The following is a 288358-nucleotide window of genomic DNA, read 5'->3' on the forward strand; positions in this document are numbered from 1 at the left end:
GTCACTCTCGAATCCCGCCGTCACATCCGTTCAGCTAAAGGGGACTGTGTGTGTGCTGGATGGGGGTGTGTGTGCGTGAGTTATCCTGTAGGGGGCCCCACATCCTTTACTGTGATTTGTAGCCATGTATTTAGCAGTAGGCTGATCACTTGCATAAGAGAATAGCAATTCTTTACATGTCCAACTGTCGATGATCACGAACCCTGCAAAACAGAAAAAGACAAGAAAAACAAGCCACAAATGAATTTGAACAACCTAATAGTCTATGGTTCAATCCCATTTCTGAAGGTCTGATGAATAATTAATATTGTTCCTCCTCTTCCTTGTGGCAGGCGCAGCAGCACACTGCCCTCCAAAGCCTGCAAAATAATCGCTGGACTGCCCCTTTCCTAGCTCTGCATGGAACATCCAGTGTCACGTCCTTGGTGACGTGTGGGGTGACATCCGGGATGACCACAGCAACATCCTCTAGAAAGGGAAAAAGAGGAACAGAATGTAAACAAATGCAAACCGTAGCTTCTAAACACTGGCCAGTTGAAAGGTTCCACTAAGATGTCATGACAAACGGCACCTGTCAGAGTGCTCTCTAAGTGTTACTCACCTGCTTGGATGTCAGCTGGCAAAGAGACGAAGACGGCCATCGGGAGAGTCCTTTCTTCAGGTGTGACGTCCACAACCTCCAAGAGGGAAGAGATGGGCTCTGCCACTGTATTAGGGGTGATGTCCACAACATTCAGGTGGGAAGAAGCCGGGTCTGCCTCTGTATTAGAGGTGATGTCCACAACATTCAGGTGGGAAGAAGCCGGGTCTGCCTCTGTGTTAGGGGTGATGTCCACAACATTCAGGTGGGAAGAAGCCGGGTCTGCCTCTGTATTAGAGGTGATGTCCACAACATTCAGGTGGGAAGAAGCCGGGTCTGCCTCTGTATTAGAGGTGAGGTCCACAAAATTCTGGTGGGAAGAAGCTGGATCTGCCTCTGTGTTAGGGATGATGTCTACAACCTCCAGGTGGGAAGAAGCCGGATCTGCCTCTATGTTAGGGGTGATGTCTACAACCTCTAGGTGGAAAGAAGCCGGGTCTGTGTTATTGGTGACAACAACAATCCTGATGAGCTCTACTACTACAAGGCACCAAGATGTTATCGGAACAGGCATCTGTCAGAGTGCTCTCTGTCATTGCTACTCACCTGCTTGGATGTCAGCTGGTAGTGTGGTGGAAACAGCCACCGCGAGGACAGGGGGGACTGGTAGGGTGGCTGCAGAAGCAGCTCTGCACCTTGTCCGCCACAAAGGCACAAACAGAGCTCATATAAAAAGGGCTCTGCAGGTCATTCGTGGAGAAGGACTGACTGATTCTCCCGAGGATCGACCGCACAGAGTCAAAAGCAGCAGAAAGGGAGAAAGGGATGTGAGGGGGAGGGTCTTTTAACATGCAGGAGAGCTTCTCCACTACGGCCGCCACCATGCCCACGGCCATCCCGCTTATTAGGATTGGGTGCTCTGAATGGCCTTCCTCTGGCTGAAGCCACAGGGCCAGGAGGAGCCTGGGCACCACCTCCACCGCCACCTGAGATGGGCTGAGCAGGTTGCTACGGGGCTCATTGGACTGCTCTTTCCACGATGCTGTGGACCTTAGGATCGCAGAAATCAACAAAAAGGAGAAGCCAAATCTAAACGATGTGCTCACAGAGAACACTGTCTTAGTATGTTTTTGCGTAGTTCCAGATGTGTAGATAAATGGATCAAGTCATATGCAGGGTAGTACATGGAACTTACATGTCAGCTGGCGAGGTGGGGTGCATGGAGCGGCGGAGCTTGCAGAATGTCCATCATTTTTAGGCGTTTTAAGTGTTCACTTTCCAGGCCTGCAGTATGAAACAGGAAGTGTAGAAACAGGAAGTGTAATTTCACAACAGATCTATTCTGCCGTGCTAACTCGTTGTTTAAAGGCTAGTAAAGAGCTCACCACCTTGTAGTATGTCTCTAACTCTCATACTCTTACCAGCCGAGCGAGGTCGTTTCCCTCCTCCAGGGTTTCCTTCCACACCCTTCAAATAAAACACAGAGCAATTCAACTTTACTGGCTTCTGATTTTTCTGTTGTTTATTTTACCCACACCTCCTGGAGTGCTGCTGGAGGCAGGGAATGGCAGTGAAGGTGAGTGCTGACGTGGTACTCACCTCTCCCTAAGGGATTTTTTGCCCTGAGACACCAGCCAGTTAAGAACTCTTATGACCACCTTCTCTAAACTGTCTCTAAACTGTCTTGAAATACAACTCTTTTTCTGTTGTTTATGTTTTTGTGGGATGAATCTTACCTGTTTATTGTAATATGTTTCCTCCCAGCAGGCCTGCAGAGTCTGAAAATAAAGGCTGCTTCTACAGAATGAATTTGAAGATAATGAAAATAATGATGCTTTGTTATGCACATTAAGCACAGGCATTTACAGTATGCTAAAATTAATTTCTCCTAAGATTACCTTTGTGGGGCCATAAGTGAACTCCGGAATGCACCAAACTCTATCCATGGGGGAAGAAATGTAGCGCTATAGATATACGGGATGCTCTAGAGATAACAGGTATGACTTAAAGTCGCGAATGATCAATGACTGTGGAGTTGTCCAATATGCTGCACTTAGAATTTAGTTGTAGGCGATGTTTGGCGCAAAATATAATGTTTACATTCTATTGCCATGGAGAAATGGAATGTGTAGAACCTGTATAATTGGGTATGCTTCTATGTCTTTATTTTGTGAAAGATTAAACTCATAAACATTAAACATTATGTCATAATGTGTATATGAGGACGTAGGAGCCCGTCCAGATTCATGACACGATTATCCAGGTGCATGTTGCTTAGACCTACTAATCCAACCTTGTGTTATCCTGTTGTGCGCCTTGAGTGTCCTCTTAAGCACATTATTCCAATATTTCCGAGCTCTGAATTGATACAAGGAACACTTTTGCAAAGATATTCGGTTAAAAAAAGAGTATGAATGACAATAAACGTATTACTTGGATTGTATGCACAATAGTGTAGTAAACAATATTGCTCAGCGTGGGAACTTTTGGTGTTTGGAAAGTATCCGTTATAATTGGCTCCATGGCACGTATCACTTCGTTGTCTTGTTGGTAATAGTAAAGATGCATGACAGTCCGTCCGCATTGTAATAGTTTAAAAGTTGTTTTTAATTTTGTTTCTCACATTAAACAGACATTTGAGAACGGAATTGCTTACAGTTGTACCTATGATGCACAGACACAATAAAACTGTACCGTGTAGTTTGATAAGTCAGTTTCAATTATTTGCAGATGTATCCCCCTATTATTTACAAATCGAAAGATGTAACATTTTAAATGAATGTGGCAGAACAGTTTAGCATAGAGTTCCTGTGGGAGTCTTCTTCAGTCTTTTTGCCTCCTAGGCCTCGTTTCCCATTACATGGGATTTCTCCAGTGCCAACTTCACATGAGATGGCCGCTGTCTACTGTCATGTGGTGCTGAATGACAGATATCGCATTGCCAATATCGCTGCTGTCCATGGTCCTGAAATATACAATCTTGGCTATTTGCGACCGTCCAAACTTGACCCCCCACACATACACACACACATTAATACTAATCTGTCACACACTTTTGAACATTGCACAACCTGCAACGAGACACTGGAAGAGCATTTTATTCCCACTGTGTTTGTGTTTGAATAAAGACCCGAAGAATGAAATCAATGTGTGGATGTTGATTGGACAATGTATATGTGCTTTGCAGAATACTTTTTTTTTGCATTCCCTGTAGCGTGTATTTTACTGGAGTGATCAGATTGCTTTGTTTAAACCAGAATAAAGGTTTACTCTGAGAAACTATGCTGATTATACCATGATAGCTATTTTTTTTAAATAAGGAAATGTTTATATGACCCCCTTTTCAAAGAGTCACTCATTTATCACGTTCTAGCAGAGATACAGTGCCTTCAGAAAGTGTTCATACCCATTATTAACTTATTCCTCATTTTGTTTTCTTACAGCCTGGATTCCATATTAATTAAATTATAGTTTTTTTAATCATCTCACCTAGCTACAGACAGTACCCCATAATGACAAAGTGAAAATATGTTACATTTTTTCTCAAATGTATTGAAAATGAAATACAGAAACATCTCATTTACAATATTCACACAGTATTCATATTTAAGTTTTCACAATACATGTTAGAATCACCTTTGGCAGCGATTAAAGCTGTGAGTCTTTCTGGGTAAGTCTCCAAGAGCTTTGCACCCCTGGATTGTACCATATTTGCAATATCACAATATATACAGTACCAGTCAAAAGTCTGGACACATCTACTTATTTAAGGCTTTTTCTTTATTTTAATTTTTTGTTTACAATTTAGAATAATATAGTGAAGACAACAAAACTATGAAATCGCACAATTGGAATCATGTAGTAATTTAAAAAGTGTTAATAAACAAATCAAAATATATTTTAGATTTTAGATTCTTCGAATCAAATCAAATCAAATTTATTTATATAGCCCTTCGTACATCAGCTGATATCTCAAAGTGCTGTACAGAAACCCAGCCTAAAACCCCAAACAGCAAGCAATGCAGGTGTAGAAGCACGGTGGCTAGGAAAAACTCCCTAGAAAGGCCAAAACCTAGGAAGAAACCTAGAGAGGAACCAGGCTATGTGGGGTGGCCAGTCCTCTTCTGGCTGTGCCGGGTGGAGATTATAACAGAACATGGCCAAGATGTTCAAATGTTCATAAATGACCAGCATGATCGTATATTAATAAGGCAAAACAGTTGAAACTGGAGTAGCAGCACGGTCAGGTGGACTGGGGACAGCAAGGAGTCATCATGTCAGGTAGTCCTGGGGCATGGTCCTAGGGCTCAGGTCAGTTGAAACTGGAGCAGCAGCACGGCCAGGTGGACGGGGGACAGCAAGGAGTCATCATGTCAGGTAGTCCTGGGGCATGGTCCTAGGGCTCAGGTCCTCCGAGAGAGAGAAAGAAAGAGAGAAGGAGAGACACCGAATAGGACAGGAGAAGTACTCCAGATATAACAAACTGACCCTAGCCCCCCGACACATAAACTACTGCAGCATAAATACTGGAGTCTGAGACAGGAGGGCCCATCCGAGGACACCCCCGGACAGGGCCAAACAGGAAGGATATAAGGGTCAGTTTGTTATATCTGGAGTACTTCTCCTGTCCTATTCGGTGTCTCTCCTTCTCTCTTTCTTTCTCTCTCTCGGAGGACCTGAGCCCCACCCACTTTGCCAAAGCACAGCCCCCACACCACTAGAGGGACATCTTCAACCACCAACCTACCATCCTGAGACAAGGCTGAGTATAGCCCACAAAGATCTCCGCCATGGCACAACCCAAGGGGGGGCGCCAACCCAGACAGGATGACCACATCAGTGAATCAACCCACTCAGGTGACGCACCCCCTCCAGGGACGGCATGAGAGAGCCCCAGTAAGCCAGTGACTCAGCCCCTGTAATAGGGTAGAGGCAGAGAATCCCAGTGGAAAGAGGGGAACCGGCCAGGCAGAGACAGCAAGGGCAGTTCTTTGCTCCAGAGCCTTTCCGTTCACCTTCCCACTCCTGAGCCAGACTACACTCAATCATATGACCCACTGAGAGAGAGATGAGTCTTCAGTAAAGACTTAAAGGTTGAGACCGAGTTTGCGTCTCTGACATGGGTAGGCAGACCGTTCCATAAAAATGGAGCTCTATAGGAGAAAGCCCTGCCTCCAGCTGTTTGCTTAGAAATTCTAGGGACAATTAGGAGGCCTGCGTCTTGTGACCGTAGCGTAAGTGTAGGTATGTATGGCAGGACCAAATCAGAGAGATAGGTAGGAGCAAGCCCATGAAATGCTTTGTAGGTTAGCAGTAAAACCTTGAAATCAGCCCTTGCTTTGACAGGAAGCCAGTGTAGAGAGGCTAGCACTGGAGTAATATGATCAAATTTTTGGGTTCTAGTCAGGATTCTAGCAGCCGCATTTAGCACCAACTGAAGTTTATTTAGTGCCTTATCCGGGTAGTCGGAAAATAGAGCATTGCAGTAGTCTAACCTAGAAGTGACAAAAGCATGGATTCATTTTTCTGCATCATTTTTGGACAGAAAGTTTCTGATTTTTGCAATGTTACGTGGATGGAAAAAAGCTGTCCTTGAAATGGTCTTGATATGTTCTTCAAAAGAGAGATCAGGGTCCAGAGTATCGCCGAGGTCCTTCACAGTTTTATTTGAGACGACTGTACAACCATTAAGATTAATTGTCAGATTCAACAGAAGATCTCTTTGTTTCTTGGGACCTAGAACAAGCATCTCTGTTTTGTCCGAGTTTAAAAGTAGAAAGTTTGCAGCCATCCACTTCCATATGTCTGAAACACATGCTTCTAGCAAGGGCAATTTTGGGGCTTCACCATGTTTCATTGAAATGTACAGCTGTGTGTCATCCGCATAGCAGTGAAAGTTAACATTATGTTTTCGAATAACATCCCCAAGAGGTAAAATGTATAGTGAAAACAATAGTGGTCCTAAAACGGAACCTTGAGGAACACCGAAATTTACAGTTGATTTGTCAGAGGACAAACCATTCACAGAGACAAACTGATATCTTTCCGACAGATAAGATCTAAACCAGGCCAGAACTTGTCCGTGTAGACCAATTTGGGTTTCCAATCTCTCCAAAAGAATGTGGTGATCGATGGTATCAAAAGCAGCACTAAGGTCTAGGAGCATGAGGACAAATGCAGAGCCTCGGTCCGATGCCATTAAAATGTAATTTATCACCTTCACAAGTGCCGTCTCAGTGCTATGATGGGGTCTAAAACCAGACTGAATCATTTCGTATACATTGTTTGTCTTCAGGAAGGCAACAGCCTTTTCTAAAAAAAATTGAGAGGAATGGAACATTCAATATAGGCCGATAGTTTTTTATATTTTCTGGGTCGAGGTTTGGCTTTTTCAAGAGAGGCTTTATTACTGCCACTTTTAGTGAGTTTGGTACACATCCAGTGGATAGAGAGACGTTTTGTTATGTTCAACATTGGAGGGCCGAGCACAGGAAGCAGCTCTTTCAGTAGTTTAGTTGGAATAGGGTCCAGTATGCAGCTTGAAGGTTCAGAGGCCATGATTATTTTCATCATTGTGTCAAGAGATATAGTACTAAAACACTTGAGCGTCTCTCTTGATCCTAGGTCCTGGGAGAGTTGTGCAGACTCAGGAGAACTGAGCTTTGAAGGAATACGCAGATTTAAAGAGGAGTCCGTAATTTGCTTTCTAATAATCATAATCTTTTGCTCAAAGAAGTTCATGAATTTATCACTGCTAAAGTGAAAGTCATCCTCTCTTGGGGAATGCTGTTTTTTAGTTAGCTTTGCGACAGTATCAAAAAGGAATTTTGGATTGTTCTTATTTTCCTCAATTAAGTTAGAAAAATAGGATGATCGAGCAGCAGTAAGGGCTCTTCGGTACTGCACAGTACTGTCTTTCCAAGCTAGTCGGAAGACTTCCAGTTTGGTGTGGCGCAATTTCCGTTCCAATTTTCTGGAAGCTTGCTTCAGAGCTCGGGTATTTTCTGTGTACCAGGGAGCTAGTTTCTTATGAGAATTTTTTGTAGTTTTTAGGGGTGCAACTGCATCTAGGGTATTGCGCAAGGTTAAATTGAGTTCCTCAGTTAAGTGGTTAACTGATTTTTGTCCTCTGGCGTCCTTGGGTAGACAGAGGGAATCTGGAAGGACATCAAGGAATCTTTGTGTTTTCTGTGAATTTATAGCACGGCTTTTGATGTTCCTTGGTTGGGGTCTGAGCAGATTATTTGTTGCAATTGCAAACGTAATAAAATAGTGGTCCGATAGTCCAGGATTATGAGGAAAAACATTAAGATCCACAACATTTATTCCATGGGACAAAACTAGGTCCAGCGTATGACTGTGACAGTGAGTGGGTTCAGAGACATGTTGGACAAAACCCACTGAGTCGATGATTGCTCCGAAAGCCTTTTGGAGTGGGTCTGTGGACATTTCCATGTGAATATTAAAGTCACCAAAGATTAGAATATTATCTGCTATGACTACAAGGTCCGATAGGAATTCAGGGAACTCAGTGAGGAATATGGTATATGGCCCAGGAGGCCTGTAAACAGTAGCTATAAAAAGTGATTGAGTAGGCTGCAAAGATTTCATGACTAGAAGCTCAAAAGACGAAAACGTCATTTTTTTTTTGTAAATTGAAATTTGCTATCGTAAATGTTAGCAACACCTCCGCCTTTGCGGGATGCACGGGGGATATGGTCACTAGTGTAGCCAGGAGGTGAGGCCTCATTTAAAACAGTAAATTCATCAGGCTTAAGCCATGTTTCAGTCAGGCCAATCACATCAAGATTATGATCAGTGATTAGTTCATTGACTATAATTGCCTTTGAAGTAAGGGATCTAACATTAAGTAGCCCTATTTTGAGTTGTAAGGGATCATGATCTCTTTCAGTAATGACTGGAATGGAGGTGGTCTTTATCCTAGTGAGATTGCTAAGGCGAACACCGCCATGTTTAGTTTTGCCCAACCTAGCTCGAGGCACAGACACGGTCTCAATGGTGATAGCTGAGCTGACTACACTGACTGTGCTAGTGGCAGACTCCACTATGCTGGCAGGCTGGCTAACAGCCTGCTGCCTGTGTCATGCTGGTGAAAGAGGACCCAAAAGCGACTTGGCGAAAACAGAGTCTTTAATCCAGTAAAGTAAATACAATCAAAAAACACAACTTTCACTCGAAATGACGAGGACAAACTGGTGACTCGATCTTGAACAGCAGGTGAACAGCAGGTTGCCTCGGGAAGGCACTTGAACCAAACAGACTCAGACACCTGCTCACCACGCAGCATCTGAGGAAAACACGACACGACAGGGCGATACACAAACACAGCACGGTGAATTCTAGACAAGGAACCGACAGGGCAGAAACGAATAACAAGGAGAGAAATAGGGACTCTAATCAGGGAAAAGGATCGGGAACAGGTGTGGGAAGACTAAATGATGATTAGGGGGAATAGGAACAGCTGGGAGCAGGAACGGAACGATAGAGAGCGAGAGAGTGAGAGAGGGAGGGGGAGAGAGAGGGATAGAAAGAGGGAAAGAACCAAATAAGACCAGCAGAGGGAAACGAATAGAATGGGAAGCACAGGGACAAGACAAGATAATAAATGACAAAACATGACAGCCTGGCCTGCACCCTATTTCATTGTGGAGCTAGAGGAGTTAGATCCCTGTCTATGTTGGTAGATAAGATGAGAGCACCCCTCCAGATAGGATGGAGTCCGTCACTCCTCAGCAGGCCAGGCTTGGTCCTGTTTGTGGGTGAGTCCCAGAAAGAGGGCCAATTATCTACAAATTCTATCTTTTGGGAGGGGCAGAAAACAGTTTTCAACCAGCGATTGAGTTGTGAGACTCTGCTGTAGAGCTCATCACTCCCCCCTAACTGGGAGGGGGCCAGAGACAATTACTCGATGCCGACACATCTTTCTAGCTGATATGCACGCAGAAGCTATGTTGCGCTTGGTGATCTCTGACTGTTTCATCCTAACATCGTTGGTGCCGACGTGGATAACAATATCTCTATACTCTCTACACTCGCCAGTTTTAGCTTTAGCCAGCACCATCTTCAGATTAGCCTTAACCTTGACTAGAGTTTTCAATTTGTCAGAGCTAATGGTGGGAAGCTTCGGCGTCTCAGACCCCGTAACAAGAGGAGTAGAGACCAGAGAAGACTCGGCCTCTGATGAGCGTTCCTACAGCATTTCCTTCCAGAAACCGTGAGAAAGTTGTTTGATGTGAATATATTCAAAGTACTAACAAGAAAAAAGACAATTGAACAAGAGAAAAAAACACATACTAATGTTCTCTCTCTCGTGTTTGTCAGCAGTTCATCGTGGCCCTGTCAAGGACCTATACAAAGCTCTGTCAAGGACCTACATGAAGAGTGCCATCACTCAGAGAGACACTTTGACCTGTCCAGCTCTCTCATCGGACTCATAGACGGCAGCTTTGTGATGGGTATCAACAATAACATTGAGTTTCTTGAGAATTCATGTAGTAAAAACCAGATACAGACTACAGTATGATCCATTTTTTGTGTGGCTCAGAGTCTGCTCTCAATACTGTCCAGTTTTATAGTTGTTCCTATTAATTGATTGACTGGTTTTTGTCCATGACTCTACTGTCAAACCCCTAACATTGTTTTATGCTGTGTTGTTTCAGTCTAGTATCCAAAGTGACATGCCATTTTTAGTTTAAAAAAAACAGTGTTTATAATTTGCAATTCCTGACTACTGTAGTGTTGTGGTTTCTTGCAGGTAACCTGCTGTTCCTGGCTGTGATCAGCCATTTTGGGGCGAAGCTGCACCGGCCCAGGCTCATTGCTATGGGCTGTTTCCTCATGGCTGTAGGATCCTTCCTCACAGGCCTGCCACACTTCTTCATGGAACGGTAAAACAACTGAAAACTTGTACTTGTACTGGTTAAACTTGTACTTGAAGAGATACTCCAATGCGGAGGATAGTTTCACTTTAGAAATAAAGAAATGTATCCAGTTGTTGATTAATCTCAGTTAACTTTGAACTAACGTCTTGCGTAATTGGTCAGCAGCTTGATTATGTTTTGGGGCCATACATGTTAAGAGAAGGGATTAACTTGTTATGGCTGCAATCCTGTTAACGGGATTAGTGTCATCAAAAACTGCTAAATAGCATAGCGCTACATTCAATAAATATTACTAAAAATATTTATATTCATGAAATCACAAGTGCAATATAGGAAAACACAGTTTAGCCTTTTGTTAATCCACCTGTCGTGCCAGATTTTGAAATTATGCTTTACAGCGAAAGCAATCCAATCGTTTGTGTAAATTTATCGATCGCTCAACAAAACATTAAGTACACTTAGCATCAAGTAGCTCGGTCACGAAAATCAGAAAAGCAATTAAATTCATAGTTTACCTTTGATTATCTTCGGATGTTTTCACTCACGAGACTCCCAGTTACACAACAAATGTTCCTTTTGTTCCATAAACATTATTTTTTATATTCAAAATACCTCCGTTTGTTTGGCGCGTTATGTTCAGAAATTCACAGGAAAGAGCGGTCACGACAACGCAGACAAATTCCAAATAGTTTCCATAATGTCCACAGAAACATGTCAAACGTTTTTTATAATCAATTATATAATCGATAATATATCAACCGCAAATGTCTTTCACAGTAGGAGAGGGAAAAGCAATAGCTGTCCAAACTCTGTTGCCCGAGCAAAACTCATGTGACCACTTGACGCGATGTTGTCTTTCTGGCTCATTTTTCAAAATGAAAGCCTGAAACTATGTCTGAAGACTGTTGACACCTTGAGGAAGCGATAGGGAAAGGAATCTGGTTGATATCCCTTTAAATGGAGCAAAGGAAAGGGCTATGGAACATGAAGTTTTCAAAATAGAGGCGCTGTTTTGATATTCCTCAGGGTTTCGGCTGCAATATCAGTTCTGTTATACTCACAGACAATATTTGGACAGTTTTGGAAACTTTAGAGTGTTTTCTATCCAATACTAATAATAATATGCATATATCAGGAACTGAGACTGAGGTGCTGGCCGTTTATAATGGGCACCTTTTCATCCAAGCTACTCAATACTGCCCCTGCAGCCATAAATAGTTTGGACAGCAAAGGCAATGTATTGGAGTGGCCATCACAAAGCCCTGACCTCAATCCTATAGGAAATGTGTGGGCAGAACTGAAAAAGCTTGTGCGAGCAAGAAGGCCTACAAACCTGACTCAGTTACACCAGCTCTGTCAGGAGGAATGGGCCAAAATTCACACAACTTATTGTGGGAAGCTTTTGGAAGGGTAACCATAATGTTTGACCCAAGTTAAACAATTTAAAGGCTATGCTACCAAATACTAATTGAGTGTATGTAAACTTCTGACCCAGTGGGAATGTGATGAAAGAAATACAAGCTGAAATAAATAAATCTCTCTACTATTATTCTGATATTTCACATTCTTAAAATAAAGTGGTGATCCTAACTGACCTAAAACAGGGGATTTTTACTAGGATTACATTTCAGGAATTGTGAAAAACTGAGTTTAAATGTATTTGGCTATGGTGTATGTAAACTTCCGATTTCAACTGTATACAGTGTGTATATATATATATATATATATAACTCAACAAAAAAAGAAATGACCTCTCACTGTCAACTGCGTTTATTTTCAGCAAACTTTACATGTGCAAATATTTGTATGAACATAACAAGATTCAACAACTGAGACAAACTGAACCAGTTCCACAGAAATTTGACTAACAGAAATGGAATAATCAAAATCAATGGTCAAAATCAAAAGTAACAGTCAGTATCTGGTGTGGCCATCAACTGCATTAAGTACTGCAGTGCATCTCCTCCTCATGGACTGCATCAGATTTGCCAGTTCTTGCTGTACCATGTTACCCCACTCTTCCACCTAGGTACCTGCAAGTACCCAGACATTTCTGGGGGGAATGGCCCTAGCTCTCACCCTCCGAGCCAACAGGTCCCAAGATGTGCTGAATCGGATTGAGATCCGGGCTCTTCGCTGACCATGGCAGAAGACTGATATTCCTGTCTTGCAGGAAATCATGCACAGAACGAGCAGTATGGCTGGTGGCATTGTCATGCTGGAGGGTCATGTCAGGATGAGCCTGCAGGAAGTGTACCACATGAGGGAGGAGGATGTCTTCCCTGTAATACACAGCATTGAGACTGCCTGCAATGACAACAAGCTTAGTCCGATGATGCTGTGACACACTGCGCCAGACCATGACGGACCCTCCACCTCCAAATTGATCCCGCTTCAGAGTACAGGCCTCGGTGTAACATTACTTCAACGATATTTTACTAACTATCTTTGAAATACAGGGTCCTAAAAAATTCACCACATTTATGATTTTATATGGGAATCAAAAAGCTTTCATTAAAGTTCACCATGTGCTGATGTGCTCAGCACTGTCAACAGACCCCATTATGACATCACAATGTAACGGAAGCCTTGCCATGATATCATTGCTGGTTCCATCTGACAAGCAACATTTAATTTCCACTCATTCCATGATAGATCTCTCACAGAGATAGGTTAAGTTCTTATTTTGAGAGTGTTAATATTTATCATCAATGGCTTATCGGGGGAGAAAATCAAGTGAGTTTGACAAACTCCAGAAGGAGAACTCACAGATGAAGAGCGTTATCGAAAACCTGAGGAAGCAAAACATAGCTTTAAACCAACAGGATGACCAGGACAAGTTTTCAAGTTTTGTAAGGCTCATCAGTTTTTCAAACGTTTTTCCAAAAATATCACTGTTTATTTTGTGGTTTCATAGACATACAGTAGGCCTACATCCATAAAATCTTTATCTTAAAAGTTTTTCATGACACACTGTGGAAACTTTTGCCTACTTCACTTCTGCAATTCATTTCATACTGTACCATTGTGATCCAGGGCTATCGGGAGAGCTACCCAATCCCAGAGGGCCCTGGTGGCTTCATCAGTGATGCCAGACTTCTGCAGATGCAGAGAGCTGAGAGAGAGGCCATGGAAGCAAAGCAAAGAAAGATAAGTGCTATCCATGAGAATTATGTCCGGACTGCTCTCATCGGGGTTGGCAGCACCTTCGCGCACCACTTCGTCCCCTCTATTCAGTGCATTCCGCGGCCGAAAGCTCCACCGAGGCCTTTGCCACGAAGGCTTGAACACATAGCTCTGGCCCCACTGAAGAACGTGGTGGGGGTGGACGGAGCCCAAGGTCGACCCGGATCTCACTCTCTGGAGTCCATCCAGGTAAATAAATCATTCAGCAGCAGTAGCGTGTGGCCTGTTCCCGTCCCTCCCACTGGAGCTCCCTCCAAGAGGGGCAAGAAGAAGAAGGGCAGGCGGGGAGTCAAAGCCCTGAAAGTCCAGTCGGACCAGGGCTGTGCTGACAACAATGGACCCATTGACCTGATGGAGGAGGTGAGGGACATTGAGGCTCACCTGAAGGAGGAGGCCTGGAAGGTAGGATGGACTTAGAATTTATTGTAAATGTGAAAATTTGCAGTTCAGAATTATACTTGGACTGATAAATTGCCAAAACAGATAGTGGTTCCATGTCTTAAAATCAAATCAAACTTTATTTGTCACATGGGCCGAACACAACAAGTGTAGACCTTACCATGAAACCAACAGTGCAGTTCAAGAAGAGTTAAGAAAATATTTACCAAATAAACTAAAGTAAAAAATAATAATAATTAAAGTAACACAATGACATAACAATAACGAGGCTAAATACAGGGGGTATCGGTACCGAGTCAGTGTGTGGGGGTACAGGTTAGAAAGGATACTCTCTTTTTGACAGCATGATAGATTCGATCCTAGAATACAGGATCTCTCTGTGTATTAGTTTATGTATATACTAGTTCTATATGTATTTCTATGATGGGATAATTATTTTCTGGTCTACACCAAAGGTGGTACATGAGGTGAAGGCCATGGGCAGAAGAAGTTTGGGCTCGGACATGTCCATGGGGGAAATAGTCACCAGCTCTCTGGGAAGCCTGAGCTCAGTGGATATGAACACCCCTGCGGAGCTCCGTGACTACTTGGATGTTGGGACCCCGGTAAAGGCGCGTGACAGCCCACCCAGGCCTGCTCCCCCACCTACCATGCCCAGGAGCAAACAGCCTCGGCCTATAAGGTTCCTTAGCCTGGCAAAGGCTGCCACCGGCTCAGGTCAGTCCCTCTCATGTTCTCACACTAATGTAAATTAGACAGGGAGATGAAGCTAGGTAGGGTGATAGAAAAACAGTAGGAAGGGAAGGGACACAAATGGCTTTAGCCCAGGGCTAAGACATTTTTCCACACTTGATTTGCCTGTTTCACTGTGAGATCACCTTTACTCAAGGCTAATTGGACCCTGCTTCTGAGCAGGGAGAGCACCAAAAATATGTGCTAAATTTAAAATGATATTCAAATGAACTAGTGTTAAAAGCTACAAACAGATATGGAAATGAGTACATACATAAATACAGTTCATAGAGAGAGAGATGTCTGCTTTCAACCCATAGACAAGAAGGCAGCCAGTGAGCCAAAGAGCCAAATTAGGAACCAGGCCAGATTGCAGCCCCTGTCCAACCCAGAGCAGGACCTGACTAAGATCTTCAAGCTGCTCCACTCTGCCTCTGATGACTGGTGAGCATTCACTGTAGACAAGACCAATGGAGCTAGGCTAAAGGAAGCACAGTGTAGTGTCCTTGGAAATGTCTATTTGAGCTACAGAGCGTAGAAACTTCTGAATTTAAGAGACCAGAGTCCTAATTGATGAACATCATTATAAGATTTTTGGAAAATGTTGTGGAAAATGCTTACATTTATTTTACTGAATTGCAGGGAGAAGAAGATCGAGGGCTTGACCTCTCTCCGTGTTATGGCTCAGAACCACATGGACATACTGATGCCTAAACTCCATGATATCTGCCTTGCCATTATAAATGAGGTAGCTGTATTAATTCACTGCCCTATTCATTCATCTGCACAAATCTGCTACATTTGGAGAACACGTCAAATTATTGTGTCATGTTTCTGATGTTCGTGGGTTGTACTGCTCAACATTAATATCTGGTCCTGTGCGTGTTATTATGATTCAGGTGAAGAACCTGCGCTCTGCAGTGTCCTGTGCTGCCATGGCCACACTGGGTGACATGTACGTACACCTCCAGAGGGCCATGGACAGTGAGGTGGAGGGGACGGCACGCGTGCTGCTCCACAAAGCCAGCGAGGCCAACACCTTCATCCGGCACGGCGCCAACTTTGCCCTGGGTCACATGGTGCAGAGCTGCACCCCTACCCGTGTCATGAATGCCCTGCTGGTCGGTGGGCTGAGGTAAAGAGGGAGAGGGGTCAATTAACACTCAATAAGGGGTAGATCCGGACTTCCACGAATTATCCCATTATCCAAACTCACCCCAATGCTAGACTTCACCGTCCCCTCCACCTCAATGGAATCACATTTTTTTGTTATGTTATACTTCCTTGTGTTGTGTACTTCTTATTTTACCATTGCGTTACTTAGATTATTTTTAACCTTTGGTGGAGAGGTACTGTCTGATGTGTGCTACTGATGTGTGCTAGCCTTTGGGGAGTAACAAGTCATTTATAAACATTTATAAAGTATATATAGTGAACACTTTACATTAGGGGCTATTAGTGAGGCACTGAGGTATCCGTAAGTACATGTACAATACATTTATAAATATGTATATAAATGATGAATCAAACCATTAATCAACCATCAACAAATGCCTTGACAATAACTTCTTCATAACTGGTTTATAGTACATTAGTAGTACATTATTAATCATTTACAAATTGTGAACATACTATGATCAAACACCTTATTAATTATCTGATAAATCATGAACAAATCATTTAAAATAGCGTTTATAAATGTGTAAATAACTATTTATAGATTTCTTGACATTTACAAATGTAGGAATAATGATTAATTCATGGTAAGTAAACTCTTTACAAACAGTTTATTAATGGTATATTAAGGGACCTTAATATAAAGCCTTATATAAATATAAAGCCGAACATTTTTATCCATCGATGAGACTTCATCAATACAATCCATTATCATTCATCTCCTAACTCATGTAGCTCTATGACATGTAACTGATGTGCTCTGTTTTTCCTTCCTCAGCCACCGTAACGCTGCTGTGAGGAGCTGCACTGCTCAGCACCTGGAGAGACTGGCTGAGGTCATGGGGACGGCTCGTCTCCTGTCGGGGAAGAAAGGCCTCACTGACCGTTTCTTGATTGCCGTCAGTAAATTGGCTGTGGACCCTGCACAGGAAGTCAGGTGGGAAGTTCCTCCTGTAAAGTAGCTTGCTTCAACATAACAGTTAAGGCCGGGATTCAATCCATGGCTCGCTATAGCACTAGATCGCTGACAATGCAGCTTTTAAAGGTAATTTAGTCTAGAGTCAACATCTGCAGTGTTTTACACAAATACAAATTGAAATTGACTTTAAAAGCCACATTGTCAGCTGACATCCTTTAGCATCTATGCTAAAGGGTGTCATGGATTGAATTGCAGATTTTAGGTATTCCAAAACAACCACAGGTTCTCTTGGAGGGGAATAGTAATTGAAAACAAAAAGGAAAAATTATGAACACAAATAAGTTCTACGTGGCATAGGAAAATCCAAGTCCATGCGCTCATGTGGGTTTGAATTTTAAAAAGCCAAAATCTTAGCCGGGATGTTTGGCCGGCAGGGATGTTCTTCTCCCATCGCCAACTAGTGACCTCCTGTGGTGGGCGGGGTGCAATGCACGGACACGGTCACCAGGTGTATGGTGTTTCCTCCGACACATTGGTGCTTCCAGGTTAAGCGGGCATTGTGTCAAGAAGCAGTGCGGCTTGGCTGGGTTGTGATTCGGAGGACGCACGGCTCTCGACCTTCGCCTCTCCAGAGTCCTTACGGGAGTTGCAGCGATGGGAAAAGATTGTCACTATCAATTGAATACCACGAAATTGGGGTAAAAATTACAAATGTAAATGAGTCCAGTTCAGTTTCCTTCCTTCTGTTTGGTGTCTAATGAAGACAACCCTACTTGATCACAGTGGTCAGCCTGAGCCAAGCGCTGTGCAGATTCGCTAAGATTTTCATAATAAGGAACGGTTAATACCCAGTTGTTATATTGTTGAGATGATTCGTAGATCAGGTAATGCGGTGCATTACTCAAACGACCCTCTTGCAAATTCTACCTAATGTATGTCTTATTTTTTCTCAGGTTGCCATCAATTGAGTACTATTTTTAATCACAGACAGCAGAAATTATTTGATATGTTACACTTTTAAGATGATATTAATATCTTTGTCCACAGGCATCATGGTCGCAATATCTTGAGAAACGTGGCCACCAATGACGACTTTGCTAAAATGTGGGACAAATTCGCTATAAGGAAAGAGAGAGAATCCTTGAGGGAGGTCATCTCAAAGGTTAACCTCAAAGAGAGGTAGATTCTCTCTAGATTATTAGAAGTGTGACAAATGAGCTGATATGATTACAGAAATCCAATCTCACTGGGCACAGACATCAGTTCAATGTCTAGTTTTGATATAAAAATTTGGGAACTCAACCAAAATGTGAAATCAACCAAAAATGTTGGTTAAAAGATGGGTGAAAAAAATCCAATTGTGTTTTCTTCGGTGATTCACCATCATCACATAGATTTTTTGTTGTTGTTGAAATGAGGTGGAAACAACGTTTATTCAACCAGGTTTTGCCCAATGGGATGAATTTAATATACTGTAAGATTATATCTTTCTGTCTTTTCTCTTTTTCAACAGGCATATCTGAATATTTTCCAACTTGACGATTATCCCCTCCAGTCCCCAAACTCCAATATTTTTGTTCATTCTAAGAAATTTGACATTATCATCCAAACCCCCATGTAAATGTATCTTTAAACTGCATTGACTCCTTGTCCAAGTCCTGAATCCACTATAAGGTCATATGAACCACATTCAAAGCACGAAATTACCTTTCCTCAAAGCTCCTATCTGATCTGCCAGCTCAATAGTGGTCTACTGAAACCATACTCACCATCTCAGGGGGTGCTCAGATCATCAACCACTGACCTCCACACCATCCTCAAAACCAGCAGTCCTCTTTTGGAGGCAGATTGGTCAGTGCTCCTGTATGGCACCAACATTGTGGATTTTCATCCAATACTTCTGGACTATGAGAACATTCTTTGGACAATAAAATTAGGTAAAATGGAAGCTGGCTACAGTCTCAGTTTTATCCTCCAAGACAGAGTGAGGATGTGTAACAACAATACCTGTGGTTTAACTTGATGATCAGGGCCAGATTACTGAATGGGCAAGCAGGGCACCTGCCCTGTGGGTCCCGACCTCCAGGGTATATCATCATAAGATCCAAAACTAAAAGTATAGTGGATGTATATTATAGTACGTGGACGTTTTACAATTCGTGAGCTCGTTTCATTATTTGTAGCCATGTTTTATGTACATTTGTGCTCATTTTGTGGAAATTTGTGAGCATTAAAAAAAATGTTGTGGTGTTGTTTTATATCAATTTGCTTACTGGTGCCTTTCCATGCCATCCCTAGTGTCATGTTTTGTCATATATTGTCTTGTCCTTGTGCTTTCCCTTCTGTTCGTTTCCCCCTGCTGGTCTTATTAGGTTCGTTCCCTTTTTTCTATCCCTCTCTCTCCCCCTCCCTCTCTCTCTTCTCTCTATCGTTCCGTTCCTGCTCCCAGCTGTTCCTCATTCTCCTAACTCACTCATTTAGTCTTTTCACACCTGTCCCCTATTTTGTCCTCTGATTAGAGTCCCTATTTCTCCCCTTGTTTTCCACTTCTGTCCTTGTCGGATCCTTGTATGAAGTTCGCTGTGCTGTGTCCTTGTCTCGCCCTGTCGTGTCTTGTCTCCTTCAGATGCTGCGTGTGAGCAGGTGTCTTAGTCTGCTACGGTCGGTGCCTTCCCGAAGCAACCTGCAGTCAATGGTCGAGTCTCCAGTCTGTCCTCGTTACTACGAGTGGATTTAAGTTTTTTCCTGTTTTGTTTTCGTCTTGAGTTTTCCAGGATTATTACTTTTGCCATTTACTGGAATAAAGACTCTGTTTTCGCTAAGTCGCGTTTGGGTCCTCATTCACCTGCATAACACCTAGGAGGGGTGCGTCACTTGAGTGGGTTGAGTCACTGACGTGATCTTCCTGTCTGGGTTGGCGCCCCCCCTTTGGTTGTGCCGTGGCGGAGTTCTTTGTGGGCTACACTCGGACTTGTCTCAGGATGGTAAGTTGGTGGTTGAAGATATCCCTTTAGTGGTGTGGGGACTGTCCTTTGGCAAAGTGGGTAGGGTTATATCCTGCTTCTATGGCCCTGTCTCCCGACCTCTACTGAGTCAGCCTCCAGTATTTATGCTGCAGTAGTTTATGTTTCGGGGGGCTAGGCTTAAGTCTGTTATATCGGGAGTATTTCTCCTGTCTTAGTTAAGCAATTTAAAGGCAATGCTACCAAATATTAATTGAGTTTATGTACATTTCTGACCCACTGGGAATGTGATGAAAGAAATACAAGCTGAAACAAATCATTCTCTCTACTATTATTCTGACATTTCACATTCTTAAAAAAAAGGGGTGATCCTAACTGACCTAAGAGAGGGGATTCTTACTAGGATTAAATTTCAGGAATTGTGAAAAACTAAGTTTAAATATATTTGGCTAAGGTGTATGTAAACTTCCGACTTCAACTGTATATTTCCCCTATAGGAAACAATGGGACGACCTCAGAGTTCCATGAACAATTTTTTGTTGTTGTTTACGTTACAACGTGGGCAGGTCTCAATGCCAACAATAGTGAAGCAGGCATTGTGACGTAGAACAATGGGCTGGGCATAGAACTGGAGCTGGACGGGTGAAAAAATGCCCTAAAATAAGGCCTGTTTTTTTGTTGATTATTTAAAAACTACTGCAAGAAGCTGGGATATGGTAATATTATGAAACTGGGCTCCACGGCGGATGCAATGAACTTGTTTTTTTTTATCAGAAAAAAAGCATTGTTAAAAAGTTTGAGTCCAGCCTAACTGGAGCATCTAGGCTAGTCACTTCTCAGGGAAAGAATGCTCTTCAGTCGGTTTCTTGTCCACCATGTGATAAGAACACACATAGGGTCGGTTTGGTGGTTTCTTCAAGTTCAATGGTTTGAGCCAAAGCCGAAGAGACTCCTCATCCATAGGAGGTGGGTGCAAATCAAAAGGTGCACAGCTGCACAACTGCACTCCAATCTCAAAATAGTTTAGTGGTCAAAACCTTCCTGCTCCATGAACAGCTTCCATTTCTGCCAGTTATTGTGGCATCCCATTACCGAACATTAAATGCTTGTTTTGCATGAATCCATGTTTGGGAAGTTATGCGAGTTAGTTAGCTAGCTAGCTGCGAACTACTGGCCGGAAGTGCTTAAGTAGAAGTCCCCCACAAAAAAAATATATAAACAGACCTCGCCCATATTTCCATTGAAACCTGGACAGAACCAAACCAATCAGTTCTAAGTATTGTAATGACCAGACTAGATCATAAAGGAACAATTGTCCAGACAGAGGATTGAGTTAATGAATTGACCGTTTATTAACCCAACTTTACACAGGCTACTGTTTGGCCATAGCCCACGCCAAATAAATGAAAGATACCCTACAAACCTTCTCTTGTGAAGCCCAGACGTACTAGGTACTGGTAAGTACAACACAACCAACTAATAGCCTAACACATAACACACAGCTGTCTGTGCGTGTTGCTACTCTATATAGTGGGTGAAGGCATTCACAGCCGACCGCTCAGACGGGTGAGGGCATTCCAGCCAACCATTTTTTACTTGGTCCTTCTAGCCGGATTTAGTGACCAACAGTTTTTTATATGGTCCGTAATTTCTCCAGATTTAGCCAACAATAGATTTTACAGATAACCAAGATACATGTAATAACCTTGTTTGAAGTAGATCAAGACATTCTCTATGGAAGACATGAACGGTAAAATAACGAAGGAACCTCTTTCAAGTTCAGCCGCAAGTTATTGCAGGAATTATAACACGTCGACTATCTCTCTCTAAACCATATACCTTTGACTATTACGAGCCTCCTGCTGCCTACCACCCCTCAGTCAGACTGCTCTATCAAATATCAAATCATAGACTTAACTATAATAAACACACAGAAATACGAGCCTTAGGTCAAATCCGGAAACTATCACCTCGAAAACAAAACGTTTATTACATTCCGTATTTTATCTAACGGGTGGCATCCATGAGTCTAAGTATTGCACAACCTTCAATGTTATGTCGTAATTATGTAAAATTCTGGCAAATTAGTTTGCAAAGAGCCAGGCGGCCCAAACTGTTATACCATGACACAATTTCACCTGGTTAATATTGCCTGCTAACCTGGATTTCTTTTTCGCTAAATATGCAGGTTTAAAAATATACAATTGTGTATTGATTTTAACAAAGGCATTGAAGTTTATGGTTAAGTACACATTGGAGCAACGACAGTCGTTGATTGATTGTTTTTTATAAGATAAATGTAATGCTAGCTAGCAACTTACTTTGGCTTACTGCATTCGCGTAACAGGCAGGCTCCTCGTGGAGTGCAATGTAATCAGGTGGTTAGAGCGTAAGGGTGCAAGATTGGATCCCCCCAGCTGACAAGGTAAAAATCTGTTGTTCTACAACGTTCCTAGACCGTCATTGTAAATAAGAACGTGTTCTTAACTGACTTGCCTAGTTAAATAAAGGTGTAAAGAAAAAATATATATTTTTTTCTAATCGGCAAAATCGGCACCCAAATATACCGATTTCCGATTGTTATGAAAACTTGAAATCGGCCCTAATTAATCGGCCATTCAGATTAAACGATCGACCTCTAGTTAATACCCTATTGTCATCACCCTAGACAGTTTACAATAGGGATTCTTATTGGAGATGTCCTTCTCACCTAACATCCCATGCTGTTGAGATACTCTACATGAGTTAATAATGTGAGAGTCGTATTCGAGCCTGGTGAGAGGGGAACATACAGTATAGCCCAGTGGTTCCCAACCAGGGGTACTAGGACCACTGAGGGTTCTTGGCCTAACCACAGGGGGTACTTGAGACCATAGGCTTACTGGTAAAATGCACATGGGGGGGTACTTCAGGGGTACTCCGGGCAAGGCTAAATTCAGTTGGTGGTACAATAACCAAAAAAGTTAGGAACCACTGATATACCCTATGCTCAAGGTTGACTGTCTCTCTGCCTGCCCCGATCCTCACCCTCCCTCGCCTGCTCCCCTTTCTCTTTGCTATGAAAAATGCTAGTGTGCATTTCTCTTCGGTCTGTCTCTCTCTCCATTGCTAACTGTAACGGCGTTCTTCTATCTCCTCCTCTGATGAAGAGGTAGAACAAGGATCGGACCAAAATGCAGCGTGATGATGATTCATGATATAATTTTTAATGAAGGAAAAACAATACAAGCGGAAACTACAAAATAATGAAAAGTGAAAACCGAAACAGCACTATCTGGTGCAAACACAAAGACAGGAACAATCACCCACGAAACACTCACAGAATATGGCTGCCTAAATATGGCTCCCAATCAGAGACAACGAAAATCACCTGACTCTGATTGAGAACCGCCTCAGGCAGCCATAGACTAATTAGACACCCCACAAAACCCCAAGACAAAAAACACACCACAATAACCCATGTCACACCCTGGCCTGACCAAATAAATAAAGAAAACACAAAATACTAAGACCAAGGCGTGACAGAACCCCCCCCCCCCTAAGGTGCGGACTCCCGGACGCACCTCAAAACCATAGGGAGGGTCTGGGTGGGCGTCTGTCCATGGTGGCGGCTCCGGCTCGGGACGTGGATCCCACTCCATAAATGTCTTAGTTCCTCCCCCTCGTGTCCTGGGATAGTCCACCCTCGCCGCCGACCATGGCCTAATAGTCCTCACCCAGGACCCCACTGGACTGAGGGGCAGCTCGGGACTGAGGGGTAGCTCGGGACTGAGGGGCAGCTCGGGACTGAGGGGCAGCTCGGGACTGAGGGGCAGCTCAGCACTGAGGGGAAGCCCAGCACTGAGGGGAAGCCCAGCACTGAGGGGAAGCCCAGCACTGAGAGGAAGCCCAGCACTGAGTGGAAGCTCAGCACTGAGAGGAAGCTCAGCACTGAGAGGAAGTTCAGCACTGAGAGGAAGCTCAGGCAGGTAGTTGGCTCTTGCAGATCCGGCCTGGGTTAGGCGGATCTGGAAGAGTCTGGTTGACTGGCAGATCTGGAAGAGTCTGGTTGACTGGCAGATCTGGAAGAGTCTGGTTGACTGGCAGATCTGGAAGAGTCTGGTTGACTGGCAGATCTGGAAGAGTCTGGCTGACTGGCAGATCTGGAAGAGTCTGGCTGACTGGTTGAAACTCAAACATTGAAAAACAACGTAGATTGTGAACAAAACAATGTAAATAGCCAAGAAACACAAGGACCAAGTCTCCCTCCAGTAGTCTTTAGTTTCAAGTAAATTAGACCAACTTTTATTCCTGTGCGCAGCGCTTCTAAAAATGTATCTTTCACTCAGATCTTCATGTGTGCACAACCCCCAGCCAGACAGTGTTGCAGCACAAGGTGGGATAGGCTATATAGAATTTGTGGTGCTTTGACTTTATGCGAGTCATTTACCAGCTATGAAACAAAACAGCACAAATACAGTTACTGCAGCATGTATTTTACTGTAAATGTGATCATACTTGACTATTTTGATTTACAAGTGAGTGAAATGCTGGCACTGTGGAGCCCTGACCACCCAGGATTCTGTAAAAGCCTACCCCGTGACAGCCTGGGTGGGCTGTCACGCGACTTGACCGGCGTCCCAACATCCAAGTATGTTCATATCCACTCAGGCTTCCCAGAGATCTGGAGGCTATTTCCCCCATGGACATGTCCGAGCCCAAAATGCTCCTGCCCATGGCCTTCACCTCATGTACCACCTTTGGCGTAGACCAGAAAAGAATGCTCCCATCATAGAAATACATATAGAACTAGTATATACATAAACTAATACACAGAGAGATCCTGTATTCTAGGATCGACTCTATCATGCTGTCAACAAGAGTATCCTTTCTAACCTGTACCCCCACACACCGACTCCGTACCGATACCCCCTGTATTTAGCCTCGTTATTGTTATGTCATTGTGTTACTTTAATTATTATTAATTTTTACTTTAGTTTATTTGGTAAATATTTTCTTAAACTGCACTGTTGGTTTCACGGTAAGGTCTACACTTGTTGTGTTCGGCACATGTGACAAATAAAAGTTTGATTTGATTTTAAGACATGGAACAACTATCTGTTTTGGCAATTTATCAGTCCAAGTATAATTCTGAACTGCAAATTTTCACATTTACAATAAATTCGAAGTCCATCCTCCTCCTTCAGGTGAGCCTCGATGTCCCTCACCTCCTCCATCAGGTCAATGGGTCCGTTGTTGTCAGCACAGCCCTGGTCCGACTGGACTTTCAGGGCTTTGACTCCCCGCCTGCCCTTCTTCTTCTTGCCCCTCTTGGAGGGAGCTCCAGTGGGAGGGACGGGAACAGGCCACACGTTACTGCTGCTGAATAATGTATTTACCTGGATGGACTCCAGAGAGTGAGATCCGGGTCAACCTTGGGCTCCGTCCACCCCCACCACGTTCTTCAGTGGGGACAGAGCTATGTGTTCAAGCCTTCATGGCAAAGGCCATGGTGGAGCTTTCGGCCGCGGAATGCACTGAATAGAGGGGACGAAGTGGTGCGGGAAGGTGCTGCCAACCCCGATGAGAGCAGTCCGGACATAATTCTCATGGGTAGCACTTATCTTTCTTTGCTTTGCTTCCATGGCCTCTCTCTCAGCTCGATGGCCCTCTGGGATTGGGTAGCTCTCCTGATAGCCCTGGATCACAATGGTACAGTATGAAATGTACAGCAGAAGTGAAGTTGGCAAAATAGATTCTACAGTGTGTCATAAAAAAGAAAGATTGTATGGATGTAGGCCTACTGTATGTCTATGAAACCACAAAATAAACAGTGATATTTTTGGAAAAACGTTTGAAAAACTGATGAGCCTTACAAAACTTGAAAACTTGTCCTGGTCATCCTGTTGGTTTAAAGCCATGTTTTGCTTCCTCAAGTTTTCGATGACGCTCTTCATCTGTGAGTTCTCCTTCTGGAGTTTGTCAAACTCCCTCGATAAGCCATTGATGATAAATATCAACACTCAAAATAAGAACTTAACCTATCTCTGTGAGAGATCTATCATGAAATGAGTGGAAATGAAATTTTGCTTGTCAGATGGAAACAGCAATGATATCATGGCAAGGCTTCCGTTACATTGTGATGTCATAATGGGGTCAGTTGACAGTGCTGAGCACATCAGTACATGGTGAACATTAATGAAAGCATTTTGATTCCCATATAAAATCATAAATGTGGTGAATTTGTAAATACTATATATATATGTATATGTAGTTTATAGTTTATAGTTTATATATATATATATATATATATATATATATATATATATATATATATATATATATAAACTATAAACTACATGTACAACCCTTTTTTAGGACCCCGTCTTTCAAAGATAATTCGTTAAAAATCCAAGTAACTTCACAGATCTTCATTGTAAAGGGTTTAAACACTGTTTTCCATGTGACTTTCCGCAGACTTTCCGCAATAAGCTGAGAGGCTGAACTGATGGCTTGTAGGCCTGTTGTAAGGCAGGTGTTCATTAGACATCACGGGCAACAGTGTCGCCTATGGGCACAAACCCACCGTCGCTGGACCAGACAGGACTGCCAAAAAGTGCTCTTCACTGACGAGTCGCGGTTTTGCCTCACCAAGGGTGATGCTCGGATTTACGTTTATCGTTGAAGGAATGAGCATTACACCGAGGCCTGTACTCTGGAGCGAGATCGATTTGGAGGTGGAGGGTCCATCATGGTCTGGCGCAGTGTGTCACAGCATCATCGGACTAAGCTTGTTGTCATTGTAGGCAGTCTCAACGCTGTGTATTACAGGGAAGACATCCTCCTCCCTCATGTGGTACCCTGCCTGCAGGCTCATCCTGACATGACCCTCCAGCATGACAATGACACCTGCCATACTGCTCGTTCTGTGCATGATTTCCTGCAAGACAGGAATATCAGTGTTCTGCCACTGTCAGTGAAGGGCCCGGATCTCAATCCCATTCAGCACATCTTGGGACCTGTTGGATTGGAGGGTGAGAGCTTGGGCTATTCCCCCCAGAAATGTCTGAGTACTTGCAGGTGCCTTGGTGGAAGAGTGGGGTAATTGTCTGTGAGTATAACAGAACTGATATTGCAGGCGAAACCCTGAGGAAAATCAAAACAGTAAGTGGCTTCTATTTTGAAAACTTCATGTTCTATAGCCTCCCTTTGCTCCATTTAAAGGGATATCAACCAGATTCCTTTTCCTATCGCTTCCTCAAGGTGTCAACAGTCTTCAGACATAGTTTCAGGCTTTTATTTTGAAAAATGAGCCAGAAAGATAACATTGCGGCAAGTGGTGACATGAGTTTTGCTCGCACAACAGAGTTTGGACAGCTATTGCTTTTCCCTCTCCTCCTGTGAAAGACATTTGCAATTGATATATTATCGATTATATATTTTAAAAACAACCTGAGGATTGATTCTAAAAAACGTTTGACATGTTTCTGTGGACATTATGGAAACTATTTGGAATTTGTGTGCGTTGTCGTGACCTCTCTCTCCTGTGGATTTCTGAACATAACGCGCCAAACAAACGGAGGTGTTTCGGATATAAAAATAACCAAGCTACTTGATACTAAGTGTACTTAATGTTTCCTCGAGCGATTGATAAACTTACACAAACGCTTGGATTGCTTTCGCTGTAAAACATAATGTCACGCCCTGACCTTAGTATTCTTTGTTTTCTTTATTATTTTGGTTAGGTCAGGGTGTGACATGGGTGATATGTGTGTTTTTGTCTTATTCTAGGGTGTTTGTACTGTCTGAGGGGTTTTTGGGGTTGTTTTCATCTAGGTGTTTATGTTGGTCTATGGTTGCCTAGATTGGTTCTCAATTAGAGGCAGGTGTTTATCGTTGTCTCTGATTGGGAACCATATTTCGGCAGCCATCTTCTTTGGGTATTTCGTGGGATATTGTCTATGTTATGTTGCACGTTAGCACATTGTTTATATAGCGGTCTTTGTTGTTTTTGTTTAAGTGTTCTTCATTTAATAAAGAAGAATGTATTCTAACCACGCTGCGCTTTGGTCTACTCCATACGACGATCAAAATGTCAAAATCTGGCAGGTTGATTAACAAAAGGCTACGCTGTGTTATCCTATATTGCACTTGTGATTTCACGAATATAAATATTTTTAGTAATATTTATTGAATGTAGCGATATGCTATTCAGCGTTTGTTGATGACACTTATCCCGTTAACGGGATTGCAGCCATAACAAGTTAATCCCTTCTCTTAACATGTATGGCCCCAAAACATAATCAAGCAGCTGACCAATTATGCAAGACTTTAGTTCGAAGTTAACTGAGATTAATCAACAACTGGATACATTTCTTTATTTCTAAAGTGAAACTATCCTCCGCATTGGAGTATCTCTACAAGTACATGTTTAACCAGTACAAGTACAAGTTTTCAGTTGTTTTACCATTCCATGAAGAAGTGTGGCAGGCCTGTGAGGAAGGATCCTACAGCCATGAGGAAACAGCCCATAGCAATGAGCCTGGGCCGGTGCAGCTTCGCCCCAAAATGGCTGACGACAGCCAGGAACAGCAGGTTACTTGCAAGAAACCACAACACTACAGTAGTCAGGAATCACAAATTATAAACACAGTTTTTTTTCTTTGGTGAAGGAGGCGAACGACAGGGCCACGATGAACTGCTGACAAACACGAGAGAGAGAGAACATTAGTGTGTGTTTGTCCGTGTGTATGTGCATGCGTGGATGCGTGTGCAGACAGAGTACATGTGTAGCTGAGGTGGCCTGCAATAGTAAAAAGAACGGACGCAAGTTTACGTCCGCAAAGTTCTTCTGCTTTCTTTATTCTGAAGAACATTTTATCTCTCTTGTTCAATTGTCTATTTTCTTGTTAGTACTTTGAAAATATTCACATCAAACAAGTGAACACTTTAAATTACACAACAGAAATGCACTTTACCTAAAGCAGAATTAATAAATGTTCCACAAATAACCCTGCCTTAGTGTACGGTTTCACATGAAAACCACAATGTATTCCACATTCATACAATAGAAACACATATATATGAAACCATAAATAACTGAATGTTTCTCTATATACCGCTACCTCTATAGAAAAGTGACAACAATACATTCAGCTTTAAGATAGTGGCACCTCCAGAAAATCATCTCTCTCACTGTATGCACTAAAAGTTCACCAGACTGAGCGTGCTCGGCCAGTTTACCAGCTAGTGAGCACAATTTTACACAAAACAACCAATAACATCTAAAACCAACTCAGAAATCCCTAACAAATGGATTCTTGATAAAAAATCTCCTAGACAAAATCCAGAACAAGTCAGCTACTCAGTAAACATCAGTCTCTGTGACTCGTAAATGTTTTTATTTTATTTTTTTACCTCAGCTTGCATCAAGCTAACATATACTCTCACTCAATGTAAATCACGTTCTTCTCTCACTCAGTTCGACACAAAGCCAAAACAAAACCTTTGCTAACGTGATAATATCTGGACAAAGTTGTTAAATAGCATGTTATTACACATGTTGTATATATTTGAAAGTTTGAAGTGCTGTTACATACCTGTAATAGTAAAAGTACAGACGCAGTTTACCTCTGTAATGTTCTGGTCCTTATTCTGCAGAATGGTGAGCGCTTGGCCTGAACTTGATGTTTCTCCTGCTTACAACAGTACAACACCGCCATCTATTGGCCTGGTGGACTGCTAACGCTAAAGTATGTAGAAAATACAATTTAGATTCATTAAGACAAATATATAAAGAAATGGGGGGATATAAATAATAAATGGGTGTCTGTTTTTAGTGACTTTGTTTTCAACCCATTACACATGCACAATCGTACATGTGCATTTTAAGTGTGTGGAAGTGCAGGGCGTTTACGCAAAAACCACATGAATTTCACATGTGAACACGGGAAGTGTTCCAAAAACATGTTTTCATGTAATCTTATGTGAAGATAATGTGATAACATGTAAAGCAACATGAGATTACATTAAACTACACTTGTGAAAATGTGATCACGTAGTGTTCCAAAACATGTTTTCACATGATTTCACATAAAATGTCAGTTGAAATCATGTGGTTTTTCTGTACGGGCAGGAATATAAGATGCATTTTGATGTTATGTTTGATGTTACATGATCTTGAAAATGCAATGTTCTTTGAGGTTCTTCCATGGTCCTTTCCGTGTATTTTCCATTTTACTTTCCCTCAGTCCTTTTCACTTTCCTTGGCAAAACAAGCTGTCTCCATCAAGACTTATTCAGCTTCTGATGGATTTTAAACCATTCAACAATATTGTTTTATAATGAAGAGTAGACCCAACTAAACTGATTATTCAAACTACACTGTACAGATTTAGTGTGTCTGTGCATCATAGGTACAACAGTAAGCAATTCCTGTCATTTTTTTGTCTTATATTGTCTTGTCATTATGCTTTCCCTTCTGTTCGTTTCCCCCTGCTGGTCTTATTAGGTTCGTTCCCTTTTTCTATCCCTCTCTCTCCCCCTCCCTCTCTCTCCTCTCTCTATCGTTCCGTTCCTGCTCCCAGCTGTTCCTCATTCTCCTAACTCACTCATTTAGTCTTTTCACACCTGTCCCCTATTTTGTCCTCTGATTAGAGTCCCTATTTCTCCCCTTGTTTTCCGCTTCTGTCCTTGTCGGATCCTTGTATGATGTTCGCTGTGCTGTGTCATTGTCTCGCCCATGTCGTGTCTTGTCTCCTTCAGATGCTGCGTGTGAGCAGGTGTCTTAGACTGCTACGGTCGGTGCCTTCCCGAGGCAACCTGCAGTCAATGATCGAGTCTCCAGTCTGTCCTCGTCACTACGAGTGGATTTAAGTTTTTTCATGTTTTGTTTTCTTCTTATATTGTCCAGGAGTATTACTTTTGCCAGTTACTGGAATAAAGACTCTGTTTTCGCTAAGTCGCTTTTGGGTCCTCATTCACCTGCATAACAATTCCGTTCTCAAATGTCTGTTTAATGTGAGAAGCAAAATGAAAAACACCTGTAAGACCATTACAATGCGGACTGTCATGCATTTTTACTATTACCAACAAGACAACGAAGTGATACGGGTCATGGAGACTAAAAACGGATACTTTCCTAACACCAAAAGTTCCTACGCTGAGCGATATTGTTTACTACACTATTATGCATACAATATAAGTCATACGTTTATTGTCATTCACACTCTTATTTTTAACTGAATAACTTTTCAAAAGTGTTCATTGTGTCAATTCAGAGCTCAGGAAAAATATTGGAATAATGTGCTTAAGGGGACTGATACTCAAGGCGCACAACAGGATAACACAACAACCACATTTTCAATTGACAATCATTGCTTTAAATGGATGTGGTCGATAGATTTGTATAGGCATATATAAACAATGTATTTAACTTGTAAACCAAGGTTGGATTAGTAGGTCTAAGCAACATACACCTGGATAATCGCGTCATGAATCTGGACGGGCTCCTACATCCTCTCATACACATTATGACATAATAAAGAGTTTAATCTTTCAAGAAATAAAGACATAGAAGCATACCCAATTAAACAGGTTCTACCCATTTCTCCATGGCAATAGAATGTAAACATTCCATTTTGCGCCAAACATCGCCTACAACTCAATTCTAAGTGCAGCATATTGGACAACTCCACAGTCATTGATCATTCGCGACTTTAAGTCATTCCTGTTATCTCTACTAGAGCATCCCGTATATCTATTGCGCTGCATTTCTTCCCCATCTTACCATGGATAGGGTTTGGTGCATTCCGGAGTTCACTTATGGTCCCACAAAGGTAATCTTAGGAGAAATGAATTTTAGCATACTGTAAATGCCTGTGCTTAATGTGCATAACAAAGCATCATTATTTTCATTATCTTCAAAGGATTCTGTAGAAGCAGCCTTTATTTTCAGACTCTGCAGGCTTGCTGGGAGGAAACATATTACAATTAACAGGTAAGATTCATCCCACAAAAACATAAACAACAGAAAGAGAGTTGTATTTCAAGACAGTTTAGAGAAGGTGGTCATAAGAGTTCTTAATATCACTTGCAAATTGTGAGGCATGAGCAGTTGTGAAATGTTGCGAGAGGCTTAAAGCACATGATATGGTATTTTGTGGCATGGTCTCACACCTTACCTCATCTTGCAGAAGAAGCTTATCGTCCAATATCTGCTGCTCCAGAGTCAAGGCCAGGTCCCGCCCATGTCACCACAGAGCATATGAGCAACTGGCTGGTGTCTCAGGGCAAACAATCCTTAGGGAGAAGTGAGTACCACGTCAGCACTCACCTTCACTGCCATTCCCTGCCACCAGCAGCACTCGAGGAGGTGTGGGTAAAATAAACAACAGAAAAATCAGAAGCCAGGAAAGTTGAATTGCTCTGTGTTTTATTTGCAGGGTGTGGAAGGAAATCCTGGAGGAGGGAAACGACCTCGCTCGGCTGGTAAGAGAATAAGAGTTAGAGACATACTACAAGTTAGTGAGCTCTTTTACTAGCCTTTCAACAACGAGTTAGCACCACAGAATAGATCTGTTGAGAAATTACACTAATGGGACCTCCTGTTTCATACTGCAGGCCTGGGAAGTAAACACTTGCCTAAAAATGATGGACATAGAGCACGAGGCTTTCTGCAAGCTCCGCCGCTCCATGCACCCCTCCTCGCCAGCTGACATGTGAGTTCCATGTACTGCCCTGCATATGACTTGATCCATTTATCTACACATCTGGAACTACGCAGAAACAGACTAAGACAGTGTTCTCTGTGAGCACATCGTTTAGATTTGGCTTCTCCTTTTTGTTAATTTCAGCGGTCCTAAGGTCCACAGCATCATGGAAAGAGCTGTGAGGAGCATTCTGGGCGAGCAGTCCAATGAGCCCCATTGCAACCTGCTCAGCCCATCTCAAGTGGTGGTGGAGGTGGTGCCCAGGCTCCTCCTGGCCCTGTGGCTTCAGCCAGAGGAAGGCCATTCAGAGCACCCAATCCTTATAAGTGCGATGGCTGTAGGCATGGTGGCGGCCGTAGTGGAGAAGTTCTCCTGCATGTTAAAGGACCCTTCCCCTCACATCCCTTTCTGCTGCTTTTGACTCTGTGCGGTCGATCCTCGAGAGAATCAGTCAGTCCTTCTCCACCGATGACCTCCAGAGCCCTTTTTATATGAGCTCTGTCTGTGCCTTTGTGGCGGACGAGGTGCAGAGCTGCTTCCAGACCCCTGCAGCCACCCTACTAGTCCCCCCTGTTCTCGCGGTGGCCGTTTCCACCACACTACCAGCTGACATCCAAGCAGGTGAGTAGCAATGAGAGAGAGCACTCTGACAGATGCCTGTTCTGATGACATCTTGGTGCCTTGTAGTAGTAGAGCTCATCAGGATTGCTGTTGTCACTCATAATACAGACCTGGCTTGTTCCCACCTGGAGGTTGTGGACATTACCCCTAACACAGAGGCAGATCAGGCTTCTTCCCACCTAGAGGTTGTAGACATCACCCCTAACACAGAGGCAGATCCGGATTCTTCCCACCTAGAGGTTGTGGACATCACCCCTAACACAGAGGCAGATCAGGCTTCTTCCCACCTGGAGGTTGTGGACATCACCCCTAACACAGAGGCAGATCAGGCTTCTTCCCACCTGGAGGTTGTAGACATCACCCCTAACACAGAGGCAGATCAGGCTTCTTCCCACCTGGAGGTTGTCGACATCACCCCTAACACAGAGGCAGATCAGGCTTCTTACTACCTGGAGGTTGTAGACATCACCGCTAACACAGAGGCAGACCCGGCTTCTTCCCACCTAGAGGTTGTGGACATCACCCCTTATACAGAGGCAGAGCCCATCTCTTCCCTCTTGGAGGTTGTGGATGTCACACCTGAAGAAAGGACTCTCACGATGGCCGTCTTCGCCACTCTGCCAGCTGACATCCAAGCAGGTGAGTAACACTTAGAGAGCACTCTGACAGGTGCCGTTTGTCTTGACATCTTAGTAGAACCTTTCAACTGGCCAGTGTTTAGAAGCTACGGTTTGCATTTGTTTACATTCTGATCCTCTTTTTTCCCTTTCCAGAGGATGTTGCTGTGGTCATCCCGGATGTCACCCAACACGTCACCAAGGACGTGACACTGGATGTTCCATGCAGAGCTAGGAAAGGGGCAGTCCGGCGACTATTTTGCAGGCTTTGGAGGGCAGTGTACTGCTGCGCCTGCCACAAGGAAGAGGAGGAACAATATTAATTATTCATCAGAACTTCAAAAATGGGATTGAACCATAGACCATTAAATTATTTGTATTATAATTGGACTCAATTCTGCTTTTCTTCTGTTTACTACTTAATTTCAGAAAATTTCTATAAACTTTCACTTTGCAAGTGTGGAGTAGGTTATGTAAATAGGTGGGAAACATCACAATTTTAATGCTTTTAATAATTTACTTTGTAAATGTAAAACAAAATGTATTATTTGACAACAAAAAAAGGGAGGGCGCTCAACCACCGCTGAGTTGAGGTGCAACCAAAATTTTTAATCATCATAGAAAAGGAAAAAGCGCAACTCTTGCTCACTATAAAAAAAAGCATTATTTTATTCAGGCAAGGTTGAAAGATTAATGTTTCGGCCTAGTCTATGATGATATGCAAGTTGTGTTTGCCCTGGAAAAGGGTGACCCAGACTCACCCTGGTTCTTGAGGGTTGAAGACAGTGAAAAATTAAGTAAATGGGACTTTTCAAATCTTCAATAAAAATCTTTAATGAACATGAATTTAAATACAATTGACTTGAGGATTATAGCAGGCAGGCTGACTTGCTAGCCATGAAGGCCCTCTGCCTCTACCTCTGTGTGGTTAATCTCAACCAAGAGGTTGTGTGGTTTGTCTTTCTCTCTGTGGGTGTGAATCACTACGACCTCTCCCTCTGCCTGCCATGTAGCTGATCAGAAGCCTTCTGCTCTATTTTGCTCACATGAACAGGAGGAATGGCCTCTGGGGTAACCTCCTCCTCTATCTAACCCCTCTTCCACCTCCTCTTTCTGACTGTGTTCGACTGAGGTCACTCATTCTCTCCCTGGGTGTTATATAGTTCCACCTCCTCTGTGTCTTTGTGAGTTTGGAGGGAGTTATCCTGTTCCGGCTCTCTCTAAGCGTGTGCACCTTAATCTCTTTCGGTGTGTTGAGGAGTCTGAAGTTCGATCTCTAGCGATGAGTGTGGGGGCTGTCCCATGGTGGTGTCCCCCTACCTCCTAAGGAGGAGCCACTGAGACATGTGATGAGGCCAAGGAAGTGTACCCCATATCCTATGTTTGTGTTATTTTTAAATTTTATTTAACTTTTATTTAAACAGTGAGTCACACTGAGATTAAACATATATTTTTACAAGAGTGCCCTGTAAAAGTTGAAGTCATATTGAACAACTACCATATAGAAAACCTTCTCTACATAGGAATTGCATACCATATTTTTCCATACATCAAAATAATACTTTATTGTCAATCAGCAATTACTTACCTAGATAAGGCCTCAACAAGGCCCCAGTTAATGGTTGAAAATAACTTATTTCCGTGCCAATGAGTTACACTGCGTGTATAAAATATTAAGAACACCTGCTCTTTCCATGACATATGCTGACCAGCTGAATCCAGGTTAACGCTATTATCCCTTATGGATGTCACTAGTTACAGTGGGGCGAAAAAGTATTTAGTCAGCCACCAATTGTGCAAGTTCTCCCACTTAAAAAGATGAGAGAGGCCTGTAATTTTCATCATAGGTACACTTCAACTATGACAGACAAAATGAGAAAAAGAAATCCAGAAAATCACATTGTAGGATTTTTTATGAATTTATTTGCAAATTATGGTGGAAAAAAGGTATTTGGTCACCTACAAACAAGCAAGATTTCTGGCTCTCACAGACCTGTAACTTCTTCTTTAAGAGGCTCCTCTGTCCTCCACTCGTTACCTGTATTAATGGCACTTGTTTGAACTTGTTATCAGTATAAAAGACACCTGTCCACAACCTCAGTCACACTCCAAACTCCACTATGGCCAAGACCAAAGAGCTGTCAAAGGACACCAGAAACAAGAGCATGGGGGTGGAAACATCATGCTTTGGGGCTGTTTTTCTACAAAGGGACCAGGACGTGGTCCTTCTGTAGCTCAGTTGGTAGAGCATGGCGCTTGTAACGCCAGGGTTGTGGGTTCGATCCCCGGGACCACCCATACGTAGAATGTATGCACACATGACTGTAAGTCGCTTTGGATAAAAGCGTCTGCTAAATGGCATATATTATTATTATTATATTACGACTGATCCATGTAAAGGAAAGAATGAATGGGGCCATGTATCTTGAGATTTTGAGTGAAAACCTCCTTCCATCAGCAAGGGCATTGAAGATGAAACGTGGCTGGGTCTTTCAGCATGACAATGATCCCAAACACACCGCCCGGGTAACGAAGGAGTGGCTTCGTATGAAGCATTTCAAGGTCTTTCAAGGTCTTGCACTAACCTTTTGAAATCTTTATCAGATGACAGTAATATAACATGTTACACAGTACATTTATGTTTTTTTCAATAATATGCTATATATATCCATAAATCTCTGTTTACAATGATGCATCGTTCAAAAAATGCTACTCAAATGTCCTGAGAAATGACGATAGCTCCGGCAGATAACGTCAGCTAACAAGGAATACACATCATAAACTTTGACTAAATATGCATGTTCTACATATATATAGTTAGATACACTTCTTCTGAATGCAATCGCTGTGTTACATTTATTTTTAATGTTACAGGTTTCGTTCACTAGGCTATACTATGAGTCGGCGCTCAAAAAGTAGCATTATGGCTCCTCAATCTTGGAGTCCACAGAAACCCAAATTTACCACATAAATATTCCCTTACCTTTGCTGTTCTTCCATCAGAAGACCTGGAAGGAATTATACTTACCAAAAACAGTGTTTAGTTTTGCAGTCTGTGTATTTCGGTTCTCAAACACGACACATTTCGGTTTAAATGTAGCCAAAAGTCAAGTGGATGCGCACCAAAACGTCGAACTTACATATTATATGTCGACTAAACTTGTCAAACTAAGTTCATAATCAAGCTTTAACATGTTATAAAGGTGTACAGCAATCGTGAGGACGAACAGAAACGCATGCATTGTATAATCGATCTTGGAAAAAAGACAGGACCGGAGCAGAGCAGAGCGCGCATGAGAGTGACCTGTTTTTTCGCATGACCGAAAGGTTTCGGCCAGCCAAAACTCTCAGTGAGCAAGCGATTCTCACAATGAGAATCCCCATTGAAAGCTGAGATCGCGCTGAAGACAAAGAGACTGTTCCCAGACCTGTAGGTGCTTGGGAAGGGTGGGGGCGATGACGTCAAAGTTGGGCCAACTTTTCTGATGACAAGAGAGAGTTTGGGAGAATGACTGCCCTGAGAGTTCTGCTACATACAGACATAATTTTAATGGTTTTAGAAGCTTTAGAGTGTTTTCTATTCAATAATATTTTTTATTTGCATATATTAGCAACTTTTGACAAAAAAAAATTATGTTTACTATGGGCACGCAATTACTTCAGCGGGGGCAGTAAAACAGCGGAAGCCGGTAACTCCCCATTTTCTATTGATTCTTGAAACTTCGCAAGAATGAAAGGAATCAATTTATCATTGAATGCTTTATAAAACTCGCTTATTAAAACCATAATTTCCAGGGGACCTATTGTCCTTAAGGCATTTAATAGTTTTTTATCTCAATTTCAGATAACTCATCATCACAAAAATCCCTGAAATCGTTATCTTTTTTTTATTTTATTTTTATTTTTATTAACAACAAATCAATACATAAAGCACATGAGGGAACACAAGCATACATAGATGACAAACAATGGACAATCGAGCTAGGGGGTACAATATCACATTACAATTACACAAGGACCTTAAGGGACATGCATATACTTACAATTCTAACAGCTTTTTTGTTAGTAGAGCATTTAACCGTCTTAAAATACAGTTCAATTTCTTTTTGTAGGACACGAAAATGTGGTTTTCTGTTTGTAAATTTACTTTTGTGTATATGAAATTTGGCCAAAAGAATAATGAAATTAATTACATAAAAATGATTCCGCTTATTTCTATTGTATGTAAAGAATCCAAACAGTACATCTCTCCACAATAGTGTAAAATCTTCATAAATGTGTTCAATTATAAACCTACTGATGTCTTGCCACAGTTTTCTTACATGCATACATTGCCAAAAAAGATGCACAACTGTTTCTGGGTGGTCATTACAAAAGGAGCAATTTGAGTTGATGTTTTCCTTAAACTTCTTCATATAGTGGTTGGCAGGATAATATTTATGAATAATTTTAAAGGAAACTTCCTTAATTTTGTTAACAAGTAGGTATGTTTGTGGCAACATCCAAACTTTTTTCCAACAGATATTATCAATAAATCAATTCCAATAAGGCATGACATAAGGTAAAGATACAACATCCTGCTGAAACAAGGATCGTATCGCTCTCTTGTTGAATGGACCAAAAGAGAAACAAATCTTTCCTACTGATGAGTCAACAGGGTCAATAGAAGGTAGGCTCTGAGGGTCAGGTCTTGACATGTTCCTGAATAACATAGCAACACCTGAGGGAATGGCATCTAAAACAATTGCAAAATCTTTAGGTGTTACAGGGACCTTGTAAAGTGATAAGAATTCTTTATAACTGAGTAAAAGACCCTCTGCATTTACCAGTTGGCTCACCAATAGGATATTATTTCTGAACCAATATTCTAAAAACAGAGAGGTATTTTTATACAATATATCCCGATTATTCCATATATAATATCTGTGTGGAGAAAAATTGTGTTTATAAATTAAGGACCATGACCAGAAAACCTGCCCGATGAAAAGCAGAAAGTTTCACTGGAACTTTGTCAATATTATAATTGCAAAACAACATGAAGTTAAGGCCCTGAAATCGTTATCTATCTTCTTAGCAATGTTTGCAACACGTCATGCTCTATCAACTGAGCTACGAAGGAGCACGTCGACTTCACTAGAATGATGACAAGCAATTTTAATGGATTCTAAAGGGAATCATAGAATTCCAAACTCATTTCTATGGCAACACAGTTGTCAATTTGGTAAACAATCATTTTCGAAAGTGTGCTGCCAAGAGACATCTAACCGACCGTGCGAAAACAACAACTTCCGTTTGCTGCTGACAACAAACTGTTTGATTTTTGAGACCTGAGAACAATCGACTGGAAAATGGCTGGGTGTTTTTCAAGACTGGCGGAGAGACTGCGTGGACGTTATTTTACTACATTTAACAATGTCATTATAATTTGCTAAATGTTGTGTATTTCTATCATTCAGACTTGGCAAAAATGCTTGTGCTAGAGATGTTGTAGCTAGCTAGTTTGCTTGCTAACATTAACTTTAGTAACTGTTGCTAAGCGATCAACTTTTGCTGCCTAGCTAGCTAGTATTAGCAATCTTGCTACGTTTTATGTCCTAACAATAGTTTCTTTTATATTCCAATGTCCCTCATTTTAGAAACAACTGTCCTGGATGAGGTCCAGTTGGATGTGCCATTGGATGATGTGCCAGATGTTCTACAGCTGCCAGTCCTCCTTGATGTCCAGAATGCTGCTATCATCCTTGAGGATGTGCCAGATGTGCAGACTATCCTTGAGGTACAATTTTCTGAAAGTTTGGGGTTTTATGTTTAAAAAATATCCCTGATATTCAAGTTTCTCTTTGACATGAAACAAATCTCTTGTCTGCTTTCTGCTTTAGGAGGCCACTGGCAATTGGCAGTTGATTCCGATTAGGTTCAGCCCCCTGTACTGTGGGTCTGTTGTGATCAGGGTAAGATACCCCCCCCACACACACACAGTCACATCACTGTTACAATGTTTACTGTTTCCAACATGAATGTATTGTAATGTGCAGAACAATGTCGGTCCGGTGGTTAAAGCTTGGAGAACTTTCCAGTTCATCAGCCCCATCATCACCTACATGTGTGGGGGATCCCAGGTATGTGTCTTTGTAACTAGCTAATCCTAATCTACATGGTCAGTCATTTGATCTTGATGGAAATGTGTCACAGCAATTGCTGAAGTGGTTTTGTTGATGTTGTCTTGTTGTTTATCTCAACAGCAGGTGGTGGTGAGGATGCACCACATGAGTAGGGTGAGAGGCCTGGAGGCTCAACTGGTGTGGGCCATCTCCAAGGAGACAGCCAGGCTTAGTCCAGAGGGCATCCCCTACTGTGCCACCAAAATGCAGTCCATCACTTGGATCCAGGTAAGATGTAAATACTACTGAAATAGTATTAGATTAGGCTTTTCTTCACTAATTCCATTTGGCCTTAACATGTATTCTCTCTGTCAGCGTGTGGCTGGCAGGGTGACCCACTATGCGTCTCACCTCCGCCACGAGACGTCTGTGGACGTGACGCTTGGCTGCTTCCAGGTAAATAAACGATTTCCTATGTATATAGACTATGGGCATTTTTGCATTCGATTTGGTGTGTTTTTTAATAACGTGTGTGTGTGGTAAACAGTTGTGTTGTGTGTGTTTTGAGCAGCAGACTGATGTTTCAGTGGTGTACGCTGGACGGACTTCTCTCTTCAGCGTGATCGGAGGCTGCCTCCTTCTCTACGCCCACCACTCAGCAGTTCACTGACCCAGAGCCTGAGGGCCACAACTGCTATGAGGTCAGACGTTACACACACATACTATTGACCAGGATCAATAAGATCCTTCCATTGACCGATTGTTTGTTATGTCATTGCACTGGTCACTGATTTTGAATGCTTGTTTTGTTGTCGCAGGGCTGGGAGGAGGACCTTCTGCCTAAGGAGAGGGAGGTTACTCTGCTAATGTGAGTTCCTCTAAATGTCTGTAGTCTGGGCTTGTCAGATGCTGAAGGATTGTGGTCATAATGTTGTTATCTCCCATTGACTCTAATGGTTGACATGCTCCATTCCCTCCCTTTCACAGCCTCTACCTTACCACCAATAGAGTGGAGGACTGAGGCTCGTCTCCCTGCGCCAGGCCTTCACTGTGAGTGGACCCACTTTCCTTTTTCTCTCTGTGACTTCTTGTTCTGTATCCTAGAGGAAGATAATAATAATAATATAATATAATATATGCCATTTAGCAGACGCTTTTATCCAAAGCGACTTACAGTCATGTGTGCATACATTCTACGTATGGGTGGTCCCGGGGATCGAACCCACTACCCTGGCGTTACAAGCGCCATGCTCTACCAACTGAGCTACAGAAGCACCACATGTCTCACCCTAACTCTTCCCAAGACCGTGCTTGGTTCCACCCTGAGCAGGAACCATCTGTTTGTGGCGGGAAAGGTCCTCCTGGGCGCCCTGGTTCAGGCCAACCACATAACTCACTAACTCATTCTCTTCCAAGAGAAAGAGAGCGTCCCTGAGGGGAAATGTGTTCTGTTCACTAAGATGCTCTTTTCTTTGTCATAGGACGAGGCCAAGTACATCCGCAGCTATAATGACTTTGTGGACTACCTGAGTGACCCCTCCAAGCGTAATGACATTGAGAGGGAGCTGGCTGAGGCAAAGGTGAGTTCATTAACTCTTTCAAGTCTCACTGAGTTCTTCCACATGCATGTATTTTATACATCACAGTAGCTGATCTATATGAAATCATTCCTATTTTCTCCAAACATGTTTTCTTGTCCTAGATCCATCATGTGAACATGATAGATGTCCTCTTTGAGCTGGTGCTGTTTGAGATGATGACAGCTCAGAAGTCCCTGATGGTGGTAAGTAGTATCTCACTGGTACATGTTTTTATATCTCTCTATTAGCAGTTTCACTTAAATTCCTCTTCTCTTCTCTCCTCATTTGTTTCCTTTAGCACCCTGGTGGGTTCGTGGAGCGTCTGTTCGCTCTCCTGTACTCCTTCCTGCCCACTGCTGCCAACATGGAGCCAGAGGCTGACAGATACCTGCTGCTGCTCAATGTAAGAGTCAAGAGGTTACTTCCTGTTTACTTCCATATTCTTAGTGTACTTCCTTTTGACTTCCTTATTCATGGTTAACCAGGCTTCAATGTCATTTTAGGGGGAATATTTCTAATTGTCTCTCTCCTCTTGATAAACTAGTAACTCAGAGCCATTTTCTATGTGTTGTGTGGTGTTCTCTTCAGGGCAGGCTGATGGCTCTGCTAGATGACATCTTTGGCCAGCAGCTGGCCTGGTACTTTAACCCAGAGTCGCTGGTCACTGAGCTCTCCAGCCTCCTGGAGTACCACTTGGAGAACCTCATGGCCATCATGTAGTCCTACTGCAGGGACCATACTCCCTTCTCCTTCTCTCTCTCTCTCTCTCTCTTTTGAAGGAATTGAGGACTTAAAGTGCTTTGTTGAACCCTGATTAGTTAACACCCATTAATTTAATGTATTCTCTTGTTCTCTCCCCCCACAGGATTCTTGTGACACTTTTCCACCCAACAGGGATCTAGACATTAATGCACTACATTTATTTGCACTGAATTTGACATTTTTAAATAAAATAAGTAGTTCAAAAACATTTTTGTTTCCGTCTTTTCATCTATTTGATTTTATGACCATTTCCTCTTCCTAAAGATATAATGCTAATATTAGATTATTACATGAACAATGATGCTTTATTATCTGCAAATGGAAATAAAAAACTACATTTAGTTGATTTACAGATACTACAGGCCCACACTTTATATGGTTTTGTACTGTGGTTTGTGATACAGTACTATTTATAAACATGTAGGACTACATACACTGAGTGCACAAAACATTAGGAACGTCTTCCTAATATTGAGTTGCACACCCTTTTCCCCTCAGAACAGCCTCAATTTGTTGGGGCATGGACTCTACAAGCTGCCCTAAGCGTTCCACAAGGATGATGGCCCATGTTGTGTCAAGTTGGCTGGATGTCCTTTGGTTGTTGGACCATTCTTGATACACATGGGAAACGGTTGAGCATGAAAAAAACAGCAGTGTGGAAGTTCTTGACACACTTAACCCGGTGCGCCTGGACCATACCCCGTTCAAAGGCAATTAACCACCAACTTCAACCACCAACTTATCATCCTGAGACAAGGTTGAGTATAGCCCACAAAGATCTCCGCCACGGCACAACCCAAGGGGGCACGCCAACCCAGACAGGAAGATCACGTCAGTGACTCAACCTACTCAAGTGACGCACCCCTCCCAAGGACAGCATGGAAGAGCACCAGTAAGAAAATTGATATACAACATCCCCACTAAAAATGTTTAAATGCTCAGGAATTTCTACAAAATATGCACAAATTTATATAAAACATGGCTACAAACTATGAAACGAGCTCACGAATTGTAAAACGTCCACGTACCATAATATACATCCACTATACTTTTAGTTTTGGATGTTATGATGATATTTCCTGGAGGTCGGGGCCCACAGGCAGGTGCCCTGCGTGCCCATTCGGTAATCTGCCCTGATCATCAAGTTAAACCACAGGTATTGTTGTTACACATTGTTGCGAAATCTGCTCGGAGCCTTCACCGTGCGCTGCCACTTTAAGAGGGCATGAGCAGTAAGGAATGAGGAAATAAAGAGAGCTTGTTCAGCTCTTTGGGGAGGAGCTCTTGGGAGGAGCGACAGTTTGATTGTGTGTGCTGCAGAAGTTTTGTTTGTTTTCAGCGTTTGTAGTTTATAAAGTATTTAACTCAATCATCGGTGTGATCGCTTTAGATCGTGGTTGTTTTTGTTTGGGACCGCGCCCGTTATGGATTGCATGGATTAGTAGCAACATTGTTGCGAAGCTTTAACAAACAAACCAACAAACCATCGGACAGTCAGACACCGGCAGGCCTGAAGACCACAGCTAAGATTTATCTTTTTCTCTCTTTCTCTTCGCTCTCATTCCAGTGCTTTACCCTGCAACAGACTCTCTATTTGTTAAATGCACTGCCCATTGAACCATTCTTGATACACATGGGAAACGGTTGAGCATGAAAAAAAAACAGCAGTGTGGAAGTTCTTGACACACTTAACCCGGTGCGCCTGGACCATACCCGGTTCAAAGGCAATTAACTCAGTTGTCTTGCCGAATCACCCTCTGAATGACACACACAATCCATGTCTCAATTCTCTCAACGTTTAAAGGATATAACCCGACCCACTTTGCCAAAGCACAGCCCCCACACCACTAAAGGGATATCTCTGTTGGCCTCTGTTGTGAAGGGAGTATGTTCTTATCTGAAGGAAGTTATGGAGGACATGAAGAACTCTCTCACAGGGGAACTACGATTTTTGATTGAACAGACTCAAAAGGACACCGTTAATGAGATGGAAAAAGCACAGAAGGCCACAGACCTTCAACTGGAAGGGCTGCACCAGGAGGTAATGCAGTGCTTTTCCCTTCTGGACAAATCTTCTGCACCTCCCTCAGGATTTACCTCTGCCACTGGCTTAGCCAGTAATGGAATAGGAACAGGTAGCACTACAAAACCCCCTCTAAAGATATTGTTAAACAACAGAACTCCCTCTGCCACTGTCATGCCTCCTATAGAGCGCTCCCTCCCTATAAAACTACTTTTCCCCACTTTTGGAAGTCCAGAAGATGATGTTGATCCACTGTTTTTCTTATCTAAGTGTAATGATTTTCTTTCTATCCGGCCCCTTACTGACTTGGAGGTTCTTGCCACCATCCGCAGTGTTCTCCATGGTACAGCAAGAGACTGGTGGGAGATAGCCCGTGAACATGTGTCAACCTGGGAGGAGTTTCAAAAAATATTCCTCTTAGCCTTCCTTTCAGAGGACTATGGGGATGAACTGGCGGAACGTGTTCGTAACAGAGTCCAGGGTGAAGCAGAGCCAATACGGGACTTTGCCTTCTCCTATCGAGTTCTATGTAGGAGATGGAAGGCTGACATTACTGAGCAGGAGATGGTCAAACTCCTTCTTAAGAACATGGTTCCCCGCCTTGCTAGTCAACTTCGAGAACGTGTGCAAAATGTGGATGATCTGGTGCGTCTTGGGACTCAGTTTGAGAAGGACTGGAAGCACCACCTCCAAACTAAAAACACTGTTCCCTCATCCCAGTATACCCAGAACTCTCCTGGGGCTAAACCGTCTCAGATATTTGTACCCAAGATCCAGGACAAAAGTCTGGTTATGTGTTGGAGGTGTAAAGTCCAACATCCTACAGATTTTTGCCCGCTCTATGTCCAGCGTCAGGATTCAGGAAAAGGTCAGAAAGGACAGACTGAAAGTCTACACAGGCGTGGTGGCTTGCATACAATTGGGTCAGCCTTAATGCCCACCATGAAGCCTTTAGACAGCACAGCTAGCGGTCTTATTCCTATTCCGCAACAACTATTGGTTCCTCTGACTGTTAGGAACTGGAGAGGGAAGGCCATAATCGACACAGGGGCATCTTACACCCTGATGCAAGAGGCCCTGTGGCAGAACATGGCATTACCTCATGAGGAGCTACGAACATGGGAGGAGGGACCATTGTACTTGGCCAATGGAGAACCTACCACCCCCTTGGGCTGGATTAGTATAATAATAAAACTGCATGGTGAGACTATTAACCTTCCTGTGGCAATACTTGCAGATTCAAGCCTTGTATTTGCTGTAGTCCTTGGCCTAGACTTCCTGTTCTTCAGTGGACTGACCATCTCTATGTCCGAACCCTCCTATCAGCTACACTGACTATTCCCAGCCTCATCCATTTCAACCTGGTAAAGCACTAATGTCAGGTTGGAGCCTGCTACATTATGCAGAGTCCGGACAAGGTCAAGTCAGAGACAGAGAAAATGTAAAGAGACAAAGACAAAAACATGTTCCACCAGTGAAGTCTGAGAACCCAACTATCACCCTGATTACCACCGTACCCCCCCCCCCCTTCTATCCGAGAGCAAAAACAAACCTGATGCGGATTTCTACATCAAACAAGCAGTGGAACAGGCATATCTGTCGGATGATGAAAGGTGGCAGCTCTCCCAGATGTTGGACGTGAACAGTGAGGTCTGTACTCTTACACTTGGCCGTACAACCGTCTTCAAACACAAAATCTATACCCGGCATGAGGTCCCCATTAAGCAGCGTCCCTACAGGCTGTCCCCCGCCAAACTGGAAATTCTCAATGAACAGCTCAAAACCATGTTGGAGAATGGAATTGTGGAACCTTCTTTTTCCGGATGGGCTTCTCCGGTTGTCCTGATTCCTAAGAAAGATGGTGGATATCGATTCTGTGTGGACTACAGGAAGCCAAATGCCATAACAGAAAGCGATGCCTACCCTCTACCAAACATAAATGACATACTGGAATCTCTGGCAGGAGCATCCATCTTTAGTAATCTGGATCTGAACAGTGGCTATTGGCAGGTGTCAATGGATCCCGCTAGTCAGGACAAGACTGCCTTTGTCACCCCTGCTGGTTTGTACTCCTTCAAAGTCATGCCTTTTGGTTTGAAGAATGCTCCAGCAACCTTCCAACGGTTGATGGAGACTGTCCTGGGAGATCTGAGGGGTAGAAATGGTCTCGTGTATCTGGATGACATCATAATCTACTCCTCCTCTGTTGCGGATCATCTGCAAGACATTCAGTCCATCTTCGACAGACTAAAGGCTGCAGGTTTGACCTTGAACTTGAAGTGTCGTTTCTGTCTGCCAGAACTCAAGTTCCTTGGTCATGTGGTTAATGCTGAAGGCATCCATGCAGATCCAGCCAAAGTTGCAGCCGTGCAGGAATTCCCCATTCCCGCATCACTCAAGGCTGTTCAGCGGTTTCTGGGTATGGCTGGATGGTACCACAGGTTTGTGCCTGATTTTTCAAAGGTAGCTGAACCTCTCAACCACCTTAAGAAGAAAGGTGTGAAATTCCAATGGACCCCTGCATGCCAAGGTGCATTTGAAGCACTCAAAAACAGTCTAATTACTCCTCCAGTGCTTGGACATCCTAACCTGAATGCTCATTTCATTGTGTACACGGATGCAAGTCAAACAGGACTTGGAGCAGTCTTGGCTCAACAAACAGGACTTGGAACAGAAGAAGTTCTTGCCTATGCAAGTCGCACCCTTAATTCAGCCGAGAGGAATTATTCAACGACTGAAAGGGAGTGCCTCGCTGTGGTCTGGGCTTTGGAGAAATGGAGCTACTACTTGGAGGCAAAGATCTTCAACGTTGTCACAGACCATGCTGCTCTGCAGTGGGTTCTGGCATCAGGCAAGACCAACAGCCGTCTTATTCGCTGGTCTATCAGACTGCAGAAGTTTGACTTCATCATTGAGTATCGCAAAGGAAAACTGAACGTTGTACCAGATGCCCTTTCTTGGATTACAGAGACTGCCAATGTGTGTCCTCCCTTGTGCAGTACTTATACTACCGCTAAATGTCTGGATGATTCCTTTCCTCTGGATGATGAGAGTGTATGGAGAGCACAGCAGAAGGATGCTGCATCATGGCGATCCACAAGAGTCTGTCTGAAGAAGACTCCAAGAGTCGCTTCAATGATAAGTATAGCATAATTCAGGATAAAGTGTATCGAAAAACTCCAAGAGGAGATGGAATACACAGCACCCATTATCGCGTCTTCATTCCCTCTACATTGTGTGACCAGATAATCCAAGCTTATCATGCCAATCCCATTAGTGGCCATCTTGGAGTTTTTAAAACTTATCGAAGACTACAAGAGGTGGTTTACTGGCCAGGCATGTGGGTTGATACCCGGAAGTTTGTACAGCAATGTGAAGTCTGCCAGAAATACAAACCAGACATTGGCAGACCTGCCGGGAAAATGCAGCAGACCGTGGTGAACCATCCAAATGAAATGTTGGGAATTGACCTCATGGGACCTTTTCCTCCCAGCCGGGGGACACGGAATGAATTTTTATTGGTGGTAGTGGACTACTACACACACTGGGTGGAGTTGTTTCCCCTTTCGCAAAGCTACTGCATCAGCCATTGCTCTAATTCTGCGAAGGGAGGTTTTTACCAGATTTGGAATTCCAGACCAAATCCTCTCTGACCGAGGTCCGCAGTTCATATCAGGAATCTACAAAGAGCTCTGTACCTACTGGGGTGTAATTGCCAAGTTGACCACAGCCTATCATCCTCAGACCAACCTGACCGAGAGGGTAAACCGAACCCTGAAGGGGATGATTGCTTAATTCGTGGGGGATCAGCACACAAGGTGGGATCAGCATCTCCCTGAATTTCGCTTTGCACTGAACTCTGCCGTGCAGGAGACTTCTGGGGTCACTCCCGCCGAACTCCACCTGGGAAGACCACTAAAAGGTCCGATGGACAGGGTCTTGCAAAGTTCGAATGTTTCACCTGACTGCCCAGCATTTGATGCCGTACAACACCACCACACCTTGCTAGCCAGAGTGGAGGCCAGCAAAACCAAAGCCAAACAACGACAGCTGAGAAACTATGACAAACATAGACGAGATGTGTGTTTTCCACCCCAGTCTCGTGTCTGGGTACGTTCACATCATCTGTCAAAGGCGTCTAAGAAGTTCACTGCCAAGCTAGCTTCGAGATGGAAAGGTCCATACCGTGTAATGCAGCAGTTGGGACCAGTGAACTACTTGGTCTGTTTGGAGGACACTGGGGAAGATGTCAGGACAGTGCATGTTGTTGACCTAAAGCCCTGCTACCCTACGGCAGAAGAGCTGGATCGCAGGCAAAAGCAACACCTGCAGGACCTCTTCGTGGGGGACTCTGATGAGGACTTCCCTGGTTTTTGTGTAGCAGGAACATGAACCTGTCAAAGCCTGCATCCTCTCTGTTTCTACAGGCATAGTTTTTTCATGGGGGGAGGAGTGTGGCGAAATCTGCTCGGAGCCTTCACCGTGCGCTGCCACTTTAAGAGGGCATGAGCAGTAAGGAATGAGGAAATAAAGAGAGCTCGTTCAGCTCTTTGGGGAGGAGCTCTTGGGAGGAGCGACAGTTTGATTGTGTGTGCTGCAGACGTTTTGTTTGTTTTCAGCGTTTGTAGTTTATAAAGTATTTAACTCAATCATCGGTGTGATCGCTTTAGATCGTGGTTGTTTTTGTTTGGGACCGCGCCCGTTATGGATTGCATGGATTAGTAGCAACATTGTTGCGAAGCTTTAACAAACAAACCAACAAACCATCGGACAGTCAGACACCGGCAGGCCTGAAGACCACAGCTAAGATTTATCTTTTTCTCTCTCTTTCTCTTCACTCTCATTCCAGTGCTTTACCCTGCAACAGACTCTCTATTTTTTAAATGCACTGCCCATTGAACCATTCTTGATACACATGGGAAACGGTTGAGCATGAAAAAAACAGCAGTGTGGAAGTTCTTGACACACTTAACCCGGTGCGCCTGGACCATACCCCGTTCAAAGGCAATTAACTCAGTTGTCTTGCCGAATCACCCTCTGAATGACACACACAATCCATGTCTCAATTCTCTCAACGTTTAAAGGATATAACCCGACCCACTTTGCCAAAGCACAGCAAAGCACAGTGGTCCTTCTGTAGCTCAGTTGGTAGAGCATGGCGCTTGTAACGCCAGGGTAGTGGGTTCGATTCCCGGGACCACCCATACGTAGAATGTATGCACACATGACTGTAAGTCGCTTTGGATAAAAGCGTCTGCTAAATGGCATATACTACATACTACTACAGCCCCCACACCAATAAAGGGATATCTTCAACCACCAACTTAACATCCTGAGACAAGGTCGAGTATAGCCCACAAAGATCTCCGCCACGGCACAACCCAAGGGGGCGCGCCAACCCAGACAGGAAGATCACGTCAGTGACTCAACCTACTCAAGTGACCCACCCCTCCCAAGGACGGCATGGAAGAGCACCAGTAAGAAAAATGATATACAACATCCCCACTAAAAATGTTTAAATGCTCAGGAATTTCTACAAAATATGCACAAATTTATATAAAACATGGCTACAAACTATGAAACGAGCTCACGAATTGTAAAACGTCCACGTACCATAATATACATCCACTATACTTTTAGTTTTTGATGTTATGATGATATTTCCTGGAGGTCGGGGCCCACAGGCAGGTGCCCTGCGTGCCCATTCGGTAATCTGGCCCTGATCATCAAGTTAAACCACAGGTATTGTTGTTACACATCCTCACACTGTCTTGGAGGATAAAACTGAGACTGTAGCCAGCTTCCATTTTACCTCATTTTATTGTCCAAAGAATGTTCTCATAGTCCAGAAGTATTGGATGAAAATCCAGAATGTTGGTGCCATACAGGAGCACTGACCAATCTGCCTCCAAAAGAGGACTGCTGGTTTTGAGGATGGTGTGGAGGTCAGTGGTTGATGATCTGACCACCCCCTGAGATGGTGAGTATGGTTTCAGTAGACCACTATTGAGCTGGCAGATCAGATAGGAGCTTCGAGGAAAGGTAATTTCGTGCTTTGAATGTGGTTCATATGGCCTTATAGTGGATTCAGGACTTGGACAAGGAGTCAATGCAGTTTAAAGATACATTTACATGGGGGTTTGGATGATAATGTCAAATTTCTTAGAATGAACTAAAATATTGGAGTTTGGGGACTGGGGGGGATAATAGTCAAGTTGGGAAATATTCAGATATTCCTGTTGAAAAAGAGAAAAGACAGAAAGATATAATCTTACAGTATATTAAATTCATCCCATTGGGCAAAAACTGGTTGAATAAACGTTGTTTCCACAACAAAAAAATCTATGTGATGATGGTGAATCAAAAAAAGAAAACACAATTGGATTTTTTTCACCCACCTTTTAACAAACATTTTTGGTTGATTTCACATTTTGGTTGAGTTCCCAAATTTTATATCAAAACTAGACATTGAACTGATGTCTGTGCCCAGTGAGATTGGATTTCTGTAATCATATCAGCTCATTTGTCACACTTCTAATAATCTAGAGAATCTACCTTTCTTTGAGGTTAACCTTTGAGATGACCTCCCTCAAGGATTCTCTCTCTTTCCTTAGAGCGAATTTGTCCCACATTTTAGCAAAGTCGTCATTGGTGGCCACGTTTTCAAGATATTGCGACCATGATGCCTGTGGACAAAGATATTAATATCATCTTAAACGTGTAACATATCAAATCATTTCTGCTGTCTGTGATTAAAAACAGTACTCAATTGATGGCAACCTGAGAAAAAATAAGACATACATTAGGTAGAATTTGCAAGAGGGTCGTTTGAGTAATGCACCGCATTACCTGATCTACGAATCATCTCAACAATATAACACCTGGGTATTAACCGTTCCTTATTATGAAAATCTTAGCGAATCTGCACAGCGCTTGGCTCAGGCTGACCACTGTGATCAAGTAGGGTTGTCTTCATTAGACACCAAACAGAAGGAAGGAAACTGAACTGGACTCATTTACATTTGTAATTTTTACCCCAATTTCGTGGTATTCAATTGATAGTGACGATCTTTTCCCATCGCTGCTACTCCCGTAAGGACTCTGGAGAGGCGTAGGTCGAGAGCCGTGCATCCTCCGAAACACAACCCAGCCAAGCCGCACTGCTTCTTGACACAATGCCCGCTTAACCTGGAAGCACCAATGTGTCGGAGGAAACACCATACACCTGGTGACCGTGTCCGTGCATTGCACCCCGCCCACCACAGGAGGTCACTAGTTGGCGATGGGAGAAGAACATCCCTGCCGGCCAAACATCCCGGCTAAGCTTTTGGCTTTTTAACTTTCAAACCCACATGAGTGCCTGGACTTGGATTTTCCTATGCCACGTAGAACTTATTTGTGTTCATAATTTTTCCTTTTTGTTTTCAATTACTATTTCCCTCCAAGAGAACCTGTGGTTGTTTTGGAATACCTAAAATCTGCAATTCAATCCATGACACCCTTTAGCATAGATGCTAAAGGATGTCAGCTGACAATGTGGCTTTTAAAGTCAATTTCAATTTGTATTTGTGTAAAACACTGCAGATGTTGACTCTAGACTAAATTACCTTTAAAAGCTGCATTGTCAGCGATCTAGTGCTATAGCGAGCCATGGATTGAATCCCGGCCTTAACTGTTATGTTGAAGCAAGCTACTTTACAGGAGGAACTTCCCACCTGACTTCCTGTGCAGGGTCCACAGCCAATTTACTGACGGCAATCAAGAAACGGTCAGTGAGGCCTTTCTTCCCCGACAGGAGACGAGTCGTCCCCATGACCTCAGCCAGTCTCTCCAGGTGCTGAGCAGTGCAGCTCCTCACAGCAGCGTTACGGTGGCTGAGGAAGGAAAAACAGAGCACATCAGTTACATGTCATAGAGATACATGAGTTAGGAGATGAATGATAATGGATTGTATTGATGAAGTCTCATCGATGGATAAAAATGTTCGGTAAGGCTTTATATTAAGGTCCCTTAATATACCATTAATAAACTGTTTGTAAAGAGTTTACTTACCATTAATGAATCATTATTCCTACATTTGTAAATGTCAAGAAATCTATAAATAGTTATTTACACATTTATAAACGCTATTTTAAATGATTTGTTCATAATTTATCAGATAATTAATAAGGTGTTTGATCATAGTATGTTAACAGTTTGTAAATTATTAATAATGTACTACTAATGTACTATAAACCAGTTATAAAGGAGTTATTGTCAAGGCATTTGTTGATGGTTGATTAATGGGTTGACTCGGTTATATACATATTTATAATTGTATTTATAAATGTCACAAATGGTGTATTTATTAATGAGTGCATTTATGAATGTGAGTACATGTACTTACAAATACCTCAGTGCCTCACTAATAGCCCCTAATGTAAAGTGTTCACTATATATACTTTATAAATGTTTATACATGACTTGTTACTCCCCCAAGGCTAGCACACATCAGTAGCACACATCAGACAGTACCTCTCCACCAAAGGCTAAAAATAATCTAAGTAACGCAATGGTAAAATAAGAAGTACACAACACAAGGAAGTATAACATAACAAAAAAATGTGATTCCATTGAGGTGGAGGGGACGGTGAAGTCTAGCATTGGGGTGAGTTTGGATAATGGGATAATTCGTGGAAGTCCGGATCTACCCCTTATTGAGTGTTAATTGACCCCTCTCCCTCTTTACCTCAGCCCACCGACCAGCAGGGCATTCATGACACGGGTAGGGGTGCAGCTCTGCACCATGTGACCCAGGGCAAAGTTGGCGCCGTGCCGGATGAAGGTGTTGGCCTCGCTGGCTTTGTGGAGCAGCACGCGTGCCGTCCCTCCACCTCACTGTCCATGGCCCTCTGGAGGTGTACGTACATGTCACCCAGTGTGGCCATGGCAGCACAGGACACTGCAGAGCGCAGGTTCTTCACCTGAATCATAATAACACGCACAGGACCAGATATTAATGTTGAGCAGTACAACCCACGAACATCAGAAACATGACACAATAATTTGACTTGTTCTCCAAATGTAGCAGATTTGTGCAGATGAATGAATAGGGCAGTGAATTAATACAGCTACCTCATTTATAATGGCAAGGCAGATATCATGGAGTTTAGGCATCAGTATGTCCATGTGGTTCTGAGCCATAACACGGAGAGAGGTCAAGCCCTCGATCTTCTTCTCCCTGCAATTCAGTAAAATAAATGTAAGCATTTTCCACAACATTTTCCAAAAATCTTATAATGATGTTCATCAATTAGGACTCTGGTCTCTTAAATTCAGAAGTTTCTACGCTCTGTAGCTCAAATAGACATTTCCAAGGACACTACACTGTGCTTCCTTTAGCCTAGCTCCATTGGTCTTGTCTACAGTGAATGCTCACCAGTCATCAGAGGCAGAGTGGAGCAGCTTGAAGGTCTTAGTCAGGTCCTGCTCTGGGTTGGACAGGGGCTGCAATCTGGCCTGGTTCCTAATTTGGCTCTTTGGCTCACTGGCTGCCTTCTTGTCTATGGGTTGAAAGCAGACATCTCTCTCTCTATGAACTGTATTTATGTATGTACTCATTTCCATATCTGTTTGTAGCTTTTAACACTAGTTCATTTGAATATCATTTTAAATTTAGCACATATTTTTGGTGCTCTCCCTGCTCAGAAGCAGGGTCCAATTAGCCTTGAGTAAAGGTGATCTCACAGTGAAACAGGCAAATCAAGTGTGGAAAAATGTCTTAGCCCTGGGCTAAAGCCATTTGTGTCCCTTCCCTTCCTACTGTTTTTCTATCACCCTACCTAGCTTCATCTCCCTGTCTAATTTACATTAGTGTGAGAACATGAGAGGGACTGACCTGAGCCGGTGGCAGCCTTTGCCAGGCTAAGGAACCTTATAGGCCGAGGCTGTTTGCTCCTGGGCTTGGTAGGTGGGGGAGCAGGCCTGGGTGGGCTGTCACGCGCCTTTACCGGGGTCCCAACATCCAAGTAGTCACGGAGCTCGGCAGGGGTGTTCATATTTCTGAACATAACGCGCCAAACAAACGGAGGTATTTTGAATATAAAAAATAATGTTTATGGAACAAAAGGAACATTTGTTGTGTAACTGGGAGTCTCGTGAGTGAAAACATCCGAAGATCATCAAAGGTAAACTATGAATTTAATTGCTTTTCTGATTTTCATGACCGAGCTACTTGATGCTAAGTGTACTTAATGTTTTGTTGAGCGATCGATAAACTTACACAAACGATTGGATTGCTTTCGCTGTAAAGCATAATTTCAAAATCTGACACGACAGGTGGATTAACAAAAGGCTAAACTGTGTTTTCCTATATTGCACTTGTGATTTCATGAATATAAATATTTTTAGTAATATTTATTGAATGTAGCGCTATGCTATTCAGCACTTGTTGATGACATTAATCCCGTTAACAAGATTGTAGCCATAACAAGTTAATCCCTTCTCTTAACATGTATGGCCCCAAAACATAATCAAGCAGCTGACCAATTATGCAAGACTTTAGTTCGAAGTTAACTGAGATTAATCAACAACTGGATACATTTTTTTATTTCTAAAGTGAAACTATCCTCCGCATTGGAGTATCTCTACAAGTACAAGTTTAACCAGTACAAGTTTTCAGTTGTTTTACCGTTCCATGAAGAAGTGTGGCAGGCCTGTGAGGAAGGATCCTACAGCCATGAGGAAACAGCCCATAGCAATGAGCCTGGGCCGGTGCAGCTTCGCCCCAAAATGGCTGACGACAGCCAGGAACAGCAGGTTACCTGCAAGAAACCACAACACTACAGTAGTCAAGAATCACAAATTATAAACACAGTTTTTTTTCAACTAAAAATGGCATGTCACTTTGGATACTAGACTGCAACAACAGAGCATCAAATAAAACAATATTAGGGGTTTGACAGTAGAGTCATGGACAAAAACCAGTCAATCAATTAATAGGAACAACTATAAAACTGGACAGTATTGAGAGCAGACTCTGAGCCACACAAAAAAATGGATCATACTGTAGTCTGTATCTGGTTTTTACTACATGACTTCTCAAGAAACTCAATGTTATTGTTGATACCCATCACAAAGCTGCCGTCTATGAGTCCGATGAGAGAGCTGGACAGGTCAAAGTGTCTCTCTGAGTGATGGCACTCTTCATGTAGGTCCTTGACAGAGCTTTGGTGAAGGAGGAGAACGACAGGGCCACGATGAACTGCTGACAAACACGAGAGAGAGAACATTAGTGTGTGTTTGTCCGTGTGTATGTGCATGCGTGGATGCGTGTGCAGACAGAGTACATGTGTAGCTGAGGTGGCCTGCAATAGTAAAAAGAACAGATGCAAGTTTACGTCCGCAACGTTCTTCTGCTTTCTTTATTCTGAAGAACATTTTATCTCTCTTGTTCAATTGTCTATTTTCTTGTTAGTACTTTGAAAATATTCACATCAAACAAGTGAACACTTTAAATTACACAACAGAAATGCACTTTACCTAAAGCAGAATTAAAAAATGTTCCACAAATAACCCTGTCTTAGTGTACGGTTTCACATGAAAACCACAATGTATTCCACATTCATACAATAGAAACACATATATATGAAACCATAGATAACTGAATGTTTCTCTATATACCGCTACCTCTATAGAAAAGTGACAACAATACATTCAGCTTTAAGATAGTGGCACCTCCAGAAAATCATCTCTATCACTGTATGCACTAAAAGTTCACCAGACTGAGCGTGCTCGGCCAGTTTACCAGCTAGTGAGCACAATTTTACACAAAACAACCAATAACATCTAAAACCAACTCAGAAATCCCTAACAAATGGATTCTTGATAAAAAAAATCTCATAGACAAAATCCAGAACAAGTCAGCTACTCAGTAAACATCAGTCTCTGTGACTCGTAAATGTTTTTATTTTTTTTACCTCAGCTTGCATCAAGCTAACATATACTCTCACTCAATGTAAATCACCTTCTTCTCTCACTCAGTTCGACACAAAGCCAAAACAAAACCTTTGCTAACGTGATAATATCTGGACAAAGTTGTTAAATAGCATGTTATTACACATTTTGTATATATTTGAACGTTTGAAGTGCTGTTACATACCTGTAATAGTAAAAGTACAGACGCAGTTTACCTCTGTAATGTTCTGGTCCTTATTCTGCAGAATGGTGAGCGCTTGGCCTGAACTTGATGTTTCTCCTGCTACAACAGTACAACACCGCCATCTATTGGCCTGATGGACTGCTAACGCTAAAGTATGTAGAAAATACCATTTAGATTCATTAAGACAAATATATAAAGAAATGGGGGGATATAAATAATAAATGGGTGTCTGTTTTTAGTGACTTTGTTTTCAACCCATTACACATGCACAATCGTACATGTGCATTTTAAGTGTGTGGAACTGCAGGGCGTTTACGCAAAAACCACATGAATTTCACATGTGAACACGGAAATTGTTCCAAAAACATGTTTTCATGTAATCTTATGTGAAGATAATGTGATAACATGTAAAGCAACATGAGATTACATTAAACTACACTTGTGAAAATGTGATCACGTAGTGTTCCAAAACATGTTTTCACATGATTTCACATAAAATGTCAGTTGAAATCATGTGGTTTTTCTGTACGGGCAGGAATATAAGATGCATTTTGATGTTATGTTTGATGTTACATGATCTTGAAAATGCAATGTTCTTTGAGGTTCTTCCATGATCCTTTCCATGTATTTTCCATTTTACTTTCCCTCAGTCCTTTTCACTTTCCTTGGCAAAACAAGCTGTCTCCATCAAGACTTATTCAGCTTCTGATGTATTTTAAACCATTCAACAATATTGTTTTATAATGAAGAGTAGACCCAACTAAACTGATTATTCAAACTACACTGTACAGCTTTAGTGTGTCTGTGCATCATAGGTACAACAGTAAGCAATTCCGTTCTCAAATGTCTGTTTAATGTGAGAAGCAAAATGAAAAACACCTGTAAGACCATTACAATGCGGACTGTCATGCATTTTTACTATTACCAACAAGACAACGAAGTGATACGGGTCATGGAGACTAAAAACGGACACTTTCCTAACACCAAAAGTTCCTTCGCTGAGCGATATTGTTTACTACACTATTATGCATACAATCTAAGTCATACGTTTATTGTCATTCACACTCTTATTTTTAACCGAATAACTTTTCAAAAGTGTTCATTGTGTCAATTCAGAGCTCAGGAAAAATATTGGAATAATGTGCTTAAGGGGACTGATACTCAAGGCGCACAACAGGATAACACAACAACCACATTTTCAATTGACAATCATTACTTAAAATGGATGTGGTCGATAGATTTGTATAGGCATATATAAACAATGTATTTAACTTGTAAACCAAGGTTGGATTAGTAGGTCTAAGCAACATACACCTGGATAATCGCGTCATGAATCTGGACGGGCTCCTACGTCCTCTCATACACATTATGACATAATAAAGAGTTTAATCTTTCAAGAAATAAAGACATAGAAGCATACCCAATTAAACAGGTTCTACCCATTCCATTTCTCCATGGCAATAGAATGTAAACATCGCCTACAACTCAATTCTAAGTGCAGCATATTGGACGACTCCACAGTCATTGATCATTCGTGACATTAAGTCATTCCTGTTATCTCTAGAGCATCCCGTATATCTATTGCGCTGCATTTCTTCCCCATCTTACCATGGATAGGGTTTGGTGCATTCCGGAGTTCACTTATGGTCCCACAAAGGTAATCTTAGGAGAAATTAATTTTAGCATACTGTAAATGCCTGTGCTTAATGTGCATAACAGAGCATCATTATTTTCATTATCTTCAAAGGATTCTGTAGAAGCAGCCTTTATTTTCAGACTCTGCAGGCCTGCTGGGAGGAAACATATTACAATTAACAGGTAAGATTCATCCCACAAAAACATAAACAACAGAAAGAGAGTTGTATTTCAAGACAGTTTAGAGAAGGTGGTCATAAGAGTTCTTAATATCACTTGCAAATTGTGAGGCATGAGCAGTTGTAAAATGTTGCGAGAGGCCCTTCTGAAAGCACATGATATGGTATTTCGTGGCATGGTCACCTTACCTCATCTTGCAGAAGAAGCTTATCGTCCAATATTTGCTGCTCCAGAGTCAAGGCCAGGTCCCACCCCATGTCACCACAGAGCACATGAGCAACTGGCTGGTGTCTCAGGGCAAAAAATCCCTTAGGTAGAGGTGAGTACCACGTCAGCACTCACCTTCACTGCCATTCCCTGCCACCAGCAGCACTCCAGGAGGTGTGGGTAAAATAAAGAACAGAAAAATCAGAAGCCAGGAAATTTGAATTGCTCTGTGTTTTATTTGAAGGCTGTGGAAGGAAACAGACTAAGACAGTGTTCTCTGTGAGCACATCGTTTAGATTTGGCTTCTCCTTTTTGTTAATTTCAGCGGTCCTAAGGTCCACAGCATCGTGGAAAGAGCTGTGAGGAGCATTCTGGGCGAGCAGTCCAATGAGCCCCGTAGCAACCTGCTCAGCCCATCTCAGGTGGTGGTGGAGGTGGTGCCCAGGCTCCTCCTGGCCCTGTGGCTTCAGCCAGAGGAAGGCCATTCAGAGCACCCAATCCTTATAAGTGGGATGGCCGTAGGCATGGTGGCGGCCGTAGTGGAGAAGTTCTCCTGCATGTTAAAGGACCCTTCCCCTCACATCCCTTTCTCCCGGGCTGCTGCTTTTGACTCTGTGCGGTCGATCCTCGGGAGAATCAGTCAGTCCTTCTCCACCGATGACCTCCAGAGCCCTTTTTATATGAGCTCTGTCTGTGCCTTTGTGGCGGACGAGGTGCAGAGCTGCTTCCAGACCCCTGCAGCCACCCTACCAGTCCCCCCTGTCCTCGCGGTGGCCGTTTCCACCACACTACCAGCTGACATCCAAGCAGGTGAGTAGCAATGATAGAGAGCACTCTGACAGATGCCTGTTCTGATGACATCTTGGTGCCTTGTAGTAGTAGAGCTCATCAGGATTGCTGTTGTCACTCATAATACAGACCTGGCTTGTTCCCACCTGGAGGTTGTGGACATTACCCCTAACACATAGGCAGATCAGGCTTCTTCCCACCTGGAGGTTGTCGACATCACCCCTAACACAGAGGCAGACCTGGCTTCTTCCCACCTTGAGGTTGTGGACATCACCCCTAACACAGAGGCAGATCAGGCTTCTTCCCACCTGGAGGTTGTGGACATCACCCCTAACACAGAGGCAGATCAGGCGTCTTCCCACCTGGAAGTTGTAGACATCACCCCTAACACAGAGGCAGACCCGGCTTCTTCCCACCTAGAGGTTGTGGACATCACCCCTTATACAGATGCAGAGCCCATCTCTTCCCTCTTGGAGGTTGTGGATGTCACACCTGAAGAAAGGACTCTCACGATGGCCATCTTCGCCACTCTGCCAGCTGACATCCAAGCAGGTGAGTAACACTTAGAGAGCACTCTGACAGGTGCTGTTTGTCTTGACATCTTAGTAGAACCTTTCAACTGGCCAGTGTTTAGAAGCTACGGTTTGCATTTTTTTACATTCGGATCCTCTTTTTTCCCCTTCCAGAGGATGTTGCTGTGGTCATCCCGGATGTCACCCAACACGTCACCAAGGACGTGACACTGGATGTTCCATGCAGAGCTAGGAAAGGGGCAGTCCGGCGACTATTTTGCAGGCTTTGGAGGGCAGTGTACTGCTGCGCCTGCCACAAGGAAGAGGAGGAACAATATTAATTATTCATCAGACCTTCAAAAATGGGATTGAACCATAGACCATTAAATTATTTGTATTATAATTGGACTCAATTCTGCTTTTCTTCTAATTACTACTTAATTTCAGAAAATTTGTATAATCTTTCACTTTGCAAGTGTGGAGTAGGTTATGTAAATAGGTGGGAAACATCACAATTTTAATGCTTTTAATAATTTACTTTGTAAATTTACAAAAAAATGTATTATTTGACAACAAAAAAACGGAGGGCGCTCAACCATCGCTGAGTTGAGGTGCAACCAAAAATGTGAATCATCATAGAAAAGGAAAAAGCGCAACTCTTGATCACTATAAAAAAAAGCATTATTTTATTCAGGCAAGGTTCAAAGATTAACGTTTCGGCCTAGTCTATGATGATATGCAAGTTGTATTTGCTCTGGAAAAGGGTGACCCAGACTCACCCTGGTTCTTGAGGGTTGAAGACAGTGAAAAATGATCATTAAGTAAAATCTTGAATAAAAATCTTTAATGAACATGAATTTAAATACAATTGACTTGAGGATTATAGCAGGCAGGCTGACTTGCTAGCCATGAAGGCCCTCTGCCTCTACCTCTGTGTGGTTAATCTCAACCAAGAGGTTGTGTGGTTTGTCTTTATCTCTGGGTGTGAATCACGATGACCTCTCCCTCTGCCTGCCATTTAGCTGATCAGAAGCCTTCTGCTCTATTTTGCTCACATGAACAGGAGGTATGGCCTCTGGGGTAACCTCCTCCTCTATCTAACCCCTCTTCCACCTCCTCTTTCTGACTGTGTTTGACTGAGGTCACTCGTTCTCTCCCTGGGTGTTATATAGTTCCACCTCCTCTGTGAGTTTGGAGGGAGTTATACTGTTCCGGCTCTCTCTAAGGGTGTGCACCTTAATCTCTTTCGGTGTGTTGAGGAGTCTGAAGTTCGATCTCTAGCGATGAGTGTGGGGGCTGTCCCATGGTGGTGTCCCCCTACCTCCTAAGGAGGAGCCACTGAGACATGTGATGAGGCCAAGGAAGATTACTCTGCAAGGACGGTATAGAACACATCACAACACTGCTGCTCATTCATATTCAAACACACCTCAGAGTACGGACACAAACATGGATGCCCCCCCCCAGTGAACTTACCTGTACATATATGTATCAGAATCATACATTCGACAGCCACCTCTTCCCCCACTTGTCTTGATCACCCCCTCAAACATGTTGAGTCAATTCCAGATGCTGGAATGCTGCTGGAATGCAGGTGCAGTAGTATGTAATGATGTGATAGCATGTGTACCCCATATCCTGTGTTTGTGTTGTTTTTTAATTTTATTTAACTTTTATTTAAACACTGAGATTAAACATGTATTTTTTACAAGAGTGCCCTGTAAAAGTTGAAGTCATATTGAACAACTACCATATAGAAAACAGTTATATTTTTCTTTCATCAGACCAGAGGACATTTCTCCAAAAAGTACGATCTTTGTCCCAATGTGCAGTTGTAAACCGTAGTCTGGCTTTTTATGGTGGGTTTGGAGCAGTGGCTTCTTCCTTGCTGAGCGGCTTTTCAGGTCATGTCGATATAGGACTCGTTTTTACTGTGCATATAGATACTTTTGTACCTGTTTCCTCCAGCATCTTCACAAGGTCCTTTGCTGTTGTTCTGGGATTGATTTGCACTTTTTGCACCAAAGTACGTTCATCTCTAGGAGACCGAACGTGTCTCCTTCTTGAGTGGTATGGCGGCTGTGTGGTCCCATGGTGTTTATACTTGTGTACTATTGTTTGTACAGATGAATGTGTTACCTTCAGGCATTTGGAAATTGTTCTCAAGTATGAACCAGACTTGTGGTCTACAATTTTTGTTCTGAGGTCTTGGCTGATTTCTTTTGAGTTTGAAGGTAGGCCTTGAAATACATCCACAGGTACACCTCCAATTGACTCAAATTATGTGGTCCTTCTGTAGCTCAGTTGGTAGAGCATGGCGCTTGTAATGCCAGGGTAGTGGGTTCGATCCCCGGGATCTCCCATACGTAGAATGTATGCACACATGACTGTAAGTCGCTTTGGATAAAAGCGTCTGCTAAATGGCATATATTATTATTATTATTATATTAAAACCTTCTCTACATAGGAATTGCATACCATATTTTTCCATACATCAAAATAATACTTTATTGTCAATCAGCAATTACTTACCTAGATAAGGCCTCAACAAGGCCCCAGTTAATGGTTGAAAATAACTTATTTCAGTGCCAATGAGTTACACTGCGTGTATAAAATATTAAGAACACCTGCTCTTTCCATGACATATGCTGACCAGCTGAATCCATGTTAACGCTATAATCCCTTATGGATGTCACTAGTTACAGTGGGGCGAAAAAGTATTTAGTCAGCCACCAATTGTGCAAGTTCTCCCACTTAAAAAGATGAGAGAGGCCTGTAATTTTCATCATAGGTACACTTCAACTATGACAGACAAAATGAGAAAAAGAAATCCAGAAAATCACATTGTAGGATTTTTATGAATTTATTTGCAAATTATGGTGGAAAAAAGGTATTTGGTCACCTACAAACAAGCAAGATTTCTGGCTCTCACAGACCTGTAACTTCTTCTTTAAGAGGTTCCTCTGTCCTCCACTCGTTACCTGTATTAATGGCACTTGTTTGAACTTGTTATCAGTATAAAAGACACCTGTCCACAACCTCAAACAGTCACACTCCAAACTTCACTATGGCCAAGACCAAAGAGCTGTCAAAGGACACCAGAAACAAAATTGTAGACCTGCACCAGACTGGGTGGAATGAATCAGCAATAGGTAAGCAGCTTGGTTTGAAGAAATCAACTGTGGGAGCAATTATTAGGAAATGGAAGACATACAAGACCACTGATAATCTGCCTCGATCTGGGGCTCCACGCAAGATCTCACCCCGTGGGGTCAAAATGATTACAAGAACGGTGAGCAAAAATCCCAGAACCACACGGGGGAACCAAGTGAATGACCTGCAGAGAGCTAGGACCAAAGTAACAAAGCCTACCATCAGTAACACACTACGCCGCCAGAGACTCAAATCCTGCAGTGCCAGACGTGTCCCCCTGCTTAAGCCAGTACATGTCCAGGCCCGCCTGAAGTTTGCTAGAGAGCATTTGGATGATCCAGAAGAAGATTGGGAGAATGTCATATGGTCAGATGAAACCAAAATATAACTTTTTGGTAAAAACTCAACTCGTCGTGTTTGGAGGACAAAGAATGCTGAGTTGCATCCAAAGAACACCATACCTACTGTGAAGCATGGGGGTGGAAACATCATGCTTTGGGGCTGTTTTTCTACAAAGGGACCAGGACGACTGATCCGTGTAAAGGAAAGAATGAATGGGGCCATGTATCTTGAGATTTTGAGTGAAAACCTCCTTCCATCAGCAAGGGCATTGAAGATGAAACGTGGCTGGGTCTTTCAGCATGACAATGATCCCAAACACACCGCCCGGGTAACGAAGGAGTGGCTTCGTAAGAAGCATTTCAAGGTCTTGGAGTGGCCTAGCCAGTCTCCAGATCTCAACCCCATATAAAATCTTTGGAGGGAGTTGAAAGTCTGTGTTGCCCAGCAACAGCCCCAAAACATCACTGCTCTAGAGGAGATCTTCATGGAAGAATGGGCCAAAATACCAGCAACCGTGTGTGAAAACCTTGTGAAGACCTGTAACCTGTAAAGCTGGAGCAGCCTGCGAGGCAAGTGAGGTGTAAGTGATGCCATTGTCTGAACACACAGAGTCCCACTCCCCAGCCAAGCAGGAGCAGTCTCTGTTACACTCTGACAACAGGCTGCCATCGTACACCAGGGGACCTAGGGAACAGAGAAAATGCCTGGTAATAATGATGTTTAAATAATTGTTGCTGAACTATCATTGACAGGCACAGTGACAAAACAGCCAGGAATCCTGGCTCAGTAACAACCATACTGTATATTCCCACAAGAGGGAGCCCCGGCACAAGCCTATGTGTGTTCTGGTCTCACTCTCCCTCATATTCCACTGATCCAAACTTTTGTTTTTATCAACCCACCCACCAACCAACCAATCGGATGTCATATTTACCCGTTGTAGGACACGGTCAGACCAGCCACCTGAACGTTGTCACACTTAGTGCCAGACTGCAGAGGGAGGAGGGGGTAGGCCATGAAGGAGGTGACGAAAGACAGCTGGGCTCCAGACACAACGCCAAGCTTATACCTCTTCATTAGTAGACCTCCCAGGAATATCCCCACCACACCGACAGGTAGGTTCAACTCATCTGGAAAAGTTATACTCACAAGTCTTTAGTGCTACCGGTGTGCTGGAGTTTCATTTCCAATCATGTTCAACAAACCTACAGTGGATGGGAGAGATTTAAAAAAAAGTGTATTTAATGCCATTCAACATCAGTACTGACAGGATGGAACATTTCATTTGGAGCATGTCCAGGTTTCTATGGCTTCGTGGAGACAGGCAGCCCAATTCAGTAATTTTTTTTGAGTAATTGCTCTTTTGACCAATCAGATATGCTCTGAAAAAGAGCTGATGCGAAAATATCTAGTTATAATTTCCCATCATTATTCAACAGAATAATGAGTCCAGTTGTCTAAATAAAGAGTTATCCTTATTAGGTTTGGGAATCAAAGTAATTGAACATTGCTTTAAGGAAGCCGGTAAACTCCCCATTTTCTATTGATTCTTGAAACTTCGCAAGAATGAAAGGAATCAATTTATCATTGAATGCTTTATAAAACTCCCTTATTAAACCATAATTTCCAGGGGACCTATTGTCCTTAAGGCTTTTAATAGTCTTTTATCTCAATTTCAGATAACTCATCACAAAAATCCCTGAAATCGTTATCTTTTTTAAAATATTTTATTTTATTTTATTAACAACAAATCAATACATAAAGCACATGAGGGAACACAAGCATACATAGATTACAAACAATGGACAATCGAGCTAGGGGGTACAATATCACATTACAATTACACAAGGACCTTAAGGGACATGCATATACTTACAATTCTAACAGCTTTTTTGTTAGTAGAGCATTTAACCGTCTTAAAATACAGTTCAATTTCTTTTTGTAGGATACGAAAATGTGGTTTTCTGTTTGTAAATTTACATTTGTGTATATGAAATTTGGCAAAAGAATAATGAAATTAATTAAATAAAAATGATTCTGCTTATTTCTATTGTATGTAAAGAATCCAAACAGTACATCTCTCCACAATAGTGTAAAATCTTCATAAATGTGTTCAATTATAAACCTACTGATGTCTTGCCACAGTTTTCTTACATGCATACAATGCCAAAAAAGATGCACAACTGTTTCTGGGTGGTCATTACAAAAGGAGCAATTTGAGTTGATGTTTTCCTTAAACTTCTTCATATAGTGGTTGGCAGGATAATATTTATGAATAATTTTAAAGGAAACTTCCTTAATTTTGTTAACAAGTAGGTATGTTTGTGGCAACATCCAAACTTTTTTCCAACAGATATTATCAATAAATCAATTCCAATAAGGCATGACATAAGGTAAAGATACAACATCCTGCTGAAACAAGGATCGTAATCGCTCTCTTGTTGAATGGACCAAAAGAGAAACAAATCTTTCCTACTGATGAGTCAACAGGGTCAATAGAAGGTAGGCTCTGAGGGTCAGGTCTTGACATGTTCCTGAATAACATAGCAACACCTGAGGGAATGGCATCTAAAACAATTGCAAAATCTTTAGGTGTTACAGGGACCTTGTAAAGTGATAAGAATTCTTTATAACTGAGTAAAAGACCCTCTGCATTTACCAGTTGGCTCACCAATAGGATATTATTTCTGAACCAATATTCTAAAAACAGAGAGGTATTTTTATACAATATATCCCGATTATTCCATATATAATATCTGTGTGGAGAAAAATTGTGTTTATAAATTAAGGACCATGACAAGAAAACCTGCCGATGAAAAGCAGAAAGTTTCACTGGAACTTTGTCAATATTATAATTGCAAAACAACATGAAGTTAAGGCCACCAAAAGTAGAGAAGACATGATGAGGAATAAAATTCCAGATAGAAGTGGGTCTTCTTAGGAATTGTTTTATCCAATTGATCTTGAAAGTATTATTTAAAGTAGTAAAATCCAGAAAATTCAGTCCACCATTCTCATAAGTGTTCATTACAACAGTTTTCCTAATGTAATGGGTACGGTTTCTCCAAAGAAAGTTGAAAAGCATCTGGTCTATCTCCTTGCTTATTTTACGGTCAAGATATAAAGATAGAGCACCATATGTTAGTCTAGAGATACCTTCAGCCTTGGTTATTAGGACTTTAAAGATAAATCCCTCTGTAGCCATTGATTTAGTTTCTTCTGGGTTTTTTTAATAAGAGGGTTAAATTTAGTAAGCCTCTAGACTTCTGATCCTTTGTAATGGTTATGCCTAAATATGTAAGTTCTTCTTTTACTGGAATACCATAATATGAAGGTGTCACACAATCTTTGACAGCCATGAGTTCACATTTCTTAATGTTAAGATATAGACCAGACGCTTTGGAAAAGGATTGTATCACATTGATCGATATGGGAATTTGGTTAGCGTCTTTCAGAAAAAGTGTAGTATCGTCAGCCAGCTGGCTTATAATAATTTCTTTACCAGCTATGGAAATACCTTGTACAGGACTATTATTTAAAGAATTTGCAAGAAGTTGGGTGATTAATAAAAACAGGTACGGAGAGATAGGACAACCTTGCCTAATTCCTCTCTTTAACTCAAATCTAGGTGAGGTGCCATATTTCAATTTGATAGAGCTGTTACCATTTGCATAGAGAGTCTTAATAGCCTTACAGAAAAAATCCCCAAAGCCAAGTCTCTCAAGGGAGTGGAAGAGAAACTGATGCTCTACTGTGTCAAATGCTTTATAAAAATCTAAAAATAATATGAAGCTATCCTCAGTTATTAGGTCTGAGTAGTCAAGTATGTCTAATACTAGTCTGACATTGTTAGAAATATGTCTGTTCCTCATGAAGCAAGACTGTGTTTCATCAATGATTGCATCCAGAACTTCTTTAATTATTTTTGCAAGTAGTGAGGCTAATATCTTATAGTCATTATTAAGAAGACAAATTGGACGCCAGTTATCGATGAGCAGCACTTCTTTTTTAGGCTTAGGTATCAGTGTTATTAACCCCTGACTCATTGTAGGAGGGAGAACATTGTTTTTAATACTCTCTAAAAAGACTTCGAATAGGAAGGGAGCTACTTGTTCAGAAAATAATTTGTAAAATTCTGATGTAATTCCATCAACACCTGGTGATGTATTGTTCTTTAGATGTTTGATAGACTCTATAATCTCTTCAACTTTGATGGGTTCATCACACTGTTTAGATTCTATATCACTGATAGAGTGAACATTATTCAGTGAGTTAAAAAACATATCTGTGGATTCCTGACAGTACGTAGAGCTATACAATTTTCTGTAAAAAATTGCTGCAGTATTTAGCGATTCATTTTTGGTCATCTGTAATAACACCATCAATGTTTAACTTATGGATAGTGTTATTTTTAGAGTGAAATTTCTCAAGTCTAAAGAAATAGGATGAATTCTGTTCTCCCTCCTCAATCCATTTTTTCCTAGATCTAATAAAGGCTCCTTCTGCTTTTAATTTATATATATTATCCAGTTTATTTTGTAACTCAATTAGTTCCATCTTCTCCTCCCCCAAGAGGTCAGCTGGGGACCTCTGAGAAAGGGAAGTTATCTTAATGATCACCTTTTCCTCCTCAGCTCTTCTGGTCTTAGCAAGATTACTACCATATTTTCTAAGATATTTGGACACCTCAAATTTAAAGAGCTCCCAGTTCTTGCAATAAGATTTTTCTTCACAAGCCCTTTCCCAAAAGTGTGAGAGCAGATCTTTAACCTCAAATGTAACTATATCATTATTTAATAATGAGTTATTTAGCTTCCAGTAGGATGCTCTACCAAGGTTTGTATCAGGGGTAAATATGTTGATATCAATGTAAATAGCCATATGGTCTGTGAGGGGAGTAGTACAAATATTTGTAGTAACACACTCACTATCAATACATTTGGATATAAGCCAAAAATCTATTCTGGATTGTCTGGAGCCTGTTTTGTTACTCCAAGTGAATGATCTGTCGGCCGGAAACCTCTCTCTCCATATATCAGTAAGATCAAACTTTTCCATAAAAAGTATTAAACCCAAATTCTGATTGGTTGGCCTACCTGGGGGCCACCTATCAGTTGAATTATCTATTGTAATGTTAAAGTCCCCTCCTATCAATAATAACGAATTGGGAAATTTAGATAACCAATGAAGTATATGTTTCTCTATAGATTCAAGCAACTCATCATTCTCATGTTTGGTGTTGTACCCGTAGAAGTTTACAGTAATGAGTGTAATGTCATTGTAACTGATCACAATACAAATAAAGTGACCAAAGGGGTCACATTCCGAGTGTAGAATATTACCACCAAAGGTATTTTTCATTGTAGTGACATCAGCAGAGCGTTCAGATCCATGGGAAAGCCAAATATCGTTGCCCCACTGTGACCTCCAGAAGTTGTCATCAGCAGAAATTGAGTGACTCTTGAAAAAAAGAAAAAATCTGTTCGAAATTGTTTAGCAAATAAAAATAAGGCCTTGCGCTTCACACTGTTTCGTAACCCCCTAGCATTAAGAGATAATATAGACAAAGACAAAACAACAAAGATTATATAAAAGTATAAACTGTAGTAGGATGAGTCAAAGACGTAGGAGCAGTGAACGTAAACGATAAGGAACCGAGATCTGCACCATTTAAGTCAATTTAAAGTGAAAATAGCTTATTCCATAACCTTTGAAATGCAACTCAACTGGAAATTATGTTCAAGACCAAACCAAGGGTTCTTGTAGTAAGAGAGACTAAAAACCCTCTAGTGTAATCAGGAACTATTCTGAGAAATCATACAAATCATAATTTAAATAAAAGGGTACCTACTATTTTAAGTACATATGAAAACTGATCATAAAATATTTGAATAAACAAAATGTTTTACATATAAACGTTCCTAAGACCTTTTTTGGAAATAAGTATTAATAACTAAATAGAACAATAACGGTGTAAAGTCAGAGCAGACCTGTATGCCATTTAAAACAGTATCTTAGTTACTGTATACATAAAACACAAATTCAGCTTTCAATCTTCTTCATAAGTTTATAAACAAAATAGGACTTCTGGTCATACAAGAACAAACTAATGAATTGAAATACCTGAGTATTCCTTTAAAATAGTCACCTGATACTTGTTAGGTAAACAACATAAGGAAAATGAGAATACCATGGCTGAAACCATCAACCTGTTCCTTCTGGTGAGATTTTAGGGAGGAATATGGATTTCTGAACCGTTGATGAAACCTCGTCCTCCGACGAAGTAAGCAGCCTTCCCCTCACTTCGTGCTATCTTGATCGTTGGCCACAACTTGTTCCGTCTTTCTATGTCTTCCTTGCTGAGATGCTCGGCGAAACGCATACCATGGCTCTGAAGGAAGGCGTTCTTCCTAGCAGCTTTCCAGACAGCATCCCTGTAGAATCTGGTAGTGAATAGGATGATGATACCCCTGGGTCTTGAATCGCTTTGCTGTTGCTTCTTGCCGAGGCGATGTACAACGTCGATGGTATCACCAACTTTGTTCTTCTCTGCAGGCAAACCTTCTTGGCAGATACGGATAGCCTCTCCTCGCACATCTTCATTCTCCACCTCTAGCAAGCCGTAGAGTCTCAGGTTCCATTTTCTTGTGTATTGTTTCAGATCAGTGAGACGTCTATGGTAGACATTGTTATTCTTTTCCACCCTTTCCACATTTTTTTCAACTTTTGTCACATCATTAATTTCACCACATGCAAACTCCAGTCTTTTTCAAGCCTTCGATAACCATGGTGTTCGCGGCTACCATTTTCTCAATGGCGTCACACCTGGAGTTGATGAGTAAGGAGAGGGTAGCCACGATGTCAGAGTTCATGTTGGTTTTTTTTGGAGGGTGGAGGTTTGCACGGAGTAACCGGTAAAGAGGGGAATTCGTCATTTTAGCATTCGAAAGCATGATATTCTCCATAGGCCAAGTGTAGTTATGGCAGTTGTCTATAAGCACGTTTCTCTCTTGTTGATTAGCAATAGAACGGCTAACTTTTTCTTTTCTTTTTTTGTCACGACTTTGCATGGACATGCTGAAATAAAGTATCCAATTATCATTCCAGTCACAGGAAAGGTTTTATATCTTGAACAAATAAAAATAATAATGACTAAACTTAAAAATAAAATAAAAAAAATTCACAATCTTTCTGAAGTTTGGTACGGAGCTCCGTAAAAAAAAGCGTCTGTTCAAGCAGCCATCTTGGCCAATCCCCTGAAATCGTTATCTATCTTCTTAGCAATGTTTGCAACACGTCATGCTCTATCAACTGAGCTACGAAGGAGCACGTCGACTTCACTAGAATGATGACAAGCAATTTTAATGGATTCTAAAGGGAATCATAGAATTCCAAACTCATTTCTATGGCAACACAGTTGTCAATTTGGTAAACAATCATTTTCGAAAGTGTGCTGCCAAGAGACATCTAACCGTCCGTGCGAAAACAACAGCTTCCGTTTGCTGCTGACAACAAACTGTTTGATTTTTGAGACCTGAGAACAATCGACTGGAAAATGGCTGGGTGTTTTTCAAGACTGGCGGAGAGACTGCGTGGACGTTATTTTACTACATTTAAAAATGTCATTATAATTAGCTAAATGTTGTGTATTTCTATCATTCAGACTTGGCAAAAATGCTTGTGCTAGAGATGTTGTAGCTAGCTAGTTTGCTTGCTAACATTAACTTTAGTAACTGTTGCTAAGCGATCAACTTTTGCTGCCTAGCTAGCTAGTATTAGCAATCTTGCTACGTTTTATGTCCTAACAATAGTGCTATCATGCTATCAATGCTATCAATGCTATCATCCTTGAGGATGTGCCAGATGTGCAGACTATCCTTGAGGTACAATTTTCTGAAAGTTTGGGGTTTTATGTTTGAAAAATATCCCTGATATTCAAGTTTCTCTTTGACATGAAACAAATCTCTTGTCTGCTTTCTGCTTTAGGAGGCCACTGGCAATTGGCAGTTGATTCCGATTAGGTTCAGCCCCCTGTACTGTGGGTCTGTTGTGATCAGGGTAAGAGACCCCCCCACACACACACACAGTCACATCACTGTTACAATGTTTACTGTTTCCAACATGAATGTATTGTAATGTGCAGAACATTGTCGGTCCAGTGGTTAAAGCTTGGAGAACTTTCCAGTTCATCAGCCCCATCATCACCTACATGTGTGGGGGATCCCAGGTATGTGTCTTTGTAACTAGCTAATCCTAATCTACGTGGTCAGTCATTTGATCTTGATGGAAATGTGTCACAGCAATTGCTGAAGTGGTTTTGTTGATGTTGTCTTGTTGTTTATCTCAACAGCAGGTGGTGGTGAGGATGCACCACATGAGTAGGGTGAGAGGCCTGGAGGCTCAACTGGTGTGGGCCATCTCCAAGGAGACAGCCAGGCTTAGTCCAGAGGGCATCCCCTACTGTGCCACCAAAGTGCAGTCCATCACTTGGATCCAGGTAAGACGTAAATACTACTGAAATAGTATTAGATTAGGCTTTTCTTCACTAATTCCATTTGGCCTTAACATGTATTCTCTCTGTCAGCGTGTGGCTGGCAGGGTGACCCACTATGCGTCTCACCTCCGCCACGAGACGTCTGTGGATGTGACGCTTGGCTGCTTCCAGGTAAATAAACGATTTCCTATGTATATAGACTATGGGCATTTTTGCATTCGATTTGGTGTTTTTTAATAACGTGTGTGTGTGTGGTAAACGGGTGTGTTGTGTGTGTTTTGAGCAGCAGACTGATGTTTCAGTGGTGTACGCCACACTCCACATGGGGCTGGACGGACTTCTCTCTTCAGCGTGATCGGAGGCTGCCTCCTTCTCTACGCCCACCACTCAGCAGTTCACTGACCCAGAGCCTGAGGGCCACAACTGCGATGAGGTCAGACGTTACACACACATACTATTGACCAGGATCAATAAGATCCTTCCATTGACCGATTGTTTGTTATGTCATTGCACTGGTCACTGATTTTGAATGCTTGTTTTGTTGTCGCAGGGCTGGGAGGAGGACCTGCTGCCTAAGGAGAGGGAGGTTACTCTGCTAAAGTGAGTTCCTCTAAATGTCTGTAGTCTGGGCTTGTCAGATGCTGAAGGATTGTGGTCATAATGTTGTTATCTCCCATTGACTAATGGTTGACATGCTCCATTCCCTCCCTTTCACAGCCTCTATCTTACCACCAATAGAGTGGAGGACTGAGGCTCGTCTCCCTGCGCCAGGCCTTCACTGTGAGTGGACCCACTTTCCTTTTTCTCTCTGTGACTTCTTGTTCTGTCTCCTAGAGGAAGATGTCTCACCCTAACTCTTCCCAAGACCGTGCTTGGTTCCACCCTGAGCAGGAACCATCTGTTTGTGGCGGGAAAGGTCCTCCTGGGCGCCCTGGTTCAGGCCAACCACATAACTCACTAACTCATTCTCTTCCAAGAGAAAGAGAGCGTCCCTGAGGGGAAATGTGTTCTGTTCACTAAGATGCTCTTTTCTTTGTCATAGGACGAGGCCAAGTACATCCGCAGCTATAATGACTTTGTGGACTACCTGAGTGACCCCTCCAAGCGTAATGACATTGAGAGGGAGCTGGCTGAGGTAAAGGTGAGTTCATTAACTCTTTCAAGTCTCACTGAGTTCTTCCACATGCATGTATTTTATACATCACAGTAGCTGATCTATATGAAATCATTCCTATTTTCTCCAAACATGTTTTCTTGTCCTAGATCCATCATGTGAACATGATAGATGTCCTCTTTGAGCTGGTGCTGTTTGAGATGATGACAGCTCAGAAGTCCCTGATGGTGGTAAGTAGTATCTCACTGGTACATGTTTTTATATCTCTCTATTAGCAGTTTCACTTAAATTCCTCTTCTATTCTCTCCTCATTTGTTTCCTTTAGCACCCTGGTGGGTTCGTGGAGCGTCTGTTCGCTCTCCTGTACTCGTTCCTGCCCACTGCTGCCAACATGGAGCCAGAGGCTGACAGATACCTGCTGCTGCTCAATGTAAGTCGCTCTGGATAAGAGCGTCTGCTAAATGACTTAAATGTAAATGTAAGAGTCAAGAGGTTACTTCCTGTTTACTTCCATATTCTTAGTGTACTTCCTTTTGACTTCCTTATTCATGGTTAACCAGGCTTCAATGTCATTTTAGGGGGAATATTTCTAATTGTCTCTCTCCTCTTGATAAACTAGTAACTCAGCCATTTTCTATGTGTTGTGTGGTGTTCTCTTCAGGGCAGGCTGATGGCTCTGCTAGATGACATCTTTGGCCAGCAGCTGGCCTGGTACTTTAACCCAGAGTCGCTGGTCACTGAGCTCCCCAGCCTCCTGGAGTACCACTTGGAGAACCTCATGGCCATCATGTAGTCCTACTGCAGGGACCATACTCCTTTCTCCTTCTCTCTCACTTTTGAAGGAATTGAGGACTTAAAGTGCTTTGTTGAACCCTGATTAGTTAACACCCATTAATTGAATGTATTCTCTTGTTCTCTCCTCCCACAGGATTCTTGTGACACTTTTCCACCCAACAGGGATCTAGACATTAATGCACTACATTAATTTGCACTGAATTTGACATTTTTAAATAAAATAAGTAGTTCAAAAACATTTGTTTCCGTCTTTTCATCTATTTGATTTTATGACCATTTCCTCTTCCTAAAGATATAATGCTAATATTAGATTATTACATGAACAATGATGCTTTATTATCTGCAAATGGAAATAAAAAACTACATTTAGTTGATTTACAGATACTACAGGCCCACACTTTATATGGTTTTGTACTGTGGTTTGTGATACAGTACTATTTATAAACATGTAGGACTACATACACTGAGTGCACAAAACATTAGGAACGTCTTCCTAATATTGAGTTGCACACCCTTTTCCCCTCAGAACAGCCTCAATTTGTTGGGGCATGGACTCTACAAGCTGCCCTAAGCGTTCCACAAGGATGATGGCCCATGTTGTGTCAAGTTGGCTGGATGTCCTTTGGGTGGTGGACCATTCTTGATACACATGGGAAACGGTTGAGCATGAAAAAAACAGCAGTGTGGAAGTTCTTGACACACTTAACCCGGTGCGCCTGGACCATACCCCGTTCAAAGGCAATTAACCCAGTTGTCTTGCCGAATCACCCTCTGAATGACACGCACAATCCATGTCTCAATTCTCTCAACGTTTAAAGGATATAACCCGACCCACTTTGCCAAAGCACAGCCCCCACACCACTAAAGGGATATCTTCAACCACCAACTTATCATCCTGAGACAAGGTCGTGTATAGCCCACAAAGATCTCCACCACGGCACAACCCAAGGGGGCGCGCCAACCCAGACAGGAAGATCACGTCAGTGACTCAACCTACTCAAGTGACGCACCCCTCCCAAGGACGGCATGGAAGAGCACCAGTAAGAAAATTGATATACAACATCCCCACTAAAATGTTTAAATGCTCAGGAATTTCTACAAAATATGCACAAATTTATATAAAACATGGCTACAAACTATGAAACGAGCTCACGAATTGTAAAACGTCCACGTACCATAATATACATCCACTATACTTTTAGTTTTTGATGTTATGATGATATTTCCTGGAGGTCGGGGCCCACTCGGCCCCTGCGTGCCCATTCGGTAATCTGGCCGAAGTTAAACCACAGGTATTGTTGTTATACATCCTCACACTGTTTTGGAGGATAAAACGGAGACCGTAGCCAGCTTCCATTTTACCTCATTTTATTGTCCAAAGAATGTTCTCATAGTCCAGAAGTATTGGATGAAAATCCACAATGTTGGTGCCATACAGGAGCACTGACCAATCTGCCTCCAAAAGAGGACTGCTGGTTTTGAGGATGGTGTGGAGGTCAGTGAGTATGGTTTCAGTAGACCACTATTGAGCTGGCAGATCAGATAGGAGCTTCGAGGAAAGGTAATTTCGTGCTTTGAATGTGGTTCATATGGCCTTATAGTGGATTCAGGACTTGGACAAGGAGTCAATGCAGTTTAAAGATACATTTACATGGCGGTTTGAATGATAGTGTCAAATTTCTTAGAATGAACTAAAATATTGGAGTTTGGGGACTGGGGGGGATAATAGTCAAGTTGGGAAATATTCAGATATTCCTGTTGAAAAAGAGAAAAGACAGAAAGATATAATCTTACAGTATATTAAATTCATCCCATTGGGCAAAAACTGGTTGAATAAACGTTGTTTCCACAACAAAAAAATCTATGTGATGATGGTGAATCACCGAAGAAAACACAATTGGCTTTTTTTCACCCACCTTTTAACCAACATTTTTGGTTGATTTCACATTTTGGTTGAGTTCCCAATTTTTATATCAAAACTAGACATTGAACTGATGTCTGTGCCCAGTGGGATTGGATTTCTGTAATCATATCAGCTCATTTGTCACACTTCTAATAATCTAGAGAGAATCTACCTTTCTTTGAGGTTAACCTTTGAGATGACCTCCCTCAAGGATTCTCTCTCTTTCCTTAGAGCGAATTTGTCCCACATTTTAGCAAAGTCGCTATTGGTGGCCACGTTTCTCAAGATATTGCGACCATGATGCCTGTGGACAAAGATATTAATATCATCTTAAACGTGTAACATATCAAATCATTTCTGCTGTCTGTGATTAAAAACAGTACTCAATTGATGGCAACCTGAGAAAAAATAAGACATACATTAGGTAGAATTTGCAAGAGGGTCGTTTGAGTAATGCACCGCATTACCTGATCTACGAATCATCTCAACAATATAACAACTGGGTATTAACCGTTCCTTATTATGAAAATCTTAGCGAATCTGCACAGCGCTTGGCTCAGGCTGACCACTGTGATCAAGTAGGGTTGTCTTCATTAGACACCAAACAGAAGGAAGGAAACTGAACTGGACTCATTTACATTTGTAATTTTTACCCCAATTTCGTGGTATTCAATTGATAGTGACAATCTTTTCCCATCGCTGCAACTCCCGTAAGGACTCTGGAGAGGTGAAGGTCGAGAGCCGTGCATCCTCCAAAACACAACCCAGCCAAGCCGCACTGCTTCTTGACACAATGCCCGCTTAACCTGGAAGCACCAATGTGTCGGAGGAAACACCATACACCTGGTGACCGTGTCCGTGCATTGCACCCCGCCCACCACAGGAGGTCACTAGTTGGCGATGGGAGAAGAACATCCCTGCCGGCCAAACATCCCGGGCAAAGCTTTTGGCTTTTTAACTTTCAAACCCACATGAGTGCCTGGACTTGGATTTTTCTATGCCACGTAGAACTTATTTGTGTTCATAATTTTTCCTTTTTGTTTTCAATTACTATTCCCCTCCAAGAGAACCTGTGGTTGTTTTGGAATACCTAAAATCTGCAATTCAATCCATGACACCCTTTAGCATAGATGCTAAAGGATGTCAGCTGACAATGTGGCTTTTAAAGTCAATTTCAATTTGTATTTGTGTAAAACACTGCAGATGTTGACTCTAGACTAAATTACCTTTAAAAGCTGCATTGTCGGCGATCTAGTGCTATTGCGAGCCATGGATTGAATCCCGGCCTTAACTGTTATGTTAAAGCAAGCTACTTTACAGGAGGAACTTCCCACCTGACTTCCTGTGCAGGGTCCACAGCCAATTTACTGACGGCAATCAAGAAACGGTCAGTGAGGCCTTTCTTCCCCGACAGGAGACGAGTCGTCCCCATGACCTCAGCCAGTCTCTCCAGGTGCTGAGCAGTGCAGCTCCTCACAGCAGCGTTACGGTGGCTGAGGAAGGAAAAACAGAGCACATCAGTTACATGTCATAGAGATACATGAGTTAGGAGATGAATGATAATGGATTGTATTGATGAAGTCTCATCGATGGATAAAAATGTTCGGTAAGGCTTTATATTAAGGTCCCTTAATATACCATTAATAAACTGTTTGTAAAGAGTTTACTTACCATGAATTAATAATTATTCCTACATTTGTAAATGTCAAGAAATCTATAAATAGTTATTTACACATTTATAAACGCTATTTTAAATGATTTGTTCATGATTTATCAGATAATTAATAAGGTGTTTGATCATAGTATGTTCACAATTTGTAAATTATTAATAATGTACTACTAATGTACTATAAACCAGTTATAAAGGAGTTATTGTCAAGGCACCCATACGTAGAATGTATGCACACATGACTGTAAGTCGCTTTGGATAAAAGCGTCTGCTAAATGGCATATATTATTATTATTATTATTATATTATTATGGTTGATTAATGGTTTGACTCATTTATATACATTTATATACATATTTATAAATGTATTTATAAATGTCACAAATGGTGTATTTATTACTGAGTGCATTTATGAATGTGAGTACATGTACTTACAAATACCTCAGTGCCTCACTAATAGCCCCTAATGTAAAGTGTTCACTATATATACTTTATAAATGTTTATAAATGACTTGTTACTCCCCAAAGGCTAACACACATCAGTAGCACACATCAGACAGTACCTCTCCACCAAAGGCTAAAAATAATCTAAGTAACGCAATGGTAAAATAAGAAGTACACAACACAAGGAAGTATAACATAACAAAAAAATGTGATTCCATTGAGGTGGAGGGGACGGTGAAGTATAGCATTGGGGTGAGTTTGGATAATGGGATAATTTGTGGAAGTCCGGATCTACCCCTTATTGAGTGTTAATTGACCCCTCTCCCTCTTTACCTCAGCCCACCGACCAGCAGGGCATTCATGACACGGGTAGGGGTGCAGCTCTGCACCATGTGACCCAGGGCAAAGTTGGCGCCGTGCCGGATGAAGGTGTTGGCCTCGCTGGCTTTGTGGAGCAGCACGCGTGCCGTCCCCTCCACCTCACTGTCCATGGCCCTCTGGAGGTGTACGTACATGTCACCCAGTGTGGCCATGGCAGCACAGGACACTGCAGAGCGCAGGTTCTTCACCTGAATCATAATAACACGCACAGGACCAGATATTAATGTTGAGCAGTACAACCCACGAACATCAGAAACATGACACAATAATTTGACTTGTTCTCCAAATGTAGCAGATTTGTGCAGATTAATGAATAGGGCAGTGAATTAATACAGCTACCTCATGTATAATGGCAAGGCAGATATCATGGAGTTTAGGCATCAGTATGTCCATGTGGTTCTGAGCCATCACACGGAGAGAGGTCAAGCCCTCGATCTTCTTCTCCCTGCAATTCAGTAAAATAAATGTAAGCATTTTCCACAACATTTTCCAAAAATCTTATAATGATGTTCATCAATTGGGACTCTGGTCTCTTAAATTCAGATGTTTCTACGCTCTGTAGCTCAAATAGACATTTCCAAGGACACTACACTGTGCTTCCTTTAGCCTAGCTCCATTGGTCTTGTCTACAGTGAATGCTCACCAGTCATCAGAGGCAGAGTGGAGCAGCTTGAAGGTCTTAGTCAGGTCCTGCTCTGGGTTGGACAGGGGCTGCAATCTGGCCTGGTTCCTAATTTGGCCCTTTGGCTCACTGGCTGCCTTCTTGTCTATGGGTTGAAAGCAGACATCTATCTCTCTATGAACTGTTTTTATGTATGTACTCATTTCCTTATCTGTTTGTAGCTTTTAACACTAGTTCATTTGAATATCATTTTAAATTTAGCACATATATTTTTGGTGCTCTCCCTGCTCAGAAGCAGGGTCCAATTAGCCTTGAGTAAAGGTGATCTCACAGTGAAACAGGCAAATCAAGTGTGGAAAAATGTCTTAGCCCTGGGCTAAAGCCATTTGTGTCCCTTCCATTCCTACTGTTTTTCTATCACCCTACCTAGCTTCATCTCCCTGTCTAATTTACATGAGTGTGAGACATGAGTGTCGATACTGTGAACCATCAGATCCTCCTCTCCACCCTCTCCGAGTTGGGCATCTCCGGCGCGGCCCACGCTTGGATTGCGTCCTACCTGACAGGTCGCTCCTACCAGGTGGCGTGGCGAGAATCTGTCTCCTCACCACGCGCTCTCACCACTGGTGTCCCCCAGGGCTCTGTTCTTGGCCCTCTCCTATTCTCGCTATACACCAAGTCACTTGGCTCTGTCATAACCTCACATGGTCTCTCTTATCATTGCTATGCAGACGACACACAATTAATCTTCTCCTTTCCCCCTTCTGATGACCAGGTGGCGAATCGCATCTCTGCATGTCTGGCAGACATATCAGTGTGGATGACGGATCACCACCTCAAGCTGAACCTCGGCAAGACGGAGCTGCTCTTCCTCCCGGGAAGGACTGCCCGTTCCATGATCTCGCCATCACGGTTGACAACTCCATTGTGTCCTCCTCCCAGAGCGCCAAGAACCTTGGCGTGATCCTGGACAACACCCTGTCGTTCTCAACTAACATCAAGGCGGTGGCCCGTTCCTGTAGGTTCATGCTCTACAACATCCGCAGAGTACGACCCTGCCTCACACAGGAAGCGGCGCAGGTCCTAATCCAGGCACTTGTCATCTCCCGTCTGGATTACTGCAACTCGCTGTTGGCTGGGCTCCCTGCCTGTGCCATTAAACCCCTTCAACTCATCCAGAACGCCGCAGCCCGTCTGGTGTTCAACCTTCCCAAGTTCTCTCACGTCACCCCGCTCCTCCGTTCTCTCCACTGGCTTCCAGTTGAAGCTCGCATCCGCTACAAGACCATGGTGCTTGCCTACGGAGCTGTGAGGGGAACGGCACCTCAGTACCTCCAGGCTCTGATCAGGCCCTACACCCAAACAAGGGCACTGCGTTCATCCACCTCTGGCCTGCTCGCCTCCCTACCACTGAGGAAGTACAGCTCCCGCTCAGCCCAGTCAAAACTGTTCGCTGCCCTGGCCAACCAATGGTGGAACAAACTCCCTCACGACGCCAGGACAGCGGAGTCAATCACCACCTTCCAGAGACACCTGAAACCCCACCTCTTTAAGGAATACCTAGGATAGGTTAAGTAATCCCTCTCACCCCACCCCCCTAAGTTTTAGATGCACTATTGTTAAGTGACTGTCCCACTGGATGTCATAAGGTGAATGCACCAATTTGTAAGTCGCTCTGGATAAGAGCGTCTGCTAAATGACTTAAATGTAAAATGTAAATGTAGAACATGAGAGGGACTGACCTGAGCCGGTGGCAGCCTTTGCCAGGCTAATGAACCTTATAGGCCGAGGCTGTTTGCTCCTGGGCTTGGTAGGAGGGGGAGCAGGCCTGGGTGGGCTGTCACGCGCCTTTACCGGGGTCCCAACATCCAAGTAGTCACGGAGCTCCGCAGGGGTGTTCATATCCACTGAGCTCAGGCTTCCCAGAGAGCTGGTGACTATTTCCCCCATGGACATGTCCGAGCCCAAACTTCTTCTGCCCATGGCCTTCACCTCATGTACCACCTTTGGTGTAGACCAGAAAATAATTATCCCATCATAGAAATACATATAGAACTAGTATATACATAAACTAATACACAGAGAGATCCTGTATTCTAGGATCGAATCTATCATGCTGTCAAAAAGAGAGTATCCTTTCTAACCTGTACCCCCACACACTGACTCGGTACCGATACCCCCTGTATTTAGCCTCGTTATTGTTATGTCATTGTGTTACTTTAATTATTATTATTTTTTACTTTAGTTTATTTGGTAAATATTTTCTTAACTCTTCTTGAACTGCACTGTTGGTTTCATGGTAAGGTCTACACTTGTTGTGTTTGGCCCATGTGACAAATAAAGTTTGATTTGATTTTAGACATGGAACCACTATCTGTTTTGGCAATTTATCAGTCCAAGTATAATTCTGAACTGCAAATTTTCACATTTACAATAAATTCGAAGTCCATCCTACCTTCCAGGCCTCCTCCTTCAGGTGAGCCTCGATGTCCCTCACCTCCTCCATCAGGTCAATGGGTCCGTTGTTGTCTGCACAGCCCTGGTCCGACTGGACTTTCAGGGCTTTGACTCCCCGCCTGCCCTCCTTCTTCTTGCCCCTCTTGGAGGGAGCTCCAGTGGGAGGGACGGGAACAGGCCACACGCTACTGCTGCTGAATGATTTATTTACCTGGATGGACTCCAGAGAGTGAGATCCGGGTCGACCTTGGGCTCCGTCCACCCCCACCACGTTCTTCAGTGGGGCCAGAGCTATGTGTTCAAGCCTTCGTGGCAAAGGCCTCGGTGGAGCTTTCGGCCGCGGAATGCACTGAATAGAGGGGACGAAGTGGTGCGCGAAGGTGCTGCCAACCCCGATGAGAGCAGTCCGGACATAATTCTCATGGATAGCACTTATCTTTCTTTGCTTTGCTTCCATGGCCTCTCTCTCAGCTCTCTGCATCTGCAGAAGTCTGGCATCACTGATGAAGTGGCCCTCTGGGATTGGGTAGCTCTCCTGATAGCCCTGGATCACAATGGTACAGTATGAAATGAATTGCAGAAGTGAAGTAGGCAAAATAGTTTCCACAGTGTGTCATGAAAAACTTGTAAGATAAAGATTTTATGGATGTAGGCCTACTGTATGTCTATGAAACCACAAAATAAACAGTGATATTTTTGGAAAAACGTTTGAAAAACTGATGAGCCTTACAAAACTTGAAAACTTGTCCTGGTCATCCTGTTGGTTTAAAGCTATGTTTTGCTTCCTCAGGTTTTCGATAACGCTCTTCATCTGTGAGTTCTCCTTCTGGAGTTTGTCAAACTCACTTGATTTTCTCCCCCGATAAGCCATTGATGATAAATATTAACACTCTCAAAATAAGAACTTAACCTATCTCTGTGAGAGATCTATCATGGAATGAGTGGAAATTAAATGTTGCTTGTCAGATGGAACCAGCAATGATATCATGGCAAGGCTTCCGTTACATTGTGATGTCATAATGGGGTCTGTTGACAGTGCTGAGCACATCAGCACATGGTGAACTTTAATGAAAGCTTTTTGATTCCCATATAAAATCATAAATGTGGTGAATTTTTTAGGACCCTGTATTTCAAAGATAGTTAGTAAAATATCGTTGAAGTAATGTTACACCGAGGCCTGTACTCTGAAGCGGGATCAATTTGGAGGTGGAGGGTCCGTCATGGTCTGGCGCAGTGTGTCACAGCATCATCGGACTAAGCTTGTTGTCATTGCAGGCAGTCTCAATGCTGTGTATTACAGGGAAGACATCCTCCTCCCTCATGTGGTACACTTCCTGCAGGCTCATCCTGACATGACCCTCCAGCATGACAATGCCACCAGCCATACTGCTCGTTCTGTGCATGATTTCCTGCAAGACAGGAATATCAGTGTTCTGCCATGGTCAGCGAAGAGCCCGGACCAATTTGTAAGTCGCTCTGGATAAGAGCGTCTGCTAAATGACTCAAATGTAAATGTAAATCTCAATCCCATTCAGCACATCTTGGGACCTGTTGGCTCGGAGGGTGAGAGCTAGGGCCATTCCCCCCAGAAATGTCTGGGTACTTGCAGGTACCTAGGTGGAAGAGTGGGGTAACATGGTACAGCAAGAACTGGCAAATCTGATGCAGTCCATGAGGAGGAGATGCACTGCAGTACTCAATGCTTGATGGCCACACCAGATACTGACTGTTACTTTTGATTTTGACCATTGATTTTGATTATTCCATTTCTGTTAGTCAAATTTCTGTGGAACTGGTTCAGTTTGTCTCAGTTGTTGAATCTTGTTATGTTCATACAAATATTTGCACATGTTAAGTTTGCTGAAAATAAACGCAGTTGACAGTGAGAGGACATTTCTTTTTTTGTTGAGTTATATATATATATATATATATATATATATACACACACTGTATACAGTTGAAGTCGGAAGTTTACATACACCATAGCCAAATACATTTAAACTCAGTTAACAATTTCTTAAATTTAATCTTAGTAAAAATCCCCTGTTTTAGGTCAGTTAGGATCACCACCTTATTTTAAGAATGTGAAATGTCAGAATAATAGTAGAGAGATTGATTTATTTCAGCTTGTATTTCTTTCATCACATTCCCAGTGGGTCAGAAGTTTACATACACTCAATTAGTATTTGGTAGCATAGCCTTTAAATTGTTTAACTTGGGTCAAACATTATGGTTACCCTTCCAAAAGCTTCCCACAATAAGTTGTGTGAATTTTGGCCCATTCCTCCTGACAGAGCTGGTGTAACTGAGTCAGGTTTGTATAGGCCTTCTTGCTCGCACACGCTTTTTCAGTTCTGCCCACACATTTTCTATAGGATGGAGGTCAGGGCTTTGTGATGGCCACTCCAATACCTTGCCTTTGCTGTCCAAACTATTTATGGCTGCAGGGGCAGTATTGAGTAGCTTGGATGAAAAGGTGCACATTATAAACGGCCAGCTCCTCAGTCTCAGTTCCTAATATATGCATATTATTATTAGTATTGGATAGAAAACACTCTAAAGTTTCCAAAACTGTCCAAATATTGTCTGTGAGTATAACATAACTGATATTGCAGGCGAAACCCTGAGGAATATCAAAACAGGAAGTGGCCCCTATTTTGAAAACTCCATGTTCCATAGCCTCCCTTTGCTCCATTTAAAGGGATATCAACCAGATTCCTTTCCCTATCGCTTCCTCAAGGTGTCAGTCTTCAGACATAGTTTCAGGCTTTTATTTTAAAAAATGAGCCAGAAAGACAACATCGCGTCAAGTGGTCACATGAGTTTTGCTCGCGCAACAGAGTTTGGACAGCTATTGCTTTTCCCTCTCTTACTGTGAAAGACATTTGCGGTTGATATATTATCGATTATATATTTGATTATAAAAAAACGTTTGACATATTTCTGTGGACATTATGGAAACTATTTGGAATTTGTCTGCGTTGTCGTGACCGCTCTGTCCTATGAATTTCTGAACATAACGCGCCAAACAACCGGAGGTATTTTGAATATAAAAAATAATGTTTATGGAACAAAAGGAACATTTGTTGTATAACTGGGTGTCTCGTGAGTGAAAATATCTGAAGATCATCAAAGGTAAACTATGAATTTAATTGCTTTTCTGATTTTCGTGACCGAGCTACTTGATGCTAAGTGTACTTAATGTTTTGTTGAGCGATCGATAAACTTACACAAACGATTGGATTGCTTTCGCTGTAAAGCATAATTTCAAAATCTGACACGACAGGTGGATTAACAAAAGGTGTTTTCCTATATTGCACTTGTGATTTCATGAATATAAATATTTTTAGTAATATTTATTGAATGTAGCGCTATGCTATTCAGCAGTTGTTGATGACACTAATCCCGTTAACAGGATTGCAGCCATAACAAGTTAATCCATTCTCTTAACATGTATGGCCCCAAAACATAATCAAGCAGCTGACCAATTACGTAAGACGTTAGTTCGAAGTTAACTGAGATGAATCAACAACTGGATACATTTCTTTATTTATAAAGTGAAACTATCCTCCGCATTGGAGTATCTCTACAAGTACAAGTTTAACCAGTACAAGTACAAGTTTTCAGTTGTTTTACCGTTCCAGGAAGAAGTGTGGCAGGCCTGTGAGGAAGGATCCTACAGCCATGAGGAAACAGCCAATAGCAATGAGCCTGGGCCGGTGCAGCTTCGCCCCAAAATGGCTGATCACAGCCAGGAACAGCAGGTTACCTGCAAGAAACCACAACACTACAGTAGTCAGGAATCGCAAATTATAAACACTGTTTTAAAAAAAAACTAAAAATGGCATATCAGTTTGGATACTAGACTCCAACAACACAGCATCAAATAAAACAATGTTAAGGGTTTGACAGTAGAGTCATGGACAAAAGCCAGTCAATCACTTAATAGGAACAACTATAAAACTGGACAGTATTGAGAGCAGACTCTGAGCCACACAAAAAATGGATCATACTGTAGTCTGTATCTGGTTTTTACTACATGAATTCTCAAGAAACTCAATGTTATTGTTGATACCCATCACAAAGCTGCCGTCTATGAGTCCGATGAGAGAGCTGGACAGGTCAAAGTGTCTCTCTGAGTGATGGCACTCTTCATGTAGGTCCTTGACAGAGCTTTGGTGAAAGAGGCGAACGACAGGGCCACGATGAACTGCTGACAAACACGAGAGAGAGAACATTAGTGTGTGTTTGTCCGTGTGTATTGTGACGGCCCTGAATTTTTTTGAACAGTCTCAGTGCAGCTCCTTCCAATAGGGCGCTTTCCCTTTAATTCCCAATTAAATAGCCAGCATCAGCTGCACAAAAGTAGGGTTGTGATGGAGACGTGAATGAGGATGTGTTCAACCCTCAGTTCCCGAAGCTTCTCGATTCCATTTGTTTTGTAGCCTAAGAGAGTTTACCCAGGATCGGATCCACTCTTTGCGTCCGTGGACTACACCTCTCTGTTCTTCGTGGCCTTTCTCCGCTGGAGATCTATTGGCGGATTGGATTGTCTGACTGACTACAACCTTTTTGTATACGGTATTTCATTTGTTTTGATGTGAGGTATACTGTGATGATTTATGTAGTTAGTTGTAGTTGAGGACTTAGTAAGAGTTGATACGCTTTAAGTTCTGTGGTAAAATAATTGTTATATTGATGGTATGTTTAATACTGTGTTTACGCTACACTGAATGAATGGACAAACATTGCGTGACAAAAGTCACTTGAGTTCACTGAACTCCTTTACCGGGCTGGATTCTTTTTAGGCCCGAGGTACAGGACATTTCTGGAGGAACCAGAACTCATTGTGTTATATTATTATATGTGTGTGTAATCATTGATGTTGTTAATACAACCCACGCAAAAGAATATAGTTGTTTTTGAAGTTATTTCCAATGTTTTAAGGGTTTATGAAAAGTTTATTTCCATCCTGACTTGTACATAAGTCCTTTGTATTGGTGTAGACTTGACGGACCAGATGGGACTCATTCCCACCCAAACTAAAAGGAGAAACCAATGTTCTCTGGAAGGCACAAACTACCTGGCACCCCTATAAATAATAACCTCAAGTCAAAACCGTTACAGTATGTGCATGCGTGGATGCGTGTGCAGACAGAGTACATGTGTAGCTGAGGTGGCCTGCAATAGTAAAAAGAACGGACGCAAGTTTACGTCTGCAAAGTTCTGCCACTCTCTTTATTCTGAACGTTTTTTTTCTCTTTTTCAATTGTCTTTTTTCTTGTTAGTACTTTGAATATATTCACATCAAACAAGTGCACACTTTAAATTACACAACATAAATGCACTTTATCTAAAGCAGAATTAAAAAATGTTCCACAAATAACCCTGTCTTAGTGTACAGTTTCACATGAAAACCACAATGTATTCCACATTCATACAATAGAAACACCTATATATGAAACCATAAACTGAAATTCTCTCTATACCGCTACCTATATAGAAAAGTGACAACAATACATTCAGCTTTAAGATAGTGGCACCTCCAGAAAATCATTTCTCACTGTTTGCACTAAAAAGTTCACCAGACTGAGCGTGCTCGGCCAGTTTACCAGCTAGTGAGCACAATTTTACACAAAACAACCAATAACATCTAAAACCAACTCAGAAATCCCTAACAAATGGATTCTTGATTAAAAAAAATATCATAGACAAAATCTAGTACAAGTAAGCTACTCAGTAAACATCAGTCTCTGTGACTCGTAAATCTTTTTTTTTAACCTTCGCTAGCATCAAGCTAACATATACTCTCACTCAATGTAAATCACCTTCTCTCACTCAGTTCGACACAAAGCCAAAACAAAACATTGCCTAATGTGATAATATCTTGACAAATTTGTTAAATAGCATGTTATTACATATTGTGTATATATTTGAACGTTTTGAAGTGCTGTTACATACCTGTAATATTAAAAGAACAGACACAGTTTACCTCTGTAAAGTTCTGGTCCTTATTCTGCAGAATGGTGAGCGCTTGGCCTTAACTTGCTGTTTCTCCTGCTACAACAGTGCAACAGCGCCATCTTTTGGCCTGATGGACTGCTAACGCTAAAGTATGTAGAAAATACCATTTATATTAATTAAGACAAATACATAAACAATTTTGGGGGGGAATAAAAAAATAAATGTGTGTTTTTAGTGACTTTGTTTTCAACCCATCACACATGCACAATCGTACATGTGCTTTTTAAAACCTGACTAAGAACCTTGAGTGTGGAACTGCAGGGCTTTGACGCAAAAAACACGAATTTCACATGTGAACACGGGAAGAGTTCCAAAAACATGTTTTCATGTAATCTTATGTGTGAATAATGTGATAACATGTAAAGCAACATGTGATTACATTAAACTACACATGTGAAAATGTGATTACGTTGTGTTCCAAAATGAAATTTGTGCTCACATAAAATGTAAGTTGGAATCATGTTGTTTTTCTGTAAGGGCAGGAATATAAGATACATTTTGATGTTATGTTTGATGTTACATGATCTTGAAAATGCAATGTTCTTTGAGGTTCTTCCATGGTCCTTTCCATGTATTTTCCATTTTACTTTCCCTCAGTCCTTTTCACTTTCCTTGGCAAAACAAGCTCTGTCCCCGTCAAGACTTATTCAGCTTCTGATGGATTTTAAACCATTCAAAAAATAGTTTTATAATGAAGAGTAGACCCAACTAAACACCCTGGATTCTTTACACACACACATTGAAGGGCAAACATCTCAAATTTGGACTCATCAGACCAAAGGACAGATTTCCACAAGTCTAAGGTCCATTGCTCGTGTTTCTTGGCCCAAGCAAGTCTCTTCTTATTATTGGTGTCCGTCCTTTAGTAGTGGTTTCAATGGAACAATTTGACCATGAAGGGCTGATTCACACAGTCTCCTATGAACAGTGCATGTTGAGATGTGTTTCTTGAACTCTGAAGCATTTATTTGGGCTCCAATCTGAGGTGCAGTTAACTCTACTGAACTTATCCTCTGCAGCAAAGGTAACTTTGGGTCTTCCTCATGAGAGCCAGTTTCATCATAGCGCTTCATGGTTTTTGCGACTTCACTAGAATAAACTTTCAAAGTTCTTGAATATTTCCGTTTTGACTGACATTCATGTCTTCAGTAACGATGGATTTGTTTCTCTTTGCTTATTTGAGCTGTTCTTGGCATAATATGTCTTCTGTACACCATCCCTACCTTGTCACAAAACAACCTATTGGTTGTTTCCAGGTGTTCCAGGTGACTACCTCATGAAAAGGTTTGAGAGAATGCCAAGAGTGTGCAAAGTGGTCAAGGAAAAGGATAGCTACTTTTTTGCACATGATTACAATTGTGCTATTTCATAGTTCATGTTTTCACTATTATTCTAAAATTCAAAAAATGTTTAAACATTTTTTTTAAACATAAATGAGTAGGTGTGTCCAGACTTTTGACAGGTACTGTATATATTGTGGTATTGCAAATATGGTACAATCCAGGGGTGCAAAGATCTTGGAGACTTACCCAGAAAGACTCACAGCTTTAATCTCTGCCAAAGGTGATTCTAACATGTATTGTGAATACTTATGTAAATTAGATACTGTATTTCATTTCCAATACATTTGAGAAAAAATGTAAACATGTTTTCACTTTCATTATGGAGTATTGTCTGTAGCTGGGTGAGATGATAAAAAAAACTAATTTAATCCGTTTGGAATTCAGGTAGTAAAATAACACAATTAGGAATAAGTTAAGGGGTAGGAACACTTTCTATCTGCAAGAAAGTGATAAATGAGCAACTCTTTAAAAAGGGGGTCATTTATACATAGCTATTTTTTTTTAAACAAGGCAATCATGCTATAATCTGCAAAGTTTCTCAGAGTAAATCTTTATTCTTGTTTCAACAAAGCAATCTGATCATACTCCAGTAAAATACACGCTACAAGGAATGCAAAAAGAATTGCTTCTTCAAAGCACATATACATTGTCCAATCAACATCCACACATTGATTTCATTCTTCGGGTCTTTATTCAAACACAAACACACTTGGAATAAAATGTTCTTTCAGTGTCTTGTTGCAGGTTGTGCAATGTTCAAAAGTGTGAGAGATAAGCATCAATGTGTGTGGGGTCAAGTTTGGACGGTTGTACATATGCAAATAGCCGAGATTGTATATTTCAGGACCATGGACAGCAGCGATATCGGCATAGCGATATCTGTCTTTCAGAACCACATGACAGTAGACATCGGCCATCTCATGTGAAGTTGGCACTGGGGAAATTCCATGTAATGAGAAACGAGGTCTAGGAGGCAAAAACACTGAAGGAGAAGACACCCACAGGAACTCTATGCTAAACTGTTCTGCCACATTAATTTCAAATGTTACATCTTTCAATTTGTAAATAATAGGGAAAACATCTGCAAATAATTGAAACTGACTTATCAAACTACACTGTACAGCTTTAGTGTGTCCGTGCAGTATTTATTTTATTTAACCAGGAAGGGCTCATTGAGATTTCAAAATCTCTTTTTCAAGAGCGTCCTGGCCAAGATAGGCAGCACCAAGCACCAATTACAGACAAACAACATGAAAAACTACAAGTAATCTAGTAAAAACCATAGGATTCACAAGAGTATAACAAAATCAAAAACAGCAAATTAAAAACATTGACAGGTCAGGGAATAAGTCTCAAGATCATTCATCAGTGATTTAAAAATACCAATTGGGACAAGTTCTTCCAGTTTAAAAGTATTTTGTAAGGCGTTCCAAGACGATGGCGCAGAGTACATAAAAGCCCTTTTACCAAATTCAGTTTGGACATTTGGAACAGTTAGCAGGATAACGTCCAGCGAACGAAGAGCGTACCCACCAAATTTCTTAACAATAAAAATGCCCAGATAAAAAGGTAGTAAACCCAAAATGGCTTTGTAAATAAAGTATACCAGTGACTGAGCCTACACGAGTTACTAGAGAAGGCCAGCCAACCCTGGTATACAAAGTGCAGTGGTGCGTAAGGGTTTTGCAGTTTAAAATAAATCTTACATTTTTTTGTAAATTGTTGAATATACGATTTAAAATATATTTATATGAGGTTACAACCTCAATCTCCTTGATCTGACAGGTAGTAATAGGTGAAAGGTTCAGAGGTCTATTTCTTGCTTTAGAAAACACCATTCGTTTAGTTTTGTCAGTATTGAGGATAAGCTTCAATTGACACAAGGTATGGTGAACAGTATAAAAAGCAGTTTGCAAGTTCTGGAAAGCTTTTGTAAGAGACGAGGCACAACAGTAAATAACAGTATCATCAGCATAAAAATGAAGTTGCGCATTTTGGACATTTTTGTCTAAATCCTTTATATAAATGTTTTATTTTATTTTTATTTTACCTTTATTTAACCAGGCAAGTCAGTTAAGAACAAATTCTTATTTTCAATGACGGCCTAGGAACAGTGGGTTAACTGCCTGTTCAGGGGCAGAACGACAGATTTGCACCTTGTCAGCTCGAGGGTTTGAACTTGCAACCTTCCGGTTACTAGTCCAACGCTCTAACCACTAGCCCTCAAATAAAACATTCACAGAGATTGTGGAGATATTGCAAAATCACCTATCACCTAAACCACTCCTCATTGCTGAACGTTTTCGTTTCCACAAGAGAGATCAGAATGAGGGGGAGGGTGTTAGTTTCTTCAACACTGCTACATATGTACTGTCTGAACATTGCCAGTTTGGAGAGAACCTAAATGACACATTAAAAGGGATAGATTTGTTTGTGGACTGAAACATGAACACATTCAAAAACGTTTGCTCACAGAATCGGAGCTCACGCTTGCAAAGGCTGTTGAAATTGCTGTGGCTATGGAAATCGCGAATAAAGATGCATTTGAGTTGCAAAGTCAAAGAAGTACTGATCTGTCACAAATTTCCCTGCACAAGTTTTCACGCAGTCGACAGCGCCCCCGCGTGGCCGAAAAATGCAACAGGTGTGACAGATGGTCACAGAGCAGAGGACTACCGTTTCAAAGCCAAAATTTGTCACAAATGCAGTAGAAGGGGGCACATTCAAAGAACATGCAAAGCAAAATTCAGTCACAACAGGAAAACTGAGGAAATTAAAGGGTCTGTGAATGCACTAGCAGAGAACAGTGGCAGTGATTCAGATTAATGAATAATTGGTACAATGGAGTTAAACACAGTGACTTCTCCCAGCAGTAGCATAATATGGGTGACACCAAATATCGAAGGCAAACCCCTCAAAATGGAGCTGGACACAGGACCTGCAGTGTCTATAATTTCCACTACCGTCTACAATGAGCACTTTAAGGCTATCAAGCTGAAGAACACAATTGTGTTGCTGAAGACATACTCAGGAGAGAGATTGAGCCCAATGGGGGCGTTGCAGGTCAGAGTGCATTATGGGGGGCAAACACAGCAGTGCCTGGAACTGGCCCCCCATTATTTGGCAGGGAATGGCTTTCAAAAATAAAGCTGAATTGGTGTGACTTAAATGCTCCACACGTTCCAGTCCAAAGAGAAAGACACAGACCAAACACTGGAACACTTGCGGAAGAAATACAACACAGTTTTCAGTGATCAGATGGGAACAGTAAAAGGTTTCACAGCAAAACTTGTACTAAGAGATGATGCAACCTTAACATTCTGCAAAGCCAGATCTGTTCCATACTCCCTGAGACCAAAGGTGGAAGCGGAAATCGATCGCTTGCAGGATACAGGGATCCTGACGAAAGTGGACAGAAGCGAATGGGCCACACCCATAGTTCCTATTGTGAAGAAAGACGGGTCTGTTAGAATGATGTGTGTGGACTTAAAGGTAACTCTTAACTGGTAACTGTTAAACCATGTCTGGATGACATCTTTGCTGCACTAGGTGGTGGGAAACACTTCAGTAAAATCGATCTGAAACAGGCTTACCTGCAGCTACCGGTTGAAGAGAGTTCCAAACAGTACCTGACATTAAAACACACAAAGGTCTATACAGGTATAACCGCCTGGTTTTTGGCATTGCATCAGCCCCAGCCATTTAGCAACAAACTATTGACCAGATTTTGCAAGGAATCCCAGGAACCCAGTGTATCCTGGATGACATGATCATAACAGGACGCACCGACAAAGAGCACCTGGCTAACCTGGAAGAGGTCCTGAAAAGACTGAAAGAGTATGGTCTACAGGCAAACTTAAAGAAGTGTGAGTTCTTCAAAGACAAGATTGTCTTCTGTGGACATGAGATTGACTGCAATGGATTGCACAAAACACAGGACAAAATCGAGGCATTGGTACAGGCACCACGACTACAAAATATCACAGAAGTGAGATCTTTCACGGGACTGATCAATTACTACAGAAGATTCCTCCCAAACCTTTCAGCAGTACTCCAGCCTCTAAATCAGCTCCTGGTAAAGAATAGGACATGGCGGTGGACAGAGCAGTGTGAAAATGCATTTCTGGAGGCAAAACGGCTCATAACATCTGAACAGGTCCTGATGCATTACTACGACCCTGAAATGCCAGTGAAGTTGGCTTGTGATGTGTCCCCTTATGGATTAGGGGCAAACCTTTCACACACACTGAAAGATGGGTCAGAGAGGCCAGTTGCGTTTACGTCACGAACATTGAATGATGCAGAGAAAAACTACTCACAAATCGACAAAGAAGCACTGGCACTAGTGTGGGCGGTCAAGAAATTCCACGCATACCTATATGGCAAGCGTTTAACACTGGTTACAGATCACCAGCCGTTGCTTTCCATTTTCAGTCCAAAGAAAGGCATTCCGGCAATGACAGCAGCCAGGTTACAGCGATATGCCCTGTTCATTGCCAGTCATATGTATGACATTGAATTTAAGCCTTCATCCCTCCACACAAATGCAGATGGATTATCCAGACTGCCGTGTACAAGAAAAGACAAAGGAGGGTGGATGCAGTGGACATGTTTCCATACCGCTCAGCTCGAGGCACTACCGGTCACAAGCACAGTTATCAAACATGAGACAAGGAAAGATGTGACCTTGTCAAAAGTGTATACCTACACCATGTCAGGATGGCCAGCTACTGGCAGAAAGAAGCTGACTCCGTATTTCCAGCGGAGAAACGAAATTACAACGTACCAAGGATGTTTTATGTGGGGAATGAGAGTCATGATACCCCAGAAATGCCAACATCTAGTCTTGCAGCAACTACATGAAGGTCATGTTGGAGCCACTTCTGGTGGCCAGGTCTGGAGCAACAGATAGAAAATATGGCAAAGAACTGTAGCAGATGTTTGGAAACCCTTCACATGCCTGCGCCTGTCCCAGTCCATCCATGGGAATGGCCCGCAGAGCCATGGCAGAGAATTCATGTGGACTATGCTGGTCCCTTTGAAAAGTACATGTTTCTGGTTATAGTTGATGCCCATTCCAAATGGCCAGAGGTGTTTTGCACTGACTCCTCCACCTCAGCTCAGACAATAGTGTCTCAGAACAACGTTTGCACGCTTCGGTTTGCCACTGCAGCTGGTAAGTGACAACGCGCAAGCTTTTGTAAGCGACGAGTTTACAAGATTCATGTCAGTAACACTCAACCTCAGCTCCGTACCACCCTGCCACCAATGGGTTGGCAGAACGCTTTGTGCAAACTCTAAAGCAAGTACTCCGTGCAGCAAAACAAGACGAAGGGACTTTGAAACAAAACTGGCCAAGTTCCTGGCCTCCTACCGAGACACCCCACAAGCCACGACAAATGAAAGCCAAGCCGCACTGATGTTCGGGAGGCCTCTCCGAAAATGAACTATAACATTTAAGACAGAGAAGGCAGAAAACTAGGTAAGAGGTAATGGCGGACTGAACAAAGTTATGTGGAGCACCTCAAGATAAAACGTAATATTCAATACTGGCAAGTTAGACTAAAATATTAGCACTACATAATCTGGTGGGTGATAACCTTCAATCTGGATAATAACACAAAACAAATCTTAAGACTAGAGACATTTATCGACAAATATTACGAAAACAAGCAACACCCAAACATGACGGAGAGTAAGACAGGGGAACCGATTTCAAAACAGAAACGTGACTCTTCTACAGACACAGACGATTTAAAATGTTCTCCACCGGGAATGGTAAAGGTCGAAACTGATCTGTTAAAATCAATAAATGACAAACTGGGTATACTTGAATTAGTTAGTAAGGATGTAAAGCCTCGAGATGAAAAAGCTGCGACATTGGAGAAGGAAACACACAAGCTAAAAGGGACAGTCAATAAGATTGAAACCGAAATGAACGAAATTAAAAAGGAGAACACCGTTCTGAGGGAAGCCTTACTGGACATACAAACTAGATCAATGAGGGAGAATCTGGTACTTACAGGTATCCAGGAGAAAGAAGGGGAAGTTCCTGAATCTGTAGTTAGAGAGTTCCTCCTTACAGCGCTTCAGATCCCACGCGAAGTTATCGACAAAATCCAATTTGAACGTGTACACCGTTTTGGACAGAGAGGCCAAAGGTATGACCGCCCAATCGTTGCCAAATTCGCTTCATTTAAAGATAAAATAATGGTTAAAAGCCTGGGTAAAAGACTTGCTGGGACCAAAATTGGCATGAATGATCAGTTTCCCTAGGAAATTGCAGAACGGCGCAAAGTTCTGTATCCAATTTTCAAAGAAAATAGATTAAAAGCGAAAGGAGTAGCTCTCGTCATTGAAAAAACTATATATTGATAACCAAGTGTTCAGAGATACAAAGACCACTTCATTGTTATTTTAAAAATTGTAGAGTTCCCATAGATTAGGAAAATAAACACAATTCTAGCCCGGTTATGGATTGTAACAATACAATAAAAAATATAGCTTTTCTATATATCTTCACATATAACTAATTATTCACACAAGCACTAATTCAACATAGAAGATAAAAACTAAGTAAACAGAAAGCACAGTATGTGTGGATGGTGTGGTGTATGTTTATTTTGATTTGTTATGTTTGTGAGTTGAGTGAGTAATGAAATGGTTGCATATCCCAGAGCCAATGTATTGCTGTGGGCCGGGGTATGAGAGGGCTTTCAATGCTGTTCAGATGATGGATATACTTTTATAATGAAGTATAGGTCTTATTTATTGTCCTATCATGGTGGAAAGGTTTTAAAATAGATTATACATTTTATTTGTTATTGTCCTATCATGGGGAAGTACATTTTTAAAATAAATTATATCTAATTATTTATGATCCTATTTTAATGGTACGGTCCATGACCCTATACCCTAGACACCCACCTGAATGACCCAGAGAGTCAGGAGAAGTCCCTAACTGTTTTATGTGCATGCTGTAAGCGGTCTGTATGCACCCAAATGATGGTCAGAGACCAAGAGCAGCACTGCCCCGTCAAGATTCTGAGCCTGTAAAGCCAAAGCCCCCTAAAGGGAGAGCATACTATATACAAGGAAATTCTCAAAGCTGCTAATGAGAACCTTGCTGACCTTGTACCTAGCCGGTGGGGATTCCGGTGGGGTGCCCCCACCCAGGCAGTGGCAGTGCTGGCAACACTAGCTGCAGTAACCCATGGGGAGGGGGTCACACTCAGACATTCAGAGAGGGGGTATATTATTGTGACCCTAGTGGCACAGAATCAAAGTTGGACTGCATGGAGATGCTTGGGAATATGGTCAATACGGGTGACCGTATAGTGGGGGTTTCAGGGTAGAGGTGTACATTTGACTTCCATCATCTAGGATGTGACAATGGTAAATAAAATCTCTTAATTTTTGCCTAATTTTTTGTGCGGTCTTGCAGGCCTTCTCGTGCAGCTGCAACTGCAAGTACATTTGTAATTCAAGACCTATTGTCACGCCTTGGTCTTAGTATTTTGTGTTTTCTTTCTTTATTTGGTCAGGCCTCTGATTGGGAACCATATTTAGGCAGCCATATTCTGTGAGTGTTTCATGGGTGATTGTTCCTGTCTTTGTGTTTGCACCAGATAGGGCTGTTTCGGTTTTCATTATTTCATTTCATTATTTTTGTAGTTTCTGCATGTATAGTTTTTCCTTCATTAAAATATATCATGAATCATCATCACGCTGCATTTTGGTCCGATCCTTGTTCTACCTCTTCGTCAGAGGAGGAGATAGAAGAGAGCCGTTACACCTATCTTGAGTTGGGCTCTGGGGTGGTGCAATTGTTGAGTAAGTGAGCTTATGGTTGTGTGGGGGTATGGGTTGAGTGTGTGTGGGTGTATGTGTGTATCCCACAACTGTTGCGAAGAAGTAAAAGATGTTAGGGACAATAGAGGATGATCCACAGCTATATATAATACAAATCGAGGTGAGGGCGATGGAAATGCATTTTGCAGTTAATCTACTTAAATTCGGTAAATGGCACTGTGTGCTCTTTCCAAAGGATGGATCCCAGTAAGTTATGGGTGATGGGATACAGGGGGTTGAGGGTGGTCTGCCGGGCATTGGGATGACAAACCAACACGGGATGAGGAGGGCTTTTAGCGGGTGGAATAGTAGGGACCAATTGGAGGCTTACTTAGTAGAAAGGCAGAGATCATGGTACAGCTATATAGACACTCAATCATCATGTTACTTTTTAATGGTACGTTTACAAACATATATTTTGATAAAAATAATTGAAAGTTGTGTCTCATTATGATAGGTGGTGAAATATGTATAGCCAGTTACAATTTGAATGGCCTAGCAGATAATAAGAAAAGACAAATCAGTATTTACCTGGCTAAAAGAGAAGGAATATAATATATATTGTTTACAGGAAACCCATTCAACAGTTTTAGATTAAGTATTGTGGAAAAAGATCTGGGGGGGTGAAATATACTTCTCCCATGGGCAAAGAAATTCAAAAGGGGTGATGGTTTTAATTAACAATAATTTTGATCCAAATGTGCAAATTGTCCAAACAGATCCTCAAGGTAGATGGATTATTTTAAATATGTTATTGGACAATAAACAGATATGGCTTATTAACCTATACGGTCCGAATAATGATGATCCAAGCTTTTTTGAAAGTATATATAAGAATCTATCAACTCTACAAGCAATACTAGACTCTATTATTATGGTGGGAGATTTTAATAAGGTCTTAAATACCTCTATGGACCGGAAAGGAAATCACACTACAAACTATCACCCTCAGGCATTTAACTAAAAAAAACTTAAGATGTCAGCTGCTAATTTTCAGATTTACACCACATCAACACAGCCATTTTCATTGCACTATGCTATCTGTTGCTGCCTAGTCCTGAATTCCCTGGGGGTTAGCCTTGCAATATCCAAGTGGTGCGACACATAGCCCTCTATATTTAAGTGTTTCAGGTACACTCCGATAGGTGTCTGCGTCACATACAGTATCTTCTATTGACATTATCTTCTATTGTTTGTCCTCATGTGTCTGATTTTCAGCATAAAGTACTCTGTAGCCACTTAGTGGACACCAGGTGAGAACACACTCACACAATAACAGTCTCTCTTCTCCACTTCATTCCTCTCCCCCTTCTCCCTAAATCCTCTAGGTTATATCAGCTGTTTTGGTGAACCCCTCCCGCATCTGAACAGGCTGACACAGAGGGCACAGCATGATCGGAGGTGAGAGGTCACTTGGTCAACAGGAAGTATTATTAAAGAGATGCTTTGCATTGAAATACAGACAGAGATGTAGTAGTTCCAGAGTTAATGATCCAAGGTCAGTTTTGCATTTCACCTCCTGATGATTATGATGACGGACCGTGTTAGAATAAAAAAACAAAGCTTAATCATGCTCTCTCTATCCATCTGTCTCTCGTCTGCAGAGATGTTTTGATGTGAGAGAGGAAGCCAGCCGGTCATCGCCACCTCACCCGCTCTTAAGATGACCTTCGGGCTGACTGGGGGCCAAAGGATGGTTAGGAGACACCACAATTGTGATGAACTGAGAGAATATTAGGGTAGCACTGTAATTCATGAATCATATGCTCTCTGCCGCTGTTCTTACTTCTTTCCCTTTCTGTCTACACCTCTCTCCCCACCTCGTCTTTCTTCCTTGTTTTATAATGCACACCATATGTGCATTGAAGTACAGATTGAACTTGCATTTATAATATTACAATTATAACACCTGGATGATGAATTTATTTCAATAAAGCGTTTCACATTCTCCACTGGTTGAAATTAAGTATCTCATTGAAATTACTGTCCTGTGTCCTCAGATTAATGCAATGAAAGGAGATAGATATGCATAGTTTTTTTCTGTATATATGAATTACAAATCAATCATGTTTCTAATCTATTGCATAGATACAATGTGTAATCATTGATGTCGCAGGAGTGGTAAGCACTGTTGAAGGGTATAATTGTAATACATACATGCAGACACAGAATCATTTAAATAATGGAGTTTGATTATGACTGAAAAATAATGTCTCAGAGAGTCATACGCAACTTTATTTGCCAAGGAAGAGTACATGATCAGTGAATATAATCAATGTACAGGCTACAATGTGGGAATGTCATGCATGGTAATAACTACAGTACATGTGTATATAGGACTTGCATCCTTGAGTCAGGGGGTGGGTGTTGCTGGTGCATGAAGTCAGGCGCAGGAGAGCAGAAATAAGTGAACAACACCCTTTAATAAAGGCAAATGCACAAAGTAACAAACCCAATGTGCGAACAAAATAACGGTTGCCACTAAACACGGGTAAAACAGCACCCGGGAAATAAACCAGCCGGAAACGTACCGACCTAACAATAAACAATCACGCACAAAGACATGGGGGAAATCGGAGGGCTAAATACACAACACATAATGAGGAAAATAAAACCAGGTGTGTGGGAAAACAAGTCAACACAAATGGAAAATGAAAAATGGATCAGCGATGGCTAGAAGACCGGCGACGTCGACCGCCGATCACCGCCTGAACAAGGAGAGGCATCGACTTCGGTAGAGGTCAGGACTCCTTGGCACTATAAAGTTATTATATTCTGCTCTATCCATAGGCTTCATAAATGCCTTTCGGACTTGAAGTTGATACAACAACTATGATAGCTGAAGTTCATAGATTGTTTTTTTATTTCACCTTTATTTAACCAGGTAGGCAAGTTGAGAACAAGTTCTCATTTACAATTGCGACCTGACCAGGATAAAGCAAAGCAGTTCGACAGATACTACAACACAGAGTTACACATGGAGTAAAACAAACATACAGTCAATAATACAGTATAAACAAGTCTATATACAATGTGAGCAAATTAGGTGAGAAGGGAGGTAAAGGCAAAAAAGGCCATGGTGGCAAAGTAAATACAATATAGCAAGTAAAACACTGGAATGGTAGTTTTGCAATGGAAGAATGTGCAAAGTAGAAATAAAAATAATGAGGTGCAAAGGAGCAAAATAAATAAATAAGTTAAATACAGTTGGGAAAGAGGTAGTTGTTTGGGCTAAATTATAGGTGGGCTATGTACAGGTGCAGTAATCTGTAAGATGCTCTGATAGTTGGTGCTTAAAGCTAGTGAGGGAGATAAGTGTTTCCAGTTTCAGAAATTTTTGTAGTTCGTTCCAGTCATTGGCAGCAGAGAACTGGAAGGAGAGGCGGCCAAAGAAAGAATTGGTTTTGGGGGTGACTAGAGAGATATACCTGCTGGAGCGTGTGCTACAGGTGGGAGATGCTATGGTGACCAGCGAGCTGAGATAACGGGGGACTTTACCTAGCAGGGTCTTGTAGATGACATGGAGCCAGTGGGTTTGGCGACGAGTATGAAGCAAGGGCCAGCCAACGAGAGCGTACAGGTCGCAATGGTGGGTAGTATATGGGGCTTTGGTGACAAAACGCATTGCACTGTGATAGACTGCATCCAATTTGTTGAGTAGGGTATTGGAGGCTATTTTGTAAATGACATCGCCAAAGTCGAGGATTGGTAGGATGGTCAGTTTTACAAGGGTATGTTTGGCAGCATGAGTGAAGGATGCTTTGTTGCGAAATATGAAGCCAATTCTAGATTTAACTTTGGATTGGAGATGTTTGATATGGGTCTGGAAGGAGAGTTTACAGTCTAACCAGACACCTAAGTATCAGAGCCGTCCAGAGTAGTGATGTTGGACAGGCGGTTAGGTGCAGGTAGCGATCGGTTGAAGAGCATGCATTTAGTTTTACTTGTATTTAAGAGCAATTGGAGGCCACGGAAGGAGAGTTGTATGGCATTGAAGCTTGCCTGGAGGGTTGTTAACACAGTGTCCAAAGAAGGGCCGGAAGTATACAGAATGGTGTCGTCTGCATAGAGGTGGATCAGGGACTCACCAGCAGCAAGAGCGACCTCATTGATGTATACAGAGAAGAGAGTCGGTCCAAGAATTGAACCCTGTGGCACCCCCATAGAGACTGCCAGAGGTCCGGACAGCAGACCCTCCGATTTGACACACTGAACTCTATCAGAGAAGTAGTTGGTGAACCAGGCGAGGCAATCATTTGAGAAACCACGGCTGTCGAGTCTGCCGATGAGGATGTGGTGGTTGACAGAGTCGAAAGCCTTGGCCAGATCAATGAATACGGCTGCACAGTAATGTTTCTTATCGATGGCGGTTAAGATATCGTTTAGGACCTTGAGCGTGGCTGAGGTGCACCCATGACCAGCTCTGAAACCAGATTGCATAGCAGAGAAGATATGGTGAGATTCGAAATGGTCTGTAATCTGTTTGTTGACTTGGCTTTCGAAGACCTTAGAAAGGCATGGTAGGATAGATATAGGTCTGTAGCAGTTTGGGTCAAGAGTGTCCCCCCCCTTTGAAGAGGGGGATGACCGCAGCTGCTTTCCAATCTTTGGGAATCTCAGACGACACGAAAGAGAGGTTGAACAGCCTAGTAATAGGGGTGGCAACAATTTCGGCAGATAATTTTAGAAAGAAAGGGTCCAGATTGTCTAGCCCGGCTGATTTGTAGGGGTCCAGATTTTTCAGCTCTTTCAGAACATCAGCTGAATGGATTTGGGAGAAGGAGAAATGGGGAAGGCTTGGGCGAGTTGCTGTTGGGGGTGCAGTGCTGTTGACCAGGGTAGGAGTAGCCAGGTGGAAAGCATGGCCAGCCGTAGAAAAATGCTTATTGAAATTCTCAATTATGGTGGATTTATCAGTGGTGACAGTGTTTCCTATCTTCAGTGCAGTGGGCAGCTGGGAGGAGGTGTTTTTATTCTCCTTGGACTTTACAGTGTCCCAGAACTTTTTTGAGTTAAGTGTTGCAGGAAGCAAATTTCTGCTTGAAAAAGCTAGCCTTGGCTTTTCTAACTGCCTGTGTATAACGGTTTCTAGCTTCCCTGAACAGCTGCATATCTGTTCGATGCTATAATGCAGAACGCCATAGGCTGTTTTTGTGTTGGTTAAGGGCAGTCAGGTCTGGGGAGAACCAAGGGCTATATTTGTTCCTGGTTCTAAATTTCTTGAATGGGGCATGTTTATTTAAGATGATTAGGAAGGCATTTAAAAAAAATATCCAGGCATCCTCTACTGACGGGATGAGATCCCTATCCTTCCAGGATACCCCGGCCAGGTCGATTAGAATGTGTTTCAGCGTTTTACAGTGATGAGTGGAGGTCGTTTGACCGCTGACCCATTACGGATGCAGGCAATGAGGCAGTGATCGCTGAGATCTTGGTTGAAGACAGCAGAGTATGAATATTAGTTCAGGAGCTAACGTTTTAGGGTCCATACACAGATTGGCTACATATTGTAGCTAGCTACACATCCATAGGCATAGTTATTTTTATCCTCCACTACACAATAAGCAAGTAAATAGTTAGCTAGCTATGTTACTTCAGCTGCATTGTAAGGCAAGCTTACACAATTGTACATTCAATTTGCAGTAAATACTTTAGCTAGCCTGATTCTTTACGTCCACTGTTTCACAAGATGCTGGTAGTCTCAGGAGACCCTAAAACATGAAACATAAATTACAAATTCATTCTCCTAACACTAGCCAGCTGGCTAATGTTAGCTATTCAGATAACTTGCGCTATAGTGTTTTTTGTAAATGAACTTTGACAAACAAATAAGCACAAACGTTTGTCTCTACATTCCTCTCAATTGTAAATGTTTTGCTTGACTCGTTATGACGTTATAATAACTTACATCTGGTTCCACCGTAATGTTTTGTCAGCCATCCTTGTTGAAAAACGACAAGGCCAGGGTGGCTAGCGTCAAAATTCGTCATTGGAACCACTCGATATGATTCGTCATAAAAAAAACCTTGGGACCCAAACACATAATGAGTGTTCTAACTCCCCCTTGTGGTGGTCTGGAGCAATGAAGCTGTGACGCTGGTGTAAGCTCACAACTTTTAAAGGAGTAACCACTGTAGGCACGCAGTGCTACAGTTTAACCTGTTAAGGGCCTAAACCTTCCTAGGCACACAGTGCATGCATTGCTACAGTCTAACCTGTTAGTGGGCTAAATCTTCCTAGGCACGCAGTGCCTGCAGGAGCCTAGTCTAACTTTAAGGTGGCTCTAACCCCCCTATCCCCCCTATCCTTTCATTTGTATTCACCTTACGACTCCAGTCTCCCCAAGATGTCAGAATGAGTAGTGTAAGAACTTTGCCAACCATGTTTTTATGTGCCGTCTCCTGTTCCACTGATTCAGATTCTCCAGTTTGACTATAAATCGTTGTGAATCCTGCCGACAAAGCCAACTGTTAGGTGCTGAACGAACAAAGTAAAACATTAAAAACAAGTTTATTCACCCACTGGGTATGGAAGTATATATGTGTGGGATAGGACTTTTCCTAACCACTTCATCTGACCTGACCTCGGCCAAATTCCCCGCTCCTCCCCAGTGGCGATTTTAGCAAGTAAATCTTGGTGGGGCAAAAAAATACTAATTTTGGGATGCATGCCAGCAAAGCCACTACACAACACAACACTATACAATACATTAATTGCACTATAACGGTGACAAACGGTGCCCAAAAACTGTTAGGGCCTACATAAAGCTGTCCCGACAGCAGTCCTAACACCTTATCACTGCTACACATGGCGGAGCCTTGTCTGGCAGCGAAACAGTTCCTCATTTACTGCCTTTTAAAAATATGCTGATAGGGCTGACTTGCTTAAACAAATGTGGTTGCTACTGACTATTGAGATGTACAAACTATGGCATAAGGGGACGACAAGCGCATAAGAGGCAATACGTAATTCCATTTAAGACATTCATGAGCGAGCTAGGACGGATGTAGTCAATATAATTATTTGTTCAGCACTTTTGAAATGTACAGCGATAGAATCCAGAACATGAACATGGGCCGTTCTTACAGTGTTCTCCCTGAACACCAAGTCAAAACTGTAGGATAAATAAAGGTGGCTCCTACACCTCGGCCGGTTTGTCAGATTTCCGTGCCTCAGCGGAGGCGACCAGTCCTCTCCTGATCCCCGGGATCGTCCCTTTGGTCAGCGTCCTGAAAATAGACCAATTTATTAGGGTGGGGCTACTAACAGCTAACTACACAGCATACACTTAGTATTACTTTCTTAGCTACAGTTTACATATCTCCCTGGCATATTATATAATTTATGTAGCAGCATACAATACATTTTTGGACTCAACTTGTTGTGCTGTGCTCACTTGAACAGGAAGGTGGCACAGTCTTTCGTGGGCAAATTTTGTCATCAAACTTTGTCATCAAAGTCTGGCATTCTCTGGATTTATAGTGCTGTCAAGACAACTAGGAACTCAAAGAAAAAAGACCACCGTCAGTGATCTTCAGGTCGTAGCTCTAGAAAGAGGTCCGAGTTCTGAATTTACAATTCCGAGTTGGATGAAAGTTCAAAACGTATTTTCGCAGTCATAGCTCGTTTTTCCCAAGTTCCCAGTTGTCATGAACTCACAAAAGTCAGATTTTGCAGTTCCCGAGTTAACATTTGTTCTGAGGGCGGCACAAATCATGCTTCATTGACAGCATGGCCAATGTTGAATGTTTATAATTTTAAATGAGGAAAAGAGACCCTTAATCTTAGACTTGGGACCACGCAGCCGCTCCACTGAATAGTAGGCTAATGATAGCTTTGCAATGCTTGCAATTAGCCACTGATTCCTTCCAAACCAATCATTGTGGAATTTGCAATTTCCAACTACCAACAGTCCAATCAATGCTACTGTAATGTGATTTGACATCATTTTATCTGTGGCCAATAACCGTGAGCCTTCTTGGATGGGCACTTCTAATGTAACTCTATGGCAGCACCCAAGGGGCTTGAATTTTCTAGCTCTGCCCTTAGACTTGGCGGTCACAGAGTCCCCATGAGTGACAGAACACTGAGCCAATCACGGTGCAACGCTCCGTATTTTCTGCTGGCTTGCCCCACCACCACAGAAAGCACTGAGCTAGACTGAAACCATTTGCATTTTGGAGCTGCCTTATTCAATAAAACAAAAAAGAGACCATGTTTGTATGCAGCTTTATAACTCAATATATATTTTTTTTACATTGTTTGCAAACTGATATGCAACACGTATTAATGCCAAAATAACATGCAAAACAGGAGAGCCCTGCTAAAAGTGTAGGGCTCAGAGCCACACGTGCCCTGAATGACGGGACGCCACTGCGCCTCCCTAATCTCTGACTTATCAGTGACTGAAACCAGACTGTTGCCCTTTGCCTCTCTCCATAGGATACATGAGAGTTAACAATACCATGTTTTGACAGAATGTATACTTTCTGCAATCCCCCTTTCCATACACCTAGTTCTTATCCACCCTCCATTGACCCCAACATATACATTCATTATACATGTAAAGTAATCAATAAGTTCTCGTATGATAACATGAACAAGTATATTTCAAGCTAGAACCCAACAATGTGGATCATTGTCACATTATTTGATATACTGTTTACACTTAAGTAAAAAATAACACCATGGTTGCAATGAAAGGTAGTTTATAAATGTGTAGAATGTGTTTGTTTTTGGTCCAAGCCAGTAACTTAACCAACGTTATGTAAATTAGACACAATAATATTTTCTGAGTAACGGGTCAGGGCATAGCACTTTCCATTCAGCTTCAGGCAACTTTAATTGTAGGGCTTATAGTGACTACATCTATCCATCACACCCAAACCAATGCAGCTCAGTGTTGCTTATCCAATGTTCACTAGTTCTGTTAATGTAATTACAACCAACATATAAAGCCCTCCCCCGCCCTCCTTTCGGAAAAGCTGGCCACGACTCCATTTTGTTGCTCCCTGCCTACAGACAGAAACTAAAACAAGACGCTCCGTGCTCAGGTCTGTTCAACGCTGGTCCGACCAATCTGATTCCACGCTTCAAGACTGCTTCGATCACGCGGGACTGGGATATGTTCCGCATTGCGTCCAACAACAACTTTGATGAATACGTTGATTCGGTGAGCGAGTTCATTAGAAAGTGCATTGATGATGTTGTTCCCAAAGCAATGATGAAAACATTCGCGTGAAACTGAAAGCGCAAACCACTGCTTTTAACCAGGGAAAGGTGACCGGAAACATGACCGAATACAAACAGTGTAGCTATTCCCTCCGAAAGGCAATCAAACAAGCCAAGGGTCAAGAGACAAAGTAGAGTCGCAATTCAACGGCTCAGACACAAGGTACAGTGAGGCAAAAAAAGTATTTAGTCAGCCACCAATTGTGCAAGTTCTCCCACTTAAAAATATGAGAAAGGCCTGTAATTTTCATCATAGGTACACTTCAACTATGACAGACAAAATGAGAGAAAAAAAATCCAGAAATTCACATTGTAGGATTTTTAATGAATTTATTTGCAAATTATTGTGGAAAATAAGTATTTGGTCACCTACAAACAAGCAAGATTTTTGGCACCCCCCTGTCCACATCGATGGAACAGTAGTGGAGAGGGTAGCAAGTTTGAAGTTCCTTGGCGTACACATCACGGACAAACTGAATTGGTCCACCCACACAGACAGCGTTGTAAAGAAGCTTGTCACCAGAAGCACTCACAAACTTCACCGCCTGGTACGGCAACTGCTCCACCCACAATCATAAGGTTCTCCAGAGGGTAGTGAGGTCTGCACAACGCATCACCGGGAGCAAACTACCTGCCCTCCAGGACACCTACACTACCCGATGTCACAGGAAGGCCATAAAGATCATCAAGGACAACAACCACCCGAGCCACTGCCTTTTCACCCCGCTATCATCCAGAAGGCGAGGTTAGTACAGGTGCATCAAAGCTGGGACCGAGAGACTGAAAAACAGCTTCTTTCTCAAGGCCATCAGACTGTTAAAACAGCCACCACTAACATTGAGTGGCTGCTGCCAACACACTGACTCAACTCCAGCCACTTTAATAATGGGAATTGATGGAAATTTTTGTAAAATATATCACTAGCCACTTTAAACAATGCTACTTAATATAATGTTTACATACCCTACATTATTAATCTCATATGTATATACTGTACTCGATACCATCTACTGCATCTTGCCTATGCTGTTCTGTACCATCACTCATTCATTTATCTTTATGAACATATTCTTTATCCCTTTACACTTGTGTGTGTATATAAGGTAGTAGTTTTGTAATTGTTAGGTTAGATTACTCGTTGGTTATTACTGCATTGTCGGAACTAGAAGCACAAGCATTTCGCTACACTCGCATTAACATCTGCTAACAGTGTGTATGTGACAAATAAATTTGATTTGATTTGACATGCATACAATATTACCAACCTCCGGGGAATTAGACACAGGTACTGGTGCTGCCCAACCTCCAGCTCTAGCCTCAGCCCAAACTTCAGCCTCAGTCCAACCTCCAGCCTCAGCCCAAAATCCAGCCTCAGCCCAACCTCCAGCTCTAGCCTCAACCCAACCTCCAGCTCCAGCCTCAGTCCAACCTCCAGGTAAAGGTCCAGGCCCAGCACCAACTCCAGGCCCTGTTCCAGCTCAAGCTCCAGGCCCATCTCCAGCTCCAGGCCCATATCCAGCTCCAGCTCCAGATCCATCGCACCCCCTTCACGACCTCTCTCCACTCAGAGAGCACTGACAGTTCACAGGGTCTAAGTTCCACCTGCTAGGACAAAGCCATTCCAACTATTTCCTACATTCTGCAATCAGACTCTACAGATACATTTACATCTACATGATTCTATGATATATTCAAATCAAATAACATATTTTATTGGTCTCATACACATATTTAGCATATGTTATTGCAGGTGTAGGCAAACACTTGTGTTCCTAGCTCCAACAGCACATTCATATCTAACAATTCACAAAATACACACAAATCTAAAAGTAAAAGAATGGAATTGAGAAATATATATTAGGACGAGCAATGTCGGAGAGGCATTGAATTGAATACAATAGAATATACTATTTACATATGAAATTAGTAAAACAGTATGTAAACATTATTAAAGTGACCTGTGAGTCCGTCTACGTACAGATTAAGTCGGAAGTTTACATACACTTAGGTTGGAGTCGTTAAAACTAGTTTTACAACCACTCCACAAATTTCTTGTTAACAAAGTGTAGTTCTTCTTTGTGCATGACACAAGTAATTTTTACAACAATTACTTCACTTATAATTCACTGTATCACATTTCCAGTGGGTCAGAAGTTCACAAACACTAAGTTGACTGTGCCTTTAACCAGCTTGGAAAATTCCATAAAATGATGTCATGGCTTTAGAAGCCTCTGATAGGCTAATTGACATAATTAGAGTCAATTGGAGGTATACCTGTGGATGTATTTCAAGGCCTACCTTCAAACTCAGCACCTGTTTTGCTTGACATCATGGGAAAATCAAAATAAATCTGCCAAGACCTCAGAAAAGAATTGTAGACCTCCACATGTCTGGTTCATCCTTGGGAGCAATTTCCAAATGCCTGAAAGTACCATGTTCATCTGTACAAAGAATAGAGTATGCAAGTATAAACACCATGGGACCACGCAGCCGTCATACAGCGCAGGTATGGTGCGAAAAGTGCAAATCAATCCCAGAACAACAGCAAAGGATCTTATAAAGATGGTGGAGGGAACAGGTACAACAGTATCTATATCCACAGTAAAACGAGTCCTATATTGACATAACCTGAAGCAAGTAAGAAGCCACTGCTCCAAAACCGGCAAAAAAAGCAGACTACGCAACTGCACATGGGGACAAAGATCGTACTTTTTGGAGAAATGTCCTCTGGTCTGATGAAACAAAAATAGAACTGTTTGGCCATAATTACCATCGATATGTTTGGAGGAAAAAGGGGGAGCTTGCAAGCTGTAGAACACTATTCCAAAGATGAAGCACGGGGGTGGCAGCATCATGTTGTGGGGGTGCTTTGCTGCAGGAGGGACTGGTGCACTTCACAAAATAGATGGCTGTATTAGGAAGGAAAATTATGTGGATATATTGAAGCAATATCTCAAGACATCAGTCAGGAAGTTAAAACTCAAGGCTAGGGGGCAATATTTTGACATCCGGATGAAAAGCGTGCCCAAAGTAAACTGCCTGTTACTCAGGTCCAGAAGCTAGAATATGCATATAATTGGTAGATTTGGATAGACAATAATAAATAATGTCTGAGTATAACAGAACTGATTTGGCGGGAGAAACTCCGAGAACAAACCATCCAGGGGAAAACCGAAATTGAGGTCATAGGATTTCCCAATTGTTTTCTATGGGAAGCCCTATTTATGAGGAACCTGGTTGCAGTTCCTATGGCTTCCACTAGATGATAACAGCCTTTAGAAATTGTACAATATTTATATTTTGAGAATTGAAGAAGTAGGGCTATTCATTCCATGTGTCACTCTGAAGGTCCTTACTATTTTGGTGCACGAATCAGGAACAGGCTTCACATAGTTTTTTTCCAGTATTAGAAACAGTTTATTCAGTCTTCAATTTTATCGATTATTTACATTTTAGGATACCCAAGGTTGGATTAGGAACGTTGTTTGAAATGTTTGGACCAAGTTTTACAGGTAACGTATTAGATACGGGCGAGTTGGAACCGGTGTATTTCTGAATCAAACGCGATAAATAAATGGACATTTTGGGGATATAAAGAAGGAATTTATCGAACAAAACGACCATTCATTGTGTCAATGAGACATTTGGGATTGCAAAAAGAAGATCTTCAAAGGTAAGGCATTTATTGCTATTTGGCTATTTCTGACTTTTGTGTCGCACCTGCCTGGTTGAAAAATTATTTTCATGTGCTTGCATGCGGGGCCTCAGATAATTGCATGGCCTGCTTTCGCCGTAAAGCCTTTTTGAAATCTGACACAGCGGCTGGATTAACAAGAAGTGAAGCTTTATTTTGATGTATTACACAGATATTTTCGTGAATGTTGAATATTGATATTCCTGTAGTTTGAATTTGGCGTGCTGCCATTTCACTGGATGTTGTCAAATCGATCCCACGAAAGGGATTGGCGCGTGAAGGGATCCATAAGAGGTTTTAAAGCTTGGTTGCAAATGCATCTTCCAATTGGACAATGACCCCAAGCATTCTTCCAAAGTTGTGGCAAAATGGCTTAAGGACCAAAAATTCAAGGTATTGGAGCGGCCATCACGAAGCCCTGACCTCAATCCTATAGAACATTTGTGGGCAGAACTGAAAAAGCGTGTGAAAAAGCGTGTGCGAGCAAGGAGGCCTGCAAACCTGACTCAGTTACACCAGCTCTGTCAGAAGAAATGGGCCAAAATTCACGCAACTTATTGTGGGAAGCTAATGGAAGGCTACCCGAAACATTTGACCCAGTACCCAATTTATAGGCAATGCTACCAAATACTAATTGAGTGTCTGTAAACTTTTGACCCACTGGGAATGTGATGAAATAAATAAATATGTAATAGATCATTCTCTCCACTATCATTCTGACATTTCACATTCTTAAAATAAAGTGGTAATCCTAACTGACCCCAGACATGGCATTTTTACTAGGATTAAATGTCAGGAATTGTGAAAAGCTGAGTTTAAATGTACTTTGCTTAGGTGTATGTAAACTTCCGACTTCAACTGTATGTACCAATTGCAGACTGTAGCTTTAAAGTCTTTATCTTGTTGTAATTTGGCTAACTGACCAGATAAACCAAATATGTCTTTCCCATGACGTCCTGATCTCTTCATGAAAAATGCATTTACCTGGTAATAACAGAGAGCAAGTTGTAATCTAATTGTATTCTATTAAACCGCAAAAAGCATTTACATCCAGAAAATTACATTTTGCCTGCTGGGTTGTTATTGTGTTGTACAGTATCCACTGGGCTGACAGGATGGAAATGTTTGAATGGATTCAAAAGAAAGTAAAATGTCTATATCATTCTCATCCTTAAAGAAACTCAATCTTAATTTGTATTATATCTCTGAAATTCATATGCCATGCCCAGATGTTGAAAGCCGAGGAGCAATATCAATTTTATTTTGGATCCTGCGGCTCTGTTGAGCTAACTTGCTGTGAGCGCTTCTATCTGTCCCGGGATCCTGCCAGATTCCATATAGGGGGAGAGACGCGAAAGGACAGCTAGCCTAGCTGGCACGGTGGTCTCAAATAGGAGCCGCTATTAAACGTTTCCAGCATTGCAGGAGCTGTATTTACTTTGCTTTGTTTCGGGACAATGTGGACCACGCTGACTTTCAATGTAGCAACTGATTGCATGCGGAAGACTACAGGAGTGAAGTAGCTACTCTTAGCAAGAAAGTAGCAAACCTACATAAGCTACTGGGGAACCCACGCCTACCTACTTTTTCTTCCACCACAGTAGCCAGATGCCGCTCTGGTCTGGTGGAAGTTTGGTCGCCGTGTCGGCTCTAGGCAGGGTTCCATCCCCGAAGGGATCTCCCCCTTCCCTGGAGAACAGAGCTGATCTCGACCCAACCAACCAGCCATGGAGGTACGTCACACTGGACGTTGAAGGAGGGGTCGTCTTGCAACGGGGGTCTCCTTGGAGATGTTGAGCCCGGAACTGACACAGACAAGAAACAGCTTTGCCGCCCTGGATCCAGAGGTTCCGGCACCTTCGTCCTTGGTGGCTTCCCAATCAAGATCTGATCCGGAGGTACCTGCGTCTTCATTCTCGGCTCTGTCTCCCTCTCCAGTGGCTTCTACCTCGAGTTAAGTTCCTCGAAGCTCTGAGACCGGTCCATTCAACATCACCAGCTGTCATCATAGGCAGCTCTATGGTGAGAAACATCTCGGTCCCCAAGGCAAAAACCCTGTGCTTACCCAGGAGCATGAGTACAGGACATAACCAGGCTGCTTCCAGCTGTTCTACCACAGATCCCGGGGTCAAACGATATCAGGAGAGCTTGCTCAGAACATTTGAATGATTATTTTTTAAAACTGATTTTAGCATTAAAAGACTCCAAAAAACTGCAATAATTTCAGGTCCAGTATCATCGTTCGGCCACGGGTATGAAAGATTCAGCAGACTGCTGGCATTACACATCTGGCTAAAAGACTACTTTAGCTCTGCTGGAGTCACTTTTATTGATTTATTACACCTTCTGGAAATAGAAGATACTCTACATGAATGACGGAGTCTATCCAAATCCTCTTGGCTCCTGGACTCTGTCAATGCATTTCAAGGCTGAGTTGAAACAATGACTGGTAAATGATCCAAGACCAGCTCAGTTAATCCCTACCATTGTGACAATGAGTCGTATAATATATATGCCATTTAGCAGACGCTTTTATCCAAAGCAGTCATGTGTGCATACATTCTACGTATGGGTGGTCCCGGGGATCGAACCCACTACCCTGGCGTTACAAGCGCCATGCTCTACCAACTGAGCTACAGAAGGACCCACGTCGTCATAATGCTGCATCAAATGTACATGATCGTAGGTGCATTGGTAAACACAAAAAAAGGTATTTAATTTATGTACCCTAATTGCACTTAAAACATATGTTTATCCTACAGCTATTGTAAGCAGTAATCACAAGCCTATAAACCATAGTTACACTGTTAGCACTGAGGCGTTGTGCAATAGTAGGAAGACAACTTTATGCAGCTCACCCTGCACTATCAGCTCCAATATAAAAAACATGAGTAAGTCTACCTCTGATAAGCTTCCCAGTAAAGCATTAAAAACAATCAAGCAACATAGAAAAGTGTTAAAAATAGCCCATATTAACATATGTAGCCTAAGAAACAAGGTCCATGAAGTCAAAAAAAATTCCACCTTTATTTAACCAGGTAGGCTAGTTGAGAACAAGTTCTCATTTACAACTGCGACCATGCCAAGATAAAGCAAAGCAGTGCGACACAAACAAAAAAACAGAGGTACACATGGATTAAACAAGGGTACAGTCAAAAAATCATTAGGTAAAAAAGAATGTCTATATACAGTGTGTGCAAATGGCGTGAGGTAAGGTAATAAATAGGCCATAGTAGCATGTAATTATAATATAGCAAATTAATACTGGAGCGATAGATGTGCAGATGATTATGTGCAAGTAGAAATACTGGTGTGCAAAAGATCAGAAAACTACATAAAAACAACATGGGGATGAGGTAGGTAGATTGGATGGGCTATTTACAGATGAGCAATGTACAGCTGCAGCGATCAGTTAGTCAGGGAAATAGAAGTCTCCAGCTTCAGCGATATTTGCAATTCGTTCCAGTCATTGGCAGCAGAGAACTGGAAGGTGGCCAAAGGAGGTGTTGGCTTTGGGAATGACCAGTGAAATATACCTACTGGAGCGTGTGCTGTCATGACCAGTGAGATGAGATAAGGCGGAGCTTTACCTAGCATAGACTTATAGATGACCTGAAGCCAGTGGGTCTGGCGAATATGAAGCAAGGGCCAGCCGATTAGAGCATACAGGTTGCTGTGGTGGGTAGTATATGGAGCTTAGGTGACAAAACAGGTGGCACTGTGATAACTGGATGCAGTCTTGCTGAGTAGAGTGTTGGAGGCTATTTTGTAAATGACATCGCCGAAGTCAAGGATCGGTAGGAGAGTTTGGCAGCATGAGTGAAGGAGGCTTTGTTGTGGTATAGAAAGCAGATTCTAGATTTAATTTTGGATTGAAAATGTTTAATATGAGTCTGAAAGGAGAGTTTACAGTCTAGCCAGACACCTAGGTATTTGTAGTTGTCCACAATCCACGTATTCTAAGTCAGAACTGTTCAGATTAGTGATACTAATTAGTAGATTAGTGAGGCAAACGGTTGAAAAGCATGCATTTAGTTAAACTAGCGTTTAAGAGCAGTTGGAGGCCACAGAAGGAGTGTTGTATGACATTGAAGTTCATTTGGAGGTTAGTTAAGTGTCCAAAGGGCCAGATGTATACAGAATGGTGTCGTCTGCGTAGAGGTGGATCAGGGAATCACCAGCAGCAAGACTGAAATCGTTGATATATATAGAATTGAACCCTGCGGCACTCCCATAAAGATAGCCAGAGGTCCGGACAACAGGCCCTCCGATTTGACACACTGATCTCTGAGAAGTAGTTGGTGAACCAGGCGAGGCAGTCATTTGAGAAACCAAGGCTGTTGAGTCTGCCGATAAGAATACGGTGATTGACAGAGTCGAAAGCCTTGGCCAGGTCGATGAAGACGGCTGCACAGTAGAGTCTTTTATCGATGATGGTTAGGATATCGTTTGTACCTTGAGCATGGCTGAGGTGCACCCGTGACCAGCACGGAATCCGAATTGCATAGTGGTTTTCGAAATGGTCAGTGATCTGTTTATTAACTTGGCTTTTGAAGACTTTAGAAAGGCAGGGCAGGATGGTTACGAAAGAGGAGGCTGAACAGACTGGTAAATAGGGGTTGCAACAATTTTGGCGGATCATTTTAGAAAGATAGGGTCCAGATTGTCTAGCCTGGCTGATTTGTAGGGGTCCAGATTCAGCAGCTCTTTCAGAACATCTGCTATCTGGATTTGGTTGAGGGAGAAATGGGGAGGTTTGGGCAAGTAGCTATGGGGTGTGCAGGGCTGATGACCAGGGTGGGGTAGCTTGGTGGATAGAAAAATGCTTATTGAAATTCTCGATTATTGTGGATTTCTCGGTGGTGACAGTGTTTCCTAGCGTCAGTGCAGTGGACAGCTGGGAGGTGCTCTTATTCTCCATGGACATTGTCCCGGAACTTTTTTGGAGTTTGCTACAGGATGCATATTTCTGTTTGAAAAAGCTAGCCTTATCTTTCCTAACTGCCCTGAAAAGTTGCATATCGCAGGGGCTATTCGATGCTAATGCAGTATGCCACAGGATGTTTTTGTGCTGGTCAAGGGCAGGCAGGTCTGGCTATATCTGTTCCTGTACAACAGTTTTTGCATGAGGCATTCCTATTTAAGCATGCTGAAATTATGTGAAAAAGCATTGTAGCTGGTCAAACACAATTTTTTCCAGAAGCTTCCTAAGGGTTGTAACAGGCTGATTGGTCGGCTATTTGAGCCAGTAAAGTGAGCTTTACTACTCTTAGGTAGCGGAATGACTTTAGCTTCCCTCCAGGCCTGAGGGGAAATGCTCTCTAGTAGTCATAAATTGAAGATATGGCAAATAGGAGTGGCAATATTGTCTGCTATTATCCACTGTAATTTTCCATCCAGATTGTCTGACCCCCATTGGCTTGTCATTGTTGATAGACAACAATTGTTTCACCTCTTAATTTCTTGTCTTTCATTATTTGGTCCATTATACTTGGATGTGTAGTGTCAGCGTTTGTTGCTGGCACGTAATCCCGAAGTTTGCTTATCTTGCCAATGAAAAAGTCATTAAAGTAGTTTGCAATATCAGTGTGCTTTGTGATGAATGAGCCATCTGATTCAATGAAGCGTTAGTAAAACTAAATGCATGCTTTTCAACCGTTCACTGCCTGCACCCACCTGCCCAGCTAGCATCACTACTCTGGACGCTTCTGACTTAGAATATGTGGACAACTACAAATACCTAGGTGTCTGGTTAGACTGTAAACTCTCCTCCCAGACTCACATAAAGCATCTCCAATTCAAAAATAAATCTAGAATCGGCTTCATATTTCGCAATAAAGCATCCTTCACTCATGCTGCCAAACATACCATCGTAAAACTGACCATCCTACCCATCCTTGACTTCGGCAATGTCATTTACAAAATAGCCTCCAACACTCTACTCAATAAACTGGATGCAATCTATCATAGTGCCATCCGTTTTGTCACCAAAGCCCTATATACAACCCACCACTGCGACCTGTACACGCTCATTGGCTGGCCCTCGCTTCATAGTCATGCCAAACCCACTGACTCCAGGTCATCGATAAGTCTCTGCTAGGTAAAGCCCCGCCTTATCTCAGCTCACTGCTCACCATAGCAGCACCCACCCATAGCACACACTCCAGCAGGTATATCTCACTGGTCACCCCCAAAGCCTCCTTTGGCAGCCTCTCCTACCAGTTCTCTGCTGTCAATGTCTGGAACGAACTGCAAAAATCACTGAAGCTGGAGACTCAAATCTCCTTCACTACCTTCAAGCACCAGCGGTCAGAGCAGCTCACAGATCACTGCACCTGTACATAGCCCATATCTCTACTTGCACACTCATTTTCTGCACATCTATCACTCAAGTGTTTAATTGCTATATTGTTCTTATTTTGCCACTATGGCCTATTTATTGCCTCACCTCCCTTATCCTACCTCATTTGCACACACTGTATATAGACTTTTTCTATTGTATTATTGACTGTTTGTTTATTCTATGTGTAACTCTGTGTTGTTGTTTGCACTGCTTTGCTTTATCTTGGCCAGGTCGCAGTTGTAAATGAGAACTTGTTTTCAACTAGCCTACCTGGTTAAATAAAGGTGAAATAAGAAGGACGCTCAACATGCACAGGACTTACACAAATGACTGATGATTGGCTGAGAGAAATTGATGATAAAATGATTGAGGGGGATGTCTTGTTAGACTTCAGTGCAGCTTTTGACATTATCGATCATAGTCTGCTACTGGAAAAACGTATGTTATGGCTTTACACCCCCTGTATAATGTGGATAAAGAGTTACTTGTCTAACAGAACACAGAGGGTGTTCTTTAATGGAATGCTTTCAAATATAATCCAGGTAGAATCAGGAATTCCCCAGGGCAGCTGTTTAGGCCCCTTGCTTTTTAAAATTTTTACTAACGACATGCCACTGACTTTGAGTAAAGCCAGAGTGTCCATGTACGTGAATAACTTAACACTATTACACGTCAGCTACTATAGCGAAAGAAATGACTGCAACACTCAAAGAGCTGCAGTTAGTTTCAGAGTGGGTGTAAGGCATAAGTTAGCCCTAAATATTTCTAAAACTAAAAGCATTATATTTGGAACATAACTCACTAAACCCAAAACCTCAACTAAAACTTGTAATAAATAATGTGGAAATGGAGTAAAGTGATGCTCTGCCTACTTAACAACACTATCAACAAGGCAGGGCCTACAGGCCCTAGTTTTGTTGCACCTTGACTACTGTTCAGTCGTGTTGTCAGGTGCCACAAAAAAGGACTTTGGAAAAGTGTAAATGGCTCAGAACAGGGCAGCACGGTTGGCTCTTGGATGTACATATTAATAATATGCATGTCAATCTCTCCTGTCTGAAAGTGGAGGAGAGATTGACTTCATCACAACTTCTGTCTAAACTACTGGCACACAGCTCAGGCACCCATGCATACCCCACATGACATGCCACAAGAGGTCTCTTCACAGTCCCCAAGTCCAGAACAGACTATGGGAGCTACCTAGAGCCATGACTACATGGAACTCTATTCCAAATCAAGTAACTGACACAAGCAGTAAAATTTGATTTAAAAAACAGATTAAAAAATAAACACATTATGGAACAGCGGGGACTGTGAAGCAACACAAACATTGGCACCAACACACACGCACGCACACGATAACATACGCACTATACATACACATGGATTTAGTACTGTAGATATGTGGTAGTGGTGGAGTAGGGTCCTGAGGGCACACAGTGTGTTGTGAAATCTGTGAATGTATTTTAATGTTTTTAAAATTGTATAAACTGCCTTCATGTTGCTCGACCCCAGGAAGAGTAGCTGCTGCTTTGGCAATTGAGCCGACATATATTCTCTGCTAACACGGGAACGTTACCTAACGCTGTAACACTGAACTTCCACGATACTGATTGATTAGAGCCCGACTATGACAAGGTATAATGAATTTAGAGTAATGAGAAAACTATCCCTTTAAGCTGCTTTAGTAAAACTGTCCAACAGAATGCAACTAAAAGACAATATAATTCATTGAAGTGCATTTAGCGAGTTTCACCACGTTAATTTATTCATAAGTATCCCAGACTACTCTGATAAATAGGGAAACAGAAGACCGAAGAGGACGCTCATTCTATGGAGGGCCGAGTGTCTACGGGTTTCTGCTCCTCCTTTGCACTTGATTGATGAATTAAGGTCATCAAATAGTAAGAAACTCCCCACATCTGGTTGTCTAGGGCTTAATTGAAAGGAAAGAAACAAACATCTGCAGACACTAGGCCCTCCATGGAAGGAGTTTGACACCCCTGATGTAAAGGGTTATTTTTAACATGTCGTATTGTTGTATTATTCACATCCGTTTCCCCATGCTGGGCCTGTGATAAGTATTCCATAAATAAAGTTACACAAGTTCAAACCGATCACTCATGAAGTTATGAAGTAATGTGAGGAAAGTTAGTATGGGTCCCCCCCCCAAGCACAGTGCAAGGCCCTTTGCTTTTACAGGTATCATATCAAAGCAATAATAAACCAAACATCTTGAGTCATTTCTCATAGCTTCTATTTGAAATTGCATTCAACAGTATTTGGTGTGTGTGATAATAGGGGCAATGAAAACACACACACGTTTTCATAGCACCTATTATTTACATTCACAATTAATAGTCATTAATTAATCCTGAAACCAAATGCCAGAAATAAAACTCCAATAAGACAGCGCAAACATATATTTTTAAGTAATAACACTTTGATATCAAAATAGTACACATTGTACAGCATGTAGTAATAATGTTGAGATATGTCCTTGAGAAAAAAAACACTTTTTCATTGTTCAACTTGGCAAGGAATAGATTATATCATATAAATATACACAGACAAGATCTGAACACACACTGACAGCCTCAACATGTAAATCAATTGAAACTGTGGCCGGGATTCAATACGTATAGCTGAGCGTTAAACAGCCGACAATAGGTCTTCCAAAGACGTTTTCCCCGGGGTTGGCCGAGATCGCATTCATGGTCAATGCTAGCATGTCGACTCAAGCATCATTTACCTTCGAATGTCCATTATATTGTGATGCTCTAACGCACCTTGGATTGAATCCTGGCCTCAGTCATGAATAAGTTCCCATATACACAGTCAGGGACAGGCTTGCATGAACCTTCCAAATCATATCTCCGCAAGATTCACAATATAGAAAACATTTACACCGATGGAGGAAACATGCTGACAATATGTTTGTCCATGACCACACACACACACACACACACACACACACACACACACACACACACACACACACACACACACACACACACACACACACACACACACACACACACACACACACACACACACACACACACACACAGTGTCTGAGTGACTATAACTCTTCCTTGGTGCTCTTGTTTAGTCCGTGTGGGCTTGTTGACACCGACTCATCTTTTAGCCACCTGTTGAAGACGGCGACGGGGTCGATGTTCCAGTGTTTGTGGAAAGAAATGGGCACCTGGTGGGCTAGGAAGTCTCTGGAGTAGTCTTCAGGTCGTGCCTGGAGGGACAGAACAATTATTTAAAAGTTAATATCGAGGTTATTGACTTGCATTGGTTGTGTCACAAATGCTAAAAAGTTTGCATTTGGAGACAAAACCAAACCATGGATTGCTCTTTCATTTTGTCCATAGACTGCTTACCAGTGGTGTAAAAAGTACACAATTGTCATACTTGAGTAAAAATATAGATAACTTAATAGAAAGTTACTCAAGTAAAAGTAAAAGTCACCCAATAAATACTACTTGAGTAAAAGTCTAAAAGTATTTTGTTATAAATATACTTAAGCATAAAAAATAAAAGTAAAAGTATAAATCATTTCACCATGTGTTCTCTTGATAAGTGCGTGAATTTCACAATTTTCCTGTTCTGCTAAGCACTCAAAATGTAACGGGTACTTTGGGTTGTCAGGAAAAATGTATTGAGTAAAAAGTACAATATTTCTGTAGGAATGTAGTGAAGCCACTGGACACCGCACTCCAGACTGTCGTACTACTCATAAACAGGGCTATTAAATACACTGGTACAATCAGAGATAATTTCATAAACAGGGCTATTAAATCAGAGAGAATTTCAAAGACTGGTATCTTCGTTACCAAGGCCTTGCTACAACAATCAATGTTGAACTGTGAAATGTTGGTATTATCAGGTTAGAATAATGGGTAAACAGTATTAGGTCTTAAGTAACTTATTAGATAAAGGTAATGGGTTAGGGTAGTTGGTATGAGGTAAGGATAATGGATCAAAAAAGGTATAAGGTAATGGCTGTCTCCCTCGGTGCGTTTTTGATCATCCAAACGTTGTTATGTCGTGCAGTGGATGTACGACATAACAGCTAATACATATTAAGGATTTGCTATCTGAAGGGTGTTCTCACTTGTATAAATTAAGTTCTATCTGCTTTGATTTGAATTTTTCAGAAAAAATAGCAGATAGCAGAAAGTGCTTATTTGTCAAATATGCCATAATCTGTGGTCGAGCATGCCTTCAATGTGGTTAACAAAATTGGATTTGGATATTTTCACTCCATAATACTTGTCATTTGGGTATAGAAAATCTTAGATAACATGTTGTGTATAAAGATGAACCAATTGCTTCATATTTTCTACAGTGCATGCCAGTGTGCAGCGTTCCTATTGGCGTGGAATCTTCTTCGTTGCAGTGTTCAGACAGTACGAACAGTATAGAGCTATGACAGAACATTCTGACATGCTAGACTTTTGTTTGGGACAATTTGTTGTTGTCGGGAGATCACAAGTGCAGTAAATCAGCTATTGTTGTCCTTGCGACACTGAGCGACTCTGGAGCTCCCATTTTTCGTGTACGACAATAATGATCATGAAAATAGTATGTGAAGCATGAATCGTGTCAATAAAATAAAACTGTGGGTTCCTGGCATAAGGGTAATGGGTAAGGTCAGTGTTTTACCTGGTGGAAGAGGGAGCTATGTGTGACAGGGAGCCCCAGAGCGTTGAGACACATCCCCAGCACCATGTCATCAGGGGCGTCATCACGGTAACACTTGCAGTCACTGGCCAGGAGCCTCACCACCGCGGCCCTACTGAACACCATCCTGACAGGACACAACACACACCCCAACACACATTAGCTTGGTGAGCATTCTGGCACAGAAAATGGTTGAGCCCCTAAGTGGACAATCCAATACATTATTATTATTATTATTATTATTATTAACGGCACACGTCAACATTACTACTCTGACCAACACAGTTCAGAGAAAACAAGGTGGATTGAACCTGTTAAAAAACATTATCCCACGTATGAATACAGCAATGTACACACAGTTAAGGGTAAACAAATATGTTTTGAGCAAAATAGTGGAGTTGGAGTAGGCCATTAAAGGAATTGATCTGATGGTGCCCTCTGTCATTGGCTTCCCCCCTTGCTTGAGGAACAATAGAGGAGCAATAGAGAACAGAAGAGACGCCCACCCCCCATTTTTGCCATGTCAGAGGACAACTGGACCACCTACTGAGTAAATCAGGTGATAAATGAGATGTAAAATAGACTGGAGTAGGACTTTAAAAGTTTGTGTTCAAAATGTCCAGTAAAGAGCGACCCTTAGCAGAGCAGTCTGGTTAATTTCACATGTACTGTACACACACATCCCACAAATAAGAATGAATGGCCTGATTGCAACGAAGATTCGGAACCTGCGGGTTACCTGCAAGTTGCCACTGGATTTCTTAACACGCTACTAAAACGGGAGACTACAAGGAGCTCCGAGCTAAAACAACTCTGGTTGCAATGAAAAAAAAGAACTCTGCAATAAACTACTACACCTGCTGATCTGACGCTGTTATGGTGTCAAACAAGCTTGATACTAGACAGTGAAAATTACATGGGAAATGGTCAGTCTGCCTTCACTTCCCGCCCCAATGAAAAATCATCCTATTAGGAACAAGGACATCGCAATATGAAAAAGATGAACGGAAGAATGTGACATATTACAACTGAAATAAAATGATCAGACTGGAAATGCCATTACGACGATTATAACTTTGCGAAAATAACGTTTTTGAAATCCAATTTTTTATTAATTAGCCGACCACATTGTAAATGAAAGTGATATTGATGTGTGTGATAGACAATACAAATATCATAAAATGAAACACTTGGCATCTGTTTCTTTGGATAACAACTTCCAAATAATAACAAATTACTCATCCTACCACATTTCCTTCCAATTCAGACATTGTTTCTTCAATAAAGTAGACTACAATAATGACTATTTTGTATAGTAGCCCTGTATGACATTATAAATGACTTAAATGTAAATGTAAAATAAAGGTTCACTATTGAGTTTTATCAAGTTGTTCTACAAATAGCTTAAAATAAATAATCTCCACTATCCTCACAATATAAGAATACAATATTATTTGATTCAAAATACGACACAATCACAATTTTGTTTCAAATATCAAATATGTAGCCTACAGCTCAGGAATATTTCCTTTTCCACTCTTGATAAGTAATGGGCATTTTCGATTCAGACAAGTAAAATCATTAATGGTTTACATAAATTGGAAAGGGTAGGCTACATTGCCATAGTAGATTTTCCGTGGTAAACAAGGACATTAAATACTTTATTTCAGTGTTACAGAACGATTGTCAAATCGATAAATCACCCTTAAAATTGCAAGTTCCGATGATGCTACCCACCAGAGGGCAAAATCATCTTGAAAAATGTTGGTTGCATTAAAGATAAAAGAGACATCCGGAAACCAGGCTTCCCATCCGAAACGGTGCATACATTATGACTAAATTTATGACAAACGTTTTTGTTCATATTGGTCTTAGCCAAGGTATTTTTTTGGCTGTTCGTGGACACAATTATTTTTCTTGAGGCAAGCTGAACTTTGGTAGCTAAAGTCTACGCCCCTTCGTCTGTGATCGGTCAACCGTAAGGATTCTTCAATTAAGTGTTTGTCATTCAGCGAGAGACGACTTGTTTTCATGCTAATTTCACTTGAGAAATACTGCCCCAAACATCTTAGTTAGATGTAAAATTGCGCAACTAAGACATCGGCAAATTCAGACTATTTTGAGGAAGTGTACTGGCAACGGTGTCTTGAGGGACAAACAGTAAGTTTGGTAAGTTGGTGGCGGATGATGGTTGCAACTGATATCAGCTGTAGGGTGATTTTAGCGCATATTGATGGTTTAACGCAGGGGTGTCAAACATACGATTTTTAAACTTTAACGAGATGATCTAGGTGGCCAATCGTGGTTGCAATTGGCCAATTTGACTACATTTATGTCGGTCGTATATTCTATTATATTGTTGTTATATTTTGCTCTAATAATCCAGTCAAATCCATGGCAATGATTTGAAGTGAGAATGCAAAATTACACCAGAAACTCATTACAGAGAAACAAGGCACAGGCCATTCAGAAAAAATACAAGTAATTGAAGATAAGTAGCTGTAGAGAAAACTGCAAACACGGGTTTTTGAGAGATTGCTAATGGATTTGTTCTAAATATAGTTCCTCCTGCAGTGTATACACAGTTCAACACCAACTCTACCACTACTACACTTCCTCTAAAACAGTGGTTCCCAACTCCGGTCCTCGAGTACCACCAAAAGCACACATTTTTGTTGTAGCCCTGGACAAACTCATTGAAGGCTTGATGATTAATTGACAAGTTGAATCAGGTGTGCTTGTCTGGGGATACAATAAAAACATGCACTGTTGGGGTAGAGGTCTTCATGGGTCCAAAAAAGTTGGACCCGTTCCGAAATGGATCCGTGGCTTTCCCACTCGACCCGATATGCATAAATGAAAAAAAAAAGAAACGGAGACCTGTTCCCGAAATGGACCCGAGGACAGAGAGACCCGTTCAGATCCGAGAGTAGAAATCAAAAGAGACCTTCGAATGCCAGAGCCATCAATAAACAAGCAATATTGGCCAAATGATCGACAGTTTATGTGTGCTTAAAAACTGTCTATAAAAATAAAGATTTGTTGTGTTTCGATGTGTAGCATATTAAAAACTTTATAGCCTATTGTTTTATTGTTTTATACTTTCCTAAAACAACAATTGTCCACCTCACGTTTCAGCTGTAAGAGATTTGAGCGGAAATGCATCAAGGTATTGCAAGCATATAGACCTATAGTTATACTGTATGATATAAAAATGTTCAAATATGAAGGAAGAGAAGCTTAGCCCTAGAGACAGAGAAAGATAGAGATATGCCAGGGCCATGTTTCCAACATGCATTTCTTTATCCTTGTGAAATAGGCTACTACTGCTATACAGATATTGGCATATAGAAGGAGGCTATTTTGAAACATTTTCTACCAGAATATTTTTGCATAAAGATCAGCATTATGTTGTTAGATTACAGGAGTAACTCGGGTAGGCCTGAAACAGTCTTCCTCACCTCAAGTTCAACTGACAGTTGGAGCGCCGGTGCCCACTTTCTTCATGTCATAGGCCTGCAGTAGGGTTATAGCCTAATAATAGCCATACCACACAAAACCGTCCCAAAAGTTTTCGTTTTTTATTTACTTCAATTGTTTTAGCCCCCTTTTCTCCCCAATTGTGATCTTGTCTCCTCGCTGCAACTCCCCAACGGGCTCGGGAGGCGAAGGTCGAGTCATGCGTCCTCTAAAACATGAATTGCCAAACAGCGCTTCTTAACACCCACCCGCCAGCCACACCAATGTGTTGAAGGAAACACCGTTCAACTTTTTTTTATTTAACTCGGCAAGTCAGTTAAGAACACATTCTTATTTACAGTGACAGCCTAGGAACAGTGGGTTAACTGCCTTATTCAGGGGCAGAACGACAGATTTTTACCTTTTCAGCTCGGGGATTCGATCTAGCAACCTTTCGGTTACTGGCCCAATGCTCTAACCACTAGGCTGGCTACCTGCCGCCCCAGGAAGAGTCCAAACTTTTTCCATTTAAGAATGATGTAGGCCACGGCGTTCTTGGGGAACCTTCCATGCTGCAGAAATGTTTAGTATTCTTCCCCAGGGCACCAAACATGACTTGGTTTTTGCTCTGACATGTACTGTCAACTGTGGGACCTATGTGCGTTTCCAAATCATGTCCAATCAATTGAATTTACCACAGGTGGACTCCAATCAAGTTGTCGAAACATCTTAAGGATGATCAATGGAAACAGGACGCACCTGTGCTCGAAATAGCAAAGGATCTGAATACTTCTAAATTTGAATTTTTTTAAATCTACAAAACATTTTTTGCTTTGTTATGGGGTATTGTGTATATGTTGATGAGGATTTTTAAAAATGTAATCCATTTTAGAATAAGGCTGTAACATTTACATTTACATTTACATTTAAGTCATTTAGCAGACGCTCTTATCCAGAGCGACTTACAAATTGGTGCATTCACCTTATGACATCCAGTAGAACAGTCACTTTACAATAGTGCATCTAAATCTTAAAGGGGGGGTGAGAAGGATTACTTATCCTATCCTAGGTATTCCTTAAAGAGGTGGGGTTTCAGGTGTCTCCGGAAGGTGGTGATTGACTCCGCTGTCCTGGCGTCGTGAGGGAGTTTGTTCCACCATTGGGGGGCCAGAGCAGCGAACAGTTTTGACTGGGCTGAGCGGGAACTGTACTTCCTCAGTGGTAGGGAGGCGTAACAAAATATGTCGAGAGGTCTGAGTACTTTCCGAATGCCCTGTGTAAGATTTCCTAAGCCTGTGTTAACCTTAGACCTTATCACATTGTAGGATTTTTAATGAATTTATTTGCTAATTATGGTGGAAAATAAGTACTTGTGAAGACTTTGACCTCTGTCATTGCCAATAAAGGGTATATAACAAAGTATTGAGATAAACTTTTGTTATTGACCAAATACATATTTTCCACCATAATTTGCAAATAAATTCATTAAAAAATCCTACAATGTGATTGTCTGTCATAGGTGAAGTGTACCTATGATGAAAATTACAGGCCTCACTCATCTTTTTAAGTGGGAGAACTTGCACAATTGGTGGCAGACTAAATACTTTTTTGCCCCAATCTATGCCTGCTGGAGCGCGTGCTACGGATGCTGCAATGGTGACTAGTGAGCTGAGATAAGGTGGGGCTTTACCTAGCAGAGACTTGTAGATGACCTGGAGCCATTGGGTTTGGCGACGAATATGAAGCGAGGCCCAGCCAACGAGGGCATACAGGTCACAGTTGTGGGTAGTATATGGGGCTTTGATGACAAAACGGATGGCACTGTGATAGACTGCATCCAGTTTGTTGAGTAGAGTGTTGGAGGCTATTTTGTAAATGACATCGCCAGAGTCAAGGATGGGTAGGATGGTCAGTTTTACGAGGGTATGTTTGGCAGCATGAGTGAAGGATGCTTTGTTGCGATTCCCCTTGTCAATTTCTTTTCACTATAATCTTTCTATTCTAACTTCCATTTGACCTAATTAAAAAAAGGCCTCCATCTGCGCAATCAAGAGTAGCCTATAGGCCAAGGCTCCTCTTACTCTCGCTCTCCTCAGCAGCAGGCGCACGTGAGGTGAGCGTCCGGGACCAATTTCAGTTGGACATAAGCTATACGTTTTATTGAGTTGCAGTTAGCTGACACAGACAAGCTTGCGCAGTTCTCATCACTTCACAGGTCCAATCAGGCCCAGTCGGCAAATCTATTTTAGTTGCACATAGAAGAGACATGTGACGGTCACATCAGATCTGACCCAGATCCGAGACAAAAGAAAGAATTTAGGACTTGGATCCGCTTGGGTCCCTGGACAGGTCTCGGAATTCTGGGTCTGTTGGAATCGTGAAAACCTCTAGTTGGGGGTCCTCGAGGATCGTAGTTGAGAACCAATGCTCTATAAAGATGGGTTCTGTTTCAATTAACATAAAATTCTGCATCCAAAATGTCTGTGTCAGAGATGCTAGCTGAGTCCCAAAAGGCACCCTATTCACTAGAGGATTAATACAGCATTTTTGACCAGGGCCATCAAAAGTACTGCACTATGTAGGGAATGGGGTGCCATTTGGGATGTAGAAGCTGTAAGTGACTCACCCCCCTCCTCCGGTGATGTAGCTGTAGCCTCCCTGGCCCAGCCCGTAGCCGTACCTCTCCCCTAGACACACCGGTTCAGAGGGGTTGTAACAGCTCAACAGCATCTGCAGTCTGGGCAGGCTGGGGAGGGCATACACTCACACTCATCAGGTACACATGCATGTACAAACAAACACGTGTGCATGCATGCACCATTCACGCATGCACACACACACATATATTCTCTCTCATCACACAATACTCACACAATACACACACATACACAGACACGTACAACCGGTAGGATATTCCTCATCAAAACCCCCCACTTAAATTTAGACTCCACTGCTCTCTACATCTGGTAACTTCCACACTAAATAAAAAAGAATCAGTTTGCTGACTGGTCCCTCAGGAGGCAGTCTTGAAGAGTTCTTACATTTTTTTTATTTGACAGTTTTTCACTGCATCAGGTGTTTTGGCATAAGTGAAGACACACATTTTGGAGGAACTATCACTCAGACACACCATCGGCCTTAGTGTCTGTGTGTGTGTGTGTGCGTATCTTTGTGTGTGTGTGTGTGTGTACATACTGACAGCTTTACCTGATGAGTGTGTCATCATCCACCACCAGCAGCCAGCTCGTCTTTGGCACCGCATCGCTGATATACCTCTCCAAGATGGCAAACGTCTTCCCACAATGACCTGTAGAACAACACACACAAAAGTACCGTTTCTTTTTCTGTATGACGCAAGATTGCATTAAAGGGCTGAATCTTAATTTGAGAACTAAAACTAGAATTTGAGATCTAGAACTAGAACCATTGACATCAATGCACAATTGAAGTTAATAATTGTGCACGTCGATCACAATTTAGGGTCGACTGTGGGATACAGTGCATTCGGAAAGTATTCAGACCCCTTCCCTTTTTCCACATGTTGTTAAAAGTTACAGCCTTATTCTAAAATAAGTTGAATAAAACATTTTCAGTAAACTACACACATTTTTGCAAATATAGAAAAAAATATCGGTCTGTGACAGTGGTGTGCAACTGGGTTATTTTCATTACTTTGCATAGATCCTTCATGATTTGTGACATGAACGGGGATCCCTGGTCGGTTTATCTCATTGGGGATGCCTACAGCATGACTAACTCATGTGCGATTCCCTCGATTCCCTTGGTGCGCAGGGGAATGGCTTCCGGGTACCTGGTGGCATAATCCAGAATAACCAGGATGTATTGGTGCCTTCCGTTGCTCTTGGGTAGAGGTCCCACCAGGATTGTGTCACAATCGGTTTGTGTGCGTCTCAGGCCCAGTCAATTTTTGTGACTCCAATCAATTTGAGTGGCTCTGTACATTAACTGAGTCGGACATTTTCTGAAATTACAATGCAACAATATGATATGTAGGTCCTTTAAATTAAGCTTTCTGCAATATTACACATATTGCCATGGGGTGGTGATACATCTTTGCAGTTTTAAAGTTAATTTCCTGCAATTCTACACATTTTGCCAAAACTTATGTCATGTTAATGAAATCGGAATGGGAGTGACTGACAAAATCAATGGGGGCCCCTGGGCACCTGCTCTGCATGCTCGGTTGGTATTCAGCCAATGATTACTAGATACCTGGCTCGACTAACTTTACCACCCAAAAATTATTAGCTGACATTTTTCTCAGTAAATTCATTGAGTGACTGTCAGTGACTGACATAATGAGAAAAATTACACCTTGTCTATTCTACCATTCTAACTTTCATCAGTAAGTTGAGACTCTGAGTTCTAAAAAATGTAATACAAATACTTTTAATGAGGGATACCTTGAGGAAATTGGATCTCTTTTGAATAAAAATGGATGGCCTTCCCTTCAATAATTATATTTTTTTACCTGACCCTCCCTGAACGCTTGAAAAAACAAACAAGTGACCCTGCCCTACACCAACAATAATAATTAAAACATATAGTGGATAGCAGAGAACACCCTAACTCCTAGGACAGACCAGAGCCTTAGATATGCACTTTTAGAAACTGTTCTGTCTTACAAGCATTACATGGCAACGTAGCAATTTTTTTTGCGTAGGGCTGCGGGCCAGAAGGTTGTGTGTTCTCAGACCGCAGAGGACAAGGGTAGGGTGAAAGATCTCCTTTGTACACTGAACAAAAAATATAAAAGAAACATGTCAATTGTTGGTCAAATGTTTCATGAGCTGAAATAAACGATCCCAGACATATTTCATATGCAGAAAAAGCTTAATTCTCTAATTTTGTGCACATCCCTGTTAGTGAGCATTTCTCCTTTGCCAAGATAATACATCAACCTGACAGGTGTGGCGTATCAAGAAGCTGATTAAACGGCATGATCATTACACACCTTGTGCTGGGGACAATAAAAGGCCACTTTAAAATGTGCAGTTTTGTCACACAACGCCACAGATGTTTCAAGTTTTGAGGGAGTGTGTAATTGGCATGTCGACTGCAGGAATGTCCACCAGAGCTGATGCCAGATAATTGAATGTGCAATGCTCTACCATAAGCCACCTCCAACATCGTTTTAGAGAATTTGGAAGTACGCCCAACCAGCCTCATAATCGCAGAGCCAGCCCAGGCCCTCCACATCGGGCTTCTTCACTTGCGGGATCGTCTGAGACCAGCCACCCGGAAAGCTGATAAATTCTGCACAAACTGTGAGAAACCGTTTCAGGGAAGCACATCTGTGTTTATCATTCTCACCAAGGTCTAGATCTGACTGCATTTTTGTGTCTTAACCGACTTCAGTGGGCAAATGCTTACCTTCGATGGTCACTGGCACGCTGGAGAAGTGTGCTCTTCACAGATGAATCCCAGTTTCAACTGTACCAGGCAGATGGCAAATGGCGTCGTGTGGGTGAGCAGTCTGCTGATGTCAACGATGTGAATAGAGTGCCCAATGGTGGCAGTGGGGTTATGGTGGGGCAGGCAAAAGCTACAGACAAAAACCATTGCATTTTATCGATGGGAATGTGAAAAACACAGAGATACCGTGATGAGATCCTGAGTCCAATTGTCGTACCATTCATCTGCCGCCATCATCTCATGTTTCAGCATGATAATGCACAGCCCCATGTCATAAGGATCTGTACACAATTTCTGGAAGCTGTAAATGTCCTAGTTCTTCCATGGCCTGCATGCTCACCAGACATGTCACCCATTGAGCATGTTTGGGATGCTCTGGATCGATGTGTACGACGGTGTGTTCCAGTTCCTGCCAATATCCAGCAACTTTGCACAACCATCGAAGTGGAGTGGGGCAACATTTCACAGGCCACAATTAACACACTGATAAACTCTATGTGAAGGAGATATCTCATGCTGCATGAGGCAAATGGTGGTCACAATAGATACGGACTGTTTTTCTGATCCACGCTTAAAACTTATTGTTTTAAGGTATGTGCGACCAACAGATGCATATCTGTATTCCCAGTCATGTGAATCTATAGATTAGGGCCTAATAAAGTGATCTCAATTGACTGATTACCTTATATGAACTGTAAAACCTTCGAAATCGGTGCATGTTGCGTTTATATTTTTGTTCAGTGTAATAAAGGCATTGCATGAATCTATCATCGTATTTGGGGATCCAAGAAGAAATATTATTTTATAAACACATTTCATGCAATTCTACATCCTTTTAAATGAATGGAGACAAGAATAATATTTTTGTTATACAACACCAGTGCATGTGAGCAGAGTAGATCGAGGAGGCGCGCATGCGTAATTTGGCTGGAGCGCTGAGAGGATTTTAAAAAGTTTGGAGTGTTGGCCCACTCTCCAGCTCCAATTTTGCTCTGCTACCACTTAACCATGAGCTCTGGGCATGCTCTATCCAGCCTATTTCGGTTCCTTTATCATTATTCTTTTAATTATCTCTAGTGTGTTGCATTTATTTAGCCTAACCCACTACTGGTAATGCAGATAGGGCTACCTCGGGCTGTGGCAGTCATGACATTTTGTCAGCCGGTGATTGTCAAGAAAATAACTGACATTAATTAACATAAATACATTTAGCATTTACTGGCTTCCACACATAGCCTACAAGCTACTGAGGCAGACCTTTGGAAAATATACATTTTTAAAAGTCTAATAAATCCATGTAATGTAGCCTTTATTTATTTTAGACAGGTAAGAAGAAAGTGTAGTCTATTTCAGAAGAACAGAATAGCATACTCAGAGTTGTCCTTTTGTTGGGTCCTGATCTGACTATGCCATATGGCTGTATGCTACACTTGTTTATTTAGCAGTTATTTAGCAGATAAGGTTTGCTTATTATTCTGCGTCATTATTTTATAGTATGTAGAATACAATTGAACAAAGCTGAATAAAATAAATATTTCTCCAAAACGATGAGGGAATGCGCACATGCGGCTATTCTGTCTTGAGCCGTTAACAAATAAACTATATGCTTAATTTAGAGTTATTTATGCAACTTTAATTGTGCTACAAACATTGGACTATACAGTGCATTCGGAAAATATTCAGACCCCTGGACTGTTCCACATTATGTTACATTAAAGCCTTATTCTAAAAAAATATATATATTTATTTTATTGCCTCATCAATCTACACACAATTCCCGATAATGACAAAGAAAAAACAGGTTTATAGAAATGTTTGCACACAAATTAAAAATGCTGAAATATTACATTTACATAAGTATTCAACAAATCAATCAATTAAATGTATTTATAAAGCCCTTTTCACATCAGTAGATGTCACAAAGTGCTATACAGAAACCCAGCCTAAAACCCCAAACAGCAAGCAATGCAGATGTAGAAGCACGGTGGCTAGTAAAAACTCCCTAGAAAAGCAGGAACCAAGGAAGAAATCTAGAGCGGAACCAGGCTCTGAGGGCAGGCCAGTCCCCCCCATATCCTCAGGCAGAAGAGTTGAAACTGGAGCAGCAGCACAACCACGTGGACTGGGGACAGCAAGGAGTCATCAGACCAGGTAGTCCTGAGGCATGGTCCTAGGGCTCAGGTCCTCCGGAATGGAGGAAGAAAGGGAGAGAGAGAAAATTAGAAGGAGTATACTTAAAATTCACACAGGACACCGGATAAGACAGGAGAATAACACCAGATAAGACTGAACCTAGCCCCCCGGCAAATAGACTACAGCACCATAGATACTGGAGGCTGAGACGGGGGGTTGGGAGACACTATGGCCCTGACCCTATATACTCAGTACTTTGTTGAAGCACCTATGGCAGTGATTACAGCCTCGAGTCTTCTTGGGTATGACGCTACAAGCTTGGCACACCTGTATTGGGGTGTTTCTCCCATTCGTCTCTGCAGATCCACAAAAGCTGTCAGGATAGATGGGGAGCGTCACTGCACAGCTCTTTTCAGGTCTCTCCAGACATGTTTAATGGGGTTCAAGTCCGGGCTCTGGCTGAGCCACTCAAAGACATTCAGACTTGTTCCATCGCCAACTTCTGCGTTGTCTTGGCTGTGTGCTTTAGGTCGTTGTCCTATTGAAAGGTGAACCTTCGCCCCAGTCTAAGGTCCTGAGGGCTCTGGAGCAGGTTTTCATCAAGGATCTCTCTGTAGTTTTTACCGTCCACCTATCCCTCAATCCTGACTAATCTCCCACTCCCTGCCATCATCCCCACAGCATGATGCTGCCACCACCATTCTTCACCGTAGGGATGGTGCCAGGTTTCCTCCAGACAGGACGCTTGGCATTCAGGCCAAAGAGTTCAATCTTGGTTTCTTGCTTCTCATGGTCTGAGAGTCCTTTAGGTGCCTTATGGCAAACTCCAAGAAGACTGTCATGTGCCTTTAATTGAGAAGTGGCTTTCGTCTGACCACTCTATCATAAATACCTGATTGGTGGAGTGCTGCAGAAATGGTTGTCCTTCTGGTTGTACTTTTCCCATCTCCACAAAGGAACTCTGGAGCTCTGTCAGAGTGACCATCAGGTTTCTGGTCACCTCCCCGACCAAGGTCCTTCTCCCTCGATTGGTCAGTTTGGCCGGGCGGGCAGCATTAGGAAGAGTCTTGGAGGTTATAAACTGCTTCCATTTAAGAATGATGGAGACCACTGTGTTCTTGGGGAACTTCAATGCTGCAGAATTATTTTGGTACCCTTCCCCAGATCTGTGCCTTGACACATTCCTGTCTCTGCGCTCTACGGACAAATCCTTTGACCTCATGGTTTGGTTTTTGCTTTACGACAGGAGTCCAATGAAGTTGTAGAAACATCTCAAGGATGATCAATGGAAACAGGATGCACCTGAGCTCAATTTCGAGTCTCATAGCAAAGGGTCTGAATACTTATGTAAATAATGTGTCTTTAAATTTTTATGCATTTTCCAGAAATTCCCAAAAATGTTTTTTTGCTTTGTCATTATGTGGTATTGTGTGTAGATTGATGATGACATCTTATTATTGAATCAATTTTAAGAATAAGGCTGTAACGTAACAAAATGTGGAAAAAGTCAAGGGGTCTGAATCCTTTCCAAATGCACTGTATGTTTATATTTTAATACATTCTAAAGCTGCATGGTGGGACTCTAATGATGTTTTGAAAAACGTTGCATGAAAGGCATGAGCTCTGATTTGTTACTTGTTGAAGCTGCACACACTTCATCAGTCTCTCATTAACAATCAAACAATCAAATCACTGTCAAACGCTCCCGAAAACATTTCAGCGAGCAGGCCTTTCTAAGAGACCTGGCCCGGGTACCCTGGAAGGATACTGTCCTCATCCCGTCAGTAGAGGATGCCTGGTTGCTCTTTAAAGTGCATTCCTCATCTTCTTAAATAAGCATGCCGATTCAAAAAAATGTAGAACTAAGAACAGATATAGCCCTTGGTTTAACCCAGACTTGACTGCCCTTGACCAGCACAAAAACATCCTGTGGCGTTCTGCATTAGCATCAAATAGCCCCCGCGATATGCAACTTTCCAGGGAAGTCAGGAACCAATATACTCAGTCAGTTAGGAAATTTGGAAATTAGTTAGGAAATTTGTATCCTGTAGCACCAATTCCAAAAAGTTATGCGACACTAAAGTCCATGGAGAATAAGAGCACCTCCTCACAGCTTCCCACTGCACTGATAGGAAATACTGTCACCACCGCTAAATCCACAATAATCGAGAATTTCAATAAGCATTTTGCTATGGCTGGCCATGCTTTCCACCTGGCTACCCCTGACCTGGCCAACATTTCAGTATCCCCTGCAGCAACTTTCCCAAGCCCCACCCCCCCTTCACCCAAATCCAGACCGCTGATGTACTGAAAGTTATGAAAAATATGGATCCCTACAAATCAACTGGGCTAGACAATCTGGACCCTATCTTTCTAAAATTATCCGCCAAAATTCTTGCAACCCCTATTACTAGACTGTTCAACCTTTCTTTCGTATCATCTGAGATCCCCAAAGATTGGAAAGCTGCCGAGGTCATCCCCCTCTTCAGAGGGGGAGACACTCTAGACCCAAACTGTTTCAGACCTATATTCATCCTGCCCTGCTTTTCTAAAATCTTCAAAAGCCAAGTTAACATACAGATCCCCGACCATTTCAAATCCCACGGTACATTCTCCACTATGCAATCTGGTTTCCGAGCTGATCATGGGTGCACCTCAGTCACACTCAAGTTCCTAAACGATATCATAACCGCCTTCGATAAAAGACAGCCTTCATCGACCTGGCCAAGGCGCTCTACCCCGATAATCACAGGAATCTTATCGGCAGACTCAATAGCCTTGGCTTCTCAACTACTTCTCAGATAGAGTTCAGTGTGTCAAATCAGAGGGCCTGTTGTCCGGACCTCTGGCAATCTCTATGGGGGTGCCACAGGGATCAATTATCTCACAGGGACTCTTTTCCCTGTATATATCGATGATGTCGCTCTTGCTACTGGTGATTCGCTGATCCACCTCTATGCAGACGACACCATTCTGTATACATCTGGCCCTTCTTTGGACACTATGCTAACAAACCTCCAAACAAGCTTCAGTGCCATACAACATTCCTTTGGTGGCCTCCAACTGCTTTTAAATCCTAGTAAAACTAAGTGCATTATCTTCGACCAATTGCTGTCCGCACCCTCCCGCCCAACTAGCATCACTACTCTGGACGGTTCTGACTTAGAATATGAGGACATCTACAAATTGGGGCGGCAGCGTAGCCTAGTGGTTAGAGCGTTGGACTAGTAACCGGAAGGTTGCGAGTTCAAACCCCTGAGCTGACAAGGTACAAATCTGTCGTTCTGCCCCTGAACAGGCAGTTAACCCGCTGTTCCCAGGCCGTCATTGAAAATAAGAATGTGTTCTTAACTGACTTGCCTGGTTAAATAAGGGTAAAAAAAAAATATATAAAAAAAAAATACCTAGATGTCTGGTTAGACTGTAAACTCTCCTTCCAGGCTCACATTAAGCCTCTCCAATCCAAAATTAAATCTAGAATCGCTTCCTATTTCGCAACAAAGCCTCCTTCACTCATGCTGCCAAACATACCCTTGTAAAACTGACTATCCTACCCTACCTATCCTTGACTTCGGCGATGTCATTTACAAAATAGCCTCCAACTACTCAGCCAACTGGATGTAGTCTATCACATTGCCATCCATTTTGTCACCAAAGCCCCATATACTACCCACCACTGTGACCTGTATGCTCTCGTTGGCTGGCCCTCACTTCATATTCGTTGGCAAACCCACTGGCTCCAGGTCGTCTATAAGCCTTTGCTCGGTAAAGCCCCTCCTTAACTGAAGCTGGAGTCTTATCTTCCTCGCTAACTTTAAACATCAGCTGTCAGAGCAGCTTACCGATCACTGTACACAGCCCATCTGTAAATAGCACACCCGACTACCTCATCCCCATATTGTTACTTATCCTCTTGCTCTTTTGCTCCCCAGTATCTCCACTTGCACATCATCATCTGCACATCCCTCACTCCAGTGTTAATACTAAATTGTAATTATTTTGCCTCTAATGGCCTATTTATTGCCTTGCCTCTCAACTCCTCTACATTTTCACAATGTACATAGATTTTTCTATTGTGTTATTGACTGTACGTTTGTTTATGTGTAACTCTGTGCTGTTGTTTTTGTCGCACTGCTTTGCTTCATCTTGGCCAGGTTGCAGTTGAAAATGAGAACTTGTTCTCAACTGGCCTACCCGGTTAAATAAAAGGTGAAAAAAATATATAAAAAATATTGTCCAGCACTTGATAATACTCGCACCAACCCTTGAACATCCTGCCGGCATCCCTTGTGTGGCCCTAATGCCCCCTGAAAATCTATGTCTTTTGTGGCCAAAGTGGATGTTTTGCCCTTGGGCTGAATATAATAATTATAATTCCCTTCCGGCTACCGTGCTCCGAAGCACATCTCACTCACATGGCTCTCTCCAATATCTCAATTCTTATTAGCTAATACCCGTCACGTGGGTCCTTCTCACATATATTTCAGCTAAGAAGTAGGCTACAAGTGAATGTCAGACACTCTTATCGAATTCCGAGATGCATACAGAAGGCGTAGGCCAAACGAACAACAAAAGCACTAGCCTATGTCAATCTACTAGTACAAAAGTTGACCTATTCTATTGGTCAACTTGTCCTTCTGAAGAAGAAATAAATATTCCAAAACGTACTCTGGGAGTTGGATGCGATAGATCACAAATGAATACAACTACTCGCATCAAAAAAGCAATGAGGCTGATGCAACAGATCAGAATGTTTAGCTTTAAATGTTGATAAACTATTAAGCTATTTCGTCTCATTATAAGAGCAGTAATGAGCACGTGGCACTAGGCTATAAGCGCCAATGTTCCAAAATGCAATCAATTAGCGTAAAAACACTGTTCTTAAAAATGATGGCAAATGTGCTAAGTTATTTGGCCACTTTAGTTGTGATACAAACCTTATCAAAACATATAGGCTTATGGGCTAAGCTACATGAGGTGTGCGACTATGATTTTAAAAAGTAGCAAAAAAATAGGCATGCCGTGTTTCTTGCCTTACTGCACAAGCTGGGCATCATTGATAATACATCATTCACAAGTTATAGGCTAATATTGTCACACAGAGTATTCTTAATTTAATTTTGTCTTTACATAAACTACATAATATGTGTGAAATTAGTTTTGATTTATAATGAACCATTATCGTGCACATGTCTCAGCACAGGGGCATGGGAAAAAATACATGTCATCTATGCATTTAAATAGCGAATGGAGGAGGCTTTTCCCGTGGTTCATTTTCATGCCAGCCAGGTAGGCTATACCCCTGTCGTAAAGTGAAGCAACGTGCTTAACATTAGGAAAGTTGAGAAATAAATATAGTAGGCGTAGCCTAAAAGCTGATGGGGTCCTCCTCTTTTTAATAGAGGCCATCAAAACTCTTTTCTCATGCAATTGCATAGCCTATAGAAATGTTTTGGAACATGAGCTCATGGGATCTCATGAAGTGTTTGATTAGATTTTTGATTAAATTTTGCATTGATGTCAGAGGGACAATGAAGTGCTGAGTACCAGGCAGTTAGCAAGTTTTGTAGGCTGCTAATGACCATCAGCAGCATCAGTGCTTGGAGAAGCCTAATTACCGTGACTAAACAGTTACGTGGAATTTGACTGCCAGTGTGGCGGTAATATGGTCACCGTAACAGCCCAAGGCCTACCTCTGAGCCTACCTCTTAGTAGCGAGTGGTGCAGCGGTCTAAGGCACTGCATCATAAGTCTTTGAGGCATCACTACAGATCTGGGTTTGATCCAAGGCTGTGTCACAGCCGGCCGTGAACGGGAGACCCATGATGCAACGCACAATTGGCACAGCATCGTCCGGGTTAGGGGAGGGTTTAGCCGGCCGGGATATCCGTGTCCCATCACGCTCTAGCTGACCTCGGTCACCAGCTGGATGGCGTTTCCTCCGACACATTGGTTCCAGGTTAAGCAAGCAGCGTGTCAAGAAGCAGTGCGGTTTGGCAGGGTCGTGTTTCAGAGGACGCATGACTCTCGGCCTTTGCCTCTCCCGAGTCCGTAGGGGAGTTACAGCGATGGGAAAAGACTAACTACCAATTGGATATCATGAAATTGGAGGGAAAAAAAGGGTACAAGTACAAAACATTTTAAAATTAAATAAAGGTTGAATTTAAATGAAGACTGTTTAAATGAATTAAGCCTTCTTGAATTAGCCTACTTTCAGCACCAATCTCCAGTTGAAGTTTACCTCCGTTCCTCAAAATGTTCACGCTCTTCCTCTCAAACTTAACAGGACATCAGCACACACTGATATAATTGTTATTGGGATAGCCTATCCATCATGAATGGGATAGCCTATTCATTAGTGTGTATGCAGTGTTGTCTTATTTTATTAACACCATCCCAGCAGCGCAAAACTCAGGAAGGAAGTACATTTCCGCATAAATAAAACTTGCACTTTGTATAGCCTAGGCCTATATCCAATAGTATATCCAATAGTATAGCTGTAGGTTATAGATCATTTGATTGAAACCACAGGTGCACATGATATTGGGGTGGCAGGGTAGCCTAGTGGTTAGAGAGTTGGACTAGTAACCGGAAGGTTGCAAGTTCAAACCCCCGAGCTGACAAGGTTTAAATCTGCTGTTCTGACCCTGAACAGGCAGATAAACCCACTGTTCCTAGGCCGTCTTTGAAAATAAGAATTTATTCTTAACTGACTTACCTAGCTAAATAAAGGTAAAAACAAAATGTGCAGAGAATGAGGGGTAGAATCTGGCAATATAGGAATTTAACCCGTTGCGACTCTAGGGGCAGTATTTTCATTTTTGGAGAAAAAAAAACGTTCCCGTTTTAAACGGGATATTTTATCAGGACAAGATTCTAGAATATGCATATAATTGACAGCTTTGGATAGAAAACACTAACGTTTCCAAAACTGTAAAGATATTGTCTGTGAGTATAACAGAACTGATGATGCAGGCGAAAGCCTGAGAAAAATCCAATCCGGAAGTGCCCCATATTTTGAAAGCGCTGCGTTCCAATGAGTCCCTATTGAGCTGTGAATGTGTCAACCAGTTTACGCTTTCTACGTATTCCCTAAGGTGTCTACAGCATTGTGACGTAGTTTTACGCATTTATGTTGAAGAATAGCTGTAGGCGGCTACATTGCGTAAATGGTCACCTGATGGCTCCCAGGGTGACTCTCGCGTAAAATACAGGAGGAAGCCATTACTCCAATCGGTCCTACTGAAAAATGAATTGCTCTGACGGATATATTATCGAATAGATATTTGAAAAACACCTTGAGGATTGATTATAAACAACGTTTGCCATGTTTCTGTCGATATTATGGAGCTAATTTGGAATATTTTTCTTAAATCGATTAGAAATTTCATGACTTTTCCCTAGACTAGATAAAAATTGAAAAATAATGACCCTCCCACATTTTTGTCCAGGTCCCAGTTCTGAAAATGTCTAACAGTCCCTAAGCAACTATTTATGTCGCTTATGCCTGGAGCCTGCACTGGATACCAATACCAGGTTAAGTATTACAATACTAGATACCAAAATTATAAAAATTCTAGCATTGATGTAGACAGACTCACTGTAGGGCTCCCGAGTGGAGCAGCATCTCAGTGCTAGAGGCGTCACTATAGACCCTGGTTCGACCCTGGTTCGATTCCAGGCTGTATCACAACCGGCCGTGATTGGAGTCCCATAGGGCGGAGCACAATTGGCCCAGAGTCGTCCGGGTTAGGGTTTGGCCAGGGTAGGCAGTCATTGTAAATAAGAATTTGGTCTTAACTGACTTGCCTTGTTAAATAAAGGTTAAAACAAATAAAACAATAACTGTAGATAGTGGTGGCACTACTTCTATTGTTAAAATCAGAGAAACCAATAATGAGATGGAGACATTAGACTAAAATCCTTCTGCAAAACCATAAATGAGACTCATACAAAGTAATTTTACAATTACATCTCAACTGTTTTAAATGTTATTTGATACAAATCAGCATAAAATTGCTAATCCTAATGCCATAATATTGGGTCAAATTACATCAAAGTTCAAATAGGGTGCTACCATTTTAAGGCCAGCATCACGCCCAAATATAGATTTTTTTCTCTTACTCATATCACAATCAACTTTAACCATTTGAATGTGGACACAAATGAAATAGTTTGATTTTCGTTTTAGTGTGGTGTTGAATAATGAAGCTTACTTTGACCTCTTCTATCAAACTCAAGTCAATGGATGGTAATTTACTCCCAGAGCAGTGGTACTGGTTGAATCTGAGGTTTCCATATTCATTCCTAAACTATCCTAAAATATGTCCATTTCTACCTGATAAAACTAAATCTTACACTTCAATGGATGCAGTATGTTACAAGAGTCCTGAATTAAAATGACCCATGTCGCAATCATGAAAAAACAAAACAATCTGATCTTTCTAGTTTGACATTGAGAGCCATGGAAGAGATGAGCGCTGAAGTTTTAGTAAATGTGCAGATTCCGTATCTCAGTCACAAACAAGACACTCAATTAACAACCTCATAAGGAGAGGCAAAAAAGAGGCCCACAGCCCTTTGTTTCTCCCCAAATGTTATGATAGCAGGATCAGACAGGAAGCCAAATTATTCTTGTTTAAATAACAACAACACAATACAACGTGCCGTGCTTTGGTAGACTAGTAAAACGTACCTTGCTGTACCTGTCGTATCAGACTTGCCATCTGCCAGAGTTAAAGGGACACTCCCAAATAAAGGTTTGTCAGACATGTCCATGTAATCTTAATAATTATGATCTAAAAGGCTAAATGGATCGGAGACTAGCACACCTACTCTGAGATGTTATGGATACAGGCCCTGGACTATAACTCACCTCTCTCTGTGTTGGGGACTCCTAGGTCAATGGTAGGTATGGAGGGGTCAGTGTGGTCACTGTAATACTCCAACAGAGATGCCTCTCTCTCCCACGTCTTCTTCACCACTGGGACTGGGGCAGGACAACAGAACGACAGGTAAAACAATACAGCTCAACACTTTCACAAGACAATAGTAAGTAGAATCAGGCTTCGGTACACAGAAAACGTGCAGCAATTATTAATAATGAATGTTAAACACATTTAGTCTTTTACAGAACTTTTTGAAATAAACATTTCAATAGATGTTTCTGTAGTTTTTTTCCTTGTTCAATGTAAAAGAATTGGACCTGTAAAATTTAAATAAAAACAGAAAGAGTCAAGAGTCAAAAGCATTAAAGGACTGGAGGCAACTGAGGGGAAAAATAGTCAATTACAAAATACTATTTTTTCACATCCAACCCTCATGCCATAAATACATCTAATGTCCCTTTTAGTTCTGTCTGTGTGTTAGTTCAGGATGACTGTAATTATTATAATCAGAGCAAGTAGCTGTGACCGACATGTCAGCTGGAGCTTATGTAGAATTTTCCGGATGGTTCTGAAATTCTAACGGCAAAATGTTATCTGTCTCATTAAGTTTTAATGGATTCCTGGTACTTCTGACTCAGCGCTGTCATGAAAGCTACATTAACAGTTAGGCTGTCGAGGGGGGGGGGGGGGTACCAATCCACCTCTACGCCGTGACAAAGCAAGTTTGTGACTGACATCTTGTGCTTAGAGTTAAACCAGGCCACCACAGAGTCAGTACTTTACCAGGCACACATCTCAAAGGCTAAATATGCATCCCATCCCTTAGAAGAATAGAACAAATGTTGACATTATGGACCCTGTCTGAGTTTAACCACCCCAGAGCTTCAGGTGAGCTTCAAATGTCTGACTCACCTCTCTCACTATGAAACTTCTTGCAAGTTTTCACAGCAACAAAGATGTCTTCCTTCTTTACAGGCTCCCCCTGTAAGAAAAGCAGGAATATAAGAATTAGACACATATTTTAGGGCCCAGAGTTTTTCCTGGGCAGGTCACATGATCAGGAATAACACTGGGCCCTAGTTATCGAACATACATCCCAAGAGGGGAGCGGTTATTGTTGTTGAAGCACCATTAACTTTTTCAAATTCCCTGCCCATGTTGAAGAGACCTTGTGAATCTGGACAAGTTCCTTCAGATGACACATGCATTATTATTTGAGAGTGAAATGTAAATTGGCCATGTTAATTTAAGTGATCAGGTCTACTGCATGTCTGTCTGTGGCTCTCAGGCTGATTGCCAGAGGGAGGCCATACACCCTGCTTATAGGTTGTCCTCTGCCTCTCTGTGAGGCTCAAAGCTTTCTGCCTGTGTCTCAAATGGCACCCTATTCTCTATGTAGTACACTACGTTTCACAAGGGCCAGTAGGAAATTGGCCAAAAGTAGTCAAATTGGCCCAAAGTAGTATACTATAAAGGGAATAGGGTGCAATTTGGGATGCAGACCTATGAGTTATCTCTGTCTTCTCTGCATATTAGAGCTCTGGCCAGGTTAGTGGGAAGATGTCGAGAAAAGGTAGGAAGGGTAGGAGGGAGACTAAAAGGAGAGAGCCAGCATAGTCATAGATCAGAGGGGGAGAAAGGGTAGGAGGGAGAAAGGTTAGGAGTTTGAAGGGTTTGGAGGGAGTACGAAAATGTATGCACTCTGGAATTAACTTTAATCAAATCGCATTTTAATGGGAAAAAATATGAATTGCTACATAAAATTACTAAATTATGTCAAAACACATACCAAATGAGATTTTGCTTTACTACAATGTAAAAATAATTTAAACTGAGCCATGTTGGTTTAAAAAGCTGACTCTTCCAAATGAAAATGGATCACTTTTTTTTTGAGCACTCACTCTGGTTAAGAGTGTCTGCTAAATGACTAAAAGGTCATTTAAATGTATTAAAGTTAGAGAGGAATGGTAGGAGGGAGGAAGGGTAGAAGAAAGCCTAAAAGGAGAGAGCTAGAATAGCCCTGGATCTCTCTCCCTAAGGGGAATGAGAGAGGAGAAAGACTAAAAGGAGAGAGCTAGAATAGCCCTGGATCTCTCTCCCTAAGGGGAATGAGAGAGGAGAAAGACTAAAAGGAGAGAGGGCACCTTGTTCTCTCTGAGCACTTTATGGAATATTCAGACCAGGCTGAAGAAAGGCAACACTTCCAGGGGTACAAGGCAGACACACTGAAAGGCATTAAGAACAGAGGGGAATATATTAAGAGCATCTGAGTGCAAACTAATAGGCCAGAGCTCAACACAGTGGTTTGTGTTGGGTGGGCAGCGGCGGTCCTCAATGGCCATGTTGCTGGCATCACATTTCTCAGCTCAACACAGTGGTTTGTGTTGGGTGGGCAGTGGCGGTCCTCATTGGCCATGTTGCTGGCATCACATTTTTCAGCTCAACACTCCACACCTGTTTCAAATGAACTAATAACTACTTTTTATTTCAGCCCACAATTGGATTCATCAGGTGTGCTGCTGTGGGACTGGAGAAAAGGTATGACACCAACACGGCTCGAGGGCTGCAGCTGCCCGCCGATGTGAGACGGAATTCCAGTATAGAGGCTGTAGCCTGCTGAAGAGGGTCTCACCCAGGAATGTAAAGTACTTGAAGAGGATTTGACGGTACTTTAAAATATCACTTGAGGGAGAAAAAAGATTTGAGCAATGAAGTCATCCTGAGATTCCTCTCCAACCTTCTGATAGTTTGCATGCATGAAGACTGACACAATCATTGTTCCTGGGGGGTGGAGCAGACTTGGGTCCAAAGCATGTATCCTTTCCCCCCAAAATACTTGGATTTAGTGGGTGGGGTTGGCACTTTTGGGACTATTCCATTGGTGCAATTCCATTTAAACCCCAATCAAGTGCACCAAGTAAGTAAGCTGAAACAAAAAACGTACTATTATTTCGACCTAGATCTATGGTGAAGAATAGACCTGTGATGTACAGTATGCACAACTTGGTACCTACACACAGGGGAGCAGGTCTCCTGAGGGTGGTAGCACAGTGTTGGGCAGTGGGAGAGTGTTCTGGCTCAGTACATAGCTCTGGGACTGCCGTCAGACGAGGCCCGTGGCCATTCTCCCAGATATACAGAGCTACCTGCAACAACATGGGAAGATACTGTTACTGTTTTTTTCAGCTGCTCATGCAAACACATTTTCTTCTAGAAGCAAGCCAAAGTCGGTAGCTGAAGTCGACTCCCCTTCATCGGTGATTGGTCAATAGTTGGGATTCTTCAATGATGTGTTTGTTGTCATTCAACGAGAGACAAATGGTTCATGCAAAATACTCCACCAAACGTCTTAATGTAAAATTGCGCGACTAAGATCTCCTCTACAAAATGTCAAAATTAAGACAGATTTCTTGAGTTTTCTTAGATTAATTTGGACTATTTTGAGGAAGTGGCTACGGCGTCTCAAGGTGGACAAACAGTACTATTGCAGCCTTTTCTTGTTTTTCAAGCAAAGGTAGTATGTGAGACGCCAGCCATACCAAAGCATGCAGAAGGCTTTACGGTCACATTGGAAATGACTGTATAAAATATTAATACAACAAAATATTTTCTTTAACAAGAAATATATATTTTTAAAAAGATGTCAAAATTATTGGCACCCTTGTGTTCAATACTTTGTGCACCCTCCAGTTGTGAGGATAATGGCACTTAGCCTTATTCTATAATGTTTTATGAGATTGTAAGAACACACTATTGCTCTATACAGAAACTCTCCTGATCCTTGATATCCTTCGGTCTGCGTTTATCGACTGCCCTCCGCAATTCAAACCACAGGTTTTTAATGGTGTTCAAGTCCAGAGATTGTCCAAAATTTAGATTTTGTGGTCAATTAACCATTTCTTTGTGGATTTTGATGTGTGCCTAGGGTCATTGTCTTAATGGAAGTTTCATTTGCGACCAAGTTTCAGCCTCCTGACAGATGCAACCAGGTTTTTGGCTAAAATGTTCTACTACTACGAGAGTTCATGAGGTCGTTAACCTTAAAAAAGGGCTCCAGGACCAGTGGAAGCAAAACAGCCCCAATAACATCAAAGATCAACCACCATATTTTACAGTATGTATTAGGTTATTTTCCGCATATGCATCTTTCTGTCGAGGCCAAACCCACCACTGGTGTGCGTGGCAAAATAGCTCTATTTTCATCTTATCTGACCATAGCACCCGGTTCCAATTCAAGTGCTAATGACGTTTAGCAAACTCTAGGTGTTGCTCTCAATAAAGGCCTTTTTATGGCAACCCCTCCAAATAGCCTATTGTCATGGAGGGGGTATCTAATTGAGGATTTGGTGACCCCAAGATGTGAGGAATTTCTGTAATTCTCCAACTATGGCCCTTGGACTTTGCACCCCCCCAATCTTCTTCTCTGTGCGTGGGGACAAGATCTGTTCTCTACCTGGCAAGTGTACCACTGTTCCAGTGGTTTTAAACTACTTCAAACCCAAACAGTGGTAGGTGGTATATTTGGTTTTTCAGTTGTTTTCATGTCCCCATTGCCTGATTTATGAAAGTCAACAAACATTTGTCTCCTTTCATTAGTGAGTTCTTTGGATTTTACATACGTGTTACCCTTTTTAAAAAATCCCCCAATGAAACAGGAAGCCATGAAATGCCACAATACAGTTCTGTAAATTGAGATGAATTAAAAGGTCCTGCACAGCCAAAATCATGTTTTGCTTCTACATTGATAAAGTCATTCTACATTGATATAGATCATAAAGTTACTGGTCACCTCCCCCATATCAAACACTTGGATTCAGGGGGGATTATTAAAAGGAATTTTGTGACATCACAAAATCTCTCATTTTAATACACCAGTGGTAATATCTTATTCTTTTACCTAATTTAAATTAGTACCACATTGTAACCAACATCGCAGAAGGTGTGTTCGCAGGGGTTGTGGTTTACATAACTAAGTAGCTAGTCTACTGGTGCCAAAATTTAACTGCAGGGTGTCAGCGAATATAATTAGAGGTTTTGTGTGCGCTTTGGGGACCTTTAACAGAATGTGACTGGCAGAACGGATGTTGTATCTGGAAGGTGAGGGCTGCAGTAGGCATCTCAGATAGGAGGGAGTGAGGCCTAAGAGGGTTTTATAAATAAGCATCAACCAGTGGGTCTTGCGCTGGGTACACAAAGATGGCTAGTTTACTGGGGAGTATAGAGTGCAGTGATGTGTCCTACTGGTGATCTATAAATTACATCTCCGTAAGTCTAGATTTAACCTTAGCCTGCAGCTTCGATCTGTGCTGAGAGTATGTCTAAAAAAATAGCAGCACAACATTTCTTAGAGTCAAGGGCAGTGGCGATATCATTAAGGTTGCAGTGACACATCCATAACCTGAGCACAAACCAGAGAGAACATTCTAGACATCCAAGGAAGACAGTCAGGTGATTATTGACAAGTTTTTCCGGCAGGGCAGGATAGAAATTGGCCTATAACAGTTAGGATCAGCTTGATCTCACCCTTTAAATAAAGGCTGCCTTCCAAGCATTGGGAACATCCCTAGGGAGAAGAGACAGGTTAAAAAGTTGAGAGATAGGCTTTGCGATGATAGGGGCTGCAACATTAAAGGAAGGAAGGATCTAAACCATCTGACCAGATGTTTTTTTAGGGTCAAGTTTAAGGAGCTCTTTTAGCACCTCAGACTCCGTGACCGCTTGCAGGGAAAAGCTGGGGGAAAAGATGGAACGGCACTAGGCCTAGTGGCATTAGAAGGGCTGGGAGATGAAGCTTTGGACGGGCAAAGAGGCATGGCTGAGTCAAATAGGAATCTTGACTTAATGAAGAGGTGATTAAAGAGCTCAGCCATAGAAATGTTTTTTTTTGTCCACAAGTTTGCACCTATACTGGCAATAACTCAGGACATGGGTTGGGAACCCTGCGAGTGTCACGCCTTGGTCATTGTATCTTGTGTTTTTGTTATATGTTTGGGTAGGCCAGGGTGTGACATGGGTTTATATGTTGTATTTCGTATTGGGGTTGTATTAATTGGGAGTGTGTATTATTAGGGGTGTGTCTAGTTAGGCTTGGCTGCCTGAGGCGATTCCTAATTGGAGTCAGCTGATTCTCGTTGTCTCGGATTGGGAACCGTATTTAGGCAGCCTGAGTGCGCGTTGTATTTCGTGGGTGATTGTACCTGTCTCTGTGTTAGTCACCAGATAGGCTGTAATTAGTTTCACTCGTTTGTTGTTTTGTATTTTCAGTTATTTCATGTACCGCTTTATCTTCATTAAAAGTCATGAGTAACCTACAAGCTGCATTTCGGTCTGACTCTCTACAAACAACAGACGAACCTCGTTACAGAATCACCCACCACCATTCACAGTCCGAGCAGCGTGTGAACTGGCAGGATCTGAAGGAGGACGTTATGGACAACAGAAGCAAGGAGTATACTACGTGGGAGGAAATCGACAGGTGGGCGGCCGACTCAGAGCGAGTGCAGGAGCCCGTCTGGGATTCCCTACAGCAATGCGAAGAGGGCTATACACGGATGGAATCGAAAAGGAAAGCACGGCTATACAGAGCGAAAACCGTAGGTAATGGGGGAAAGCGCAGAGAGAGAGTGGCAGAGTCAGGAGTCAGACCTGAGCCTACTCTCCCTGTTAATTGTGAGGAGCAGCAATATGAGGACTTCTGGTCTTGGGAGATGATATTAGACGGAAAAGGACCCTGGGCGCAGCCGGGAGAATATCGCCGTCCCAAGGAGGAAATAGAAGCAGCTAAAGCGGAGAGGCGCGAGTATGAGGAGGCAGCACTGCGACGCGGTTGGAAACCGGAAAGTCACCCCAAAAAATGTATTGGGGGGGGGGCTAAAAGGGAGAATAGTTATGCCAGGTAGGAAACCTGCGCATACTCCCTGTGCTCACTGTTGGGCTAGAGCAGAGGTGGGCAAACTTTTTGACTCGCGGGCCACAATGGGTTCTAAAATTTGACAGAGGGGCCGGGCCAGGAGCATTTGGAGGGAATGTTTGGGCCGGATATACTAAAGCATTAAATGTAGTGTGTGCAAACCTCATAGCACAGTAAGAACACTACAACCCAATTTATTAACTGTCTTTCAAATGTGAAAAATAGCCCTTATCAGTTAATAAATTTGTCTCAAGGAATATGCAAGATATGGCATTTACATACTATTTCGCAGATACTGGGAGGAAATGTAAATAGATTAAAATAACATACGCACTGTGATTTATCAAGATTGCGTCTGTTTTTAATAAGTTTCAATCGAAGGTGCAAAGTTAAAGAAATCAACATTTATTGAAAAATGGAATCACTTTCAACATTCAAAACATATTATTACACAACGAAATACTCAAGCTCAATAATATCTACTTGTGTTAAACTCCGCAAAATCATGGATGGATTGTCCTGACCGCGAGCTCTACAAACTCGCCACGGACGCCCTCGCCTTCACGCGCAAACTGTACACGTGTATCGTTGCCAAGCACACAGACATAGGCTGTATTAAATATCCTACCTGCAGCTGAAAATTTAAATTAAGAGCGATGTGCGGCGTGTTAATTAAGCTACTGTACCGCTGCTGTGCGTAAATGCGCATTGCTCTTAATTAAAAGACGCACTTCCAAACTTTCCATATGCATTTTTTCATAACACAGCAGAAAAACTCACCATTTCAGTGGGAACAGTGTTGTTGGTCTCCCTTTTTTGCCAGTGCATCAAAGTCTGGAGTTAGTTTTGTTGTGGCAATTCTCAGGACAGATCTGAGGAGTTGGTCAGTTAACTTGGATCTGTGATGGGCTTTGTTGATTTTCATGACGCTAAACGTCTGCTCACACACGTAGGTCGAGTTTGGAAACGCGGTCTCGTTAAGTGAAGCGTAAAAGTCATTCAGTTTAAGAGACTTGAACTTCTCCTTTGAGACGGAGTCAGACTGAAGATCCTGCGGTGCTGATTCGGGGTCTTGTGACAGGGGACAGGACACCAGTTGAAGTGACTTGTCAATTTTTTCAAAATCACAGAACCGACGGCAAAATTCTCTGTGCAGATCGTCCAGTGATTTGCAGTATTTCTTCGCATTTCGGGCGGCCTCTTTCTGCACGGCTAGTGTGGGGAAATGTGCGAAAGATTTGTTTGACATTTGCCTGGAGAATAAAACCAGCTTGGATTTGAAGGTTCTCACATTTGTGTACATGTCGTGCGCAAACTGATCTTTCCCCTGTAGCTTCACGTTCAGCTCATTCATGTGTGAAAAAATGTCCACGTGAAACGAAGTGAAAATTAAAGTGAAATAAAGAGAAATACGCGCCACTCCAACAACGGTCAATGTGTTTTGAGTGCGCCATCTATTGGGGAAACGTGGGCATTGCAGGGAAAGGGGAAAAAAGGAGGTTTTTACTATAATTTGGACAAGTTCGGCGGGCCGGATTAAAAAGCCTAACGGGCCGTATGTGGCCCGCGGGCCGTAGTTTGCCCATGTCTGGGCTAGAGAGACCGGGCAGGCACCGTGTTATGCTATGGAGCGCACGGTGTTTCCAGTGCGGGTGCAGAGCCAGCTGCAACTCATACCAGCCCTTCCTATTGGCCGGGCTAGAGTGGGCATCGAGCCAGGTAAGCTTGGGCAGGCTCGGTGCTCAAGAGCTTCAGTGCGCCTGCACGGTCCGGTCTATCCAGAGCCACCTCTACACACCAGTCCTCCGGTAGCAGCTCCCCGCACCAGGCTTCCTGTGCGTGTCCCCGCGCCAGTACCACCAGTTCCAGCACCACGCACCAGGCCTCCTGTGCGCCTCGTCTGTTCAGCGCAGCCAGTGCTTTTCTCCCCTCCTGCGCTGCCGGAGTCTCCCGCTTGTTTAGCGCAACCAGAGCTGTTCTCTTCTCCTGCGCTATCGGAGTCTCCCGCCTGTTTAGCGCAGCCAGAGCCTTTCTCCTCTCCTGCGCTGCCGGAGTCTCCTGTCTGTCCAGCGCCACCAGTGCTCCCAGTCGGCCCAGCGCGTCCAGTGCGCCTCGCCTGTTCAGCGCAGCCAGAGCTTTTCTCCTCTCCTGCACTGTTGGAGTCTCCCGCCTGTTCAGCGCAGCCAGAGCCTTTCTCCTCTCCTGTGCTGCCGGAGTCTCCTGTCTGCCCAGCGCCGCCAGTCGGCCCAGCGTCACCAGTCTGCCAGGATCCGCCAGAAGTACCAGACTGCCAGGATCCGCCAGAAGTGCCAGTCTGCCAAGATCTTCTAGATCGGCCAGACAACCTGAATCATCCAGGTCCACCAGCCAGCCAGGATTTACCGGAGCCTACTACCTGCCTGAGCTTCCTCTCAGTACTGAGCTTCCTTTCAGTACTAGGCTTCCTCTCTGTACTGGGCTCCCCCTCAGTACTGGGCTCCCCCTCAGTACTGGGCTGCCCCTCTGTCCCGGGCTGCCCCTCTGTCCCGGGCTGCCCCTCTGTCCCGGGCTGCCCCTCTGTCCCGGGCTGCCCCTCTGTCCCGGGCTGCCCCTCTGTCCCGGGCTGCCCCTCGGTCCCGGGCTGCCCCTCGGTCCCGGGCTGCCCCTCGGTCCCGGGCTGCCCCTCGGTCCCGAGCTGCCCCTCAGTTATGTGGGGATCAGGGTGAGGACTATTAGGCCATGGTCGGCGGAGAAGGTGGATTATCCTAGGACGCGAAGGGGAGGAACTAGGACATTTATGGAGTAGGGTCCATGTCCCGAGCCAGAACCGCCACCATGGACAGACGCCCACCCGGACCCTCCCTATGCTCTTGAGGTGCGTCCCGGAGTCCGCACCTTAGGGGGGGGGGTTCTGTCACGCCTTGGTCATTGTATCTTGTGTTTTTGTTATATGTTTGGGTAGGCCAGGGTGTGACATGGGTTTATATGTTGTATTTCGTATTGGGGTTGTATTAATTGGGAGTGTGTATTATTAGGGGTGTGTCTAGTTAGGCTTGGCTGCCTGAGGCAATTTCTAATTGGAGTCAGCTGATTCTCGTTGTCTCGGATTGGGAACCGTATTTAGGCAGCCTGAGTGTGCCTTGTATTTCGTGGGTGATTGTACCTGTCTCTGTGTTAGTCACCAGATAGGCTGTAATTAGTTTCACTCGTTTGTTGTTTTGTATTTTCAGTTATTTCATGTACCGCTTTATCTTCATTAAAAGTCATGAGTAACCTACAAGCTGCATTTCGGTCTGACTCTCTACAAACAACAGACAAACCTCGTTACAGCGAGGTGAAAGACAAACAATATTCAAAAACAACTGAAAACTGAAGATGTAATATGAAAAGGAATGGGTGGAGGACATTAATCATGAACCTAAATTGAGAATCTTTTATTTGATTAAGAACTATTTCATGTGCGAGGGATATGCTATGTACAGCCTACTAACTAGCAGGAGATCCCTATGTGCACAGGTAAGATAAAGGATTATTGCCCCTGTGTATTGAAACAGGACGGTATTGTGATGAAATGGAAGAGGACTAACTACTGTTACCTTGAAGAGGAAGAGAATGAAATTCACTCAATACTCTATTGCACTTTCTACCACGATTTACGTGAGTGAAAAGCCAGGTATACCATGACATTTTGTGGCTGAGTGATGAGAAAGTTAAATGTATTTTTGTCCATTCTATATTCACATTTGCTGAATTTTTAGATAAAGCTTGGAATAAGAGAAAAATGGCAACCTATAATGAAATTACATATTTAGTTCTAGACGTAGAGAACCAGTCAAAAGTTTGGATACACCTCCTCATTCTATGGTTTTTCATTATTTTAACACTATGATATAACACATATTGAATCACGTAGTAACATTGCACACTTGGCATTCTCTCAACCAGCTTCATTTGGAATGCTTTTCCAACAGTCTTAAAGGAGTTCCCACATTTGCTGAGCACTTGTTGGCTGCTTTTCCTTCACTCAACTCATCCCAAACCATCTCAATTGGGTTGAGATCGGGTGATTGTGGAGGCCAGGTCATCTAATGCAGCACTCTATCACTCTCATTCTTAGTCAAATGGAGCCTGGAGGTGTGTTTTGGGTCACTGTCCTGTTGAAAAACAAATGATGGGTTGGCATATCACTGCAGAATGATGTGGTAGTCATGCCTTGAATTCTAAATTTACATTTACATTTAAGTCATTTAGCAGACGCTCTTATCCAGAGCGACTTACAAATTGGTGCATTCACCTTATGACATCCAGTGGAACAGCCACTTTACAATAGTGCATCTACATATTTTAAGGGGGGGTGAGAAGGATTATTTTATCCTATCCTAGGTATTCCTTAAAGAGGTGGGGCTTCAGGTGTCTCCGGAAGGTGGTGATTGACTCCGCTGTCCTGGCGTCGTGAGGGAGTTTGTTCCACCATTGGGGGGCCAGGGCAGCGAACAGTTTTGACTGGGCTGAGCGGGAACTGTACTTCCTCAGTGGTAGGGAGGCGAGCAGGCCAGAGGTGGATGAACGCAGTGCCCTTATTTGGGTGTAGGGCCTGATCAGAGCCTGGAGGTACTGAGGTGCCGTTCCCCTCACAGCTCCGTAGGCAAGCACCATGGTCTTGTAGCGGATGCGAGCTTCAACTGGAAGCCAGTGGAGAGAGCGGAGGAGCGGGGTGACGTGAGAGAACTTGGGAAGGTTGAACACCAGACGGGCTGCGGCGTTCAATAAATAAATAAATCACAGAGTGTCACAAGCAAAGCACCCCCACACCATCACACCTTCTCCATGTTTCACGATGGGAACCACACACGCGGAGATAATTTGTTCACCTATAATAATAATATAATAATAATAATATATATGGCATAATATATATGCCATTTAGCAGACGCTTTTATCCAAAGCGACTTACAGTCATGTGTGCATACATTCTACGTATGGGTGGTCCCGGGGATCGAACCCACTACCCTGGCGTTACAAGCGCCATGCTCTACCAACTGAGCTACAGAAGTTCACCTACTTTGCGTCTCACAAAGACACAGCTTTTGGAACCAACACTGTCAAATTTGGACTCATCTGACGAAAGGACAGATGATTTCTACAGTCTAATGTCCATTGCTCGTGTTTCTTGGCCCAAGCAAGTCACTTCTTCTTATGTGTGTCCTTTAGTAGTGGTTTCTTTGCAGCAATTCGACCATTAAGGCCTGATTCACGCAGTCTCCTCTAAAAACAGTTGATGTTGAGATGTGTCTGTTACTTGAACTCTGTGAAGCATTTATTTGGGCTGCAATTTCTGAGGCTGGCAACTCTAATGAACTTATCCTCTGCAGCAGAGGTAACTCTGGGTCTTCCATTCCTGTGGTGGTCTTGGGGAGAGTTCCCTTTTCTTTGTGAAGGGCAGGGCGCCCTGGAATGGGTTTGCCCCGAGAGAGGGGCCCAAGCCCTGGAAAGCGTTGCGGTTCCGGTGGCGTCTGGTGAGCTCTCTTGAAAATCCGGGGGAGAGGGTGTAAATCTCACGCCAGGCCGTACCCATATCCGCAGCAGGTCTCCAAGGTAAACAGCCTCTGGCATGTTAGAACAATGTACGTAAGGGATGTCGGCAAGTCAGATCCGTAACTTTGGGATAAGGATTGGCTCTAAGGGCTGGGTCGGTCGGGCTGGGGTGCGAAGCGGGGCTGGGCTCGAGCCGCGGCTGGGGGAGCAGTTGTCTAGCAGTGAAACAGTTCATTCAGCCTCATTTACTGCCTTTAAAAAAACATAGCTGATATGGCTGACTTGTTTAAACAAATGTGATTTCTACTGAGATGTACAAACTATACAAGCTATGGCATAAGGGGACGACAAGCGGATAAAAGGCAATCTGTAATTCTGATGAAGACATTAATGAGTGAGCTAGGACGGACGTAGTCAATTTCACTATTTGTTCAGAACTTTTGAAATGTACAGCGACAGAATTCAGAACATGGGCCGTTCTTACAGTGTTCTCCCTGTACACCAAGTCAGAACCATAGGATAAATAAAGCAGACAATGAAAGCTCTTACAACATTTCTTTAAAACAGGTCATATGCTACATGTGCACCATCAAGTCATACACTTAGTATTACTTTCTTAGCTACAGTATACATATCTCCCTGGCATATTACATAGTTTATGCACCTTTATACAATACATTTTTGGACTCGCCTTGTTGTGCTGTGCTCACTTGAAGGTGGTGGCCATGGTCCATCGTGGGCAGATTTTGTCAACCAAGTCTGGCATTTTCTGGATTTATGGTGCTTTCAAAGCAACTGGGAACCCGGAAAAAACGTTGAATCATGACGTCGTCATTGATCTTCAGGTTTACAATTCAGAGTTGGATATAACACCGTTCAAAACATATTTTCACAGTCAGAGCATATTTATTCCCAACTTCCCAGTTGTCTTGAACTCACTGAGGTACAGTTTTCGCAGTTCCGAGTTAACAGTTGTTTTGAGCGTAGCACAAATCCTGCTTCATTGACAGCATGGCCAATGTTGAATGTTTATCATTTTAAACTTGGAAACGAGCCCCTTAATCCCAGATTTGAGACCATACAGCCACTCCACTGAATAGTAGGCTAGTGATTGCTTTGCAATGCTTGCAGTTTGCCACGGCTTCCTTCTGTTAGGTTCCAATTTTGAGTAAATAACTCACGGACACTAGAGAAGCTTAACCAAGTTGAATTCTTCCCAAAGGTTCATTACAACTGTAATTCAGACACACAAAACATTTCACACAGGCACTGATATTTCACCCTTTCTCCTAGGCTGAGTCTCCTCCTCCACAACTAAACAGCCCTGATGCCTAACAATAACATATCCTGACAACGTAAATATTATACATTACCCTTTCTCCCTCAGTTACATTATGTTTTACGCTAAAAAGAAAACAAAAAGTCTATATACAGTGAGTGCAAATGAGGTAAGATAAGGGAGTTAAGGTAATAAATAGGCCATGGTGGCGAAGGAATTATAATATAGCAATTAAACACTGGAATGGTAGATGTGCAGGAGATGAATGTGCAAGTAGAGATACTGGAGTGCAAAGGAGCAAGATAAATAAATAAATACAGTATGGGGATGAGGTAGTTGGATGGACTGTTTACAGATTGGCTATGTACAGGTGCAGTGATCTGTGAGGTGCTCTGACAGCTGGTGCTTAAAGCTAGTGAGGGAGATATGAGTCTCCAGCTTCAGTGATTTTTGCAGTTCGTTTCAGTCATTGGCAGCAGAGAACTGCAAGGAAAGGCGGCCAAAGTATGAATTGGCTTTGGGGGTGACCAGTGAGATATACCTGCTAGAGCGCGTGCTATGAGTAGATACTGCTATGGTAACCAGTGAGCTGAGATAAGGCGGGGCTTTACCTAGCAGAGACTTGTAGATGACCTGGAGCCAGTGGGTTTGGCGACGAGAGTGAAGCGAAGGCCAGCCAACGAGAACATACAGGTCGCAGTGGTGGGTAGTATATGAGGCTTTGGTGACAAAATGGATGGCAATGTGATAGACTGCATCCAATTTGTTGAGTAGGGTGTTGGTGGCTATTTTGTAAATGACATCGCCAAAGTCGAGGATCGGTACGATGGTCAGTTTTACAAGGGTATGTTTGGCAGCATGAGTGAAGGATGCTTTGTTGCGAAATAGGAAGCCAATTCTAGATTTAATTTTGGATTGGAGATGCTTAATGTGAGTCTGGAAGGAGAGTTTACAGTCTAACCAGACACCTAGGTATTTGTAGTTGTCCACATATTCTAAGTCAGAGCCGTCCAGAGTAGTGATGCTGGACGGGCGGGCAGGTGCGGGGCAGTGATCGGTTGAAGAGCATGCATTTAGTTTTACTTGCATTTAAGAGCATGGAGGCCATGGAAGGAGAGTTGTATGGCATTGAAGCTTGTCTGGAGGTTAGTTAACACAGGGCCAACGAAGGGCCACAAGTATACAGAATGGTGTCATCTGCGTAGAGGTGGATCAGAGAATCACCAGCAGCAAGAGGGACATCATTGATGTATACAGAGAAAAGAGTCGGCCCAAGAATTGAACCTTGTAGTACCCCCATAGAGACTGCCAGAGAAGTAGTTGGCCCTCCAATTTCACACACTGCGCTCTATCAGAGAAGTAGTTGGTAAACCAGCCTTGGTTTCTCAAATGAGAGGCAGTTGAGTCTGCTAATAAGAATGTGGTGATTGACAGAGTCGAAAGCCTTGGCCAGGTCGATGAATACTGCTGCACAGTAATGTCTCGTCGATGGCAGTTATGAAATGTATTTAGGACCTTGAGCATGGCTTACAACAAGAGCAAACATTTAGCTACCAAAATAAAAGTGTCTTTCAAGCTCAATGCCAACATTTATACCAAGTCATTATCTGCTGTTAGCTAGCTACTGTTTAGGAAGGCTAGCCTTTCAAGAAAGCTAAAGTTAGCTAAGCTTGATGCTAATTCTGTTTTTGAAATTAAAGATAAATGACGTACTCTGAATAGTTTTCTTTTCATGGAGTAATGGTTACTAACCCCACTGTAGCGACTGTGTTGGTATCACAATCTGGGGTGTTAACTATGTTTCTATACAAGCGTTAATTGACATGGTAATAGCCCGATAGTATTGCTGAAAAGTTTTTTAAAAACGGACCCCTCTGACACTGTACGTTAAATTGTGACGTGTCATGACGTAACGTACTGCACGCATTATGCAACTCATTCTGTGTCAGACAGCCTCTTTCCACCAGGTGTAGCACTTCTCTCGCAGTTTAAAACAAGAAAGGGACAGGGTAAGGGGGATACCTAGTCAATTGTACAACTGAATGCATTCATTTTTTTGCGGCATCATGACTCTCAAAAGCTGCTGTTTACTTCTGAAGATAACTTTAGCGCCGCCCTAAAAATCTGATTCAGGGGATGGTAGGGGACGCCATGTGCGACTGACGTGTTTTCCGTTTGCTCCCGTGGTGTTCTTAAAGTTTATGTGAATTCTGCAGCAGAACCGTATTTATTTTCAAATATTAATTTGATGATCCCTTTCCGAAAAAACAAGACTACTTTGCTTCCGAATGTCAGCATGTTGACCAAACATAAGGCCAAAAGCATGACTTTGAGAAAACCCGGCCTACAAGACTCATCACCGCCCTCTCCTGAGTCTGAGGGCCCGGGGACGCACACTTTAACCAGGGGCGCGGCTTGGCCTGGCGGCGCTGAAATGAACATTCGAGGCCATCAAGCTACTACGCTCTGAGATAGTTGAAATGAAAACACAGGTGGTTGCTACGATTGAGGCCAGAATACAGGAGGTTTCTGATACTTTAAAAGCAGATTTAACCATCCTGCGGAACGAGACTGTGCCAGCAATCACAATACTCAAAACAACAACTGCGTCACACACTACAACGATTGCGGCACTGGAGGCCTCCGCTACTAATGTCTCCGATTTAACTACATCCCTGGAGGCTGAAGTTAAACGCCTAGCTGCGGATTTGAAAAAGGTGAAGGAGAGCTGCGTGAGTCTAGAGGGATTCTCTTGCCGCAATAATCTGAGACTTGTATCGGTCCCAGAGTCCGCCGAAATGCATCGCGCCACGGATTTCATTTCGGGGCTGCTGAAGGATGTTCTTGCCTTAGATGAAAGGCCCCTGATTGATCGAGCCCACCGGTCGCTGCGCCCAAAGCCCCGGGATGGGGAGAGGCCCCGTGACATAATTCTTCGAGTGCACTTTTTTCATGAGAAGATGGAGATCCTCCGACGAGCCCGCAATACCACTCTGAGCTTTCAAGGACAGAGCTTTTCCATCTACCAGGACTACTCCTCCACTGTTTCCAGGCAGCGCGCAGCTTTCGGACAGGCCAAACGAGTACTTCGGGACCATCCAAGTGTGAAGTATGGACTGCGATTCCCGGCCCGTTTATGGATATCTCACGAGGGTAAAGACAACACATTTGAATCTCCGGATGAGGCTATGGCTCACATTCAACGTCACATCAAGAAGTCTTGAATATGCTCACAGTTCAGCAACTGTTGCTTGCGTACTGTGGATAGTAAGTAACCCACTTGTGGTACAATTATGCATAGACGTAACAGGCTAGTCTTGTATAGTTGGTGAAACTATTCAGGCTTATTTGAGGTGATCTAATGTTTTGATCGTCTAGTGTGCGTGCCTTATCTCGCTCACCTATTTAGTTTGTTTACACATTGTCTCGGTGACTCAAAATATTTTTGGTTATTTGTTTACTGCATCCGTTTGCATTGACCTAGTTAACAGTAAATGTCTCGAGGCTACACGGTTTTTGGGGCCTGACTTTAATTTTAAAAGTTTTGAGCGTCATTTATGCCCAGCAAACATTCAACGTTGCGCACACGTAGTTTTTTGGTATTGGTTGTAAGCAGTTTCAGCTTCAACTAGACTACTAGAGTAATTACTATTATTTTTGATTGTCTTACTACGATTTCCTTACTTCAAATTAGATTTTTGGCTGAGAGCCTTTATACATTTGATTTATTTTCCCTCTCAATGCCTGTTATAAGACTGGGATTACAATTATATACATCTACAAGTGGTGCTTTTGTCATTCCGTTTGCACAAGGGATTCGCCTTTTTTTTGTTTGAAAAAAATACATACAAATCATTCTTTTTGCTGCTTGATCCACTAACAAAACATGACTTTAAAGAGCGGGACTGTGGGTTTAGGTTTAAGACCGCACTCTCACAGACATACTGTGCGAAGAGAACATGTTCTATTTAGGCTTGTACCTCGTTTGGGGAGGTATTGTCTGGGATGGGGGGAGGGGGTGGGGGGGCAGGTTGAATTGTTCAGTTCTAATGTTGTCATTCTGTCTTTTTAGTTTATCTGTTTTTTTTCCTGTACTTTTTCCAAACATTTACCACCGTACATTATTACTCTGAGACAAGTTATTCTGGGGGTTTTGGGCACTCATTGCTTTTCCATTCTATGCTCTAATGACAGGGTTGAATAACGGGAATGCCCAGAGGGGCCGAAATAATACGATCAAGTACATTTCTTGGAATACCAAAGGGGTTAACAACCCGGTGAAGCGTAAGAGGGTGTTGACACACTTAAAGGATTTGAATGCAAATATTGCATTTCTACAAGAGACTCACTTGAGGACTGGTGAGCATTTTAGGATGTGTAAGGACTGGGTTGGTCAAGTGTTCCACTCAAACCTTCATAGTAAATCAAGAGGTGCTGCTATTCTGGTTGATAAAGCTACTCCCTTTGTAGCTTCTGAGGTTATTGCTGATCCTAAGGGACGATACGTCATAGTAACCGGTGAACTGTTTTCTACTCCTCTTGTTTTGGCTAGTGTTTATGCTCCCAATTGGGATGACAAGTTTAATTTCTTCCTTTCTGTCTACTATTCCCAATTTAGATTCTCATTTGTTGATTTTAGGGGGGGATTTCAACTGTAAAATGTCCCCAGTTCTTGACAAGTCCTCACAAACAAATACAGGCCCATCTAAATGTGCCCTACTTATTCAATCCTTTCTTCAGAAATATGCTATGTTTGAGGCCTGGCGTTTCCTACATCCTACAGATAGACAATATTCCTTTTATTCTCATGTTCATTAAACATACTCCCGGATTGATTACTTCTTTTTGGACAAAAAACTTCTGCCTAACCTTCGGCAGTGTACTTACGAGAGTATTGTTATCTCTGACCATTCACCATTAGTGCTTGAACTAGAGTTTATTTTTCAATATTAGGCACCTTATGAATATACTGTACTCCCCAGCGTCGGAGGACCCGGAGGTGGTGGTCTCACTTGATGCCGAAAAAGCGTTTGACCGCGTTGAGTGGGATTACCCAACAGCTGCCCTTTATAGATTTGGCTTGGCCCCAAATTCATTGCTTGGATAAAGATTCTTTATTTTTCCCCCATGGCTTCGGTACGGACTAATAACTTGTCCTCTGACTATTTTCCCTTGCACCGCGGATCCAGACAGGGTTGCCCACTCTCCCCCTTGTTGTTTGCTTTGGCAATCGAGCCTCTCACCATTGCACTACGCTCTAATGATGCCATTCAAGGCATAATCAGGGCGGGCTGGGAGCAGAAAGTCTCGCTATATGCAGACGACCTCCTTTTGTTTATCTCCAACCCCGATACCTCATTGCCACGTGCCCTATTTGTTCTTTAAAAGTTTGGATCAATCTCAGGGTACAAGCTGAATCTAGGCAAGAGTGAGCTTTTTCCGGTAAACAAGGCTGCTTTAAAGTGCTCTTTTACAAGTTCTCAGTTTAGGATTGTCCGGGATCAATTCACTTACTTGGGAGTAAAAGTGACAAGGAAATATTCAAATTTGTTTCAGGAAAACTTTGTTGCTCTAGCAGACAGATTGAAACAATCTTTTACTTTTTGGAATTCGCTACCCCTTTCTCTTATCGGAAGGATTAATGTCATTAAAATTAATGTGTTCAATGTTTACCCATTTTTTACCCAAGTCTTTTTTTATTTCACTGGATCAAACATTCATGCATTTTATTTGGGATGGCAAGGTACCACGGATTGGTAGAAAACATTTACAGAAGCCTAGGTCATTGGGGGGTTTAGCTCTACCAAATCTTCAGACATACTACTGGGCTGCAAATTTCAGAGCCGTTCTGTACTGGCTGCAGACTGATCCTACTGGCCCTAGACCACTTTGGGTCCAGATGGAGTCTGAAACGTGTAAACCTGCAGCACTTTCCTCTGTGCTGTGCTCGTCTCTCCCAGTGTCCCTAGGCAAAGGCTACAGAGACGGGCAGCATTAAGGTCTCGTCATTGATTTTGCTGAAAAGGGGAGAAATTGTGCTTTACCATGGTATTCATATTACAGTTGACCTAAAAGTATTACTTTTTTGGGGCGCTAAAATAATGTAAATTGTACGGAATAGTGTGATGTACAAAAGTGCGTTAGTTTCCGCTAACATTAGTTCACTAATGCTTAACAAGTTGTCATGGCAGATTATTTAGTCAATGGTAAATGTGCAATTTGTACCAACTTTACAATAAGTCTCAAAGAAACGTAGCTAATTAAAATTAAGAAATTATACATATAGCACACAAAAGCTATTTTTAAACAAGAATAAAGATAATCTCTCAATAACATGAACTAGCATAACTACAAATAATGTATGAATAAAAAACTAACATACTGTTAATATTAATTAATCCTTTACTAACATGAAACTGTCCCAACAGACCATTTTATAAATGAATAGTTTAGATGCTGGGACTTAAGGATATATATTAACTAACATGAAATATCAGCTTTATAAATCATTTATTCATGCATTTCTGATGGCTTAGTAAACATGCATACAAATAATTAATGTTTCGAAGATATATTAATTAATGATTTATTCTGCTTAACTAATGCATTAACTAATGTTAATATATCCTTATTGTAAAGTGTTATTCCCCGTCTTTCATATCTGAGGCTGTATCCATGAGGCAGAGAAATGTGACAGGCAATGTGAGTCCAGACAGTTGGAAGAAAAACCCAGCCGAGAGAAGGAGTGAGAGAGTGGAGGGAGTGAGAAAGTCATACAATGAGTGCTATTCTATTTCTCCCCTGAATGAAGGACGGAAGATGCTCTGAGATGAGGCAAAAAAAAGAAGGAAGAGGAGAAAGAAAGAAGGTTTAAGTTACAAGACCAGAATGTCCCTCAGACAACAATGTGACAGCCAGCTGGGCTTAAGGAAGAGGTAGTTGGAAACTGCTTCTAATGGGCTATTGTCGGATGTAATGAGTTTGTGACACCAGGTTATATTTAAATTATAGCATCTACTAAGCTTAAGACAATGTTCGTGTATAGAATATTTTATACGCACAAAAGCTTATTTCTCTCAAATGTTGTACACCCATTTGTTTATTAAATCCCTCCCTGTCAGTGAGCATTTCTCCTTTGCCAAAATAATTCATCCACCTGACAGGTGTGGCATTTCATGACAGCATGGTCATTACACAGGTGCATCTTGTGCTAGGGACAAAAAAAGGCCACTCAAATGTGCAGTTTTATCACAAAACACAAATGTCTCAAGTTTTGAGGGAGCATGCAATTGGTATGCTGACAGCAGGAATGTCCACCAGAGATGTTGTCAGAGAATGGCAATTTGAATATACAGAGATACCGTGACAAGATCCTGAGGCCAATTGTTGTGCCATTCATCCGCCGTCATCCCCTCAAGTTTCCGCATGATAATGCACAGCTCCAAGTCACAAGGATCTGTACACAATTCCTGGAAGCTGAAAATGTCCCAGTTCTTCCATGGCCTGCATACTCCACAGATATGTCACCCATTGAGCATGTTTGGGATATTCTGGATCGACGTGTACAGCAGCGTGTTCCAGCTCCTGCGAATATCCAGCTGCTGTTGGTTAATGTCACCGGTTTCTTGTTTGGGGTTTGTTTCAGGGCTATTTAAGCCTTCTATGCCCGCCTGCGTTTTTGCGGGCTTGTTCTCTGTTCTGTTTGTGGATGGTTGTGTTTTGTTATTTTTCGGAATGTTTGGTGTCCTGATTGGGGTCGGTCATTATTTTCGCCTGTTGTTTTTGGCGTGACCTTACTTACCGGAATAAATCAGGTTTTCCCTAAACCTCTGCTCTCTGCGCCCGACTCCGCACCCACCACTCCTAGCTACGTGACAACAGGCCACAAACAACAGCCTGATCAACTCTATGCGAAGGAAATGTGTCTCTGCATGTGGGAAATGGTGGTCACACCAGATACTGACTGCTTTTCTGATCCACGCCCCAACCTTTTTTTAAGGTATATGTGACGAACAGATGCATCTCTGTATTCCCAGCCATGTGAAATCCATAGATAAGGGCCTAATTAATTTATTACAATTGACTGATCTCCTTTTAGGAACTGCTACTAAGTAAAATCTTTGAAATTGTTGCATGCTGCGTTTATATTTTTGTTCAGTATACTTTTACCACTTAAATTTTCATGTACCGAATACAAATCTAAAGTTCAATGTGTTTCCATCGCATTTTCAACTGTACCGATAGTTTTGTCACAAAAACTGTTCCATTAAATAGTAAATGTGCATACTCTGGTCTTGGCATCTGCACTCTAGCCAAAAGCTCTCAGATACAGTGCCGGAAGGCTAGTCTACATGATGACATTATTATGGATAAGAGCAAGGATATTTGTATTTGTCAAATACCAGTCAAGCATCATGTCACCAGAATAAGACCCTCAATATTTTTTGGGCAAGAGCATCAAGATCACTGTGCGCTTTCACCACCCTGTGAAGTTCATCGTAACTTATTTCATCTGTAGCCTAATAGACTGAATGGTTTCCTGATTCGTAGTGGGAGGACCGCACACCATATCATTGCGTGACTTCAAGTTTATCTCAATAGGCTATTATATCAATATTTGCGCATAAAGACGTTTCCACCACCATTGCACACATAATTCATCTTAGACACAAAAAGATCCTACCATGTTGAATGAAAAAATTATTTGTCTGCATTTATCAAATTGTACCGAAACGTCCTGTTTCCATCAGAGCTGTCATGATCAGTTTTATACGGTACGACTTTAAGTGCATATAAAACTGGATAGAAACGTGGTGAGTGACACACATTTGCTTTACTCCATGCCATCATAAACTGTAGCCAAAATATTAAACTAATCATTTAAATGACTCTTTAATTAAAAGCATTTTCATTAGAACCAAGCATTTCTCTACACCCGCAATAACATCTGCTAAATATGGGTACGTGACCAATAACATTTTATTTGAACTCATAACAATAATGCTGTCGTATATACATCTTACCTCATGCTTCAGATCGATAGTGAAGTCAGACTTGAGTGGATCATCTCTCACTTTGTTTGCGAGCCTGGAACATCAAATCACTGTCTATTAGAATGTGCAGTTAGAATTGAATAAAATATGATTATTTTCCCTAGACCACTAGGAATGTAACAATGATTGATGATATAATGAAAAAAACATATTGTCCAGCAGAGAACATCATTGCTGATATGTGGTTGCTATTCAGGTTTCTAAAGACCACTAGGGAAGAAACATGATCTATGTTAGCAGTGAATACTATAGGTCAGGTATTCCTAAACTATACCCCCCAGGGGTATGCGAAATGCCGTCGGGGGTACGCCAAATAAAAATGTGATTCACGTAAAAAAATATATTACAACACCTACTATTTGAAGGGTTTTTCTTTATTTTTACTATTTTTACATTGTTGAATATTAGTGAAGACATCAAACCTATGGAATCATGTAATAACCAAAAAAAGTGTTAAACAAATCCAAATATATTTTATATTTGAGATTCTGCAAATAGCCACCCTTTGCCTTGATGACAGCTTTGCACACTCTTGGCATTCTCTCAACCAGCTTCACCTGGAATGCTTTTCCAACAGTCTTGAAGGAGTTCCCACATACGCTGAGCATTTATTGACTGATTTTCCTTCACTCTACAGCCCAACTCATACCAAAACTTCTCAATTTGGTTGTGGAGGCCAGGTCATCTGATGCAGCACTCAATCACTCTCCTTCTTGATAAAATAGCAATTAATCAGCATGGAGGTGTGTGAAGTTATTGTCCTGTTGAAAAACAAATGATAGTTTCACTAAGCCCAAACCAGACAGGATGGCGTATCACTGCAGAATACCGTTTTAGTCATGCTGGTTAAGTGTGCCTTAAATTCTAAATAAATCACTGACAGTGTCACCGTGTCACCAGCAAAGCACCCCCACACTATAACACCTCCTCCTCCATGCTTCACGGTGGGAACCACACATGCAGAGATCATCCGTTCAGCCAAACCGTGTCTCACAAAGACACTGCGGTTGGAACAAAAAATCTCCAATTTGGACTCATCAGACGAAAGGACCAATTTCCACCCGTCTAATGTTCACTTATGGTGTCATTTAGTAGTGGTTTCTTTGCAGCAATTCGACCATGAAGGCCTGATTCACACAGTCTCCTCTGAACAGGTGATGTTGAGATGTGTCTGTTACTTGAACTCTGTGAAGCATTTATTTGGGCTGCAATTTCTGAGGTGCAGTTAACTCTAATGAACTTAACCTCTGCAGCAGAGGTAACTCTGGGTCTTCCATTCCTGTGGCGGTCCTCGTGAGAGCCAGTTTCACCATAGCCCTTGATGGTTTCTTCAATCTTTAAAAGTTCTTTACATTTTCCAGATTGACTGACCTTCATGTCTTAAAGTAATGATGGACTGTCATTTCTCTTTGCTTATTTGAGCTGTTCTTGGCATAATATGGACTTTGTCTTTTACCAGATAGTGCTATCTTCTGTATACCCCCCTACCTTGTCACAACACAACTGATTGGCTCACATGCATTGACAATGAAAGAAATTCCAAGGTAGGGTTAAAGGATGGTAGAGGGAGACTAGTGTTTAAAGGAGGGTAGATGGAGCGTAGGGTTTGAGGGTAGATGGAGACTAGGGTTCAACGCTGCCATCTGTAATTCAAACAACAACAAAATGGCCACCGCCACTTTTTGGTAAACAGCTGAGAGATGTGCCTGAAGAAATGTACTCTCTCATGTATAGAAATCACTCTCTCATGTATAGTTCTAACTATGTTTTAAAGCTATGACGTGTTTGTTTTCAATTGACAGTGTTTACAAACAATGGAGTAAAACAAGCTTATATTTTGGGTTCTGATTGGACAAGACAGTTGAATGAGGCATTCATAAGTTATATTTTCCAAGAAGAAATAGCTATATAATTAATTTAGAAGTCGAAAAATGTATGTACAAATCACAGATCGCAACTATAAAGAAAGGTAGATGGAGACAACAAAAGTTAAAGGAAGTTAGATATAGATTAGGACCTGACCTGTCAAGTAGGGGGATGCTAAGGGCCCAGGCAGCAGAGAAGTCTGGGTATTTAAAGATGGAGGGGTTCTCTGCAAAGGCGTAGTGGTGGATGATGGTCGACTCCTCGTCATGGAGAGGTTTACCCAGGAACCACTCCTGAGGGATGGATGTGACATCATCAGCATCATGATGACATAACTGGTAACGCGCCACACATCTGGGCTGTATTCATTGAGATTAAGGATTATAAATGTTGCAGAAATAAATGTAATAAAAAGAGCAAGCTTTATTCCCAATTCGACATGACAGGCAAATGTACGTATGTCTTTGTTAAAAAAACTACTGCTTCCATGCATACACTTCTTTTAATCTGATAAACGGAAGCATACAGTATCTCTGAGGGGAGTCTACCAGTTATATTAGTAGTAGTTGTTTTTAAAGTACTCAAAACTATTTTCAGACTTTATTTGACCATGGTAAAGATGGTTCCTGCGTTAATACTGAATCGAATTCACCCAAAATTGAAGTCACACATACAGTGTGTATACAAAGTGAGTCATAAGACCACCTACATCCTCTCCTCATCCCTGATACAGTGCTCGGAGCTCAGCACTGTGTGTACCCCGCACAATGACACCCTCTGTATATAGCCTCATTATTAAAAAAAAATTAAAAAAAAATGAACACAAATAAAATTTAACTTTAGTTTATTTAGTACATTTTTTCTTAAAACTGCGTTGTTGGTTAAGGGCTTGTCAGTAAGCATTTCAGGGTAAGGTCCACACCTGTTTTATTTGTCGCATGTGACAAACTACAATTTGATTTGATTTGTGTGATGAGATAATAATGAATTCTATTTCCCACTTGGAATTGGGATCCCTTACAGGTTCCAGGCTGTCCCGGCTAGCAGATGGAAGGTTCACTTAATTATTATGCATCGTTTTTCAGAGTGAGAATAACTTGGACCTCGGTTCTCTGTTAAGGTCTGGTGTACCACCGGGAGGTGGAATTAGTTTGACGGTGTCGGGATGTACTCATCAGGATGGCCGTTGGAGGATTTTTGTCTCTTTCCCATGCTTTGGTTTAAAGCCTGTTTCAACTGTCGAGGCTTATCAAAACACAAATCATTCACCCATAAATCGTAGCAACAAAAACATAATTTGTGAATTCCCAAGATTACACATTTTATGGTTGACAGTAGGAGAGTAACTTGAAACTCTTATAAAAACCTACACAAATTATTGATGGTAACAAACTCCAGAAAGTTTAAACATTCACTTTGCTGCAGTCAATAGGTTACTTTGAAAAAAATGAGGCAACACTATCAACTGTCGTTATCTGGTTATTCAAAAAAAAAAAAAAGATATTAACTCAATAACACTGTGGAGGACAAAACCTGTTCTATTGGCCTTCTGTTTGTGGTTTAAAACAAGTCGCTAATCAACCGGCAACACCTGGATCCTGAACCTCAGGGAGAGAGCAGCTCTGGAGACTAGCTTGGAGTAAAATTGTTAATATCACCTTGATAAGACACAAAACAAAACCCTCCCTGCATCTGTGCTGCCGCTAAAAAACAATCGTAACATCATTATTATCAATGGGCCTCCGGTGAGCCGGGCGGCTAAAGCTGCTCATACTGTGTTTGTAAAAGAGTCCATTGTTAATCCCAGACTCTAAGTCACCTCTGTTGGCTAGGGTCTGAGTTTCCGAGACTAGGTCCACCACACTGACTCTATTACAGCAGCTGAGACAGACGGCTAATGCTCAGTCATTGTCCAAGGAGAAGTGATGTACTGTGATTAAGGTACCAAGTAAAGGTAATTTGGGCCAAAATGTTCGTATGAGATCCATTAGACACTCTGTGGCACATACAAGAATGCCAGTGTACTGGAGTTTATTTTTCTAAACAAAGGTTTCACGTCTAAAGAGTGAGAGAGAGACAGACAGACACACGCACACACACACACAGAGTGGTCATTAAGTAGAGATATAATTATTACAATCCTAAATCTGTGGATCACTTACTTTTCTCCTGTCAAACTTCCTGAGGGCCTGGAGCAGCTTGGTCACCTTGACGTTAGTTTCCTCTTCCAGAAACACCAACCAGGATGAGTTCTTCCCAAACAACGAGGAGAGGCTAAGGAGGCAGAAACATCGTCATGGTCGCCAGACCTTTACACAGATTATTGAACCAGTGGATACATTCATGATATGAACTACTTGTTTTGATCTTGTAGCAAAAGGCTAGCCTGGTCCCAGCAAAAGGCTAGCCTGTGCGGTTGCCTACTCCATCATTGTTGTCATTGTTTGGCATGAAAATTCAATAAGGAGTTAGCAAGAGAGCCAAAACAGACTGGCACCCAGGGTAGCAAAAGGCCAAACAGGGCATAAGGTGACAGCTATAGGTAACTATCATATGGTAGGTAATCCTGTTATACAATAGGAGAAACAGTCATTCAAACTAATTAACGATTGTGTTTAGACCTTGTAGTATATCATGCTGCACAAAGTAAACAAAACTTTCATAGAACCTCAAATATTGTTACAATGTTATTTGCGAAAAATTGTTAGTAAAGTTAGCAATTATTTCCCCCTCTTTTTTACCTGACCCTATCAGATGGAGACAGCCATACGCTTTTCAACAACGGATTTGATAAAAATGTCAGTTAAATGACAACCATTGTAATTTGCTAACAAAGCCTCATATTGCAGAGGCCATTTGACAAACATTTGAATGCTGAAAGAGACGAGTAGATCAGGAACAGGTGTACCTCTCGATGGTCAGCGCGTGAAGCTGCACACAGCGTGCAATTTAAAATAGGCTACTGATATTGCCTGGGGTTATTCGGCATGAAAAATGACTTGCAGATCAATGACTCAACATAATTACATTCTTAGTTTGACACTGAAGGAGAGGACACAGTTGTCACAAAATATGAGCGGTATTTTCAGAAGGTAAAAATAAAGTCATTTGACCCAACAACAAAAAAAGAGCAGCCGAATCGTAAAGTTTGAATAGATTTTCTGACTGATAGATGCTACATTTGGATCGGTTTGGGATCCCGCAGGCCTTGCACTCATATCTTAAACATTTGAACCGGGGACCAATGCCTACCGGTGAATCGTTATGTCCCTAACTGTACTGTATGGAATTACAAGATGGAAGTCTTTGTGGATGTTGCTGCTCTTTTGAAAGCTGACAGGCCCGAGCACTTACTAAGGCAGCAGAGGAAGGATGCTCCAGTCTCCCTCATTGTCTGTCAGACTGTGGAGGAGCAGGACTGGAGGGGGTGTCTGAAAAGAAAAAACAGTGTTTAAGTCAAGCCAGACAGGGAAACCCTTGTTACTGTAGAGCAGTGGGACCTCTGGAAGTCTTTACTTTACAGCAGTAACGTAAAGACGTATTTAAGAGTAACCAAGGGAGTCTTAACTTAAGAGCAGAGTAGCTAAGGAAGTCTTTACAGAAGTAACCCAAGGAAGTCATTTCTTTAGAGTAACTAACAAAGTATTTACTTTAACGCTAAGAGGTAGTCAATTTAGAGCAGAGTAACCAAAGAAGTCGTTTGTTTACAGCAGGAGGAAGGACAACCTAAGGAACCTTTGGAAGGACAGTCCTCAAAGATTCTGGTTTTAGTTAGAGACAGCAGAGACACATGAGACACACTGTGACGGCCCTGAATTTTTCTGAACCGTCTCAGTGCAGCTCCTTCCAATTTGGGCGCTTTCCCTTTAATTCCCAATTAAATAGCCAGTATCAGCTGCGCAAAAAAGGGGGGTTGTGATGGAGACGTGCATGAGGATGTGTTCAACCGTCAGTTCCCGAAGCTTCTCTATTCCGTTGTTTTGTTGCCGTTAAACGTGTGTTTTGTAGCCTAAGAGAGTTTACCCAGGATCGGATCCACTCTTTGCGTCCCTGGACTACACCTCTCCGTTCTTCGTGGCCTTTCTCCGCTGGAGATCTATTGGCGGATTGGATTGTCTGACTGACCGACTGACTACCACCTTTTTGTATACGGTATTTCATTTGTTTGGATGTGATGTATACTGTGATTTGTGTAGTTAGTGGTAGTTGAGGACTTAATTAAGAGTTGATCCGCTTTAAGGTTCTGTGGTAAAGTAATTGTTATATTGATTGTATGTTTAATACTGGGTTTACGCTACACGGAACGAACGGACAAACATCGCGTGACAAAAGTCACTTGAGTTCACTGAACTCCTTTACCGGGCAGGACTCTTTTTAGGCCCGAGGTACAGGACATTTCTGGAGGAACCAGAACGCATTGTGATATTATTATATATGTGTGTAATCATTGTTGTTGCTAATACAACCCACGCAACAGAATATAATTGTTTTTGAAGTTCTTTTCAATGTTTTAAGGGTTTATGAAAAGTTTATTTCCATCCTGACTTTTACATACGTCCTTTGTATTGGTGTAGACTTGACGGACCAGATGGGACTCATTCCCACCCAAACTAAAAGGAGAAACTAATGTTTTCTCTGGTAGGCACAACCTACCTGGCACCCCTATAAATAATAACCTCAAGTCAAAACCGTTACATAAAAAATGGCACCCCAGATGGGACAGCTCAACATTGAGAACTAACCAAAGCAAATATTTTGTGTGGAATTAAAACAATGGATTCACCCCAAGATAATGTGCTCATCCATGTCATACCTGTCAATGGGAATACACAGGGCCATTCTGACCATCAAGCTGACAACGCAAATCATAATGTGAATGGAGATAATGGAGTTGCTTTGGGCCAGAGCCCTGGGAATCTGAATGCCCGGCCTGAGCCACAGGCCACAGGAGGTCTAACCAGTTACTCACTTATTGACATGGATCTGTGTGGAAGTACTGAGCTAGCCCTCCCTCTGACACCCAACCTTCCTCCATTGTCTGGTTTATCTCCAGAGGTTGTAGTCTTACAACTTCAAGGTGACATCCTTGATATTCGTCGGACTCAACAACATCTCCAAACTCTTATCCACCATAAATTCAAATGTCTGAGGGAAGAGCAACAACAGAGTGCCATGGAATTCAGAAACTCACTGAGCACTCTAACCCACACGCTGACAGAGCTCAGTGAGAGTGGAAGACGGGAAATGACTGGTGCCATGGACAGGCAGTTTGACTACCAACGAAACCAACTCACTGCCACTCTCCAATGGCGCCTGCAACATCACCACACTGAGGTCCTCAAGGACGTTAATTCTGTTTTTTCTCCCATGGTTAACACTGTAGACCACTTGCAGACAGAGCTCTCTAATTGTGTTAAAATGTTGGATGACGTGTCTGTGGACATGGCCTCCATTAGGCACAACTCCTTACACAGAGTTTCCCTGGTGTCCACTTCTGTTCAGACCACTGAGGGCCAAGCTGGCACCTCTGAACAGCCAAGACAAGGCAATGCTACAGTCACCACTGTCGATGGACTGGTTCGCTTGGGACAGCAGTTTGAGAAGGACAGAGAATGCCAACAGCAATATGACCAGAGAAAGAAACAGACACCCAAACAGTTGCCCAAGACAGACCATCAACAACAGCCAGAGTCTCCAGCCAAGACCTCTCTCATGTTCTGTTGGAGATGTAGCCAAAAGGGACATTCTTCAGCTAGATGTCCAAGACCGTATCAAGTAAACCCTTCCAGAAACCACAAATCACAACAGGCCAACACACCTAACTCTCTTCGCAGCAATGACCATCCTTCTCTGGGTGCTTTAACCAGAGCTGAAACCCCAAGAGTCACTGCCTACGCCCCCCCATCGACATCCCCTTCCTTTCAGTTAATACCGCACCAATCAGAAGCTAAAAAGTTACATGATTGGGGTTCAAATGTGGCACTCTTCTCTGCCGTTGCTCCGGTACCACTAACCCTTGATAATCCTTCTGACGATCTCCTTTTACAGGCTGTGAGAAGAGCTCAGCTGGAACAGCCAGAGGAGTTACGGCTGTTGGAACAGCTGCAGAATAATGCTGATGTATGTACTTCAAAGCTAGGACGCACCAGGCTCCTGAAGCACAAAATATTCCTTACACAGGAAATGCCGATCAAGCAAAAGCCATATCGTTTGTCCCCAGCGAAGCTAATCATCCAAAAGGGACTCATAAATGATATGTTAACCCAAGATATAATAGAACGTTCCTCCTCTCCCTGGGCTGCTCCTGTTGTCCTCATCCCAAAAAAGACTGGTGGTCTTAGATTTTGTGTGGACTATAGGAAGACCAACAATGTTTCCCAGACTGATGCCTATCCTCTTCCCACCATCCATGAGATCCTGGAGTCATTGTCTGGCGCTGTTGTGTTCACTACCCTTGACCTCAATAGTGGTTATTGGCAGGTTGAGATGGACCAGGAAAGCAAGGATAAGACTGCTTTTGTCTGTGCTGAGGGCTTGTTTTCCTTTAAGGTGATGCCCTTTGGATTAAAGAATGCCCCTGCCACTTTCCAAAGACTCATGGAGATTGCGTTAGGTGAGCTCAAAGGGAAGATCTGTTTCGTCTACCTGGACGATATAATTATCTACTCTCAGAACAGAGAAAGACACTTTCAAGATCTTCAAGCAGTGTTGGACAAGCTACGAGAAGCTGGTCTGACCTTGAATATGAAGAAGAGCAACTTCTGCCAAACCTCCCTGAAGTTCCTTGGCCATATTGTGTCTTTCGACGGCATTCATGTGGATTCTGAAAAGACAAAGGCTGTACAAGACTTCCCTGTGCCAACCACACTCAAGGCCCTTCAACGGTTCCTTGGTATGGCTGGATGGTACCATCGGTTTGTGTCGAACTTCTCCCAGGTGGCAGAACCCCTCAACGCGTTGAAGCGAAAAGGAGCGAAATTCCAATGGACGGCAGAGTGCCAGACCTCCTTTGAAACCCTGAAACGACATCTCGTCACACCTCCCATTTTAGGTCATCCCAACTTTGATTGCCCTTTTGTTGTTTACACTGATGCAAGTGATGTTGGACTTGGTGCTGTCCTAGTCCAACAGACTGGACTTGGCACTGAAGAAGTGCTAGCATTCGCCAGTCGGACATTGAATGGAGCAGAACGGAACTACTCCACAACAGAGCAAGAGTGCCTTGCAGTGGTCTGGGCTTTGGAAAAGTGGAGGTACTACTTGGAGGGAAGACACTTCACTGTGGTCACTGACCATTCCTCCCTTGTGTGGGTGTTCAAGACCAACAAACCAAGCACCAGACTCATAAGATGGGCTCTACGGTTGCAAGAGTTCACATTTGCAGTGGAATACAGGAAAGGAAAATACAACACTGTTCCAGATGCCTTGTCCAGAGCTCCTACTTGTGATAACGGTGGCCCTGATCTTACATGTGCTACTGTCCTGTCAAGCAGTCGAGACTCGCCCAAAACAGACTTTCCCATCTCTGATGAGGCAATATGGAAAGCTCAACAGGATGATCCAGAAGTACAGGCTTTGTACCAGACTATCCTGGAAGATGGAGAAAAGATGGTCAATCCTACCACAAAGCTGACCATCATTGAAGATAAAGTCTACCGAGTCGTACAACTACCTCACAGAACACTCTACCAAATGTACATACCGGACACTCTACGCCTACAACTGCTTCAATATTTCCATGAAGACCCATTAGCTGGTCATTTGGGCAGGTTCAAAACCTACAAGCGGTTGCAAGCGTTACTCTACTGGCCACATCTGAGCATGGATGTGAAGTCACACATCCGAAATTGTCAGGTTTGTCAAATGTACAAACCAGAAGGTAGAAAGCCTGCTGGCAAGTTGCAGCAAACGGTGGTTACCCGACCTTGGGAAATGTTAGGAGTGGATTTGATGGGTCCATTTCCTAGAAGCTCCAATCAGAATGTGTACATACTTGTTTTTGTTGATTACTATTCAAAGTGGGTGGAACTCTTTTCCCTGCGTCAGGCCACAGCAAGGACCGTCTCTAGCATCCTTACGAAAGAGATCCTGACTCGCTGGGGAGTGCCTGATTACATCCTGTCTGATCGAGGTTCCCAATTTGTCTCTGATCTCTTTGAGGAGACCTGCCAAAGATGGAACCTGAGGCAGAAGTTGACCACGGCCTATCACCCACAGACCAATCTCACTGAGAGAGTAAATCGAACCTTGAAGACAATGATTGCTTCCTATGTAGGGACCCAGCACAAACACTGGGACAAGCACCTTCATGAGTTTCGATTTGCCCTGAATTCTGCTGTGCAAGAGTCCACTGGAGTCACACCTGCAGAGCTGTACCTAAGTCGTCCTCTCCGAGGACCCTTGGATATGGTGCTACAGCCCCAGCAGCTTACTCCAGACGCTGCTTGCTATGACCAGGTAGGCCATCTCCATGACTTGAGAGCTCTTGTCTCAAAGAACATGATCCAGGCTCGACTCAAGCAGAAGAGAAATTATGATAAGAACAGACGAGACATGCAGTTCCAGCTTCGTGATCGGGTGTGGCTTCGCTCTCATCCTTACTCGAAAGCTGAACAATTCTTCTCGGCCAAGCTCGCTCCTAAATGGCAAGGACCATATAGGATTGTGGAGCAGATGGGCCCTTTGAACTACCGAGTGGTGAACGAGGACACAGGTGAAGATATGCGCATCGTCCATGTCTCACGCCTTAAGGCCTGTTACCCCTCGGCTGAGGAATTGGAGGCGATTGAGCGCCGCAAGGTCCTGGATATCTTTGAAGAGGATAGTGAGGATACTTTTCTCGGATTCCCAGACCCAGAAGTCTCGCACCTTAAGGCCTGTGACTCCTCAGCTGAGGAGCGTGAGCTCCAAAAAGTAATGAATCCTTTTGTAGAGGAAAGTGATGAGGAGACCTTTCTCGGTTTCCCCCGACCAAGATGTGCCTTCCAGGGCAATGGTCGGCTTTTTCCAGGGGAGGGGGTGTGTGACGGCCCTGAATTTTTCTGAACCGTCTCAGTGCAGCTCCTTCCAATAGGGCGCTTTCCCTTTAATTCCCAATTAAATAGCCAGTATCAGCTGCGCAAAAAAGGGGGGGTTGTGATGGAGACGTGCATGAGGATGTGTTCAACCGTCAGTTCCCGAAGCTTCTCTATTCCGTTGTTTTGTTGCCGTTAAACGTGTGTTTTGTAGCCTAAGAGAGTTTACCCAGGATCGGATCCACTCTTTGCGTCCCTGGACTACACCTCTCCGTTCTTCGTGGCCTTTCTCCGCTGGAGATCTATTGGCGGATTGGATTGTCTGACTGACCGACTGACTACCACCTTTTTGTATACGGTATTTCATTTGTTTGGATGTGATGTATACTGTGATTTGTGTAGTTAGTGGTAGTTGAGGACTTAATTAAGAGTTGATCCGCTTTAAGGTTCTGTGGTAAAGTAATTGTTATATTGATTGTATGTTTAATACTGGGTTTACGCTACACGGAACGAACGGACAAACATCGCGTGACAAAAGTCACTTGAGTTCACTGAACTCCTTTACCGGGCAGGACTCTTTTTAGGCCCGAGGTACAGGACATTTCTGGAGGAACCAGAACGCATTGTGATATTATTATATATGTGTGTAATCATTGTTGTTGCTAATACAACCCACGCAACAGAATATAATTGTTTTTGAAGTTCTTTTCAATGTTTTAAGGGTTTATGAAAAGTTTATTTCCATCCTGACTTTTACATACGTCCTTTGTATTGGTGTAGACTTGACGGACCAGATGGGACTCATTCCCACCCAAACTAAAAGGAGAAACTAATGTTTTCTCTGGTAGGCACAACCTACCTGGCACCCCTATAAATAATAACCTCAAGTCAAAACCGTTACAACACGATATCATCCATTACGATAAGTAGCATATATAGAAAAATGTGAATTTTGAAATAAAATAAAGTTTGCTAATATGGGTGATTGTTTATTGGACAATTGATGGCTACAATCATCAAACTACTAGTAGTAGTTTAAAGGATCATGTTAGAAAACGGTGGAGCACATTAATGCTATGAACTTATCACTCTTTTTATCGCATCAATTTAGGCAATTTATCACAATATGGATTTTTGTCCATATCACCCAGCTTTACTAAGTACCTACACAATGGCTATTCTAAAACAAACAAACAAACTGTGTGTAGCCTAATGGTACTGCCCTATGCACTGCTCAAAAAATTGCTTTTGGAGATGAAAACACAAACTTGGTTTCAATCAAACCTTCTCTGATTCTGAGTTGAAGGGCATGTGAGGTAAATCAGTAGTGGCCTGAGGTAGTCTCACACAGAGAGGAAAACAAGGGTTCATGACTGCACCACTCCAAACAGCAGACTGGAGACCAAGGGGGACCATGCTGCTCACAGACACACAGCCTCTCTCCAGATTGATTTAAATACTCATGCTACTCAACAGCAATGTCCCACAAACACCTACCATCCCACCATCATAGTACTGGACTGTAACTCATTAACCCTAGTCTGTGTCCAGTGTGTTAGCCATATTAGTCAGCCGGGGGTTTGCCAGCAGCTCAGTCAAGCCCCATATACACACCAACAACATAACGAGGGTCATAATGGTATGTTCACCCATCTAAACTTGACTTTCAACTCACCTGAGGTAGTAAGAAATAAGTCAGTTCAAACACCAGGCAGGCGGCAAGGACAAAAAGCCATGGCTTTACGCCACTTCTAAAAAAAACGATTGCCAGATTTGAGTGGCATGAGGAAGCAGAGTTTTGGTGATGGCCACTGTGTGTGTGCAGACTCATAATCAGCAGCAGACTATTTTCATTGAACCCCCCTTTGTTTTTACACCGTTGCTACTCACTGTTTATTATCTATGCATAGTCACTTCACCCCTACCTACATGTACAAATTACCTCAATTAACTCAACTAACCTGTACACCCGCACATTGACTCAGTACCGGTACCCCCTGTATATAGCCTTGTTATTGTTATTTTAGTGTTTCTTTTTTTAAAGCTTTTTTTTTTTAAACTGCACCGTTGGCTAGGGGTTTTTGTAAGTAAGCATTTCACGGGAAGGTCTCTACACCTGTTGTATTTGGTGCATGTGACAAATTATTTTATTTGAGCAGGGAGAGAGAGATCGAGAGAGACAGAAACAGAGCATGATGTGGTTGTGGAGAGTGTGGACATGGAGCAGAGCAGAGGAATGGGAGGCTGATTGAGAGGTGACTCAGGGTCAGAGAGACACAGCCATCACAGAGACACAGTATGCTTTAATCGGAGTAGACTAGGTGGGGTGTGTGTGGCAAGGGTGGGGGAGCTTGTTCCCAAGACTCCAAAACAGCCACAGCCTCCTTACTCATACAAATCTAACTTTATTTGCCACATGCGTCGAATACAAAGTGTAGATATTACCGTGAAATGCTTACTTACAAGCCCTTAACCAACGGTGCAGTTCAAGAAGAAGAAAATATTTACCAAGTAGGCTGAAATTAGAAGTAATAACAAAAAGTAACACAATAAGAATAACGAGGCTATATACAGGGGGCACCGGTACAGAGTCAGAGTGCAGGGGTAGAGGCTAGCTGAGGTAATCTGTACATGTAGGTGGGGGCAAAGTGACTATGCATAGGTAACAAACTAACAGCGAGTAGCAGCAGTGTACAAGAGGGGGAAAGGTAGCGGGGGGGGCTTTCCTCTGACAACGCCTCCTGGATAGCAGGAAGCTTGGCCCCAGTGATGTACTGTGCCCTCTGTAGCGCCTTACGGTCAGATGCCGAGCAGTTGCCATACGGGGTGGTGATGCAACCGGTCAGGATGCTCACGATGGAGCAGCTGTAGAACCTTTTGAGGATCTGGGGGCCCATGTCAAATCTTTTCAGTCTCCCGAGGTGGAATAGGTTTTGTTGTGCCCTCTTCACGACTGTCTTGGTACATTTGGACCATGATAGTTTGTTGGTGATATGGACACCAAGGAACTTGAAACTCCCGACCCATTCCACTACAACCCCGTTGATGTTAATGGGGGCCTGTTCGGACTACCTTTTCCTGTAGTCCACGATCAGCTCCTTTGTCTTGCTCACATTGAGGGAAAGGTTGTTGTCCTGGTACCACACTGCCAGTTCTCTGACCTCCTCCCTATAGGCCGTCTCATTGTTGTCGGTGACCAGGCCTATCAATGTTGTGTCGTCAGCAAACTTAATGATGGTGTTGGAGTCGTGTTTGGCCACGCAGTCGTGGGTGAACGGGGAGTACAGGAAGGGACTAAGCACACACCCCTGAGGGGCCCCAGTGTTCAAGATCAGCGTGGCAGATGTGTTGTTGCCGACTCTTACCACCTGGGGGCGGCCCGTCAGGAAGTCCAGGATCCAGTTGTAGAGGGAGGTGTTTAGTCCCAGAATCCTTAGCTTAGTGATGAGCTTCGTGGGCACTATGGTGTTGAACGCTGAGCTGTAGTCGATGTACTGCATTCTCACATAGGTGTTCCCTTTGTCCAGGTAAGGGCAGTGTGGAGTGCAATTGAGAATGTGTCTTCTGTGGATCTGTTGGGGCGGTATGCGAATTGGAGTGGGTCTATGGTGTCCGGGAGGATGCTGTTGATGTGAGCCATGACCAGCCTTTCGAAGCACTTCATGGCTACCGACGTGAGTGCCATGGGGCGGTAATCATTTAGGCAGGTTACCTTCGCTTCCTTGGGCACAGTGACTATGGTGGTCTGCTTGAAACATGTAGGTATTACATACTCTGTCAGGGAGAGTTTGAAAATGTCAGTGAAGACACTTGACAGTTGGTCCGTGCATGCTTTAGGTACACGTCCTGGTAATCCATCTGGCTCAGCAGCTTTGTGAATGTTGACCTGTTTAAAGGCTTTGTTCACATTGGCTACCGAGAGCATTATCACACAGTCATCCAGAACAGCTGGTGCTCTCGTGCATGCTTCAGTGTTGCTTTCTTCGAAGCGAGCATAAAAGGCATTTAGCTTGTCTGGTAGGCACGCGTCACTGGGCAGCTCGCGTCTGGGTTTCCCTTTGTAGTCCGTAATAGTTTTCAAGCCCTGCCACATCCGAAGAGGGTCAGGGCCAGTGTAGTAGGACTCAATCTTAATCCTGTATTGATGCTTTGCTTGTTTGATGGTTCGTCTGAGGGCATAGCGGGATATCTTATAAGTGTCGGATTCCGCTCCTTGAAAGTGGCAGCTCTAGCCTTTATCTTGATGCAGATGTTTCCTGTAATCTATGGCTTCTGGTTGGGATATGTACGTACAGTCACTGTGGGGACGACATCGTCGATGCACTTATTGATGAAGCCAATGACTGAGGTGGTGTATTCCTCAATGCCATTGGATGAATTCCGGAAGATTTTCCAGTCTGTGCTAGCATAACAGTTCTGTAGTGTAGCATCCGCGTCATCTAACCAGTTCCGTACTTCCTGCTCGTAAGCAGGAATCAGGAGGATAGAACTGTGGTCAGATTTTCCCAATGGAGGGCGGGGGAGAGCTTTGTATGCATCTCTGTGTGTGTGGAGTAAATGTGGTCTTGGAGTTTTTTCCCCCTGGTTGCACATGCAACATGCTGGTAAAAATTTGGTAAAACTGATATAAGTTTTTCTGCATTAAAGTCCCCGGCCACTAGGAGCGCCACTTCTGGGTGTCAGCTTTGCTTTGTGGTGGTAAATAGACGGCTACGAATAATACAAATGAGAACTCTCTTGGTAGATGGTGTGGTCTACAACTTATCATAAGGTACTCTTCATCAGGCGACCAATACCTCGAGACTTCTTAAATATTAGACATCAGGCACCAGCTGTTATTGACAAAAAGACACACACCCCCACCCCTCATCTTACCAGAAGTAGCGTCTCTGTTCTGCCGGTGCATAGAAAATCCCGCCAGCTCTATATTGTCTGTTTCTTCATTCAGCCACGTCTCAGTGAAACATAGGATGTTACAGTTTTTAATGTCCCTTTGGTAGGATAATCTTAATAATAGGCCATCAATTTACTTTTCTAACGATTGCACGTTAGCAAGGAGAATGGAAGGCATTGGGAGTTTACTCGCTCGCCTCCGGCTTCTCAGAAGGATCTCCGATCTTCGTCCCCTTTTCCGGCATCTTTTCATCACGCAAAAGGCATGGATCTGGACCTGTTCCAGTGAAAGCAGGATATCCTTCTCGTCGGACTCAGAAAAAGTTTCTTCCAGTCCACGGTGAGTAATCGTTTTTCTGATGTCCAGAAGTTATTTTTGGTCACAAGTGACGGTAGCAGCAACATAATGCACACAATAAGTAAAAAAAAAAAAAATCACAATTGGTTGGGAGAATGTAAAACGTCAGCCATGTTCTTTGGTGCCATGATATGCACGCACACACAAACAAAAACTGCGAGGTCCTGCAAGTGACTGTCTTACACACAGCCACTTTTTATAGAAATATACAGCTGAATAAGTTTGACTATACACCGAGTATATCAAACATTAGGAACTCCTTCCTAATATTGAGTTGCCCCCCCTTCCCCTCAGAACAGCCTCAATTCGTCAGGGCCTGGACTCTACAAGGTGTCAAAAGTGTTACACAGGGATGCTGTCCCATATTGACTCCAATGCTTCCCACAGTTATGTCAAACTGTCTGGATATCCTTTGGGTGGTAGACCATTCTTGATACACACGGGAAACTGTTGAGTGTGAAACATCCAGCAGCATTGCAGTTCTTGACACAAACCGGTGCGCCTTGCACCTATTACCATACCCCATTCAAAAGGCACTTAAATCTTTTGTCCTGCCCATACATCCTCTACACACATACACAATCCATGTCTCAAATGTCAATTTAAGGCTTAAAAATCCTTCTTTAACCTCTCTTCCCCTGAAGTGGAAGTGGATTTAACAAGTGACATCAATACAATATGATGCAGTCTGTTTAACAAAGACAACCATGGTGATGTATTTCATTGCATTACACTACTGGATAACACACTATGCTACCAGTACCTAGTTTTCTCTACCGTTCAGATGGGGCTGCGATCTGAGACAATGGTCGTTTCCTTCATATCAAAAGCAATACTGACACCATGTGGCAACGAGCATGGACTGCACTGGTGCCTCGGTTAATTGATGCTGATTAAGTGTATTGTGAAAAGACATATCATTTATTTCCTTGGTTGACTGCAGTATCGATACAGAACTGAAACTCTGCTTGTTAATTAGGTTGTATAACACCGTGTTAAAGGAACAATCTGCAGTCAAACAACAACAAAGCAACCACCCCATCACTGTTTGGTAAACAGCTGAGGGATGGGGCTGGAGAAATGTAACCACTCTCAATGGTTCTATTTAATGAATTTAAAAGTCTAGCTATCTCGCTCACAAACCCGCACTGCTATTTGATCTTGCATCCTCTGTCTCGCAAACACAGCTGACCACCTTCTTGAAATACTTCAGGCAGAGGCGTCAGCGAAAAGCAATTCAATGGCACGGATGGTGGTATTTAAACGTAAAGAGTTGAACTTGACTCGGTTACACTAAGCTGATGGTTTTCCACTCTAATTATTCCAAAAGAGTAACAGATATGACGGCTGTATGCTCCACAGGGAGCGTAGAGGAATAAGTAGGGAAGTAACAGCCATGAGCCATAGAGAAGATGGTTGAAGTTAAGGGATGCTGTTGTTTTTCGAAAAACCTGTGTGTGTATATATTACTATCCTTGTGGGTCCTGGAAATCCACAAAAGTCCCCACAAGGGTAGTAAAACAAGGAATTCTCCATCGTGGGGACAATGAGGACAAAGGCTATTTTAGGCATAGAGGTTAGGTTTAGGGTTCCAATTAGGGTTAGAATTAGGGTTAGGGGTTAGGGAAAATGGAAAGGAAGTCAATTGTAGTTCACCAAAAGGATAGTAAATCATTTGCTGTGTTTGTTTCTTTAAGTGGTGCTGGTGGTACCTGTGTGAGGCTCTGAGTCTGTTGTAACAGGTCTGCTCGCTGTCTCTCTGCCCAACTCATGTGGAATGAGTTACTCTGGCTCTGGATCACAAATACTATCTCTCGCAGGTCTGCAACACACAGACAGCACAGGAACAGATCAGAGAGACAGACACACACATCAGGTTAGAAAACACAGCACAGGATGTGAAGTAGTGCCACACCAACACAACACATTCCCTTTCTAAAGATATTCTAGGGATAATTAACAGCTCTCTTAAATTCCCACACAAACACTACCTTACTCTGACCTCCATTGTAGACAATCACCATCCCATGAATAAAAGTTTCATTTGGCCCGAGTGACAAAGTCCATGAATGTCACACACACACACACACACACACACACACACACACACACACACACACACACACACACACACACACACACACACACACACACACACACACACACACACACACACACACACACACACACACACACACACACACACACACACACACACAAAATGATGATCAGTCAGATGGGGTTGGCTAATGCAGTGACAAAACTCAATAGATAGCTGAATCAGCCTAAAGCCCAGCTGTCCACTGTGTGTGGCAGAGGCAAGATGGGCAGCCTAGTAAATATTATTGAGTATCTCCAGTGTGTAACGAGCCCGAGGTTAACGGGGAGCCCGTTGTAGCCGCTCGACAATATCTCTTTAACGGCCTCTATTGCTCTTTAGAGAAGTGGGCCGCCTTGGCGTGCGACACGTTTACATATCATTATTGTGACCTTTATACGGCCCGTATTACAGGCCCCGCTAATGCAGTCGGGCTTCATGTGGAATCCATTTACAGAATAGTAATGATGGGATGGGGGCTTTCCCTGTGTGACGAATCACATCGGTGGCAATGGGAACGACTGTAAACTACATAAGCTCTCGGTCTCTCTCGCTTGCCAACGGAATAACAACCTGGCTAAAGGTTTAATGGAGTGAAGAATGTGTGCAATTTTCACCCATCATACTGTTCAATGGAATTACACCCAACGACCCTCATCCAATCCCCTAAGCTGTCTTTGACAAGTTTGTGATGACTGAAAACACAAGTTGTCTCACACATTGGGAAAGCAGGCCACATCCAGCTGCTGTACTGACTGACTGGATGGATGGAACATGGAATTTCAAACCAAAACCCTTGATGAGATTGTTAGATCATTGCCCTTACCAGGATATAAATCAGCAACCTTCTGGATAGTAGTCTGCCTCTCTAACCTCTTGAACAGGTCTCTGAATCTCTGGCCCCATGGCTACTGATGTCAGCCTATAAACACAGAATATGTCTATGGTGCTGCCCCAATAGGGCAGCAAGCCACATCCAGGTGTAGACACTAGAGACTATTACGGAGTCGGCTTGGCCAGGTGTACTGATTGACTGCTTAGAGAGGTAGCAGGTGGCACTGGTGCTCCCAACATAAAAAAGTTAGGAGCACCTAAAATAATGATTTTTTTATTGATTGAGATGCAGCCTATATTGGGCCTATATGTAGGGATGAGTCGTCATTCAGGGAAGGTGGGGCAAATCCACATGGTTTGGTTTCAATATTTCAAAACCAAAGGGTAGGTGCAGGTAGTCAATAGACTGGTTTTGGTTAAATTGTGAGTTTATTAAATGGATCAAATTTGGAGCGGCAGTTTATATTTCCTGTGAGAGCGAAGTGGTTTTTAGCAGAGTGGTTAGAAAGGACGTGGAGGGCCAGAGCGGTGATGAGCAGGGTTTCCAATAGCTCCATCACATGCTCTGGTTCTGGTCAAACAAACACGGCAGACAGGTTGGACATTTTAATTAGCCGCTTAAGTATTTGCACAGAATGTGGTCATAAAGATATCCGGTGGGGAGGTTTGTATTTATGTCAAGCTTTTTTAACAAACATTAACATGGGGGGTTTTAAACACAAACAAGTCATGGAAGCCAGTGACAGGTCTGGCTAATGGTGGTGGCAGAGGCACACGGGGAGGGAGAGGGGAAGGAGAAAGAGCTGATCTGAGTAGACTGGATGACACTTGAACCCATTCCCACACAGGGCCTGAGAAATCAGCAGGGGGTAAACACTGGATCGGTGTCTTTTTAACGTTAGTGTGCGTGTTGCTCCGAGTGTGCAGCTTCTCTCTCCACCCTGGTTCACCACACCCCATCACAGAATCCCAATAGATCAAGAGGCTTTTTTCCCCCTTTCTCCTATATACGCACACACACCGCCCTCCTCTGAAAGACCAACTTAGAGACAATCTGTCTCTCATACCTTCACACCACCTCTAAAAGCCCTTCTCCTGAGTCTGCTTAGTGTGTGTGCTGTCTGTTTGACTCTGCGCCTGTGTGTGGTGTCTGTTTGACTCTGCGCCTGTTTGTGTGTGTGTGTGTGTGTGTGTGTGTGTGTGTGTGTGTGTGTGTGTGTGTGTGTGTGTGTGTGTGTGTGTGTGTGTGTGTGTGTGTGTGTGTGTGTGTGTGTGTGTGTGTGTGTGTGTGTGTGTGTGTGTGTGTACACATGCTGGTGTAATGTATTCTAAAGCCCTAGATGCCATTCCACAACGGCTTAGCCTTCTGATACTGCAGCGAACAGCAATAATACAACAGCTGCCTGTGACTAGTGTGAGGATCAGATAAGCTGCGTGCCAATCTCTCATTGTGTAGATAATACGTCCCCCCGTGACAAAGCAGAGGAGAAACCGGGGGTTAAAAAGAAACTAATTAAGAGTGAATTCACCATTCCGGGCGCCATACTAATGGGTTTCGATTAATCATCAAACAACGGAGAGAAAGTGAGCGTCCCAAATTGCATCCTATTCCCTACATAGTGCACTACTGTAGACCAGAGCTCTACAGGCCCTGTTCAAAAGCTGTGCACTATGTAGGGAATATGATGCCATTTGGGACACACAGGATGAGAGGAAAGGATACATCCTAGTACAGTCTCCCCTTCTAACCTAATCTCCATCAGACCTTGTCCTCGCGTCCTATCCCTTTAGTCGCAAATGCTTTTCCACGTTCTTCTTCTAATGCCCCGACAGCCACAGCAGGCAGGCCCAGGGGAAGTGAGTGATCAATACATTTATTGAATTACGGCTGATTTGTTGATTTGAAATGGCGGCTCCCATGCCAAAGACATCGCAAAGCACAGAGAGATGCCTCTCAATGACAAACGGAAGTGGATTTTGCCGCTCTGTTCTGTGATGGATTTTGGCTGAGAGGGTTGTGCAGTGATGCTTAAGGGGAAAGAAGGTGGCTAGGGAGATAGCGGTGTCCCTTGGCACTGGTCATGCCGTCACATGGACAATCACGGACAGAAACACAAATGCTTGCACGGACGCACGCAAACGGACAGACGTGCAGGCAGGCGCACACACACACACACACACACACACACACACACACACACACACACACACACACACACACACACACACACACACACACAGAGAGAGAGAGTTATTAACCTCACACCATCAACAGATTATTTATTTTACCAGGTCTTTGTCTGATCACAGAGCTGGCAAGCATATGAGTCTGCAATTTGTTTATCTCTTCTTCCTCTCACTCTGTATTCCATGGGGCAGGCAGTCCATCGATAAAAATGACAGTATCTGCCCTCAGATATATTGCCTGGAATGAGACATGAGAGAGCTCTCCATTCTTATACTATTTCTCATCACATGGAGCCAGCCTTCCTACACTATCATCTCTGCTCAATGGCAAAAACACACTCACCCTCTCTCCTCACCGAAGGCACTGGAGTGTGTCGGAGTTGATATTTGTGTGAGTGAGAGAGAAATAGAAAGAGATAGAAAGAAGAAGACAGAAAGCAAACCCAAGTGTGTTTGTGGTGATGATCAGTGGACTTTACACAAGATCAGATAATGCGGAGGGACAGGATGGCAGGGGGTGAGGGGACAGGGGAGCATGAGGGTAGAGAGGGAGGGTGGCAGAAGGTACAGGGGAAGAGAAGTGCGTTCCCCCCTGGGATATCCTGCAGCGCCTATCATCCCCATCAGTGTCACGGAGCAGAGAAGGTGTGAGATCCACTACAGCTCACTGGCATTTAACCCTTTCACACAGCTCTGGGCCCGACACCCCCCCACCACTGTTAAACACACACACAGCAGCACACCTGGGGGAAAAAAGAAAAAAGGGATGAAATAGTATGGCTAACTGTGTTACAGCTATCGCGGTTTGGCCTGCCAGAAAATTGTGACTGCAAAAAGCATAGACAATACAGAGAACGGGAAAGATCAAGGTAGGTCAATCGTGCAATTTCAATTACAGCGATTTCTTTGACAAATTAAAATCGGCTTCTGTTGAGAAAGACTGAGATCTACTGCCACCGGTGAGGCCATTAGCGTGTTGTGAACAAAGATTGTGTCATTACAGATGCAGAGCTGTCTATTGTAGCAATCAGTGCAGAGAGATGTCAATAGCTCATTTCCATAAGCGGCGGGACCAGCGTCCTCACTGCCGATGCTGATTGGGTCTGTGTAGGAAGCTTCCACGCTCCGATGGCTCGCATCATTGGGCTCCCCCAGACAAGACACTTTGGAATTATCCATCTCTCAATAAAAACTAACTTCATGTTTCTCTCCCTCTTGCTAGGGATCCAATTGGGAGCTCCTAGGAGATGGGGCACACAGGAGAGCATTGAGCTGCTCAAGCGTGTCCATTATGCCAGATAGCACCACAATCAAGGTACACATTCAATATGGCCATCTTTCAGGCCCAGTGAGGGTTCGATTCAGTCGGATGGAGAGAATTTATATTCTACCGAGGGGCGTTTTGGCAGGCCACCAGCCCATGTGTCATATAGCAAGTGCAAACGATTTCCTCTCATACTGAGTTTTAATTGCCTGGTGCAGGGATCAATAGAAGCACAGTGTGTTTAACTTTCAGCTTACAGCGGGAAAGGTCAGTGTCATAAATATCTCTCCGTGATTTGGAGAGGGGGAGATGGGGAGCTAGGGGACAGAGAGAAATAGAGAATGACCTTATTACCACTCTCAGAAAGAGAGCAGGCCAGACTCAACACCTGAAGTTCGGAGAGGGGTATGTACGCCTACTTTAATCACACTCATTATAAATGCTGCAGTCCAGGTCTCCGTGGAAAACTCAGCAAATGAGTGTTGAAGGCAGCCTTAAACCCCCTACTTTGCATTAATAATTAAGGACCCAGAGGCTATTTAGTTTTAACAGATTCCAAATCCTCACTCCCATCTGCTTGTAAACCTCAACGCCTTTTAAGAGTACTGTGGATGAAGTCAACATCATCATCACCACTTAGTACCGACACAGCGTGCTTCTGTATTTTTTTTTAGAGAGCGAGTGAGTGAGTGAGAGAGAAACTAGTGTGGGATATTGTTTTTAATATTTTATGTTTGGTGGGAGTAATCGGTGCTGTCTTGATCACAGAAATAAGATGAGGTCAGGAGAAAAACGGAAGGCAAACCGAGTTGGAAGACAAGAGGCGAGATTTGCTTTGTATGATTTTTTCTCTCCAGAGGCACACACACAGCCGAGCACTTTTGACAAGTACTCCCACAGTGGCCCTGATGTTTAGTGTGTTGAAACATGTTAGACTATCATAAGCTGCTACATATTTTAGAGGAGAGCTTTTGGCTACAGTATGGTTTCTGTCAGCAACTTGTGAGCAGGCCTCCTAGGAGGACACAATGGAGGAGATCTCTAATCATGGGCTGGCTCCCTGCCAATACAGTCGCATGTACAGTGGGGCAAAAAAGTATTTAGTCAGCCACCAATTGTGCAAGTTCTCCCACTTAAAAAGATGAGAGGCCTGTAATTTATCATAGGTACACTTCAACTATGACAGACAAAATTAGAAAAAGAAATCCAGAAAATCACATTGTAGGATAGTTAATAAATGTATTTGCAAATTATGGTAGAAAAATAAGTATTTGGTCACCTACAAACAAGCAAAATGTCTGGCTCTCACAGACCTGTAACTTATTCTTTAAGAGGCTCCTCTGTCCTCCACTCGTTACCTGTATTAATAGCACCTGTTTGAACTTGTTATCAGGATAAAAGACACCTGTCCACAACCTCAAACAGTCACACTCCAAACTCCACTATGGCCAAGACCAAAGAGCTGTCAAAGGACACCAGAATCAAAATTGTAGACCTGCACCAGGCTGGGAAGACTGAATCTGCAATTGGTAAGCAGCTTGGTTTGAAGAAATCAACTGTTGGGGAGCAATTATTAGGAAATGAAAGAGATACAAGACCACTGATAATCTCCCTCGATCTGCGGCTCCACGCAAGATCTCACCCCATGGGGTAAAAATGATCACAAGAACGGTGAGCAAAAATCCCAGAAACACACAGGGGGACCTAGTGAATTACCTGCAGGGAGCTGGGACCAAAGTAACAAAGCCTACCATCAGTAACACACTACGCCGCCAGGGACTCAAATCCTGCAGTGCCAGACGTGTCCCCCTGCTTGTGTCCAGGCCCATCTGAAGTTTGCTAGAGAGCATTTTGATGATCCAGAAGAAGATTGGGAGAATGTCATATGGTCAGATGAAACCAAAATATAACTTGGTAAAAACTCAACTCGTTGTGTTTGGAGGACAAAGAATGCTGAGTTGCATCCAAATAACATCATACCTACTGTGAAGCATGGGGGTGGAAACATCATGCTTTGGGGCTGTTTTTATGCAAAGGGACCAGAACGACTGATCCGTGTAAAGGAAAGAATGAATGGGGCCATATATCGTGAGATTTTGAGTGAAAACCTCCTTCCATCAGCAAGGGCATTGAAGATGAAACATGGCTGGGTCTTTCAGCATGACAATGATCCCAAACACACCGACCAGGCAACAAAGGAGTGGCTTCGTAAGAAGCATTTCAAGGTCCTGGAGTGGCCTAGCCAGTCTCCAGATCGCAACCCCATAGAAAATCTTTGAAAGTCTGTGTTGTCCAGCAACAGCCCCAAAACATCACTGCTCTAGAGGAGATCTGCATGGAGGAATGGGCCAAAATACCAGCAACAGTGTGTGAAGACTTACAGAAAACGTTTGACCTGTGTTTTTTATCTTTTATTTTTTTTAAACCTTTTTTTAACCAGGTAGGCTAGTTGAGAACAGGTTCTCATTTGCAACTGCGACCTGGCCAAGATAAAGCATAGCAGTGTGAGCAGACAACACAGAGTTACACATGGAGTAAACAATTAATAAGTCAACAACACAGTAGAAAAAAGGGGAGTCTACATACAATGTGTGCAAAAGGCATGAGGAGGTAGGCGAATAATTACAATTTTGCAGATTAACACTGGAGTGATAAATGATCAGATTGTCATATACAGCTAGAGATATTGGTGTGCAAAAGAGCAGAAAAGTAAATAAATAAAAACAGTATGGGGATGAGGTAGGTGAAAATGGGTGGGCAATTTACCAATAGACTATGTACAGCTGCAGCGATCGGTTAGCTGCTCAGATAGCGGATGTTTGAAGTTGGTGAGGGAGATAAAAAGTCTCCAGCTTCAGCGATTTTTGCAGTTCGTTCCAGTCACAGGCAGCAGAGTACTGGAACAAAAGGCGGCCAAAATGAGGTGTTGGCTTTAGGGATGATCAGTGAGATACACCTGCTGGAGCGCGTGCTACGGATGGGTGTTGCCATCGTGACTAGTGAACTGAGATAAGGCGGAGCTTTACCTAGCATGTACTTGTAGATGACCTGGAGCCAGTGTGTCTGTCATTGCCAACAAAGGGTATTTAACAAAGTATTGAGAAAAACTTTTGTTATTGAACAAATGCTTATTTTCCACCATAATTTGCAAATAAATTCATAAAAAATCCTAAAATGTGATTTCTGGATTTTTTTCTCTCATTTTGTCTGTCATAGTTGAAGTGTACCTATGCTGAAAATTACAGGCCTCTCTCATCTTTTTAAGTGGGAGAACTTGCACAATTGGTGGCTGACTAAATACTTTTTTGCCCCACTGTATATAAGGCCAATGGCACGAAGAACAATAGATATTAGGCCAGGCTAACCCTGGGGAGTACTTTTCTTCAGGGCCATAATCATATTTACAATCGCAAATGGTTTGGTCCACAGTCCGTCACACAACTTGTAGGCTAATTGCAATTTTAATTAGTACATCTTCGGCCCCTTTTTCCTTACATTTTTAGTCATTTAGCAGACGCTCTTATCCAGAGCAACTTAAAGGAGCAATTAGGGTTATGTGCCCTGCTCAACGGCACAGATACATTTTTCACCAAGTAGGTTGAAGGATTCGGACCAGAGACATTTTGGGTATTGGCCCTACGCTCCGCTAGGCTACAAGGTGTGTTGAAAGACACTCTAATGAAGGTATTTCCTATCTGTAATGTATCCGGGTAGAAGGAACATGAAAAAGACGAGTGCTCGTTTTGTACATGTAACATCTGTAAATCTCACACACTAGAGGACAAATGTGACTAAAATACATCCAATGGCTGACATGAACAGAATAATGGGATGACAACGTGGTGCTAGAGTTCAAAGGAGCTTCCATATTGATTGTGGATGATTTTCATCCCCACCATCTGTTGAGTGGAACTGGGCAGAGACAACAGTTCACTGCATTGATTTTCAACGGACGAGGAGGCAGATGCAACTAGGAGAGGAGGGTGGCGGGTTTTGGAAGAAAGTGTACAGTACAGGCTGTAGATGCCCGTATATCACACATTCTGTACACTCATTGAGGTCTGCCCCTCGGTGCACACTCGGCATCAGATGCTCCTTCTGAAGAACTCAGAACTGTTGCAGCCACACAATGTCTTCTTGATCTCTGTCCAATGTTTGCCAATTGGATACCCATACATGCTCAAAAGTAAATAGGCCAGTGAGTTCAGAGAGACCTAGCCTGATGCACATGCTTTCATTTAACAGTTTTTCGAATTCCAACCCCACAAACAATATCCTGCGCTTTCAGACTAGCTTAGCCTCCCTGGTGTGACAGAGCAAATTACAAATGGCAGTGCCAGATAGCTCGGTTTGTTCAGATAACAGTGTCTGTGTGCGTTTCCATTCGGCTAAGGTGCCAAATGAGGGCATTATAAACTTGTTTTCGTCTGCTTTTGTTTCCGCCTTGACCCAGTTGATTGAGCAAGCCAGCAGAGGTCTCGAGTTTCCCCTCCAAAACTCCTTGGCGGCTTCCTGGAGCCCTCCCCTCGATCTGAGTACTCTGTTATTGTATTAGAGCTCTCAAGCATGAAAGGCAAACATCAGATCCCTCCATTCGCTCTACTTATGAAATGTCTGCTGCCATCAAATTAAGAAGAGGAGAACTCCATTGAATAGTGAACAAGTGCAAAGCTGTATTGGGTTCATTTAACTTCCCAGGGTTAACTTTCCGCGCCACGATATCCTTATTTAATGAGACAGGAATTCCTTTAACATCAAACAGATAGCATTACGACCATTCACAAGATTTCTCCTCTATACTGTATGGGAGGGGTTTCAATATTTACCAGACAACAGGATGTCTCTCAAAAATCCCTTGTTTAACAATGACGGGGAATAAGGAAGCATAGTAGTACAGAACAAGGCCTTCTCTTGCTCGTCTAAAATGTAAACATTGAGACTGTTGTGATACGTCAGTGTAAAGCCTCAGTGATTTGTTAATTCCAGTACATCTCATGCTGGATTACCCTCATTAGCACAGATGCAGCTGAATATAAAACACATATCGCACTACAAATTGTGACCTACATTAATTAATATTGGCCAATACCATACAGCTCTCTCTGAAGGACTGTGTTTAAAATCAAAACACTCGCACGGAACAGATGCTGGCGTTGGTATTCATTGATGTGACAGATCAATGACTTTAGACAATAGTACATTGAATCATTTAGCACGGTTAAATGCAAAATAATGTGATTGTGGATAGTCAGAATAATAGTTTGTTCAAAACATTTACATGCTTTGCAAGAAGAACGATTTCCCTCATAAGCCTGTTTACATCGAGACATCTGAAATCAGGCTACCTGATGGGACTTTTGATAAATGCAGAAAATTGCTGATCAAAGTAAATGTTCTACTACAGTTTTACCATGTTACTTTGGCCAAGTGTTTTTTGTATGCAAAAACAATTTATAAGAGGCATACTTTCAGTTTTTCCAAACTCACTCGCACATACATTGGGAAAGTATTCAGACCCCTTGTCACGGTTCCCTCTGGTACTTTCCATGCACCAGTTTCAGAGGTCTACGTCACCGGCCTCTAGGAACTGAACTGTGTCAATACACACACATGGTCCCCATTTCTTCACTGATTTATATTTGTACAAATGTGCCCTTTGGTTCACCATTCGGTTGTTGATTAGGTCTCTGTTGGTCGTGTGAGTACCTGTGCCTTGTTGTTTTGGCTTTCGTGCCGCTTCTGTTGAGCAGATGATTGTGGGTCTCGTCCCGTGTTGCATCACTGTGCATTTGCGTTTTCGGGTATTGTCCCGTGTATTTATTGAAGGTACTCCTCGCTCTTTTGTTTGGGTTTCAACCCTGTGTTTTGTATAGTGTTTGTTTGGTCTTCGTCCCCGTGCATTTACATGGCACGCTAAAATTTGGGTGATTTAAAAAAAACTATTACACATTCCTGCTCCTGTCTCGCGATCCATTATACCAACGTGACACCCCTAGACTGTTTCTACATTTTGTTACGTTACAACCATATTCCAAAATGGATTAATTAGTTTATTTCCCGCATAAATCTACACACAATACCGCATAATGACTAAGAAAAAAAACAGGTTAATTTATTCAAACTAAACAACTGAAATTTGACAGAGTACCAGTCAAATGTTTGGACACAGCTACTCATTCAAGGGTTTTTCTTTATTTTTACTATTCTCTACATTGTCGAATAATAGTGAAGACATCAAAACTATGAAATATCATATATGGAATCATGTAGTAAACGAAAAAGTGTAAACAAATAAAAAATATATTTGAGATTCTTCAAAGTAGCCACCCTTGGCATTCTCTCAACCAGCTTCATGAGGTAGTCACCTGGAATGCATTTCAATTAACAGGTGTGCCTTGTTAAAAGTTACATTTGTGGAATTTATTTCCTTCTTCATGTGTTTGAGCCAATCAGTTGTGTTGTGACAAGGTAGGGGGGTATACAGAAGATTTGGTAAAAGACTAAATCCATATTATGGTATGTACAGTTTAAATAAGCAAAGATAATTGACAGTCCATCATTACTTTAAGACATGAAGGTCAGTCAGAGCAGAACATTAAGAACATTGAAAGTTTCTTCAAGTGCAGTCGCAAAAACCATCAAGCACTACGATGAAACTGGCTCTCACGAGGACCGCCACACAAAAGGAAGACACAGAGTTACCTCTGCTAAGTTCATTAGAGTTAAAACCTCTCTTGGATATTCAGGATGGTAGCATCCCACCTCAACAGACAGTGAAACTGCAGGGCGCCAAATTCAAAACATCAGAAATCTCCGAATTAAAATTCCTCAAGCATACAAGTATTTTGGCACCATTTTAAAGATAAACTTCTCATTAATCCAGCCACAGTGTCTGATTTCAAAAAGGCTTTCTGGTGAAAGCACACCAAAAGATTATGTTAGGTAAGCACCTAGTCACATATAAACACAGCCATTTTTCCAGCCAAAGAGAAGAGTCAAAAAACAGAAAGAGATAAAAATGAATCACTAACCTTTGATGATCTGCATCAGATGACACTCATAGGACTTCATGTTACACAATACATTCATGTTTTGTTCGATAAAGTTCATATTTATATCCAAACATTTGAGTTTACTTTGGCGTGTTATGTTCAGTAGTTCCAAAACATCCGGTGGTTTTGCAGAGATCCACAACAATTTACAGAAATACTCATCATAAATATTGTTGAAAATACAAGTGTTATATATGGAACATTAGATAAACTTCTCCTTAATGCAACCTCTGTCATATTTCAAAAAAGCTTTCCCGAAAAAGCACACCATGCAATAATCGGAGTACAGCACTCAGACAACAAAACAGCCAAACAGATATCCGCCATGTTGTGCAGTCAACAGAAGTCAGAAATAGCATTAGAAATATTCACTTACCTTTGATGAGCTTCATCAGAATGCACTCCCAGGAATCCCAGTTCCACAATAAATGTTTGATTTGTTCGATAAAGTCCATTTGTCCAAATACCTCCTTTTTGTTTGTGCGTTTAGTACACAATCCAAAATCACGACGCGCAGGCAAGTCCATGCAAAATTTCAGATGAAAAGTTATATTACAGTTCGTAGAAACATGTCAAATGAAGTATAGAATCAATCTTCAGAATGTTTTTAATATAAATGTTCTTCTTAATGTTCCACCCGGAGAATTCCTTTGTCTTTCGAATTGCAATGAAACGCAAGCTAACTATCACGTGAACGCGTGTGGTCAGCTAATGGCACTGCCAGACCTCTCACTCAATCCCCTCTCATTCACCCACACTTCACAGTAGAAGCATCAAACAAGGTTCTAAAGACTGTTGACATCTAGTGGAAGCCTTAGGAAGTGCAATATGACCCCATAGACACAGTTTTCGATAGGGAATGAGTTGAAAAACCTACAAAGCTCAGATGTCAACCTTCCTGGTTGGATTTTTTCTCAGGTTTTGCCTGCCATATGAGTTCTGTTTACTCACAGACATCATTCAAACAGTTTTAGAAACTTCAGAGTGTTTTCTATCCAAATATACTAATAATATGCATATATTAGCAACTGGGCCTGAGTAGCAGGCAGTTTACTCTGGGCACCTTATTCATCCAAGCTACTCAATACTGCCCCCCAGTCCCAAAGAAGTTAACTGCACCTGAGATTTAAGCCCAAATAAATGCTGATTCAGGAAGTGTGCAGTACCGTTGTTTCGATTTTATTTTGTACATTGTCGTATAACAACAAGTAAGAGGGTATTGTACAGTGCAATCATACGGTCTGCAATATTGGTTGAATCAAGTGAGACATTTTAGAAGATTAGATGAGCAAACAGCTGAATAAATTCCTACTTTCTGGACCTTTCAAAGTGGTCCTTTCTATTGAACCATTTCTGGATGCATGGAGAATAATCAATGAGACTCACCTAGCTGGCTGTCATAGAGGACTTCCTCTGAATCCTGGTTCTGAGAAGAGACAGAGAGACAGAGAGAGAGAGAGAGAGAGCGAGATCGAGACTTATTAGAAGGCTTAGTGGCAGGGTTTACTTTTCATTTGAATGTAACAAAACAAACCAGCAGGTCCAAACAATTAATTTCATGTGACAGTCCCACCATCCCAGTATTAACACTCCCCTAATTTCACTGCATTGTGTCAAAGAACTGTAACAACTACTGGAGAAGGAATAGGTCTATTTAGCAGTCTCAGGGGAGGATTCAGCATAACAGAATGTAAACACACCGGGCCATAGCCGCAGGAAGTCATTTGAGGGTGGGGGTGCTGCACTGCCGCCGACGGCGGTGCGATGCAGAACAAAAAAAACATTGCCCACACTGAAGATGTCTACATGGTCCGCTAGTACAGATCTAGTAAAGGCCCACTGTACTACTTTTGTAGTTGAGTTTGATAATTATCTGTACAAAACACTTAATCTGTTAACACTTGTGGAATATAAAAATACTTGCTGTATACAGTATATGTTCTCCAGTTTCTTGAAATACTTTGCAAATGCAACTTATTGCTATGTGAAAACTGAAACGGTCTATTAATCATTTTTACACTTTAGTAGACGCTCTCATCCAGAACAATTTACAGTTGTGAATGCATACATTTTCATATTGGTCCACCGTGAGAACCAAACCCACAAGCCTAAGCGTTGCAAGTGCCATGCTCTACCAACTGAGCCAGATCATCACAAACCATTTGATGTCTCAATGTACTTAATTACTGTATTGGACATTGTTTTTCTTCATGGTGATGGAAAGGCTTCAGGTATAAACCTAGATGACCAGCCTATGTACAACACAGTGCATTTATAAAGTATTCAGACCACTTGACTTTTTCCACATTTTGTTACGTTACAGCTTTATTCTACAATTGATTAAATTGTTCAACACAATCTACACACAATAACCTATATTGGCAAAGAAAAAACAGGCTTTTAAACATTTTTGAAAATATATTAAACAAAACAAATGGAAATATGACATTTACATACAGTACAGTAAGTATTCAGACCCTTTACTCAGTGTTTTGTTAAAGCACCTTTGGCAGAGATTACAGCCTCGAGTCTTCTTGGCTATGATGCTACAGGCTTGGCACACCTGTATTTTGGATAGTTTCTTCTCTGCAGATCCTCTCAAGCTCTGTCAGGTTGGGTGGGAAGCGATGCTGCACAGCTATTTTCAGGTCTCTCCAGAGATGTTTGATGGGGTTCAAGTCCAGGCTCTGGCTAGGTCACTCAAGGACATAGGTTTTGGCCTTTCTAGGGAGTTTTTCCTAGCCACCGTGCTTCTACACCTGCATTGCTTGCTGTTTGGGGTTTTAGGCTGGGTTTCTGTACAGCACTTTGAGATATCAGCTGATGTACGAAGGGCTATATTAATAAAATTGGATTTGGATTCAGAGACTTGTCTCGAAGCCTCTCCTGCGTTGTCTTGGCTGTGTGCTTAGGGTCATTGTCCTGTTGGAAGGTGAACCTTTGCCCCAGTCAGTGCTCTGGAGGAGGTTTTCATCAAGGATCTCACAGTACTTTGCTCCATTCATCTTTCCCTTGATCCTGACTAGTCTCCCACAGCAATATGCTGCCACTACCCTTCCTCAACTTGTATAACCTAAAGTTTGTTACTCATGTACTGTTGTTTAGCGATGCTACAGTAAATGTAGAAACCTCTGGGTTATTGGGAGGAATAATGGCCGATTCGCCATGTCATTAGTAGTTCCTAATTGTGTGGGTTTTTTAGTGCCTGTAGCATCCAGGGCTCCTTTGCTCCAAACACTTGGCTCAATTAAGACAGTCAGAGAGCAGTTCCTCCATCGTGGCTGTCAAGTGCCTGTAGCTGTCTGCAACAGACCATGGAGGAATGAGGAAATCAATCACAGCATTGAAGAGATGTCTTTTCACCTCCCATCTTTCAGAAGAAGACAGGTCTCAGTCTTTGGGGAAGAAGGAAGACTGTATAGCCTACAGTTCTGGCAAGTCTCAGGAACTCTGCAGCAAGAGCACAGCGGTATTAATAGATAATGAGGAGGGGAGATAGAAATATATTTTTTGATTTATGACTACCTCTAGACTAACAATTACTCCACTCCTGGGCTCGGCAGGCCCCTTTGGAAAGCAGCACAATTTAAACAAGTCGTAAATTCACAGTGAGGCGGATGTGGCACTTTTTTTGGCATCACCGGGGAGACAAGCGGAGGGGTGGAGACAGTGAATGGAGCCATCGGAGGACATCCATCTATTAACCTCCCTCAGGACATGACCACTTGCAACCATTAGAACAACACCGACCAGCGATGGTCATTTAGCTCATAGAAAGAGATGTCCTCCCCCTGCCTGACACCGGTCACAACAGCACCTCTCTCTCTTAGTCATCTGTCACTCGCTTCTCCCTATTCCCTTCCTTCCAATATTCACCAAACTTTAATGGGAGTTTCTGACAAGTACTGTATCTGGTAGAGACATTTGAATAACAGGAGGCTAAGATTGAAGACGAGCGGGAGGGAGGGAGAGAATTACAAATCTTCTATGATGCTTGTTCACTTGCATGTACCTTGTTGTCAGATTTGGGTGTAATCAGAGTGAAAGGCATACTTATGCATCGGAATACAAGACAACATCCAGAGCTAATTTAATTCAATGCCATTGGTGGATAAAAATACATTGGCTTATTTGGGCTCAGTAGCTTAAGTCAGTCAGGCCCATGGGTTTCTCAATCCTCACATTGCATTCCTCTGTAGTCGGTCTCTGAGGAGAGGCGCTGCCATCCTCAGGCTGCATTATATGAGATGATTTGCCTATATATTTCTTATATATTAAAAGCCTGGAGGCATCTGTATCTGCAAAAAGTGATTAACCATTGTGAATATCCCAGTGAAAAAAACACAAATCACACGGGTCACTGGCATTTGCTTCATTTTCAGCAATTAACTAACCAGCACTGAATCTAATAAGACATGGGGGGTATTCCAGAATGCAGGATTATTAAGTTAATCAGCTAACTTCGATAAGCAGGCACATACCTCTTGATTTTTCAAGTTGATAAAGCTAAATTTGTACATTGGTTGTTGTTGTCAAGTCTACCTTGTCAATTTTAAGTTATTTAATTCTTAGGGCTATGCCCCTTTTTTCTCCATTTCCTGCCTGACTGACGTGCCCAAAGTAAACTGCCTGTAGCTCAGGCCCTGAAGCCAGGATATACATATAATTGATACTATTGGAAAGAATTGTTTGAAGTTCGTAGAAATGTCAAAATAGTGTAGTAGAATATAACACAATAGATATGGTAGGATAAAATCCAAAGAAAAACCAACTGTATTTTTTTGTTGAGAGAGACCATCCTCTTAGAAATGCAAGAGAAAGGTCATATTGAAGATTAGCTCCCTGGATGCAATTCCAATTGCTTCCACAGGGTGTCAGCAGTCTATGTTCAAGGTTTCAGGCTTGTAACTTCAAAAACGAATAATACATAACAGTTTTAGTAGGACACAGTCTTTCTTAGAAATCTGTGTTTCAGACGCAGAACATAGGAAACTGTAATATTTCCAAAATAAATATTATAGTATCTGAGGAGTAAATAAAAACATATTTTGACTTGTTGAAACAAAGTTTTGGGGTATATTGTCAGATTCCTTTCTCTACAAGTTGAACGAGTGGATTACTCAAATCGTTGGCGCCAACTAAACATACTTTTTGGGATATAAAGAAGGACTTTATCTAACAAAACGACACTATATGGTATAGCTGGGACCCTTTGGATGACAAATCAGAGGAAGATTTTCAAAAAGTAAGTGAATATTTAATCTTTATATGTGAATGTATGAAACCTGTGCCGGTGGTAAAATATTTTGATGTGGGGCGCCGTCCTCAAACAATCGCATGACATGTTTTCGCTGTAATAGCTACTGTAAATTGGACAGTGCAGTTAGAATAACAACAATTTAAGATTTCAGACGATATAAGACACATATGTACGTAAATGTTTTAAATCCATAATATTTATGATTATTTATTTGAATTGTGCGCCCTCCAGTGTAAGCGGAAGTTGTCCCGCTAGTGGGACACCGATCCTTATTGAAGCAATTCTGGACAGTCAGCTGGCCAACTCATTGATCCAGCTTTCTGCCCCATGAAGATGGTAAATATATAGTGCCTTCAGAAAGTATTGACACCCCTTGACTTTTTCCACATTTTGTTGTGTTACAAAGCGGGATTAAAATGTATTAAATGTTTAATTAATTAAACGAAATACAGAAAAAAAACGCTATAATGTGAAAGTTATATAACATTTGTAAAAATATATATATATAATAATAAACACTAATATATCTTGATTAGTTAAGTATTCAACCCCCTGAGTCAATACATGTTAGAATGTTAGAAGAGCTTTGCACACCTGGATTGCACATTATTATTTTTTTAAAGTATTCAAGATCTGTCAAGTTGGTTGTTGATCATTGTTAGACAGCCATTTGCAAGTCTTGCCATAGATTTTCAAAACGATTTAAGCTAAAACTGTAATTAGGCCACTCAGACATTCAATGTTGTCTTGGAATGATACTCCAGTGTAGATTTGGCCTTGTGTTTTAGGTTATTGTCCTGCTGAAAGGTGATTTTAAATCCACTAAGTTGACTGTGCCTTTAAACAGCTTGGAATATTCCAGAAAATTGGGTCAAAATTAGGTCATGGCTTTAGATGCTTCTGACCTCCAACTTCCGGCGCCGACAGAGATGGCCGCTTCGCGTTCCTAGGAAACTATGCAGTGTTTTACGTGTTATTTCTTACATTAGTACCCCAGGTAATCTTAGGTTTCATTACATACAGTCGAGAAGAATTACTGAATATAAGATCAGCGTCAACTCACCATCAGTACGACCAAGAATATGTTTTTCGCGACGCAGATCCTGTGTTCTGCCTTTCAAACAGGACAACGGAATGGATCTCATGCAGCGACCCAAAAAAAACGACTCCGAAAAAGAGGGAAACGAGGCGGTCTTCTGGTCAGACTCCGGAGACGGGCACATCGTGCACCACTCCCTAGCATTCTTCTCGCCAATGTCCAGTCTCTTGACAACAAGGTTGATGAAATCCGAGCAAGGGTAGCATTCCAGAGGGACATCAGAGACTGTAACGTTCTTTGCTTCACGGAAACATGGCTCACTGGAGAGACGCTATCCGAGGCGGTGCAGCCAGCGGGTCTCTCCACGCATCGCGCCGACAGAAACAAACATCTTTCTGGTAAGAAGAGGGGCGGGGACGTATGCCTTATGGCTAACGAGACATGGTGTGATGAAATAAACATACAGGAACTCAAATCCTTCTGTTCACCTGATTTAGAATTCCTCACAATCAAATGTAGACCGCATTATCTACCAAGAGAATTCTCTTCAATTATAATCACAGCCGTATATATCCCCCCCAAGCAGACACATCGATGGCTCTGAACAAACTTTTTTTTGACTCTTTGCAAACTGGAATCCATTTATCCGGAGGCTGCATTCATTGTAGCTGGGGATTTTAACAAGGCTAATCTGAAAACAAGACTCCCTAAATATTATCAGCATATCGATTGCGCAACCAGGGGTGGAAAAAAAACCGTGGATCATTGTTACTCTAACTTCCGCGATGCATATAAGGCCCTGCCCCGCCCCCCTTTCGGAAAAGCTGACCACGACTCCATTTTGTTGATCCCTGCCTACAGACAGAAACTAAAACAAGAGGCTCCCACGCTGAGGTCTGTCCAACGCTGGTCCGACCAGGCTGACTCCACACTCCAAGACTGCTTCCATCACGTGGACTAGGATATGTTTCGTATTGCGTCAGATAACAATATTGACGAATACGCTGATTCGGTGTGCGAGTTCATTAGAACGTGCGTTGAAGATGTCGTTCCCATAGCAACGATTAAAACATTCCCTAACCAGAAACCGTGGATTGATGGCAGCATTCGCGTGAAACTGAAAGCGCGAACTACTGCTTTTAATCAGGGCAAGGTGACTGGTAACATGACCGAATACAAACAGTACAGCTATTCCCTCCGCAAGGCTATCAAACAAGCTAAGCGTCAGTATAGAGACAAAGTAGAATCTCAATTCAATGGCTCAGACACAAGAGGCATGTGGCAGGGTCTACAGTCAATCACGGACTACAAGAAGAAATCCAGCCCAGTCACGGAACAGGATGTCTTGCTCCCAGGCAGACTAAATAACTTTTTTGCCTGCTTTGAGGACAATACAGTGCCACTGACACGGCCTGCAACGAAAACATGCGGACTCTCCTTCACTGCAGCCGAGGTGAGTAAGACATTTAAACGTGTTAACCCTCGCAAGGCTGCAGGTCCAGACGTCATCCCCAGCCGCGCCCTCAGAGCATGCGCAGACCAGCTGGCCGGTGTGTTTACGGACATATTCAATCAATCCCTATACCAGTCTGCTGTTCCCACATGCTTCAAGAGGGCCACCATTGTTCCTGTTCCCAAGAAAGCTAAGGTAACTGAACTAAACGACTACCGCCCCGTAGCACTCACTTCCGTAATCATGAAGTGCTATGAGATACTAGTCAAGGACCATATCACCACCACCCTACCTGACACCCGAGACCCACTCCAATTTGCTTACCGCCCAAATAGGTCCACAGACGATGCAGTCTCAACCACACTGCACACTGCCCTAACCCATCTGGACAAGAGGAATACCTATGTGAGAATGCTGTTCATCGACTACAGCTCAGCATTTAACACCATAGTACCCTCCAAACTCGTCATCAAGCTCAAGACCCTGGGTCTCGATCCCGCCCTGTGGTGAGGGTAGGTAACAACATCTCCACCCCGCTGATCTTCAACACTGGGGACCCACAAGGGTGTGTTCTGAGCCCTCTCCTGTACTCCCTGTTCACCCACGACTGCGTGGCCACGCACGCCTCCAACTCAATCATCAAGTTTGCGGACGACACAACAGTGGTAGGCTTGATTACCAACAACGACGAGACTGCCTACAGGGAGGAGGTGAGGGCCCTCGGAGTGTGGTGTCAGGAAAATAACCTCACACAACGTCAACAAAACTAAGTAGATGATTGTGGACTTCAGGAAACAGCAGAGGGAACACCCCCCTATCCACATCGATGGAACAGTAGTGGAGAGGGTAGCAAGTTTTAAATTCCTCAGCATAAACATCACAGACAAACTGAATTGGTCCACTCACACAGACAGCATCGTGAAGAAGGCGCAGCAGCCGCTCTTCAACCTCAGGAGGCTGAAGAAATTCGGCTTGTCACCAAAAGCACTCACAAACTTCTACAGATGCACAATCGAGAGCATCCTGGCAGGCTGTATCACCGCCTGGTATGGCAACTGCTCCGCCCTCAACCGTAAGGCTCTCCAGAGGGTAGTGAGGTCTGCACAACGCATCACCGGGGGCAAACTACCTGCCCTCCAGGACACCTACACCACCAGATGTCACAGGAAGGCCATAAAGATCATCAAGGACAACAACCACCCGAGCCACTGCCTGTTCACCCCGCTATCATCCAGAAGGCGAGGTCAGTACAGGTGCATCAAAGCTGGGACCGAGAGACTGAAAAACAGCTTCTATCTCAAGGCCATCAGACTGTTAAACAGCCACCACTAACATTTAGTGGCTGCTGCCAACACACTGACACTGACTCAACTCCAGCCACTTTAATAATGGGAATTGATGGGAAATGATGTCAATATATCACTAGCCACTTTAAAACTATGCTACCTTATATAATGTTACTTACCCTACATTATTCATCTCATATGAAGTACAGTTCCCGCTCAGCCCAGTCAAAACTGTTCGCTGCTCTGGCCCCCCAATGGTGGAACAAACTCCCTCACGACGCCAGGACAGCGGAGTCAATCACCACCTTCCGGAGACACCTGAAACCCCACCTCTTTAAGGAATACCTAGGATAGGATAAGTAATCCTTCTCACCCCCCCCTTTAAGATTTAGATGCACTATTGTAAAGTGACTGTTCTACTGGATGTCATAAGGTGAATGCACCAATTTGTAAGTCGCTCTGGACAAGAGCGTCTGCTAAACGACTTAAATGTAATTGTAATATGCATACGTATATACTGTACTCTATATCATCGACTGCATCCTTATGTAATACATGCATCACTAGCCACTTTAACTATGCCACCTTGTTTACATACTCATCTCATATGTATATACTGTACTCGATACCATTCTACTGTATCTTGCCTATGCTGCTCTGTACCATCACTCATTCATATATCCTTATGTACATATTCCTTATGCCCTTACACTGTGTATAAGACAGTAGTTTTGGAATTGTTAGTTAGATTACTTGTTGGTTATTACTGCATTGTCGGAACTAAAAGCACAAGCATTTCGCTACACTCGCATTAACATCTGCTAACCATGTGTATGTGACAAATAAAATTTGATTTGATTAAGCTAATTGACATCATTTGAGTCAATTGGAGGTGTACCTGTGGATGAGATCATGGGAAGATCAAAAGAAATCAGCCAAGACCTCAGAGTAAACAAAAATGTTGATCCTTAGGAGCAATTTCCAAAAGCCTAAAGGTACCACATTCATCTGTACAAACAACAGTACGCAAGTATTAAAAAAAACATGTGACCACACAGCTGTCATACTGCTCAGGAAGTAGACGCATTCTGTCTCCTAGAGATGAACGTACTTTTGTGCGAAAAGTGCAAATCAATCCCAGAAAAACAGCAAATGACCTTGTGAAGATGTTGGAAGAAACAGGTACAAAAGTATCTATATCCACAGTAAAATTAGTCCTATATCGACATAACCTGAAAGGCCGCTCATCAAGGAAGCAGCCACTGCTCCAAAACCACCATAAAAAAACAGACTACGTTTTGCAACTGCACAGGGGGACAAAGATCATACTTTTTGGAGAAATATCCTGATGAAACAAAAATCCTGATGAAACAAAAATCGAACTGATTGGCCATAATGACCATCATTATGATTGGAGGAAAAAAGGGAAGGCTTGCAAGCCAAAGAACACCATCCCAACTGTGAAGCACAGGGGTGGCAGCATCATGTTGTGGGGGTGCTTTGCTGCAGGAGGGACTGGTGCACTTCACAAAAGAGATGGCTGCATGAGGAAAGAAAATTATGTGGATTTATTGAAGCAACATCTCAAGACATCAGTCAGGAACTTAAAGCTTGGTCGCAAATGGGTATTCATAATGGACAATGAAGCATACCCCAAGCATACTTCCAAAGTTGTGGCAAAATGGCTTAAGGACAACAAAGTCAAGGTATTAGAGTGGCCATCACAAAGCTCTGACCTCAATCCTATAGAACATTTGTGGGCAGAACTGAAAAAGTGTGTGTGAGCAAAGAGGCCTACAAACCTGACTCAGTTACACCAGCTCTGTCAGGAGGAATGGGACAAAATTCACCCAACCTATTGTGGGAAGCTTATGGAAGGCTACCCGAAACGTTTGACCCAAGTTAAAGAATTTAAAGGCAATGCTACCAAATGCTAATTGAGTGCATATGAACTTCTGACCCACTGGGAATGTGATGAAATAATAATAATAATAATAATAATAATAATAGCTATTATTCTGGCATTTCACATTCTTAAAATAAAGTGGTGATCCTAACTGACCTGAGACAGGGAGTTGTTACTAGGATTGAATGTCAGGAATTGTGAGAAAAAAATATAAAAAAAATCGGTTTAAATCTATTTGGCTAAGATATATGTACATTTCCGACTTCAACTGCAGGTCCTGGATGTCAGGAAGCTTAGCCCCATACGCACTACCCTCTGTAGCGCCTTCCGGTCAGATGCAGAGCAGTTGCCATACCAAGCGTTAATGCAACCTGTCAGGATGCTCCCAATGGTGCAGCTGTAGAAGTTTTTGAGGATCTGGGGACCCATGCCAAATCTTTTCAGTCTCCTGGGGAGGAAATGTGTTGTCGTGCCCTCTTTACAATGGTCTTGGTGTGTTTGGGCCATGATAATTTGTTGGTGATGTGGACACCAAGGAACTTGAAACTCTCGACCCGCTCCACTTCAGTCCAATCGATGTTAATGGCCCGTTCGGCCCTCCTTTTCCGATAGTCTACAATCAGCCCCTTTGTCTTGCACACATTGATCAGAGAGATTGTTATCCTGGCACTGCTGAGCTGAGCTGTAGTTAAAGAACAGCATTCTCACATAGGTGAGAAAGATGTGGTCCTTCTGTAGCTCAGTTGGTAGAGCATGGCGCTTGTATCGCCAGGGTAGTGGGTTCGATCCCCGGGACCACCCATACGTAGAATGTATGCACACATGACTGTAAGTCGCTTTGGATAAAAGCGTCTGCTAAATGGCATATATTATTATTATAAAGATGGGAAAGGGTAGTGTGGAGTGTGATTGAGATTGTATCATTGTGGATCTGTTGGTGCAATACACGAATTGGAGTAGGTCTTGGGTTTCTGGCATGATGGTGTTTATGTGAGCCATGACCAGCCTTTCAAAGCACTTCATGGCTACTGACGTGAGTGCTATGACACGGTAATCATTTAGGCAGGTTTCTTTCGCCATCTTGGACTCAGGGACTACGGTGGTCTGTTTGAAACATATAGGTATTTCAGACTCGGCCAGAGAGAGGGTGAAAATGTCAGTGAAGATACTTGCCAGTTGGTCCGCGCATTCTTTAAGTACACGTCCTGGTAATCAGTCTGGCCCCACGGCATTGTGAATGTTGACCTGTTTAAAGGTCTTGTCTTACAGTTAATAGTGTACCATCTCATACTTTTGTCCCACTGATGACCCAGAAGGGGTTGATGGGTTTCGTATTCAGATAAGCTTTCAGAACATTCACATCTAGCCTACTAGTCAATCAGCTCACAGTTGTCTGGACACATTCCTTTGTGAAATGCAGGTCAGTCATATTTCAGTCTCCTTTTCATATGGGAAAAATGCAATAGGAAGCCTATTGATACAGACTTTGCATAGGCTATTGGTGCCGATCACTATAACTTTGCTAGTTAGAGCCTAATGCTAGCTAGCTAACATTGAACCTGGTTGGTTAGCTCCTAGCATATTCATGCAGGGTAGTAACAACATGATTTGGCACTATGTTAATTGTTGTTTAACTAGCTAACTTTAGCTAGCTGGCTGGCTTGTTAGCTAACGTTAAGCGTTTGATCGTACACATTGTTTACTTAGCTAGGTTCATTGTTTACCTAGCTAGCTAGCTACATGTCTTAAGCTAAAGTGTACAACACCCGTTGAATATGGCCGGTGTCGGTAAACGTAGGCTGTTTTCATGTTATCCTGAGGTAAACAAATCATCGGCCAGAGCATCAAGTCTGCGCTCTGAACGCTCAGAGAGTGAAACGAGATGAGTGGGGCTAAAGCTTAAGAGGGTGTGTAGACAAAGAAGAGCTAAGAAACTGTAGCAGCAGGATCACAGTACACTTGAAAAAACAAACACTAAGTCTCAAATACTCAGGACACGAACGCACAGGGTAAACAATTCAAGCTTCTGTAAAGGGAAACAGAAAACACACGTCTTTAAAGGGGGAAATCATAATGAGTAATAGAACACACCTGAGTGTCATAATTGTCTCTAGGATGGTCTCTGCCGCCCTCTGGTGACAGGTGGAACTATGACAGTTTCCCTCCTTCTAGGAGCGGCTCCAGCCGTGGAGCCAGGTTGACCACCCCATAGTTGGTTGAAATCTCGAACAAGTCCTGGATCCAGGATGTCCCGGGCAGGAACCCACGCCCACTCCTCAGGGCCGGAGCCCTAGAAATCCAACATGTACTACAGGGTACCTCAGACCCGACAAGCCTCCAACAGAATCCGGACATTTAAGCAGGACGACCATGAACAAGTCGAGGGGGCGGAGAGGCAGGGGTGGGGAGAAGGGACTGGTCCTTACAAGCTTGAAACAGGAGACATGGAAGGATGGACAGACCCTTATATACCTGGGAAGCTGGATACGATTCTCCCCAATTTCGTAGTATCCAATTGGTAGTTAAAGTTGTCTCATCGCTGCAACTCCCGTACGGACTCGGGAGAGGCGAAACACAACCCAACCAAGCCGCACTGCTTGTTGACACAATGCCCACTTAACCCGGAAGCCATCCGCACCAATGTGTCGGAGGCAACACCGTGCACCTGGCGACCGTGTCAGCGTGCACTACACCCGGTCCACCACAGGACTCGCTAGTGCACGATGGGATAAGGACATCCCTGCTGGCCAAACCCTCTCCTAACCTGGATAATGCTGGGCCAATTTTGCACCGCCCCATGGGTCTCCCGGTCATGGCCGGCTGCGACGGAGCCTGAAACCAAACACACTGAAACGGCGAGAGTCCAGTGGACGAGTTCGGCACTGTGTTGAGAGCATACACCGTCCAGACGAGGAACTTTCACCAGTTGCTGTCCTGGGTGGAGACCAAACAGAGGAGAAACTTCTCCAGCTCCTGGCTTCATTTTCTCATTCAACTGTGGGTGGACAAGAGGAGATACTCACCGACTCCCCAACAGGGAGAAGGCGGCTTTCCAATAACTGCCAAGGGCTCCCGGTTGCCTACATCGTAGTTGTGTTCCACTGGCAAGAAAGGCGCATGGGTGCAGTTTTTTGTCCGCCTCGTTCCGTTGTGAAAGTACCACCTCTGCTCCGGTGTCTGTGGTAGATGCCTCGAAGGTACGAGTAGGATCAGGATGAACGAGGGTGGGTCCAAAGGTGAAACATCCCTTGAGCTCCATAAATACCCTGTCAGCCTAGGGAGTCCAGGAAATTGCGGGTTAGGACTGTAAAAGGCGCTGCCAAAGCACTAAAGTTGTGTATAAAACACACCACTGGACCTGCTTGAGTGAGGTGGGACATGGGCAAGTAAGCAACCGCCTCAACCTTAACGGGGTCCATTCTGCAGTAGAGATAATGTGACCTGGGAAAGAGACTTGGGATACCAGGAACTCACACTTCTCTATCTTGACATATAGTTGACTCTGCAGGAGGCATCTCAGGACTTGGCGTACGTGCAGGATGTGTTCCGGAAGGGTCTTGGAGAAGATCAGAATGTCACGAGTCTTGATAGTAATCTGGTTCAGCTCTATGTAACCGATGAGTGTTTCACTCCAACCTGCAGTAGAATGGGCTTGGTCTGATATTCCACCTGACCGGAGCCAATGTGGCGTCCATCGAGGGCTTGAAGCTGCAGAGGGATGGGACATTTCATGCAAATCCCCTGAAATTCACATTTCAAAAATGATCTGCAGCTCCTGAGTCTATGAAGGCTTGAATCTGGTGCTCACGGTTGTCCCAGTGGAGGGTTGCAGCTAGTGACAGACGGTAACTGCACAGATCATCAGGGTCTCCCCTTGTCCTTGCGTTTCCCGTCGGCTCTGGGCATGTTGCAAGAAAATGACAGCGATGACAGAGACCTCCATAGTAGGTCAGCCTTCATCCATGCGCCTGTCATGCTCCTGTGGGCTCAGACGTGTGCGTCCCATCTGCATGGGCTCCTCAATGCTGGAGTCGGGGGGCTTGGGGTGCTCAGGAAACCAGGATATTGGGGTGGTGTGAAAAAGGCACTGTCTCACGAGTTCTCGAAAGGGGTTATCAATCCTGATTGCCAACGTGATCAGTGACTCGAGGTCCTCTCATAGTTCCCGAGAGGCCAATTCATCCTTGATGGAGTTAGACAAATCCTGGTGGAAAGCGGTGACCAGGGCCTCTGTATTCCACCCAATTTCGGCCACTGGTCTGGTCCCTTGGTGGATGTTGAACAGTCGGGTGGCCGTCGCACACGCCAGGGCCTTGCAAGAGAGTAGAGAAATGATGTAGGCAATCATGGCCCAATCGGTGTGGAACGAGGAGGACTGTACACACCTTGTTTCTAGGATGGTCTCTGCCACCCTCTGGTGACATTTATATGTGTACGTATTAATTTATTTTATTAATGTACAGTGCCAGTCAAAAGTTTGGACACACCAACTCGTTCCAGGGTTTTTATAATATTTTACTATTTTCTACATTGTAGAATAATATTGAAGACATCAAAACTATGAAATAGCACATACGGAATCATGTAGTAACCAAAAATGTATTAGAAAATATATTTTGATATATAATATATATTTGAGATTCTTCAAAGAAGCCACAATTTGCCTTGACAGCTTTGCACACTCTTGGCATTCTCTCAACCAGCTTCATAGAGGTAGTCATCTGGAATACATTTAAATTAACAGGTGTGCCTTGTTAAAAGTGAATTTGTGCTCAAATAAGCAAAGAGAAACGACAGTCCATTATTTTAAGATATGAAGGTCAGTCAATCTGGAAAATTTCAAGAACTTTGAACGTTTCTTCAAGTGCAGTCCCAAAAACCATCAAGCGCTATGATGAAATTAGCTCTAATGAGGTCCGCCACAGGAAAGGAAGACAAGAGTTATATCTGCTGCAGAGGATAAGTTCAGATTTTCGAGCCTCAGAAACCAAAATAAGAGATGAGTTGCCTGTTCACTGTTGATGTTGAGACTGGTGTTTTGTGGGTACTATTTAATGAAGCTGCCAGTTGAGGACTTGTGAGGCGTCTGTTTCTCAAACTAGACACTCTAACGTACTTGTACTCTTGCTCAGTTGTGCACCGGGGCCTCCCACTCCTCTTTCTATTCTGGTTAGGGCCAGTTTGTGCTGTTCTGTGAAGGGAGTAGTACACAGCATTGTATGAGATCTTCAGTTTCTTGGAAATTTCTTACATGGAATAGCCTTCCTTTCTCAGAACAAGAATATACTGACGAGTTTCAGAAGAAAGTGCATTGTTTTTCTGGCCACTTTGAGCCTGTAATCGAACCCACAAATGCTGATGCTCCAGATACTCAATTTGTCTAAAAAAGGGCAGTTTATTGCTTCTTTGATCAGCATAATAGCTTTCAGCTGTGCTAACATAATTGCAAAAGGGTTTTCTAATGATCAATTAGCCTTTTAAAATTATAAACTTGGATTAGCTAACACAACGTGCCATTGGAACACAGGAGTGATGGTTACTGATAATGGGCCTCTGTACACCTATGTAGATATTCCCCCAACATCTGCCGTTTCCAGCTACAATAGTCATTTACAACATTAACAATGTCTACACTGTATTTCTTATCAATTTGATGTCATTTTAATGGACAAAAAAATAGCTTTAAAAAAAACAAGTACATTTCTAAGTGACCCCAAACTTTTTAACGAAGTGTATATACATGTTTTTGTTGTACTTTACCCCTTTTTCTCCCGAATTTCTTGATATCCAATTGGCAGTTACAGTCTTGTCCTATCACTGCAACTCCCGTACGGACTCGGGAGATCTGAAGTTCGGGAGCCATGCGTCCTCTGAAACATGACCCTGCCAAGCCACGCTGCTTCTTGACACACTGCTCGCTTAACCTGGAACTCTGAGGAAACAACGTACAACTGGCGACCGAAGTCAGCTTGCAAGAGCCTGATGTCAGCTTGCAGGCCCCCGGGTATGCCACGAGGAGGCCCTAGAGCGTGATGGGACAAAGAAATGCCGGACGGCCAAACCCTCCCCTAACCTGGACGACGCCGGGTCCAATTGTGCACCGCCTCATTGGTCTCCCGGTAACGGCCGGCTGGGATCGGATCTGGGTTTGCAGTGACATCTCAAGCACTGCGATGCAGTGCCTTAGACCGCTGTGCCACTCGGGAGACCCTAATTAATGTATAAATGATTTATTCTGTCTGAAAGGAAGGCAAAGAATGCAGCACATTTTTATATATTTATTTTATACAATATTCTTCCTATATAAACAAATCTATAAACAATATTCTGCTCATATGAACACATTTATTTTAGGGCAAAAGTGAACCAATATATGAGAATCTTCAGACAGGTTTAAGGGAGATACCCCACGAAAGAGATACGAGAGGATTCACGAGTGCACACGTTGTTCCCCAGTCTCGCATGCACTGATCCCCCCTCTACCATCAACCCTACACCCACAAAAAACATGAACACACAAGCTGACAGTGCTCTTTCTCTGTTTTTATCTGTCAGCCTTAGTACCAGCACAGTCTCTAAAGCAGAAGAGAAATGGCAGATTGTTGCTCTGCCACCGAGTGAATCAGAGGACGACGATACATTGAATGGACAGTGTGTGTGTGTATGTGTATGTGTATGTGTATATGTGTATGTGTGTGTGTGTGTGTGTGCCCGCGCGAGCGCGCGTGTGGCCTCTGTTGTTCTCCCCAAGACCCAATCCTGTAAGACTGCAATGAAAGAAAACAATAAACCAACTACAACCCACCCCTAAAAATAAGACAGTATTACGGTATTAAACCCCCTGGAGTCACACGATGACGTCATTTAGAATATTGAATAGCTCCCCGTGTGTTTATGCTAGAGACCATTTCTTACAGTGGCTGCAACTCAATCCCCTCTTCCTGCCAATATAAAGTTTCCCCCATTTACTAACATGGGCTTGTGAAAGCGACCTTTTTCTAAACACGAAAGGATCTGGACAAGAAAATCCAAAAAAATGTGTTGTCTGTAAAACCCGAAAAGTGTGAGCCAAAGTCACCACCGTTGAAAGAGTAGACTCTCACTAACAATGCAATGTTGGTTGTTTGGCTCTATGATAGTCACAAGCTTTACGGCATTCGTCTGAACTCCGTAGCAGATTACCTCATTTTGAAAAAGTCTTCTCACAAAACCGACTGTGCAGACCGAACCGTTGGAGCTACAAACTAATATGTCACCAATATCCAAAAAGGGAGACTCTCATGAACACAAAGGTGTTGGTTGTTCTGCTCTACGGTGCACAAAAGCGTCAAGGGAGTTTGTTAACGTAATTTCATTATTTCAATATGTTTTCATATTATGGATGTTATGAATTTTCGCAGCTTTTTGTTAAAAATTGCGCAACATTTCAAAGTCCTGCTACTCATGCCAGGAATATAGTATATGCAAATGATAAGTATGTGTATAGAAAACACTCTGAAGTCTCTAAAACTGGTTAAATCGTGTCTGTGGCTATAACATAACGTGTTTAGGAGTAAAAATCCCTCGAAAAACTGTTCTCCAAAAACACAAAAAATATATTAATCCGCCAGTCAATGTATTGTTTAACCTCTTACTCCTACCCCCTACTTTTTCGAACATTCTGTTAAAAATTGCGCAACATTTCAGCGCCCTGCTGCTCATGCCAGGAATATAGTATATGCATATGATTAGTATGTGTGGATAGAAAACACTCAGACCTTTATAAAACTGGTTAAATCACTGCTGTGACTAACAGAACGTGCGTTTCATCAAAAAGCGCAGGAAAATCTGATCACTGAAAATGGAAATAAATATCCATGCGCCACTTCCAGGAATTGTTCAAGAAGAACCGAATTAAATGAGGCCGAGGTTGCAGTACCTACAGCTTCCACACGATGTCTAGAGTCTTGTCATTTGCTTCGGCTTTGATTCTTGGTCAAACCGAATCAAGGGAACCGATTCCCTCCGGTCTCCGACCGGATGTTTTGGTTGAGAAATTTCTGACATTTTTTCCAGACGGACACCTATAGAATTTACATCGCCTCCTGATGAATTTTATCGCTTATTAACGTATACTAATACCTAAAGTTGCATTACAAAAGTATTTCGAAGTGTTTTGTGAAAGTTTATCGTTGACTTTTTTTATTTTAAAAAATGACGTTACGTTATGAAACGCTATTTTTTTTCATTTATCACACAGTCTTCATAGATCGATATCTAGGCTATATATGGACCGATTTAATCGAAAAAAAGACCCAATAGTGATTATGGGACATCTAGGAGTGCCAACAAAGAAGATGGTCAAAGGTAATGAATGTTTTATATTTTATTTGTGCGGTTTGTGTAGAGACGACTATGCTAATTATTTTGTTTACGTCCCCTGCGGGTCTTTTGGGGTGTTACATGCTATCAGATAATAGCTTCTCATGCTTTCGCCGAAAAGCATTTTAAAATTCTGACTTGTTGCCTGGATTCACAATGAGTGTAGCTTTAATTCAATACCCTGCATGTGTATTTTAATGAACGTTTGAATTTTAACTAATACTATTAGCATTTAGCATAGCGCATTTGCATTTCCAGATCTCTAGATGGGACGCCTATGGGACGTTTACTTAGTTACAGTTCTATTTAAAATGAGGATAATGTTTAGTCATTTATTCATACAATTCCTAACAGAGTTGTCTGAAGTTAACCCAGTAGCGAGCTGTAAAAATTTCAAACTGCATAGAGGGTATAATGTGCCACAAATAACATGACCAAACATTGGTCAAAATGTTTTTTATTTCAGCTTTTTTTTTTTATCGCTCAGATATAGGACAGACACTTCAAAACCTTGTTGCTTAGGAGTTCTTTTTTTACTGTGTTATTCAATGCGTTTCTATGGGCTATAGCAGTGAAGGCCACATTTAATGTTTCATCAAATCATGTTGTATATATTTTTTAGATAATTACAGGGGTTCTAAAATTCTAGATTAAATGGCTAAATGATTAATTTTATGACCATCCTAGAAAAACAATTCATATGTTAGCTTAGTAGATATTGTCATTTAAGGAACAACTTTGGCCCTCCTAGACCCATCACTCTGAGAATACACTCCAGTCACTAGGAGAGCTATAAATAGTTTTACTAATCCATTTTAAAGGCCTTAAAAAGGACTCTGTATTGCAGAAAAGCAATTAAGCAATCTGAATATCCCTCTGCTTGGCTTCAGCAAAAGTGTGGGTGGTCATTTCACCCCCAAGCATTTCACCCTGAGTATTGCTGAATCAAGTCTATGTGCAGTTGCTATCCATTGTTAATGCCAAGGGACACCGGTCTATTCAGAGCACATTCCAGGAGTGCACCTCTCTGCAGACCTCATACAGGCGGGTTGGCATAACACTGGCGTGCAAATCGCTCTCACAGTCTACTATTTGATGGACTGTGGCAGAGAGCACTGATGTCAAATCTAGCAGCATTTTTGCCATTATCACAGAGATGGATTGTTCTCGGCTCACAGAGCTCTTTTTGCTTTTTGCCACAGTGTCTGGAGCCAGAGTCTGCTCCCAGCCAGGGCTAGAGCCCAGATAGCACTCTGTCGGTCTGTCTAGGCCTGGTCTGGTAATCTTATCTGACAGGACGGGCCCAGGAACCCGGTGGTGTTAAAAAACACATTAAACTGAGTCCACACCACTCAGCTCATCTCATAGGCTTAGATAAATCTCTCAGTAAAGCTCTCTCCCTGGAGTGGTTATCCATAGAGTGGAGGAGGAGTGAGAGTGTTGGCTACTGGCAATGAAGATACAGAGAGATAAAGCCATAGAGACGGAGGCTGACTGGTTGTCTGTAACTCTGACACCCATCACATGTTAGCCTCAAAACTTGGCTAGTAGCACCATGTAGGACTGATTGACTCTAGTCTGTTCATCTGCAGTGTCTATTGACATGGGAACATTTATCTGTATAGCCCTCACCCATGGCACAGACAGGGCTAGAAAGGGATCAGAGGCTACAACTGTCTCAAATGGCACTATTCCTTACTACAGGCACATAATGCACTACTTTTGACTAGAACCCTATGGGAAAAGGGTGCCATTCTAGGATGCAGCCTATACATCTCATACACACTACACATCTATAATACATGTATTGCCATCTATATATAATTGGGGTTAAAGGGGTTGAGAAAGATCAGGGGCATTACATCTAGGAGAGGCTTGGAGAGAAAGTAGTTCAATATTATACTGTCAGCCACGTCTTCCAGAGCCTGGTTAATACGTGCTATCCAATCAAAGAGACCTGCTGATGCTGAGACCTAGTGTGTATCCCAAATGGCACCCCATCACCTATATAGGGCACTACTTTTGACCAGGACCCATAGGACTCTGGTCAAAAGTAGTGCACTATGTAGGGAAGAGAGTGTCATTTGGGATGTACACCCTAGTTTCCTCCTTCAGATCATAGTGTAGGGATGGATTTCTCTCACCCACCCGTATTCAATCTAAAAGCCTCCACTCACCTGGGGCAGTGGTGCTACTGTGATGTCACGTTAGAGCTGCGCTCACCAACTTCAATTATTCAATGTGGATGATTCCTCTGAATTCTATATATTCATATGTTCATACAAGAAATTATGTAATTGGAGTGGGGATTTTGAAAATATGATGTATGGATATTAAAAATGTCATATGTAATTAGAATGTTATGAGACCGTTGAAACCATACAATACTAAAGCACCTATTTCTCAGGTTAAGGGAGAACTAACTTAGAGTGCTTTAAATGTCTAACAACAATCAAGAATTTTACTAAATAAGGGCAGTGAAAAATAAGTGAAGAGAATTGCCATGTCACAAATATAGGGAAACCTCCAACACCAACACTTCCTGAGATTAGGCAAACTGTTATAGATTGAGATGAATCCGCTGGCTGGTTATAATAGCAGGGTTAACAGTGAATGCTGTATCTCCATGGCATTTACGTCTGGCAACTTTTTTCTCTGCCTGGCACAGTTTTAAACTGATAAATGACAGATTAAAAAATATGCTATAACTGAACGTATGTAGGGGAGGACACGAGCGGGAGAATGCAGAAGTGGAAGGCAGAAACTGCTGACACTAGGTAAACAGAGTGAGAATGTCAGAGCAGTGTGTGAAGCTAAGCAGCTCCACCATGAGCACTTCTGTCAGAATTCCCCTCACACTGATAACAATTAGAGTGACTGAACACCCTCATTATTGAGAGGTGAGTACACAGGACTGATTGAAAACAAAAAAAGGAAAAGAACAGCAAGAGCAACGGTAAATACCCGAGAGAGAGAAGAGATAAAAAGGGTAAGGATTTGTAGCAATAGTGTGATTTGACCCGGAGGCCATTGATCAAGTGGTTGTTAGAAACCTTTAAAAAGGGGTTGATGAGGGAACTGGGTAGAAACATGAGAAGCATTCCAATCAGCCGAAATTAGCAACAGGCACTCAAAATAAAGTCAGAGTCAAATTACTATAATTGGGGCACCATGATGCAATGAAGCAAAAAAAAGCATCCTTACCTGGGAGCCTGGTCTTGTGCTGCCGGTGACAATGTTGACAGGAACTGCAAAGAACAACACAAAACATGACACTGAAATCGCTTGCTTATTAATTTACCCTTTATGTAACTAGGCAAGTCGAGCCAATTAGACTGGTTGATAGCAATGTACACCAAAAGATATCGATTGGTCCGAGGGCTTCACGGTCACGACTCTGCTCAGTATAGAGGAACCTGCCTAATGAAACATCATTGGGGCCCATCGTAGCAGGATATTTAACAATCCCCTCAGGGAGGAAGCCCTTTCCTGTGTGTGTGTATGTGTTGGGTTTCTGATTGTACTGTTGATGAACCCATTCCGTACAAATTTGCACAACCGCAGGCTGCAATGAAAACTAAATGGAACTGTAGTGACTGGCATCAAAATCTGGGGTGTGAACTACGTTTCTGTTCAACCATTGATTGACATGGTAATAGCCCGAAAGTATTGGAGAAAAGTTGAAAAAACGGACCCCTGTGACACTGTACGTTAAATTGTGACGTGTCATGACGTAACATTCAGCACGCATTATGCAACTCATTCTCTGTTGTACAGACTCTTTCCATTAGGTGTAGAACAGGGTGAGGGGGATACCTAGTTAATTGTACAACTGAATGCATTCATTTTTTGTGTCATCACTGCAAGCCATCATCTCAAAAGCTCCTGTTTACTTCTGAAGATTATTTTAGTGCCGCCCTAAAAACCAGCCCTAAAAACCAGATTCAAATTCCACACAAAACTTTTTTTAAATAAAGTAAATTGCACGTTACAGCGCGATGTACAAAAGTGCGTTAGCTGACTATACGCGGTGTGTGCACCACCTGTCATCTATGAAAGTTTGTAATTAGACCATGGAGAGCCTATATCTCATTTTAACGCTATCGATTAAAAGTAAAAAGGGGAATTCGCATGAGGATTCCAAATCAATACTGAGGATCAAAACTGCCGATTGGAGAATATACACTGCTCAAAATAATAAAGGGAACACTAAAATAACATATCATAGATCTGAATGAATGAAATATTCTTATTAAATACTTTTTTCTTTACATAGTTGAATCTGCTGAGAACAAAATCACACACAAATTATCAATGGAAATCAAATTTATCAACCCATGGAGGTCTAGATTTGGAGTCACACTCAAAATTAAAGTGGAAAACCACACTACAGGCTGATCCAACTTTGATGTAATGTCCTTAAAACAAGTCAAAATTAGGCTTTCTAGTGTGTGTGGCCTCCACGTGCCTGTATGACCTCCCTACAACGCCTGGGCATGCTCCTGATGAGGTGGTGGATGGTCTCCTGAGGGATCTCCTCCCCGACCTGGACTAAAGCATCCGCCAACTCCTGGACAGTCTGTGGTGCAACGTGGCGTTGGTGGATGGAGCTAGACATGATGTCCCAGATGTGCTCAATTGGATTCAGGTCTGGGGAGCATCAATGCCTTCCTCTTGCAGGAACTGCTGACACACTCCAGCCACATGAGGTCTAGCATTGTCTTGCATTAGGAGGAACCCAGGGCCAAATGCACAGGCATATGGTCCCCACAAGGGGTCTGAGGATCTCATCTCGGTACCTAATGGCAGTCAGGCTACCTCTGGCGAGCACATGGAGGGTTGTGCGGCCTCCCCCAAAGAAATACCACCCCACACCATGACTGACCCACCGCCAAACCGGTCATGCTGGAGGATGTTGCAGGCAGCAGAACATTCTCCACGGCGTCTCCAGACTGTCATGCCTGTCACATGTGCTCAGTGTGAACCTGCTTTCATCTGTGAAGAGCAGGGGGCGCAAGTGGCGAATTTGCCAATCTTGGTGTTCTCTGGCAAATGCCAAACGTCCTGCACGGTGTTGGGCTGTAGGCACAACCCCCACCTGTGGACGTTGGGCCCTCATACCACCCTCATGGAGTCTGTTTCTGACTGTTTGAGCAGACATGCACATTTGTGGCCTGCTGGAGGTCATTTTGCAGGGCTCTGGCAGTGCTCCTCCTGCTCCTCCTTGCACAAAGGTGGAGGTAGCGGTCCTGCTGCTGGGTTGTTGCCCTCCTACGGGCTCCTCCACGTCTCCTGATGTAATTTGAGTCAATTGGAGGGAAAATCAGCCAAGACCTCAGAATTTGTTTTTAACCACTTGCAGCTCCTCCCTTACTTTGTGCAATTTCCGCCTGAAGACATACCCAAATCTAACAGCCTGTAGCTCAGGCACTGAACCAAAGATATGCATATTATTGGTACCATTTGAAAGAAAACATTCTGAAGTTTGTGTAAATGTGAATTGAATGTAGGAGAATAACACACAATAGATCTGGTTTAGATAAAACAATGAAAAAAAACATACGTTTTTTATTTTTATATCATCATCTTTAAAATGAACAAGATAAAACAAACATTCAGAAAGGATGGGGACAATTTCAGTGAAAAATATAAGAGGGCAACAGTACTTGTGCAAAGTTTCAGAATGAGAACTTCCAGAAATGAGTGTGCTACATGACATTTATCATGAAGTCACCCAGGTGTCCCACACAAGTAGCCCAAATGTACCCAAGTGGCCAAATTGGTGAAGGTATACATTTTGAAACAAATAACTATATACAAAATACCAAAATGGTATTCTAACACACACCCCCCAAAAAATGTAGGGGAAAAAAAATGAAGAAAAAATAATTATTGATAAAAAAAAATGAAAAAAAAAAAATATATATATATATATATATATATATATATACACACACATTTACAAAATAACATGGGTAACTATTTACACACCTTCAATATTTGGAAGACCCTCAGTCCTCTATCAAATCAATGTATATAGCCCCAGCCCAAAACCCCAAACAGCAAGCAATGCTGAGCATCCTGAGACCATTCATGTGTGGGGTTGCTTCTCAGCCAAGGGAGTGGGCTCACTCACAATTGTGCCTGAGAAAACAGCCATGAATAAAGCATGGAACCAACACATCCTCTAAGAGCAACTTCTCCCAACCATCCAGGAACAGTTTGGTGACAAACAATGCCTTTTCCAGCATGATTGAGCACCTTGCCATGAGGCAAAAGTGATAACTAAGTTGCTCGGGGAACAAGACATTGATATTTTGGGTCCATGGCCAGGAACCTCCCCAGACCTTAATGCCATTGTGAACTTGTGGTCAATCCTCAAGAGGCGGGTAGACAAACAAAAACCCACAAATTATGCATTGCATTGATTATGCAAGAATGGGCTGCCATCAGTCAGGATGGGGTCCAGAAGTTATTTGACAGCATGCCAGGGCGGATTGCAGAGGTCTTGAAAAAGAAGGGTCAGCACTGCAAATATTGACTCTTTGCATCAACCTCATGTAATTGTCAATAAAAGCCTTTGACACATATGAAATGCTTATAATTATACTTCAATATTCCATAGTAACATCTGACAAAAATATCTAAAGACACTGAAGCAGCAAACTATGTGGAAATTAATATTTGTGTCATTCTCAAAACTTTTGGCCACGACTGTAGAGGCTGTGAGCAAGCGATTCGGTGGCATTCTCTCGGAGCCTCTTTACTGTGTCGCCACCATGCTCAATGCTAGGTACAAGGACCGCTACTTCGATGCAGACAAGAAACAGGGTATACGTGAAATGTTACAAACACAGCTGAACAAGATGGAAACGGACAGAGTCACTGCGCACAGAGGAAGAGAGGCCATGGACAGACAGAGCTGAAACTTCACTGGTTGACATGCATGATGAATTCATGGTTGAGACTGAACAAATGAACTACGAAACAGCACAGCAAGTAAGTGAAAGAAGTTGATTTTGATTATGTTTTACTGGTAAACATACGTAAATGGGGACATACGTAAATGTCAACAAAATAACTTTTTGGTCTCTGTGTGTGTTTCAACTATTTCACTGAACTAGAATGCTTAAAAGGCCACTAAAATGATAAATATCATTTATCATTTATCGTATAGTTTTTTTTGGCAAGGAAAATATTGGATAGGGGGCAGCATTTTCACGTTTGGATGAAAAGCGTGCCCAGAGTAAACTGCCTGCTACTCAGTCCCCAGTTGCTAATATATGCATATTAATAGTAGATTTGGATCGAAAACACTGAAGTTTCTAAAAAAAACTGTTCGAATGATGTCTGAGTATAACAGAACTCATATGGCAGGCGAAAACCTGAGAAAATCCAACCAGGAAGTGGGAAATCTGAGGTTTGTAGCTTTTCCAACTCTTGGCCTATCACAGTGTCTATGGGGTCAAATTGCACTTCCTAAGGCATCCACTAGATGTCTAACAGTCTTTAGAACCTTGTTTGATGCTTATACTGTGAATGAGGGGGGAATGGGAGCTGAATGAGTCAGTGGTCTGGCAGAGTGCCATGAGCTCGTGACGCGGGTTCACGTGAGAGTTAGCTCTGTTCTTTAGCATTTGTGAATACAAAGGAATTCTCAGGTTGGAATATTATTGAAGATTTATGTTAAAAACATCCTAAAGATTGATTCTATACTTCGCTTGACATGTTTCTAATGGAACTTTTTGACTTTGTCTGCTCGTGCGTCATGAATTTGGATTACTGGGCTGAACGCACTAACAAAAAGGAGGTATTTGGACATAAAGATTAATTTTATCAAACAAATCAAATCAAATTTATTGTGGAACTGGGATTCCTGGGAGTGCATTCCGATGAAGATCAAAGGTAAGTGAATATTTATAATGTTATTTCTGACTTCTGTTGACTCCAACTTGGCGGATATCTGTATTGCTTGGTTTGTCGTCAGAGCGCCGTACTCAGATTATTGCATGGTTTGCTTTTTCCTAACTAGCGTTAGCACAATTTCTAACTAGCATTAGCACATAGACTGGAAGTCTATGGTAACTGCTAGCAAGCTAGTCATTGCACTAACGCTAGTTAGAGGTAGTTACATGAGCCAATGCTAACTTCCTTTAAAGTGAATGCAGAGATATCCAAGTTCATCTGACTAGGGCAATAGATACAGTAAAGGGCATCATCCCAAAGTATCCCTTTAACCACTATGAAATGATCATAAACGTGACGTGAATGGCCAAATTCTGAAATTACGAAATGGGCAAAATGATATGCAAAATCTGAGTACCATTGCATATGATTGTTAAGAGGATCTCAAAAACAAGGGTTTTCACTTGGATTTTTAATAGCACACAAAGAGGGGGACAATTTCACTTCCAGCTTGTCTTAGTTCAGTTGATCGGCTTAAAGAGGAAGGGGTGTTACAGTAGCATGTAAATTATTCCAAAGATAAACTACAAAAGTTGGGAGCGTGAAATCCCCGTCTTGTTGAATAGTTGAGAAATGGGAAGCGGTCTAAAAATCCACTTAATGATGGATTAATCAGAGTATGTAACAAACAACCCAGCCCAGCTCTCTGCAGGAATACATCAAAGTTCACTCCCCATTCTGTTACATCTGTCAAAACTTGCCATCTTTTCATGGCAGTCCCTAGAGAAAGATGGGCGAAGACAGACAAAGGGGGAAAGCCATTTGAATTGCACCTTCTCGGCGTGCACTGCCTGCATGATGCCACTAGCGCTACTGATAAGCACCTCACTACACACCCTGCAGTAAAATTAGGTTAGCCTTGTTGTTTTCAACAATGTCTCCATTCTCCAACTCACTTACAATGAGAGAGACAGCTCAGTACTCCCTTTGATATTTTAGCAATGAGCATGGTCTAAGAGAGAGGGGAACTATGTTAGAAACCTTTTCATGTGGCACCACATTTCATGCATGCGTGACCTCCTGTGACTCAAAGCCATTTCCTCTGACTGGTCGTGATGACAACATTTGTTCAGCTGGTTGCCCTTTTAGTTCTCAGTGCAACGGCAAACCTTTTAAGAAAGCCACCTTATTAGAACTGTTTTCACCTTCAACCCACAGTGAGAGGACTAGGAATAGTTTCTATACCCATGAAAAATGCAGTGTTAGTGTTAAGGTCAGGGAAAAACCAACAAGGTAGGCCCTATTTCATGAAAATTTATTGATTTTGTGAGGACGTCCTATCGATCATGGTTGGTAGCACACACACACACACACACACACACTCGCACACAAAAGTAAAAATATAGAATGAATCACGCTGCTGATGAAGAAGATGAGCATGAACTACACTGGGTTCTATACTAGGATGAGTGAAAGAGCTTTATGGTAAAACACTGACTGTCACCAGAGGTTAGAACATATCCAGCTGCTCCTCTGATTAAACTGATATCAGAAGCTTCTAAAGCCATGACATCATTTTTCTGGAATTTTCCAAGCTGTTTAAAGACACAGTCAACTTAGTGTATGTAAACTTCTGACCCACTGGAATTGTGATACAGTAAATTATAAGTGAAATAATCTGTCAGTAAACAATTTTTGGAAAAATGACTTGGGTCATGCCCAAAGTAGATGTCCTAACCGACTTGCCAATACTATAGTTTGTTAACAAGAAATTTGTGGATTCGTTGAAAAATAGTTTTAATGACTCCAACCTAAGTGTATGTAAACGTCAAACTTCAACTGCACATACACAGTGCATTCGAAAAGTATTCAAACCCCTTCACTTTTAACACATTTTGTTACGTTAACACCTTATACAAAAATGTATTACATTGTTTATTTTTCTCATCAATGTACACACAATAACCCATAATGATAAGCAAAAACAAGTTTTTTTTAAATTATTGCACATTTATAAAAAATATCACATTTACACAAGTATTCAGACCCTTTACTCAGTACTTTGTTGAAGCACCTTTGGCAGCGATTACAGCCTCGATTATTGGGTATGACGCTACAAGCTTGGCACATCTGAATTTGGGGAGTTTCTCCAATTCTTCTCTGCAGATCCTCTCAAGCTCTGTCAGGTTGGATGGGGAGGATGGCTGCACAGCTATTTTCAGGTCTCTCAAGAGATGTTCGATTGGGTTCAAGTCCGGGCTTTGGGTGGGCCACTGATATTTTCATCAAAGATCTCTGTGCTTTGCTCAGTTCATGTTTCTCTCGATCCTGACTAGTCTCCCGTCCCTGCTGCTGAAAAACATCCCCACAGCATGATGCAGCCACTACCATGCTTCACCGTAGGGATGGTGCCAGGTTTCTTCCAGGCGTGACGCTTGGCATTCAGGTCAAAGAGTTCAATCTTGGTTTCATCAGACCAGAGAATCTTGTTTCTCATGGTCTGAGTACTTTAGGTGCCTTTTGGCAAACTCCAAGCGGACTGTCATGTGCCTTTTACAGAGCAGAGGCTTCCGTCTGTCCACTCTACCATAAAGGCCTGATTGGTGAAGTGCTACAGAGATGGTTGTCCTTCTGGAAGGTTGTCCCATTTCCACAGAGGAACTCTGGAGCTCTGTCAGAGTGACCACTGGGTTCTTTGTCACCTCCCTGACCAAGGCCCTTCTCCCCCGATTGCTCAGGTTTGGCTGGGCGACCAGCTCTAGGAAGTCTTTGTGGTTCCAAACTTATTTAATTTAAGAATGGAGGCCACTGTGTTCTTGGGGACCTTCATTGCAGTAGACATTTTTTTGGTACCCTTCACCAGATCTGTGCCTTGACACAATCCTGACTTGGAGCTCTACAGAAAATTCCTTTGACCCCATGGCTTGCTTTTTGCTCTGACATGCACTGTCAACTGTGGAACCGTAAATAAACAAGTGTGTGTCTATCCAAATCATGTCTAATTAACTGAATCCACCACAGGTGGACTCCAATCAAGTTGTAGAAACATCTCAAGGATGATAAAAGGAAGCAGGATGTGCCTGAGCTCAATTTCAAGTCTCATAACAAAGGGTTTGCATACTTATGTAAATAAGGTACTTCTGTTTTGCAACTAATAAATTTGCAAACATTTCTAAAAACCTGTTTTTGCTTTGTCATTATGGGGTATTGTGTGTAGTTTGAGGAGGCAAACATTTATTTAATACATTTTAGAATAAGGCTGTAACTTAACAAAATGCGGAAAAAGTCAAGGGGTCTGAATACTTCCAGAATGCACTAATATATATATATATATATATATATAGTGTGCATATACAGTACCGGTCAAATGTTTGGAAAAGCCTACTTAAAGGGTTTTTCTTTATTTTGACTAATTGTCTACATTGTAGAATAACAGTGAAGACATTAAAAACAGGTCTCTGAAATAACACATATGGAATCATGTAGTAACAAATGTGTTAAACAAATCAAAATATATTTAATATTTGACATTCTTCAAAGTAGCCACACTGCCTTGACAGATTTGCACACTATTGGCATTCTCTCAACCAGCTTCATGAGGTAGTCACCTGGAATGCATTTCAATTAACAGGTCTGCCTTGTTAAAAGTTCATTTGTGGAATTTCTTTCCTCAATGCATTTGAGCCAATCAATTGTGTTGTAACAAGGTAGGGGTGTGCAAACCCACAAATTCATCAGCTGTCCCTGTGGCGGGTGTCAAATGATACCGCAGGTGAAGAAGCCCGATATGGAGATCCTGGGCTGGCGTGATTAAACGTGGTCTTCAGTTGTCCGGTTGCAAATATTTCCAAATTCTCTAAAACGACGTTGGACATTCAGTTCTCTGGCAACAGCTCTGGTAGACATTCTTGCATTCAGCATGCCAATTTAACCCTCCCTGAAACCTTGAGACATCTTTGGCATTGTGTTGTGTGAAAAAACTGCACATTTTAGAGTGGCCTTTTGTTGTCCCCAGCACAAGCTGTACCTATGTAATATTCATTCTGTTTAGTCAGCTTCTTGATATGCGACACCTGTCAGGTGGATGGATTATCTTGGCAGAGGAGAAATGCTCACTAACAGGGATATAAAGACATTTGTGCACAACATTGTGATTCGGACTGGGTGGGGTTTTCGGGGTTGCCAGGAGGCTAAAGTAAGTAAAAGGATTCACCTTTTAGCGTACTACGGCTTACTCAGCAGAAGTAGCTGCAGACACTAGCGGCACCAAGATTCACCTTCTAGCATACGACAGCTCTAACTCGACAGCAGCTGCAGACACTTGACACTTGATCCAAGGTGGTGTAGCAGTGCAGACATGTTTCGTTCGTCCTCTTGTGTACTTTGTATTTCTCGTCTTTTTCTGTATACATTTCAATTTTATTTTCAATATCTTTTCCATTTTAATTAAATTATACCTTCCGGTAACCTGCCTCACCCAACGTGATACGGAACCGCTATTATTTTTAGACCTTATAACAAGAACCACCGAGCCATCAGAAGCTAACCAGCTACAAGCTATTTAGTTATTGTTAGCCACTGCTAGCGGCCTTTACCTTCTGCAAAGATACCAGCCCTTTTTTTTTTGCCTGGATAATACTTGCCAGCCTACCAGTATCGGACTGTCTCTCCACTACAACGGCGGATTCCTGCCATAATCCCTGGACCATTACTCCTGATCTTCACAGCTAGCTAGCACCCACCGAGTTACCCAGTACGAAGCTATCCCTGAGGCCCACCTCCCGGCCTACTCAGTTGTTCACCCGGACGCCACCCAAACACGGCAAGAACCCACTACTCCACCGGATACTTGCCGTAGGCTCTGGACCTTGGAACCGGATCACCACTGCTACTGAGTGTCTATAGCTAGCACCAGTTAGCCGTGAGCCAAGCGCATCTCCCGGCTAGCAAACTAAATTACTACAACTACAATACCTCTTTCGCCATCTGGATTGGATCCTTTGTCGACACAGCGCCCCACCGCACCACCACGACTGGTCTGCCGACGAGCACTCCATCCACTGTGCATTCAACCGGCCTCCGTCGGACCAGACGCTTCCACTAGCCACGGGCTACTAACTTTAAACGCTGTGTCGCCCACGTGCTAGCGTAGTAATGACTACTCCGCGGCTTCCCTGTTCCATCGATTGCTGCCCCCTATGATCACTTGGCTACATAGCTGATGCCTGCAGGACTGTCCATTAATCATGGTACTCCATTCTGTTTATTTTTTGGCCCCAGCTGCGAACTCAGGCTCTGTATAGTTAACCGACCCTCTCTGCCCATTCATCGCCATTTTAACGGTTTTTATTTTAGCTAATTAGCTGTTGTCGTCTTAGCTAGCTCTCCCAATCAACACCTGTGATTACTTTATGCCTCGCTCTCTCAAATGTCAATATGCCTTGTATACTGTTGTTTAGGTTAGTTATCATTGTTTAAATTTACAATGGAGCCCCTAGTTCCACTCATCATACCTCTGATACCTCCTTTGTCCCACCTCACACATATGCGGCGACCTCACCCATTATAACCAGCATGTCCAGAGATACAAACTCTCTTATCACCCAGGGCTTGGGCTTACCTCTGCTGTACCTGCATCCCACCATACTGCACATTACAATACGCCCTGAATATATTCTACCACGCCCAGAAATCTACTCCTTTTATTCTCTGTTCCCAAATCTCTTGGCAACAAGTTTTGATAACCTTTAACCGTACCCTCATCCTACTCCTCCTCTGTTCCTCGAGTGTTGTGGAGGTAAACCCAGGCCCTGCATGTGCCCAGGAACCCTCATTTGTTGACTTCTGTAATCGAAAAAGCCTTCGTTTCATGCATGTTCACATGAGAAGCCTCCTACCTAAGTTAGTTTTACTCACTGCTTTAGCACACTCCGCCAACCCTGATGGCCTTGCCGTGTCTGAATCCTGGCTTAGGAAGGCCCCCAAAAATTCTGAGCTTTCAATACCAAACTACAACATTTTCCGTCAAGATAGAACTGCCAAAGGGGGAGTAGTTGCAATCTACTGCAGAGATAGCTAGCAAAGTTCTGTCATACTTTCCAGGTCTATGTCCAAACAGTTTTATTTTAAAAATGAATCAGAAATAAGTCTCTCACAGTTGCCGCCTGCTATCAACCCCCAATCGCTCCCAGCTGTGCCCTGGACACCATTTGTGAATTGATTGCCCCCCATCTAGATTCAGAGTTCGTTCTGTTAGGTGACCTTAACTGGGATACCCTTAACACCCAGGCAGTCCTACAATCTAAGCTAGATGCCCTCAATCTCACACTAATTATCAAGGAAACCACCAGGTACAACCCTAAATCCATAAACATGGGCACCCTCAGACATTATCATGACCAACTTGCCCTCCAAATACACATCCAAATACACAAATACTCTGCTGTTTTCAATCAGGATCTCAGCGACCACTGCCTCATTGCCTGTATCTGTGGTCAAACAACCACCCCTCATCACTGTCAAATGCTCCCTAAAACACTTCTGCGAGCAGGCCATTCTAATCGACCTGGCCCGGGTATCCTAGAAGGCTATTGATCTCATCCTGTCAGTTGAGGATGCCTGGTCATTCTTTAAAAGTAATTTCCTCACCATCTTAGATCAGCATGCCCCGTTCAAAAAAATGCAGAACTAAGAAGAGATATACTTGCCCGTGCTTCTACACCTGCATTGCTTGCTGTTTGGGGTTTTAGGCTGGGTTTCTGTACAACACTTTGAGATATCAGCTGATGTAAGAAGGACTATATAAATACATTTGATTTTATATAGCCCTTGGTTCACTCCAGACCTGACATCCCTTGACCAGCACAAAAACATCCTGTGGTAGACTGCAATAGCATCAAATCGTCCCAGCGATACTAAACTGTTCAGGGAAGTCAGGAACCAATACACACAGTCAGTGAGGAAAGCAAATGCTCGTTTTTTCAAGCAGAAATTTGCATACTGTAGCTCTAACTCCAAAAAGTTTTGGGACACTGTAAAGTCCATGGGGAACAAGAGCACTTCCTCCCAGCTGCCCACTGCACTGAGGCTAAGTAATACGGGCACCACCATTATAATCAAACATTTCAATAAGCATTTCTCAACGGCTGGCTATGCCTTCCTCTGGCTACTCCAACCCCGGACAACAGCCCCCCCCCCCCGCCCCCCCCCAGCTACCGCCCAAGCCTTCCCAGCTTCTCCTTCATCCAAATCCAGATGGCAGATGTTCTGAAAGAACTGAAAAACTTGGACCCGTACAAATCAGCTGGCTAGACAATCTGGACCCTCTCTTTCTAAAACTATCCGCCGCCATTGTTGCAACCCCTATTTACCAGCCTGTTCAATTCCTCTTTCGTATCGTCTGAGATCCCTAAAGATTGGAAAGCTGCCGTGGTCATCCCCCTCTTCAAAGGGGGTGACAACCTAGACCCAAACTGTTACAAACCTACATCCATCCTGCCCTGCCCATCGAAAGCCAAGTTAATAAACCGATCACTGACCATTTTGAATCCCACCGTACCTTCTCCTCTGTGCAATCCGGTTTCCGAGCCGGTCACGGGTGCACCTCAGCCACGCTCAAGGTACTAAACAATATCATAACCGCCATCGATAAAAGACAGTACTGTGCAGCCATCTTCATCGACCTGGCCAATGCTTTCGACTCTGTCAATCCCCATATTCTTATCGGCGGACTCAATAGACTTGGTTTTTCAAAAATGACTGCCTTGCCTGGTTCACCAACTACTTCGCAGACAGAGTTCAGTGTGTTAAATGGGAGGGCATGTTGTCCAGACCTCTGGCGGTCTATGGGTGTACCACAGGGTTCACTTCTCTTTATATATCAATGATGTCGCTCTTGCTGTGGGCAATTCCCTAATCCACCTCTACACAGATGACACCATTCTGTATACATCTGGCCCTTTGGACACTGTGTTAACTAACCTCAAAACGAGCTTCAATGCCATACAACACGACTCCCACGGCCTCCAACTGCTATTAAACACGAGTAAAACCAAATGCATGCTTTTCAACCGTTCGCCGCCCGCACGACTAGCATCAACCTGGACAGTTCCGACATAGAATATGCTGACAACTATATATAGCTAGGTGTCTGGTAAGACTGTAAACTCTCCTTCCAGACTCATATCAAACATCTCCAATCCAAAATCAAATCTAGAAACGGCTTTCTATTTCACAACAAAGCCTCCTTCACTCACGCAGCCCAACTTACCCTAGTAAAACTAACTATCCTACCGATCCTCGACTTCGGCGATGTCATCTACAAAATAGCTACCAATACTCTACTCAGCAAACTGGATCCAGTCTATCACAGTGTCATCCGTTATGTTACCAAATCACCCTATACCACCCACCACTGCGACCTGTATGTTCTAGTCGGCTGGCCCTCGCGACATATTCGTCACCAGACCCACTGACTCCAGGTCTAAGTCTGTTAGGTAAAGCTCCGCCTTATCTCAGTTCAATGGTCAAGATAACCAACCCGTAGCACACGTTCCAGCAGGTATATCTCACTGATCATCCCCAAAGCCAACACCTCTTTGGCCGCCTTTCCTTCCAGTTCTCTGCTACCAGTGACTGGAACGAATTGCAAAAATCACTGAAGTTGGAGACTTATTTCCCTCACCAACTTTAAACATCAACTATCTGAGCAGCTAACCGATCGCTGCAGCTGTACATAGTCCATCTGTAAATAGCCCACCCAATCTACCTACCTCATCCCCATACTGTTTTTATTTACTTTTCTGCTCTTTTGAACACCAGTATCTCTACTTGCACATCATCTCCTCATTTATCACTCCAGTGTTAATCTGCTAAATTTAAATTATTCGCTCCTATGGCCTATTTATTGCCTACCTCCTCATGCCTTTTGCACACACTGTATATAGACTTTTTTTCTACTGTGTCATTGACTTGTTTGTGTTATTGGCTTATTTATTTTTTATTCCATGTGTAACTCTGTGTTGTTGTTTGTGTCGCACTACTTTGCTTTATCTTGGCCAGGTCGCAGTTTTAAATGATAACTTGTTCACAACTAGCCTACCTGGTTAAATAAAGGTGAAATTAAAAATAGCGGCACCAGGATTCACCTTTTAGCGTACTACGGCTCTCTCATCCGCAGCAGCTGCGGACACTAGCGGCAGCAGGGTTCACCTTTTAGCGTACTACAGTTCTCTCTCAGCCGCAGCAGCTGCAGACACTAGCGGCACAAGGACTCCAATATTGGCTGGGCCAGAGAAATTTGTGGCCTTGATTAAACATATTTTTCGGATGATTGACATTTTTTAAATTGCAATATGAATAGGCTGATGATGATCCACAAGACTAGTATCAGAAGAAGCCCATATTCCAACGGCATCTGTTAACGCTGATACATCCTAACAAAATACACCCTATGACCACCCTGCGGCTGCTAATGTGCCTTGTTGGACCTTGTAAACTATCGAAAGTAGACCCATAACTGATCCCAATGTTTTCCTAATCAAACATGCATTCAAAACACAGGTCTTTTGAGCGATTATTGAAATGGATGTTTGGCAGAAATTCAAGTTATTTATTTGTTATTTTATTTAAAAAATAAAGTGCTTGATTATGTTTAAAGGCGCTGTTGGGAAAAGTTGATGCAATCAAAGTAACCAGGAGTTACTTTGATTGCATCTAAAGATGCAATGATTTGTATCTAAAGAGCAGAAGGAGCATGCATCGTGGCTCGCAAATTAATCAAAGCATGAAGTGGACGGCTTTGATTTCCGGAACAGGGCACCGGTAAAAGGTGTTCTCTGACATCACGTTGGACATTGATAATCAATATCTTAGGCAACAAATTCCAGGAAAAGTTAAATGCATGTTGCTTGACCTGTATGAAGAATGGGGAAAAAGGAGCAAAGTGTATCTGTATGATTGATGTTTGATGAGTATTTACCACCCTATCTAAAATTGGGATATATAAGATACAATGCAAGAAGTGTAAAACGTTTGGCCATGCGTCAAGTGTTTGCAGATGGACACTATTTTATTTATTCCCAGCCTGTGAATGTAAAATGTTGCAACTGTGGTGGGGATCATATTTGCGAGCATGCGCCATGGTGCATGAATTGATTTTGCCCCCCCCACACCAAACGCGATCACGACACACAGGTTAAAATATCAAAATAAACTCAAAACCAATTATATTAATATGGGGACAGGTCGAAAAGCATTAAACATTTATGGCAATTTAGCCTGCTTGCTTGCACTTGCTAACTATTTTGTCCTGAGATAAAACATTGGGTTGTTATTTTACCTGAATTGCACAAGGTCCTCTACTCCGCCAATTAATCCACGCATAAATGGTCAACTAAATCGTTTCTAGTCATCACTCCTTCTTCCAGCCTTTTTCTTCTCTCATCTTCATATTGCGATTGGCAACTTTCATAAATTAGGTGTAGTACCGCTACCGACCTTGTTCGTCTTTCAGTCACCCACGTGGGTATAACCAATGAAGAGATGACACGTGGGTACCTGCTTCTATAAACCAATGAGGCGATGGGAGAGGCAGGACTTGCAGTGCAATCTGCTTGTTGTCACGCGCAAGCAGTGTGGGTGCAATAATTGAATATATATATATAGATTTCAAAATGTATTTTGCAACGCTCGTGCACGCGATGCGAGCGATGTAGTCAGCCTGTTAGGGTGAAAGAGATTGAGGTATCAAGGATCAGGGCTGTACAGCAAATCTCCTATGTGGAGGCGGTGAAGAGAGTTTAAGGGGCAAGAGGCCCCAGTTCTGAAGATATGGAGGTGGATGCACCTCAACCAGTTGCAAATGGTCTATGTTTCGGATCTTTATTATCCACCTGTACAGTAGGTGGCGGAATGGACATATAATTGTTGCCAACGAGATTATACCAAAGAAGAAGTGCATTTCTTGAACCTTGACCACGAAAAACTTCAGTCTCTGCATGGTCAATGCAGCACATGCAACAATGTTGACGACAACGGTGCTGTTTTCACGTTGCTTCTTAATATAAATCCACTAGCGTTCTATAATTACACTACTAGTTTGTGTTTCTTACATCTGCAAACAACTAGTTTCTCCTTTCTTAGCAAGTTGGGCCTAAATCTTGTTAGCCACTAATGCTAATCACTAGCTAGGTAATAAATGTACTGCGTCAGAGCAAACATAATTAGCTATTCAACCTGATAATACCAGACCTAAATCTGACTATTCAACTTTACTATGGTTTGCTGAGCTAGATGCAGGTATCCTATAGCCCCCCTAATAGGCCAACATCTCATTTCAGAGAAATATCCAAAATGAGACTGACGTTAAATGTGGAGAATGATACACTTGCAATAAAACTGTGAACATGATCACAATTGATACCTTCCAATTTAATTAATTAAACATGACTATTAATAATTGCTTAACAACACAAGGCTACAACTCAAATCTACTGAAACTATAGGCTATTTTTTCAAATCGGTTTGCCAGCTCCAGGTAGGCTACACAATGGCTGCAGCGATATCGTCATTTCAGGCTACAGTAGCCTACAACTGCATATAAAGTATAGCCTACTTGATGGCCAACAGATGCAACTGTATCATTCTCCACATTTAATGCCAGTTTCATTGTTGAGTTTTTCCCATAACAGAAGCACGCGAGAGAGTTCCATAACTTCCATTTAAAATGTCCACTTGCTCAGCGCTCGAGAACCAAGAACTGTGCATGCGTAAAACACTTCACTTGATACGGTATTCCATAAGGAAAACCAACATTAAAATGCAGTTTACTTTAAACCACCTCAATTTACTTTATCTACACATTCTAGTGCCCCTAAAGTTGTTTTCCAGTTTGATCAGTTCTACCGTGTTCATATGTTTTATGGCAAAAGGGTTGGAAATGGGTGTCTGCATACTGGCAATCTAAACAGCCTACCTATGACCGGTAAAAAGTTTTTACTACGTGCACTGGTGCTGCTCGGCTGGCTGCTGAAATTCTCTCTCAACCAGTGCTCTCGACACACACAATTTTGTCCATATCGCCCAGCCCTACATTATTGCATGTTAAATGTTTCTGATAAGTGAAAGATGACAAACAAATAAATGAGCTACCACCCACGCTTGCCTAGCTAGAGATCAATTAACCAAATATACAGACAGGGATACAGTAAAAACAAAATCACATTGATTGATTATTAGACAAGTCACAAGCTTTTGGTCAGGAGTAAGACATGATTGATTATCAGACAAGCTTTTGGTCAGGTGTAGGACAGGCTACTTGTTTTGCTACATAACATGGTAGAAAATGTTTCTGATCAGCTAATATATAAGCAAACTAGAATAAAGATGATCATGAGCATTCACCTCAACTTAGCTAACATTTTACCAGCCTAATTGTTTACAAAGAGCCAAACGGAGATTCAGTGAATGCTCAAATCTGACATTGATTGATTTATCAATACGAGTCCCCCATGCTTGTCCCAAAGCAGTGTGAACGGTGCTGAAATGATCATCTAGGTGACCACACATGACTATTGCTTTAAATTAGTATAACGGTAGAATATTACTTTGGGAGTTTCCTTTCAAATCGAGTACAGCTTTATGAACAAAGACGCAAAGCAATATGGAACTTTATTAAATAGTTTTAGGAATGGCGTCGTGTCCGAGGGAAGATCGTCAAAGACAGATGATGTGATGGCAGGTAGCCCTATGCGGGTCTACTGGCATCGAAACCCCCCAGCTGGAGGAATGGAGTTCCAATGACAGACCTTAAGGTTGTTATAGGTGGTTGGTTGTCAAAAACTGTTGCTGAAAAACAGCAAGAGATAAATACACTGCTCAAAAAAAATAAAAGGTAACACTAAAATAACACCTAGATCTGAATGAATGAAATATTTTTTTCTTTACATCATTGAATGTGCTGACAAAATCACACAAAAATGATCAATGAAAATCAAATTGATCAACCCATGGAGGTCTGGATTTGGAGTCACACTCAAAATTAAAGTGGAAAACCACACTACAGGCTGGTCCAACTTTGATGTAATGTCCTTAAAACAAATCAAAATGAGGCTCAGTAGCGTGTGTGGCCTCCACGTGCCTGTATGACCTCCCTACAACGCCTGGGCACGCTCATGATGAGGTGGCGGATGGTCTCCTGAGGGATCTCCTCCCAGACCTGGACTAAAGCATCCGCCAACTCCTGGACAGTCTGTGGATGGAGCAAGACATGATGTCCCAGATGTGCTCAATTGGATTCAGGTCTGGAACGGTTGGGCCAGTCCATAGCATCAACGCCTTCCTCTACCTAATGGCAGTCAGGCTACCTCTGGCGAGCACATGGAGGGCTGTGCGGCCCCCCAAAGAAATGACACCCCACACCATGACTGACCCACCGCCAAACCGGTCATTCTGGAGTATGTTGAAGGCAGTAGAACGTTCTCCACAGCGTCTCCAGACTGTCACGTCTGTCACGTGCTCAGTGTCAACCTGCTTTCATCTGTGAAGAGCACAGGGCACCAGTGGCAAATTTGCCAATCTTGGTGTTCTCTGCAAATGCCAAACGTCCTGCACGGTGTTGGGCTGTAAGCACATCCCCCACCTGTGGATGTCGGGCCCTCGTACCACCCTCATGGAGTCTGTTTCTGACCGTTTGAGCAGACACATGCACATTTGTGGCCTGCTGGAGATCATTTTGCAGGGCTCTGGCAGTGCTCCTCCCTGCACAAAGGCGGAGGTAGCGGTCCTGCTGCTGGGTTTGTTGCCCTCCTATGGCCTCCTCCCTGTCTCCTGGTAGCGCCTCCATGCTCTAGACACTACGCTGACAGACACAGCAAACCTTCTTGCCACATATCTCATTGATGTCCCATCCTGGATGAGCTGCACTACCTGAGCCACTTGAGTGGGTTGTAGACTCCGTCTCATGCTACCACTAGAGTGAAAGCACCGCCAGTATTCAAAAGTGACCAAAACATTAGCCAGTAAGCATAGGAACTGAGAAGTGGTCTGTGGTCCCCACCTGCAGAACCACTCCTTTATTGGGGGTGTCTTGCTAATTGCCTATAATTTCCACCTGTTGTCTATTCCATTTGCACAACAGCATGTGACATTTATTGTCAATCAGTGTTGTTTCCTAAGTGGACAGTTTAATTTCACAGAAGTGTGATTGACTTGGAGTTACATTGTGTTGTTTAAGTGTTCCCTTTATTTTTTTGAGCAGTGTATTTAAACCTGGAATCCTTAATGGTGAAACTGCCACATCTGTTTGGGATATAAAACAACAAAGAAGTTACTTCAAAAAACAAACACAGTTCGTTTCCCTCAGACATCATTGCTCACGCAATAGAACAGCAGAATATGTACTGAACATTTTTTTTTAACCACACTTCATTTTTTTTAACCACACAACCGCACCTCACCTCCATATCGTCCACAAAAACAAAAACAATAACAAAGTTGCTGGGGCTGTACTTTTTTACTGATTAGTTCCCCTCTGTTTATTTCCCACTCAAACATCCACATGGACAACCACACACTATGTGGATGTGGATAACCACATACACAACGAGCAACCCCCCTTCCAATACAACTGTGGGAATTTCAAATCCAAACAAGGAGAGTTCTCAATCCCCAGGAGAAAAAAAAACAGAACCAATCAAAACTCAAGCCAATTTCTGTGTGAATAGTGCACCAACAAACTGAATCTTCACTGTTAGCCAGGCTATGCATCCATAGCTCCGCCTATGAATTTGAAAGTGGTTACATTTTCTCATCCCTCAGTTTTTTACTTAACTAAATGGCAGGGTCAGGCTGATTGGGCCAGATCAGGGTCAGATCTGCTTGAACCACAGCAAGGCAATGATCTGCTCATATGTAGGTAGGAGCCGGAACAGCTAATAGGAGCAGGAACCATATCCTGTTTCTGTAGCGTGAGGCAGTTTGATGTACAAATATACCACCCTGGACAGGATGCTAGTCTATCGTGGGACCTTACCCCTGCCAATCCATCTGCTGAGTGCCAAGCAGAGATGCATTGGGACCCATTTTTTACAGTCTTTGGTATGACTAGTCCAGGGATCGAACTCCCAATCTTCCAATCTCAGGCAGGACAATAACCACAAGGAAGTGAGTTGGTTGCCCACACAATAGGCTAATCTACAAAACTGTGGTGTTACAGATACATTCTTGTAAAATCTACTCCATTCACTTATACCATTCAACAATTACATTAATGCTCATGAGGCTGTTAGTACAGCGTGGACAATTGGTGAGATAATCTGTAACCACTATGGTGAATAATGAATAGCAGACCTGGGTTCAAATCTTATTTGATTAAATCCCCACAAGAGCAGAAATGCAATTTTTTTCAGCTGAAAGACGATGCCCATAGTTTAGCCTACCCGTGATGTTGCACAATAATTTAAGTCAATAAGTCATTGTTTTAAGTCAAAGTATGATATATTTGTGGTTGAAGTGGGAAATCTGTAGTGGAAACCTCTGATATTTTCCATGCCAGTGCCATGTATTTCCCATGATATGATGTGCTAATACTTTTCAGTCTGTGGTTCTTTTGAGGGCTGGGTTTTATTTGAATGTTACCACCCACCAGCATGGCATTGTTTATTAATTAGAAACAGCAGCAAAGTTATTCCCCTTCACAAGTCGCATCTGAGCTGAGCAATATAATAGATCATCTTTAGCTGAGCCAAACAGCTTTCAACGTAGCATACACTTGGCTGCCTGAGCCATGGAGCAAATTAAAACAATGTTTTAAAACCTCCACTTTTTTACCAACAAATTATTACAATCCATTGGATAGCGTCAAGGACTATGCTTAATCTGTGTCCAGCAAACCTGCCCCTCAAAGTATTTAAAGATGTCAAATAGTGTTTGAACCCAGGTTTGCTGAATAACATTCTTATTTAACAAATATTACTTAGTCAGGTTCATGGATCTTGATCATATTGATACCTATGGGTCATACATGTATATGACAAGTCTTACAATGCATAACCATATCATAATGCATTATTCCTGGCTGCAGTCTTTAGGTATTGCTAATCTGTTACATGAACTTTTATTGGCAGAATAATGATGCAATATGAGACCTAATTTACAGTTAGCCGCTGTGCTAATTGCGTCGCACATCCATCACGTTGAGCGATTGGTCGGAGTAATCAATGAGTACAATGTAGCTATTCAAACGTAACCGCACAGTTACAAATTTAAAAGTAATTTTCATAGAATGTAAGCAAACTTGCACACCATAAACTGCGCACTCAGCAGCCAGCAAAACACTGGGGCGTATTCATTACAGAAACCGTTTACCGTAAGAACCAAACGGAAGCAAACAGAGCCAAAACCAGAGTTTATATTGGACAAATTAATTGAGATCCCTCCCAGTTTCGTTCCGTTGACTCCCGTTTAATAAACGTTTCGCAACAGAATCGGCGTAAAGAATATGCCCCTGGTCAGGAAGTTTAGAATGTACTTATACAGTAGCTAGCTTCCACAGCTTGTTCTTTGCTGTCGTAGTAAAAACATGCGTTTGTGCAATTCACAATTAACTAAAAACACAATTTAACACCAGCAGTCGTTAGCGACTGTGTAGCTTCTCCAATTAGGAGTTTCTAAGTTCCTAACCTGATGCAAATATGCGCAATGTCCAGTCATTTGCTGACTAGCTTAATGGCTAGCTAGCGTTAGCTCTTCCAAGATGTGCAACACGGTGTCCCCATAACAAGACATGGAGCCACCGTGCTTGCTCTACTCTGCTTAAAACAGCCACTTGCCACACAAAGCAACAGTAAAATGTGCATAACTCCAAATAGAATGGCAAGTTAAACAATACTTACCGAACGACAGAAAAATGAAATAAAAACCAACTGTGTGTCTGATATCTTGGTTGTCGGGGATCATCGTGCAAGACGGAGAGATGCTGAAGTGTGTGGAAGTAAGCTGTTGACAGCCTCCGGTGTGGCTTTGACAGTGTTTGGAATGGAATGTTTTACTTTACCCGCAATCTTTCCGACTAAAAGGCACGCGAATGTTGTCACCTTCCCCTCATCTGGTGTGGCTCGCGCTCTTGTGGCCAAATGCTGCACTGTTCATAGTCGTGCGGACTAGGCTACAATAACACAAGCACTTCGTCTTTTTTGGTGGACACAATTGTATCTATTAAAACTTTCAAAGCGAAACAAATTAAATGTAAAATGCTGTCTTTATTTATATTAATATTTGACTAGATGATAGCCTGCACAAATAGCTTTGCAACATAGGCTATTCATGCATGCTTCATTATGTCTATTTTATTATAACATTTTATACAATAGATTTCGATAGCTACATTCATCATGTCTACAATAACAGAGATTCAATCAATCTCTATTTATGTCTGTAGGGGTAGTGCTGAAATATTTAGGCCTCAATCGGGAATCCCTGGAAACATGACCCCATTGGCCCCATGCAGTATTCGGTGGGCACGGGCTAGCCCACAACAAGCCCAACACAGGCGAGCCCACACCAGCTCAAGACAGGCTAGCCTGTCACACATTTACATTTACATTTAAGTCATTTAGCAGACGCTCTTATCCAGAGCGACTTACAAATTGGTGCATTCACCTTATGACATCCAGTGGGACAGTCACTTAACAATAGTGCATCTAAGACTTAGGAGAGGACACGGGCTAGCCCACAACAAGACCAACACAGGCTAGCCCACACCAATCCCAAATACACCTACACAAGCCCAACAAAGTCTAGTCCCCACCAAGCCCAACACGGGCTAGCCCATACCAATCCTAAATCTACCCAACATGGCCCACACCAGCCCAACAAGGCCCAGCCCCTACCAAGGCCAACAGAGGCAAGTCCCCACCAAGCCCCGCTAGAGGCGGGGCTCATTTTAATATTTGGGGGCGTGGTTTACACACAGTTATTTTTGTGCAACCATTTTGTGTGATACCCACATTTTATTTTTATTTCACACTGCCAATGATGAAGTCTTTAAAAATACTTAAATAAGTGTATGTACCATATGAGAAACTTAGTCTTCATGTAATTTCATTTAAAGTGTAGCCTCACACAACTCTGAAATATGGTCCCTATCATAATGTTTTCTTTCTCATTGCTTTTAATGTATGAGAGGTTAGCTGTAATGAGGTTTCTTAATACTGTCGGAATGAGACTCATATCTAGCCTTTTGTAATTAGTTAATTGTTTATTGGAAGTTGTGTTTATGCCTAGTTCCCGCCCCTCCCCAAATGAACAGAATGTATAAACAACTTGAGGAGATTTCTGCTGCGGTCTACATGCTTTTGAGTTGCAGTGCATTCTTATGACGGTATTACATTTGTCCCTACAATGCTGTTGTATCATTTGGATACAAAAATAAAGTTGTGGGTGGGTAACAGCCACAAATCAGATAATAATTGTTTCTATAGCCACATTTACAATGTGGTTCTCTGTTGGACACACAAACACTTGACATGTTCCATTTTATCATCCATAATCATTCACAAAAATTGTGCTATAGGCCTTTACCCTCAAACCTGAAGTCAAACATTAAAAAACTATTTTGGCTAATTTCACCCAGAATTACAAAATTATAATATATATTGGTTTCCTTTCCCTGTAAGCAGTATATGGATAAGGTAAGACCACAATTCATGCTTTGGATTTGTTTACCTGGACACTATGCTAACTTTTTTACATGTGTGGCACAAAACCAATGCAAGCCAATATCCCAGCTTTTTTCACACTTTGCAGCAGTTGGAATGAACAGTGTTGTGGTAACAGTGTTATCTGTGCGCAGGTGACATACTTGGGTGAAAAGCAACAGCTAACAGCCATGCTCCTGACCAAAATTAAGGCTACAGCCAAAACCATTCTGCAGAATAAATTGACTGATTGTGTTCTCTTAAATCTTCCCATGCTCCAGAATAGAGTAGAATCACCAGCCCTCAAGGTTCGAAGTACTGATGGATTTATTTTCTACAGGTATGTAGTTGATAAATTGATATGATTGGCCAGGGAGTTCACTCACCTACTGCTTCAGGTCTAAATCCATCCCTGATTAGAAGGCAAGAATGAAAACCAGACATGTTTCAGCCCTCTAGGACCGTATTGAATACCCCTGGTCTAGATCCATTTCTCAGGTCTCCATGATAATGAAGGTTATATACTTTGGAGGCCTTGAAAGTGATTGTACTATAAAATGCTTTAACCAATCACCTGTTTTTGTCACATTCTGACCTTAGTTTTTTTGTTATGTCTTTGTTTTCTGTTGAGTGTTTGTATCTGCACCAGACAGAACTGTTTCGGTTTCGTTCATTCACTTTGTTGTTTTTGCTCAGTGTTCATTTACCATATAAAAAATATGGACACTTACCACGCTGCGCATTGGTCCTCCGATCCTTCCTACTACTCCTCGTCAGAGGAGGAAGAAGACCATTACAGAATCACCCACCACCAAAGGAACAAGCAGCGTGGTATCAGGCAGCAGCAGAAATCTCCGGACTCCTGGAGATGGGAGGAGATACTTGACGGCAAGGGACCCTGGGCACAGGCTGGGGCATATCACCGCCCCAAGGCAGAGCTGGAGGTAGCGAAAGCCGAGAGGCGGCATTATGAGGAGCTAACACGGCAGCGTGGCTGGGACGAGAGGCAGCCCCAAAAATGTATTGGAGGGGGCACACGGGGAGTGTGGCTAAGTCAGGTAGGAGACCTGCGCCAACTCCCCGTGCTTACCGTGGAGAGAGGTGGACCGGGCAGGCACCGTGTTATCCCGTGAAGCGGTGCGCAGGCATAGCTCGGTGCGTTATATCGCAGTGCCTCGTATCAGCCGGGCTAGAGTGGGCATCGAGCCAGGTGCCATGAAGCCGGCTCAGTGCATCTGGTCTCCAGTGCGTCTCCTCTGGCCGGGGTACATGGCACCAGCCCTAAGCATGGTGTCCCCGGTTCGCCAGCACAGCCCAGTGCGGTCTATTCCGCGCTGGCCTGGCTACGGGGAGTATCCAGCCAGGTAGGGTTGTGCAGGCTCAGTGCTCGAGACCTCCAGTGTGCATCCACGGTCCGGTCTATCAGGTGCCTCCTCCACGCACCAGCTCTCCGGTGGCAGCCGCCCGCACCAGGCTGTCTCTCCGTCTCCTCCCTACAGGTGCTCCCGCCTGTCCAGTGCTGCCAGAGTCTCCCATCTGTCCTGAGCTGCCAGAGTCTTCCGTCTGTCCTTACCTGCCAGAGTCTCCCGTCTGTCCTGACTTGCCAGAGTCTCCCGTCTGCCCTGAGCGGCAGAGTCTCCCGTCTGTCCTGAGCTGCCAGAGTCTCCCGTCTGTCCTGAGCTGCCAGAGTCTCCCGTCTGTCCTGAGCTGCCAGAGTCTCCCGTCTGTCCTGAGCTGCCAGAGTCACCCGTCTGTCCTGAGCTGCCAGAGTCACCTGTCTGTCCTGAGCTGCCAGAGTCGCCCGCCTGTCCTGAGCTGCCAGAGTCGCCCGTCTAGGAATCGCCCTTCACTCCGGTCGAAAGGTGCCACGGAGGCGGGTTAAGAAGCCGGAGTGAAGAGTGAAGACTATGATGGTGTGGGGTCCACGTCCCGCGCCAGAGATGCCACTGTGGACAGACACCCACCCAGACCCTCCCCTATAGGTTCAGGTTTTGCGGCCGGAGTCCGCACATTTGGGGTGGGGTACTGTCACGTTTTGACCTTAGTTCTTTTGTTATGTCTTTGTTTTCTGTTGAGTGTTTGTATCTGCACCAGACAGAACTGTTTCGGTTTAGTTCGTTCACTTTGTTGTTTTTGTTCTGTGGTCATTTACTTTATTAAATAGATGGACACTTACCGCGCTGCGCATTGGTCCTCCGATCCTTCCTACTACTCCTCGTCAGAGGAGGAAGAAGACTGTTACAGTTTTAGTGTTGTTTGTAATGTTAATACACCGAAATGAATGTCTTTCAGCACGTTTGACACTAGTCTCAACTGCCTCCAACTGCTCAACAACACCACAGCAAGTATCATGGGAAATGTATCCTTCTCCTCTGGAAACATGCTCCATTAATTATACTTTGAATTATGGCATACAAAGAGGACCTCCCATCAGCCAATGAAAACCCCAAGATAGTGGTCTTCATTGACATGGGACATTCAGCCCTCCACGTGTCTGCTTGTGAATTCATGGGCAAGTTAAAGGGATGGACAAGTAAAGTGAAACATGGCTTTAGCCAGGTAATTTATGCTAACGTGTCTAACTTAAACTCTTATGAGTTTGTTAGTGAACACAGAAAGACAGGACACCCATTTAACATTATATCCGGATGACAGCGCACTACACAGGGAAATGTCCCCACTCACTGCCCTGGGGCATTGGGATCTTTTTTTAGACCAGAGGAAAGAGTTCCTCCTACTGACCCTCCAACACCACTTCCAGCAGCATCTGGTGTCCCATCAGGAACCGACCAGGACTGATCCTGCTTAATTTCAGTGGCAAGGCAGCAGTGGGGTTCAGGGTGGTGTGTTGCTGGCCAAGGTTAGCTGAAGTTTGTATTGGCTGTTTAAAGGAAACTGAACCATGGATTACAGTTTATCCTGGTCTATAGACTACTTTCAGGATGAAACTGAACTGAACATACCCAGACTGTGTGTCTCCACAGTCAACTCTTGATGAACAGGTGTGGTCATGGCAACACAGTCTCTTAAACTCACCAGGAGGTATTGATCAATAGGCACAAAATGATAGAAAAGGGAGCAAAACAGAGTGAAAGAAAGGTACTATTTGAACAAAGTCTGATAAGAAACACTTGTTTTTTCTGTTTTTAAAATGCTTTGTTACAGTGTGCTCTAATGAACACGATCCAGTGTCCTGTTCCTTTGTGGAATGACTCTGAGCTATTGGCTGGCGAACAGTGTTCTGTTCCAGGGCCAAGATCAAGGACCTGTATGCCGACCTGCTGAGAGCGAGTGTGTGTGTTCCTCTGGTGGCATTAATGGAACAGGCCCCGTTGCAGTTTGGAGACATTACAGCAGGGGAGGTTGTGGGAGGAGCCACCCACATCTCCGCTATGAAAACACAGATCCGCAAGTTCTTAAAAAGGTAATTCAGCACTACATTCAAAGCAGATGAGGCAGATGTCAATGGTTGTGCATATACACTATAATACAAAAGTATGTGGACACCCACATTTCTGCCCTAGTCACCTTTAAGTGCTGTTATTATGAAGTGGAAACGTATAGAAGCAACAACGGCTAAGCCATGAAGTGGTAGGCCACACAAGCTCACAGAACGTCCTCGGTTGCAACACTTACTACCATGTTCCAAACTGTCTCTGGAAGCAACGTCAGCTCAAGAACTGTTCGTCGGGAGCTTCATGTAAAGGGTTTCCATGGCCAAGTAGCCGCACACAAGCCTAAGCTCACCATGCGCAATGCGTCAGCTGGAGTGGCTCAGCCTCTGGAGCAGTGGAAATGTGTTCTATGTAGTGATGAATCACACTTAACACGACAACATACAATAACATTCTAGACGTTTCTTTCCTCCAACTTTGAGGCAACAGTTTGGAGAAGGCCTTTTCCTGTTCCAGCATGAAAATGCCCCCATGCACAAAGCGAGGTTCATACAGAAATGGTTTTGTCGAAATTGGTGTGGAAGAACTTGACTGGCCTGCACAGAGCCCTGACCTCAACCCCATCAAACACCTTTGGGATTAATTGGAACACCGACTGCGAGCTAGGCCTAATTGCCCAACATCAGTGCCTCACCTCACTACTGCTATTGTGGCTGAATTGTGACACGTCTCTGCAGCAATTGTAAAGCATCTAGTGGAAAGCCTTCTCCATATTAATGCCCATGATTGTGGAATGAGATGTTCGATGAGCATGTGTCCACATACTGTTGGTCATATAGAAAATACTGAACAAAAATATAAATGCAACATGCAACCATTTCAATAATTTGAGTTACAGTTCAGATAACCATTTGGGAGCCAGTGTTACGGCCGTTGTTGGTGGTGGAAGAAGAGGAGGACCAATGCACAAGCGTGGTAAGTGTCCATATTGATTTAATAGAACAATCGAACACTGAAACAAAACAATAAAGCGACAACGAGCGAAACGAAACATACAACATATACAGTGAATACACAAAACACAGAACAGAAAATAATCACCCATAACTCAAGGGTGAAAACAGGCTACTCAAGTATGGTTCTCAATCAGGGACAACGATTGACAGCTGCCTCTGATTGAGAACCATACCAGGCTAAACACAGAAATCCCAAATCATAGATAAAAGAACATAAGACTGCCCACCCCAACTCACTTCCTGACAACAAAAAAACAAAGACAAAAACAAAGGAACTAAGGTCAGAACGTGACAGCCAGGCCTACCCACTGGGGAGCTGAATGAGTTTTTCCCCACAAAAGGGCTTTATTACAGACAGAACTACTCCTCAGTTTCATCAACTGCCCAGGTGTCTGGCCTCAGACGATCCCGCAAGTGAAGTAGCCGAATGTGGAGGTCGTGGCCTGACATGGTTACATGTGGTCTGTGGTTGTGAGGCCGTTTGGACATACTGCCAAATTTTCTAAAAAGACATTGGAGGTGGCTTATGGTAGAGAAATGAACATTCAATTATCTGGCAACACCTCTGGTGAACATTCCTGCAATCAGCATGCCAACTGTATGTGTTGTGTGACAAAACTGCACATTTTAGAGCGGCCTTTTTTTGTCCCAAGCACAATTTGCACCTGTGTAATGATCATGCTGTTTTATCAGCTTCGTGATATGCCACACTTGTCAGGTGAATGGATTATCTTGGCAAAGGAGAAATGCTCACAGGGATGTAAACAAATGTTGCCATTTTTTCCCGATTAATATGCTTTTGTGCATTTGGAACAGTTCTGGGATCTTTTTTGGAACAGTTCTGGGATCTTTTATTTTCATGAAACATGGGACCAACACTTTACATGTTGCGCAAAACATTTCAGTGCCCCCCCTCTTGACTGTGCAAACAAACATTTAAGTTTTGAAATTGTCCAAATTTATAGCTAATTTCCCACAAATCTACCCAATGTGTCATGGTTTGGAGAGACATTCTTGCAGTTTCTAAGCTAATTTTCTATAATTCTACACATTTATGTAATGACATGTAAGGTGAATGCACCAATTTGTAAGTCGCTCTGGATAAGAGCGTCTGCTAAATGACTTAAATGTAAATGTAAATGTAATGTCATTTTAATATGATATCTGAGTGAGAACTTAATAAATGTGGACCCACTAGAGATCATGGTACCTGGGCCCGGTCGGTATTCGGCCATGATTACTACAAGTTTAGATAGCTGGCTAAACGAAACGATCTAAAAAGTGTTAGCTGACATGGCTAATTGAATGACAGTCAGTGACTAACATAATAAGTGAAAAACTGTTGATGGAGAGCCAAATTTTGAAATTGCACCTTGTTTAGTAAATTGAGAGCCAGACTGAGTAAAAAATAAAGTAATTTAATGATACTTTTTGGGGGGTTGGGGGCCCCCTAGCGCCTGGGGGCCCTAAGAGACGCCTTACTCGAGCTGATTGGAACGGGCCCTGATTGCTCGACAGACATTCATGTCTTGAGACAGATTTTCAAGACGATTTAAGTCAAAACTGTAACTAGGCCACTCAGGAACATTCAATGTTGTCCTGGTAAGCAACTCCTCTATATATTTGGCCTTGAGTTTTAAGTTATTGTCCTGCTGAATGGTAAATTTGTCTCCCAGTGTCTGTTGGACAGTAGACAACCACAATTTCCTCTAGGATTTTGCATGTGCTGTCACGCCTTGGTCTTAGTATTTTGTGTTTTCTTTATTTATTTGGTCAGGCCAGGGTGTGACATGGGTTATTGTGGTGTGTTTTTGTCTTAGTGGTTTTGTGGGGTGTCTACGTAGTCTATGGCTGCCTGAGGTAGTTCTCAATCAGAGTCAGGTGATTATCGTTGTCTCTGATTGGGAACCATATTTAGGCAGCCATATTCTGTGAGTGTTTCGTGGGTGATTGTTCCTGTCTTTGTGTTTGCACCAGATAGGGCTGTTTCGGTTTTCGTTATTTCATTTTGTTATTTTTGTAGTTTCTGTATGTATAGTTTTTCCTTCATTAAAATATCATGAATCATCATCACGCTGCATTTTGGTCCGATCCTTGTTCTACCTCTTCGTCAGAGGAGGAGATAGAAGAGAGCCGTTACATGTGCTTAGCTCGATTCCATTGATTTTATCCTAAAAAAACTCCCTAGTCCTTGCTGATGACAAGTATATCCATAACATGATGCAGCCACCACCATGCTTGAAGATATGAAGAGTTGTATTCAGAGTTGTTGTGTTAGATTTGCCCCAAACATTAGGCTTTGTATTCAGGACAAAAAGTGAATTTCTTTGCCACATTTTTTGCAGAATTATTTTAGTGCCTTATTGCAAACAGGATGCATGTTTTGGACCATTTTTATTCTGTACAGACCTTCTTTTCTCTGTCATTTTGGTTAGTATTGTAGCGTCACTACAATGTTTTTGATCCATCCTCAGTTTTCTCCTATCACAGCCATTAAACTCTGTAACTGTTTTAAAGTCACCATTGGCCTCAATCTCTGAGCGGTTTCCTTCCTCTCCAGCAACTTAGTTAGGAAGGACTCCTGTATATTTGTAGTGATAGGCTGTATTGATACACCATCCAATGCGTAATTAATAACTTCACCATGCGAGGACAGTTATTCATTGTCTGCTATTTTTTAAACCCCTGAACGTATTTACGCTTGACATAACAAAGGTGTTGAGTACTTATTGACTCAAGACATGACAAAAAAATCCACTTAGACATTGTGTGTTGTGGTGTGCAGATCATTGGCACAAAATCTCAATTTAATCCAGAGTCAAGGGGTGTGAATACTTTCTGTAGGCACTGTATCTGGAAAGGCTGCAGGTCAATCTGCAGTTCAAACAGCAACAAAAGTTAACCCCGTCTCTGTTTTATGTAAACAGCTGAAGGATGGGGCTTGAGAAATGTAATCACTCTCAAATTCATAGACAGAGCTATGGATGCAAGGAATGAACATCTATGAGAGCCACATGATAGTTTTGACCATGTTATGAGGCTGTACAGCATTTATTTACAATAGCAGTGTTTAGGGCGTTAGGCACTTAGCCATAATTGCTCCTGTAAGTGGCTCAGGAGAAGAGTGTCTGCTGAATGAGTAAAGTGTAAAACGAGCTTATATTTTGGGTTTTGATGGGGCTTGACAGTTGGTCTTCAAGAATCAATGGGAATCAATGAATTCAGCATACAGTATATATAATCAATTTAAAAGTCCACATAACTGTCATGTTTGTCATTTATTATCATGTCTTGTCCCTGTGCTCCCCATTCTATTCGTTTCCCTCTGCTGGTCTTATTTGGTTCTTTCCCTCCTTCTATCCCTCTCTCTCCCCCTCCCTCTCTCACTCTCTCGCTCTCTCTTCTCTCTATCGTTCCGTTCCTGCTCCCAGCTGTTCCTATTCCCCTAATCATCATTTAGTCTTCCCACACCTGTTCCCGATCCTTTCCCCTGATTAGAGTCCCTATTTATTCCTTTGTGTTCCGTTCCTGTCCCGTCGGTTCCTTGTTTAGTATTCACCATGCTGTGATTGCGTTTCGCCCTGTCCTGTCGTGTTTTTGCTGTGATTGTGTATCGCCCTGTCCTGTCGTGTTTTTGCCTTCATCAGATGCTGCGTGTGAGCAGGTGTCTCTGTCAACTACGGCCTGCGCCTACCCGAAGCGACCTGCAGTCTGTGGCCGCTTCTCCAGTTATTCCCTCTACAGACTAGAGGATTTCTGTTATTCCCTGTTTGGACTTAAATAAACTCTGTTTCTGTTAAGTCGCTTTTGGGTCCTCTTTCACCTGCATGACAGAAGGAACCGACCAAGGAATGGACCCAGCGACTTCAGACGCTCGTTACACTGCCGTCGAGATCCAAGGAGCCATGCTCGGCAGACACGAGCAGGAATTGTCTGCTGCTCGCCATGCCGTGGAGAACCTGGCCGCTCAGGTTTCCGACCTCTCTGGACAGTTCCAGAGTCTACGTCTCGTGCCACCTGTTACTTCCTGGCCTGCCGAGCCTCCAGAACCTAGGGTTAATAACCCACCTTGCTACTCCGGGCAGCCCACTGAGTGCCGCTCCTTTCTCACGCAGTGTGAGATTGTGTTCTCTCTCCAACCCAACACATACTCTAGAGAGAGAGCTCGGGTTGCTTACGTCATTTCACTCCTTACTGGCCGGGCTCGAGAATGGGGCACAGCTATCTGGGAGGCAAGGGCTGATTGCTCTAACAAATTCCAGAACTTTAAAGAGGAGATGATTCGGGTTTTTGACCGTTCAGTTTTTGGTGGGGAGGCTTCTAGGGCCCTGGCTTCCTTATGCCAAGGTGAACGGTCCATAACGGATTATTCTATTGAGTTTCGCACTCTTGCTGCCTCTAGTGAGTGGAACGAGCCGGCGCTGCTCGCTCGTTTTCTGGAGGGACTCCACGCAGTGGTTAAGGATGAGATTCTCTCCCGGGAGGTTCCTTCAGATGTGGACTCTTTGATTGCTCTCGCCATCCGCATAGAACGACGGGTAGATCTTCGTCACCGGGCTCGTGGAAGAGAGCTCGCATCAACGGTGTTTCCCTGCTCCGCATCGCAACCATCTCCCTCCTCTGGCTTTGAGACTGAGCCCATGCAGCTGGGAGGGATTCGCATCTCGAATAAGGAGAGGGAACGGAGGATCACCAACCGCCTGTGCCTCTATTGCGGAGTTGCTGGACATTTTGTTAATTCATGTCCAGTAAAAGCCAGAGCTCATCTGTAAGCGGAGGGCTACAGGTGAGCGCAACTACTCAAGTCTCTCCATCAAAGTCCTGTACTACTTTGTCGGTCCACCTACGCTGGACCGGTTCGGGTGCTACATGTAGTGCCTTGATAGACTCTGGGGCTGAGGGTTGTTTCATGGACGAAGCATGGGTTCGGAAACATGACATTCCTTTCAGAGAGTTAGAGAAGCCTACGCCCATGTTCGCCTTAGATGGTAGTCATCTTCCCAGTATCAGATTTGAGACACTACCTTTAACCCTCACAGTATCTGGTAACCACAGTGAGACTATTTCTTTTTTGATTTTCCGTTCACCGTTTACACCTGTTGTTTTGGGTCATCCCTGGCTAGTATGTCATAATCCTTCTATTAATTGGTCTAGTAATTCTATCCTATCCTGGAACGTTTCTTGTCATGTGAAGTGTTTAATGTCTGCCATCCCTCCCGTTTCTTCTGTCCCTACTTCTCAGGAGGAACCTGGCGATTTGACAGGAGTGCCGGAGGAATATCATGATCTGCGCACGGTCTTCAGTCGGTCCCGAGCCAACTCCCTTCCTCCTCACCGGTCGTATGATTGTAGTATTGATCTCCTTCCGGGGACCACTCCTCCTCGAGGTAGACTATACTCTCTGTCGGCTCCCGAACGTAAGGCTCTCGAGGATTATTTGTCTGTGTCTCTTGACGCCGGTACCATAGTGCCTTCTTCTTCTCCGGCCGGGGCGGGGTTCTTTTTGTTAAGAAGAAGGACGGTACTCTGCGCCCCTGCGTGGATTATCGAGGGCTGAATGACATAACGGTTAAGAATCGTTATCCGCTTCCCCTTATGTCATCAGCCTTCGAGATTCTGCAGGGAGCCAGGTGCTTTACTAAGTTGGACCTTCGTAACGCTTACCATCTCGTGCGCATCAGAGAGGGGGACGAGTGGAAAACGGCGTTTAACACTCCGTTAGGGCATTTTGAGTACCGGGTTCTGCCGTTCGGTCTCGCCAATGCGCCAGCTGTTTTTCAGGCATTAGTTAATGATGTTCTGAGAGACATGCTGAACATTTTTGTTTTTGTCTATCTTGACGATATCCTGATTTTTTCTCCGTCACTCGAGATTCATGTTCAGCACGTTCGACGTGTTCTACAGCGCCTTTTAGAGAATTGTCTCTACGTAAAGGCTGAGAAGTGCTCTTTTCATGTCTCCTCCGTTACTTTTCTCGGTTCCGTTATTTCCGCTGAAGGCATTCAGATGGATTCCGCTAAGGTCCAAGCTGTCAGCGATTGGCCCGTTCCAAGGTCACGTGTCGAGTTGCAGCGCTTTTTAGGTTTCGCTAATTTCTATCGGCGTTTCATTCGTAATTTCGGTCAAGTTGCTGCCCCTCTCACAGCTCTTACTTCTGTCAAGACGTGTTTTAAGTGGTCCGGTTCCGCCCAGGGAGCTTTTGATCTTCTAAAAGAACGTTTTACGTCCGCTCCTATCCTCGTTACTCCTGACGTCACTAGACAATTCATTGTCGAGGTTGACGCTTCAGAGGTAGGCGTGGGAGCCATTCTATCCCAGCGCTTCCAGTCTGACGATAAGGTTCATCCTTGCGCTTATTTTTCTCATCGCCTGTCGCCATCTGAGCGCAACTATGATGTGGGTAACCGTGAACTGCTCGCCATCCGCTTAGCCCTAGGCGAATGGCGACAGTGGTTGGAGGGGGCGACCGTTCCTTTTGTCGTTTGGACAGACCATAAGAACCTTGAGTACATCCGTTCTGCCAAACGACTTAATGCCCGTCAAGCTCGTTGGGCGTTGTTTTTCGCTCGTTTCGAGTTTGTGATTTCTTACCGTCCGGGTAGCAAGAACACCAAGCCTGATGCCTTATCCCGTCTGTTTAGTTCTTCTGTGGCTTCTACTGATCCCGAGGGGATTCTTCCTTATGGGCGTGTTGTCGGGTTAACAGTCTGGGGAATTGAAAGACAGGTTAAGCAAGCACTCACGCACACTGCGTCGCCGCGCGCTTGTCCTAGTAACCTCCTTTTCGTTCCTGTTTCCACTCGTCTGGCTGTTCTTCAGTGGGCTCACTCTGCCAAGTTAGCTGGTCATCCCGGTGTTCGAGGCACTCTTGCGTCTATTCGCCAGCGCTTTTGGTGGCCGACTCAGGAGCGTGACACGCGCCGTTTCGTGGCTGCTTGTTCGGACTGCGCGCAGACTAAGTCGGGTAACTCTCCTCCTGCCGGTCGTCTCAGACCGCTCCCCATTCCTTCTCGACCATGGTCTCACATTGCCTTAGACTTCATTACCGGTCTGCCTTTGTCTGCGGGGAAGACTGTGATTCTGACGGTTGTCGATAGGTTCTCTAAGGCGGCACATTTCATTCCCCTCGCTAAACTTCCTTCCGCTAAGGAGACGGCACAAATCATTATTGAGAATGTATTCAGAATTCATGGCCTCCCGTTAGACGCCGTTTCAGACAGAGGCCCGCAATTCACGTCACAGTTTTGGAGGGAGTTCTGTCGTTTGATTGGTGCGTCCGTCAGTCTCTCTTCCGGGTTTCATCCCCAGTCTAACGGTCAAGCAGAGAGGGCCAATCAGACGATTGGTCGCATACTACGCAGCCTTTCTTTCAGAAACCCTGCGTCTTGGGCAGAACAGCTCCCCTGGGCAGAATACGCTCACAATTCGCTTCCTTCGTCTGCTACCGGGTTATCTCCGTTTCAGAGTAGTCTGGGTTACCAGCCTCCTCTGTTCTCATCCCAGCTTGCCGAGTCCAGCGTTCCCTCCGCTCAAGCGTTTGTCCAACGTTGTGAGCGCACCTGGAGGAGGGTGAGGTCTGCACTTTGCCGTTACAGGGCACAGACGGTGAGAGCCGCCAATAAACGCAGGATTAAGAGTCCAAGGTATTGTTGCGGCCAGAGAGTGTGGCTTTCCACTCGCAACCTTCCTCTTACGACAGCTTCTCGTAAGTTGACTCCGCGGTTCATTGGTCCGTTCCGTGTCTCCCAGGTCGTCAATCCTGTCGCTGTGCGACTGCTTCTTCCGCGACATCTTCGTCGCGTCCATCCTGTCTTCCATGTCTCCTGTGTTAAGCCCTTTCTTCGCACCCCGTTCGTCTTCCCTCCCCCTCCCGTCCTTGTCGAGAGCGCACCTATTTACAAGGTACATAAGATCATGGACATGCGTTCTCGGGGACGGGGTCACCAATACTTAGTGGATTGGGAGGGTTACGGTCCTGAGGAGAGGAGTTGGGTTCCGTCTCGGGACGTGCTGGACCGTTCACTCATCGATGATTTCCTCCGTTGCCGCCAGGATTCCTCCTCGAGTGCGCCAGGAGGCGCTCGGTGAGTGGGGGGTACTGTCATGTTTGTCATTTATTATCATGTCTTGTCCCTGTGCTCCCCATTCTATTCGTTTCCCTCTGCTGGTCTTATTTGGTTCTTTCCCTCCTTCTATCCCTCTCTCTCCCCCTCCCTCTCTCACTCTCTCGCTCTCTCTTCTCTCTATCGTTCCGTTCCTGCTCCCAGCTGTTCCTATTCCCCTAATCATCATTTAGTCTTCCCACACCTGTTCCCGATCCTTTCCCCTGATTAGAGTCCCTATTTATTCCTTTGTGTTCCGTTCCTGTCCCGTCGGTTCCTTGTTTAGTATTCACCATGCTGTGATTGCGTTTCGCCCTGTCCTGTCGTGTTTTTGCTGTGATTGTGTATCGCCCTGTCCTGTCGTGTTTTTTGCCTTCATCAGATGCTGCGTGTGAGCAGGTGTCTCTGTCAACTACGGCCTGCGCCTACCCGAAGCGACCTGCAGTCTGTGGCCGCTTCTCCAGTTATTCCCCTCTACAGACTAGAGGATTTCTGTTATTCCCTGTTTGGACTTAAATAAACTCTGTTTCTGTTAAGTCGCTTTTGGGTCCTCTTTCACCTGCATGACAATATCAATGTAAAAACTGCAGATTGCCCCTTTAAGAATTGATCAAATTGATAGATAAAAACAGAGTTAGATATAAATACTGATCTAATGCACTTCTGGTTGTTAGCACTTCTTTTCTTTGGAGTGTGCTATGCTCTCTCCGGCAGTTAGTGTCTGAGTCATAGATGTCATCCCTTTCGTGATATCGCTCTCCTTGAGCACTGAGGGTGACGAGACAACATTGTAAGCAATAACTTCACTGGGGCTACACAGAAATACCTATCCATGTCACTAAATGTCTCTACAAATGATTGGTTTGATTAATTAAATGTGTTTGTTTTACTTGCTCCATATGGTACAGATTCAGAAATTGTTAGTTGGAATTGAGCTAAATCTGTTTCTAACTGATGCTGGTATTTATTATTTTAATCTCCATATATCATGAGGTGCTTTGAAAAACGATTACCTTACTTTCTCCAAAGTGACAAAAATATCTTTGTTAGATATAAATACTGAACTTGTTTTTGCATCAATTCCACAATGCGGTTAGCTTATAACAGCTAAGACTGCTATTTCTTGTCCTGGAATCCTACTTAGCAGACCGGTGGAAGCCTGCTTGACAGAGCCATTAAACTGCTAGCCATCAACGAAGTTAGTCCCAGATTAGTTTTGCATGGAGCCCTTTTTGTCTGGAGAAGTAAATGAACAGTTCCAGCACTGTAGGAGATGTTTCTATTATGCTTGGTTTCGGGACAAACTGGATCACTCGGCAATTGTTTGCTTGCCGAGGATTATATGATTGAAGTGGATTCCTTGATCAAGCAGGTCGCCAGCCTACGAAAGAAACTGGGGAAAACGCAGAGTGGAATGTTGACCTCTTCTATGCAGGTGGCTGGACGGCGTTCACGCTTGTTGGATGCATCTCTCGCCTTGTTGTTTGTCGTTATCCGACTGGCCGGTGTTGCCCAGAGTTCGTTTGCCAGTGGAGCCACCTCCTGGCTCTCCTACCCCATCTGATAGCAGAGTCGAAGAAGCACAGCAAGAGAAGCATGCCTATCAGCGATGGTTGCATGTCACGAGCCGTGGCAGCGGAAGACAGCAGCCTCCTGCAAAGCAGGCTACACTCCCAATGAGAGGCCCGGAGCAGATACAAACAAAGAACATATTCTCTGCCCTGGAGCCTTATCTTCCTGCACATTCGTCGCTGCAGGTACCTGTACCTGTGTGCCTACTCCATCCCCGCCACTGTGCCTACTCCATCGACGTCGGCAACCTTCCGCCCCAATTCTGTATCGAGTGGAGCTCCGTCATCTGTAGGAGGCCTGCACCAGGCGCCAGGAGCTGCGGGCTCAAGTTACCCTGCCTCTCACCCGTCCGAATCCTATGAAGCGTGGAAGATTTTTGGCAGCTCCATTGTATGAAATGTCACTGTTTCTGGTGCAAAAACAGTGTCCTATCCCGGAGCTGGAGTAAATTACATTACTAAGCTGCTCCAGAATGTTCTATGTCAGGACACGGTAATCGATTCTATCATAGTGCATGTGGGTTTTAATGACATTATGAAGGGCAGCTCTGAACTGTTGAAACTGGATTTTAAAGCACTGTCATGACGCTAGCCCTTTCAGTGAATTGGCTAGCAGAGATGTGAACAACCCACCCCCCTCTCCCTGCCTGTTAGGAAGCAGTTTTACGACTTTCCTCAGTTATGAGGCTTGCATCTAATTATTGTAAAAATGAATGAGTAAAGATAAAACTATTCGCGAAATTATGTAATGTGATGTTAACCTTTAAAATTAGAAAATTGTCTTCCTGTAAAGTTTAACTAAGTCAGTAGCCATGCCCAAGTGAGTAGATATTGGTTGGAAATGATGAACCAACCCCTTTTCTACATTTCTATAAGAGCCCCCGTGACCCAAAGTCACCTAAGTTCCAAATAACGAGAGGACTTGTCCTCCACGTTGAAAATGGCTAATTTCAACTCTACAGACTAGGAAACGTGAGCGCTTGCTCCACATGTGAAATTGTATGAACTCTGAACTATTGATCACCTAAAGAAGAAGTGCATATTAAACTAGCAAATATCTGACTTATGGTGGAAATTACAAGGTTATGTTATAATACTTTTATTGCATTAAATTGTTGTTTTATGCAACAGAATAAGGGGTTGATAGAACGCTCATATGTGTGTGTTCTACTCAGGATGGCCCTCTGGGAGATAACGCCGACAAGAGATTTATGATGTCTTTTGGGTAATAAAACCTAAAGAGATCGCATTCCAGAGCATGAGTTAATGTTTCTGTTCTATAAGTTACCAGGGAGGGATGACCCCAGATGACCAGCCAGACGCTGGTCTCTACACAAAGATAACTGTTTTTACAGCAGATACTGTCTGCTGTGAATTATAAGTATCTTTCATACAAATCTTAACCTTGTGACCCATTCTATACATCTGTTGTTCGTCATGTAGGTTGAAAGGGGTGTATCTTGGCTATAAAATACCTTTGTACTATTGTCTCGGGGCTCTCAAAAAATCATCTGAGGGTGATTCGTCGACTAGCCATCGTAGTGCACTCAATCGATTAAATTGACATGTGTGCGTTGTATTGACCTGCTCCCTTATAAATAAGTGAATAAAGATTTAGTTGAAGTATAACTCTGACTTGTATGAAAAGTTTGTCTCTCCTTATTTGATAGTAAAGAAATTAACCACCACATTTGGCGACAGGGATAGGAATCTTCACTTGGTGACCACTCTTGACGACCTGGGTAAATCGTGCAAGGAGGGATCCCTCAAAGTAGGATCTCAGGAAGAACACACTTCGGGAACTAAACAGATGGATGCACCTTTGATCTGAAAGGCAGCGACCCGAGTGGATACCACATCTCAAACTTTGTTTTTTTTAATGAAAGAGGTGAATGAAACACGCTAATTTGAGTTTTTAAGAAAAGCCTCTGTTACGTATGCTCTGAGTGTGTATTCCTCTGTGAGGTTAAAATATTGTCGAAAAACAACTAATTGATTAGGTATGTTTGGGAATAGCATTGTGTGACTGTGATATGAGAGTTGTGGAAATGAGTTTTAATCTGAAGTTTGGATAGTAACATATAGAAAAATGCTTAATCAGATGATTGAAATTTTGATAATAAGCTTTGATATAACATTATCTTGGGGTTCCGTTACTTCACTGCCCATCATAGAATATCACATTGTGGTATTGAGAGTGGGATGATATTTTAGAAAGCAGCTGAAGGTCTATAGTTCCTGGGAGGCTTGATTTTGCCGTGGTCTCTGGGAGGTTAGAGAACCGTTGATGATCCCATGACGTGTCGGTCATTGTCCGGGAAACAAAAGTAAAACAAATTTGGTTCCACTGGGAGTATGTTTGGAGAGCTGCTTTGTAGCTGTGGAGAGTCCTTGAAAAAGAAAATGGAATGGTTGTTGTGAGTACCTAAGAATTTCTTACGTTTTATATGGATTCTGTAACGATATGAACATATGATGAATTGTATGTATATAATCGATTACTAGAGATTTGATCAAAGTAATACTGGGAATATAATTAGATACATAGACGTCTGTAGGTTTTGAGTTGGTATTTTTAATGGACAATTTGATAAAGATGAGGTTTAAGCATTATTAAACTGTCTACAATTGTCGGGGCAATTGTCTCAGAAACTGATTGGAAGGTGTCCACTTTTGGTTAACTTCTTTGGGCTGAGATCCCGCCAACAGGATCGATATGACAACAGCCCGTGAAAGTGCAGGGCGCCAAATTCAAAACAACAGAAATCCCATAATTAAAATTCCTCAAACATACAAGTATTTGACACCATTTTAAAGATACACTTCTTGTTAATCCCACCAAAGTGTCCGATTTCAAATAGATTTTACGGTGAAAGCACCACAAACGATTATGTTAGGTCACCGCCAAGTCAGCAACTCAACAAAGAGCTGCATTTAGTTTCCCAGCAACAGATGTCAATTTCAGGATCCGTCTATGTTATGCACTTGAGTGAGGACCCAAAAGCGGTTTAACAAAAACAGAGTCCTTTAATGTAAAAACACAGGGAAGACATAGATCCTCTTCAGATGTATATAATGGCAAAATAGACAACCCGCAGAGAGGGCGACAAATGAAACAAAAAGTCCTTCTGATATTTACAGAAGAGTCCCCCTTCTTAGCAGCAGAGAAGAATAGCTGGGTTAGAGTCCCCTTAGCAGCAGAGGAGAATAGCTGGGTTAGCGGCGTCAGACTGCTGGTCTCTCTGGGTAGGCGCGGGTCGTAGAGGACAGAGGTACCTGATCACACGTAGCATCAGATGAACAGGCAGATTCCGACAGGACGGGACAAGGGTGAAGCAAACGAGACGATAGTTTGGTTCTGGCATGAGAAACTCAAACGAGAATCTGACAAAGAAAGAAGCAGGAACAGAGAGAGAAATATCACCCCGCTCCTCCGCTCTCTCCACTGGCTTCCAGTTGAAGCTCGCATCCGCTACAAGACCATGGTGCTTGCCTACGGAGCTGTGAGGGGAACGGCACCTCAGTACCTCCAGGCTCTGATCAGGCCCTACACCCAAATAAGGGCACTGCGTTCATCCACCTCTGGCCTGCTCGCCTCCCTACCACTGAGGAAGTACAGTTCCCGCTCAGCTCAGTCAAAACTGTTCGCTGCTCTGGCTCCCCAATGGTGGAACAAACTCCCTCATGACGCCAGGACAGCGGAGTCAATCACCACCTTCCGGAGACACCTGAAACCCCACCTCTTTAAGGAATACCTAGGATAGGATAAAGTAATCCTTCTCACCCCCCCTCCCCCCCCTTAAAATATTTAGATGCACTATTGTAAAGTGGTTGTTCCACTGGATGTCATAAGGTGAATGCACCAATTTGTAAGTCGCTCTGGATAAGAGCGTCTGCTAAATGACTTAAATGTAAATGTAAATGTAAATAGAGACCTAATCAGAGGGAAAAAGGGAACAGTTGGGAAACGGGTGAACGAGGTAGTTAGAGAAGATGAGGAACAGCTGGGGGGGAGGAGAGAAAGAGAAGGTAACCTAATACGACCAGCAGAGGGAGACGGAGTGAAGAGAAAGAACAGGAACAAGACATAATATGACAATACATGACAGTCTATACAGCCCAGTGCTGCTTACCTGACATACCATCATCACACTGTCCTTCTTCGTAGGTGTTCGCTTTGACTTTCTTTGTGTTGGATCCTGAAATTGACATCTGTTGAATGGTCATATCTCAGATATTGTTTTACTTTCAGAGAGCGAGCTGATAAAGGGGTTGAAAATGTAGATTTTTTTCCAGATGTTCGCTGTCCGAGGTACAGGCCATGGAAGCTTTATTGCTGGTAAATGTGTCCATAACCAGAGATAATTAAACTGTTCTGTGTTCTTTTGGTCATGCCCTGGTCATATAGGCTTTTTATTCTCTATTTTGGTTAGGCCAGGGTGTGACTATTGTGGGCGTTCTATGTTCTTTTTTCTATGTTTTTGTATTTCTTTGTTTTTGGCCGGGCATGGTTCTCTATCAGAGACTGCTGTTTGTCGTTGTCTCTGATTGAGAACCATAATTAGGCAGCCTGTTTTCCCACTATGGGTTGTGGGTAGTTATTTTCTGTTTAGTGTGTGTTGCACCTGACGGAGCTGTTTCGGTTGTGCCTTTTGTTACTTTGTATTTAGTGTTCAGTTATATTCAATAAAATGCCGAACACGTACCACGCTGCACCTTGGTCCTCACCTTCTTCCACCAACGACAATTGTTACACTTTTTCTGTCTTCGTCTCTGCCTGTCTTGTTGTACATGGAACCTGTCTCACATGCATTAATTTAAAAAAACTTAAGATGAGAGCTGCTAATTTTCAGATTTACACCACATCAACACAGGCATTTTCACTGCACTATCTGTTGCTGCGAAGTCATGAATTCCCTGGAGGTTAGCCTTGTCATGACGTTTGCCTCTTTGAGTATAGAAACCCCATCCCCCTTGCCTCCTTCAACTAGGCTGCTGTGGTCAGAGGTCATAAATTCCTGAGAAGACCTCATGGACACACAGTTATAGAGAGTAGTTTTTCATGGAGACAAAGGAAATCCTTACACCTCACAGAACTTGAGGTACTAACAAATTTCCTGTTCCAGAGAAAGTGTAAAAGATCGATGAAGAATCCAACTACGAACTTGTCCGTTTGTCACAACTTGGGAAGCTCAAGAGAGACGGTGTGGCCACATTACCATAACGCTGTTTATATAATAGCCCCAGATATAAGGTTTACATCTATCTGTTGTATAAGATGAATGAGTGAGTATGATACTGTTTACACTATTTTACAATGTGATGTTGGACTGTTTAGTGAAGGAAAACTCAAAAAGGGAATTGGATTTGATCTAAATCAGAGGACCGCCCCTGAGCCCAGTTAGGGTCAGACATCCTGCGACTGCCCTTTTCTGCCATTCCGAATAAAACCCAACTTTGAGAAATTATCACCAGACCATGTTTTTCTCCATTAGGAGAGGACAAAGGTTGTAGACCAAGCTTATGTCATGCAGGTGAAAGAGGACCCAAAAGCGACTTGGCGAAAACAGAGTCTTTAATCCAGTAAAGTAAATACAATCAAAAAAACACAACTTTCACTCGAAATGACGAGGACAAACTGGAGACTCGATCTTGAACAGCAGGTGAACAGCAGGTTGCCTCGGGAAGGCACTTGAACCAGACAGACTCAGACACCTGCTCACCACGCAGCATCTGAGGAAAACACGACACGACAGGGCGATACACAATCACAGCACGGTGAATTCTAAACAAGGAACCGACAGGACAGGAACGGAACACAAAGGAAGAAATAGGGACTCTAATCAGGGGAAAGGATCGGGAACAGGTGTGGGAAGACTAAATGATTGATTAGGGGAATAGGAACAGCTGGGAGCAGGAACGGAACGATAGAGAGAAGAGAGAGCGAGAGAGTGAGAGAGGGAGGGGGAGAGAGAGGGATAGAAAGAGGGAAAGAACCTAATAAGACCAGCAGAGGGAAACGAATAGAATGGGAAGCACAGGGACAAGACGTGATAATAAATGACAAAACATGACAGTACCCCCCCACTCACCGAGCGCCTCCTGGCGCACTCGAGGAGGAATCCTGGCGGCAACGGAGGAAATCATCAATGAGTGAACGGTCCAGCACGTCCCGAGACGGAACCCAACTCCTCTCCTCAGGACCGTAACCCTCCCAATCCACTAAGTATTGGTGACCCCGTCCCCGAGAACGCATGTCCATGATCTTATGTACCTTGTAAATAGGTGCGCTCTCGACAAGGACGGGAGGGGGAGGGAAGACGAACGGGAGTGCGAAGAAAGGGCTTGACACAGGAGACATGGAAGACAGGATGGACGCGACGAAGATGTCGCGGAAGAAGCAGTCGCACAGCGACAGGATTGACGACCTGGGAGACACGGAACGGACCAATGAACCGTGGAGTCAACTTACGAGAAGCTGTCGTAAGAGGAAGGTTGCGAGTGGAAAGCCACACTCTCTGGCCGCAACAATACCTTGGACTCTTAATCCTGCGTTTATTGGCGGCTCTCACAGTCTGTGCCCTGTAACGGCAAAGTGCAGACCTCACCCTCCTCCAGGTGCGCTCACAACGTTGGACAAACGCTTGAGCGGAGGGAACGCTGGACTCGGCAAGCTGGGATGAGAACAGAGGAGGCTGGTAACCCAGACTACTCTGAAACGGAGATAACCCGGTAGCAGACGAAGGAAGCGAATTGTGAGCGTATTCTGCCCAGGGGAGCTGTTCTGCCCAAGACGCAGGGTTTCTGAAAGAAAGGCTGCGTAGTATGCGACCAATCGTCTGATTGGCCCTCTCTGCTTGACCGTTAGACTGGGGATGAAACCCGGAAGAGAGACTGACGGACGCACCAATCAAACGACAGAACTCCCTCCAAAACTGTGACGTGAATTGCGGGCCTCTGTCTGAAACGGCGTCTAACGGAAGGCCATGAATTCTGAATACATTCTCGATAATGATTTGTGCCGTCTCCTTAGCGGAAGGAAGTTTAGCGAGGGGAATGAAATGTGCCGCCTTAGAGAACCTATCGACAACCGTAAGAATCACAGTCTTCCCCGCAGACAAAGGCAGACCGGTAATGAAGTCTAGGGCGATGTGAGACCATGGTCGAGAAGGAATGGGGAGCGGTCTGAGACGACCGGCAGGAGGAGAGTTACCCGACTTAGTCTGCGCGCAGTCCGAACAAGCAGCCACGAAACGGCGCGTGTCACGCTCCTGAGTCGGCCACCAAAAGCGCTGGCGAATAGACGCAAGAGTGCCTCGAACACCGGGATGACCAGCTAACTTGGCAGAGTGAGCCCACTGAAGAACAGCCAGACGAGTGGAAACAGGAACGAAAAGGAGGTTACTAGGACAAGCTCGCGGCGACGCAGTGTGCGTGAGTGCTTGCTTAACCTGTCCTTCAATTCCCCAGACTGTTAACCCGACAACACGCCCATAAGGAAGAATCCCCTCGGGATCAGTAGAAGCCACAGAAGAACTAAACAGACGGGATAAGGCATCAGGCTTGGTGTTCTTGCTACCCGGACGGTAAGAAATCACAAACTCGAAACGAGCGAAAAACAACGCCCAACGAGCTTGACGGGCATTAAGTCGTTTGGCAGAACGGATGTACTCAAGGTTCTTATGGTCTGTCCAAACGACAAAAGGAACGGTCGCCCCCTCCAACCACTGTCGCCATTCGCCTAGGGCTAAGCGGATGGCGAGCAGTTCACGGTTACCCACATCATAGTTGCGCTCAGATGGCGACAGGCGATGAGAAAAATAAGCGCAAGGATGAACCTTATCGTCAGACTGGAAGCGCTGGGATAGAATGGCTCCCACGCCTACCTCTGAAGGCGTCAACCTCGACAATGAATTGTCTAGTGATGTCAGGAGTAACGAGGATAGGAGCGGACGTAAAACGTTCTTTTAGAAGATCAAAAGCTCCCTGGGCGGAACCGGACCACTTAAAACACGTCTTGACAGAAGTAAGAGCTGTGAGAGGGGCAGCAACTTGACCGAAATTACGAATGAAACGCCGATAGAAATTAGCGAAACCTAAAAAGCGCTGCAACTCGACACGTGACCTTGGAACGGGCCAATCACTGACAGCTTGGACCTTAGCGGAATCCATCTGAATGCCTTCAGCGGAAATAACGGAACCGAGAAAAGTAACGGAGGAGACATGAAAAGAGCACTTCTCAGCCTTTACGTAGAGACAATTCTCTAAAAGGCGCTGTAGGACACGTCGAACGTGCTGAACATGAATCTCGAGTGACGGAGAAAAAATCAGGATATCGTCAAGATAGACAAAAACAAAGATGTTCAGCATGTCTCTCAGAACATCATTAACTAATGCCTGAAAAACAGCTGGCGCATTGGCGAGACCGAACGGCAGAACCCGGTACTCAAAATGCCCTAACGGAGTGTTAAACGCCGTTTTCCACTCGTCCCCCTCTCTGATGCGCACGAGATGGTAAGCGTTACGAAGGTCCAACTTAGTAAAGCACCTGGCTCCCTGCAGAATCTCGAAGGCTGATGACATAAGGGGAAGCGGATAACGATTCTTAACCGTTATGTCATTCAGCCTCGATAATCCACGCAGGGGCGCAGAGTACCTTCCTTCTTCTTAACAAAAAGAACCCCGCCCCGGCCGGAGAGGAAGAAGGCACTATGGTACCGGCGTCAAGAGACACAGACAAATAATCCTCGAGAGCCTTACGTTCGGGAGCCGACAGAGAGTATAGTCTACCCCGAGGAGGAGTGGTCCCCGGAAGGAGATCAATACTACAATCATACGACCGGTGAGGAGGAAGGGAGTTGGCTCGGGACCGACTGAAGACCGTGCGCAGATCATGATATTCCTCCGGCACTCCTGTCAAATCGCCAGGTTCCTCCTGAGAAGTAGGGACAGAAGAAACGGGAGGGATGGCAGACATTAAACACTTCACATGACAAGAAACGTTCCAGGATAGGATAGAATTACTAGACCAATTAATAGAAGGATTATGACATACTAGCCAGGGATGACCCAAAACAACAGGTGTAAACGGTGAACGGAAAATCAAAAAAGAAATAGTCTCACTGTGGTTACCAGATACTGTGAGGGTTAAAGGTAGTGTCTCAAATCTGATACTGGGAAGATGACTACCATCTAAGGCGAACATGGGCGTAGGCTTCTCTAACTCTCTGAAAGGAATGTCATGTTTCCGAACCCATGCTTCGTCCATGAAACAACCCTCAGCCCCAGAGTCTATCAAGGCACTACATGTAGCACCCGAACCGGTCCAGCGTAGATGGACCGACAAAGTAGTACAGGATTTTGATGGAGAGACTTGAGTAGTTGCGCTCACCTGTAGCCCTCCGCTTACAGATGAGCTCTGGCTTTTACTGGACATGAATTAACAAAATGTCCAGCAACTCCGCAATAGAGGCACAGGCGGTTGGTGATCCTCCGTTCCCTCTCCTTAGTCGAGATGCGAATCCCTCCCAGCTGCATGGGCTCAGTCTCTGAGCCAGAGGAGGGAGATGGGTGCGATGCGGAGCAGGGAAACACCGTTGATGCGAGCTCTCTTCCACGAGCCCGGTGACGAAGATCTACCCGTCGTTCTATGCGGATGGCGAGAGCAATCAAAGAGTCCACATCTGAAGGAACCTCCCGGGAGAGAATCTCATCCTTAACCACTGCGTGGAGTCCCTCCAGAAAACGGGCGAGCAGCGCCGGCTCGTTCCACTCACTAGAGGCAGCAAGAGTGCGAAACTCAATAGAATAATCCGTTATGGACCGTTCACCTTGGCATAAGGAAGCCAGGGCCCTAGAAGCCTCCCTACCAAAAACTGAACGGTCAAAAACCCGAATCATCTCCTCTTTAAAGTTCTGGAACTTGTTAGAGCAATCAGCCCTTGCCTCCCAGATAGCTGTGCCCCATTCTCGAGCCCGGCCAGTAAGGAGTGAAATGACGTAAGCAACCCGAGCTCTCTCTCTAGAGTATGTGTTGGGTTGGAGAGAGAACACAATCTCACACTGCGTGAGAAAGGAGCGGCACTCAGTGGGCTGCCCGGAGTAGCAAGGTGGGTTATTAACCCTAGGTTCTGGAGGCTCGGCAGGCCAGGAAGTAACAGGTGGCACGAGACGTAGACTCTGGAACTGTCCAGAGAGGTCGGAAACCTGAGCGGCCAGGTTCTCCACGGCATGGCGAGCAGCAGACAATTCCTGCTCGTGTCTGCCGAGCATGGCTCCTTGGATCTCGACGGCAGTGTAACGAGCGTCTGAAGTCGCTGGGTCCATTCCTTGGTCGGTTCCTTCTGTCATGCAGGTGAAAGAGGACCCAAAAGCGACTTGGCGAAAACAGAGTCTTTAATCCAGTAAAGTAAATACAATCAAAAAAACACAACTTTCACTCGAAATGACGAGGACAAACTGGAGACTCGATCTTGAACAGCAGGTGAACAGCAGGTTGCCTCGGGAAGGCACTTGAACCAGACAGACTCAGACACCTGCTCACCACGCAGCATCTGAGGAAAACACGACACGACAGGGCGATACACAATCACAGCACGGTGAATTCTAAACAAGGAACCGACAGGACAGGAACGGAACACAAAGGAAGAAATAGGGACTCTAATCAGGGGAAAGGATCGGGAACAGGTGTGGGAAGACTAAATGATTGATTAGGGGAATAGGAACAGCTGGGAGCAGGAACGGAACGATAGAGAGAAGAGAGAGCGAGAGAGTGAGAGAGGGAGGGGGAGAGAGAGGGATAGAAAGAGGGAAAGAACCTAATAAGACCAGCAGAGGGAAACGAATAGAATGGGAAGCACAGGGACAAGACGTGATAATAAATGACAAAACATGACAGCTTACCTCAATTAGAGATGGCTAAAGGTTGTAGAATATTTTAACCATACCACGAAACTCTTAGACTATCGATACCGACAGAATAAGAACAAGTCTTTGATACTAATTACTAGTCTGCAGCCAGGAATTCGGTATCATTGAACGCAAAGAACAACAACCGCCGAAACATCCATTCTATAATGAATGTCACTTTGAACTATCCCCTCTAACCAAAACATGCCGGTTCAGCCCACCAGGGCACATTGTCGTATCATTTAATGTAACCACATTTACCAAGTTTGTTTGTTTGTTTATGCATTTCTGTGAATTACTTAGTTAGTAATAAATACATGATTTAAGACAATTGATGTATGGATGACTCATAGTGAAGACTGGGTTTGTGCAGATAACAAACAATTTACGACGTTTGGAATGAGACTAACGTGAGGTAAAATAAATCAATCAATAATCAGAAGACTATTGATCAGATATGAAAATATCTGAAAGGTTATATTGGGAAATTATAACTTGACTACTTTCCTTGGTGCCCCAAATTCCTAGGTAATTACAGTTACATGATTATTCAGTTTAATCGAGTAACTAATTACAGAGAATCTTTGATAAAAAATGAAGTCTTCAGTTTAATGATAGTAAAGACACGACACGTGTAATAACCAAGTGGTGTGACACATAGCCCTCTATATTTAAGTGTTTCAGGTACACTCCGATCGGTATCTGCGTCACATACAGTATCTTCTATTAACATTATCTTCTATTGTTTGTCCTCATGTGTCTGTTTTTCAGCATAAAGTACTCTGTAGCCACTTAGTGAGGACACCAGGTGAGACCACACACACACACACACACGCACACACGCGCACACACACACACACACACACACACACACACACACACACACACACACACACACACACACACACACACACACACACACACACACACACACACACACACACACACACACACACACACACACACACACACACACACACACACACACACACACACACACACACACACAATAACAGTCTCTCTTCACTTCATCCCTCTCCCCCTTCTCCCTAAATAGTCTGTTATATCAGCTATTTTGGCGAACCCCTCCCGCATCTGAACAGGCTGAAAGAGAGGGCACAGCATGATCATAGGTGAGAGGTCACTTGGTCGGGTCAACAGGGAGTATTATTAAAGAGAAGCTTTACATTAAAATACAGACAGATGTAGTAGTCCCAGAGTTAATGATCCAAGGTCAGATTTGCATTTCACCTCCTGATGGTTATTATGATGACTGACCTTGGTTTTAAAAAACAAGGCTTAATCATGCTCTCTCTCTATCCATCTGTCACTCATCTGCTGGTATGTTTTAATGTGAGAGGAAGTCAGTCCCGTCATCGCCACCTCACCCGCTCTTAAGATGACCTTCGGGCCCAAGGCTGATCAGGAGACACCGCAATTGTGATGAACTGAGAGAATATTAGGGTAGCACTGTAATTCATGAATCATATGCTCTCTGCCACTGTTCTTACCTCTTTCCCTTTCTGTCTTCCATACCTCTCTCCACACCTCGTCTTTCTTCCTCATTTTATAATGCACACCATATGTGCATGAAGTACAGATTAAACTTGTGTTTTTAATATTACAATTATGTATTTATAACTCCTGGATAATGAACTTCTTTCAATAAAGCGTTTCACATTCTCCACTGGTTGAAATTAAGTATCTCATTGAAATACTGTCCTGTGTCCCCAGACTAATGCAGCTGAAGGGAGATAGATATGCACAGTTTTTTTCTGTATACAATGGGGAGAAAGTATTTGATACACTGCCGATTTTGCAGGTTTTCCTACTTACAAAGCATGTAGAGGTCTGTAATTTTTATCATAGGTACACTTCAACTGTGAGAGACGGAATCTAAAACAAAAATCCAGAAAATAACATTGAATGATTTTTAAGTAATTCATTTGCATTTTATTGCATGACATAAGTATTTGATCACCTACCAACCAGTAAGAATTCCGGCTCTCACAGACCTGTTCGTTTTTCTTTAAGAAGCCCCCTGTTCTCCACTCATTACCTGTATTAACTGCACCTGTTTGAACTCGTTACCTATATAAAAGACACTTGTCCACACACTCAATCAAACAGACTACAACCTCTCCACAATGGCCAAGACCAGAGAGCTGTGTAAGGACATCAGGGTTAAATTGTAGACCTGCAAAACGCTGGGATGGGCTACAGGACAATAGGCAAGCAGCTTGGTGAGAAGGCAACAACTGTTGGCGCAATTATTAGAAAATGGAAGAAGTTCAAGATGACGGTCAATCACCCTCGGTCTGGGGCTCCATGCAAGATCTCACCTCGTGGGGCAACAATGATCATGACGAAGGTGAGGGATCAGTCCAGAACTACACGGCAGGACCTGGTCAATGACCTGAAGAGAGCTGAGACCACAGTCTCAAAGAAAACCATTAGTAACATACCATGCTGTCATGGATTAAAATCCTGCAGAGCACGCAAGGTCCCCCTGCTCAAGCCAGCGCATGTTCAGGCCGGTCTGAAGTTTGCCAATGACCATATGGATGATCCAGAGGAGGAATGGGAGAAGGTCATATGGTCTGATGAGACAGAAATAGAGCTTTTTGGTCTAAATTCCACTCGCCGTGTTTGGAGGAAGAAGAAGGATGAGTACAACCCCAAGAACACCATCCCAACCATGAAGCATGGAGGTGAAAATTTTGGGGATGCTTTTCTGCAAAGGGGACAGGACGACTGCACCGTATTGGGGGGAGGATGGATGGGGCCATGTATCGCGAGATCTTGGCCAACAACCTCCTTCCCTCAGTAAGCGCATTGAAGATGGGTCGTGGCTGGGTCTTCCAGCATGACAACGACCCAAAACACACAGCCAGGGCAACTAAGGAGTGGCTCCGTAAGAAGCATTTCAAGGTCCTGGAGTGGCCTAGCCAGTCTCCAGATCTGAACCCAATAGAAAATCTTTGGAGGGAGCTGAAAGTCTGTATTGCCCAGCGACAGCCCCGAAACCTGAAGGATCTGGAGAAGGTCTGTATGGAGGAGAGGGCATGACACATGATCTCTGTAATTGCAAACAAAGTTTTCTGTACCAAATATTAAGTTCTGCTTTTCTGATGTATCAAATAGTTATGTCATGCAATAAAATGCAAATTAATTGCTTAAAAATCATACAATGTGATTTTCTGGATTCCGTTTCTCATAGTTGAAGTGTACCTATGTTAAAAATGACAGACCTCTACATGCTTTGTAAGTAAGAAAACCTGCAAAATCGGCAGTGTATCAAATACTTGTTCTCCCCACTGTATATGAATTACAAATCAATCATGTTTCTATTCTATTACATAGTTACAATGTGTAATCATTGATGTCCCAGGAGCAGGAGTGGTAAACACTGTTGAAGTGTATAATTGCAATACATACTGTCATGCAGGTGAAAGAGGACCCAAAAGCGACTTAACAGAAACAGAGTTTATTTAAGTCCAAACAGGGAATAACAGAAATCCTCTAGACTGTAGAGGGGAAATAACTGGAGAAGCGGCCACAGACTGCAGGTCGCTTCGGGTAGGCGCAGGCCGTAGTCGACAGAGACACCTGCTCACACGCAGCATCTGATGAAGGCAAAAAAACACGACAGGACAGGGCGATACACAATCACAGCAAAAACACGACAGGACAGGGCGAAACGCAATCACAGCATGGTGAATACAATACAAGGAACCGACGGGACAGGAACGGAACACAAAGGAATAAATAGGGACTCTAATCAGGGGAAAGGATCGGGAACAGGTGTGGGAAGACTAAATGATGATTAGGGGAATAGGAACAGCTGGGAGCAGGAACGGAACGATAGAGAGAAGAGAGAGCGAGAGAGTGAGAGAGGGAGGGGGAGAGAGAGGGATAGAAGGAGGGAAAGAACCAAATAAGACCAGCAGAGGGAAACGAATAGCATGGGGAGCACAGGGACAAGACATGATAATAAATGACAAACATGACAGTACCCCCCCACTCACCGAGCGCCTCCTGGCGCACTCGAGGAGGAATCCTGGCGGCAACGGAGGAAATCATCGATGAGTGAACGGTCCAGCACGTCCCGAGACGGAACCCAACTCCTCTCCTCAGGACCGTAACCCTCCCAATCCACTAGGTATTGGTGACCCCGTCCCCGAGAACGCATGTCCATGATCTTATGTACCTTGTAAATAGGTGCGCTCTCGACAAGGACGGGAGGGGGGGAGGGAAGACGAACGGGGGTGCGAAGAAAGGGCTTAACACAGGAGACATGGAAGACAGGATGGACGCGACGAAGATGTCGCGGAAGAAGCAGTCGCACAGCGACAGGATTGACGACCTGGGAGACACGGAACGGACCAATGAACCGCGGAGTCAACTTACGAGAAGCTGTCGTAAGAGGAAGGTTGCGAGTGGAAAGCCACACTCTCTGGCCGCAACAATACCTTGGACTCTTAATCCTGCGTTTATTGGCGGCTCTCACCGTCTGTGCCCTGTAACGGCAAAGTGCAGACCTCACCCTCCTCCAGGTGCGCTCACAACGTTGGACAAACGCTTGAGCGGAGGGAACGCTGGACTCGGCAAGCTGGGATGAGAACAGAGGAGGCTGGTAACCCAGACTACTCTGAAACGGAGATAACCCGGTAGCAGACGAAGGAAGCGAATTGTGAGCGTATTCTGCCCAGGGGAGCTGTTCTGCCCAAGACGCAGGGTTTCTGAAAGAAAGGCTGCGTAGTATGCGACCAATCGTCTGATTGGCCCTCTCTGCTTGACCGTTAGACTGGGGATGAAACCCGGAAGAGAGACTGACGGACGCACCAATCAAACGACAGAACTCCCTCCAAAACTGTGACGTGAATTGCGGGCCTCTGTCTGAAACGGCGTCTAACGGGAGGCCATGAATTCTGAATACATTCTCAATAATGATTTGTGCCGTCTCCTTAGCGGAAGGAAGTTTAGCGAGGGGAATGAAATGTGCCGCCTTAGAGAACCTATCGACAACCGTCAGAATCACAGTCTTCCCCGCAGACAAAGGCAGACCGGTAATGAAGTCTAAGGCAATGTGAGACCATGGTCGAGAAGGAATGGGGAGCGGTCTGAGACGACCGGCAGGAGGAGAGTTACCCGACTTAGTCTGCGCGCAGTCCGAACAAGCAGCCACGAAACGGCGCGTGTCACGCTCCTGAGTCGGCCACCAAAAGCGCTGGCGAATAGACGCAAGAGTGCCTCGAACACCGGGATGACCAGCTAACTTGGCAGAGTGAGCCCACTGAAGAACAGCCAGACGAGTGGAAACAGGAACGAAAAGGAGGTTACTAGGACAAGCGCGCGGCGACGCAGTGTGCGTGAGTGCTTGCTTAACCTGTCTTTCAATTCCCCAGACTGTTAACCCGACAACACGCCCATAAGGAAGAATCCCCTCGGGATCAGTAGAAGCCACAGAAGAACTAAACAGACGGGATAAGGCATCAGGCTTGGTGTTCTTGCTACCCGGACGGTAAGAAATCACAAACTCGAAACGAGCGAAAAACAACGCCCAACGAGCTTGACGGGCATTAAGTCGTTTGGCAGAACGGATGTACTCAAGGTTCTTATGGTCTGTCCAAACGACAAAAGGAACGGTCGCCCCCTCCAACCACTGTCGCCATTCGCCTAGGGCTAAGCGGATGGCGAGCAGTTCACGGTTACCCACATCATAGTTGCGCTCAGATGGCGACAGGCGATGAGAAAAATAAGCGCAAGGATGAACCTTATCGTCAGACTGGAAGCGCTGGGATAGAATGGCTCCCACGCCTACCTCTGAAGCGTCAACCTCGACAATGAATTGTCTAGTGACGTCAGGAGTAACGAGGATAGGAGCGGACGTAAAACGTTCTTTTAGAAGATCAAAAGCTCCCTGGGCGGAACCGGACCACTTAAAACACGTCTTGACAGAAGTAAGAGCTGTGAGAGGGGCAGCAACTTGACCGAAATTACGAATGAAACGCCGATAGAAATTAGCGAAACCTAAAAAGCGCTGCAACTCGACACGTGACCTTGAACGGGCCAATCGCTGACAGCTTGGACCTTAGCGGAATCCATCTGAATGCCTTCAGCGGAAATAACGGAACCGAGAAAAGTAACGGAGGAGACATGAAAAGAGCACTTCTCAGCCTTTACGTAGAGACAATTCTCTAAAAGGCGCTGTAGAACACGTCGAACGTGCTGAACATGAATCTCGAGTGACGGAGAAAAAATCAGGATATCGTCAAGATAGACAAAAACAAAAATGTTCAGCATGTCTCTCAGAACATCATTAACTAATGCCTGAAAAACAGCTGGCGCATTGGCGAGACCGAACGGCAGAACCCGGTACTCAAAATGCCCTAACGGAGTGTTAAACGCCGTTTTCCACTCGTCCCCCTCTCTGATGCGCACGAGATGGTAAGCGTTACGAAGGTCCAACTTAGTAAAGCACCTGGCTCCCTGCAGAATCTCGAAGGCTGATGACATAAGGGGAAGCGGATAACGATTCTTAACCGTTATGTCATTCAGCCCTCGATAATCCACGCAGGGGCGCAGAGTACCGTCCTTCTTCTTAACAAAAAGAACCCCGCCCCGGCCGGAGAAGAAGAAGGCACTATGGTACCGGCGTCAAGAGACACAGACAAATAATCCTCGAGAGCCTTACGTTCGGGAGCCGACAGAGAGTATAGTCTACCTCGAGGAGGAGTGGTCCCCGGAAGGAGATCAATACTACAATCATACGACCGGTGAGGAGGAAGGGAGTTGGCTCGGGACCGACTGAAGACCGTGCGCAGATCATGATATTCCTCCGGCACTCCTGTCAAATCGCCAGGTTCCTCCTGAGAAGTAGGGACAGAAGAAACGGGAGGGATGGCAGACATTAAACACTTCACATGACAAGAAACGTTCCAGGATAGGATAGAATTACTAGACCAATTAATAGAAGGATTATGACATACTAGCCAGGGATGACCCAAAACAACAGGTGTAAACGGTGAACGGAAAATCAAAAAGAAATAGTCTCACTGTGGTTACCAGATACTGTGAGAGTTAAAGGTAGTGTCTCAAACTTGATACTGGGAAGATGACTACCATCTAAGGCAAACATGGGCGTAGGCCTGTCTAACGGTCTGAAAGGAATGTTATGTTTCCGAACCCATGCTTCGTCCATGAAACAACCCTCAGCCCCAGAGTCAATCAAGGCACTGCATGTAGCACCCGAACCGGTCCAGCGTAGATGGACCGACATAGTAGTACAAGATCTAGATGAAGGGACCTGAGTAGTAGCGCTCACCAGTAGCCCTCCGCTTACTGATGGGCTCTGGCCTCTTACTGGACATGAATTAACAAAATGTCCAGCAACTCCGCAATAGAGGCACAGGCGGTTGGTGATCCTCCGTTCCCTCTCCTTAGTCGCGATGCGAATCCCTCCCAGCTGCATGGGCTCAGTCTCAAAGCCAGAGGAGGGAGATGGTTGCGATGCGGAGCAGGGAAACACCGTTGATGCGAGCTCTCTTCCACGAGCCCGGTGACGAAGATCTACCCGTCGTTCTATGCGGATGGCGAGAGCAATCAAAGAGTCCACATCTGATGGAACCTCCCGGGAGAGAATCTCATCCTTAACCACTGCGTGGAGTCCCTCCAGAAAACGAGCGAGCAGCGCCGGCTCGTTCCACTCACTAGAGGCAGCAAGAGTGCGAAACTCAATGGAATAATCCGTTATGGACCGTTCACCTTGGCATAAGGAAGCCAGGGCCCTAGAAGCCTCCCTACCAAAAACTGAACGGTCAAAAACCCGAATCATCTCCTCTTTAAAGTTCTGGAACTTGTTAGAGCAATCAGCCCTTGCCTCCCAGATAGCTGTGCCCCATTCTCGAGCCCGGCCAGTAAGGAGTGAAATGACGTAAGCAACCCGAGCTCTCTCTCTAGAGTATGTGTTGGGTTGGAGAGAGAACACAATCTCACACTACGTGAGAAAGGAGCGGCACTCAGTGGGCTGCCCGGAGTAGCAAGGTGGGTTATTAACCCTAGGTTCTGGAGACTCGGCAGGCCAGGAAGTAACAGGTGGCACGAGACGTAGACTCTGGAACTGTCCAGAGAGGTCGGAAACCTGAGCGGCCAGGTTCTCCACGGCATGGCGAGCAGCAGACAATTCCTGCTCGTGTCTGCCGAGCATGGCTCCTTGGATCTCGACGGCAGTGTAACGAGCGTCTGAAGTCGCTGGGTCCATTCCTTGGTCGGTTCCTTCTGTCATGCAGGTGAAAGAGGACCCAAAAGCGACTTAACAGAAACAGAGTTTATTTAAGTCCAAACAGGGAATAACAGAAATCCTCTAGACTGTAGAGGGGAAATAACTGGAGAAGCGGCCACAGACTGCAGGTCGCCGGGTAGGCGCAGGCCGTAGTCGACAGAGACACCTGCTCACACGCAGCATCTGATGAAGGCAAAAAACACGACAGGACAGGGCGATACACAATCACAGCAAAAACACGACAGGACAGGGCGAAACGCAATCACAGCATGGTGAATACAATACAAGGAACCGACGGGACAGGAACGGAACACAAAGGAATAAATAGGGACTCTAATCAGGGGAAAGGATCGGGAACAGGTGTGGGAAGACTAAATGATGATTAGGGGAATAGGAACAGCTGGGAGCAGGAACGGAACGATAGAGAGAAGAGAGAGCGAGAGAGTGAGAGAGGGAGGGGGAGAGAGAGGGATAGAAGGAGGGAAAGAACCAAATAAGACCAGCAGAGGGAAACGAATAGCATGGGGAGCACAGGGACAAGACATGATAATAAATGACAAACATGACACATACATGCAGACACAGCATCATTCAAATAATGGACTTTGATATGACTGAAAAAGAATGTCTCCGAGATTCAAACCTGAACCACACCTTTATTTGCCAAGGAAGAGTACATGATCAGTGAATATATTCAACATACAGGCTACAATTTGGGAATCTCATGTGTGGTAATAACTACAGTATGTGTGTATATAGGACTTGCATCCTTGGTACAAAAAAGTTATTATATTATATTCTACCCATAGGTTTCATTAATGCTATTAAGACTTGAAGTTGATACAACTATGATGGCTAAGATTCATAAATTGGTATGAATATTAGTTCAGATCCATTTTAGGGTCCATACAATGATCGGTTATACACTGTAGCTAGCTACACATCCATAGGCATACAGTTATTCTTATCCTCCACAATACAATAAGCAAGTAAATAGTTAGCAAGCTATGTTACTTCAGCTGCATTGCAAGGCAATTTACACAATTGTACATTCAATTTGCAGTAAATGCTTTAGCTAGCTAGATTCTTTAGATCCACTGTTTCACAAGACAGCAGCTTGGTTTGCTGGTTCTCAGGAGTCCCTAAAACAACACAAATTCCTTCTAACACTAGTTAATGCATTCTAGTCAGAACTTACTAAATCACGATTTTTTGTAAATTAACTTTATGACAAGAAAATATGCACAATCATTTCTTTACATTAACTAACATATTCCTCTCAATTGTACATTTTATTCTTGACTCGTTATGACGTTAAACTACTTACATTCGGTTCCATCGTAATGTTTTGTCAGCCAAATTTGTTGAAGTACGGACCTCCTGAGGCGAGGTGTAATCCTTGGGCGGATGAGTGGAATTGGACCCCCTCTCCTTCTTGCATTCCCGTAGCCACCCATCGATCTGGATGGTTAAGGCAATGAGTGAGTTGAGATCCGTCAGTAGTTCCCGGGCTGCTAGTTCGTCCTTAACCTCTTCCGATACGTGTCGAACAGCGATTCTGGGTTCCAGACACTCAGCTACCAACGTGCAGAAATCCACCGCGGCTACAGCCGCAGGATGACGCCGGCCAAGAGGATGGCCCTGAGGACGAGGCCGGTCCTGACGGTGGAGGTGGAAGCCTCGGATGATGTTGGGATCTAGAATGTTGTCCAACAGAACCAAAAAACGCTCCTTTGGACCGTACCCCTCTCAGTCCACCAGGTACTGGATTTGATCCCCATGACGTCTGGGGTTCAGGAGGGACCTGACGTCCAGGGGAGGCGGAAGGGTGTCGTGGGGGATGGCATCAGCCAGTTGACCAGGAACCACTGGCCTGAGGGATATGTGAAAAGAGGATGAGATCTGGTAGTCATTGGGAAGCAGTAGTCGGTAAGTTACCTCATTGACTCTCTGGAGGACATTGAATGGACCCACAAACGGGGACTCAGCTTCCGGCAGGGCAGGCAGTGCGGAAGTTTCCTGGTGGAGAGCCAGACGTGATCACCAGGATGGAAAACAGGTGCCTCACTACTGTGGCAGTACAGCTGCTCCTTCTGGTGCTGGGCGGCACATTGGAGCCTCACATGGGCAGTGTCCCAAACCTCTCCTACGCACCAAAACCACTCATCCACCGCAGGGGCTTCAGTCTGGCTGGGGGTCCACAGAGCCAGGGTCATCTGGTACCCCAGGATGCACAGGAATGAAACAGGGCCCACTCACTCTGCCGGTCAGTGACTCCTCAGGAAACTCCCCAGCTCCTGGTTGGTTCTCTCCACCTGCCCGTTGGACTGAGGCTGGTACCCGGATGTGAGGATGACCGTGACCCCAGCTTCTCCATACATGTAACGTGAATTGGGGACCTTGGTTGGAGACGATATCTTCTCGAAGGCCATAGTGCCGGAAGACATGCTGAAACAGTACCTTGGCAACCTGGAGAGCAGTAGTGAGACCAGAGAGAGGGGTAAAACATCAGGATTTGGAGAATCTGTCCACAACAACCAAAACAGTGGTGAAACCATCAGAAAGGGGAGAATCAATGACAAAATATATCAACAAATGGGTCCAAGGCTGCTGAAGAGGAGATGCGTTCTGGGGGACTTGGTTTGGGCACATACGGAGCAGGAGTGGACGTAGCGGGAGACGTTCTGCACCAAGGTGGGCCACCTGTACTTAATGTAGATGGATGGAGTGGTGCAGGTGATACATGGGCGTCCAACAGCAAGGGATGCGCACCCAGGTCAAAAGCCGATCCCTTACCACTGTGGGAACATAGGTGCGCTCCGGCCATCTTCCATTCATCCCCCTCCAAGATGCGAATAAAATTGTAGGCACTCCGCAGGTCCAGCTTGGTAAAACGGAGCTGTTTAACGGTGGCCGGGTCTAACGGGAAGGGGTAGCAGTATTTGGTGATGACATTGAGACATCTGTAGTCAATATACAGAAGATGACCCCCCCCCCCCTTGGCACAAAAAGAAACCAGCCGACGCAAGGGAGGTGGATGAGTGGATGAAAACCTGTTGGAGAGCCTCCTGGATATACTCCTCCATAGACTTGGTTTCAGCCACCGACAGGGGGTACAGCTACGCAGAGGCGTAGAGTGTTAGCAGGCCGATGGCACAGTCCCAGGGTCAAGGGAGATAGATGGCGCAAGTTTTGGAGAAAACCTCTTGGAGATCCTGGTAAACCTCTGGGATGTCGGCCTGGACAGCAACCACAAGACTCTCAACCAATGTGGAACCACAAGATAAGGGAAAGCAGATCTTCCAGCATCTGGGTGCCCCGGCCAGGAGACGGTGGGGTTGTGGCATTGGAGCCACGGGAGGCCGAGGATGACTTTGTGTACAGGTGCCTGGATGATGAGGAAGGTGGAGGCTTTCTTGGAGAGTGGTGCTGTGATGTGTGTGACTGTGCCAGGTCCCAGTGGTCGGTTATACATTGCTTGAACCGAAAAAGGAGAGGGAGTATGATATGTTCAGGGAGGAGGCAAGGGCCTGTTCAATAAAATTCCCTACGGCTCCAGAGTCCACTAGAGCTGTGGAAACACCCCATGTGGGACAGCCAGCTAGTGAAATTAGTACTAAGGGTTTGGTGGAGATTGAAGATGGTGAAATACTCACACTTACCCCAGGAGATGGATGATCACTAGACCATCCCTCTGCTCTAGTGACTCTCGGGTTAGAATGTAGCTGACACCGTTGAAGCCAGTGTCCCTCCTGGCCACAATAGGGACAGAGCCCCAGTTGTCTCCGACAGCGTCGCTCAGTCACGGGAAGGCGTGTGGCCCCTACCTCCATGGGTTCAGGCTCTGACTCAGATCAGTCAACGAAGTAGAGAGGCGATTGGAGTGCCGATGCTCCCGAAAGAGGTTATCCAGACGGACTGCAATCTCGATGAGTGTAGCCAATGAGTAGGTGTCATCTCGGCTTGCCTGCGCCATCAGCGCCTCCTCATGCAATCCTCTTCTGAATAAGGTGCAGAGTGCCGGTTCATTCCACTGTACCAAAGGATTCCTTTGTACGAAAGGTGAGGAGCTACTCCATAGTGGTCTGTTCCTCCTGCCATAGTTGGAACCCAGCCCATAGGAACCCAGCTCTTCCTCTCCTCTCTCCCAGACGGCCATAACCCATTCCAATGCCCGCCCAGTCAACAGGGAAATAAACGGGCAAACTTGGACCTCTCGGTGGTGGGGGTTCCTGTTTTATTGAAAACTAGGGGAGGAAGCCACAGCATTTGAATGAAGTCCCCTCATATTTGTCTGGAAGGGCTAAAAGGAAATCACTGACCTGGTGACGTCCCTTGGGGAAGATCAAGATGTTGAAGAACGCAGAGGACCTCATCCACCGCCGTCCCCAGTTGCGCCAGCTGATTTTGATGTTGGCAAAGTAGGTCTCCCTGTTCGCCGACCATCTGGGAGATGTCTCGGTTGGCTACTGCTTCCATTCTGAGAAGCAATATTCTGTAACGTCAGGAAGAAAGTGCAGTTAGTGGGTTTAATGACGAAGACCATTGACCAATACAAAACTAGAAAAGCATCCAAACATGGAAACGTAGACCTCAGGAAGAGTAGCTGCATCCCTAAAAAATACAAATACAAAGTGATCGCGTGATTCAGACCCAGCCTCTCTGCCTTAACCAGGGGTAAAGATTGGTAGACATCACATGATCCTATGATTTGATTGAACGGTAGTGTTGATTTTGACATCAAAGTGCATACATTTTTTAAATCTACTTTAAATTAAGTATGATTTGATTGTAGAGCCTTAATTCTATTTAAATCCCAGTGATGTGGTTAATTCACAGATACTGTATGTGCTTCATGGATAAAGATACGATTTTGTATCTGTCTCTTCTCCATTACCAGATGAATTCAGAGTGCAGAATGTCCACCATGAGGAGAATGGGGAGGGCTCCAAAGTGAAAGTGAGAGTCCAGTTGATAACAAATGGAATAGTGGGTGTCCTCGGCAGCCGTATCAGGAGATATCAGGTGATGATGGTTGTGTTGGTAAATTCACTTTTCAATTCAGGAAATTCCCTTTGTGAATTCAAGGGAATTCCTGAATTTACTGAATTGAAAAGCATTTGACCCCCAACCCTCCAGGCAAGATCCTGGAGTCTGGGCCTAAGAAGAACTTCCTAGAGTGGTTGAGCAGCCCGATCAGAAGATCTGGATGACGACTACTACATCCTCTCTAAAGTTGTCCTCACTGGCCCCATGTCAGTGTAGGTCCATGTTCCTAAACGTTTTGACTTTTTTGGGGCCAGGACTCAAGTTTGCCGGTGGACATGCACCCTCAGTGTGACTGGCTGGCTTTGAATCCAGGTCCCCTGAGCGTCACGACTTTGTTAGCCAGTTGAGCTAAAGCCTTGGCAATAACAGCAGAAATAAGCTACAGTTTAATGAATGCCATTTGTGTCCTGTAGGCCAAATGCTATACTTATAACCTGCTGTCTCATAATGCATGTTGATCTGTCTGGGTTTTACTCACCCTGATTTGTAGGATGACTGGATTGTTAGGTTTACAATCTTTAGTGAACCATGGCTTTTTATTGTGGACAAAAGATGCAACCCACCGGGCAGATTAGGGAAAAACTGGTTGAAATTATGTCAGAATTATGTAATTTCAAACTATTTATGTCATCTTAGCCTATTTATGTCATTTCAACCAGTTTTGCCTGCTGGTAATGTGCTCAAATGTAATAGCTAAGTCCCAGGGGACTGTGCTTCTAGGACGAAATACACACAACTCACAACACTTAGTGTAACGCTCGTCGTTGGAATGAGGTGAGGACCAAAGCGTGTTCATCATTATATTTATTCAACAGAGAACACTAAACAAAATAACAAAGGAGACCGAAACTAAACAGTTCTGTAAGGTGACAGACACATAACAGAAAACAATCACCCACAAAACACAGGTGGGAAAAGGCTACCTAAGTATGATTCTCAATCACCTGCCTCTGATTGAGAACCATACCAGGCCAAACATATAAACACAACCTAGAAAAACGAACATAGACTGACCACCCAACTCACGCCCTGACCATACTAAAACAAAGACATAACAAAATAACTAAGGTCAGAACGTGACACCTAGATCCAGAAAGTGGTGCACAAAACATCCCTACAGTGTGCTTTCTGAGGAGAGGTTTTAGTTACATTTATTTTCTTATCATATTGGAAATGTACATGTTAAAAATGTGTTGGATACGATACTTACACAAGAACCAATTTAATAGTAACACAAATTGAATTAAAACACGTTAAAATGCATTCTATTTCGCATTTGCTTATATAAACGCCGAGTTTGGGGTGCATTTTTGTTCCTAAATATATTTCAAATGTATTGGAAACAGGTTATCAAGTAATTTCACAAGTTATGGAACATGTTAGAATTATAAACAGAATGTATCGTGTGTGAAACTTTCCTTGTGCAAGGTGCCGATGTTTTCAAATTCTAGTTTGGTTTCTTTAGATTGCTGTTGGCTGTTGCTTATTCTCAAATAGTTTTCTTCTTCTGTATCGCAGAAACACAGTGGTGATTAAATAACAAAAGATAAAACTTCTGCCTCTGGCTATGCTCTTGAGCCAAAAGGGGTCCTTAAATGGAGTGAAATATTGTTCCAAATTTACCTTATTGGACAGTCAGTCACCTCCCCATACCCATGTGCAAAACCATATATTTGCCTCAAACTATGTGTTTTTGTGGTTCCATTGTCACGTTCTGACCTTTATTTCCTTTGTTTTGTATTTATTTAGTATGGTCAGGGCGTGAGTTGGGTGGGCAGTCTATGTTTGTTTTTCTATGATTTGGGTATTTCTATGTTTCGGCCTGTTTCGTCCTTCCAAGATGGCGTAGTATCTCAAAATGTATATATAGTTTCTTTTTCATTTTTTACATATTTTTCTTCGCATATCTCTTTAAAAACATTTTGCTAAACCTAAGCTTCCAAATACTCTCCTGCAACCCGCCTCACCCAATGTAGCTATTTTTCCTAGCTGAAGACCGCTATGCTAGCGGTCTTCAGCTAACCGGTCATCAGCTAACCTTCAGCCCGGAAAGCTCTCGCCAGTTCGAACAACGCGACTCTAACCAGAGCATAACGGACCTATTTATGTTTCATCCCCGGATTCCCACCGCAAACGGAACATTCTTTCAGCTGGATCTTCACAACTAGCTAGCTAGCGTTTCCACCCACTTAGCTTGAAGCTAGCCCGGCCAGAGCACCTGTAGCATACTCCTGGGCTACAATACCCGGGCCCACGACCGGTCTATCGATGTCACCGCATGAAGAGGAATAAACAGACTCACCCCATCGCGACGTCCCCCAAAGGCTAACTCTCTAGCCCTCGCTATCTCCCTGCTTGCTAATTCGGCCTGCTAACTGCTAGCTTGTCTAGCTCTGGTCCGCTAACTGCTACCTTGTCTAGCCGGGGCCTACGAACTGTTAGCTTGTTAGCACAGGCCTGCTAACCGTCTGAATCGCCGCGTCCCAAACACTCACTAGACCCATATTTACTCTCTATCTCTTTTTGATTTTTGATTTGTTTATACCTTCCGGAAACCTGCCTCACCCAATGTGATACGGAATCGCTATTATTTTTTAGAACACACTCAAGAACCTCCAGACGCTAACCAGCTAACTAGCTACAGGCTATTTAGGCATTGTTAGTTTAAAAAAAACCTGGATAACACTCGCCAGTCCAGCTTCCCTGGCCATCCACCGCTGCCCCCTGGACACTGATCTCTTGGCATCATAGCTGATGCACGCTGGACTGTCCATTAATCACGGTACTCCATTCTGCTTGTTTGTTTTATCTGTCGGCCCCGTTGCCTAGTCAACGCCATTTTACCTGCTGTTTGTTGTGCTAGCTGATTAGCTGTTGTTGTCTCACCTACTGTTTTAGCTAGCTTTCCCAATTCAACACCTGTGATTACTGTATGCCTCGCTGTATGTCTCTCTCAAATGTCAATATGCCTTGTATACTGTTGTTCAGGTTAGCTATCATTGTTTTAGTTCACAATGGAGCCCCTAGTTCCACTCTTCATACCCCTGTTACCTCCTTTGTCCCACCTCCCACACATGCGGTGACCTCACCCATTTCAACCAGCATGTCCAGAGATACAACCTCTCTCATCATCACCCAGTGCCTGGGCTTACCTCCGCAGTACCCGCATCCCACCATACCCCTGTCTGCGCATTATGCCCTGAATATATGCCCAGAAACCTGCTCCTCTTATTCTCTGTCCCCAACGCTCTAGGCGACCAGTTTTGATAGCCTTTAGCCGCACCCTCATACTACTCCTTCTCTGTTCCGCGGGTGATGTGGAGGTAAACCCAGGCCCTGCATGTCCCCAGGCAACCTCATTTGTTGACTTCTGTGATCGAAAAAGCCTTGGTTTCATGCATGTCAACATCAGAAGCCTCCTCCCTAAGTTTGTTTTACTCACTGCTTTAGCACACTCTGCTAACCCTGATGTCCTTGCCGTGTCTGAATCCTGGCTCAGGAAGGCCACCAAAAATTCTGAGATTTCCATACCCAACTATAACATCTTCCGTCAAGATAGAACTGCCAAAGGGGGATGAGTTGCAGTCTACTGCAGAGATAGCCTGCAAAGTAATGTCATACTTTCCAGGTCCATACCCAAACAGTTTGAAAATTTGAAAATTTGAAAATTATTCTCTCCAGAAATAAACCTCTCACTGTTGCCGCCTGCTACCGACCCCCCTCAGCTCCCAGCTGTGCCCTGGACACCATTTGGGAATTGATCGCCCCCCATCTAGCTTTAGAGTTTGTTCTGTTAGGTGACCTAAACTGGGATATGCTTAACACCCCGGCAGTCCTACAATCTAAGCTAGATGCCCTCAATCTCACACAAATCATCAAGGAACCCACCAGGTACAACCCTAACTCTGTAAACAAGGGCACCCTCATAGATGTCATCCTGACCAACTGGCCCTCCAAATACACCTCAGCTGTCTTCAACCAGGATCTCAGCGATCACTGCCTCATTGCCTGTATCCGCCACAGAGCCGCAGTCAAACGACCACCCTCATCACTGTCAAACGCTCCCTAAAACACTTCTGTGAGCAGGCCTTACTAATCGACCTGGCCCGGGTATCCTGGAAGGACATTGACCTCATCCCGTCAGTTGAGGATCCCTGGTCATTCTTTAATCAATCCTCGGGCCGACTCTTTTTTCTGTATATATCAATGATGTTGCTCTTGCTGCGGGCGATTCCCTGATCCACCTCTACGCAGACGACACCATTCTATATACTTTCGGCCCGTCATTGGACACTGTGCTATCTAACCTCCAAATGAGCTTCAATGCCATACAACACTCCTTCCGTGGCCTCCAAATGCTCTTAAACGCTAGTAAAACCAAATGCATGCTTTTCAACCGATCGCTGCCTGCACCCGCATGCCCGACTAGCATCACCACCCTGGATGGTTCAGATCTTGAATATGTGGACATCTATAAGTACCTAGGTGTCTGGCTAGACTGTAAACTCTCCTTCCAGACTCAGATCAAACATCTCCAATCGAAAATCAAATCAAGAGTCGGCTTTCTATTCCGCAACAAAGCCTCCTTCACTCACGCCACCAAGCCTACCCTAGTAAAACTGACTATCCTACCGATCCTTGACTTCGGCGATGTCATCTACAAAATGGCTTCCAACACTCTACTCAGCAAACTGGATGCAGTCTATCACAGTGCCATCCGTTTTGTCACTAAAGCACCTTATACCACCCACCACTGCGACTTGTATGCTCTATTCGGCTGGCCCTCGCTACATATTCGTCGCCAGACCCACTGGCTCCAGATCATCTACAAGTCCATGCTAGGTAAAGCTCCGCCTTATCTCAGTTCACTGGTCACGATGGCAACACCCATCCGTAGCACGCGCTCCAGCAGGCGTATCTCACTGATCATCCCTAAAGCCAACACCTCATTTGGCTGCCTTTCGTTCCAGTACTCTGCTGCCTGTGACTGGAACGAACTGAAAAAAATCGCTGAAGCTGGAGACTTTTATCTCCCTCACCAACTTCAAACATCAGCTATCTGAGCAGCTCACCGATCGCTGCAGCTGTACATAGTCTATTGGTAAATAGCCCACCCATTTTCACCTACCTCATCCCCATACTGTTTATATTTATTTACTTTTCTGCTCTTTTGCACACCAATATCTCTACCTGTACATGACCATCTGATCATTTATCACTCCAGTGTTAATCTGCAAAATTGTAATTATTCGCCTACCTCCTCATGCCTTTTGCACACATTGTATATAGACTCCCCCTTTTTTTCTACTGTGTTATTGACTTGTTAATTGTTTACTCCATGTGTAACTCTGTGTTGTCTGCTCACACTGCTATGCTTTATCTTGGCCAGGTCGCAGTTGCAAATGAGAACTTGTTCTCAACTAGCCTACCTGGTGAAATAAAATAAAAAAATACAAATGGTTCTCAATCAGAGGCAGGTGTCCTTAGTTGTCTCTGATTGAGAATCATACTTAGGTTGCCTGGGTTGCACTGTTTGTTTGTGGGTGATTGTCTATGTCAACGGCTTGTTTCAGCGCAGCTCGCATTAGCTTCACGGTTGTTATTTTGTTTACTGTTTTTGTATAGTGTTTCAGTGTTCAGTTCTTTCTTTAATTAAACATTCAACATGAACACATATCACGCTGCATTTTGGTCCTCCGATCCTTCTCGCCTCTCCTCTTCAGATGAAGAGGAGGACGACCGTGACATCCATGGGATAAGAAATGCATTATATAACTTATACAGTACCACTCAAAAGTTTGGACTCACCTACTCATTCAAGGGTTTTTCTTTATTTTTACTATTGTCAACATTGTAGAATAACAGGGAAGACATCAACACTATGAAATAGCAGGTGGAGTCATGTAGTAAGCAAAAAAGTGTTAAACAATCTAAATGTATTTTATATTTTAGACTCTTCAAAGTAGCCACCCTTTGCCTTGATGACCGCTTTGCACACTCTTGACAATTTCTCAACCAGCTTCACCTGGAATGCTTTTCCAACAATCTTGAAGGAGTTCCCACATATGCTGAGCACTTGCTGGCTGCTTTACCGTCACTCTGCGGTCCAACTCATCCCAAACCAATTCAATTGGGTTGAGGTCGCGTGATTGTGGAGGCCAGGTCATCTGATGCATCACTCTCCTTCTTTGTCAAATAGACCTTACACAGCCTGGAGGTGTATTGGGTCATTGTCCTGTTGAGAAACAAATGAAATCAAATCAAAATGTATTTGACACTACAAAACCTTACAGTGAAATTCTTACTTACAAGCCCTTAACCAACAATGCAGTTTTCAGAAAAATAAGTGTTAAGTAAAAATAGATAAGTAAAAAATAAAAATATAAAATAATTAAAGAGCAGCAGTAAAATAACAGTAGCGAGGCTATATACAGGGGGTACCGGAACAGAATCAATATGCGGGGGCACAGGTTAGTCGAGGTAATTCAGGTAAAATGTATATATAGGTATAAATAGTTATATATAGTTAAAATGACTATGCATAGATATTAAACATATAGTAGCAGCAGTGTAAAAGAGGGGGTTGGGGGTGATAATGCAAATAGTCTGGGTAGCCATTTCATTAGCTGTTCAATAGTCTTTTGGCTTGGGGGTAGAAGCTGTTTAGAAGCCTTTGGGGCTTAGACATGGTGCTCCGGTATCGCTTGCCGTGCAGTAGCAGTGATAGCAGTCTATGACTAGGGTGGGTGGAGTCTTTGACAATTTTTAGGGCCTTTCTCTGAAACCGCCTGGTATAGATGTCCTGGTTGGCCGGAAGCTTGGCCACAGTGATGTACTGGGCCATACACATTATCCTCTGTAGTGCCTTGCGGTCGGAGGCCAAGCAGTTGCCATACCAGGCAGTGATGCAACCAGTCAGGATGCTCTCGATTGTGCAGCTGTTGTGTCAGTGTGGGTACTCATATGTGTGTTTCTATCGATCTCTTTCCCTCTACCTAACATCATAACAACAACATTTGACAGAAAAAAGGAAATGGTGGGAAACAAAAAGTGTCCACTGATATTCTGAAGGGTTACATTTAACCGATCAAATCAAATGCAATTCAAGAAATAGAGTTATCATAAATTAACTAAAGTAAAAAAAAAATATATATATATATATATATATATATATTTATTTATTTTATTTTTTATTTTTTTATTTTAGAATGATTAATTTTTTTAATACATTTTAAAATTATTATGTAATTATTATTTAAATTAACAATAAAATACATTAAAATACATTAATGAGGCTATAAAGACCTCCTGAGTGGCACAGTGCATCACAGTGTTAGATGTGCCAATAGAGATCCTGGTTCGATTTTAGGCTCTGTTGCAGCCGGCCGAGACCGGGAGACCCATTGGGCGGTACACAATTGGCCCAGCGTTGTCCGGGTTAGGGGAGGGTTTCGCAGGCAGGGATGTTCTTGTTACATCGCGCACTAGCAATTCTTGTGGTGGGCCGGGTGCAATGCAAACTGACACGGTTGCCAGGTGCACAGTGTTTCCTCTGACACATTGGTGCTTCTGGGTTAAGCGGGCATTGTGTCAACAAGCAGTGCGGCTAGGCTATGTTATGTTATGTTTCGGAGGACGCACGACTCTCAATCTTCGCCTCTCATGAGTCCGTATGGGAGTTGCAGCGATGGGACAAGACTGTAACTACCAATTGGGGAGAAAATAAAATTATGAGGCTATATACCAGTACCGAGTCAATGTGCAGAGGTACAGGTTAGTCAAGGTAATTCGTACATGTAGGTAGAGGTAAAGTGACAAAAAGTTATTCTATTCAGAGCTCCTGACTGTGACAGAGAAAAGGCTGTACGAAGGAGAGGACAAGGACGAAAAAAAGACTGACCTAGCTGGACAAGCTGGCTCATCTACAAGTATAGGACATCATTAGTCAACATTTACCAGCACATGAGCACATCTGTTTGGAACCAATTAACGATGTGCCCCAGATTCCATCTACTAATTGTCTTGGAATGTTTTGATTGTCAATTAATTTATTGTCTAGCTGACTGTCCATTCCTCTAGCTCATTAGCAGCCAATGGATACACAGTGTGTTATGATTGACCTGCATTAAGCTGGTATCTTGCGGTATTAGGCATGGCCTTCACAGGGTATCAGTGGATGATTTGCTGTTAGAAACCATCTCTCCAAATCACCTGATACACTTAATGCAGAGAGCAATCACTAATTGGCTAGTTCTGTACCGAGCCATACGATGGATTACTTAATGACTCAAAAAGATTGATGTAAAAAATGAAATCAAATTCTCTCTCTCTGCAGAAAGTGGGTATGCCTGTGGAAGGCACAGACCAGGAAGCCGAGTGGAGACCCAGGATGTTGGAGGAGCTCTCAGCCAGAACACAAGTCTTTAGTATGATGCTAGAACAGTTCAAATATCCTCTCCCCCACACGTTATATATTTAACTTGACCTGTCCTGATATTGTCTGCAGAACACAAGAATTTTGCTACACCCACAATAACATCTGCTAAATATATGTATGTGACCAATACAATTTGATTTTGATTTGATTATATTGCATTGTTGCGTTACACTACCCTCTTATTCAGCCCCAGTTAAAAGGCACCTATGGTTGTGGGATGACAACCCTGATATAATATACTGTATATTTTATGTATACAGTATATTCATATATCTTTGAATATTTATATTTGAATGATATTTTAATACATAATCTGCGTCTGAGCCATATTTTGTTTCAATGTTGTAGGATGAGAGCTTCAGTCCTATAGACGAGCAGGATATGGAGAGGTTGAGTGGGTGTGTGAAGGACACACAGGAGTGGACAGCAAATAGGAAGGCAGCCCAGAAGAGACTCCGCCCTCATCAGGACCCTGCTGTCCGCAGTGATGACATTAGATCCAGACAGGTGAGAGGAGATTACCTTGGTTTTATGGCAATATCACTCTGATCCTTATACATTTACATTTAAGTCATTTAGCAGACGCTCTTATCCAGAGCGACTTACAAATTGGTGCATTCACCTTATGACACCCTATAAATTTGACAAAACAAGGCCTCCGTCCCAAATGGCACCCTATTCCCTTTATAGTGCACTTCTTTTGACCAGGGTCCATAGGGCTCTGGACAAAAGTGGCACAGTATTTAGGAAATAGGGGGCCATTTGGGATGCTGTTAAAAATGTTTTGGCTATGTCACTGATTATCATAATAATCACTGAGAATAATCAATTAAAATTACGCTCAAAGTGATTAACATCACATGGGGTAAACAAACTGCCATCAGAATAAGATGGAATGAGGAAAACTCCACTCTGCCTGATGATTTATCCGTATTGACCAGGAGAGTGTGTGTGAGATGGTGGTGAGCAAGCCCAGATCCAGAGTGGAGTATTCCACTTTGGAGAGCATGTAGACAGAAGGACTGGACAACTGCAGAGTCACTGACGTTACTATGGAGGAATCCAACGGCTGATAAAACAGTAGGAAATCCAATCTATAAATGGAGTTTGATAAACTGTTGGATATGTTATAAAATACATTTATACTTCAAATATGAATTGGTTAAGTAGCTTTTTCTGTAAGTAAGATGACATACTGAATTACTGTCAGATATTCCAACTTTGAGAGACTGTTTAAGGCTGCTTTATTGCAGTAAATGTGTACTGTATATGAAATACCAGTTACTTAAATTTTTTATTTTTATTAGGTGTATATTTATTTACTTACTTCCTTATGTAGGCCTATGTATCCTGCAGTTTAGCTTTTATCTGGTGGGAGGCAGGTCGCCAAGTGGTTATAGAAGCGAGCCTGCAACCGGAGTTCTGAGCCCTCTCCTGTACTCCCTGTTCACCCACAACTGCGTGGCCATGCACGCCTCCAACTCAATCATCAAGTTTGCAGATGACACTACAGTGGTGTGCTTGATTACCAACAACGACGAGACGGCCTACAGGGAGGAGGTGAGGATCCCCGGAGTGTGGTGTCAGGAAAATAACCTCACACTCAACGTCAACAAAACAAAGGAGATGATTGTGGACTTCAGGAAACAGCAGAGGGAGCAACCCCCTATCCACATCGATGGGACAGTAAGTGGAGAGGGTAGAAAGTTTTAAGTTCCTCGGAGTACACATCACGGACAAACTGAATTGGTCCACCCACACAGGGTGAAGAAGGCTTTACTTTTTTCAAAAATGTAGTACATTTGTTAAGTTGTTGCTGAAAAACAAATGGCAAACACTGTTACAACCAACCCCGGGACGGGGCTCACCTGTCACAAGTGGACAGAGTGTGTTTAATGGCTAATAACTCCTTGTTGGAACCAAAGATCTTGGTCTTTCTCTTAATGTTAAAAATAGTATTGCAAGAAATACTGGTGCTGAGAAATTAGTAAGAAGTGTGACAGCCATCGACGGTTTCCCCTAAACAATCCAAAACTGTGCAAATCTCTAAAGTTGTGCAACAGCTCACATTTCAGCTGTTCTGATTACTTGTGATGGTGTTGTAATACCTCTGTCCTTGAAGCATGTTGAGTGCACAGGACCTATGGTCACAGTTATTGTCATTTGACCGACTCCTGTTCCACAAAGCTGGACATGAAAGGATCTATGCCAGCCAGGGAAAGATCAGGCCTCTCGCAGGTGGTCGGGGTGTCGACGATATGAAAGTACTTGAGAGTGTGGTAGGTCTTGGGTCCGCCATGACTGGGTGGCTTGTTAGTACGCTTGAATATTTAATGTCGGAGCCTGAAATGTGAGAGATAGCAAACTCAATTTACTGCCAGCAGAAAATAATTGATTCCCATTGTGTGTTCTGAGCCTAGACCTGTATCTGCTTGCCTACTATCTACTGCATGATGCGTGTAATGTGGCTCACTCACCATTTCCCATGTTCTTCTGTGTAACAAGAGGTTTTCATCTCCTCCTTGATGTCTGTGTCGCTGATGGACAGTCGAGGGTGTCTAAGCTTGCTGGGCGAGTCGAACTGCAATGAGAGAGAGAGAGAGAGAGAGAGAGAGAGAGAGAGAGAGAGAGAGAGAGAGAGAGAGAGAGATCAGTGTAGCATATATTATAAAGAAGAGAGAGACAGTGAGGGTGAGGGAGGATGACAAGGAAAGGAAGAGAGTGAGGGAAAGATTGATGGAGGGAGAGCTAGAGGGAGAGAGTGAGAGCGGGACAGAGACAGAGGGAGAGGAGCGAGAAGGACAGAGAGAAGGAATGTGTGTGAGAGAGATCAGCCCTGTACATGCACATTTGCCCTGAACATTGCACTTTTGGCAGCATCGATAAAGAGGCTCAGAAATAACCTTTTTTTGTATGCACCTTTGCCTCGGCGCTAGTGGCCTCAGATTCATTAGCGTTAATGACATCGGACACTCTGGTTTCTCCCTCCAGGATGGGGTGAGCTGGCATGCTCAGAGGGTCGATCAGGATCTCATAGGGAAAGTCAGGATGCTTCAAGGAGGAAGGTGTGTGGATGCTCCAATTGTCCCACTGCCCAAACGTCAGAGACAGACAGACAGACAGACAGACAGACAGACAGACAGACAGACAGACAGACAGACAGACAGACAGACAGACAGACAGACA

The 288358-nt window shown here is 43.2% G+C and overlaps 6 protein-coding genes and 3 long non-coding RNA genes across 12 annotated transcripts in view; 3 read left to right on the forward strand and 6 right to left on the reverse strand.

The window, feature by feature from the left end:
• The first annotated feature begins 13193 nt into the window (after window positions 1-13193).
• Window positions 13194-19117, forward strand: LOC123995514 (TOG array regulator of axonemal microtubules protein 2-like). The gene is made up of 9 exons (XM_046299161.1): window positions 13194-13334; window positions 13519-14070; window positions 14523-14784; window positions 15120-15243; window positions 15442-15547; window positions 15699-15934; window positions 16754-16912; window positions 17942-18073; window positions 18408-19117. The coding sequence occupies exons 1-9, from the start codon at window positions 13194-13196 to the stop codon at window positions 18415-18417; spliced, it is 1722 nt and encodes a 573-aa protein (XP_046155117.1). The 3' UTR covers window positions 18418-19117.
• Window positions 19118-38812: 19695 nt separating this feature from the next.
• Window positions 38813-41465, forward strand: LOC123994790. Of its 2 annotated transcripts, XR_006831721.1 has the most exons (9): window positions 38813-39560; window positions 39664-39735; window positions 39820-39903; window positions 40027-40173; window positions 40261-40341; window positions 40457-40586; window positions 40704-40753; window positions 40873-40935; window positions 41367-41465. XR_006831721.1 is itself a non-coding variant. In XM_046297782.1 (6 exons), exons 1-6 carry the CDS (start codon window positions 39405-39407, stop codon window positions 40553-40555), a joined length of 639 nt encoding a protein of 212 aa, XP_046153738.1. In that variant the 5' UTR covers window positions 38813-39404; the 3' UTR covers window positions 40556-40810. The 2 variants fall into 2 exon arrangements, 1 of the variants encoding a protein (XP_046153738.1); XM_046297782.1 differs by lacking the exons at window positions 40873-40935; window positions 41367-41465 and having other exon boundaries at window positions 40457-40810.
• Window positions 41466-49751: 8286 nt separating this feature from the next.
• LOC123994793 lies at window positions 49752-50920 on the reverse strand. The gene is made up of 2 exons (XR_006831722.1): window positions 50806-50920; window positions 49752-50486 (listed from the first exon to the last, which is right to left on the reverse strand). It is a non-coding gene; the product is annotated as an uncharacterized LOC123994793 (long non-coding RNA).
• On the reverse strand, window positions 50914-85263 carry LOC123994791 (TOG array regulator of axonemal microtubules protein 2-like). Its single transcript, XM_046297783.1, has 10 exons — window positions 85162-85263; window positions 84723-84855; window positions 81085-81630; window positions 80534-80633; window positions 54128-54289; window positions 53669-53792; window positions 53365-53470; window positions 52979-53213; window positions 51966-52124; window positions 50914-50936 (listed from the first exon to the last, which is right to left on the reverse strand). Exons 3-8 carry the CDS (start codon window positions 81565-81567, stop codon window positions 53004-53006), a joined length of 1185 nt encoding a protein of 394 aa, XP_046153739.1. The 5' UTR covers window positions 81568-81630; window positions 84723-84855; window positions 85162-85263; the 3' UTR covers window positions 50914-50936; window positions 51966-52124; window positions 52979-53003.
• Window positions 54910-56466, reverse strand: LOC123994794. The gene is made up of 3 exons (XR_006831723.1): window positions 56421-56466; window positions 55358-55495; window positions 54910-55052 (listed from the first exon to the last, which is right to left on the reverse strand). It is a non-coding gene; the product is annotated as an uncharacterized LOC123994794 (long non-coding RNA).
• LOC123994792 (TOG array regulator of axonemal microtubules protein 1-like) lies at window positions 75152-78447 on the reverse strand. Its single transcript, XM_046297784.1, has 5 exons — window positions 78347-78447; window positions 77960-78195; window positions 76848-77006; window positions 75686-75817; window positions 75152-75365 (listed from the first exon to the last, which is right to left on the reverse strand). Exons 1-5 carry the CDS (start codon window positions 78413-78415, stop codon window positions 75356-75358), a joined length of 606 nt encoding a protein of 201 aa, XP_046153740.1. The 5' UTR covers window positions 78416-78447; the 3' UTR covers window positions 75152-75355.
• A 32046-nt stretch (window positions 85264-117309) lies between the features above and the next one.
• Window positions 117310-236856, reverse strand: LOC123994795 (beta-1,3-glucosyltransferase-like). Its single transcript, XM_046297786.1, has 15 exons — window positions 236608-236856; window positions 215015-215058; window positions 193892-193931; window positions 180783-180892; window positions 168160-168236; window positions 166968-167079; window positions 164962-165098; window positions 162910-162973; window positions 143198-143329; window positions 141096-141165; window positions 140171-140284; window positions 126934-127033; window positions 126353-126472; window positions 120250-120394; window positions 117310-118822 (listed from the first exon to the last, which is right to left on the reverse strand). The coding sequence occupies exons 1-15, from the start codon at window positions 236669-236671 to the stop codon at window positions 118655-118657; spliced, it is 1497 nt and encodes a 498-aa protein (XP_046153742.1). The 5' UTR covers window positions 236672-236856; the 3' UTR covers window positions 117310-118654.
• Window positions 236857-285079: 48223 nt separating this feature from the next.
• Window positions 285080-285746, forward strand: LOC123995477 (heat shock protein 105 kDa-like). Its single transcript, XM_046299121.1, has 2 exons — window positions 285080-285154; window positions 285521-285746. The coding sequence occupies exons 1-2, from the start codon at window positions 285080-285082 to the stop codon at window positions 285719-285721; spliced, it is 276 nt and encodes a 91-aa protein (XP_046155077.1). The 3' UTR covers window positions 285722-285746.
• A 1106-nt stretch (window positions 285747-286852) lies between these two features.
• Window positions 286853-288358, reverse strand: part of LOC123995478 — an 8610-nt gene continuing 7104 nt past the window's right edge. For all 3 annotated transcript variants that reach the window (XR_006831853.1, XR_006831852.1, XR_006831851.1), the window contains 3 exons: window positions 288092-288262; window positions 287650-287753; window positions 286853-287515 (listed from right to left, as the gene is read on the reverse strand). This is a non-coding gene — a long non-coding RNA (uncharacterized LOC123995478). The remainder of the gene's footprint in view (window positions 287516-287649; window positions 287754-288091; window positions 288263-288358) is intronic.

This window comes from Oncorhynchus gorbuscha, linkage group LG14 (assembly GCF_021184085.1).
Source record: "Oncorhynchus gorbuscha isolate QuinsamMale2020 ecotype Even-year linkage group LG14, OgorEven_v1.0, whole genome shotgun sequence".
In the NCBI taxonomy this organism is placed as follows: domain Eukaryota; kingdom Metazoa; phylum Chordata; class Actinopteri; order Salmoniformes; family Salmonidae; genus Oncorhynchus; species Oncorhynchus gorbuscha.

Coding starts and splice junctions, on each gene's coding strand:
- LOC123995514 (XM_046299161.1), top strand. CDS start 13,194: ATGGCTTATCGGGGGAGAAAATCAAGTGAGTTTGACAAACTCCAGAAG. Junction 14,071..14,522: donor TGAAGGAGGAGGCCTGGAAG/GTAGGATGGACT, acceptor TCTACACCAAAG/GTGGTACATGAGGTGAAGGC. Junction 15,935..16,753: donor CTGCTGGTCGGTGGGCTGAG/GTAAAGAGGGAG, acceptor TTCCTTCCTCAG/CCACCGTAACGCTGCTGTGA.
- LOC123994795 (XM_046297786.1), bottom strand. CDS start 236,671: ATGATCCCCGACAACCAAGATATCAGACACACAGTTGGTTTTTATTTC. Junction 168,237..180,782: donor AGACTCAGAGCCTCACACAG/GTACCACCAGCA, acceptor TTTTCTTTTCAG/ACACCCCCTCCAGTCCTGCT. Junction 141,166..143,197: donor GGAGACCTGCTCCCCTGTGT/GTAGGTACCAAG, acceptor CTTTTCTTACAG/GGGGAGCCTGTAAAGAAGGA.
- LOC123994790 (XM_046297782.1), top strand. CDS start 39,405: ATGTCCCTCATTTTAGAAACAACTGTCCTGGATGAGGTCCAGTTGGAT. Junction 39,561..39,663: donor ATGTGCAGACTATCCTTGAG/GTACAATTTTCT, acceptor TTTCTGCTTTAG/GAGGCCACTGGCAATTGGCA. Junction 39,736..39,819: donor GTGGGTCTGTTGTGATCAGG/GTAAGATACCCC, acceptor TGTAATGTGCAG/AACAATGTCGGTCCGGTGGT.
- LOC123995477 (XM_046299121.1), top strand. CDS start 285,080: ATGCCTGTGGAAGGCACAGACCAGGAAGCCGAGTGGAGACCCAGGATG. Junction 285,155..285,520: donor AGCTCTCAGCCAGAACACAA/GTCTTTAGTATG, acceptor TCAATGTTGTAG/GATGAGAGCTTCAGTCCTAT.
- LOC123994792 (XM_046297784.1), bottom strand. CDS start 78,415: ATGGCTCAGAACCACATGGACATACTGATGCCTAAACTCCATGATATC. Junction 78,196..78,346: donor GCCTTGCCATTATACATGAG/GTAGCTGTATTA, acceptor ATTATGATTCAG/GTGAAGAACCTGCGCTCTGC. Junction 77,007..77,959: donor CTGCTGGTCGGTGGGCTGAG/GTAAAGAGGGAG, acceptor TTCCTTCCTCAG/CCACCGTAACGCTGCTGTGA.
- LOC123994791 (XM_046297783.1), bottom strand. CDS start 81,567: ATGCAGAGAGCTGAGAGAGAGGCCATGGAAGCAAAGCAAAGAAAGATA. Junction 80,634..81,084: donor TGAAGGAGGAGGCCTGGAAG/GTAGGATGGACT, acceptor TCTACACCAAAG/GTGGTACATGAGGTGAAGGC. Junction 54,290..80,533: donor GGGAAGCCTGAGCTCAGTGG/ATATGAACACCC, acceptor TTATGTTCAGAA/ATATGAACACCCCTGCCGAG.